General features: G+C 49.0%; 4 protein-coding genes across 23 annotated transcripts in view; 3 read left to right on the top strand and 1 right to left on the bottom strand.

Annotated features, from left to right (window-relative positions):
- Positions 1 to 67,716, top strand: part of Phf20 (PHD finger protein 20) — a 101,283-nt gene extending 33,567 nt beyond the window's left edge. The window contains exons 3-18 of one of the 4 annotated variants that reach the window (XM_021656684.2): positions 12,073 to 12,244; positions 15,102 to 15,186; positions 26,568 to 26,647; positions 29,692 to 30,079; positions 35,003 to 35,116; positions 35,941 to 36,129; positions 37,615 to 37,794; positions 49,280 to 49,558; positions 50,897 to 50,995; positions 52,309 to 52,473; positions 52,991 to 53,169; positions 56,249 to 56,348; positions 57,805 to 58,000; positions 59,761 to 60,160; positions 62,009 to 62,192; positions 65,124 to 67,716. In XM_021656684.2, the coding sequence (XP_021512359.1) occupies positions 12,073 to 12,244; positions 15,102 to 15,186; positions 26,568 to 26,647; positions 29,692 to 30,079; positions 35,003 to 35,116; positions 35,941 to 36,129; positions 37,615 to 37,794; positions 49,280 to 49,558; positions 50,897 to 50,995; positions 52,309 to 52,473; positions 52,991 to 53,169; positions 56,249 to 56,348; positions 57,805 to 58,000; positions 59,761 to 60,160; positions 62,009 to 62,192; positions 65,124 to 65,266 (2,953 nt within the window). In that variant the 3' untranslated portion in view covers positions 65,267 to 67,716. Of the gene's footprint in view, positions 1 to 12,072; positions 12,245 to 15,101; positions 15,187 to 26,567; positions 26,648 to 29,691; positions 30,080 to 35,002; positions 35,117 to 35,940; positions 36,130 to 37,614; positions 37,795 to 49,279; positions 49,559 to 50,896; positions 50,996 to 52,308; positions 52,474 to 52,990; positions 53,170 to 56,248; positions 56,349 to 57,804; positions 58,001 to 59,760; positions 60,161 to 62,008; positions 62,193 to 65,123 lie in introns of those variants that run through there. The other 3 variants (XM_021656685.2, XM_060382961.1, XM_060382960.1) reach the window with 3 other exon arrangements.
- Positions 67,717 to 69,614: 1,898 nt separating this feature from the next.
- On the bottom strand, positions 69,615 to 70,575 carry Scand1 (SCAN domain containing 1). 2 transcript variants are annotated; one of them, XM_021656689.2, is made up of 2 exons: positions 70,271 to 70,575; positions 69,615 to 70,169 (listed from the first exon to the last, which is right to left on the bottom strand). In XM_021656689.2, the coding sequence occupies exon 2, from the start codon at positions 70,113 to 70,115 to the stop codon at positions 69,681 to 69,683; it is 435 nt and encodes a 144-aa protein (XP_021512364.1). In that variant the 5' UTR covers positions 70,116 to 70,169; positions 70,271 to 70,575; the 3' UTR covers positions 69,615 to 69,680. The 2 variants fall into 2 exon arrangements, with proteins under 2 accessions (XP_021512364.1, XP_060238945.1); XM_060382962.1 differs by having other exon boundaries at positions 70,387 to 70,509.
- A 17,952-nt stretch (positions 70,576 to 88,527) lies between these two features.
- Positions 88,528 to 123,814, top strand: Cnbd2 (cyclic nucleotide binding domain containing 2). Its single transcript, XM_060381324.1, has 11 exons — positions 88,528 to 88,654; positions 94,347 to 94,400; positions 95,796 to 95,920; positions 98,706 to 98,862; positions 99,235 to 99,386; positions 101,976 to 102,114; positions 109,888 to 110,002; positions 113,364 to 113,541; positions 115,506 to 115,626; positions 121,125 to 121,288; positions 123,481 to 123,814. Exons 1-11 carry the CDS (start codon positions 88,535 to 88,537, stop codon positions 123,797 to 123,799), a joined length of 1,644 nt encoding a protein of 547 aa, XP_060237307.1. The 5' UTR covers positions 88,528 to 88,534; the 3' UTR covers positions 123,800 to 123,814.
- A 39,222-nt stretch (positions 123,815 to 163,036) lies between these two features.
- Epb41l1 (erythrocyte membrane protein band 4.1 like 1) lies at positions 163,037 to 282,626 on the top strand. Of its 16 annotated transcripts, none has more exons than XM_021650971.2 (26): positions 163,037 to 163,174; positions 180,013 to 180,067; positions 231,230 to 231,420; positions 232,410 to 232,574; positions 233,242 to 233,346; positions 233,825 to 233,867; positions 237,052 to 237,127; positions 241,222 to 241,440; positions 243,523 to 243,610; positions 243,744 to 243,896; positions 245,763 to 245,860; positions 246,052 to 246,227; positions 247,565 to 247,689; positions 248,604 to 248,639; positions 250,870 to 251,052; positions 253,719 to 253,817; positions 257,077 to 258,975; positions 259,467 to 259,577; positions 260,624 to 261,031; positions 262,682 to 262,786; positions 265,496 to 265,576; positions 269,992 to 270,078; positions 270,801 to 270,884; positions 273,130 to 273,210; positions 273,514 to 273,630; positions 279,262 to 282,626. In XM_021650971.2, exons 3-26 carry the CDS (start codon positions 231,244 to 231,246, stop codon positions 279,268 to 279,270), a joined length of 4,725 nt encoding a protein of 1,574 aa, XP_021506646.2. In that variant the 5' UTR covers positions 163,037 to 163,174; positions 180,013 to 180,067; positions 231,230 to 231,243; the 3' UTR covers positions 279,271 to 282,626. The 16 variants fall into 16 exon arrangements, with proteins under 16 accessions (XP_021506646.2, XP_060238934.1, XP_060238937.1 ...); XM_060382951.1 differs by having other exon boundaries at positions 247,541 to 247,689; XM_060382954.1 differs by lacking the exon at positions 248,604 to 248,639.
- Positions 282,627 to 283,549: the final 923 nt, after the last annotated feature.

Below are 283,549 nucleotides of genomic sequence, written 5' to 3'. Positions count from 1 at the left end.
TTCTAGGACAGCCAGGGCTACAGAGAAACCCTGTCTTGAAAAACAAACAAAACAGTTAAGAAAGAAAGAAAGGGTCTTACTATGTGGCTAAGGTTGGTCTTCAATTAAAATTGTAGTCCTTTTAGTTCCTCAAATCCTATAATTGCAGATGTATACTATGTCATGCCTGGCTTCTCTTCAGCTTTATTTTTTTAACTTTTTGTTTTGTTTTGTTTTGTTTTAATTATGTGACTGTGTATGCATGTTAAGTGCAGGTGCCTAAAGGCCAGAAACATCGGATTCCCTGGAGCTGGAGTTGTACATAGATGGTGCTGGCAACCAAACTCTAGCTCTCTGGAAGCGCAGTATGTGCTCCTTACTGCTGAGCCATCTTTCTGTCTTCCCCCACCTTTTTTTTTTTTTTTTTAAGAAGGTGAATTAATATTTCTATTTGTTCATTGCTTGCATTGAAGTATTCTTCAGTGACATCCTTCCCTTGAGGCTATGCCACAGTCCTTAACCACTTCATAGCTGCAACCAACGACCTCCCGTTGCTTCCCCTCTGGCTCAGTTTTGCACAGGCTTGCCCAGTTGTCTAGTTTCTTGTTTTTGTCAGTCCTAGTTAGTTTATTTGGGGCTCAGAACAAAGGGCCTCCCCATGATTACATAATGTAAGCTCATCACAGATGGGTGCAAGCACACAAGGGTGGACTGGGCGCTTGTCCAAGGCCTGGCAGCCTTGTGAATTCACACATCTGGTAGCCATCCTCCCTCTTCAGCCCTGGTACTGGCGTAGGAGAGAAGCTGAGTCTTGAACACAGCTAAACCTATGCTTCTCTGTGACTTGGCGATGGCAAGCTTCTCTTCCTTCCTTTCTCTCCCTCCTTCCTCCCTTTTCCTTTTTGTTTTCTCTCTTTCTTTCTAATTTTTATTTTTTCTTGAGACAGGGTTTCTCTGTGTAGCCTTGGCTGTCCTGGACTTGCTCTGTAGACCATCTGGTAGCCTCAAACTCAGAGAGATTTATCTGCCTCTACCTTCCATTTTAAAGGTGTATGCCTCCAACACCTTGCTTTTCGTCATTTCTTTTACTGTTTCATTTACTTATTTATTTTACAGTAATTTTTCTTTTCTAAAAATTTTGTGTATGGTATGGAAAGATGGCTCAGCAGTTAAGAGCACTCTGTGCTCTTCCAGAGGGCCTGACTTCAGTTCCCAGTGCCCATATGATGGCTCACAACCATCTATACTAGGATCTGATGCCCTCTTCTGGCCTGCAGGTGTACATGCAGCTAGAACATTATATACATTAAAAAAAAAATCTTAAAAAAGTTTTTTTTATATGTTTGTATTTTTCTCCTTGACTTTGCTTATGTTTCTTTATTAATACATGCATTTTTGCATGCCATCTGTGTGCCTTGTGCATGTGTGTATATCACATGCATATGTTTGTGTATTTGTATGTGTTTGTCCTTACATGTGTATGAGAGCAGAGTGAAGGTAGGTTTATTATGAAAAAGTGAGGGAGATCTCTGCAGGGTGGGAGGGGCTCCAAGGAAGGAATATAGTATTTTCTGTGTTTCCTACAAATATAGACATATATACATATACGAATATATACATGCTGTGGAATGAAGACACAGCACACAGCCCTGATAAAGTTCAGGGAGAGGGCCAGTAATTGGTGTTGGCCTTGATGGCCAACTGTTGTTACCATCTGTTCTTCTGACTCCTGTCTTTGCCAGTTGCTCACACTTATTCACTGATTTACTCTGTGCCAAGTCTAAATCTAAAGCTTGCCTGCAGCACTTCACAGTGCTCTGAGGTGGCTACTTTTACCATGCCTGTTTTATATCTGAGGCAACAGGCCGAAGCAGGTGACCAAGCTGTGTAAAGTTAGAGTTGGTAAGTGCTAAGTCTGGGCTGTGTTCTTACTTGTGTGTATTGAGGGTCTCATGTAATCTAGCCTGGATTTAAACTTCTCATGTAGCAAAGGATGCCTCCTGATCTTCCTGCATTCACTTCCTAAGTGCTGGATTGTAGGTCTGAGCCATCATGTTCTATTTGAATTTGGGATTTGAATGTGGGTGGTTTCAGCTGGCCACAGTGGTGCACATTTATAATCCTAGTATTAAAGAGACAGGCAGGAGCGTTGCTGGTAGTTCAAAGCCAGCTGTGCTACAGAGTGAGTAAGACCTTGCCTCAAAAAGTGAGAGTGCTGGAGGTCTAGCCCACTGAGGACTGGACATGGAGAACAACATTAACAGCAATGTGTAGTCTAGCTTCTGAAGCATGTGAGTGGTGCGGTTATTTTTTTATTATTAAAAATACTTTATTTTATTTATTTTTGGTTTTTGGTTTTTCGGGACAGGGTAGCCTTGGCTGTCCTGGACTTGCTTTGTAAACTAGGGTGGCCTCAAACTCACAGAGATCCTCTTGCCTCTGTCTCTCCCAAGTGCTAGGATTACAGGTGTGCACCTGGCTTATATTTTATTTTTATCAGTGTATATGTGTGCTAGGTGCAGTGCTCTAGGAGAATGCTGGCTCTAGAACTGGAGTTGCAGGTGGTTGTGCTGGGAACCAAACTCTGGTTTTCTGCAAGAGCAGGGAGTGTGCTTTATACTGAGCCATCTCTCCAGCCCTGTTTTGTTTTGTTTTTGAGATAGTCTTGCTAGGTAGGCCTGGCACTTCCCTTGTATCCCAGGGTGTTTCAGACTACAGTAATCCTTCTGCCCTCCTGCTGGGTTCTTGATGTACATTATTCTTTAGGTAGGCGCCTACCTCATTGCTGTGTGGGTTGAACCCAGGGCATTGAGTGTGCTAGACTGGGCTCCGTTGATGAGCTATGCCCCCAGCCCCTGGGGTATGGCTTTAATCCTATGCCAAGTCCTGTACCTGGAGCAGAGAGCAAAGTCCCTGCAATTAATTATGTTGTGAAAAGATACTGCATTCTGTACAAAGTTCTTAGAGAAACTCAGAAAAGCAGTTAATTTCTTAGGAGGGTTTTCAGCAGCTTCACAGGGATTACATTTGAAGTCAGGTTGTTCAGTTACTGCCAGATTCTGAGCTCGGTGGTGACTGGGCCAGGGCAGTCTTCAGAGGCTGACATTCCAGTGAGGGGAGCAGAGGACAGAGGACAACGTCAGCGGGATGGTTTTTATTTTAGATTAGCATTTACCAGAGGAAGCCCACAGAGACGAAGTGCCATTGTCTTCCCTGTGCTGATGTCTTTGTCATCTGCAGGGTTTCTCCACTATGAAGTTTTCCCAGTTCCTTCACATCTTATAAAGAACTTCCTTTGGCTTACAATGAAAGAGTGGAAAGTTATGATCCATCCATCCATCCATCCATCCATCCATCCAAGTATTTGCATGTGTGCATGTCAGAAGCCAATTTTTCAGTCATTTCTTTCCTTCCTCTTTCATGTCAGTTCCAGGAACTGAACTTAAGTCATAAAGCAAGTGCTTTTACTCTCTGATCCTTCTTTTCTGCCCTGGTTTACTTCTTTGAGATAGAGGACTATTTACAAAAGTTATTTGCTGCTTTGCTTGCTTGCTTGTGGGTCTCACTCAGTACTAGGCTCATCTTGAACTCTCTGCCTACTCCATTCAGCCTCCCAGTGCTGGGATTGTAGGTATGTGTCGCTGCGCTCAGCTCTTTTTATTTAGTTTTGTCTGTCTGAACTGTGTTTTTTATTGTACACCTTGTGTTGAAATCTAGTATTACCTTGTTTTCTCATTCACATTGTATCCTGGCAGTTTTCAGTTAGCTTCTGTTGCCTTTTGACATGCTCTCTCATTTTTTGTGCGTATCTTGATTTGTGTGTTTAATAGTTCCTTATTTCTCCTGGGCCAGAGGGTTATCACAGACTCATCTTGTAGATTTTCTTTCCCAGTCCCAGAATCACCCATTTCTCTAAGTCAGAAATGAAGATCTGAGGATTTTTGGTTGTGGTTATTGTTTTTTCTGAGATAGGCTCTCACCATATGGCCCCACCTGCCCTGGGACTGGATATGTACACCAGGCTGGCCTTGAACTCACAAGATACCTACATGCCTCTACCTTCCCAGAGCTGAGATGTAGATCTGTGCTGCTGTACTTGGCTTCTGTGTGAGCACTGGGAAGCTGAGCTTAGGCCCTTGCCTGCATGGCAGTCTGATTGAGTCATCTCCTAGCCTGATCAAATGTTTTTGTTAATAAGTTTCACATCATTTTACAGATGGAAGGCACTGGATAAAGAGTTTGTTGTTAATTTGTTTAGGTCAGGGTCTTCTGCAGCTGGTGCTTGCCTTGAACTCACTTTACTCCTGCCTCAGCCTCTTGAGTGTTGGCGTTGCAATTGTGACCATCCACATTCTGTTCAAATAGGCTTTTTATATATATTTTTTATTTACCACTCCCCATCTGCCTTTTGACAGTCTCATGTAGTCTAGGCTAGCCTTCAGTAGGCTTGGTTGCAAAAGATGGCCTCAAACTTCTGATCCTCCTGCCTTCACCTCCCAAGTGTTAGAGTTACAGGCAATCTGCCATTGTGCTTGGCTCTTAAAAAAATTCTTTTTGCATATGCGTGCAGATCAGAGGAAAACTTGCCAGAAGCAATATTTTTCTTCTACTGTCTGGGCATGTGAGAACTAACTCAGGTCATCAAGCTTGGCAGCAAACTTTCTCTCCCTGAGCAATCTTGCTGGTCCATGCTTGGCTGTTTTTGTGTGATTTTAAAAGTCTCTGCTGAGCTAGGTAGGTGTCCACCTGTAGCCACAGTGTTTGGGGAGGCTGAGGAGAAAGGATTATAATTTAAAGGGCAGCTTGGACTATGCATGACAAGATTGTCAGGTGAGGGGTTATTTAGAGAGGACTTTACTGCAGAGTGCACACATATTTAAATAAGGCCTGATGACCTTTCACATACATACCCCTCTGTGTACCACCCAAACAAGCTCATGATGATATTGGACCCCTCAGAAGACTGCTTGTCCCCTCACTGACTTGCATAGCTCCTTCCTCCCCAGAAGGAGGCCTTGTTTGCAGCCCTTCATTTCAAGTGAGTCCGGGCAGCACCAGGCTTATTAACTGTTTTCTGGGTATGTTTGGAATCCTGATTGCAGGAGCTGAGGGTATTTTTTTAAAGACTTATTTATTTGATGTGTGTGAGTGCTTTGCATGTATGTTTGTGTACCACATGTGTGCCTGGTGTCCTCAGGTCCAAAGAGGGCAGTGGATTCCCTAGAATAGGAGTTATGGGTGGTTGTAAGTAAACAAGTGCCCTTAACTGCTCAGCCATCTCTCTAGCCCCTGAATGGGATTTTTAAAGAAGTGAGACAGGATGGGATGGTTTCCAGGATATGAGAGCAAGGGCTGGAGGTGGCAGAAAGACATCAGCAGAAGTATTTTAGAATACTTGAAACTTTGTAAGAGTACAGACAGAGCGAAGCAAGAATGGTGGGAGAGGGGACTGGAAGGGGAGGTTTAAGCAGAAAAGAGATGTGTTTGGACGCCTGGCGGGAGCAGACAACTGATACTCTGTCAGTTTCAGCATTTACTGAGGGTTGCTGGCCAAGGCCTCTGATGGGAAGGGCTCAGGGGTTGCTGCACTCTGCTGAGCATGGCTGCTGAAAGGAAAGATGCATTCAAGATCAAGATGCTTCCTGAGTGAAACTGTCAGGTGTTGATTAGTGGAGGTGGTAAAGGAGTAAGAATGGCTGTCATCAAAACCAGTAGAATTTTCCTAAAGTTTAGTAGCTGCCCCCTCCTTCCTTCCTTCCTTCCTTCCTTCCTTCCTTCCTTCCTTCCTTCCTAAATATATCTTCCATCCTCATTCTCTCTCCAGAAAAGTGTTGCTTTTGTGCATACAAGTCTCTGGCTTCTGCTGTGTGCTCTGAGCCAGGAGCAGAGGCACACTGTGGCTCCTGAGGCACAGCGAGCTGCTGTATGTTTGCAGAAAGGCTATCTATATAAGGAACAGTCTGGAAGCAGCCTGCATGCATCCCCAAAGCCAGGGCAAAATACAGGCAAATTCTGGGCTAGCTGCTAGGTAAACCGCTAGGTAGCTATGAGAAAGGCTGTCTGTGGATGGTCAAAGGACAGACAGACTTCTAGTGATGTGTCACTACAAGGGTACATGCATGTGAGCTCAGATCAAGAGCAGAGGTCTCTTCCATGGGTCTGCACGAGTTAGAGGCTGATTTTGATAACCCTTTTTTTGTTTGTTTTTGTTTTTTGAGACAGGGTTTCTCTGTGTAGCCTTGGCTATCCTAGACTCACTTTGTAGACCAGGCTGGCCTGTAACTCACAGGGATTTGCCTGCTCTGCCTCCCTGAGTGCTGAGATTATAGGTGTGTGCCACCACGCACGGCTGCTTGGCTATACCTCTTGTTGTTCACTGAGTTATTCTCCCCCACCCCCCAGTGTAAAATGGATGTAGTGATGGTAATGGTTCCTAAGCCCTTGTTGGGTTGTGGTAAAGATCATGTGAGGTTCTTTATTGCCTGGTCCTTTGTAAATCCTGTAGTAAGCCATACATGTGTATGCTTTTGTGTTTTAGACAAAGTCTCAATATATATTCTTGGCTGGTCAGGGACTCACTCTATAGACCAGGCTGGCCTCAAATTCTGCCTCTCTAGTGTTGGGACTAAAGTCATTCACTACCACAGTGAGCTGTGTTGTTGTTTTTGTTGTTATATTTAAAAATTAGTTGTGTGTTTGTAGAGGACAACTTGTAAGTGTGAATTTTCTCCTTCTACCATGTGGGTTTCAGGGATTGAACTCAGGTGTCAAGGTTGGTGGTGAGTAATCATCTTAATGGTCTTTGTTTCTTTGGTTTTTGAAAGAGATCCAATTTCACTTGCTCTGTAGTCCAGGCTAGTCTCAAAATCTGGGGAATCTTTTTTTGTCACAGCCTCACTAGTGCTAGGATCATAAGCATGCACCACCACACTCAGTTTACACATGAGTTATTAATAGTTCATAATTCCTGTTTACTCCAGGAACTAGAAACTGGTGACTGTTGGCCAGTTGGAATAGGTCCCAATATTTTTGGTTTTCTGCCGTGGCAGCACTGGGGATGGTGCCCAAGGTGTTACACGTGCTAACCTGTGCCCGCTGGACCACACCCCGGGCTCTGGAATAAGCATTCAGAAGGAAATTCCTCCCCTTTTAGGTCCTTTATTTTACTCACAATCTTGCTGCTTTGTTTGGGTTTCTAGTTGGGAAAGGGGTAGAGAATGGGGGAGTGGGCAGGACCGGGTCCCTTGCCCATCATTGCCAGTTGCTCTAATGTGAGCAGGAGGCTTATGGGTAGTAGGTGTTTTATTTTACTCAGAAGGGCAAGCCTGAGCAACAAACCCTACTTCCTATGGCTTGCCGGCCCATAGAATGAACAAGTCAACATTGTATCCCCGAATTAGACCTGGTTGCTTCTGGCCCTCTGGACAGCCTTTCCCAGTACTTGGCAGGAGCTTTGGGTCCTTTCAGCCCTCCTTTTTCCTTGATGAACCAGGTATGTTGGTTTATTCAGCTGCAGTCAGAAATGTTTCTCAAACTGGAAAACCCCAGGTCTGAGCCTCTACTTTTAGAAAACCACAGGAGTCTGCAAATGCTACTTTGTTAGTTCTTAATTACATTGTAACAAGTTTTCTTAGAGTTTAGTGGTTTGAGGTTTGAAACAAGGTTAAACATTTATTATCCTCCCAAGTTTCTGTGGGTCAGAATTCAGGAGCAGCCTACTTGGGAGGTTCGGGTTCAGGTGTGCAATTTAAAGTGGCTTATTCATAGAGTTGGCTCTTTGGTGTGAGTTCCTGAGGGGATGCTTTGATTCCCCATCAATAGGCCTTTCCATAGGAATTAAGCTTTTTTACAGTGTAGCACCTGGTTATGCTCCCCTTTCCTGTGATGGGGACCCAAGAGCATAAGGGAAAAGCCGCAGCGCTGTGTATACTAAAGTTCATGTAACTTGCTGGGTGGTGGCCTATGCCTGTAGTCTTCGTGCTCAGGGGCCAGAGGCAGGAGGGTAGTCTGATCAGTTCTAGCTGGCCTACACAACAAGACCCCCCCTCATAGCCAATACCACCCTGCCCCCCAAAGTAAATAAGTGGATGATTGTCCTTCCAATATTTAGATTTTAGGGGTTAACTCAGGTTTTCAGACTTGGCAGCAAGTGCTTTTACCAGTTGAGCTATTTCATCAGCCCAAGGTTACTGTTTTAACCATTTAAAGCATTTATTTTATGGTGAAAAATATGTTTAGATTAGGTAGCGTAAGGCACCTTGCTGGGGAGGTGGAAGTTATCTCAGCTGTAAATCGACATATAACAACTATGCAGAACTTTTACTTCTTTTCTGTGTATGGGTGTTTTGCCTGCATATGTGTGCCTGGAGCCTGTAGAGTCCATCAGATCCCCAGGAACTGGTGTTACAGAGAAGATTGTGAGCTGCCAGGTGGGCTGAGAGTTGACCCTGGGTCCTTTGCAAAGCATCACCGGTGCTCTTAACTGCTGAGTATCCAGCACCGACAGTACTTTTGTGTGAGCCAGCTTCGGAAGTCTCACAGCATTCCTCCTGCCACGTTCAAGCGAGGGTAATGAGGACCACCTGTGAAGGCAGGAGTGTGCACCTTTTCACAGGTCCTGTTTCCTCTGCAGTGAAGGTGTTGGCATGTTCAGAGGACGCCTGTGCTCTTTGTAGTTTCTGGTCTTGATGATTCATCTATAGTCTGTGCTGAATATTGGCTCAAGGTCAGAATTAGAACTGGTACAGATGAGTGGCCACCTAGGCTTGAGTGCTGTCCAGGGCTGGCTGTTCCTGTCCACCTGACTTTGAGTTCAGTTACCTTCCTGCCCCTGGAGCCTCAGGAAATAGGGCACTCTCATTGAAAGTCCACTGCACACATGCTGTTATCAGAGGCTATGTCTCAGAACTATGCTTGCTTTGAAGAAAGCTTATTCTCTCTCACACACACACATAATAGTTGTGCATGTGGGAAGGATTGTGGAATCTTACTAAGCTTGATTCCTACGATTGAGGATTACATTATCTTAGAAGTGGGGTTAATGCCGGCGGCTGTTTCACCTTTTCAGTGTTCTTTAAGAGTCTGCTCTGCTGTGCATGTTTGCCAAGTCCTTGCGTCTCACAGAAGGGAGTGTCTTCATGCTTTAAAAGTTAAATGAGGGTAAAGGTTAAAAACAAAGTTTTGACTGTCTTAACCCTGCAGACATTTTGAAGTCATTGGGAGGACTGTTGGAAAGAAATTACACATGCAGGTTAATTGCGGGCTATCTTTTAGTAGTTCTTGAGTATGTGGTGGTGATCTAGCATCTTGACCTTTTTATGTCCTTGTTTTTCTGTTCTTCCTTCTCTCTTTCTCGTTTTCTTTCACCTCCCCTCTCTCATTACCCCTCTCCCTCTCTCTCTTTTCCCTTCTAAATTTTATAGCCCAGGCTGAGGTAAGCAGTGGCAGTTTCCTGCTTCTGCTTCCTGACAGCTGGGGTTGCAAGTATGAGCCACTGTGTCAGGTTGTCAGTTTTTTTCCTGTCACACATTTATGGCACTGAGTTAGGAAGTTTTGATAAAGATGGTCCAGATTTCATAAAGCACACGAGCCCCCTGGAAACCTTTTAGGCCAGCATCCCCTGGGTCAGGGACTGCTTTTTTAAAACATTCATTGTGAATGCATGGAGGTCAGAGGACAGCTTGCTTTTCTCCTTCCCTCATGTGATCCAGCTCAGCTTGTCAGGCTTGGCCATAGGTGCCATTGTCTGCTGGCCACCATCTTGCTGGCTCAGTACTGTTTGGGAAACTCTCATCTAGGGCCTCGCTGCCCATTGGTTAGGTTCAGGCAGAGTTGCTGCTTCCTGAATTTCCCTGTTGTCTTCTTCCTTCTGTACTCTGATTAACCCAACTGTATTCTCTCCCAGAAACAGTCCTCAGCCCTACTCTGTCTGTTTTTTAAATTGTGTCTTTCCTGAGATAAGGTGTCTACCTCAGGCTAACCTCAGACTCACTATTTAACTGAAGATAAGCTTGAACATGATTTGGCCACCTCTGCTCCCTGACTGCCGAGATTATAGATGTGTGCCACAGTGCCCAGTTTCCGAAGCCCTAATGACAACAGAGAACTTCTGCCATCTTTCAGAGTTGAGGTCGAGCACCCCCTCTTTTGAAGAGGCATCTTGGTTTCTTCTCTTCCTCACCCACCCCACTTCCCTGCCTTTTGCTTCTCTGGATCCTACCCTAATTACAGAATCTTCTGCTGTTGGAAGTGTCAGTGTTTCTGGTACTCCTATCTGGAGACACAGGCTTATTGAGAGTTCCAGGCTGACCAGGGCTATTAGGAGTACTGAGCTCCCAGATTTGATTTCCAGCACCCACATGATGGATGATGGCTCAGAACATCTCCAGTGCTGAGATTACAGATGCATGCTACAATACCAGCTTTTTTTTTTTTTTTTTTTTTTTTTGGTGTGCGGAGTCCAGCATCTGACTGTATAGCTCCAGGCTGGCCTACAGTTCTTGGTCTTCGGCCTCATGAGTGCTAGCAGGGGTGTGCCGCTTGGTTTCTCTGGGTATTTTAGCCAGAAAACGATTTAACACAGGGAACCAGGCACTTAGAAAACAGTAAAGGATTGGAGTTGGGAGACTCAAGGATGCTGTCTGTGGAGTACCAAAGTTTGAGGGGCTCTCAGTGGAGCCTTGGCAGCTAGGATGTCATTATTGCCATTGCCACCCACACCACTGCTCCTTAACACTGACATAGCAGCTGCTACTGAAGAGCAGCAGCAGCCACTTCCAGGAACTCCTCAGTGCTCTGAGGTCAAAGGCCAAGCTATTCAATCAGGAGCTGCATTGTAACAGACTCTAGGGATTTACATGTGAATGGTTGGTGTGGTCACTAAACTGTGGGTCTCTGTCATTTTAGTTGCTTATGGGAAGGAAATGAGGGAATGTTGTTTGTTTTCCCAATTCTCAGTGTAGAAAGGATGGACTAGAGACTGAAAGAGCTGAGCTGGTCATGCTCTGCTTCCTTCCAGATATTTTGTACATATTCATCTTCCTTTAAAAAGAGGTAGTAGCGGGGTGTAGTGCCACATGCCTTGCATCCCAATGCTCTAGTAGAGGCAGGTAGTCTAGCCAGGGCTACATCGTTATGTCCTGCCTCAAAAACAAACAACAAAACAAAAACATAAACGAATGAACAAAAACTTCAAATATACAAGTAATAGGGCCTGTGAGATGGCCTAGCAAGTCAGGGCACATGCCATCAAGCTTGCCAGCCTGAGTCCTGTTCCTGGGACCCACACACCAGAAAGAGAATTACTTCCCAAAAGTTGTGCTCTGATTTCATGCTGAATGATGTGGTATACTGTACACACAATTCACAAGATGCAATAAAGAATTAAACATGTCATATAATAGCTCACCCTACGTGGCTTCTGGGGATGGGATTGGGATTGTCAGTCTGTGGCAACAGCTTTTACCCACAGAGCCAGATCAAGACTTTTATTGTTTGTTTTGTTTGTATATTTACTTTTGCGACAGGGTCTCTAGTCCAGGTTGGCCAGGGATTCATGGCGCTTTCTCCTGCTTCAGCCTGTTAGGTTCTTGAATCCAAGTCTATTATCTTCTATAATTTATTTGACCCAGTTACACAGCATCACAAATTGTTAGGGGTTTTGTTTTTGTTTTTCTCTTTTGAGACAGTATTCATGAAGCCCAGTTGGTCGGGCCTCAAATTTGCCCCAGGACTGTTTTCAAAATGGTAGGACTTCGGTGCTGGAGAGATGGCTCAGCAGTTAAGAGCACTGGCTGTTTTTCCAGGGGAGCTGTGCTTGATTTCTTAGCACCCACATGGTAACTTAGAACCATCTGTAACTCCAGTTTCAGGGGATCTCACTCCTCTGGACCTCTGTGGGCCACAACAGACACACAAGTGGTACATAGACACAATGTAGGCAAAACAGTCATTCAAATAATTAAATCTTTAAAAACAAATAAGAAAAATAAAAACAACAAAATGGTAGGTCTTAAATACTTTGGTATTATGTTCTATTGGAAGAGGCCTACGTATTTTGAGCAGTCACTAATACTTCCCTTTTTTCTGACTCAGGTATCCAGCTCACATTGAAGACATTGACTACGAAGAAGGGAAAGTTCTCATCCATTTCAAGCGTTGGAACCATCGTTACGATGAGTGGTTTTGCTGGGACAGTCCTTATCTACGCCCTTTAGAGAAAATACAGCTGAGGAAAGAGGGTTTACATGAAGAAGATGGATCTTCTGTGAGTAGCAGATCAGTGGAGTTCTGTAATGAATGAGGCTTGTCAGTTGTAGGCAGCAGTGTCTAGCCTTTGATCTTCAGTGGGCACGTCAGTACCCACCGATGAACAGTCGTTGTCTTGGCTTGTGGGGGTGATGCTGAGGGCTCTATGGAACAGGGCTCCTTAAGAGGCCAGTTTTCACTTGTTTGAGGCAGTTGATGTAATAGCTCATAAACTAGCTGTTTTGAGATTCCATCCTTATCAATAGGATATTATGTCTCTTTTCTAGAGACCACTGTTTTCCTAGTGTTCAAAATACTACTGAGTACATAGTAGGCTTCCAGGAAGTATTTGTATAATAAGCCAGGTGTGGTGGCTCATCCTGTGGTGGTTCTTGGGAGGCCAAGGTTCATGGATTGCTTTGAGTTTGAAGCCAGCCTGGGCAACAAAGTAAGACCTTGTCTTAAACACCCTTACCACCATCTCTCCCATGCCAGGAATGACGATACATGCATCTAATCCCAAGTCTGAGGATGTAGAGGAAGAGGAGGATCAAGAGATCAAAAGCTGAATAACCAAACCAAACCAAAACAGTGGAGCTGTTCTCAGTGCTTAAGAGGCAGAGGCAGGATATCAGCTTTGTTTACACAGGAGGCCAGCCAGAGCTACATAATGAGACCAATCTTAAAACCAACAATAAACCAAAATATCATCCCACCAAATTGTTGAATAATGAATGAATGGTTGAAATCTAGACCCACTGTGTCTAGAACATTGCATACTAGATAAGGGAGCTTTGACAATCATTTGCTGTGCTGATTTTCATTTATTAAGCAGTCATTTTATATATGGATCCTTAGCTTGTTTTGCTTTTGTTTTTGAAACAGGGTTTTTCTGCTTAACAAGAGCCTTGGCTGTTCTGGACTCTCTTTGTAGACCAGGCTGACCTTGAACTCACAGAGATCGATCTGCCTCTGCTTCTGGGACCAAAGGCATACGCACCACGCTTGCCTTTACACAAAGTCTTATAAGCCCTGGAGAATTTGACTTGATTGGACCATTTTCACTTTTCTGAATTTCATCATTGTGGTTGGAGTTTTAATTGCCTTCAGAATGACACACAAACCTTTACTTTTGTTTAAAACAGACACTGAGCCCTTGCTCTGGGATCTGACTCAGCCTGCGTTCTTGTTTCCATTTAACCTTACTGAGGAACTTGGATTCTGGCAGGCCTCTTTGTTTTGCTTCCTCCCTCCACCCCCTTCTAGTTTAGGGTTGTTCAATATTGTTGCATTTGATCAGTCTGTGCTCGTTCTATAGAATTTATGAATGCAAACTGTGTGCTGAGAAAACAGCATGAAATATGAAGGGTGCATGGGTGCCTCCCTTGGTCAGGGACCCAGCAGTAGTGTGGGTGGCATGAAATGCCATGAAGGCTGCTTCCCTGAAGATGAAGTAGCCTCATTTCTTCCAGCTCCTAAACTAGGTATGTTCTCAGGTGGCCCTGGACACCTAGGTTCCCTTTCATTATGAATACCAGATAAGAGAAGGTTGTCTCGGGACTGACTGTCCCGTGCCTTCCCAGACTTCCCTGGCTTAGGGACCCATATGCCTTAGCCTTTTTATTTGTTTGTTTGTTTTGTTTTGTTCTTTGGTTGTTTGAGACAGGGTCTCACTGTGTAGCCCTGACACTCCTGGAACTCATTATGTAGTCTCAAACTCATAGAGATCCTCCTGCTTCTATTTTTCAAGTGCCTGGATTAAAGGTGTGTGTAGTCATGCCTAGCTACTTTTTTAAGATTTATTTTATTTTATGTGTATGGATGTTTTGCCTGCGTGTGTGTGTGTGTATTTGGTACTTTTGGAGGCCAGAAGATGGTATCAGATCTCCTGGAACTGCAATTATAGATGGTTGTGAGCTACCATATGGGTGCTTGGAACCAAACTCGGATCCTCTGCAAGAGCAGTAAGTGCTCTTAAGCCATTTCTCCAGCCTCAGACTTCTTATTTTTTTGGCTTCCTGTGCTGAACATAAGAATCATCTTGCATCTTAATAGCCCATTCCAATCCACTCTCATTGGTCTGTTTTTATTATAAATATATATGTGTTTATATGTTTGTATATGAGTATGTGTTTGCCTGCATGTATGCATATGTACTGTGTGTGTGCTTTGTGAATAAAAGAGGCCAAAAGAGAGTGTTGGATCCTTTGGAAATAAGAGCTTCCGTGTGGGTGTTGGTACGTGAATTCCATTCCTCTGCAACAGCAGCAAGTTCTCGTAACTGCTAAGCCATCCCTCCAGACCCCAGCTTAATTATTATTATTATTTTTAATTTAAAATGATGTTTATTTTTATGTGCATGATGCACATGTGCAGAAAACTTGCAAGGGTTGGTTTTTTCTACCATGTGGGTCCTGATCGTAGTGCCTGACCCATTTTTTTCTTATTAATTATTATTTTATTTATTCATTTGTGTGTGTACGTATACGTGTGTGTGTGTGTGTGTGTGTGTGTATGCGCACTTAGGCCACAGCATGTCAGAGAAAAACTTGTAGGAGTTGTCCCTTGTTCTAGTATGTGTGCCCCAGGGATTGAGCTCAGGTTGTCAGGCCTAGCAGCGGTTGCCCTCACCCACGGAGCCATCTTGCCGGCCTTTGTTCATTTTTGAGGAAGAATCTTCCTGTGTGGCCAAGGCTGACTCAAACTCTTGATCCTTCTGCCTTAGTGTCCTGAGTGCTAGGATTACTGATTCTCAGCCCCATACCAGCCCCCCCTTACTCCTCATGAGCATCCCCGATGCTTTTATGAATTGTGCTATAATATGCACCCTATGAAATTCAGTTGGTAACTGAATGTTTACTTTTTTTTCTTAATAGGAATTTCAAATAAACGAGCAAGTGCTTGCTTGTTGGTCTGACTGTCGATTCTATCCAGCCAAAGTCACTGCTGTGAACAAGGATGGTAAGGTGTTACAGCTGCAGTTTCCACTCTTGCTATAGGGAAATTGTACAGTATGAGAACTTGATAGTGTATCAGTGTTTATCGCCTAGTAATATTTTTTTCCAGCTAATATGTCTGGCACTAGGGGGAGATTATAAATGGCTAGAAAGCTAGATATGAAGGAGGGGTTTACTGTAGTTTCAATCCCCAGGAGAGGAGGGGGAGATTAATTTTTATTACTAAATTTCAGTCATTATTTCATTGAGTGATTCTGCTGACAAGTCTGTGGGTTCTTTCTGTCCTAGTATTTTGGTGAAATAAATACTATTTTTTAGTTTTCTTTATTTGTTAACAGCTTACAAATTAAGTAAATATTAACAAATATTTGAAAAAATGCTTTGTGGATACAAGGTGATTTAGGGTGACAGTTGAGATGCTGGGAGGCAGAGCCACAGTGTGGTTGCCTAGCAGTTTTGAACTTGTGGGAAAACAGGGCAGGGGATTTGATCCAAAAAGTTGCCTTCTTTCAAGTTCATGGGCATGGTATGGGGGGGGGTTCACAGCATCAGAAGGGGCTGTGGGTCCGTGTGATGTTTTTCCTTAGCATATTCTAGCAGATGTCTGGGGTCTTTGGAAGATGTTGTGGGCAGTCAGGTCTTGTGTGTCAGGTCAAGGGCTGAGGATGTAGTTCAATAATAAAGCACTAGCCTAGCATGCATGGGCCATGGACCACTCCAAAGCACTGCAAAGGAAAGGAATAACAAATCAAAACAAAACAGAAAATAGCAACCAACATCTGTCTTTGTTGTTGTTGTTGTTTTGAAACAGAATCTCACTATGAAACCTTGGCTGGCCTAGAACTCATAGAGATCCCCATTTGCTTCTGTCTCCTGTACTGGGATTAAAGTTATGCATACTGCAGCTGGCCCATGAATTTATTTAGCTGTTTATTCATTACTTTGCCAAGTGTTGGGATGAATAAGTTTTGTCAGAGAATGTTTGCCATTATCTAAAGGAACCTCCAATGTGAGGTTCCATCTTTTGAGCTATCTAAGCGATTACTGATTTTCAGTTCACGTGACATCCTTTTGGATAGTTCCATTTTCCCCTAAATTATGTTATCTATAAGCCTGTGTTCCAAATAACATCTGATTAGTGATTTTCACATATACCTTATTAACAAACGGCTTGTTTGTGGGGGAAGCTCACATGTTGAACCATGGCAGGTCCTCTTAGAAATAGACATAGTTAGGTTAGGGTGCATTCTGCCCCTCCAGATTCTTCTTTTCAAGATGTCTTTCTTCGTTTACCGGTTTTTGTATCTGAGAGCTCTTCAGGTTCATAAACGGCCTGAAAAGCTATAGGGTGGTCAGTGCTGGTCAAGTCCTGTCCTTCCTCCAGTAAGAGTTACTGCAGGTGCTCCTTTGCAGAACATCATCTGTCCTTCAGCTGGGATAAAAATTTGGCGGGGTATCGTGGTTACTCCTTAAATAACAGCAGCAGTTAGCAGGAACCATCTTTGTGTCCCGTGAGGGTTAGAGTGACCGGGATCAGATGCAAAGGGCCAAGGGAGGGGCAGATGTGGAAGAGGATTTTAGGAGTTTTGTGTGGAGGCAAGAGATCTCTTAGCGTGGTGGCTTCATAGAGGTCACTGAAGTCTCAGGAACTAACAGCTTACATCTAGTATTTGCAGAAAACAACCAAAAAACCTAGTGAGGTAGAATGACACCATTGTTTAGTGGGCCCAGAGGACATAGTACAAGAGCAGGACAGTGTAGACAAATGCTAATAAGGGGAGAAGGGCATGGGTATGGGGTGGGTGTGAAATTTTTGGAAGTTATTATTTAAGGAGTAAACATCATTGGCTATATTATTAGCTGTAGCTAATTAACTGTTTTAAACAGCTTTTAAGCTGGGCCAACTGCAGTTGGGCATGGTGGCACATGCCTTTAATTCAACACTTGGGAGCCTAGACTAGAATTCAAGGATACCAAATTTGCAATCTCCTGGGCTATACAATGAGACTCTGTCTCAGGAGAAAGCACAGCGCAACAAGGTGGCACACCCCTGTAATCCCAGCACTCAGGGAGATAGAGGCAGGCAGATCTCTGAGTTTGAGGCCAGCCTACAAATCAAGTCCAGGACAGCTAATACTACACAGAGAAAGAAACCCTGTCTTGAAAAAACCAAACCAAAACAAAACCAAAGCAACAAAACAGTACAACACAACAAATCAAATTAAACAGTAATGACAAAATAACTGGTGTAATTAAAGTATTACAAATTCAAAAAACAAATTCTTTCAGTTGTTTTCTCATGAGCTATATTATAGGAAGGACAGTCTTGAGGCCGTGGGCTCCTGAAATGGTCACTGGCCGTCCTGGTAGATTGCTTCCATCTGCTTCATTTACTTACCTGAAGGATGGGGAGACTGAGTGGGGATTTCTGCTGAGGCCTGTTTATATTGTGGTACCCACCTTGCTGCTTCTTAAGACTGGTTGATTGCAAGAAGGTGAGAGGATATAGAATGGGCTAAATCTTGACATGAGAGGTTAGTGGACACTCTGAGAAAGTTGACCTTTGTGGAAGCTCAGCTCTGCACCTAGCTTATGAGAGAAGATGGTGAGCTCTGTCACTCCACTGGTTCTTAGGTGCTGTATTTGGGGTTAGCTTTTATTCTTAGGGCTTCCCACTTCATGCTGCTTCTTTCTAGGACTTGTGGGCTTGGTTGCTAATGTGCTCAGCTTGCTTGTCTTGTTTTGTTTTGAGACCAGCTCTGCCTCTGTGACCTGTAGTACTTGTCCTGCCTCAGCCTCCCCAGTGCTGGGATTACAGGTATATGCCATCTTGCCCCTGCCCCACCCCTTCCTGTGTTCTTCTCTCTCTTTGGTTTTTTGGCATTGGGGATTAAATAAGCCCAAGGCTTCGTGTGTGCCAGGACACTGCTCTACCACTGAGCTATATTCCAAGCCCTTGACTTCCTTTTCCTTTTTATCCTCAATTTCACCACCTGCCTCAGTTGGTTGTTTTGGTAGCCACATGGGCACTGTGAAGAGGTGGCACTGTGCTGGCAGGGTGCCCTTTGATTTCCTCTGTCCAGTCTGCTAGGAGGAAGTGGAACCCAGTGAACGACAGCTGTGCATTCCTCTTTAGTTTAACTCCCTTCGAGTTTTCCTGATGCTGAGTGTTGGCTGAGCAGCCTTATGAGGACTGTGGGCAGAGTGGGAGAGCAGCAGCCACTGTCATAGGGAGTCTGACATGATTAATCAGCAGTAAACAACTACTCAGGAATTTCTTAGGGAAATTGGTCAACACTGGAAAATAGGGAGAGAGTAGTCCTTGTCATCAATGATAGGTCTGAGGTCTTTGTTGTTGTTTGAGGTAGACTCCTGTAGCCCAGGCTGGCACTGAACTCACTGTGTAGTCGAGGATGCACTTGGCCCGGTGCCACAGCTCCAGAGTGTCAGCATTATAAAATCCTGTTTCCCGCCTGGTTTTTGTTTTGTTTGTTTGTTTGTTTGTTTAATTAAGATTTCATTCCGTACTCCTGGCTACCCTGTTCTCACTGTGCAGCCAAGGCTGACCTTGAGCTCATAGCAATCCTCCTGTATCAGTTTCCCAAGTACTGAGAGTACAGATACAGGGCACCATGCTGAACGCTTTATTGTTTGTGTTTTTTAGCAGTGGAAAAAGAGTCTTATTTAGTATGAAGCAGGCATAATTGGTAGCCATGTTAGACCCCCAACCCCAGTTTATGTAGGAATAAAAGAGAGGATTTTGTGTTCATAAAGTCTGTGTGTGTGTGTGTGTCACATCAACTTTGCTGAGTTGAACTGGGCTTTTGTCTGGAGCTCTTTGAGTCATCTTTCAAACATTTTTCCCCCTGCGGTTAGTTGGGCCAGGTTGCTAAGGCTGTCCTTGACTTTTTGGACTTAAGTAATCCTTCTGCCTCAGACTTCCCAGAAGTTGCATTACCAGTGTGTACTGCCATGCCCACCAGCTCCATTTTTATTTGAAGAATCAGAGCCACATGGCTCCCCGCTCTCCAGGCTTTCTCACTGAGGAACCTGCAAGTGGGCAGCATTTGCACCAAGATAGGTTTCTTCCTGTTGCCCACATTGGCCTGGAACTTGCTGTGTAGCCTTGAACCTGCAGTGGTCTTTGTGTTGCTGCTTCCTAAATACTGGGGTTGAGGGTGACTGCACTGAGCAAGTCTTCTTCCTAATTAAACACATATTTCTAGGTCACGTGCTCCCCTTTCCTCCTTTTCAGTCTATTTTGGGCCAGTGCCTGGAGCTTGTGTTTATTACAGTAAATGCTGTTGAAATGATCTTCTCAGGTCTCTGCAGAAGCAGTTTTTTTTTTTGTTTTTTTTTTTTTGTTTGTTTTCATGCTGTAACTGAGCCTACATTTGGAGTCTGGGAAGGCTGGTACCTTGTGAACAGCTTTGCACAGAGGGAAGTAAAGGGAAGGCTTAATGTCCATGCTTGCAGGATCTGACCTTGTTCTCATTGTATTGTCAGTGGAGGTTAATTTACTCTTCTTTCAGAGTGACTTGCCAGGTGGTGAAAAATAGAGCCACTTTCTTATGTTTCTCTATGACAGGCTCTGTGCTAAATAATTTCCACACTTTGTTGCTTTTAAAACCGAGTCTCACTGTATAGCCTGGGTTGGCCTAGGCCTCATGCCTTTCTTGCTTTGCCTCCCCAAGTGCTGGGTCTGTGCCACTATACTTGCTGGGATCATATCACTAATTTTCACACAGATTAGAGAGGCTGCTACCACCAAATTCCTCTTCATTTCATAGGTGAGAAATTAAGCTCAGGGAGAAAATGGACATAGATGGACACAAAGAACATAGAGCTGAGGTTTGGGGTCTGCATGCTCTAGAGTGCTGGAACTGCATCCCAGCAGGGTTTCCCTGGAAGGTCCCTGTTGTCCATTGTGCCTCCATGTTCACTGATCCTATGCCAAGCAGGATGTCAATTGTGCCAATGTTTCTTTGTTTTTAATGGAGTCATTGTATAGCTCTATCCTGCCTGGAGCTTCCTATGTAAGGTCAGGTTGGCCTTGAACTCACATTTAGAAGGCCTCTGCCTTCTAAATGCTGGGATTAAAGGTATGTGCTTCCATGCCTGGCTTTGCCCAATCTCTTGACTTGACTACATGACATTCATCTGCATAGCTCACCCTAGAGTTTAAAAAATAATAATCTTGGACTGGAGAGGTTAAGAGCACTGTCTGCTCTTCCAGAGGTCCTGAGTTCAATTCCCAGCAACCACATGGTGGCTCACAACCATCTAAAATGAAATCTGGTGCTCTCTTCTGGCCTGTAGGTGTACAGGCAAATACATATTGTATACATAATAAATAAATAAATCTTTTAAAAAAAATCTCCTGATGTCTTAAGTGGGTTTTTATTTTATTGTTGCTATCTATCCTTGGCTACATGCTGTTGTGTGTTGTGAATTGGATATGCCTGGTATATCCAAAGGTGCTTTGGCCTTTTAGTACCTAGCTAGTAGTGTCTTGGGAGCCCTGACTCAGGGACAGGCCTTGGTTGTTGGCCCTGTGAAATGGTTATGAGTCATTTGCTGTTTTTGATCAGGACTCATTTGAGCAGTTAGAAGTCTGAGAGGGAAGCCAGGCTTGGTTGTATAGGCCTATAATACCAGCTACCCTAGAAACTGAGGCAGGAGGTTCATAGTTCATGGCCTGCCTGGGCTACAGAATGAATTCAAGGCTAGCTTGGAAAGAATATAATAGATATACAAGACTAGTGAAAACAAAGCAAATTTTAACACACAGTTCCACAGAAAGGGCCACCAGCATAAAGAAAAGGCAAACATGGCTGGTGTGCTGAATTTGTGTAAGACAGTGGTTTTCAAAGTCCCCGAGTGCTAGAAATTCCAGTCTTCTCTCCTAGGCCAGGACTTGTTCCCTTCCCAATTTCCCATCTTATTTGTTTAGGTCATACAGCCTTATTTATTGAATGATTTGGGGCTTGAGACTACCCCATTTTCTGATCACAACCTCAATCATATAGCACCAAACTGTAACTTTCCAACACTAAATTCTGAGACAGGGAGAGCCTGGCACCTCCTGCTTTTCTGTAACCAGTGAGCTATAAGCATGCCTCCTACTGAAAGTGGACATACAATAACGATTTATCTTCCACAGTGGGCAACCTAGAGAGACTATGTCAAAGAGTAAAGAGAAGGTTGGATATACAGCTCCGTCTGGTTGGGTGGTTTAGGAAATGCTCTACGGCAGAAAGCAAGGCTTGGGGAGTAGTGCCTTGCTGTCATATGCATGCCTGTGTTCAGATGCTTTGGTGGTAGTTGTTTTTAGACCAGCTGGTCTTGAACTCATAATCTTCCAGTCTCCCCACCTCCTGAGTTCACTTGGTGGAAAACCATGAGCTTTTTGGTTTTGTTTCGACTGAACTCACTACGTAGCTAGCTCTGGCTAGCCTGAGATTTAGCCCCAGAGGGCCAGGCCTTCCTTTGTAGTTTTTCTGTCAGATTAGAGGTGATAGGGCAGGCCATGCTTTTTCTTTTTCTTGTTATTGGGGTTGGAATTCAGCCTTCTGAATCCTGGGTATGTGCTGTACCCCTGAGCTATATTCTCAGCCAAGGATGCATTTATTTTTTATTTTTGTCACATATTTACATGTTGCTTGTCAGATGTGATTTGTGGACAGCAGAACACAGAGCCCCCTGGAGCTGGTTACTACAAGGAATTGTGAGCCACTTGATGGGGGTGTTGGGAACCTAACTCAGATTTTGTTTCTTTTTTATTTTTTAAGTAAGATTTATTTATTTATTCATCATATATACAGTGTTCTGTCTGTATGTACGCCTGCATGCTAAAAAAGGGCACCAGATCTCATAGATGGTTGTGAGCCATCATGTGGTTGCTGGGAATTGAACTCAGGACCTTTAGGAAGAGCAACCAGTGCTCTTAACCTCTGGGCCATCTCTCCAGCCCCTAAATCAGACTTTCTAGAGGAGCATTGTTTGTTCTTAATCACTCTTCAGCCACAGGGGAGAATGCTCTTCTGAGTTATAATAGAGTCTTGAAAGTAGACTTGGGCCTTCCTGCAGAGTTGGGGTTAGGCTGTTGCCATGCCTTCTTCCCTCCAGTGTGTTTGATTGGCTGTGTTTAGTGTGAGCAATGGAGGATGTTTCAAGCTGGTGGCTTACAGTCCTCTGGATGTCAAGGGGAGATATTGTTATTTAGTAGTGGGGCCTCCAACCCTTTAGCCAGAGTTTGGCTCATTGCATAGTGGCCAGTTGGTGTTCTGGGTCTGTGGTTTGGATTTGGTCACTGGGGCTTGGGCAATGAGCAGTAGGAAAAGAACTGGTTGGCAGGCAGGTTTGGGTTCTAATCCCAGCTCTTTTCAGTGGTTGTTTGTTTGTTTTTTTGTTTTGTTTTGTTTTGTTTTGTTGAAAGTTTTTTTTTTTTATAATTTATTTTTATTTTATGTGCACTGGTATTTAGCCAGCATGTGTGTCTGTGTGAGGGTGTCAGATCTTGGAGTTACAGACAGTTGTGAGCTGCCATGTGGGTGCTGGGAATTGAACTCAGGTCCTCTGGAAGAGCAGTCAGTGCTCTTAACCACTGAGCCATCTCTGTAGCCCCGGTTGGTTGTTTTTGAGACACATTCTTATACAAGATGTCTGGCTGGACTTGACAGTCTTCTGAATGCTAAGCTTTAGGCATGAGGCATTACTCTTAGCTTTAAGTTCTGTCTTAAATTTAATGTGGAACTTGAGGAAACTCTCATGTAAGGCTTCTACCATCCGGATGAGTTAACTTCAAAATGAACATTGAACAGCTGAAAATGGTGGTCCATTCTTCTACTACTTTTCGAGCTTGAAAATGCCTCTAAAGATGGCTCTCCACCCCCTTTTCCCTGCCCACTCTGTTTTGAGTCTTTCTCTACACTGCATCCCAGTCTGATCTAGCACTCAAGGCAGTCCTCCTCTCCCAGCTCCTCAAGTGTAGGCACATGTCATCCTGTCTGACCACTGGCTTTTTGGGGGGTGGGTGAGTGGGGGTTTGGTTTTTTTCAAGACAGGGTTTCTCTGTGTAGCTCTCACTGTCCTGGAACTCACTCTGTGCTGCTACACCACCACCGCCTAGCTTCCTTGTTTTCTTTTTAAAATGTAACTGGATTCCTTTGTTAACAGCATAGTCCTGGGTGGCTTGCCAATACCTAAGTGTTTAAGACTGAAGGAAAGGGCTGGAGAGATGGCTTAGCACTTAAGAACACTGGTTGCTTTTCTACGAGACCTGGGTTTGATTCCTAGTATCCACATGGTGGCTCACAAGTGTTTGTAGTTTCAGGGTATCCAATGCCCTCTTCTGCTCTCTGTGGACACCAGACACACACGTGGTACATAGATGTACATACAAACACCACACACATAAATTGAATTAAAAATATTACGGGAGAGGTTGGTCTTGATGCTGTCTTCCCTCAGCTTTATCTGTAGGTAGCCAGAGATGCATTGTACCAGGCTGCTTGAGAAGGCTTTGTTTACTTTTGTATTTGATATATGTGTGTCTGTATATGCCCTCCCCTCCCCCTCCATCTTGCTCACCACCTCACCTTTTGAGATAAGGCTTTGTACTGAACCTAAAAATTGTTGATTTGCCTACAGGAGCTGGCTAGCAAGTGCCAAGGACCCTTCGGGCTCCACCTTCTGTGTGCTGGCATTGTAGGCTGCTGGGGTTGGTCTTTTTCACATTATGCTAGGTTCCTTAATTGCACTCTCTTCCTAGCCCTTGAGAAGTCTTCAGAAGCTGGATATTGTGTCGTTGCTTGTCCATAATCCCAACATTGATCAGGCTGAGGTGAGAGAATCATGAGTTTGAGGCCAACCTCAGCTACCTGGTAACTTTAAGGCCTTCTTGGGCTTCAGAGTAAGATCCAAACAACAACAAACAAACAAGAAAACCCAACTCAACCCCACAAAAATAAAACACACACAACAACAGCAACAACAAAGAAACAGAAGGAGGGCTGGAGAGGAGAGATGCCGTGGTGGTTAATGCACTGGCTACTCTCTCTCTCTCTCTCTCTCTCTCTTTGTTTTTTGTTTGTTTGTTTGTTTGTTTGGAGACGGGGTTTCTCTGTGTAACCTTGGCTGTCCTGGACTCACTTTGTAGAGCAGGCTAACCTAAAACTCACAGAGATCTGCATGCCTCTGCCTTTCCATGAGTGCTGGGATTAAAGGTGTGTGCTTACTAAGGACCCCACTCCCACGTGGTGGCTCACAACCATCTGTAACTCCAGTTCCAGGGGACCTGAGGTCCTTTTCTGGCCACTGCACACATACAGGATACACAGACAGATATGCAGGCAAAACACCCATACACATAAAATAGAAATAAAGGTAAATAATTAAAAATAAATTAATCTTAAAGACCCATAGAAACAGAAGCATCTGCTTAGCATTTTGTAGCAGTGTCTGCTGTTGCTCTTTGGTTAGTTATTACCCTCATGCTAGGCAGGGAAAGACGGGAGCCTAAACTTTTGCTGTCACAACCCCTAAAAAAACTCATCACTAAGCCACCTGTGTAGAGACTAGTTATGATTCTTCTCCTTTATCGTAGCCTGAATTAACTGCTGCTCTCCTACTTGGCCAAGCCTGCCTATGTGTTCTGCTAGGTTCCTAGCCAGTTGCCTTCTGTGCTGGTGATACTTGTTTTATAATGGCCAGGACTAAAGGTGCAGGATAGCTGCCAGTTGCCTTCATTGGCGGTTCTCAGGTTTATGTCATCAGAACCACCTGAAGGACTTGCTAAACCCCACTCGCTCCTGGCCTCCAGGGGTTCTCAATCCATGTCTCCCGAGATGGAGGCTGGTGAATTGCACTTCTTAGGAGTTTCTGTCCTGCTGGTATGGCAGCTTTGGGCACTGGGCTGTTGTGTGCTGTGTGAGGATGAAGTTGAGGCATGTTCTCTGATCTGGAAGAGCCCTTCATTGACTCATTGCCTTTCTCCCAATAGCTGTCAGTGTGAATTTCTGCAGGTGGCAAATGAGGATTCAGAAGGCCAGAGTAGGGGGAACTGGCCAGTAGCTGGGAAGCTAGGAAGCCTTTACTGAACTGTTCTGTGGTTGGTCGTGTGAGCTGGCTGCCTGAGGCTCACTGGGTGGTACATTTTAGGTAGAAAAGTCTTCTGTTACAGTTTGGAGATGGGTGTGTGGTCTATGCTTGTAATCCCAGCACTCAGGAGGTTGAGGCGCTAGCTGTGAGAGCAAGCCATCTCTTCTTACACAGTGTGCACCAGCTACATGGAGTTCTGTGATGAGACCCCGTCTCAAAAACAAAACAAAACAGCTGTGAGTAAGAGCAGCAGTATTTTCAACTACATAATCTAAAAATTGTTACAGGTGTCAGTGGGTAAGTAGTGAGTTACTCAGAGCTGTGGGGATTTGATGGATTGAGAGGCAGGCTTGGAAAATAATTGAGGTCCATATCACCATCTTTTCCTTCTACCTCATAGGGGTTTTATTTGTTGGGAAATGGGTGCTGGCACCCGAGCCGTGTGAACCATTGATTTATGATGTGATTGCTAGCAGCTCAGTGGATAAGAGTGACTGTGTTCTTATTCTAAATCCCCAAGAGATGAGGGGAGGCAGAACATGGATTGCTTCTAAGATGTAAAAATTAGAAAACTTTGGTTTTGATGCAGCTGATAAGGATTTTTGTAGTTGGATGTTCTTACCCATTGGGAAGGTAAGATTTGAGGGGTTGGGGTGTAGCCCAGTGGTAGAGCATGGCTTTTGCATGTACAAGGCCAGTCTTAACCATCACGAAATCCACAACAGTCCCCCCGCCCCCATTACATGGGTTTCTAGTTTTAATTTTTTTTACTGGCAGCATTTAGTATTTTGACCAAGATAGATTTTAAGGTTTGCACAACCTCTAAAAAACATGATTACTGCCTGTCAAGACAGAAAATAAAAATTAAAGAATAAATTGTAAATGTTATCAAAGAATTAGTAAGTCTTCATTTTTCTCAATTCTTAATACTTTTTTTTTTACCTTTTTTTTTTGGTTCAAATTCAGTGCACATAATTCTTATTTTAGTGAAACAGCATAAAAAATTTAAAGTGAATTTTGAATTGTATAGATGAAAAGCAAACCAATCTTGACCAATAAATGAAGGAAGCCAAATTTGCCTTGTGTGTGCTAAGAAGTGAACTTAGGGTCATGTGCATACTAAATACATGCTTTACCACTGTGCCTAATCCACCTGCAGTGTGATTCTTAAACTTTTTTTTTTTAAACACACATTGTGTTTGGAGCTCCTTTGTCTGTATTCTTTAAAAGTTGCTGCTTTCATGATACAGCAAGTTAAAATCATGATATCTTCTTGAATTTTAGGTACTTACACTGTGAAATTTTATGATGGAGTAGTTCAAACTGTCAAACATATTCATGTCAAAGCTTTTTCCAAAGATCAGGTGAGAAATGTGGTTTTGTGCTTTGTGTTCTGAACTATGCTAACACTGTACTTTTGTTTTTTCAAATAAAGACATTACATGTGTTTCTGTTGACAAGTCTTTATTTCCTCCATCTGGTAGTTTTACCAGAGAGTAAGAACACAAGTTTTCAGAAGTTGTAAATATTTGTGTACCTTGTTCTTTCCTTTAAAACAGATTCTCCTCTTTCGCAGTGCTGAGTACAGTCCCACTGTTTGTTTCTGTTTTCCTCATCCTTTTTCAAGTGTCTTGACTGCTGTCTCTTTTCTCTGCTTCCTGCACCCTCACCCAACACAGGGAGCTTGTTGAGGACCTGAGGACTTGAGCTCACCTTCTTCTTGTCTAGCTGTGTCTTGACATGACTTAGGGCCGTGCCATGGTAGCTTACAGCTTGCCCCTGCCGTGCACTTGGCAGCCATGTCAGCCAGATGGACCTAGTTTGAAATGGAGTGTTGTGAGGACCCATTCGCCCTGCCTGAGCATAGAGCCAGGAGATCTGCTCCTGGAAGGACAGCCCCAGAGCTTTGAGCCTTCTAGAAATACTTTCTTTTTCTTTTTCTTTTTTTTTAAGATTTATTTCTTTATTTTACATATGAGTACTCTATTTGCATGTACATCTGCATGACAGTAGAGGGCACCAGATCTTATTATAGATGGTTGTGAGCCACCATGTGGTTGCTGGGAATTGAACTCAGGACCTCTGGAAGAGCAGACAGTGCTCCAGCCCCTAGAAATACTTTCTTTATGAGTTCTTCCCCTTTCATCTCTTTCCTTATCATGTTTTAATCACAACAAGGTTTGTATATTAGTGTCTTGGGGGGCTGTTTTAAATTCTGATAGTTACTGACGATACAGCTAAAGTAGGTTAGCCAAAGGTTTTAGTCCTGAGACACCCTCAATGGTCCCTCCCCTTAGGGCAGAAGTTGACAAGACTGGCCATGCTGTGTGTGACCTGTTGGGTTTTTCTTATGAATATCAAGTGCTTCTACTTGACACTGATTTCCCCAGATTCTGTAAACAGAGGGCAGGAGACCTTTCAAGGCACCTCACAGACCTTTTTTGCCTTTGCCGGTTTTCCCCTAGACAGCACTGAGAAAACGCTGAAGCTTTGCTAAGATGTTTGATGCTTGCTTGCATTTTGCCTGCTTCTTGGGCATTTAAGAAGCCACACCTGTCCTTAATGTGTTATTTTGGCTGTAAAAAATTGGCATTTTTGTTAAGTTTTGTGGAATGAACTGATACAGATGAAAGAACTGAAATATGAGCTTGCATGGAATTGGTAGATAGGATAGATCCTGAGGCTTCTCAGCTCCTGATAACAGAAGTTCAACTTAAGAAAAATTGTATTTTGGGACAGTCTCACTGTGGCCTACACTTTTCTCTAACTTATAGTGACTTCCTCCTTCACCTCCTCAATGCTAGGAATACAGCTGTGAGTCATGAATCCCATAGAGTTTAACTGTTTACTCAATAAATTGAACGTGGCCTGGAGGTAGAGCCCTACCAAGGAAAGATTTATGGCTGATTACCTTCTCAGTTCCCAGCTGCCTCTGAGTGTCTCACCTTACCTCTGTCCCAGCAGGCCACCAAGACAGACCCTTAGCTCCAAGATTTTCTGAGTTTATAAAAAGAATGCTTGCTTGTTGTAGAAAATCTGGAAAGTACTCAGAAGCAAAAGGAAAGCAAAACTGGCCCATTCGAACAAAGGGCTTCTGCTTGTTTGTATTTGATACTTTGTGTCTGTCCTGCTGGGTTTTTGGTTTTGTTTTTGTTGTTGTTGTGAACATGTGTGTGTCATTTCCAAAACTGAGTTAAGTGCATGTTATTGTCTATAGATTGTTCTTTTTCTTAACAATTTAACATTCCCCAAAGTTCCTTTGTCCTCTAAAGTTGCAACTTTTTGGTAGCTCTGCAGTGTTCTGTAGTATGGGTGTAATCATCTCTTGGTAGTCTGTTTCCAAGTGTGCCTCAGTGTATTTTTATCCAGCTGTGATGTCTGATTATTCTATTAGCAAATTCCATTTCTAGGAATTCAGTTTGGTTCAGAAGTAGGAACTTTCAAGCCTTTTGATCTGAACTGACATCACCCCCTTCCGGAGGGTGATACTACATACTTTTGCTAATTGTTCTTCTCATTGCCGATTGTTCTCAGTGTGGCTCTTTTTCAGAATCATATTGGGACTAAGGAAAAAAAAAGTCTCACTGTTTATAATTTTTCCTTACGGGACAAATTTTTCTTTGGCTGCTGATCATTTAAACATTCCTTTCCTGCTTCTGGAAAAATCAGTGTGCCTAGAATGTGTGAGCTAGGGATCCCGTGCGAAAATATTATGGAGATAGGTTTATGCTCTTTTCTTGAGATCTTAGAAGAGTGTTTCCTATGTAAATAAATTTAACTGTAGTCTTAAAAATTCTAACTTTCAGAGTTGACTGTATTAAGAGACAGCCACACTAGGACACAAGATTTTCCGATAAATTTTAAAGTCATCTAGTCACAAATTAGAAGCAAGAGTGCTTTTTCAGTGGAGAAAACATCTAACAGCTCAGGACCTCAGGAGGTGGTTCGCCGGAGTGAGCACAGCCGTTAGCAGGAGAGGACACTGACATTGTTGGTCTGGCTTAGGCATTCTGAACAGGGTTCTGTTAAGCCTCTAGTTACCAGTTTGGTTTTCTTCTACATAAAACTGGGCATCAGTGTGCACTGGACCTCTGAAAAGCCCTGGATAAGAAGGTTAGCTCGCTTGTGTCAGAAACACTGCTTTCAGTCCAGGGTTCTGCTAGTTGGTGTCCTTTTAACTGGTCATGTGGCTCCTCCTACAGTAAGGGAGATTGCAGAGTCTCAGGAGGATTGAGACGGGCAATTGTGTGTAAACTCAAAGCTCAGACACTCTCCTGGTGCAGTGCATCGTGTGACCGGCCTCTGTCCTCTTAGTGTCTTCGTTGTCTTCATAAGTGTGCAAGCAAACTCCTGATTTTGTGTTTGCAAGTAATCACAAAGTGTTTCATCGCTATTTTGCTCATTTTAGAATATTGTGGGTAATGCTAGGCCTAAAGAGACAGATCACAAAAGTCTTTCATCATCTCCCGAGAAACGAGAGAAGTTTAAAGAACAGAGAAAAGCCACAGTCTACGTGAAAAAAGACAAAGCAGAAAAGGCCTTAAAGACAGAAAAGCGTCCCAAACAGCCTGACAAAGAAGGAAAGCTGATCTGCTCAGAGAAGGGCAAAGTGTCAGAGAAAAGCCTTCCCAAGAACGAGAAGGAAGATAAGGAGAACATTTCAGAGAACGACAGGGAGTACTCCGGGGACGGCCAGGTGGAGAAGAAGCCTGAAAATGACCTTGTGAAGAGCCCACAAGAGAGCCTGAAGGAGCCAAAAAGAAAACGAGGCAGACCCCCTTCCATAGCTCCTACTGGTGAGTTTCCCAAGCGGGCTCTGCAATGGGTGATGCCAGTGTTCTTCCGTGGCCTTTTTGGTTCTTTATACCTTCTGTACTTCAGTCCTTCGTGTTTGTGACTTGCTTATGACCTGAAAACCAATCATGCCTGTGGATCTGAATTTTGGTGAGGTGTGTCCAGGTGGCCATGTTGGGAGTGTGGCCATGACTGAGCTGGGGTGGAAACCTCATCTTCCATGAAAGAGCCACATACCCTCAGTCTGACGAAATAACATCCTAATGGGCAGACAGAGGAGAAGACGGAGAGCTAAGGGGCAGAGGCTGGAGGTGCTGGCAGGACACGCCGAGCCTGTTTGAGGCCATGGGCTCAGGCCCTAGCACCAAAGACACACACATAAACATGAGCCTCTGAGGGAGGCAGAGCTAGGGAGCAAAGGGCACATTTGGAAATTGGTCTCTTGGCAGACATCATAGCTCACACCTGTGACACTAACACTTGGGAAGCAGAGCAGGATCATTAGTTCAAGAGTAGCCTGGGCTTCATGGTGATGAGACCCTGCCTCAAAAACGACATTGAGCTTTTAAAAGATGTTTATTGATGGGCAAATTCCAGTCTAAATAATAAGACAATTTGGTTCATTAAGCTAGTAAGAGTGTAGATTTAGGGAATAATACCCAATTATTTAAAGAAAATGTAAACTCTGAGGTGGGGGATAGAAATGAGTCCAAGGCTAGTTTGGACTACATAGTGAGTTCAATGTCAGCCTGTGTTAGAATGAAATATTGCCTCAAAAAGCCAAGCCCCTCCCCCCCCAAAAAAAGAAAGAAAGTTTAAGCTTGGAATTCTTTTAAAATAACCAAGGATGAAACAAGTTTTGATATTTTTATTTTGTTTGTTTTGTTTTGTTTTTTTGCTAAGCCAAACACTCATTCTTCAGATGATTTGGTAGCTCTGGATAGAACCTGCCCAAGACTGAATGCTTTTGTGGTCTTTAGACTTTCTTCTTTGCATATTCTCTGCATGAACATTAAAAAACTGTGAACCTCTTCCCATTTTCAAGCAACATCTATAATTTGGTTTGGGTATCTTTTTTTGTTATTGTTGTTGCTTGTAGTTGGTCTGGGAGCTGATCCCATAGTCTTGCCATGATAAGTGTGTGCTTACCACTGAGCTACATCCCTAGCCACAATCTCTTTTATTTTCATTCAAGTTTTTGTTTGTTTGTTTGTTTTTGGTGTTTTGAGATAGGGTTTTTCTGTGTAGCTCTCGCTGTCTTGGACTCCCTTTGTAGACCAGGCTGGCTTCAAACTCACAGAGATCCACCTGCCTCTGTCTTCCAGGGTGCTGATATTACAGGCATGTGCCACTACATCCAGCTTTTTTCATACAAGTTTAAAAAGTCTCAGTAGATAATTTAAAATGTCAAATTTGACATAAAATATATTTTGTCAAAACTAGAATAACAGCCCATTCATTGATTTCTAGTTGAAAACATCTACATTAAGTGACTTCATTCAGACAAATGGATAAAGTAGTTCTCATGAACATCCTTCTCAAATCTGAGATCGGTTTTATAGGAAACCAAATAATAGCCTTACTTATCTTCAGGTGAAATAGGTGCCTCCTCTTTTAAAAACCAAACCAAACCAAACCAAACAAACAAAAAACTGAAAAACCACCACCAACAAAAAAGGCTGAGTAACGTGCTTGTTGCCTGATAACCTGAGATTGGCTGTCCAGAACCCACATAAGGGCCAGACACTGTAGTGCTTGTCTGCAGTCCTAATTGCCCATCCCAGGGTGTGGCATCAGAAACAGGAGGTCCACTGGAGGCTTGTGTGCCAGCTTGTCATAGACAATAAAGGATGGCAAGGGAGACCCTGTGTCAAGGTGTAAGGAAGGACCAACTCCCTGGATTTTCTCCTGACCTCTGGAGACACTTGCTCTGCAATATGCAGGCACCTACATTCACTCATTCACTGACCCATATTACACACACGCGCGCGCGCACACACACACACACACAGAGTAAAAGTGTTCCTTGCCTTCTTGGTTTTTTGAGACAGGATCTCTCTGCGTAGCCCTGGCTGTCCTGGAACCAGGCAGGACAGCTAAGTAGGCCAGGTTGCCCTCGGCCTGCCTCGAGTGCTGGATTAAAGATATGCACCACCACTACCAGCTCTCCTTTTTCCTTTTTCTGTTTTTTTTTTTTTATTGGCCGTGCTGGAGAGCAAACCCAGGGACTTCTGCATGCCAAGCAAGGGCCAGGCCTGCCGCTGAGCCATACCCACAGCCCTCTCCCAGTATATATTTTTATATTGATTACATGTTGAAATATTTTTTGGTGGATTACTTTAAATAAAATATATATTTAAACTTAGTTTCTTTTTAAAATTTTCTTAATATGATTACTTAAAAATTTAGTGACATGTGGCTTATATTTGTTGCTCTCGTTGTATTTCTGCTGGACAGCACTGTCCTTTAAATTTACTTGCTGTCTTGACTGCCTTGTGGGAAAGAATTAAGCACCAGTGCCCAAGGCCTGCGTGACCCCTACTGAGTGACCTCTGCATTGAGAATGGTATTCGCAGCATATTCTTCTGAGGGAAATTGAGAAACCCCCCCCCCTGTGCCTTGTGTCCAGCTGAAGATGAAGAACGAGTTGGGACAATGTAGAGGTTGGAAGTGTTCCTGGTAGTGTACTGTGTTCAGACAGGGAGTGAGCAAGGGGCAGCTTTTCCCCTGTGCTGGAGAAAAGCACAGGGTTTGCTCACAACAGGGAAATGCCCTCCAACCACACTACAGCTCTAGACCCTGAAGCTGGTGTTCTGTTGAAAGTTGGAGAAGAGCAGTTATGCAGGGAGAAAAAAAGAAATGGAAAATGTGAACTAGTAGAAATCAGACTGGTCTTCATCTTAGCTTAGCTGCAGCTTGCAGCCTTTGTGTACTGAGGCATCTGTTCCCTGGTGACAGGCTCTTCCATGCAGCCATCCATAGCTTCACTCCTGCTTTCATTTATTGCTTCTGTAAGGGTGTGATTGCACACCAGGTAGAGCATAGTTAGAGAGAAAGGGTGTTTCCCAAGTTTCCTGTTCACCCTGCTGAGGCTCTGTAAGGACAGTTGCCTGTGCTCCTCCCTGCTCAGCACCTGTATGGAGACAATGGGCTTGAGCTTGTTAATGAGCTTGCCATATGAGGTGTGTGGGGAGCACTGAAGCAGTTGCCTCTGTGTAGGCCCTTTGTTTCTATGTGGTCTCAAAAGGAAAAGAGGCTTATTTGCTGCTGCATACATACACAGTTCAGGCTCCTTAAGAAATCTAGGAACATGGGTTCATTGGCCTGGTGAAGCCCTGAGCTCCCTGCACAGATCTGATTGGGAACAGAATCTGAGCTATATAGAGCAGATTGTTTGTGTTGATGCTTAGCTTGGAATATGTATTCCACCACATGGATAGAATAATGTTGGTATGTTGGGAAGATTGAATATAGCAAGAGCCAAGAATGGCTTTGCCCCCTCTGAGCTCTGCTCTGCTTCTCCTTCTGCCTCTGACATGGCCACACAAAAGCTGCTATCTTATATGGTTTCTTTCCTCTTTTTCCTTCCATTTCTTTCCTATCCTCTTTTTCATGTTCCTATCCCTCTTCTCTCTTCTTTTGTCTCTCCTTAGATCCCTTAGTTCTGCCTTCCTTCCAGGTTCCCTAATCTTGTCTCTTTTTGGATTTCCATCTTTCAGATTTGGGGAGAACTTATTCTTTAGGCTTAAAAATAGACAATGAAGTACTCTCCAGGGTCTTAGTGCCTGCTGATTTAGCATGCCTGGGGCACAGTTGGAAGTAGGCCCCTGACATTTGGTTGGCTTTCATTTAGAGTTTCAAAACAACAAACAAAAACCAAGATGCTTAAAACCAGGTAGACACTGAAAATAGTTATCAAGCCCTAATCTGTGACACACATTTTAAGAATGAGCCTGCATGGTGCATTTTATAAGTACTGGTTAGGTCGGGGTTTGTTTAGTTTTAGTTCTGTTCTTTTTCTGGACTGGTCAGCAAATTTTAAAAAGACTTGATGCTTCAAAGTGAATAAATGGTAATTAATAAAAAATTAATTAATTTTAAAAAGATTTAATGCTCAAAATGCCTGAAGGAGTTAGACACAGTGGTACAAACCTGTAATCCTAGACTTTCGAGGTGTGGGGCGGAGGTGGCTGCATAGAGTTCAAGGCCATCTAGACTATGTGAGACCCTGTTCCTTTCTAGTCCCCTCCCTGAGACTGCAGGAGTCTTACTTGGTAGTGACTGCCCGTAACCCCAGAACTCAGTGTATAGAGGCAAGAAGATCATCAGCTTAAAGTCATTCCCTGCTGTGTATGTAGTTTGAGACCAGCTTGGGCTCACTATATTGTCTAATTTTTTCTCTCCCCTAAACCAAAAACGACGACAGGAGCATGTTCAGCAGTGCATGCTGCAGTCTCGTCTACTTCAGAGACTGAGGCAGCATTACAAATCCTCCACTACCTGGGTAACTTAGCAAGACACTGGCCCTCCTCTGTCCCCTGCCAGCAGACTTTTATGCTGTCTACGCACCTTCATGTTTGAAGAGGTCGGGCTGTGGAGTGTAATCTTTTAAAGAGAAGGCGCAGCAGCACCATGTCCTAGGCATGACCACAAAAAGATACAGGAAGCCAGTCTGCAGAGCACCACCATCTTCCCAGGGAAGCAGTTTCTCACCATTTCATTGTCTTGTCTTCTACCCTAAGTATAAATGTTCATTTTACAGAGTTTAATAATGTAGTTTGTTTTGTTGGTTTTTTTTTTTTTTTGGTCTATTTTTATGTTTTGTGTTAGTCTTAATGTGTCTGATATCTTCTTTCTCTGTATATAAAGATACAGAATTAGGCACTGAGAAGTGATGAATTTTGTGTGCTTTGTGTATATTACAGCTGTGGATTCAAACTCTCAAACTTTGCAACCAATAACATTGGAATTGAGAAGACGGAAAATATCAAAAGGAAGTGACATCCCATTAAAGCGTCCCCGGCTTGACAAAACTTCATGTGAGTTCTCCAATTTATGTATATGTGGCTAGAATTTGGTAAATTATTTGAGTCAGCCTTTGCATCTGTCTGTCACCTGTTTCTTACAAGCACTAATGACTGTCTCTGAGTACATGAACCAATTTGAGTGGAATGTGGCTGAGTCAGTAGTTTCTGCTAGAAACAATGAGGACTGTATTTGTGATGGGCTCGGTGATAGTATATCTACTTCCATAAAGTATACTTGATTTGGATTCCAGAAATATGTAGCCTAGTAAGGGTGGATTGATTGCCTCTAGGGAGAAAAACTGTAGTCAGGCATGATGGCACACAGCCTCTGCTCCAACACTAGGGAGGCAGAGGGAGGCTGATCTCTGAGTTTGAGGACAGCTAGGGCTACATAGAGAGACCATGTCTGAAAAAACAAAGAGAACATTAGAAATACAATTTTTTGGCTAGAAAACATGTTGGCCTTAAAAAAGGATTTTCAGTGGCTTTAAATAAGGTTCTCATAAGCCACGGCTGACTTTGGAAGTCAGCATATAGTCTTTTATGTTGGAAGCTCCCAAGTAGAGCTGTGGTCAAGATTGACACATCTCAGTGTCTGCTTTCTTGACATTTGGTTGTAAGCTGTCTCTAGCCCAGACTAACACATAACAAGGTCATAACAAGGTTAGATTCTGTTCTAGCAGAGGTTTTGTTTTACTACAAGCTAGGAAAGGAGCTCAGTCTGCCATTCCAGAAGTCTCTGGAGGAAAGCCCTGGAAGTGGAAGCTCAGAAGTCTGCATTAGTGGAAGTCTTTCTTTTGTTGGTCTCTGAGTATAGCTCTATTAATGGTTTACAGCCCAAGAACAGTCGAAAAACCGCTCTGCAAATATTGACAAAGACTTCTCTAGGAGACGGTCCTCCAGGCTGTCCACTAACGGGGCCCATGAGAGCCTAGATCCCGATTCAGTTGTACCTGATCTGGCTCACACAGTTGATACGAATCCTCTACAAGACAAGTCACCCAGTGCCAAGGAACCTCCCGAAGGTAAGTCAGTGTCTATTTTGGAATTATTTGATCAGCCTAGTGCCTGTCTGCTAAGAACCAATTTAGATTCTTCATGTTGGCTTCTGTGTTAGATTGTATGGAAGACACACACACACACACACACACACACACACACACACACACACCCATATATCAAATGTTACTATATATATTATAAATATAGTGTGTAGGGCTGGAGAGATGGCCTAGTGGCACATGTTTTTTAAGAAGAGCCAGTTTCAATTCCTAGCACCCAGTTTAGGCGGCCTATAACTGACTGTAACTCCTGTTCTAAGGGGAGCTGACACAGCCTCTGCAGATACTGCATGCATGTGGTGCACAGATGTCTTGCCGGTAAAACACTCATACACACTTGGGCATGGTTGTGCACACGTTTAATTTCAGCACTGTGGAGGCAGGAGGCAATCATATCTTTAAGAGTTCCAGGCCAGCCAAGGCTACAAACAAACAAACAAACAAAGCCCACCAATACTAATACACACTAAATACAACTGAATGTAATAATGTATACGTGTGTATACATGCAGGGGCTCGCAGGGTCCAGAAGAGGTGGCCAGGTTCCCTGGAGCAGAAGTTACAGGTGGTGTGGGCGGCCCAGTGTGAGTGCTGGGAACTGAACTCAGTCCCTGTGCACCAGCAGTAGAGCCCTTAACTACGAAACCATTTCTCCAGTGCCCCCAGGTTGTTCTGAAACCCAGCTCTGCACGGTGCCGTCGTGCTTGATGGCATGTTGTTCTTCCCAGAGGGTCTGGATCATTTGTGGTGGTTTTGCTTATTGTCCCATGCTGTGTTAGACAGGAGGCACATGGTTTCTTTCTTTCTTTAAAAAAACTTACATTTTATTTATTTTTTGCATGTATGTATACACATGTGCCATGCCACTTATGGCCAGAAGATAGCTTGTGGACTCTGTTCTCTGCTGAGTGGCACTGGGGACTGCAGGCTGTCCCCAGTGAAGCATCTTGCCAGCCTTTTTTTTTTTTTTTTTTTTTTTTTGAGACAGGCTCTCACTAAATAGCTCTAACTGTCCTGGAGCTCACTATGTAGTCAGGTGAGTTTTGACCTCAAAGAGATTCACCTGCCTCTGCCTTTCAAGTGCTGGGATTAAAGGCGTGTGCTAGCAATCTTGGTCTTTTTCTTTTGGTTTCTACCCTGCCTCCCTCCTTCCCTCCCTTCATGATTTTTGTTCATTTGTTCTTTTAATGTGTCTAGATGTGTCTGTTCCAGTGCCTACAGAAGGGCATTGGAAGCCCTAGATTTGGAGTTACAGGTAGTTTTGAGCTGCCTAACATGGGAGCTGGGAAGTGCATGGTCTGACTGCTGAGCCATCCCTCCATCCCACTGACGTGTTTTCTGACGTGTTGTCCTCTAAGGTGTCTCTGGCTTTTTAGTCTGTTCTGGAACTCTTGATCTCCTGATTGTATACATATGTGTTTCACAAGCATTCTTTATTTCTTTCTCTAGGTCAGTTGACATCTCCATTGGAAACTGGCCAGGTCTCATCTGCATTAACTTGCCACCCCTTTGGGGATGGGCTGGGGGCTGCGGGCTTGGAGTTGAACTGCAAGTCAATGGGAGAGAACACTGTGAAGACAGAAGCTGCGTCTCCTCTTCCTGAGGCTCAGGAGGTTCCAGCTGTTGAAGGTGTGTCTTTAGAACTGAATCATGCTTTATGCTTGTGCTTTTATTTTGACTGTATGGCTTTTAAGAGATGCTTTTCCAGGTGGGTGAAGTGGCAGAGGCAGATGGATCTCTGAGTTCAAGGCCAGCCTGGTCTACAAAGAGTCCAGGACAGCCAGGTACACCAGTTTCACAGAGAAACTCTGTCTTGGAAAAGGGGGGCAGGGATTGCTTTTCCAAAAATGTTTTTCTGTCTTTTATTAACAATATTTAAAGGCCTCCATACCTGTAGTCTTTCCATTGGAGAGGTAGAGATAGAAGCGTCATCACAAGTTCAAAGCCAGCCTTATTTCTGTAGAGGTTTCTAGGCTAGCCAGAGTATCACAGTGAGGCTCTTGTCAGAAGAAAAAGAAATAAACAAATGGAAAATCCTGATTTTTGCGTGTGTGTGTGTGTGTGTGTGTGTGTGTGTGTGTATGTGTATGTGTATGTGTGATGTATGTTTCAGATAGGGTTTCTTTTCTCTATGTAGTCTTGGCTGTCCTGGAACTTACTATGTAGACCAGGCTAGCCCTGAACTCAGAGATCTGCCTGCCTCTGCTTTTCTAGTACTGAGATTAGAGGTGTGCACCACCACTCTGGCCCCGATTTTTTTATTTAATGTTATACTTAGTTCATTTCTGATTTTGTTACTATATTCCCTTTTGGTAAATTTGGCTGAGAACTTAGAAATTTTATTGATCAGTTCAAAGAAGTAACCTGTTTAGTGTCTCTACTGTTTTGTCTCTAAAAGATTTCTCCTAACTTTCTAGAATTCCCCTCCTGCCCTCAGAGAGGGTTTCTTTGTGTAGATTTGCCTGTCCTAGATTTGTCTTTGTGGCCTGGTGTGCACCCCCACACCCCGCTGACTTTCTATAGTCTTACAGTTTTAACTGTCATTTTTTTTCTCTGTGTGTGTGTTGCCCTTCTATTCATTTAATCAGTAGATATTACATGCACATTCCAGACCTTATTCTAAACTGTCTTATTCGTGAATGCTCTGCATGTAACACGATGCAGACTTTGTGGGTCCTAGATTAGTAGCACTGACCTACATAGTCTTGATGGCTGGTTGTCTGTTTTAAAATGAACAGAAAGATACTTGTCACCGGCATGTTAGAGCTAACAAGTGTTGCACCGTTAACTAGTGTAGCATAACAGCTACAGGAGTTCTAGCTTTCAGAAACAGGTTTTTTTTATACTATTGCTTGTTTGAGACAGGGCCTACCTTGCACTTTCTTAAACTCACAGCAGTTTTTCCATCTCAGTCTGTGTGTGCTGGGATTGCAAGTATAAACCTCCATACATGGTTCTGTTTTCTTGAGCAGTCTTAGATGTATAATCATTTTACTTTGCAATGTTGTGTCTATAGCCCGCAGTATCACCAACCACATTTATCTATTGTTCTGTCCAACAGAATGGATTATCAAAATGTAGACTCTGGAACTCCATGTGTGCCTGCTATGGAGGAACTGAACACAGAACTCACTCTCTGAGCCCTTCCTGTGTGCTAAAGAGTTCTGGCTGTTCAGTTACAGTCATGCGTGACATACTCAATCTTAGTGTTCTTAATTGCCTCTGGGAGAGAGCTGGTGTTTAGGCAGGATGGAAGAAGGGTCTTGGAAGGTGGATAGCAAGTAGGCATTTAGAGGTGGAGGCAAAACTGTGTAGCTCATGAGAACATCAGTTATGTGCTTTCTGACATGGTTGCAGGCTTTCTAAAGTAGGTTAAGGATGAACAAGGAAGTTGCTGTCAGTCTTCGGGCCATTTGCTTTGAGAACTTTGTGGAGGAAAATCTTGACTTTCAAGAAGCAGCTCAGGCAAAATTAGCCCCTCCTAGGGGCTAATTTTGATCCCCAATCCTGCCCTTTTGCGCTGTGTTTGTCCCACCTGTTAACTGCTAGCTGCTAAGGGCGCAAGGGAAAGAGAGCAGAGTTGCTGCATTGAGGAACTGGGTACAGTGAGTGCCGGCCTACTTACTTTCCAGGTACTTGTCAGTGTGTCCATCTGAAAGGGCAGCATGCAAGAGGTGATCAGGACTTGCGGGGCGGGGCTTTGGAATTCTGTAGCTAAAGGGGAGAAATGTGTTGTCCTAGAAGCAGAGGATTGTCCCTGGGGTTTGTTTTGGAACAAGGGCTTTGTGGGAAATACAGACGATACAGAAAGATTACTGGGAAGAAGACTGCTGAAGACTCATGAGCCAGGAATGCAGTCATTATATAACCGAGCAGGAAATGGGCTAGGTTGTCAGCAAAACAGCTGCAGGGAACAGGGGCAGCCCAGTCACGGGTAGTGAGTGTTCTCCAGGCCACTGCCTTGGTGTTCCTAAACGCAGATGGAGTCACATGAGAGAAATCAGGGTGAAAACCTCCTAGGCAGCAGTTGGAGTTGGCACAGACAGCATCAAGTCAGGAGAAGGCCGAAGCCCAGCCCAGGCGCTCGGGCAGCACTGCCATCTTGTGGAGTAGATGTTCTGCGCTTCCTCTTGGTTTGCGGGAATTTACACTCTGGGGGAGACCAGACCCACGGAGGTCGGGGGCAACATCGTGGATCACTTCTCTCCTTCTTCCTTTTCTCTGTTTTGGGAATCAAAATCACATTGTCAGGCAAAAGTCTCATTTGAAATTTTCTCAGGCCTGTGAAAATGTTGTAAGTACTGCCAGGCGCTGTGGCACAAGCCTGTATCCCAGAACTCGGAGAGACAGAGGCTCAAACTTTTTGAGTTTTAGGCCAGTCTGGTCTACAAAGTGAGTCCAGGACAGCCAGGACTACACAGAGAAACCCTGTCTCAAAAAAACAAAAACAAAAAAAGAAAGAAAGTGTAACTGTAGTACAAAGAAGAGGAACATGGTGACTCACATCGTAATGCCTACACTTTGGGAGGCTAAGGCTGGAGTCTGTGGTTACTCTGGGTTACCCAGTGAGTTAAGGTCAGTCTAGGCTGCACAGTTGGTTCAAGGGGCATTGAGTGAAACCCTCTCTCAGCATCAATCAAAGTTAGTTGATAGCATTTCCATAACTGTTCTCTTCTGTGGGAATGTGCTGAAGCAGCACCCTGTAGGACAAGAGGAAGTGGGGCTTTAGAGCTAAACATGGTTTGCCCTTCCCTGGCCTGCCCGTGCTTTCTGTATATTTGGGGCGTGTGTGTGCTCACAGGCTCGAGTGCCCCCATGCGTGTTTTAAGCCTTCCTGTATTAGCCCCCAACGAGCCACAAACTCACCATCCCCCTGCTGGTACTGGGATTACAAACAGGTGTTGCCATACCCAAGTCACCGTAGTCTCTGCTCTTAATTGTTTCTAAAGTTGACAGGGAAAACTCCAATGTCCCTTTATGAATTTTAATTCTTTTTGAGGCAGACTCTCTTATCCTAGAGTGGCCTGGAACTTGCTGTGCAGGTGAAGACATCTCTGACTCCTGACCCCCCTGTCTCCTTTGTCGGCCACCAGGCTCCGGGTTCTCAGTGCCAAGTTAGCCTGAAGGCTTTGTGTAAAACAGCTAGCCATTTATTTATTTTTGTTAGACAGGGTCTTACTCTGCAGTCCCAGTTGCCCTCAAGCTTACAGCAAACCTCCTGCCTCAGTCTCTTTAAGTGCTGGGATTATAGGCTTGAGCCATTAAACCTGGCTCTTTAATTGTCTTCTTATTTTTCGTTGTTGTTTTCAGTTGCAAGCATAAACGGGGTCATTCAACATGTAGTGACAGCTTGCCATTTTCATCTTGCACTGTAGCTAGGGATTAAACAGATTAGTAAATGCAGCCCTGCTTCATTCTTTGCCCTTTTTCCTTATTTTTGGATGGGCTCTTGTGTGGCCCAGCTTGGCCTCCAGGTCCCTGTGCACATGAGGGTGGGCTCCTGATCCCACTAGCTCTAACTCCAAGGTGCTAGCATTACAGTCCTATGCCACTGTGTGTAGGCTCACTTCCTGGCCCCATTCTCATCCCCATCTGTACTGCTGGGGAGGGAACTAGAGCCTCACACATGCTAGGCAAGTTTTCTCCTATCCTATTGATTCTATTTAATGGTTGCTTAGAATTACATGATACAGGCCTGGGATATAGGCCCCATGTAGAGTGCTTGCTTAGCTTGGAGGAAGCCTGGGTTCAAACCTCAGAGCCACATAAACCAGGTATGGTAATACATACCTGTCATTCAGGCACTCAGGAGGATCAAAAAGAAGTGCATGGCCAGTCTGGCCTTTATGAGACTATGTCTCATAAAGAAAAAGTTACGTGATGGTGGTGCACTCCTTAATCCCCAGTGCTTGAGAGACAGAGGCAGGCAGATCTCAGAGTTCAAGGCCAGCCTGATTTACAGAGCAAGTTCCAGGGCTACACAGAAACCCTGTCTCAAAACCAGAAATAAATAAATTAAATTTTAAAAAGGTACATAGTGCAGATTTCCTATAATTTAACTGATAAATTTATGGACATTTGAATTTATCATTTTAATATTTGGCTAGTATTAGGAATTGAAATCTGTTTGGATCCTCTTGGATTGTTTTTCATTGCTTCAGCGTGGAGCAAGTTATTCTTTCACAAATCTGTTAAAAATACTTTATTATGGTATTACCTCACAGAACATGTCAAAAGGTGCAAATGCACAGGGCTGCATGCTTTCTTGGCTGATAGAGATCCCAGCTGTGTTAGGTCTTGGCGCTGAGGCAACACCTGACAGTGAGAAGTGGCTTCTTCCATCTGCTGGAGAACTGGTAGGTAACAGGATCCAGCAGCAGATGCTAGGCGCCAGAGACAAGGTACAGCATGTAGTCATTGTGCCAGCAGTAGATGGCACTGTGATCCCTGCCGGAGAGGGCCAGCTGGAGCCCTCCCACATGCTGAATGATTGGGTCTGGATGGAAGTGAAGACTTGGCTGAGCCAGGAAAGAGTGGCAGGGAGGGGCACGGGATGAGCGGAGGTGTGAGCTGTGAGAGCACGGAGCAGTCACGGGGGCCAGGTGTTGTTAGCTGGGGCAGAAGCTGAAGGGGGCAGGTGTTGGGAAACAAGATGGTGGGGAGGGCCCGCCATCAGACTAGTCTGAGAATCACGAGTGTCGTCTACCTGAGGTTTTGAGACTTTGGCAGTGGGCCTACAAAAAGAGATTAAAGTAGGTCGAGCATTTTCACCGTTTTTTAATATGTGTATTGTGCTTGTATTTGTGTGTGTATCACGTTCATGCCTGGTGTCCTTGAAGGCCAGAAGAGAACTTCAGAGCTCCTTGAAATGGGGTTACAGACTGTTGTGAGCGACTACTTGGATACTGAGAATTGAACTCGGGACCCTGGAAGAAAGCAGCCAGAACTCTTCACTGTTAAGCCATTGTTCAGCCCCTAAAATAGACTTTTACGGTGAACATAGTTGAATGGCTGGGTGTCGGGTATAGTTCAATCATGCATAAAACATGAGATTCAAAACTCTTTAACACTGTAGCAGCAAAATGAAACAATAAAAATACCAACCTAATTTATAAGGCTTTTTAGAAGTATGAGATAGTATCTATCTATTAGAAAAGGAAAAGCCCAGGTGTATATGATTATAGCAGTACTAGCTTCCATCGAGCTGAAAGTGCTAGTAGCCAGGAAGCCCTGTCTCTCTCCCCAGAGACAAAGATGAGCCAGAGCCCGATTCCTCTGCATCAAGGAGGGAGTTCAGATGGCCCTGGTTCTCCGTGACATCACTTACACATATATAGGTATATTTCATTTTATTGAGTTCTTTTCCAACTGAATCCCTTCCAACACCTGGTAGGAAGGTTAGAGGGGATGGGGCATAGGTCTCTTTAGACTTCTTTCTGCTGATTAGGGTTGTTGGGTTCCTTAGGGCAAATCCAGTCTTCATAGTCAGGATATCTCCAACTTCTCATTGAACTGCAACAACAGCCACTTTATTCTTCAGGTTGCTGCTGTCCCTCTCTTGTCTCTGGCATTTATACTGTCTCCAGACTCCCCAGAGTTAAACTACCTGCAGCTGGCAAAGATGGTGCCCCTGCTAGTGCACGAGGCAAATCATAATCACCTGCTCTGAAGTAACCTCTTATCCCCCACCTGGGATTATCCCCCACCTGGGATTAAACCAAAAGCATGGTTCCATAACTGGGTCTTTAAAGAAACCAGAAATTTCACTACACACATACACCTAATCTCTCTCTAGGAAACAAGGCCACTGATCCCACTCTGCATGCTCTATTACACTGTAATAGTATCACTCCAAACACAAAGGCTTCGAACATTTCTATTTTCTCATAGTCTGTGGGTGACTTAGTCAGGGATTATGCAGGACTGGCCTCCCATCTGGAAACTTTTTGAGGAGGACCTCAGTCTTTAGTCCCTGGAAGGTGACGAGGACTAAAAGCCTCTGTTTTGCTGGCACTTCTGCTCATCTGTGCTGTTAACCAGCAGAGAAGAGTCGCCTGCTAGGACGTAAGCCTCACCAACAGGAGCTATGCCCCTTGTGCCACATTGTGCTAGAGACGACTCAGGGATGCCACTCAAATGTGAGGGGTGGAATGGAGAAATTATACAAGGAGGTGACCTCTAGGTTCATTGGAAGCCCAGTTAATAGACACTAGGAGTTGAAGATTGACGTTTCCGTTGCCCATCTTTTGAGGTTTACTCCTGCACAGACTCTGCTCTGTTACACTGCCGTCCTTGAAGAGAGCTCTTGGTTTGGCTGGCTAGGGGCTTTGTCTTCGTGACACCTGGCAGTTTCTTTTCCCTAGGGAGTTTCCTTGCCCACCTGAGCCTGTCTGATCCTGGCACTATCATCTCTCAGAGGCACCTAGGTGCCAGGCTTGCTTGTCTTGGCAGTACTGCTGTCTTGCCTTCTACTCAAACAGAAAGAAGAATCAGGAATTTTGATTTGGGGACAGTTTTTCCTGCTTTACTGACCTTGACTTTTCAGAAGCTTGCTGGAGTGGTAGACTGTCCTGTGTGTCCCGATTTAGCAGAGTCAGACCAACCTTGGAATCTGTTTATAAGTAAGGAGATGAATGATTAGGAGATTGGTAGTCTATAAAGATGAAATTGCGTTGGCTCAGGAAACTTATCAAGTATAAAATGGTTCATTAATGTTGGCCTGAAGGCTGTTGTGAGGGCTTCCCTTACCTACTGGACTGCTCTTTCATTGGCTTAGCAGTTAAGAGCACTCACTGCTCTTGCAGAGGTGCCAGACTCCACTGCCAGCCTTGCATGGTGGTTCATAGCCATCTGTAACTATAACTCCGGTTCCAGAGGATCCAACCCCTTCTGCTGGCCCCTGTGGGTACCAAACATGAACATGCTATACATGAATCATGCAGGCAGCGTGCACACACACACACACACACACACACACACACACACACACACACACATTTTAGAGTGAGGCATGCTAGCACGTGCCTTTAATCCCTGTACTCAGAAGACAGAGACAGGTGGGTTTGAGGTCACCCTGGCATAGCAAGTTTCAGAACAGCTTGGACTACATAGAGAGAAAGAGTCCCAACTCCTTCCAAAAAATTTTCACTGTCCCAATAAAAGATGCTCCTAAAGGGGGTAATGATTCTGCTGCTTCAACACACGAGGAGTTTTGTGCTTTATCTTGGATTTCACATGTTTAAAAGTCCATAGGCAAAACTGAGGGCTTTACAAAGTAAGCTCTCCCAGCCAGGATGTGCAAGAGGTAACTGAGAAACTGTTCACATTTGGTTGATGATTGTAGCAGCTTTCTCCATTCAATTTTAGAGATCCAAGAACCTGCTTTTGGAGGTGTATTTTATGTTGGAAAAACATCTTCCATTTATTGATCTCCTGCTTTGTACACAGGTTATCTTTAACTCTCCAACTCTTTGGAATTAATGGCTTTGTCACTTTTATAGGCAAGAAACTGAAGAACCAGGTTGACTTCGGCAGCTTAGACGTGTAGCTAAAGTGCCGACCTGGCCTGAGTCTCCGGGGAGGATGCAGGGTGGCAGGGCTGGCTCCTTCTGCTTATTATTCAGGTTCATTCCAGAAAAGCTGCTCATTAGTACAAAATAATCCTGTAGAATACTACCAGCCCATATTTACTGTGCACTTACATGCTAAGCACTTTCTAAAACACTCTTGGCATGTAATTCATTCAGTTCTTGTAACTCAGTGACGTCGCTGCCTTTATGATCTCCCCAGTCTGCACTCGAGCAAACCGAGGGAGTAAGTCGGGGATCCAGGGCTTAAAACAGGCCATTCGGCTCTGAAGCCCATAGCCCATCTCTGGGCCACTGCTGCTTGCCTTATGTGGTTTGTCTAGTATGTATAAGTATGCAGTTTTGTTTGTTTGTTTTGTTTTAGACTGGGCCTCCTGCATCCCAGACTGACCTTGAACTCCATATGTAGCTGAGACTAACTTTGACTTTCTAATTATTCTCCTGCCTTATGTCTTTAGTGCTAGAGTTAGAAGTATGTGCCATCTGGGGTTATGCAGTACTAGAGGGCTTTGTGCATGCTAGGTAAGCACTCTGCCAGCCAAGTTACCACATGACCCCTTGTTTTATTGTGATTTGTTGTTGGGGGCAAGGTCTCACTATATCCAGGTAGCCTGGAACTTGGTGTTTTTCCCAGGTTGGCCTCACACTCTCAGCCCTCCTACCTCAGCCACTTCAGTGCTAGGATTACTGACATACTACCAATACCTGGCTGGGTTCACTTTTTGACTAGTGAGAATGGGGATTCTTTGTGAAATTAGCCCACATTGAAATTACTGTTATTGTTGGTGGGGGGGTGTGCCTGTGTGCAGTGCCCACAGAGGCCAGAAGAGGATGTTAGGTTCCCGGGAACTAGAGTTACAGGTGGTTTGGCACTGAAGCCCAGGCCTAATATGGGTGTTGGGAACTGAACCCGGGGGTCCTCTGCAGGGACATTTCATGCCCTTTACCACTGAGCTATCTCTCCAGCTCATAGATTTTAATTAAAAAATGTTACTATTTTGGTAGTCAGCTTTCCCATTACAAGCAAGTGGATCACAGCCTAGGTCTTCAAATAAACTTCAGGAATGTTGGGTCTCAGCTGGGCATGCACGCCTGTAATCCCAGCACTCAGGAAGGCAGAGGCAGGTGGATCACTGTGAGGCCAGCCTGATCTGCAAAGCTAGTCAAAGACAGCCAAGGCTACACAAAGAAACTCTGTCTCGAGAAAACAAAACAAACAAACAAGAATGTTGGGCCTCATCATGCCTGTACTTGACCTCCTGTCATCTGCAGGTAGTTGCTGGCAGTCTGTGATGCACTTTGACCTTAACTTTGTTCATGCAGTAGTAGTTGGAGTTGTCTGTGGCGATTGTTGAAAAATTATGGAAGGAAATTGGAAGTAGCCAATATTTAACCTTTAGAAACCTACAGAAATGGGAGTTACCTTAATTAATATTTAAGAGTACTGACTACTCTTCCAGAGGACCTGGGTTTAATTCCCAGAATTTATATGGTAGCTCACAGCTATCTATAACTTTAGTTCCAGGGTACCTAACACAAACATACATGCCAGCAAAACAGCCATACACATAAAATAAAATTAAATAATGAAAATAACTATGTAATGAGAGGTTTTTGTTGTTCAACCTAATAGATCCAAGAGGAAGAAATTCCAGAGAACCTGGGGTGTGTATGTGTGTTTGTGCATGAGTGCACACCTGTGCTGGAAGAAACCTTTTTGTTTTGAGTCGAGACCGGTTCTCTCTGTAGCCCAGGCTGACCTTGTGCTCACAGATCCACTGTCATTGAGGCTGGAGCTGCTGCTGCTTTAATTTTTTTTTTTTTTAAATACGGAATTTTAGTGCTGGTATGGTGGCTCTTGTCTATAATCGCAGCATTCTGGACCCTGACACAGGATGAGTTCAAGGCCAGTCTGGGTTACATGGTGAGACCAGAGATTTGAATTTTGTATTCTCCACTGATGTCCTTTTCTGGAGTTCTGTATCTGAACAGCATGTATCCCATCTCACTTCAAGGTACCTTCCCTCTTACCTGTTGCTTATTTGGGATCTTTTCTGTCTCTTAGCATGGAAAGAAAATGTGTTGAAGGCCCTCTGATTTGGCATGTGTCTATGCTGTAGTTTTATTGAAGCTCATTGCATAACTCAGAGATATCTAATCCAATGAAGATTTTGAAATGTACCGTTTGACTTAGACTGACTTTAAATATTTGTTTAAATATTTGATGGTATTTGCAACAGTTATTTACCAGCGATTTAGCATGTGATCTGTTTCTTTTTTCTTTGTTTTCTTTTCTGTTCTTTTTTAGTTTTTTGAGACAGGGGTTTCTCTGTTTAATGTTGACAGTCCTGGAGTTTGCTCTGTAGAACAGGCTGGCCTCAGACTCAGAAAGATCCTCCTGCCTTCGCCTGCCAGGTGCTGGGATTAAAGGTGGGCACCACTACTGCCCAGTTGTGTGACCTGTTTCTCATGGAAAGTGTGTCATTGCATTAAGGGAAACTTTACATTCCCCCAGAAAGATCCCTTAAGGATGCTTTGTAGTGTTGAGGGTAAAAGGTAATTGTTCTTACTAGGCTGAAAGAACTGTGAAGGGGGACCTTTAATAAACAGTATCTTTTTTTCCTCTGAAGAAAACACTCATCTGTATATTTTTATGTATGTGAATGTTTTGCCTGCATATTTATTTGTACAGCACATGCATGCAGTGTCCAAGGAATGCAGAAGAGAGTGTTAAATCACCTGAGACTGGCATTACAGATAGTTGTGAGCCACCATGTGGGTGCTGGGATTTGCACCTGATCTTCTGCAAGTGTAGCTCAGGCTGGCCTTGAACTCGAGACCTTTTTGCTTCTGTCTCCTGCGTGCTCGAATAACAGGTGTTCAAGCTATTGAGCGGAGTTCTGAGGCACATGGAGACCTTGTGGCAGCTTACTCCATCATGCTGCCTTATAGTATGCTACCCTCTGCTGGTTTGAATCTGGGAGGCTCGGAGTGCTTTGAGTTTGCTCCCCGAGTGATCCTCACATCCTCTCGTCCACCTGCTTGGTTGCTGTGTGTGTTTGTTTTCTTAAATCAGTACATGCGGCATTTTAAGCTTAGTTAACTCAAAGCTCTGCACAAATATTTAGTTTTCATAAGGAGCTCACTGGCTCTGTTCATACAGACTGGTAAAGAATGGTGGTGAATCTGAATCTGGTCTAGCTTGTGAGCCACAATGCCAGCTTGCCATCTCATTTTCTTTAGCGGTTCCCCCAGTTCTGCCCCAAAGTCTGAAACCCTGAGAACATAAGGCTGTTTCAGATAGATGTGTCACTCTCCTTTTTTAATACTGAACCAAGGTTGTTTCCTGGAAGTTGGGTTTCTTCTCTGGAAACAGTGCTTTGGGAGAGAGGTAGCATTGTGTCTTGATGTCATGGGCAGCACTCTGCCACTCAGCCACTTTCCCCGGTTGCCTCCTGACACATAGTCCATAAAGCCAGCACAAACCCAGAGCTCCTCACATTTGTGTTTTGTTTTGTTTTCCACAGTTCCAAATGCTTTGAAGAAAGCGGCTGACTTCGTGAAATTGAATGTACCAGCTGTGGACCTAGACCACAAGTTTCGATGCAAGGTTGTGGACTGTTTGAAATTTTTCCGAAAGGCTAAACTGCTGCACTATCATATGAAGTATTTCCATGGGATGGAGAAGTCACCAGAGCCAGAGGATAGCCCAGGAGTGAGGCCTGTGCAGACTCGGGGCTCTGCAGTGCCAGACAAGGCCAGCCAGGAGAGCTTGACCAGGAAGCGGACCTCTGCCAGCTCTCCGAGTGAGTGTTGGTTCTGTGGTGTGCTCGGGGAGGGCTGAGACATTTCTTAGATGGAAAGCTGCAGTGGGTTGATTGGTCCAGTTGAAATCAGCACTCAGGAGGCAAAGGCAGCCTTGTCTACACAGAGTGAGCTCCAGGACAGTTTAGCGCTACACAGAGAAACTCTGTCTCGAAAAATCAAGAGAGAGAGAAAGAGAGAGATGGAGAAAGTGAGGAGAGAGAGAGAGAGAGAAAGAAGACAGTTTTAAGGGTTGGGGATGTAACTCATTCCCAGAGTGCTTGCATAAAGCCCTGTGTTCAATCCTCAGGACTGCCAGGAAAACATCCGTTTTCAGGGTGAGGGATTGCGAGACAGCACATAGTTCAAGTCTATCAGTGTAACTCAAATGTCACCCCCTGTCACTACAGTGTGACAGGCAAAGTGTGACAAGGGTGTGGCAAACTCCTTGACCTGAAGGCTGTCCAGTGTTGTGACCCTGTAACGTGGTGCCGCTGCCTGCAGATGTGCTGGGTGCATGCAAAGCTGTCCTGGGAGGCTGTGGGAAGGAACAAGTTGGACATCTGCTGCATGTTTCACAGTAGTGGAAGGGTAGACAGACCCTGGGGACACACTGTCTACTTACGTAGCAGAGATAAACTGAAGGGAGAAGCCTGTGCTACTGGGGAAAAGGGGGGTGGATCGAACATTGTCTGTGTCCGTTTATACTTTTCATGTTTCAGACTTCTAGACGATAGATTCCAGTTTGTTTGTTTGTTTGTTTGTTTGTTTTTCCGACAAAGCTTTTTTTTTTTTTTTTTTTTTTGCTTTTTCTCTTTTATTTATTATCCGACAAAGTTTTATAGTGTAGCCTAGCTGGCCTTGAACTTCATTTATTAATTTAAATTTTTTATATGTCTATTTATTTATTTGAGAGACAGGATCTCAGTGTGTAGCTCTGGTTGGCCTGCAGCTTGCTATGTAGGCCAGGCTATCTTTGCGTCTGTTTTCTGAATGTCAACAAACTTTCCTATAAAGGACCAGATAACACTTCAGCTTTGCCGACTCTAAGTCACTCTTGTCACTGCTCAGCTTGAAGCAGGAGAACAGATGAGACATACAGTGAGTGAGGGCTGCACATTTCACCCAGACTCATTCACAGTCGTGGGCAGCAACTCAGACCCAAAGGCCAGGGGATGGGGAATGAACGGTCTTGCTAGCAGCCCACCCTGCATCCTCCAGACACTCCAGGGCTGTGTGTTAGTTTTTTGCCTAGCCATACTAAGAATATTAAGAAAAGAAGATTCCAGAACTAAGAACAAAATCTTAAATAAAAATTTTGAACTTGTGTTTAATTCTAGCTGCAAAAGAGAAGGAAAAGAATAAAGAGAAGAAATTCAAAGAACTTGTGAGAGTGAAGCCAAAGAAGAAAAAGAAAAAGAAAAAGAAAACCAAACCTGGTAATTTTCCATGGAGGGCTTCCCTACTTAAGAAAGACCAGCAGGCCTTTCCTAGGGCTTGTGGCCGCAGCCTGGCATGGGCCCTAGAAAAGGGTGTGGTCTGAGGGAGAACATTCAACCAACTCTTTTTTTTTTTTTTTTTAAAGACATGGTTTTTCTGTATAGCCTTGGCTGTCCTGGCCTTGAACTCACAGAGATCTACCTGCCTCTGCTTCCCTGAGTTCTGGGATTACAGGTGTGCACCACCAAATCTAGCTATTCAGCCAACTCCTAATGAGATTTTGTTTATTATTATTATTATTATTGCATGTACATTTATGATATGTGTAAGTGACAGCATTCACGTACCACTGTGCATGTGCTGTAGTACCTGTGGAGGTCAGAGGACAACTTTCAGGAACTAATTCTCTCCTCCCACTGTGGGTTCCAGGGATTGAATGCAGGTCATCAAAGTTTCGTGGCAAGTTTATTTTCCCACTGAGGGGTCTTGCTGGCCCCTGAACCAAGCTGCGGAAGGCTTGACTGGCCTTTATAAATGCCTTCCCGCTTGTTGCATCGGCCAGTGTGTCCTGTCGCAGGGAAGTACAGGGATGTGCACAGGGATAGCTTTCTACATAAGTAACCTTTTTACCCCCTTGAGTTTTTTGAGACATTGTCATACTCTTGCTCAGGCTGGCCTAGAACTCACTCTTAGCTCATGCTGCTCTCAGACTCACAATCCTTTAGCTTCAGCATCCCAAACACGGAGATTACAGGCCTGTACATGATCTTCATGGTTTACTTGCATAACTATCAAATACCCAATTCTCAAGAAAAGCTTTAAATCTTTTTTTAAATATGTTGTACACCTACACATCAGAAGAGGGCACCAGATGTCATTATAGATGGTTGTGAGCCACCATGTGGTTGCTGGGAATTGAACTCAGGACCTCTGGAAGAGCAGCCAGTGCTCTTAACCTCTGAACCATTTCTCCAACTCATAAAGGCTTTTATTCTTGAAGTGTGTGCTTCTACCCCAACAACAGTGTTTAAGAAAATCTCCGCTACAACTTTGGGAGCTAATGAGATGCCGTGGTTTTTTTCTCAGTTTCTTTTCTAGCTTACAAAAGCCATTTTATGAGGAAAGGAGGGTGTTTGGTGGGGGCTGAGGAGCAGGTGCTCTCAGAGGTAACTGTCCGTCAGCTCTCTCTCTGGTGTGCCGCACCCAGGCCTTGGAGCTCTTTGAAATCAAAGGCTGTTATTGGATGGGGTTGCTTCTGCGATGCCTGATGGTGCCTGGGAATGCTCATTTATGTCTGATGCTGTTTTTGTAGAATATCCCTGCAGTGAGGACATCAGTGACACCTCCCAGGAACCCTCTCCACCCAAAACATTTGCTGTCAGCAGATGTGGGTCCTCACACAAGCCTGGGGTCCATATGAGCCCACAGCTCCATGGTTCAGATAATGGAAACCACAAAGGGAAATTGAAAGCATGTGGTAAGAGGGTCACTCTCACTGATCACCTTCAAAAGTATGTGGTATACAACCAGTGGATGTGGTGGAGAGTCAGTACCTGTGCTTATAGGTAGTCAGGCCCCAAGGTCTAGCCTTATCTCTGCAGTTGACCCTGCCTCTTTCCCTACTGTGTGCAGAGTTCTAAAGGTGGCTGTGGACAGAGATGGCTATAAGCCAGGTCCTGGCAGGTTGGGGACAGCTAGGGAGCATTTTAGAGTCCTTATGGTGATGGTGTATTTAGTTCATGATGTGGCCAGTCTTCTGACAGTGAGCTCAGTAGTGCTGGGGCCCTTCGTGGTCCCTCAGTGAAATGAGGACATGTACTTCAGCCCTGGTCAGGCAGCAGGCATCATTTGCACTGTTGTAATAATGTGCCCTGAGCACTGCTGTGTCTCCAGGCCTGAGGAAGTACCTGGGGAGTGGGGCTGGGGGAGTGAGGCTTCCATAGATGTTATCTGTGAGCTTAGAGCGCTGACCATTGGCGTCCCTTTCCTTCCAGAGGATGATAATTTGAGCGAGTCCTCTTCCGAGAGTTTTCTTTGGAGTGATGAGGAATGTGGTCAAGATGTTGATGTGACCACCAACCCAGATGAGGAGCTCGAAGGTGACGGCCGCTATGACTTTGAGGTGGTCCGTTGCATCTGTGAGGTGCAGGAGGAAAATGACTTCATGATCCAGGCAAGTAGAGCTTCCAGACACAGGTTACAGGAAGGCAGACTGATGCTTGAAGAGAATGTGAGGCCACATGAGTCATGTGAGCGGCCCCTGTGTGCAGAGCAGGAGACCAAGCTTGCTGTCTGGTTCAACTTTCTGGGAACTCTAGGCTGCTGAAAATAGCCCATTAGCAGAATGAGAAAGAAATGACAAGGCCAAAGCAGAAGGCCTTGCCTGTGGGCACACAGTGAGGAGAGGACACTGGGGACTCAGACTGTGGAGAGGCTCATCTTCCTCAGCCCTGGTAGCCTGAAGAAATGGAAGTTGGTTTTATAGTTTGTGTGCCTCCATTACACGTGGGTGTGTGGGTGCGCATGTGTGCAGGCAGCGCATCTCTGGGTGGGTTGTATCTACTAGGAAGAACAGGCTCGGCCCCTTTTGTTTGATTTATATGCATGGCATCAGATTTTGAAGTTGATTTAATGTTCGTAGTTGAATTTGTCTTTTATGCTTTTAGCTGATGGGTGTTTTGTTTTTTTTTTTTAGGGTAGAGTCTCTGTCTTAGTTACTTTTCTGTTGCTGTGATAAATTATCCTCACAAAGCAACTTAAGGGAGAAATTACCTGGGCCACAGTTCTAGAGGGGATTATAGGATACAGCATGGCCGGTGGCAGGAGGGTGAAGCCAGCTCATCAATTGCATCAACAGTCAGGAAGAAGAGTGGAACTAATTAACACTGAATGCTGTGCTGGGCTTACTTTCTCTACTCTTGAAAGTTTAGCATCCCCTGCCCAGGGAACGGTGCCACCTGCAGTAGGACAGTCTTCCACTCCACCTACCCAAGATAATTCTGAGTAGACAGACCCACAACCCCTTAGTGAGAGACTCTTGAGGTAATTCTAAATTCAAGCTAATGAGACTAACCACAGTCTCGCTTTGCAGCTCCGTTTGTTCTCATATTGCCGTATTGTTTCTGCTCACATTGAAGTCACATGCTGCCACACTGTGATGTCTTTGCTTCCTAAGAGTAGACGACCTTTGTTGTTTCTTCTAGGACTTCGTAGGTTTAGCTGCTTAGGTTTTTTGTTTGTTTTTGTTTCTTTTTTATTTTAAGACAGGGTTTCTCTAGTGTAGCCTTGGCTGTCCTGGAGCTCTCTTTGAAGACCGGGCTGGCCTTGAACTCATAGAGATCCACCTGCCTCTGCCTCCTAGAGGATTACAGGTGTGTGCCTCCAGGCCCAGCAAGATTTAGTGTTTCGTTTGTTTTTTTAAGACCCTTTTATATATATATTTGTTTGTTTGGTTTGGGTTCTTTGTGTATCCATGACTGTCCTGGAACTTTCCCTATATACCACGTTGGCCTCGAACTCACAGAGATCCTCCTGCCTCTGCCTCCTGAGTGCTGGGTTTAAAGGCTTGTGCCATCATGAATGGCCCTTATGCGTGTTTCGTTCTGCAAATTTATTTTGGTGTGGAGTGAGGGCTGTGACTTCCTAGTTTACTGGCATTGTGCTCCCTTTTTGAAATGCCTTTCTCTGTGCATTTGGGTCTCTTTCTGGATTCTCTCCTTTTCAGTGAAGCAGAGACAGAAGAACATAGCAATTCTCTATGATTATGCCCTTAAAATATTTGTAAATACCTGGCAGGGCTTTCCTCGTTCTTCTTTGTATGTGTTTTCTGACTGCTGACTTGAGAGTTCTGCTTAGTTTCAGCGTTACCAACTTCCTCATTTGTTGGAGCCACTATATTTTATCAGCCCAAGTAGAGGTAGAGTCTTCAGGGTAGTGACTCGTGTCCAAGAATTAGCTTCAGTGACTTTGGCCCCTGTATTCCTCAGATGGTTTTTAGGATTTTCTCAGAGTTCTTGCATAGCTGTGATGTTCATCCTTAGCTGCCCTGTGGGTTGTTCTCATTCATTTTATGGGCACAGCACACTCCACTCTTCCACTTTACTTATGTGCATGTATTTCTGAGGTTAAACACAGGAACAGAGCTGTCACTTGGGATTTTGAAGCTTGGTTCTATTTCTTTCATTTTTGGTGAATGCTAGTTCTCATAACACAGTCATTGGTGAAAGGACTTTGTTTTGTATTTTGGGACAGGGTTTCCCTCTGTAACCCTAGCTGGCCTGGAACTTGAGGACATCTTGCCTCAAGGGAAGGCAGTGGAGTGTGGAAGGCTTTGCAGGAATCTTTGCATTGGCTCGTTCTGTCTCACATGTGCCACTGATTACCTGAGCGACATTTGGCAAGTTTTAGAATAAATGCAAAGAGCTAGTACAACTCTAGGAGGCCGAAGGGACTTGGCTTGCCCGTTGATGATAGAAGCTCACTGTGAAGCTGTGTGCTGAGTTTGCAGTGGGAGGCTGAGCATGTGGCCCATGATTCCTAACAGACAGCCCGTGGTGTGGGCAGGAACACACCATCTGCGCACAGGGAAGCCGAAGCCAGGGTTGAGACCTGGAACTATACAAAGTAGCGCAGGTAATGTGGGCCTGAGGCGTAATTGAAACTTACCGTTTGTTGGCCACAGTAAGGTGTCCTTTCTCTAAGAGTATGGACAGGTTTTGTTAACCCTGACAAAGTGTGCAGGAAGTAGAAGCTGTGAGGTAGGAGAGGCAGCAGTCACTGGAAGCAGTACTATCGGTTGATGTAGAGTTTTGTTTTGTGTTTGTTTTTGAGACAGGTTCTAAAGTATCCCAGACTGGCTTTGGTCTCACTGTGTTACTGATGCTGGCCTTGAACTTATCTCCATATCTTTACCTCCCAAGTGCTGGGATCGCAGGCATGCTCTACCACACCTGACAATCTAAATGTTCTTTATGTGTTGTGGCCTGTTCCAGAGCTGATAGCCTCACATGGCACTTCTGTTATGGCTCCAGGGACTAACGGACTAAGGACTTTTTAACTTAATTGTACACTTATGTGTAAGCATCCATGTGTTCAGTGGTGGCCTTGCTGGGTCACCGTGTGGGTACAGCTCCATGGGGGGAGTCAGTGGGGAGTGCGCCCTCCTGAGTCCTCTCCCCCTCACTCCTGGTCAGTGGGCCCTGCTCCTAGGTTCTCCTGCATTCTAAGTTTTGTTGCTTCTTTAATTCTCACAGTGTGAAGAGTGCCAGTGCTGGCAGCACGGGGTCTGCATGGGATTGCTGGAAGAAAACGTGCCTGAAAAATACACGTGTTACATTTGCCAAGACCCTCCAGGTAGAGGCTTCTGAGCTGGGATGCGAGCAGTGTGTAGCCTCTTCCTTAGCGCGCAGCGTGTGCTTGTGATGTGTTTCTTTGCTAATGGCTAGGTGACTCTTCTCACCTTTGTTACAAATGCCTGGTGGCCAGTTCCTAACCCTATCAGCAAGAGAATGTGTATAAGATGTTTACCTACAAAAGGCCTGAGCTGGAGCTAGAACATTTCTTGAAATGTAGTGAAAACTACACTTGTTACTGAGAAGCACAAAGTGGCACAGCAGTCTAGAACTTCATGGGTCTGACTGAAATTCCATCCAGTGTTGAGTGCTCCGTGGATTAGCCTGTCGTTCTCGCTCAGGGCCTTGCAGATCTCTTGTTCCAGTTTCAGCAGTGAGACACTTCCTTCCCTGGGAGCCCTGGCATGGCCATGTGGCTCTGTTCATGCCATTTCAGGGATGTTAGCAGGCATAGTGCCCTCCATTGTGTCGGTGCCCTGGAGGGAAAGAGCCAAGGCATGGCTGTGTGGAGCTTGTAACCACCCTAAGCAGTGCCTTGCTCAGTTCCTTAGCAGGATCGGTTGGTTACATGGCTAATAGGTTGTCCTTGGCTCTTGGCTGTCCCTGGACATGTCCACCATGTCTAGCCTATTTCAGGGTTTTCACAGTGACTGAAGAGTGACAGGGTCCTGTTGCAGGTGCTATCTTCTGAGCTTTGGGAGCAGGAAGTGCTGCAGAGTCCCTGAGCTTACGTTTTCTGTCCTTTCTAAGGAGACTTGTAATGGGCAGGGCCCTGGAGCCATCCAGGCCAGGGCTCCAGAGAAGGGAAAGAGTTCAGGTGGAGAAAGAGATTTGTGTGTGTGTGTGTGTGTGTGTGTATTCCTAAAACTCAGAAAAACCATTATAAGGGTGGGATGAGGAGAGCAGGAAGGATGTGAGTCCTGTGGGCCTTAATTGTTAGAGTTAGGGATTTGGGTTTTCCTTCTGTGAGGAGTCAAAGCTGTGGAAGGTTTGGAGTGGAAGAAGGAAGGATATGACTTAAATGTGAAGAGATAATCCAGCCGGCCATGGTGGTGTGTATCTGTATCCCAGAACCCACCAAACAGAAGCAGGAGGAACAGGAGTTCAAAGCCAGTCTAAGTTACATAGGCAGTTTGAGGACAGTCTGAGCCACATGAGACCCTGTCTCGAAAAAGGGGGAAGAGGGTGCAAAGAAAGTTGGGTGGCTGGGATGGGGAGGGAGGGAAGGAAGATAATAGGAAGGAGGAGAAAATGAATCGCTAGAATCCTTGCTCTAGTTCCTCCGTGGAAGGGACTGTGCCTTATTCCTGGGTTGTCTCCAACACAAGTGCTAAGTATATATGAACAAAACAAACACATTAATCAGTCCTGGAAACTCATGGTGATTGGACCTGTGATGGGGTAGCCTGGGTTTCTGTCAGGCCAAGTTTGATCCTCTTTTAACGTCACCACTTTAGGTCAGAGGCCTGGCTTCAAGTACTGGTATGACAAGGAGTGGTTGAGCCGGGGACATATGCATGGCCTGGCATTCCTAGAAGAGAACTATTCCCATCAGAATGCTAAGAAGATTGTGGCCACCCATCAGCTTCTTGGTGATGTTCAGAGAGTGATTGAGGTTCTTCATGGCTTGCAGCTCAAAATGAGCATCTTGCAGTAAGTGTGGTGCCTGCAGCTTTGGGTGGGAATTTACTTTGGCTCTCGGTTGAGAGAAAAGAAAGTGGAAGACCACAAAGACTGTTAAGTTTGAGACCTGTACCAAAAATTCTGTTGCTGTTGCTGAGCACGTGCTCAGGGGTACAGTATTTGCCTACAGTGAGTAGGTCTCTGGAGGATGGTATCCTCCTCGCTACAGTTGCTCTGCCCTCAAGCCACCACTTACAATCGTCCTTTTCTCTTCATCTGTATTCTTTCTCTTCCTTTTCATGATCAAAAGTTGTAAGAGAAGTTCTGCATAGTTAAGAAATGAAGGTTGGGGCGGTGAGGTGGCTCAGTGGATACAGGCGCTGGCAGCCAACACTGGTGAGCTGGCTTTAAACCCTGGCTTAACGTGTTAGAAGGAAAGGGCTAGCCTTCAAGTTGTTCTTTGACCTCCACACATATGTCTTGGGCAGTGGTAGGTAGGTAGGTAGATAGATAGATAGATAGATAGATAGATAGATAGATAGATAGATAGATAGATACGTGTAGTTTTTAAAAATAATTTTTAATGTAAAACTTTGCTGTAGGAGAGATGGCTCGGGGTACTTACAGCTCTTGCAAAGGACACAGTTTGTATAGCCCACCACTGCCAGTAGCTCCGCTCCAGGCCTTCTCCCAACCCCTCAGTTTTTATATTGAATGCATTCACATGCACACCCTGGGCACAGGCATATAATTAAAAGATAGAGTAAATCTTAAAAATATAGATATAGGTGAGGGCTCAGAAGTTACGTATTATGCTTACGTAGTGTGCTCAAAAGCCTGGGCTCGTTTCTGAACACGTGTACAGACACATGCATGCACACACACACACACACCACACACACATACACAGTAACAAATACACGAAATTTCAGTGTACCTGTTCCCACTGAGAACAGTATACTGTGATGTTTTTGTCCTCTTTCCAGGGGACGGTGACGTTCTTCCCTGTGCTCTGTGCACACACTCAAGTGGTCCTCCTACATCAGATGCGCAGAGGAGGTTGTGCTGTTGATGGGCATCTCCATCCTTTACTGACCCTGACCACTTTTTTCTTTGAAATGGTGAAAATTAAAGACATAAAAAAATTTTTAAGAAATGTTATGATTAATGGCCATACATACTTATTCATCCCCAGCACCATTGCAGTTTGGTAAGTGATGGTTTGCTAATTAGCAGTGCTGTTGCATGTCAGGGTTATTGTGCCAGTTGATTGAGTCAAATAAAGCCACATTTTGGTTTTTACTGCATTTATTTATGTGTGCGTGTGCCACCAACATATGTGTGGGAGTTAGAAGAACAATTTTTGGTAGTTGGATCTCTTCTACCATGTGGCTCTGGGTATCAAACTCAGGTTATCAGGCTTGATGTCAGGCATCTTTACCTGCTGAGCCATCTTCCCAGACCCTGTTAGCCACATTTGAAGAATACTTTCACACATCAATGTTTTCACTGACTCTCGAAAGTCAGAGCTGGTAGTTTCCAAAGGAGGAAGCCAGGAGGAGCCTGAGTGAGGTCAGAAGCCAAGTCCAGTCCCCCACCCGCACCAGTCCCCAAGCTTTGGGAGCCTAGGGAAGTGACCTCCTAAGAGGCCGAGGGCTTAAGCCGGCTGTGCTATGTGGGTCAATATTCCAGGTAGAGGCCACTCTCACCCATGGGAGCATGTTTATAAGTCGAGGAGCTTTGCAGTGGTGCCAGCTACCCTCAGTTTTCACCATTTGCCTTTCCCACAGAAGCAGGGAGCATCCTGATCTGCAACTGTGGTGCCAGCCCTGGAAACAGCATTCAGGAGAGGGGAGAGCACATTCCAGACACATCCACATCACGGATGCCAGGAGCAAGGACGAGTCCCCAAGCTATAGAACTTTGAACGGGGCAGTGGAGAAGCCATTGTCCCTGCCCAGGTCTGTGGAGGAGTCCTATATCACCAGCGAGCACTGCTACCAGAAGCCCCGCGCCTATTACCCTGCTGTGGAGCAGAAGCTGGTAGTGGAGACTAGAGGCTCTGCCCTTGATGACGCCGTCAGCCCCCTCTGTGAAAATGGTGACGATTCTCTCTCCCCTCGCTTAGGCTGGCCCCTCGACCAAGACAGGAGCAGAGGGGACAGCGACCCCAAGCCCAGCTCCCCAAAGGTAAGTGGCCTGCCTGTACTTACTCTTTACTTAGTGGCTGAGTGCTTGTAAGTTCTCCTCCATTCTAACCATTCTGTGAAAGATACTACTTTTTGGGGGAAGGAGGGGTAGTGGGTTTTGTTTTTGGCTTCTCTGTATAGCCCTGGCTGTCCTAGACTCACTTTGTAGACCAGGCTGGCCTCAAACTCATAGAGATCCTTCTGCCTCTGTCTCCTGAGTGCTGGGATTACAGGCGTGTACCACCGCGCACAGATTTGGAAGACCCTTTCAATTACTTACTACAACACTTCTTAATAGAAGTATTTAAAATTTCTCATCAGAAAGTTTTTTATTTTATTTTATTTATTTATGTATGAGTGCTTTGTCTGCATGTACTCATGCAGGCCAGAAGAGGGCATCAGATCTCACTGAAGATGGTTGTTAACTACCATGTAGTTGATGGGAATTGAACAATGGTCCTCTGGAAGAGCAGCCACTGCTCTTAACTACTGAGCCATATCTCCATCAGAAAGTTTCTGATTTTTTTTTTGTTTTGTTTTTGTTTTTGTTTTCTCCCCTGTTAAGATGGGTACAGAGTCATGAGACCCACTGTAGCTAAAGGTCGTCAGTTCCAGGAAATCCAGGGGTGTGAACATGGGATCAGAAGGTATATTAAGCAGAGAAGTTGATTCAAGCTTGTAGAAAAATAGAACTAAGCAAAAATTGTTTTTTCTTTAGCATTTACAACATAATTGCTCCTAGGTGCTGATTATTAGCATGAACATAGTCCAGTGTGTTGTTAGATGTAATGTTTTCAACAAAACTGTATGTTGTTTTTTTCCTAGCCCTGTCATGTGATGAGTTAGTTTCATTGAAGTTCTTGCTCCTTTGAGCACTTTCCCCAGGAGCCAGCCTTGTTACTCAGTTTTTTGTCATGTTTAAGTCACTGTTCTGAGCCCCGTCTCATGCCTGTGTCACTCTCTGTGAGTGCCGCTGTGCCTGTCTTCCCCAAGTGAGGCGTTGCGTGGTCCCACACTGTCGCCCTGGCCGCCCTTACTTTCCTAGACTTGAGCCTGTGGCCTGGCATCAGCAGCGTAAATGCACCAGCGTGTATTGCCAAAAGGGGACATCCCAACTTTCAACCTATATATACCCTTGCCAATGTCTAAGCAAGTCTGGCCAGGGTGGTAAGGACAGCCTGTTTGTGGCAGATCACTTCCAAGCGTAGGTTCAGCCACTTTGGTTGTGGTTGTGGTTGTGGTTGTCAGACCCATAAAAGCTTTCAGGATATTGTTTTGGGCACAGGAAGTCCTAAATGTTACCCAAGTAAATGGATACAAGTTTGAGATCCCAGACTGTATAGTAAAAGGCTAGCAGCCCTGTGCACTAGACAGGTTTTTAAAGGAAACACGGTGTAAAATCTGGAAGTTCTTATCCTCATCAAGGCCGCCTCTTGGTAAGCTGACTGGACACTGGTGCTTTAATCCCATCCTCATGAAGCCTCAGAAAACCACATCCATGCTGCTGATAGGGGAAGTAACTCAGCAAGCGACCGCACGTTCACCAAGAGACAGCCAAGACTCGCTAAGCATGACTAATGCCCCAACCTTTCTTGGCACTCACCCTGCTTTAGGCAGCCCTTTGGGTCTGAGAGGTCTGCTTCAGGCCAGGCTAGCCAGAGGAAGGAGGCCGGATTTTCTGAGCTGGCAGGTGCTGTCCTGAGGCCATGGCATTGGAACTTTAGTCACTGTGGGGAGGCGGTAGGAGGATGGGGAGCAGCAGCTGCTTTGTCAGAGGATTCTACGCTGCTGGCCAGGGAGAAGGCAGTACCTGTCTCCGCTCCGTGACTCACTGTCATTGCACGCGCAGGTGAGGGAGTACATTTCCAAGAAGGTCCTACCAGAAGAAGCCCCTGCTCGGAAGCTGCTGGACAGAGGTGGAGAAGGGCTGGTGAGCTCACAGCACCAGTGGCAGTTTAACCTGCTGACACACGTGGAGTCCCTTCAGGATGAAGTAACGCATCGGATGGACTCCATTGAGAAGGAGCTGGATGGTAGGTTCCTTTCTTGGCATCACTCTTGAACTTCGCTTTGCATCTGCTGCCTTCTGAAGTCCACAGCCTGGCTGTCAAGGGAAAGCTGTCTTCTGGCCTCTTCAGCCACATTCTGTCTAGTTCTCCCCTCAATGAGGACAAGCCTGACTTTGAATATTTATTAGGCACTTGGGACATCAGAGGTAACAGGGGTCTTGCTTCACTTGTCCTTTTCCTTCTGCGGTAGTCACTATGCAGGGCTAGAGTACTCAGTGCTAGACCACACACTTAGCTTGAGAGGGAGGCACCTTCAGTCTCAGCACCACAAAATTAAGAAAGCCGTGTTCACAGAGGAGCTGGAGTTGGCTTGTTGGAAATGATCTGAGCACATTAAGTTCTGAGGGAAACTTGAAGGACTCGCTTTAAACTCTACTTTATTTAGGGTATTTAGGCCTTAACTTCCTTCCTATCAACCCCCACAGCCCTAGGTAGGAGAGAGAAGGTTAGGGGGGAGAGAGGGCCCCGTTACTTCTCCTAGCTGTTTAGGATCAAGGTTTTTTTTTTTTTAGGGCTATACCAACCTCCGTCAACAGCAAACACAGCCAGCAGTCTCGTCCAAGGTTCTGCGTTTCTCTGCATCTGTCTGTCTGCTCCAAATTGCCACCTCTCTGGTCCCCCCAAACTGCTACACAGAACACACCAATACCTCACATCATGCCACACTTTCTATTTCTGGGCTCTCAACTTACATCCTCCGAGTCCTAGACCGTGTCCCACACGAGACAATTAATAGGTGTGGACAAACTATAGCCCAGCTAAAATCCCACACTTGGGATTAAAACAAAAACAGATTTACATACTGAATTTACAAAGAAACCAAAACTTCCATTACAGAAATTTAAGTTTTTTTGCAGGGGGTTTAAGCAGTGGCTCAGTGGTTAAGAGCACTGGCTCTTCTTCAGAGGACCTGGATTCGATTCCAGCACCCACATGGACATGGCAGCTCATAATTAACTGTAATTCTAGTTCCAGTGGATCTAACACCCTCACACAGACATACATGTAGGCAAAACCAAAATAAATCTTAAGAAAAACTTTCAGTGTGTCGGAGTGTGAGCACAACTTTGTGCCACAGCCTGGATGTGGCGGTTAGTCCACATTATACTGGCTTGTGGCAGGATCTCTTGTTCATCACTACCATAAGCACATTTCTCTGTCGGTTCTTTCAAGCTACCGATTTGTGATTGGTAATTAAAAGCTGCCACATTTGGCTTTATGTATTCTGGTTATCCAAACTACAGTCCTTAAGCTGGTGTGACAAGTGTGTTACCCACGGAGCCATCTTCCCGGCTTAGGGGATTAACCTGTGCTTTAAAAAAAAAATATATATATATATATATTTTGTTTTGTTTTGTTTTGTTTTGTTTTGTTTTTGAGCTAGGATCTCATTATGTAGTCCTAGCTGGTCCGGAGTTCACTGTAGACCAAACTGCCCCCGAGGGCTAAGAGTAAAGGTGTACTCCTCCATGCCCAGCCTTTTTAAAATGTGTATTCTGGGGATCAAATTCAGGTCCTCACAAGGCAAGCATTTTACTGGCTGAGCTATCACTTCTAATTTGAGGCTTTGAATTAAAAAAAAAAAAAAAGATTGTTTACTTATTACTGATTATTTGTTTTAATTGTAACAGCCTAGAGAGATGCTCAGAGAGTGAAAGTTTCTTCCTCCATGTCCCCATCCCTGAAATCTACCTGCTGGAAGGAAAGAACAGAGCCCCACAAGATCCTCTCATCTCCATGTAGGCACACAAAATAAATAAAATACAATTAAAATGTTTTATTAGACCCAATTTGTAAATACTATGTTTTAGGATTCTGTGAATTATAGTCCAGCTATGAAGCCTGAAACTGAGACTATATAAAGCTCATACATTAAATTACTCCAAGAAAAATGCCGCCTTATACAAGCTTCAGTCATGAGGCGTGGTCAGAACATTCTTTTTGGTTTTATGAGACCGGGTTTCTCTGTGTAATAGCCCTGGCTGTCCTGGAACTCTCTTTGTAATCCAGACTGGCCTCAGACTCAGGAGACCCCACCTGTCCCAGTCTCCTGAGTGCTGGATTAAAGTTGTACATACCACGCCAGGCTCACACTTAACTTCTCAGGGGGAAAAAATAAGTGTATTTTGTGCTGCTGATAAGTATGTATCAGGAATTAATATGAAACCAATCAGAATTGACAGTGATTTAAAAAAAGGAAAATCCAGATCTTCTCTGTGTCTAAAGACACTTCATTTTTCTGGCAGCCCATGGAGCTCTATTGGCAACATGGGAAAGCTCTGTCTTCAGAGCCTTCTGCCTCTGCTGGGGCACAATAGCATTGTGTGGCTAGTTAACATAATTAAAGTGAATACAATTCAAATGGGTCTCTTAGCTGCTCAGCAGCTCCTCGGCCAATGCATTGAAGGGGACAAACATTAATCATTCTGTCACTAAGTAGGACTTGTTCAGGGCAGCACTGTCCTGAAGCATCTAGATTGTCATTGCTGTAACTGATTAGCTAACAGAAACAACTTGAGGGGAAATTTGCTTAAGTAGTTTATAATTAATAATCCAGTCCGTGGTTGCTTGGTCTTGTCCTGGTGGCCGGGGAGGCAGCTGTCTCTATCATGGCAGCCGGGCTAGGAGAGGAAGGGGTGGAGGCATAATTGTCAACAGCACACCCCTAGCAACCTCCTCCTTCCCAGATAGCACCACAGGCTGGGGGCCAAGCATTCACCGCAAGCCCATGGGGGATAGATCACAGGCAAACCTTAACATTAGAGCTCTGTGCCGTGTGGAGCAATGCTTTGTGGGGTGCTAGTATGGAGGCAGCCTGGGTTGCAGTGGCTCAGGCTGAGGTTGTTATAAGTCAAGTTTGGAGCATTCACTGCAGCTTCTTTCTTCTCCCTGCAGTGCTGGAGAGCTGGCTGGACTACACTGGGGAGCTGGAGCCCCCAGAGCCACTGGCCAGGCTTCCACAGCTCAAGCATTGCATCAAGCAGCTGCTGACTGACCTGGGCAAGGTGCAGCAGATTGCCCTCTGCTGCTCAACATGAAACTGGGCACCCAAGACATTTGGAGCACAATCCCGGCTTGTCTGCCAGGGGAGCTTCGCGTATTTAAGTAAATAAACTTAGCATGCTGAATGCACGGGACTCTGACTGACTTCAGGGATTTGGCAGGAGTGTGATGGACATTGGGACAAAGAGACCATTTTGGCTGCTGGAGGACAGGGCACTCTTGATCTGGAAGCCAACCACGAAGGCAGCGCAGTCTTAGAATCCCCTTCTGTGCACAGTTGAACGAAGCGAGTCTTTGCACATCTTCACTTGGAATCGCGCCACTGATGATAAGCAAAATGAGAGCCAAAAAAATCTAGTTGGAAACAGTTGTAAATTCAATTTGCAGTTTATTTAATTGATTTTTGGGTCAGGTTGAGACATGTGCCAGCCCTTCCGGTTTCTCTGCCTGGTGGCGTGCGGGCAGCAGGCACCGCTTTCATCTTTCATCGTCACTGGAACGTTGGGACTTCACTGTGCTGTGCAGTTTGGAAGGAGCAGGGCCCTGATGCACTGCTTCAAGACTTTGCTTTCTCAGCATGGTTTCACAGCGCCAGGGACAAGGCTGTATGTTTTACTCAGAGTCGGCTGGGCTGTGCCTTCGGCAACCAAGCGGAAAATGCTGAAGGAGGAACTAGAATCTTGATGTACTGAGAATCTACAAGGAATTCCAGAAAGAAGCAGGCAGGGTCTAGAACCCAAAGGACAGCATTTTTTTTTTTTTTTTTTTTTTTTTTTACCCACTTATTAATTTCAATAGCTTCCCTGTTCTATTTAAAGTTAAGGGGGAAAAAGTTTCCCAAAAATTTTGAACTCTTCTACTGTAAAGATTTGTTACAAAGAACGTGGGAATTACCTTACTTTATGTCGTCATCAGCGAACTTGAGGTCTGTGTGCCGCTTTCCTCCTTCCTGGAGGCTAGTGTCGTTGCCATACTTCAACACGTGAATGTCCTGTCTGTGTTTCTTTGTGAGATGAAGGTGATTATGCTGCTTAAGGTCCAGGTACAACCTGTTTGTACCTTTGGAGAGATATTTGTGTTATTTCGCAGATTCTGGTTCCATGTGTCATTGCTATATGTTGTTTGGTTTTTACCTTACTAGGCAAAGTTTGAAAGGTTCCATGCTTTGAGAACTTAATTTTTACCAGTTTTTGCATCACTAAAGGCAAACGTTGAAGTACATTTATCCATCAACACCCGCAGGTTTGTCATCAGTTTTGGAATCTGTAATACTCTAGGCCACAAATCTTTACTATGTAAACATCAAGGAGCCAGTGTCGGTAGCAACAGCAGCATCTCCAGCTGCCTTGGGAAGGTTAAGCTGTAGGCCCAACGGGTCACTGTGGAAGTTTCAGGGAATGAGTGCCCTGTCTAGTGATTTGTTCACCATCTGATATAAAATCAGCCACAGGGCAAGCGTGAGTTCTGGCATAGCTTAGGAACTGTGTGAAACATAATTAAGCCAACACAGTCCCTTACAAAAGGCTGTTTTCCCACTGCTCGCATTGATATTTCTTTCGTGGGAAGAAATGCTCAAGTCTACATGACGTCTGTGTTCTGGATAATTTATCATATAGTAGCTGCATTTTGAGACTTGTATGATGATTGTCTGAAAGGGGAAGAAACAAGATAATTATAGCTACCGCTGTGCAAGGTACGATGATTGTTATAGTAGATACTGATTTGGGACCTATTGAGATGGCTCAGTTGATAGAGGTGCTTGTCACCCAGCCTCCTGACCCGAGTTTAGTCCCCAGGACGGACATAGCAGGTTGTCCTCTGACACACATACACACATACAATAACGGCTTTTAAATTAAGGTTTTTCTTTTATGTAACTACTCTTGCGTATGACATCTGGGGAAGCTCTAACTTTGAAGGCAATCAATTTTGTGTCCTGTTCAACAATGGAAGCAGAAACTGAATTATCCTAATTCTGCCACTTGGTCATTACTGGGTTGATCATTTAGGTTTTGTGAAGGAAGTAACCTGGTTTCATCGTGACTTTTTGTTTTGGGGAAGCAAAGTAGACCCCCTCACCCCCACATTCTGATAACCTCAGTTCTTCCCTAACTTAAAGCCATGTTGAGGGGCTCCACTCCCAGTTCCTGGGTCAAAGTGAATTCAGCCCTAAGTTGGAGCACTGGAATCTGTTATTTGCAAACAATGCTGATACCATTTAGAAAGCTGTGCACTACCTAAGTTCTGTCTGTTAAAAAACTGTCCACCTATAGAAAGTCACCCTAACAAAGGAGTTCTGGTTTGATCAGTCATTCTTGAGCATGTACGCAAGGTGGATCCTGGCTGAGCCAACACTGCACTGTGGATGTGTATCTGTGTTTACGCCATAGACAGGAGGCACTGTATATAAGTGTTGCTCTCAAGCAGTATCTGCAGAACATGAAAACTCTGTGTCTGGAAAAAATAAAACAGGTTCTTGTTGCTACGTGTCAGTCACATATTACTGAAGCATAAAAGGTTTTTTTAGTTTGAAGGCAAGGTCTTACTATATGTGCCTGACTGGCCTAGAACTCTCAGAAATCTCCTGCCTCTGCCTCAAGTGCTAGTGTTAAGATCCTATGCACCACACCCGGTTGTTTTTTTATACAGTCTTGCAATGTAGTCCAGGCTGGCCTTGAACTTGTCATGTAACCCAACGTTGAGCTTCAAACTTTGCCTCAGCGGTTAATAGCACTGGCTGCTCTTCCAGAGGTCCTGAGTTCAATTCCCAGCAACCACATGGTGGCTCACACACAAACTTGCAATCTTCCTGTCTTGGTTTCCTGAGTGCACCACCATAAGAATCGAATGCTTTACATTGCTTTTAAAATATGTACTATAGCCAGGCAGTGGAGGCACATACCTTTAATTCCAGCACTGAGGAGGCAGAGAGGCAGGTGGATCTCTTAAGTTTGAGACCAGACTGGTCTACAAAGTATGTCTATATGTATTATATAGTCATTATCTTTTTGTTTTGTTTTTCCAGACAAGGTTTCTCTGTGTAGACCAGGCTGGCCTCTAACTAGATCCACCTGCCTCTGGCTGCCCCAAGTGCTGGGATTGAAAGGCATGCACCACCACTGCCCAGCTAGAATCATTATCATGTTTTTGTTTTGAGACAGGGTTTCTCCATGTAGCCTTGGCTGTCCTGGGCTAACTTTGTAGAACCTCAAACTCCCAGAGCTTCACCTTTCTCTGCCTCCCCAAGTGCTGAGGTTACAGGTGTGCACCACCACGCCTGACTATAAGAAACTGGAGGCATCAGCTCTTCGTGGTGTACATTCTGTCATGGCCATAACCTTAAGAGTTCATGAACCCTATCTTACACAGATGATCAGCATATGTATATTGAGCCAAAGTTGAAGGCACAGAGACAGACGCCAGGCCTTCTTCTCCCTTTTAGTTACAGGACACTGTATACTCAGGGTTTTGTATCTAGGTAACAATGAATGTGAAAGTAAAAGTCGTGAATATGAGGAGTGGGAGCGTGGAGGGGCCAAAAGAAGTGGAAATACGCCTCAAAAACATCCAGTTCCCTAAAGAGTTACCCAGGGGGCCTGGAAAGGTTAGAGCACTGTCCTTCCAGAGGTCCTGCGTTCAATTCCCAGCAACGATGTGGTGGTCCACAACCATCTATAATGTGATCTGGTGTGCAGGCACACGTGCCGGCAGAACACTGTATACATAATAAATCTTTAAAAAAAAAAAGAAAGTCAAATGTGAAAAAATCTTTTTTTTTTTTTTTAAGCTAGGTAATCGTTAAAAGCCACAGAGCAGAGATTATCTGCAGCAATATTACGGGAAAAACAATGTACTGTCCAGATGTATTGACTCCAATTACTGATTTTTAAGCCACCAAACAGAAAGTGAAGTGAGAGGGTTCATTTAGAAAATTTTCTTGGTAACAGCAGTTTTGTTGCTTGATTTCGTTTTGGTTTTGAGAGGGTCTTTCTACACAGCCCTGGCTGGTCTCAAACGCACAGAGATCTTCCTGCCTCTGCTCAAAGTATGAGCCGCGATATTTAACTAAATGAACATTTAATAGGCCCAGTTATCTTACTGCTTAGTTCGCTTGATGCGGAGGGCAGCATGGGACTCCGACAGCAGCAGCAACCAGCGTCAACGTGGCCTTTTGCAAAACAAAGCTCAGGAGGCCTAGATCTAGAAAAATCAAGGTGAGAAGAGAATTCAAGCCTAAGGGCACAGCCCCTCGCATCCCCACTGGCCCAGGAATAGCAAATAAAGGCCTTGCTCCCAGAATCCTCTGGGTATCAAACGGAAAGAAGCTCGAAAAACAAGTCCGACAAATAAAGGACGAACGAAAGACGCAGCAGACACAGAGGCTGACCAAATTCAACTTTCATTAACTCGGGGCTGGGTATCAGTCCAGGGAGGCCCGCGCTCCGCCGCTCAGCCAGTGATGCGCACGTCCGCGCGGCGCCGCAGCCGCCGAGCCCGGGCCGCCTCGGGCAGGATGGCCTGCAGCTGCTCCTGCACCAACATCTCCACGATCTGCTCCTTGGTGCGGATGTCGGGCCGCAGCCACTGGCGGGACAGCTCCCGCAGCTGCCGGAAGGCTTCCCGGGGCCCCGCCGCGTCCTGGTAGCGGAACTGCCGGAAGCGCTGGCGAAAGGTCTCGGGGCCCGGCCGAGAGGGGCCTGGCCTCGGGGCGGCATCGGCCCGCGGCACCACGTTCAGGGCGGCCGGCGCGCCGGGGAGCTCCGGGGCCGAGCGGCTCGCGTGGTCGGGCTCGGGTTCCTCGGGTTCCGCACAGCCGCCCGCCTCCTCCCGCTCGGGCGGCTCCTCAGTGTTCCGCTCCTCCAAGCTGGGCTCCGGCGCCGCCATGACTACGGCTCGCGGCGTCACCCTTTGTCCCGCAACCGCGGGCCGGCTGCACGTCTGCGCGGAGACAGAGGGAAGAGAGACCCGCTGCAGGGCAGAGCCCGCGCAGCCCCGGAGGGACGCGGGCTCAGGAGAGGGCGCGGGCGGGCCGACCTTACCTCCACCGGCGAAGCTCCCCGGCAGCCGGAAATGGGTGACGCTTCGGCCCCCGGGAGCCCGGAAGCCGCGCCCTCTCTCTGTCGCGGGAAGTGTGGCCGGGGGAGGGTCTTGTTACCTCTAGATTTAAGCCCTCCGGAGAGTCCGACCGGCAGCTTCCTTAAGAAACCCTTCCTCCTGGAGCTGCTACAGAGTGGGGAGGCAGACAACGAGGTGGTCTGGGAGACGGGATCCGAGTCGGAATCTGATTCCAGCTTGGCGAGTGAAGAGGCGCAGAAGGAGGAGGCTGAGGAGGAGGAGGCTAAGGAGGAGGAGGCTGAGGAGGAGATACCGGCGGTGGCGGCGCGCCCCCTACCGCAGGTGACTTGCTCCTGCTAGGGCAGATGCTGACAGTCCTGGGTAAATGAGGGTGGTGGCTGGCCCGGGGCCGGTCGGATGACTGGGCGGGGACGGCGGGACAGACTACTTTAAGAAAGACCCTTCAAGCCTGTAATCCTAGGTCTAGAGGCCACCCCTGGGCTACAAAGTGAGCCGGAAATCTGAACACACACACACACACACAGAACCTCTCCCCGGCTTACGTGCAATAGAACTCACTTTATGTTGTGGATGATAAAATATTTGGGCAAGATACTTAAGACGTTTCTGGCACAAAACAAATGCTCAAGGGTTCTTTGTCATTCTTTTTGCTTGTCCTCGAAAACCAAGAGGAAATGGTTCTGTGGGCACTACCTTTTTAAAGATTAATAAGTGGACTGTAATTAACGATGGCTATTAGCTACGTATGTTTACTGAACCTTTGAAATGTAAAAACCCCAAAATTGAGATGTATTACGATGTAGAGTACACATGCGTCTGTGTAGGAAAAGAAAGAGGGTTTATGTTTATTACATGTCAGTATGTTATTTTGTATATATGGGGTCAAATAAACTATGTTATTAAATTTTACCTGTGTCTTTTTATTTTTAAATCACAGCCGCTATGAAAATTTGAATTACACGTACAGGTTATAATATATTTTCACTGAACTGCTGCTGTCTACAGTGTTGGAATCAGGCCGTGTGGTAGCATTTTCTTTGCAGGGCTTCTTTGACCTAGGGCCCCCAGCAGTAAACAGTACCTACCTCACAGTTGGTCTGGGAAAGACGAGGCTTTAAAAAGTGTTTTCAGAACTAGGGAGATGGCTCATTTGGCAAGTGTGCATGCTGTGCAAGCATGAGGGCCTGAATCTCCCCTGCAGCCACGTAAAAAACCATGCTTGGCTGAGCTTACCTATATCCTTAGTGTTTGGGGCCCATAGGCAGGTAGATCATAAGAGCTGTTGGGTTAACCTAGCCGATGTGCAATAAGGAGAGCAATAGGGTAACACCTTCCTCTGGCCTCCTCACACACCTGTACATTCACATGAATGCATCACACACACACATTTTCATTACATACATTGCCTGCAGCTTCTGAGCTACAGTTTTTGCTTTGTTTGTTTAGAGACAGCGTTTCTCTGTGTAGCCTTGGCTGTTGGACTCACTGTAGACCAGGATGGCCTTGATCTCACAGTGATCCTCCTGCCTCTGCCTCCAGTGTGCTAGAATTAAAGACATGCCCCCCCCCCAGCCAGTTTTCTTATGTAGAAAATAAAAAGTCTGGATGTAAGAACTTGAGTGAAAAAGAAAAAAGGAAAGAACATAGTCCTAGGTATGGTGGGAGAGTCTAGGGGGAACCAGACCCTGAGCTGTGTGAGGAGAGAGAGGAGGGAAGGGAGAGGGGAGGTAGGTGCTGGAGTAGGCAAGCCCAAAGGCACAAAAGGGTCAGGTAACCAGAATGGCTGCTGGGAGAAAGGCAGCCCAGCCACCAAGCTGTAGAGTTCAGTGTAGGGGTTGGGGTATGCAAGCCAGGAGGACCCTGTAACGGGACTGAGGGATGCTGGGAGAACTTGGTGGCCAGTTTCACTTTGATGTGTTAGATAGCCACCTCAATCATTTGTCCCTGGATTTGAGACTTAACAGAACTAACCTCATTGAAATTTCTGTGAAAATTCAGAGAGATGATGTCACCAAAGTGTAATCTCTGACAGCCTCTGGCAGTTGGTGTAGTCTGTTTTGAAAGCTTGCTCACAAATAAGTTTTGTATCTCCACTTTCTGGAAACGAAACTGAGCCTCAGAAAGGGACAGAGGTCCTGTCTTAGTTAGGGTTTCTATAGCTGAGACAAAACGCCATGGCCAAAAATCGAGTTAGGGAGGAAAGGATTTATTACACTTCCGCACTGCTATTCGCCACCAAAGGAAGTCAGGACAGGCAGGACTCCGGAGGCAGGAGCTGATGCAGAGGCCACAGATGCTTACTGGCTGGCTCCTCCAGCTTTCTTACAGAACCCAGGAACAACAGCCCGGGCATGGCACCACCCACAATGGGCGGGGCCCTCCCCCACTGATCACTAATTGAGAAAATGCCTCAGTGGCTCTCATGGAGGCATTTCTTCAACTGAGGTTCTTTCCTCTCTGAAGACTCTGGTGTCAAACTGACAAAACCAGTCATTTTGGGCCCCACATGGTAGGTTGTCAGTGATCTTTGCTGGCCCTTTGAGTTCTCTGCAGGGATGGTATAACAACCATGTAACAAACAACCATCAGAAGGAATCCCTAAGGATAAAATAGTCTTGCCCCTCCTTGGAGGTATAAAAGGTGGATGACCTCAGTGTTTTTTAGTTGCTGCCCTGTAAGCTTGGAAGACTTCATGTGCCAATCTGGACTTGAAACCTTTTCTTGCTGGGGACTGGAAATCTGTATCTCTGCCAGTCACCAGTTGATCAGATAGCTCATCTCTGCTCCCTATTCTGAGAAATAGAATGGTATTTGTATTTACTGTTGCTTAAGTTGTTTTTCTCTTTTCAAAAGTGGAAAAATAGGGGTTTCATGTTAGCTAGACCTGGCACTTCAAATTCTCTTCTGCCTGGTTTGCTGACTTTACTACTTGGTATAAACAAGTCTCATCCCTGTGGTAACGGGCAGGGTTCAGTACCAAAGCAGCCCAGCAAACTGTCTCAGGGAAGAAGGGTCACGAGTGGGTTTGCTGGGGAAGAAAAAACAAATTTTCTGGGGCTAGAGAGATGGCTGGTTAAGGGGGTTGGCATGGGTGGCACACCTTTAGTCCCAGCACTGGAGAGGCAGAGACAGGCAGATCTCTTGAGTCCAGCCTGGTCACAGAGCAAGTTCCAGGGCAGCCAGAGGTACACAGAGAAACCCTGTCTCAAGCAAGCAAACAAAACAGAGCGCATGCTGTGGCTGGTTTGGTGGCATAGTCCTTTAATCCCAGGACTTGTCAGGCAGGTTGATCTCTTTGAGTCTGAGACTAGCCTGGCCTACTTACCAAGTTCTAGGCCAGCCAGAGCTATATGGTGAAACCTACTTCCCACCTCACCCAGAAAAGAGAATGCATACTGTTTTCAGTTTTCAGCTCCCATGTCGGGTAGCTCGCAGCCACCTGTAACTTCAGTTCTGGGGGATCTAATGTCTCTGGCTGCTGCCAGCACCTGTCCTCAGCACTTGTGCACAAATGAACCCACTCTCTCTCTCTCACAAACACAAACACACACACTTAAAATTAAAAAAAAAAAAAAGACACAAAGTTAGAGGTGGATCTGGAAGAAGTTACTGGCAGGAATCAGGTAGATATGATCAAAAATGCTGTATAATTGTATGAAATTATTAAAGACTAGGAGGGAGGGGGCATGAGGGGCGGGACTGGGAGGAGAGGAGGGAGGGGTCTAGGATCAGGCTGCAAAGAGCTTAAATTAATAAATAAATGAAAAAAAAAAACACCAAAGACTAAAATATAGTGAAAAACGAACTTTTCTAGAAGGTATTGCCTATACAAAGTCATATGGTGAACAAAACCAAAACTTACAAATTGCAGGTTAGGTAGGGAAGTGGGTAGGATCTGGAGAAAGGCTGAAAAGTGAAGTTGGAAAGTTGGCAAAAACAAAACGTTCCTTGTTTAGAATTTAGACCTTTTTCCTCTTGGGAAGGGATGTCTGGGAATCATGGGATTTGAATCTCTACTCCATTGTTTTAATGCACAGTGGACTCATGGGCTATTAGAGATGGAAGGAGGGACCTTAGAGATCCCATGGATCATGGAATGTAAGAAAGGTGGGGGAATGAGAAACTGAATTGAAAAACATTAAATTCATTTCTAAAGCCTTTATGATTTAGTCAGCATAGAGTCTGGGAAATTATCTCTTCCTAAAAAATGTGCATATAGTTCATATAATTTCAGGTAATTTCTATGTATTCTAGGATCCATCCGGAGGCTCAGATTAAATATTATATATATTATATAAATGCATGTGTAATCCTATTTTTCTGAATCTTGCAGGCTGAGAAGACATGTCCCCCAAAGATGAAAAGTTGGAAGACTCTCAAAAACTTAGTAAGTGGTTCCATGAGAAGAGAAATTTTTAGAATGCTATTCCAACGTTGTTAGCATATTAGCCTTTTTGTTATAATTAGATTTAGATTGTTCTTAGAAAGGAATCGTAAATCATTAATATTTTTTTAGCTTCCAACACAAGCCCCAAATCTCAGTAAACCTTCCATAAATATTGATGAAATGAAAAACAAGCATGGATCCCATTCCATTCCTGTGAAGGAAGAGTTGAGCATAATTCTCTGGCTTTTCCAGAGCTTTCCAAGTGTTTGGATTAGTGTCCTAGTTAGCACCATCAACTCAATACAGCCTATAGTTATCTGAAAAAAAAATCTCAATTGAGTGTCTTGTCAGGTTGGTCTGTGGGCATGTCTGTTCTGAAGGTTTTAATTTATGCAGAAGGGCCTAGCCCACTTGGGGTGGTTCCATTTCCTGGACAGGTGGTTCTGCACCATATAAGAAAGTTAGCCGAGGGGCTGGAGAGATGACTCAGCAGTTAAGAGCAGGTACTGTTCTTCCAGAGAACCCAAGCTCAAGTCCCAGGGCCTAAGTAATATATAATGTGACTTATGGCCACATGGAATTCCAGCTCCATGGGGATCCAATCCCTTTGACCTCAGTGGGCACCTGCACTCATCCCCCTCCCACAGATACACACACACATGCACATAACTAAAAATAATAAATATAACCTAAAAAAAGAAAAGTCAGCTCAGCATGGACCAGAGACTGAACCAGCAGACAGCATTCGTCCGTGGTTCCTGCCTTGAGTTCCTACTCTGACTTCCCTCACTAACGGACTGTGTCACCCATAAGTGTAAGCCAGATCAACCCTTTCCTTCCCACATTGCTTTTGGTAAGAGCATTTTCACACAGCGGCAGAATGAAACCTGAACAGATAGCATGGTAGAGGCCGTGGAAAGGAAGCCTGGAACTCTTTTTTTTTTTTCCTTTAACTTGTCTTTACTCGCTGGACATGGTAACACACCTACAGTCCTATCCCTCCAGAGGCTGAGGGAGAGGTATTGAGTGGAGAGTTTGAGACCAACCTGAGCTACATAGTGAGACCCTGTCTCAAAAAGAGGCAGCAATGAAGTACTTATTTGGAAATAAACATGTATTCGTAGAAAGCTGCAAAAGCAGGAGAGAAATTGTAGTCTTTTTAAAATTTGTGCAGCATTTTTTAAATGCATTGAATTTTTTTTCATGTGCATTGATGTGAGGGAGTCAGATCCCCTGGAACTGGAGTTGCAGACGGTTGTGAGCTACCATGTGGGTGCTGGGAATTGAACCCAGGTCCTCTGGAAGAGCAGCCAGTGCTCTTAAGCACTGAGCCATCTCTTCAGCACTGAGAATATTTTTGTTTTGGTTTAGTTTTTGGTTTTTTGAAACGGGGTTTCTCTGAGTAGCCTTGGCTGTCCTGGACTTGCTTTGTAGACCAGGCTGGCTTCGAACTCAGAGATCCACCTGCGTCTGCCTCCCTGAGTGCTGGGGTTACAGGTGTGCGCCACTATGCCCAGCGGTTCTTTTCTTTTTCTTCCTTTTTATTTTTTTATTTTTGGGGGGGGCAGGTTTCTGTGCACTGCCTGGACTGCTTTGTAGACCAGGCTGGCCTCAGACTCTGCCTGCTCGAGGGCTGGGATTACAGGCGTGAGCCACCACACCCTGCTTGTTCTCTTATTTTTGAGGGCTTTGTTTTATTTATTTTAATTCAGTTTTTTTTAATGTAGTAAGATAATACATAACATAAATGTTACCATTCTAGTTATTTGCCAAGCCAGTCTCAAGCTTACCCGGCTAGTCTTGAACTCAATATCATTTTTCCTCAGCCTCCTGGCTTATATAGGCCTGTTGCCATTTCTGGCACTGTTTTTTGTTTAGTTTTGTTTTGTGACAGGGTTTCTCTGTGTAGCCATAGCAGTCCTGGAACTCACGCTGTAGACCAGGCTGGCCTCGAACTCAATCGCTCACCTGCCTCTGCTTCTCAAGCGCTGAGATTGAAAGTGTGTGCCACCAGTGCCAGCTGTTTATTTTGGGGCCTAGGGTCTTCGTTTGTAGCCCAGGCCGGTCTCAAGATGGAGGGTCTCCTGATCTGCCTCTTCACTGGCCATTTTGATTATTGGTTATTTTTAGAAAGAGTCCCATGTTTCCCGTGCTTGGCCTCAAGACTTCTTTTGTAGTCAAGAAAGACCTTGCACTCCTGCCCCTACTGCCCTCAGCCCCGGGGAGGGCCGGGGTTACCCGGAAACTGTTTTTAGTATCCAGTTCTGTGGCTTTCAATTTACTCACTTTACAGAGCACCGGCTGTGGTCCATCCAGCTCGCAAGCTCCCTTCTTTTTCTAACCTAAAGCAAACTTTGCCCATTAAACGCTAAATCCCCGTCTCAGGGTTTTATTGCTGTGAAGAGACACCCATGACCACAAGTCTTATAAAGAAAAACGTTTAATCGGGGCTGGCTCACAGTTTCAGAGGTTTAGTCCATTATCATCACGGTAGGCAGCGGGCAAACGTGGTGCCGGGGGCAAAGCTGGGAGTTCTCCATCTGCACAGGCAGCAGGAAGTGAGCTGGTTTCAGCTTCCACCCCTCAAATGCGGCCATACCTACTCCAACAACACCCTACCTCCTGCTAGGGTCACTCCCTGTGATCTTTCTTTTAGGATTTCTCTGTGTCGCCTTGGTTGTCCTGGACTCGATTTATAGACCAGGACAAACTCACAGCCATCCTCCTGCCTCTGCTTCCCAGAGCGCTGGGATCGCAGGTGTGCGCCACCGAACCCGGCTTACTCCCTACGGCCTAAGCATTTAAACACAGAAGGGGAGCCACTTCTAGTCAAATTGTCACAGTCCCCATTCGTCTATGAACTTAGACATATGTATGTATATGCTTACACATATTCCATTCTCTTGAATTTTGCAGCTTAAGGTTTCGACATTCAGAAAGAAGGCGAATTGGGAAGAAATGAGAAACATAGTAAGTGGTTCCGTTTCCATGACTGGTTCACGTGTAGTGGTTCTGCATTTGGTGTGGGCGCGGATTCCGAGTGGGGTCCTGGCCCTGGGCTTCTGGACGGAGGACCGGGCTTCCGTTTCTCTCAGGGACAGCTCGAGTGCCTTAGTGTGAGGCCCGGGTGCGCTCAGCCTGGGTGTGGAAAAGGTTTTCCACAGAGTGTTACAGTTGGGCTCTTTCGGCATGAGCTCGCCTGTGACCATGGAAGCTTGGGCGGTCCAAAGCCTGCGGGGATACCAGTATTACAGCTCTTGGTCAAGCTGCTGTGTGCCAAGGCCCATGCCTGGTCAGGTTGCAGGCAAGACCTAGTGAGGCCTAGTGAGGCCCTGGTCTGGTGGGCCAGAGGGCAGGCCGGTGTGACATGACCGGGGGAAGGCTAAAGGACAAATCTCAGATGGTCTTGAAGTGAGAAAGCACGAACCTGCAAACCTTTTATCCCCTGAAATCAAGGGCAATGGAAACCCTGGCGTCAAAGGGTCAGGGGTACCGGCCTATCACGAGAAGGAAAATACAGGCCTTAATTATTCTATGGGGGCAGGGGGAGGTCGTGGGATCATCGAGTACAATTGAAGGCTGGGTAGGACGTTTCTAGGAATTCCTACAACAGTTTTCTTACCAGGGAAGAGTCTAGCCTATAATCTGTCCTGAGGGCTATGTGACCTCCTTACTTACACGATCTGGAATTACCCAGTTGGGGGTGGGGGTGGGGAATAGAACCCCCACTGAGAAAAGGGAGTCTATCTTGGTAGACTGAGCCCAAATAATCCGGAGATGACCTTCAACCTTATCCAGCAGAGCCCCACAGGTCCTGAACATATTGGTTACTTCTTCCCTTTGGCTACTGTGGATAAAATTGCTGTGATTTTGGTATTTGAATTTCCATTTTCAGTCGATTTAAGTACGTGCCCAGAAATAAAATTTCTGGGTCAGATAGTAATTCTGTATTTAACTTTGTGAGAATCAGTCATACCCTTCTTTTGACATTCTCTCACCGGCAATGTTCAAGATTTTCAAGAGTGCCAGTTTTTCTAGGTTTGCGTTAACTTGTGTTATTATTAAGATGGTTGGTTTGTTTGTTTTTTAAGTCCTGGCTAGCCTGGAGCTCACTCTGTGGAACAGGATGGCCTTGAACTCTTACCTTCTGAGTGCTAGGTTCTCAGAGAGTGTGCTGGCAGGCCCCACGCTATTCTGTTTCTTTGAGAACAGGGTCTCTTATAGCTAAGTCTAGCTTTGAGCTCACTATGTAGCCAAGGCTGTCCTTGAACTCACTGTCCGGCCTCCATCTCCAGAGCACCCAGCTCACCCACTTGCTGTTTAGTTGGTGTTGGGAGTGGGCATGGGATTCGTGCATGTTCTTGACCCCTGAGCCATCTGTAAGGCTGCCTGCTTATTGTTGTTGCCGTTATTTGAAACAAGATCTTACTATGTAACTCTGGCTGGCCTGGAACTCACAGGAATCCGCCTGCCTCTCAAGTGCACAGCAAGGTTTTGTTTTGTTTTTTTCAGACAGGGTTTCTATGTGTAGCCTTGGCTGTCTTGGACTTACTTTGTAGACCAGGATGGCCTTGAACTCACAGAGATCCTCCTGCTTCTGCCGCCCCAAGTGCTGGGATTAAAAGCATGTGACACCACTACCCACTGTATCTTTTTATTTAATATGAGCCAAAATTTATATTTCTTTTCTTTTTTCTTTTTCTTTTTTTTTTTTTTTTTTTTTTTTTTTTGCATTAGAGGAACTCTTCAGTGGCATCCTTGAACTGAGATTCTTTGCCATCGTCCTTAACCACTACACAGCTGCAACCAGCCCCCTTGGGAGGGGTTGTCCTCTTTGTCAGTTTGGCAGAGGCCTGCCTATTCCCCTAGTTTCTTGCCGGCATAGACTTTAATTAGTCTGCTATGGTGCTCAGCACAAAAGGCCTCCACCACCTTGACACACACGGACTCACCACAGCAGGACTGCATGCACACTAAGAACAGCTTGGTGTATGTCTAAGGCTTTGGCATTTCCATGTATGAGGCCACTGGGGAGGGGGCAGCTTTTCTCTTGTAAGGTAATATGAGCACCATTCCAGCTCCAGCTTCCTGGCCTTCCTCTGCCATAGCTGTGGGCTCCTGGCAAGCCCAGTTCTTGGCACACTGGAATCTCTGCCTGTCTCACAGCAGGAGGAGGAAAGCTATGGGTTTTTTTTTTTTTTTTTTTTTTTTTGTGTGTGTGTGTGTGTGTGTATTTGAGACAGGGTTTCTCTGTGTAGCCCTGGCTGTCCTTGAACTCACTCTATAAACCAGGCTGGCCTCAAACTCAGAGATCTGTCTGCCTCTGCCTCCCGAGAGAGCGCTGGGACTAAAGATGTGCACCACCACCCAGCTTGAAAAGCTCCGTTTTATTTTTTGATGTCTGGATGGGCTGAACTGGTCCAGAGTGTTTAGTTTAGGCTGGGCTGTGTTCATAATTCTTTCAGTCATTAATAAATCTTTTAGAGAGGAGTTGTTTTATTTATTTTTAAATTTTTATTATTTTAGGTGTTATGGGTGTTTTGCCTGCATGTATGTCTGTGTACAAGAGTTCCTGGTGCTTGTGGAGGCCAGAGTAGAGCTTCAGACCCCTGACACTGGAGTTACAGTTGTGAGCTGCCATGTGGATGCTGAGAACTGACCAACGTTCCTCTAACAAGAACAGGAAAAAAACAGCAAATGTTCCAAACCACAAAGCCATCTCTTCAGCCCCATTACTAAATCTTGTAGTTGGTAAACTAGTGTAAATTCAGTGTCCTAGGTACTTCAAAACTCTTTGCTGGGCAGGACAGATAGCTCAGGAGTTAAGAGCATGAACTATTCTTACAGAGGACCCTGCTCAGTTCCCAGAACCTATATCAAGGGTCTAAGAACTACCTGCAACTACAGCTCAGTAGAATCCAGTGCCCTCTTCTGGACCCCATAGCACCTAAACTCAAGTGTTCTTACCCACCTCTATCACATACCTTTAAAGATAAATCTTTAGCTGAGTGGTGCTGGTGCACACCTTTGATCCCAGCACTTGGGAAGCAGAGGCAAGTGAATCTTTGTGAGTAGAGGCCAGTCTGGTTACAGAGTGAGTTTTAGGCCAGTCAAGGCTACACAGAGACACCCCGTCTTGGAAAAAAAAATCTTTAAAAAATGTTTTTATCTTTCTTTCCTTTCAGTTACTTCTATTTTAGGCAAGTCTCATGCATTTTAGTATTTTTTAATTAATTGATTTATGTATACAGACAATTTGCCTGCCTGTATGTCTGTACACCATGTAAATACTCGGAGGCCAGAAGAGGTCATTTGATCACCTTGAACTGGAGTTGCAAGTGGTTCTGAAGTACTGTGTAGAACAGTGGGCTTTTCCACCATGCCCCAGTTTCTGGAATAATAACTCTGGGACTTTATTATTTGTGGACAAATGCCTACGCCATAGCTTTGGCTCCTTTCCTGACTTGCTCATAACTTATTTTACCCATTTATTCTATTCTGGGTGAGCCACGTGGCTGGTTACCTCTCCTCGGTTTCATGCGTCCATCTTCCTCAGAGTCCAGAGCAAATTTCCCACTGACTCTGTCCCAGAGTTCATCGCTCTCTTCTGCAACTCCCACCTCCTATTTCCTGCCTCAACTAATAGGCCATCAGCTTTTTTTTTTTTTTTTAAGATTAATATATTATGTTTGCATTGTTCTGCCTGCATGTACATGGTTATGCCAGCAGAGGGCACAAGCTCTCGCTATAGATGATCATGAGCCACCACGTGGTTGCTGCGGATTGAACTCAGGATGTTTCGGAAGAGCAGTCAGTGCTCTTAACCTCTGAGCCATCTCTCTAGCCCGGCCATCAGCTTTCTATTGACAGGTGATGCTTCCGTCCAGTACACAAGAAAATCTCTCTACAACCGTGGGGGCGGGATATAGAACCTGGATGATGTAGAACAGCCAGTGCTCTTGACTACTGAGCCATCTGTCTACCCCTCTTAGTGTGGGAGCGGGTGTGTGTGTGTGTGTGTGTGTGTGTGTGTGTGTGTAGGTGTGTGCATGTGTGTGGGTGTGTGTGAAGGACCAAGCTAAATGCTGGGTGTCCATCTTGTCCTTGTTGTTTTAAAGATTTATTTTTATCTTGTGGGTATGGGTGTTTTGTCTGAATGTATTTCTGTGCAGAGGCCAGAAAAGGGCATAAGATCTGCTGGCTCTGGCTCTGTAGATGGCTTCTACCATGTGGGTGCTGTACAGGAAGAGAAGCCAGGTTCTCTGAAAGAGTACTTGGTGGTCCTAATCAGTGAGCTGTCTCTTCACTCACCTACGTGAGTGGTGAGTGGTTTCTTGAGACAGGGTCTCCCGTTGTCCTGGAGCTCACTACAGAGGCTAAACTAGGTTGATGGACCAGCAGAACTTGAGGATATTACCTGTCTCTGCCTGGGCCTGCTGAAGCTGCTGTCCTGCGCCACCCCTGGCCGTCTCTGTGGGCGTGGCAAGTCTCCTTGGTTGTGGGAAGCACTTGGCTGACTGACTCCCTGAATGAGCACTTGGCTTTATTCCAAATGCCACAAAAAAAGAAGAAAGAAAAGCAAAGAATCCACACCTTACATCTCGCCTCTCCTCCACTCCCATGCTTGCCGGCTACAGCATTTCTTGGCGCCCCTTCATGTTTTCCTTCTGCAGGTCGGGAATGGAAACCCAGAACCTTATCCACTTGAAGCAGGCTGTCTCGGAGCGTGTGGCCTCCCAGGGCTCCTGTCAGTCTTTCTGTTCACATCCAGCTCCTGCTTTTGCTCTCTGCAGTCCTGTCTTTTGTTGTCAGCAAGGCTGGTTTAATCCCATCTCCTCCGTGCACCTCATCTGTGTACTACTGTGTCTTAGCGCTGGTCTTTGATCTCTTGTTTTAAGATGTGCCGAGCCTTTGAGGGTTTGTGGTTGTTATTCATCATTAGCATCTGTTTCATATTTATTATTTCTTTTCTCTTTATTTTGTATCTCTCACCTGACATTTCTCTTTCATGTTTCTTGCCTCCTTCTGCTTTTTTCACTCATTCTTTTTTTTTTAACCATAACTGCTCTTTTTATATTTTTGTGTATGTGTGCAAGCCTGTATGAAGATATAGTTACCATGCATGTGTAGATCTGTCCACAGAGGCCAGAAGAGGGTTGTGGGATTCCCTGGAACTAGAGTTACGGGTTGTGAGTCACCGTGTGGGTCCTGGGAACCGAACCCAGGTTTTCTGCACGAGCAGCCAGCGCCTCTGTGTGTGCAGGGGTCTCTGCAGTCCTACTGTGACTGCCGCAGATGTGACAGTTCCAGACAAAGAAGGCTGTAGGAGCAGTACAGAGCGGTTTCGTATTCTTCACCTGGTTTTCCCAGTAGTATTCTCCTTCATAATACGGTCCGTCAGAACCAGGAAGCATGTTTAGTCCACAGACCGTATTCTTGTGATTCTTAGTTCTCTGTGCACTAGTGTGTATACATGTGCCTGGTGTGTGTGCATGTACCGTGTGCGTCGGGGCCACGCCTCTAGCTCTCCAGGCTTTTGTTATGGCTGTCTTCACTTCATTCCGCATCCTTTATTTTCTCTAGTGGTTGGGGGTTTGCTGCAGATACACCTGGAAAGAAAGAATAGCGTAAGCTTGTGAGAGCGGCAATCCCAGTCTTTCACTAAGAATCTCGATGCCAAAACAACTGAGGTAATGGTTGTCAGCACAGAGTATAGTTCCCTAGCAGCTTGTGGAACTGTATTGCTGCCTTTTTCTTCTCTGCTTTTAGGACTTTACCAAAGTCCTTTCAGCATTTGATCTAGGCATTTGATCTAGGCAGTTGGTTGGATTCCCTGATTTGACATGACTTCTGGGACAAAGCCATGGGCCTATTCCCTAATGTCCCTTAAGTCTCAGAGAATCCCTGGTCTGAAGTGAAGTGTTGAATGTCCTTACCTACAGTTGGAATCCTTTTTGTTTGTTTGTTTTTTAAAGATTTATTTATTATGTATGCAATGTTCTGTCTGCACATACACCTGCATGCCAGAAGAGGGCACCAGATCTCATTATAGATGGTTGTGAGCCACCATGTGGTAGCAGGGAATTGAAGTCAGGACCTCTGGAAGAGCAGCCAGTGCTCTTAACCTCTGAGCCATCTCTCCAGCCCCTCCTTTTACTTTCTTTAAGATGGTCAATGACTCTGGAAGTAATTTAGGCACTTTGAGCCCAGTGTCATTATATATAGGGTTGGGTTTAATGTCCCTCACGGGGGTTGCAAGGATAATGCTTATAAAAGGTCAATGAATATAAGGTAGATTCCGATATTCTACCGTCGCCTTTTCTTCCCTCCAGAATTTTTGCCTGTGACATAAGAAGATTCTCAGAATAAGGTTCTCTTGGAACCAGGCCTCCAGCGGCTGTTGGCAGAGCACTAGGAGTAAGGAGTAGCTATTGCCTTACCATTGAGGAAGGCTGTTTGTTTCTGCTTTAATTCATAGAGGAAGGTTTGTTGTCCTCCCTGTGAAAGGCAAAGGGCCCAGTTATGCCAATTTCCAAGTTAGGATTCTTGAGAAGGAGGATATGTCATACCCGGCATTTCCTGCAGGCGGAAGAGGTTTGGCAAGGGGATGGGGACGGGGCGGGGCGGGGCGGGGCATAGCAGTTAAGTGCACTGTGTGTTCTCCCAGAGGTCCTGAGTTCAATTCCCAGCACCCACTCGGTGGCTCACAACCATCTATAATGAGATCTGGTGCCCTCTTGTGGCCTGCAGGTGTACATGCAGATAGAGCACACAAATGAATCTTAAAAATAAAATAAAATAATTAAGGAAAGAAGAGGTGAGAGGGTCATGGGTTGTGGAAGGGAATTCCTGAGCAGGTGGCTTAAAGGGGCAGGCATTGAGGAAGGACACTGCAGTTGTGGGAGAGGCCTCAGTGGATGGCCACCTCTTGGAAACACAACTGGACAGAAAAGGAAGCTCCAGGCAGCCTCACACCCCAGTTATGATCCCCGCTCTAAAGCCTTCTTCCCCTGGGTGAGCTCTGAGATCACGTTCTTACCCATTTTGTTCTGGAACAGAGAGGAAAAAAAGGGGGCAGGAAGGCAGGGCAGCAAAGGACAGTAAGAGTCACGGTGAGCCGTAGACCCTGGAGCCGTGCTGCTTGGGTTGATGAACTCCACCTACCAGTCAGGTGACCCTAGGCAGGGTGCTGGGTCTGCTGTCTTGCTTTCCTCCTCTGTAAAGAACCATGATGTTAGCCTCTACGTGAATTCTCTGCTGAGGGGAGGTGAGAAAAGGATAATTCCTGATGATAGAAACTGAAACTCAGTAATCATTAACATTGCTAATGAAGTGCTTTAAACATTATTTCTTTTATTTTTGAGGTTATAATTATGTCGTTTCTTCCTTATTTTTCTCCCTTCAAGTCCTCCCACCTAGCCCTCCTTGGCCTCTTTCAAATTCATGGCCAGTTTTTTCCTGATTGCTTTCAATTCCCAGGGCCCACATGGCAGCTCACACCTGCCTATAGCTGTTGTTTGCTCTCTCTTGTCCATGCAGACAAGACCTCTATGAACATAAAATACCTAAACAAAATAAATCTTCAAATGAATTTAAAAAGTAAAAAGCATTAAAAATTGCCATTGTGTGTGTGTGCGCACACGTACATGCGTGTTCCTGTGGAGGGAGAAAGGCATGTGTCACGGAGTGTAGTAGTCAGAGGACGACTTTATGGAGTTTCCCTCCTTACACCTTACGGGGCCTCCCAGAGCTGGACTCAGAACCAGGCTCTCTGGCAAAGCACCTCTATGTTAACCCAACTCTCTGGCCCAGAGACTGCTTATTTTTATGAGCATTAAAAATAACTCTGGTCTATGAAGTGAGTCCAGGAAAGCCAAGGCTACACAGCGAAACCCTGTCTCAAACAAACAAAAACAAAGAAACCACAAAAAAAAAAAAAAAGACATTAGCAATGGTGGTGGTGGGTGCACACCTTTAAGCCCAGCACTCAGGAGGCAGAGGCAGGGATCTCAAGTTTGAGATTAGCCTGGTCTACAGAGCAAGTTCCAGGATAGCCAAGGCTAGACAGAGAAACCCTATCTAGAAAAAAACAAAACAAAACAATAAAGAGCCAGGCATGATGGTGCACACCTTTAATCCCTGCGCTCATGAGGCAGAGGCAGAGGCAGATAGCTGTGAATTGGAGGCCCAGCCTAGCCTACATATAAATAAATAAATAAATAAGACATTATTCTGTATAACCACAGTACTGTTATAATAGTAAGAGATGTTAAAATACGCTCAGGGAGCACAGTGCTTGCCTGGAACACGTGAGACCCTGGGTGAGGTCCTCAGAACCACACAAACTGGGGTTGGTGGCACACACCTGTAATCCAAGCACTCAGGAGATAGAGGTAGGAGGACTAGAAGTTCAGGGTCTAACCTGGGCTCCATGGAACCCTGCTGAGAAAATTAAATACATAAAGGAAGAAAATGCTAAATTGACTAGGATCATGTACAATATATTCTTATTTTCTTCATTTGTCTCTTAAATGTCTTTTCATAGTTGTTACTACTGTTTATTTTTGTCTTTGAGATAGGCTGGCCTAGAACTCCTAGTGGAGTGGAGGATGACCTTGAACTCTTCATCCTCCTGTGTCTGCCTTCCAAGTGTTGGGATTACAGATACATGCCATCAGGTCCTGTTTTATATGACACTAGGTTCCGGGGATAAACCCAGGGCTGGGTATATGCTGGGCAAGCCCAACTAGGCTCTATCCGCAGCCCTTGAGTGCCTCATTGCTTTAAAAATTCTGTATGTATGTGGCAGAGGGCGTGTAGGTGTGGAAAGATGGCTCAGCGGGTAAGAACGCTGACTGCTCTCCTAGAAGACTCTTGGCACCCCTAGGACAGCTCACAACCATCTGTAATTCCAGTCCCTGCACTCTCTTCTGGCCTCTGAGGGCCCCAGGCACGCGCGTGCACGCGTGCACACAACCAAATAAAACACCCGAAAACATAAAATAAATAATTTTATGTGTGTGTGTGTGTGTGTGTGTGTGTGTGTGTGTGTAGGCTGGGTGTGATATTGCTAGCCTTAATCCTAGCATTTGAGAGGTAGAGGCAGGTGGACCTCCCTATGTTTGAGGAAAGCAAGTTCTAGGACATTTGGGTCTACCCAATGAGACCAATTCTTTTTTTTTTTTTTAATAATTTATTTTATGTGCATTAATGTGAAGGTGTCAGATCCTTCGGAACTGGGGTTACAGATAGTTGTTGGCTGCCATGTGGATGCTGGGAACTGAACCCGGGACCTTTGGAAGAGCAGACAGTGCTCTTAACCACTGAGCCATCTCTCCAGCCCCAAGACCAATTCTTTTTTTTTTTTAAATGTGTATTGGGGTGGTTGTGCTTGTGTGTACATGTATGCAGAGGTCAGAGGTCAACCCCTAAGGTCTTGTTCCTGAAGCACTGGCCTGGGTGGGCCACGCTGGCTGGTCACTCAGGCCCCGGACCTGCCCAGCCACCCCTCCTCTGCACTGGCGTCACCAGCAGGTATCACCACACCCAGCTTTTTTATACAGGTGCTGGGGGCCGAGCCTCAGGCTTGGGTGGGAAGCTCGTTACCGCCTGTCTCCCCACTCCTTCTGTCCTTTGCCATCATGGCTCAATTAACGTCTCTTGAATCTTTTCTTCTAACTTTTGGAATCTAGAACGTGCCCCGTTCCTTGTTTTCCTCAGGAGATTGGCTTTTTGAAGACGTGATAGGACGTTTAGACTGTTCTATGTTCTGGGATGTTCCCCTCGGTCCTGCATGTTTGCTTGGCTGGTTAGAAAGTGTGTGTCCTGACTCCCAAATTCAGTTTGGCATGGGTGGCCTGTTTGTCCTCAGTCCAGTTCCACAGCCCCAGAACACGACAGGTGGCTCATCTGGAGTTAGATACCAGCTTTCTGGTATTGGTGTGACACACCTGCAGGTCCCAGGTGTCAAATTCACGTCCTCTGGGTTTGCCATCAAGTGCCTTTCCTCACTGGGCCAGCCGTCTTGATGGCACCAAATCACTACAATCTAATGGCTTAAAATAATACAGGCGTGTTAGCCTTCTAATACAACTTCTAGGTTTTCCTGGGCTAAAATCATGGTGTTGGAATTGGGGATACAGCTCAGTGATAGAGTCCTTACCTAGCGTAGGCGAGGCTGTGAATTTAATCAGTAAATAAACAGGCAAATAAGCACCACATTCATAACTCAATAACAAAGTAAGAATCCGTGTTAGCAGCCCTGCTTTCCTTTGCCAGGCGCTGGAGAATCCCATCTTGTCCGCCTCTGCTTCTAGAGCCATTTCTTCTCTTGTGACTTTTTCCTCCAAGTTCGAATCTAGCAGTGTTGGATCTTTTTTACTCTATCCCCTCAGATCTGTCTGATTCACCTCTGCCCCAACACACACCCACGCACACCCCCCCCCCCCCAGAGTTACTTGTGTTCTGTATTTTTTTCCATAAAAGTAAGAACAAATAGTTTACTGGAAAAGGTTTTGGCACTTGGCTCCTGGTGGGAGAATGCCCTGAGTGTCGCCTACATCCAACCCAGGCCAGTTTAAAGCTACCAACAAAATATCAACTGGTTTCCAAACTTCAATGGTAGAGTTCATGTCTAGCATGCTCAAGGCCCTAGACTCAATCTCTAGCACCCCAAAATCCAGCACCCCAACCTTCTGCGCACCAACCCTCCTCCCAAAGCAAAACTTCAGTATGTTTCATCTCGATCCGTCCTACCCTGTTTAGGGCTGCCCAGCTTGAGAGCAGATGACTTCCATTGACCTGGCTCCCTCTGTGTCCACAGGGGCTGTACCGTCTCACCATGAACATCATCCTGATGATTCGAGTGTGTAAGATGTTCCGCCAAGGCCTCCGGGGATTCCGAGAGTATCAGATCATCGAGCCGGTTCACAGGAAGCGTCCTACCTTCTCGTTTTGGGATGTGAGTAGCCCAGCTTTGACAGGCCTGCTGGGATCTAATGGGTGCAGCGCGTCTCCCAGCCCTCGCTCAAAGCCGACCGTGGGCGAAGACAAGGGAAAGCGGATGTGCGGCATCCAACCCTCGCCTCTGTTCTTCCCAGCCTTTCCCTGGGTAGGAGGTGACACCATCAGGCAAAAGGCTGTCCAAGACGAAACCCTGAACTGGACAACCTTTCCTGGTCTTTCCTGGCAGTGCTGGCTAAGGCTGGCCTGTGGTGCGGGACGGTGGCAGGCCTCAGGTGGTTTGCCCTTAGGGCAGAACAGAGAGTAGGGGAGGATAGCGGAGCTCTTGCCCACACTCGCCTTCCGGAGTTTGCTGCTCCTCCTCCTCAGGGAAGCCGAGGTCAGTCATGCTCTGCTCACACATGTCCATGTGGGGGAAACACCAGGGGTGAGGGCGGCATTCTACACCTTCCAACTGTAATCCCAAGAGCCTGAAGGAATCAGGCGGCCACAACAGAACCAGTTTTTTTTTTTCTGTTTTAAGCTTGTGTATACTGTTTTCTTTCCTATCTTCACTAAAAAGAAGAGGACATTTCCAGGGCCCTGTTTGCTCTGATGATTCCGTTTTCAAGATGAAGAAGATTCCAGCTTAAAATATCTTATCTCAACAGTAAATCACAAGCTCTTTTTGTCTTGGAGAGAGCAGTTGGTTGGCCAGTCTTGTGTTTGTATTGCTGTGGGATACCAGGCAACTTGCAGAAGAATTTATCTGAGGCTTAGGTTAGACTGCATGGCCATCCTGGCAGGGAGCATTGCAGCAAGCAGACAGGCATAGTGCTGGAGCAGTAGCTGATCCTTAAGTAGAATGCAGAGACCTAGCCCTGGAAATCACAGGAGTCTCTCTAAGACCCCAGTGACACACCTCCTGCAACAAGGCCACACCTTCCAGCCCTTCCCAAACAGTTCCACCAACTGGGGACCAAGTATTCACATATACAGGCCTCTGAGGGCATCCTCATTCCAACTACTGCCTTCGTGGTTCTGTTCCTTTTTTCCATTTCCCCAAAGATATCTTTACTGGTGTTCACGGTATCTCCACCCAACCCCAGGCTCAGTATTTTCCCACCTCGGTGTGTAGACCAGCCCTGCTCATTGTCATCTTGGTATATGAGTGATTAGACCCAACCCTCTGCCTTCTGCATCTAACACCTTATTCCGGGAGATTTCCCAGCCAGGCTCGGTGGCACACGCCTGTAATCAGCCACTCAGTGAGGCAGAGGCAGGTGGATCTCTGTGAGTTTGAGGCCGTCCTGGTCTACAAAGCAAGTCCAGGACAGCCAAGGCCGCACAGAGAAAGCCTGTCTCAAACCTCCTCCCCCCTCAATAAAAAAAGAGAATTCCTAGAATGGTTTCTGAAGGATGGAGGCTGAAGAGAGGGACAGTGGGGGATAAGACAGTAGACTTCTCTGCCCTTTTTTAAAATTGTATTTTTTTATGAATTACAGTTTATTCACTTTGTAATCACAGCTGTAGCCCCCTCCATCATCCCCTCTCAATCCCACCCTTCCTCCCTCATCTTCTCCCATGACCCTCCCCAAGTTCACTGATAGGAGAGGTCCTCCTCCCCTTCCACCTGACCCTAGCTTATCAGGTCTCATCAGAACTGACTGCATTGTCTTCCTCTGTGGCCTTTTAAGGCTGCTCCCCTCAGGAGGAGGTGATCAAAGAGCCAGCCACTGAGTTCATGTCAGAGACAGTCCCTGTTCCCCTTACTAGGGAACCCACTTGGAGACTGAGCTGCTATGGGCTACATCTGTGCAGGGGTTCTAGGTTATCTCTGTGCATGGTCTTTGTTTGGAGTATCAGTCTCAGAAAAGATCCCTGGGCCCAGATTTTTTGGTTCTGTTGCTCTCCTTGTGGAGCTCCTGTCCCTCTAGGTCTTTCTATCTCCTGTGTCTTTCATAAGATTCGCTGCACTCTGCCCAAAGTTTGGCTATGAGTCTCAGCATCCGCTTTGATACCCTGCTGGGTAGTCTTTCAGAGGCCCTCTGTGCTAGGCTCCTGTCCTGTTCCGTTTTCTCCCTCTTCCGATGTCAGTCCTGTGTTTGCCTTTCTGAGTGAGGATTGATCATCTTATCCAGGGTCCTCCTTCTTGCTTAGCTTCTTTAGGTGTACAGATTTTAGTATGTTTATCTTATATGTCTAATATATACCATGTGTATGTATTATATGAGTATATGAGTATATAACGTGTGTGTCTTTCTGATTCTGGGATACCTCACTCAGGATGATCTTTTTTAGTTTCCACCATTTGCCTACAAATTTCATTATTTCCTTGTTTTTAATTGCTGGGTAGTATTCCATTGTGTAAAAGTACCACAACTTCTGTATCCATTCCACAGCTGAGGGACATCTGGATTGTTTCCAGATTCTGGTTATTACAATAAAGCTGCTACAAACATGGTTGAGCAAATGCCCTTGTTGTATTCTTGAGCATATTTTGGGTAAATGCCTAGGAGTGGTATAGCTGGATCTTGAGGAAGCGCTATTCTTAATTGTCTGAGAAAGTGCCAGATTGATTTCCAAAGTGGTTGCTTTTTTTTTTTTTTTTTTAAGACAGCAGTCTAATTAGTAAGTTAAGCTTTAGCAAGAGGTGGAAGCAGTGTGCTGGCTGCAGAGGCAGGACACACCTTTCCTAGAGACATTCTAATGAACTTATTCTCTGGCAGTGCCGGTCAAAGCCGACGGGTCTTCAGCTGGGCCCTGAGATTAGAACACAACCATAACCGTGGGACTTGGCTTTGCTTTCCAGAAGGATGTCCTGCTTCTCAGGGTGGCGGCAGGAAAGAGTGGGGCTGACCCATGGGTTCGAGTGAGGGGTGACATCAGGAGTCTGTGAAGTCAAACTGTACCACCATGCCCAGTTAGCGTGGCCTCCAGCAGAGAAGAGGCTTTGCCACAGTGACTATACAGGGCCACGTGGCTGTCGACCGGAGACCCGGGCTGGAACTCAGGGCTGGTGGAGAGAGCCAGAGACTAGTCTTCTGTGGAGGGTATGAGTCTGTATTTCTGAGCACCTCTCTTCCCTTGTGAGCTCCTCTTGAATTGAAAAATGAGGCGATGGGGTGAAGGCAATGTTGTGACAACTTCTCCTGGGGAGATGAAGACAAGTATCTACTCCAGAGTAGCAACAGCAGAACAGTTCTACTCAGTGGTGGGTGGGTGAACCACTGAGTTTATTGGGCATTTTTTTTAAGTTTGTTGATTCACTGCATATATGTCTGTGAGAGTGTCAGATTTTGGAGTTACAGTTGTGAGCTGTCACGTGGATGCTGGGAACCGAACCCGGGTCTATCTAGCAGAGCAGTCGGTGCTCCAAACCATTGAGCCATCTCTTCAGCCCTATTGGGCTTTCTTATAGAAGCACGGCTGAGGAGTTCTATAGAAGCATGGGCATATACACCTCTCAACAATCACGTCACTGAAAGCCCTACCCCAGCACGGATGACAGCTCCGTCACAGCTGGATAGGTGGAATTCTGCCCTGGTCACCCTTCACAGTCTCTCTGCTCCCATACCCTGGACATCACCTGGAGGTGGAGCAGAGCACTTCCAGCTGGCAGCAGGCGGGGAGCTGAACTCTCAGGTGATGTCTAAACTCCTCCTCGCCATCTCTCTCTCCGCGAGGGACCCCCACAGGCCCCATCTTGAGGGTCTCTGGTGAGTAGTCACAGCTGCTCTCGTGGAGGTGGAAATGGCTGCCATGCTTGGAGGACAGCATTTCACAACAGGCAAGGGATCAAACGTGCTCCGGGGAAACATCTGAGGCCTTCTCTGGAGAATGGGCTCCTTGATTGGTTTTCTTCTACATTGCCTCTTCCTACTCGTTCTCTTCCCTTTGTGTCCTACCTTAATCTTGCAGGAGACGGGGTTGGGTTAGTTCACTTCTGAGGTCTCTTGTCTTCTTCCTGGTACGCTCTAGCTTGGCCACTTTTTATGTGGCTGCTGCGGGGATAGGGAGGGGAGGGCCTCCCTAGCACTTGCTGACAGGGAAGCCTGCTGAGGAGATAAGGGGTCTGAGGTGAGGAAAGGGAGGAATGCACCAGACAGTGGTCAGGGGAGTCTTACAGCTCTGACTGACTGGTGATCAGGTGCTTTTTTATTTACAAAGGTTTCACAGAACAGATAGACGAATGATTATCCAAGAAGTACAGATTGTGTTTGATTTTTCATTACATGTCCAGGGTTACAAGTTCAGTCACAATTAGAAAATATAAAAACAACTGATTTTTTTTATTTATTATCAGCCCTATAACTCCAGTTTAAATAATCTAAAGAATGTCTCCTCCAAAGCAAACACATTTATTATATGACAGCCTGCTTTTAGGCTGAGAGTATTTGCAGTTTTAAAGCATTTCAGAAAATATCTTAACTGGTCTTTTTATGAATAGCAAGTATTAGTACCTAGCTCATTTTACTATATTGTTTTATCATCTATGCTATAAAGTAGAAGAAGTTTATTTTAGTGAATCTGTCTTATTTACTGAATGTTATTTCTGCAGGATATACCCTGTATGACCCCCTGTCTTTAAGCTACATATTCAGAGAGCTCTGAGTGTATTTTAAAAGGAGGCCTTGAATCTGTAACCTATTCTGCTGGCCAGAGTTTGTCAATTGTCTCTGTTCTCCTTGCCCCAATTATATTGTTTGAGTTTGCTCAGGGGTAGATATTCCAAGAAGCTTCCTGGAATAATGGCCTCATTTAGGAATTTCCAGCTTATTAATGCTTATCTATGTTTAATGATCTCCAGGCATAAGGAAGACTTCCAAATAGGGCCGGATAAAGTTATATTTAGGGCTGGAGAGATGGCTCAGAGGTTAAGAGCACTGGCTGTTCTTGCAAAGGTCCTGAGTTCAATTCCCAGCAACCACATAGTGGCTCACAACCATCTATAGTGCGATCTGGTGCCCTTTTCTGGTGTGTATGGCAGAACACTGTATAAACAATAAATAAATACATAAATAAAAAAAAATAAAGTTATGTTTAGAACTTTCCTAAAAAACAAGACTCACCATATAATTTTCTCAGAAAAAGACATAAAATGAACCATAATGCAGAAAGTCCTCAAAAATGCAACATGCAGAGACCAAAACACAAAAGCGAGAGGCAGAGTAACAGTGATTGCAACACTCAGCTCAGCTTTGCTGGAACGTTACCAAACAGCTGTGCTGGCTGCATGACTCTGGAGTTTTCAGTGGATGTGGCTGTGCCAGCTGGCCCTTAGGCAAACTCATCCAGTGTGGGGCTTGATAAAACCAATTTTGCCATATTGACTAAATGGAGTGCCAGGACGAAGATGTCCCATGTTTGACTCACTTCAGAAAGTTAACAAAGCTTGACTTCACCTGACCCGCCCCACTCCACTTCTGTGCCATCCAGTATTTTCACTTTTCCCCCTCTTCCTTTTCTCCCTTATTCCTCTCTCTCCCTACTGCCATTTCTTTCTCTCTACCATGTACCTCCACCTTCATAATACGTCGATTCCGATGTAAGACAGAGGCGGGGTGAGCAGATCACCAAGATGCCATCTGGATGGAGGTTCCCCATGGCTTCCTGTCTGCAATAGTGGCTCAGGTAGATAGAAGGGCTTCTGATGCAGGCCTCCAGGGGCAGTTTTACTGACTCTCTTTTCTCTGCCTCCTTTTTTGCAGAAGAAGAAGCAAGTTCGCATCACATTTAATACCCTGGAATTCACTGCAGAGGAGGTGTGTGGAGCACTGACTTTTCCGTGTGTGGGGGTTGGGGTGGGTCTGCCCTTCTGTCTGCTTCAGCCTGGAAGAAGTACTAGACATAGCTGGTTTTAGGTCAGGTTCTGCCAGCACTAGTGACACTTTGAAGTAGCCACTCTGTTCTGATTGCAGTGATCCTGTGCCCTGGCCCTAGCATACCAATTGTTACCGCTGTTTAACTGAGAAGAGCTGATCTGGGAGAGTTTCTGGGCTTGGAATTCTGGGAAAACAGCAGAAAGCAAAACAGAGGACATGAGAGGCCCAGCCAGAGAACACAGCCAGGTGGTGGGGAAGCCCGTGGCCTGTTTGTGAATTCTGGTTTGGCCCTGAGCTCTCTGAGGGATGCAGGCATTCCTGTCTCCTTGTGTTGGATGTTCTTTAAGTGGTAGTCCCACTCTGACAAGGGAAGGGCTTTGGGCTATGTGATGAGGTCTCTCAACTCAAGCATAATTAATTACCTTCCTCTTATCTAACCTCCAAGTGCTGGATATTAAATAAAAATTTAATATCCAGTGTTAAAGTTAAAGGAACCTATTTATAGGAATCAGTCACATTCTCACTGGTTCAGACCTGACGTGACCCTGTCTCTAGTGGCCGTTCGGGCTCTTCTCTGAGGAAAGAAGGAGAACAGAACTTCATAACTGTACTAGAGCTCCCTGTGCCTGTTCCATGCTCCACCCCCGCTCCTTTGGAGGTGTGGGTCCTCTTACTTGGCTCTCCAAGACACAGTCTGATTTCTCATGTGCCCTCATTGGTGAAGCATTGTGAAGGAAGTCTTCTGAATTCCGTGTTTCTTCCAGTTTTTTTCACATCAGCGGATGCCCAACGCTAGGCATGGAAGGGCTCCAAAAATTTACCCTGATTCCCCTCCATCCCCTGGAGAAGCCAGGGACCTGTCTAAGCACCACAGAATTCCAGAACCGAGGGCCCTTCTGTGCATATCAGTTGAGATATTCGGAAGGAATACCCTCACTGGTTGGCTGGGCCTGTGGAGAGTTGCAGTCCATTGAGTTGGGCCTCAGTGATCTCTAAACAGAAGAGCACGTTAGCTTTGACAAGGACAGCTCTCCCCAGTGAGGGAAGGACAGCCCCATACCCTGCCTTGGCAGGTGGCAGAGCTATCCGTTTCCTGAGTTTCTTCATCTACCAGTGGGAATGATTCTTGGGCGGGCGAAACTGTGGTGAAGCTGTGGTGAGACAGGTGTGCAAGATGCTCGCTCTGACGGTTGGCACACAACCTTCCGTCCATGGTAGCCTGTGTGTAGAACAGGCTACACACAGGCAAGACTGTGGAGAGCTGCCAGCGAGAATCCTCTGGCCGTGTCTCCCCAGGGTCACTTCCCTCCGAGGGTCATTCATATCACGCGGAAGAAGCCATCCTGGAGGACAGAACAGGAGATCCAAGCCCTCTGCAACGTTCTTCAGGTTCTAGATTGCTACCGCAACTACGCACAGTCCCTGCAGCTGCTCCTGGCCAAGGTCATGCGCTTTGAAAGGTCAGTGAGAGGCCCAGTGCCCGACTCCCAGCCCAGGGTGGGACTAGGCAGGAAGAACCTCCAAGGGGAAAGATGTGGCGGATCACCGGAGTGCTCCCTGGTAGGGGCAGCACCACAGCTTAGTCACTTACTGAGAGTCCTTGCACTACAGTCATGAAATCTGAAAGGATCTGAGAGGCTTCCGAACCCACCTAGCCCAACTCACATACTTTTCAGGTGCAGAAGCCAGGGTCGGCGAGGGAAAACATTCATCCTAGCCACTGTGTCTCAGTCCATTTTCTGTGGCTACTAGTGCTGTAGTTGGGGTATTTAGGTTTTATCTTATATATTTAAAACATTAGTCTTTACCGCTCTGTTAAAGAGCTCTTAACATACACTATCACGGAACTATCTTGTACTGGAGATGTCATGGAGGTCATATGGAAATACAGCTTGAAAAGCCACCTCAGTGGCATCCTAGCAGATTGAGGTTAGACCCAATTTGAGAATCCAGGGTGTAAAATCGCTGTAGATTTGTGCTTTGGTGACCTTCCTCGGGGCCACATGCACCGCTATCTATAGATCTAGACTCCTTTTGACTGACACATGGTCCTTTTTGACAAGGGCAGGATGTTCCCTGGGCAAGATGGCGTGGCCATGAGTTTCCTAGAGAAGATAGTATCAGATGGTTTGATGAGTGAAATGCTAGCCTCCAAGCCTGACTCCCGAAGTTCAATCCCCTGAACCTATGTGCTGAAGGAGAGGCAATCCCACAAGCTGTCCTCTTCCTCTGGCCTCCACACAAACACACAGCAATGAGGTGGTCATAAAATTAACTTAAAGAGTAGTGGATTTGACAATGGACATGGAGACCAGGGCATTTCAGGTAGAGAACTATTTGCTTTGTTCAAGTCCAGGTGATGAGCAGTTTTTTCTGTAAAGATTCCATAACGGAAGAACAAGAATGAGAGAGACAGGGAGACAGAGGAAAGGAAGGAAGGAAGGAAAAATGAAAGAAAGAAGAAAGAGAAAGAAAAGAAAGGCAAGCTGACAGAGTGGTGTCAGGGAGGAAAAAGAAAACTATGGAGCAAGCAGATAATGCCACATCTGTCCTAGTGTGACTCTCAGCAAGTCAGTTAACCTTCTGAGCCTTGGAGTTTTCATTAGTGAAATAATGATAATGTTGATCGTATCAAGACAGAGCGATCTGGGGGAAGATTAAGCAAAGAGATGGTCACTAAAGGCCCCTACTAATTGCCATCCATTCCTGGCACTAGGAATTAGCATTTTAGACTGAAGTTTTCAGCTATAGAGAAAACGCAGCCCCAGGGAAGGCCTTGAAGCTTTGCTGATTTAACAGGACAGTGGCCGCAGGACCCCATCTGGGAACTGAATATAGGCCTTACATACATGCACTCAGTCTCTGAAGAACACTCCCAGGCTTCCCCCCCCCCCATATTTTGTTTTGTTTTGTTTTGTTTTGAGGCAGGGTTTTACTAAGTTTTCCTGGATGGCCTCAAACTCATTCTGTAGCCCAGGCTAGTCCTGAACTAGAGGTCTTGCCTTAGCTTTTCAGCTGATCTGCAGGCCTGTACCCATAGGCCCAGCCTCCCTTCCCATAGTGCTACAATGGTTGCCATAGCTCCTAATGGCTACCTCCAGTCTGACTGCAGTGGGACGGATTATCCTGTGGGTCAGCCTTAGCATTTTTCTTCTTCTTTTTTTTTTCTTCCTTCCTTCCTTCAATTCCTTTCATTGGATTAACTTTGCCTAAAATCATCAGTGAGGTCTGGGTTTAAGAACTGTTAATGAGGGATGGACAGATAGCTCAGTGGTTAAGAGCATTGTCTGCACTTCCAAACGTTCTAAGTTCAATTCCCAGCAACCACATGGTGGTTCATAACCATCTATAATGAGATCTGGTGCCCTCTTCTGCTGTGGAGGCACACATGCAGGCCGAGTACTGTATGAATAATAAATAAATCTAAAAAAACAAACAAAAAAAAAACTGTTAATGAAGTTGGTAGCGCACACCTGTAATCCCAGCACTTGGAAAAAAGCAAGAGGCAGGTGTAGCTCTGTGAGTTCGAGACCATCCTGGTCTACGAAGTGAGTCTAGGCTCTCTGTGTCAGCTTCTCTCTCTCTCTCTGTGTCCTAGGCACCCCTTTCTCTACCCCCCCCCCCTTCCCTCATGGCTCACTCACTGTCTCTACCTCTTCAGGGCCTCCCTTTTTCTCCAATAAAAATCCTTCACACCAGAAAACAAACAAGCCAAACGAAGTGAGTCTAGGACAGCCAAGGCGACCCAGAGAAACTGTCTCGAAAACAAACAAAAAAAAAAAACAACAAAGAACTATTAATGAATCCTATTAGCGCTAGGATTGAATGTCTGAGCCCTAAGCGGAGTACAGATCTACTAGAGAGGATGCCTAGGTGTGTCCCGTGTAGTTCACAGACAGAAATGGAGCTTCAGCCTGCTCAGACTCACACAGCCACGTGCAGGACCGGGACTCGGTAATGTGACTCTAAAGCCGGTGCTTATCCTTGGTCAGTTTCTCTACATTGTCTTGGCCTGCTGCCCGCCGAGCACTCACGGGTGCTCAAACACCAGCGAGCCAGACCGAAGCAGCGGCTGCTTCCAGGGAGCCTCCGCCTAACTGAGGCAGGATGCTGGCCGGGTGTGAGTTGAGAACGGGATGGGCCGTTCTGAAGTCTCCAAGGCTGTGCCTTCCTGTCCCAGAGCAGGCAGGCAGCTGAGTCCGGAGCCCTTCTTAATTAGAGGTCGCCCTCCGTGACCTCTCCCAGGTTTGGCCGGAGGCGCGTGATCGTGAAGAAGGGGCAGAGGGGCAACAGCTTTTACTTCATCTATCTGGGCACGGTCGCCGTGACTGAGGATGAAGATGGGAGCAGTGCCTTCCTGGACCCTCATCCGACGCTGCTGCACAAGGGTGGCTGTTTCGGGGTAAGTGGGGACGCTCACTCCTTGGGCTTGGGGTGGGGGTGGGGAGGGGGTGGCAGGACTCCTGCTCCAACCTCTTACCCAGGCCCTGCCTGCCTTGTCACTGGCCCCTGTGGGCCCCGGGGCCCTTAGCGGTCAAGTGAGTTGGACCACAATGACCTCTCCACCCGACACTTAGGGAGTGCATTCACCGTTTCACCCCCATAGACGCAGGGATGCCCTAGACTCCACCAGTGTCCTCGATAAAGCGTGTGCGGGGAGAAATGGGATTAGGGAGGGGTGGGGGGCGGATTTCTAGAGGGCCAGAGGCGGGGAAGATGGGTGCAGGACTGCGTGTGGCCTCACCTTTGCCCTTGTCCCGAATTTCCCCACCAGGAAATGGGCCTTTTGAGTACAACAGTAAGGAGGGCCACCGTGGTCTGCATGGAGGAAACAGAGTTCCTGGTTGTAGACCGGGAGGATTTCCTTGCAAATAAACTGGATGATGAAATTCAGAAGGAAAATCATTATCGGTACAACTTTTTTAGGTAACTCCACCTCGTTCAATATCCTTTCCTCTTCCCCTGCTTGGCTTTTACCCTTGACTGGAAACGTACTAGCGTTTGCTGTTGGCCTTGGGAGCTCTGACATACATACCCATCCCTAGCCAACTTCTCTATCTAGCGGAATAGGAAACATTGCCTTCATATCAGCTCCAATATCCCTTTCTTGTGGAATAGTAAAATTAAATGAGAGCAGCTGACATAGAATGAGCACTTGTTGGGCCAGGCAGGGTGCTAAGCGCTTCGCATTCATGTCACGTCTAGACTCCTACTCAGTCCTGTGAGGCTGGATTTGATTTTTGTTTCCTTAGTGTGTAAATGAGTGTACCAAGCCTCAGGATGATGACATACCATGTCTAATTAAATTATAACAAGGCCCTGGTGATACACACCTTTAATCCTAGCACTTGGGAGGCAAAGGCAGGCAGATCTCTGAGAGTTTAAGGCCAGCCTGGTCTACAGAGTGAGCTCCAGGACAGCCAAGGTTACACAGAGAAACCCTGCCTTGAAAAAAACAAACCAAACTCAACCAAGGTCTCAATGTTCTATTTCATTTATGTACCCCATTGGTCATCACCCCAAAATAGATAGGGTGGCCTATCTACTATTCTCTTGCGCCTTGGGTTCCTTAAAATTCCTAACCATGGGACTGGAGAGATGGCTCAATGATTGGGAGCACTGTCTGCTCTTCCAAAGGACCTGGGTTCAATTCCCAGCACCCACATGGCAGCTCACAACTGTCTATACCACCAATTCCAAGGGATCTGATACCTTCACACTGATGCACATAAAATAAAGTTAAATAAATTATTTAAAAACTCCTAACCATACTGACTTTCCATTGTGTAGTAATTCTTTTTTGTTGTTTTTGTTTTCGAGACAAGGTTTCTTGACTGTCCTGGACTCACTTTGTAGCCCAGGCTGGCCTTGAACTTGCAGAGATCCACCTGCCCCTGCCTCCCTGAGTGCTGGGATCACAGGTGTGCGCCACCAAGCCTGGCTTGTAGTAATTCCTTTGGTAGTTTGCATGCCATATCTGACAGTCACGTGCTGACAAGAACCAGATCTGACCTTTCCACCACTGTCATCCTCCTGTTACCATTGTGCCAAGTACACGTGATGCTCATCCAATAAATGCTGACTAAATGAAGCTGTGCGGGATGGAGGCATCTAACCCCTGTGGCTGGGCCTGGGAGGTAGCGTCACCACCAAGGGGATAAAGCCTAGAAAAGGCAGGGACCCTGAGCGGAGTGGAAACTGTGGGAAAATGGGTCTGACATCCAACCCTAGCTCTTAGGCTTACTAAAAGAAAAATTACACTGACTGATTAAATCTCGTAGCAGTAGCGCTTATCTGAACAAAGCAAATAAAAATAAAAACAACAGGAGACTCATGTAGGTCCCAGAGTGAAAGCAAATTCTGAGGATCCCAGCCAGCAACATGATCAAATGCAATATGGAACATGGAGGAGAATTTGATGGCTACAGCCTAGAGAGTGGTGTGTTATGGTTTAGCTGGTTTGCACAGTTTAGCAAGCTGATTCTGGAGGACCTTTACCAGCCACAGCCCGTTGCTGGGACTGTATCAGTTTTTTTTTCTGAGCCGGGGACATACCCCTTTCCCCCACCAAATCCACAGCCTCATGTTCTAAGATAACTCAGTGTAGCGCCTCAGCTCTCGGCTTTGGTCTCTTGCTTCATAATATGGGCATGATTAGAGCCCTCTCCCCAGGCTGTCAGGATAGAGGGCAGGGCCCGATGTATGGTACACAGTAGGTGCTCTTCTGGGGATGCTCCTCCTCATCCTTCTTTCTAGACACCCCTCTGACGTCAGAGCATGGACCCTGTTCCCATGTCTTGCTCATGGGAAATGAACTCAGCGTGTCTGATGCCTGAGTGAGCTTGAGGTAACCATCTCAGTCAGCCTGAATCCGTAGAGTTTTGAGCCCATAACGTGTTAGAGCTGAGGAAAAGCCATCATTGTTAGCAGGCCATGGAGTCACCACCCAGAGGTAGTTCGTGACTCATGGTACATGAGGTCAGGGGAAGAGATGCTCTTTGGAGGGGGCCTTTATACAACTCCGAAACAACTCCAGACGTCTTCCCTCTCCTCAGGCTCAGATCTAAGTGTTGTCCACAGGCCAGAGGCCGCTAGAGGTTTGTATAAGCTTGGAGACCTAAGGTAGGGCAGGAGTCCTTGGTTGGGAAGCAGGTAGCCAGCAAGCTGAAGTAAGAAACTGCCTGAGGGAGTAAGGAACTGTTTCTTGGGATGGGACAAGCCTGCAGAGCCAGAGTTGTAAGATGTACCAGACACAGAGTTTGGAAGGCCCTTGGATAGAGGAGTGGAGTGAGAAGAGCTAGGTACTGTCTGTCTCAGTGCAGAATTGTATGAGTGGCCACAGGGAGAGGCCCCCCGGGTAAAGATGAACGCCACAGACTGGGTGAGGTGACAGAGTGTGACACGGTAAAATTTCTCACCCAGGCATTTTCTTAAGAGTCAAAGAACAAGGCCCCTTTCTGGAAAGTTCAAATATTGGGTGACAAGTTCTAATAGGCTTGCTTCCCTCTTCCCCAGGAAGTTGGATCTGTTCCAGTCTTGGTCTGATGACAAACTCTGGAAGCTGGTGGCCTTGGGGAGGCTAGAGAGGTTCTCCTATGGACAGTTGGTGTCAAAAGACTTTGTGGATTCGTCGTTTATCACATTTATCTGTCAGGTGAGAGAGTCTGATTGGGGAGCAAAACTGGGAAGAAGAGACCTACCCCTGGCCAGGCCTATCCCACAATCTGCATCTCTTAGCCTCTCCTGACATGCCACGCACTGGCCTCACGCCTGCCGCAAAGCACGGCTCACCTCAGTGGGCTGCTGTGAGTTTCGGAATGTGCAGTGTGCTCCTGTTATTTGGAGGTAGGGATGGGCGTGCATTTCGAAGGTCGGGCACTATGTAGGACCTAACTCTACGGGCTACATCGCTACATTCAGATTTATAAGTTAAGCACAGGAAGAGATTCATGGAGCTGTTCCTTACCTTTCACGTGGTGATGGAAGACAAAATTTAAAGAAAACCGTCCAGAGGGGTGTGGTGGCCCATGCCTTTGATCCCAGCTCTAGGGAGGCAGAGGCAGGAGGATCACTGTGAGTTCCAGGCCAGCCTGATCTACAAAGTCCAGGACAGCCAAGGCTACACCAAGAAACCCTGTCTCAATAAACAAAAACAACAACAATAACAAAAGGACTATGGGACTGGAGATATGGCTCAGTGGTTAAGAGAACTTACTGCTCTTCCGAAGGTCCTGAGGTCCTGAGTTCAATTCCCAGCACCCACATGGCAGCTCATGGTAACTGTCTGATGCCACCATCTGGTATGCAGATGTACATGCAGACAAAGTACCCATATATATAACATAAATAAGTAAATAAATATTTTTTAAAAGAAAATACTTAAAAAAAAAAAGAAAGAAAGCACTCTCTGACCCTTCTTTGGCATATTTGCATAAAAAAATCAGTTTTTGTGTCTTGGAGCCACTGTTAAGTACATGAAGTTACTGGCCAGTGAGCACTGTGGCACTCTGACAGTTGAGTTGGTGACCGCCTCACAGGCAGGTAGCACATGCATGAATACACCGATCATGGTTCCTGTCCCAGGCAAGGCAGAGTAGGACTGTGGGAAATAGACTGGAGGTACTCAGAAGGCCACACAATTCCAAACTCACAACTTGTGTATTTCTGAAGCTTTCTATTTCATATTCTTAGGCTAGGGCTGGAGAGATGGCTCAGCCGTTAAGGGTCAGGCTCACAACCAAAAAATACTCTTAGAACTGTGGGGAACTGTAACTTGCTTATGTTTCACAGTTTGGGTCTCACTTTGACCTCACAGTAACCTCCCAAAAGCTGGGAGGGCCCTCATTCTCATTTTACAGAAGAGTAAACTGAGGCACAGGACTACGGAATGGCTGTCCAAGATCACAAGGGCTGGGGCGGGAAGCATGGTTCAATTTGGGTCTAGCTGACTCCAAAGCTGTTCTGGAGACCCGGGATTGGAGTTGCCCTGCCAGCTCCTCAGGCTGTGAGTCCCCAAAGCTATCTGGTGCATTCTGGCCGAGGTTCTGCTGGTCCGGGGTGTGAACGAACACACAGGTTGGGAGGGCGCGCTTTCTCTGCAGCTTCCACTGGATCTGGAGCGCTGTCCAGGTTGTCAGTGCCAAGTGCCAATCGGTAAGGGATTTCCAGGGACTCGAGAGGGTTGCTGCGAAGCTGGTGTCTTTAAAGGAACCTCCCGAAGGAGGTGAGGGGAAGACCGGCCTCAAACATTGAACCCGTAGATCCAAGGAGTGCATAAGCTTGCCGGGACTGGCTTGAACGGACCTGCCATCCTATGAATTGCTAACCCAGTACTTCTTTTGTCATTTACCTGCTAACCTGGCGTCTACAGACAGTTAGAACACTCACGTAGGAGACATGGGATAACAGCTGGAGCTCTTTCGGATTCATTCAGCTCCTGCAAGCAAGTCCAGAAGCCTTCAGTCAGAAGCAGAGCCGAGCTGGTCTAAGCCGCTTTGTGGAACCGCCAGTAGCACGTCGGCTCTTCCTGTCCGAGCCTCGAACAGTCCCACAGCTTGAAACAAATGCGTCTGTCCTCAGCCAGGAGGAAACCGAAGGGAATGGTCTCTCTGCAGGGTGGGGGCCCAAGCACCTGGCTCAGAGGGACGCTCACTGTAGCCTGTCCTGCAGGGGCTTTGGAGCAGGAAAGGACGTGGGTGAAAGTTCATCTCAATGGGGAATAGAAAATCAGATGGGGGCTGGGGAGATGGCTCAGTGGTTAAGAGCACTGACTGCTCCTCCAGAGGGCCCCAGGGTTCAATTCCCAGCACCTACATGGCAGCTCACAAAGGTTTGTAACTCTAGTTCTAGGGAATCCGACACAAACATACATGCACTCAAACACCAAAAAATAAATTGTTTTTATAAAAGAAAATCTGGACAGGGAAAGGTGAAAAGAAAAGCCTTTTCTAATGACCTATGACCTGAATATAATGAAACTTCAAAGAGGTTACTGCAAGTTAGAAGTGTAAAGGGACCTGCCATTGCCACTTACACACACACACACACCACACACACACACACACACACACACACACACACACAAGAACCGCTATTCAGCCGGGGGGCAGTGGCGCAGGCCTGTGATCCCAGCGCTCTGGGAGGCCGAGGCAGGCAGATCACCACGAGTTTGAGGCTGGCCTGGTCTACAAAATCCAGGACAGCCAAGGCTACACAGAGAAACCTGTTATTCACCATCCGCCCCTCCAAGCTGCAGCAATGAGGTTAACTACAGACAGATTTGGGAAAGGAACTCCAGAAAACATTTCCATTCCATTGTGACGTCACAGACATCAAATGGAAGTGAACAGTAGCTCCTCCCACCCATGGAGTGATTAAGAAGAGGGTGGGACAGGACACTTAATCAGTATTGATTGGATAAGGACTATGTCAAGTGCCTGCTGTAAGCCAGGCAGTCAATGGTTCGGGAGACGCAGTGGGAAAAGGAGGCCTAAGCTTGACAGGCTGGAATGTCTGAGCGAGGAAGAGGAAACAAAGGAACTAGGTGTTTCGGACACCCAGAGGAGGAGGCTCAACCAGGAAATCCTGTGCTCGGCAAGATCTTTCTGCCTAAATCTAAAATGACTGCTCCCTCCAGAAACCTGGGGCTATGGTGTTATAAGAAGGAAGAATTAAACATAAAAATGACCTCGGGGCCTGAGAAATGGCTGAGGGAGTAAAGGCTTGCCACCGCGCCTGATGATCTGACTTCAATCCCTGGGGTCATCACGATGGAAGGGGAGACCCAGCTCCTGAAAGAGGTTCTCTGACCTCCACATCGGAGCTGTGGCAGGTGCCCCTCTCCAGAGAACCTACGCCATGGACCAGCAGGTGAGAAAGCTGCAGGAGGTCTCAGTTAATTGACCATGGTTCGTGTGAGGGTGGTCAAACAATCGGTGGCCTGTGCGAGGTCTAGTAAACCAGGGAAACTGTCAGCTTCATTTGTCAAATCCTGGTTGGTCTGTAGAGATGGGTTGGTGAGGAGTGCAGACAGCTCCAACAAGCGTGGCTGAGAATGGGCAGGGCATGTGGAATTTCTTGTAAGTGTGGATATTTTATTCTGTACAGGCGGTTTCAACACCCCCTATTTTTGCCGTGCTGGGGATTGAACTCAGGCCCTTGCACAGAATAGGCTAGAGATCTGTCGCTGACAAACATTCCTTTTTAAAAGCTAGTTTGTGTTAATTGTACATTTTCATACGTCAGCCATTGTTTTATTTTGGAGTCAGGGTTTCCATATGTCACCCAAGGTGGCCTTGAACTCTACCTCTCCAGTGCTGAGAATATATGTGCCCCAGACCTGGCCTGACACACTCTTTATGACATTTATGTACATGAACATGTCAATGTTTCCTCCGTTGTTAAGCTTATCAGTGCCACTAGAGGGAGCCTTGTTCTTCCTGGCCAGGCCTGGGGGGAAAAGGGATCAAGTCTGGCTAAGGTGGAGCAAAAAGAGATTTATCTCAGTAGGTAACAGATTTGTGCCTGAAGTACATATGCCTGATACTCAGGCCAAGGAGGAGGCCACTCCCACAGCCAGTGTGAGGAATCAAGTGGACACCTGGCACTTCCCAGACTCTGCCTCCTTAAGGGCATCTATCAGTGGGACCCAAGGAGCCCCAGGCCCTTTGCTGCCAGGAGTGGAATTGAAGTGATTGGCTTCCAGCCTCTGCTCAGAAGGGACGGGATTAAACTTCCTGCCCGCTGCCTCAGGCTCTGGAGCACCGGGAATACAGGACCACCCACCCGCCCCACCATGGTCCAGGAGAATGGCTTTTGTTCTCTTTTTACCCCCATTTTTCTTCTGTAACACAGGACCACTGACCTCAAAAAAGGCTTCAGTAAGAGTCATTTTAATAATCAAAATAGGTTTGTTTTTTTTTTTAAAGAAGGTGAGAGATGGAACGTGGGCTAGAAGGATGGTTCAGCAGTTAAGAGCATGTACTGTTCTTGCAAAGGATCTGTTGGGGCTCCCAGCACCCGCATAGGATGGCTCCCAGCCACCTAAAACTCCTCCAAGGGGTCTGATAGACCCTTCGAGCCCCAGTCGGCAACTGCATTCTCTCCCTCTCTCTCACCTAAACATTCGAAGGGGTACAATTAAAAATATTGAGATAAGTCTTTAAAAAATATATATATATTTTTTTCTTTTTTGGTTTTCTGAGAAAGGGCCTCTCTGTGTATCCCTGTCTGTCTGGAACTCACTCTGTAGTCCAGGCTGGCCTTGAGCTCACAGAGATCCACCTGCCTCTGCCTCCCGAGAGCTGGGATCAAAGGCACCACCACAGCTTTTCTTTTTTTAAGGGAATTGTATTTTCTTTTAATTTTAATATTTTTTTGTGTATATGAGCACTCTGTCTGCGTGTACACCTGCCCGCCAGAAGAGGGCATCAGATCACATTACAGATGGTTGTGAGCCACCGTGTGGCTGCTGGGAAGTGAAATCCGGAGCTCTGGGAGAGCAGCCTGTGCTCCTAACCCTATCTCCACTCCCACGCCACCACGGTACATTATAAAAGGGAAATTCCTGTCTCTCCCTAAAGTTTGGTTCACTGCAAAACCTGCATGGGAATAAGTGCGTGCCCCGGGTGACGCTGCAGGAGAGCTGGAACCTCTGAGGAAGTCATGCAAAGTAGCAGTGTGGCCGCAGGTAGGGTGCCCTGGGCCAGCAGGAAGTTAGGTTTGTTCCTCGTAGTGTGCTGCTGAGGTCTAGACTTTCCTGTCGAGGCTTGTGTAAGAATTAAGAGCACTGGCTGTTCTTCCAAAGGTCTCGAGTTCAATTCCCAGCAACCACATGATGGCTCACAACCATCTATAATGAGATCTGGTGCCCTCTTCTGGCGTGCAGGCATATGTGCAGGCACAATGCTGTATAGATGATAAATCATTACATCTTAAAAAAAAAAAAGAATTCTCATCTGTGGCTCCGAGAATTCAGAACAGGCAACAGCACTTCAGATCCTGTGTGTCCTCTCACTGTAGCTGAGGCGCCCCTCCTCTTCCGAAGGGACCACTCTGTTTTCTCACTTTTATTTGCTGTGTAGCTGGCTCTGTGCCTGTTCAGACTTCCTTAGTATCCTGGCTCCTGTGCTTCCTGCCGCTGGAGACCAAAGCCGGCAGCCAGCAGCTGATTTCTCCTGAGCGAGGTTGGGGAATAGGATTCCCACTGGTATCTCAACCGCAGTTAATGGCCATAATGGATCCATTCTGAGCCACGTGGGGGGCACATGGTTGGACCACTTTCTGCAAGAATCAGATGCAATAAAAGGCCCGTGAGAGACTTTTCCAAGAGGAATCATTGTTTCTCTGGCATCTGCATTTTGTGGACGAGAAGAATTTGTTGGGTGACCGTTGAATAAAGCCCCAAGGACAGTGCCTGGCATACAGCAAGGGCCTATTATATGTCGATCCCCTTGCCAACAGTAGCCCGTCTTTTAGCTCAACCCTTCTGTGTCTCTTAGCATTCCTACTGAGAAGGGTAAGGCTTCTGAGGCTGGAAAGACAGCGCAGCGGTTAAGAGCACTGGCTGCTCTTGCAGAGGTCGTGAGTTCAGTTCCCAGCACCGGTATCAGGCAGCTCATAACTGTAACTCCAGTTCCAAGGGATCCAGTGACATTGGTTATATATACACGATATGGTCTAGTTTACCTGCATGCCTGTGCAGAGGTAGATAAGCACACACACACACACACAAATAAATGTAAAAGTGCTTCTTGAAGTGCAGCTTTTGCAGTAGAATTTCCAATCTGAACTATTTCTCTTGATGAATTCTATCCCTGTTAGCCATCACCAAATTAACATAATGAAATCTTCCAGCTTCCAGAAGACAGCTTTGTACCGTTTCTCAGGCAAAAGTTCCCCCAACACACTGCTATTACAGTATAACCACCGGCTACTTTTGAGATTTATTTTTGTGTTTGAGTGTTTTGTCTGCATGTGTGCCGTGCCTTTGGAGGCCATAAGAGGGCGTTGGAGCCCCTGGAACTGGAGTTATAGATGGACGTAAGCTGCCACGAAGGTGCTGGAAATTGAACGCAGGTCCTCCTGAAATGCAGTCTGTCTTCTTAATCTTTGAGGTATCTTTCCAGTCCCACCACAGAGTACCTTCACCAGCCTCTGCACCTCATGTAAATGGAAAAATATGAGTACATATGGCTGATATATTTTACTCGACTGCATGTTGAAGAGACAGAGACAGAGGGAGCCTTTGGGCACCCTCTTCAGGGAGTCTAATGAATCTGAGAGCTCCAAGCTCAGTGGGAGACCCTATCATAAAAATAATAAGGTAGAGAATGATTGAGCAAGATGTTGAAGCCATTCTTTGGTCTACACATACACACACACACACACACACACACGTACACACACTAACAAGTACACACATACAAATAATAGCAATAGCATAGAATAATGTGATGTATACCTGGGGTTTCTTTTTGCTTGCTTGCCTTTTGAGACAAGATTTTTCCATGTAGCTCTGGCTACCTTAGAATATGCTATGTAGACTAGGCTGCCCTCGAACTTACAGAGACCGCCTGCCTCTGCCTGCTAAGTGCTGGGATTAAAGGCATGTGCCGCAGTCCCCTCCTCTTCTCTTTCCCTTGCTTCTCTCTTTTATTTTTATCATTTATTTTTTTCGAGGCAGGATTTCTCTGTGTGGCCTTGGCTGCCCTGGTCTTGAACTCACAGAGATCTGCCTATCTCTGCCCCGCAAGTGCTGGGATCAAAGGCCGCCATGGCCCGGTTTTCTCCTCTACTCTTGCCTTTGCTATAATACATATTTTCACCTCCTGAAGTTGGCTAAGAGGTGAGCTTCATCCATCAGACTCACTTTTCTTATGAACCTAGGTGATTTTTTTAAAGTGGTTTGTTTTGTTTTGTTTTGTAAGCACACCATGTGTGTGCCTTGTCTCTCCAGAAGCCAGAAGAGGGCATCGGATTCCTTAGAACTGGAGTTACAGCTGGTTGTGAGCTGCAGTGTAGGTACTGAGCCTATCTGGAAGAGCAGCCAGAGCTCTTAACCACTGAGCCATCTCTCCAGCCCCTTGGGTGATCATTTCCAAGATCAGAAATTAACTGCAAAATAACTCTAAAAGTCAGGGAGTGTCAGTATCGACAGGATGTGTGACCTGCGTTCATAGCAACACCAGCTTCTCATCACATCCTTTTGTCTGTGTCAGTGCTGAGCTTAGTTTTTATGCTTCTTCCAAGTGTCTGGATTTTTACTCAGAGATAACATCCTTTTCAAGGAAAACGAATTGAACGACGTGCATTGAACACGTAGAACAAAATGGGGCCAGGTCAGGTGGCTACAAAGCTTGCCTTCGAAGCGTGGACTGGCTGGAGTGTCCAGGTCTAACCCTTTGCTTTTGTCCCTTGATGTGTCCAGGGCAACTGTGAAATCCTGCGGCTCTTGGACCTTCAGACCTCGTGTACCTACTACAAGTGGATTTGGGAGCAGCTGGAGCTGTTGGACCACAAACCTCTGAGAGTTCACCTCAATGGTGAGTCGCGTGGCTATATCTGGCAGCTGACGGCACAGCTGTCAGGGGAAAGAGACATCCCCTGGGCTCCGTCCCGGTTCCAGGCCCCAGTCCATAGAGTTGTGGACATCTTCTGTGCCTCGATCCTCCTTTTCTACCAACGCTGAGAACTTGCTCTTTGGTCCTGCCTGCTGGCCAGACTGCTCTCAGCTGCTCGTGCCTCACACACACCTACTCCTGTCTTTCCCCAGTTCCCTTCTGCTTCTCACATCTTAGATGAAGCATCTTTATTCAAAGAATTCTCCCAGACTTCTGATGCTGAAGCAGCATTTCCACCTCAGCTCTCATTATATCCCATCGGCACCTGCTGAATCTGTCTTCGGCTATGTCTGTCCCGCTGAAGTCACAGAGTGAATGTGAAATGGCTATTAAATAGATGTCTCCCCAGAATTTAAGCTCCAAGATCCTAGACATCTTGTGTATATTCAGAGCAACTGACAAAAAAACATGCATATCTTTGCTACCGTGGATGGTTTTAGGTATGTCCTGAGATATGATTGTGTATTCTCTGGCGCCTATCTACTTTCATATATGTGCCATGAGTAGCTGCTATTATTCACTGAATTCTGCATAAACTCGGTAGTTTGGCTGTTTATACACAAGTGTAAGTCATATAAAGGAGAGATTAGTCATGGGTCTCTCGAGTACCAGAAGTTATGATATGAATCCCTGCATATGCTTAGAAAGGGGACCTATTAGAATGACCTAAGACTGTAGTTCAGCTAGTCCAGCAATGGCTGCCCATGAACATAAGGTCCAAGAATCCAGTAGCTGCTTAGTCCCCAAGGCTGGATGTCTCAGTTGCTCTTCAATGTATTCTGGAATCCCAAAGAAGTAGGCTCCAGTGCCTGTGAAGGAAGGGACTTGCTGTCAAGGTGAGAGCAAGCAAGCACAGAGCAAAAGCTTCCCTTTTCCATGTCCTTTTATAGGCTTCCAGGAGAAGGCGTGGCCCAGGTTAGAGGTGGGTTTTTCCAGCTCAAAAGATCTGGATTAAAGTATTCCTACTTCAAAGATTTGGATTAGAAGTGGATCTTCTGATGGGTGATGGTAGCACACCCCTCCAATCCCAGCAGCAGACAGATCTCTGTGAGTTCGAGGCCAGCCTGGAACAGAGTTAGTTCCAGGACTGCCAGGGCTATACAGAGAAACTCTGTCTTGAAAAACAAAACAAAACCAGCCAACCAGCCAACCAAACAACCAACCGAACAGAAAAGAGCCTAGGCTCAGCCTGCGGGGCCCTGTGTAACACTCGACAAATGGCTGTCTCCTGGTGCATCAGTGTCCTTGGGTCCTGTAAAATGTAGACTGTGTTCACTACAGCAGAGAAATTTGGCTATTAAACAATGAATATACAAAACTCACAGACCCCTTCCTAGATGCGTGCATACATGGTAGACACTTGTCACCCTTATTGCAAGAGGACAGGCAGGCTAGAAGGGAGGTCAGTTCACAGATCAGCTACCCCCAGTGCCAATCTAGATATGGGCTGTGTTGCACAAATTTGGATATGCTCTGTTTCTATTATGGTCCAGTTCAAAATACTTTTAAATTTCTCTTTTGATGTCTCCTTTGACCCGCTGAATATTAATCAGGGTGTTGTTATTTAGTTTCCAAAGATTTGGGGACCGTCCAGCTATCTTTCTGTTTATTTCTATGATGAAATATTCAGTACAGTCTGAATCCTCTCAAATGTGTTGAAACTTGTCCTATGGCCCAGAAAGCAATCTATCTTGGTAAATGCTCCATTTGCATTTGAAAAGAATATGCTATCGTTTGGTGCGGCGTGCCGTGAATGTTAGTCAGCTGGGCTGGCCCTGTTAGATCAGGTGGTCTCCATCCTCCCTGATTCACCTATCTGCTCTCTCGGCTGTCAGTGCAGAGCCGGGAAAAATCTCCAACTACCATTTTCTTCTTCTCCCCCTCCTCCTCCAACTCCCCTCTGTATCTTATGGAAACAGGAAATTGACCTCTTCAAGACAGGGAGGTGAACTTTATTTTCTGAGGAGCTAGACACTGAACCCCAGACTGCACAGGTCAGGCAGGCGCTCTACCGTGAGCTATGTTCTCAGCCTAAAATGAACTTCTTTGTCTCTGGTAGCATTCTTTACTTAAAATCTGCTTTTCTCTGATACTATTTAATTTAGTTTTCTTTGATTACTACTACTTTGATATTTCTCTATCCGTGTGTGTGTGTGTGTGTGTGTGTGTGTGTGTGTGTGTGTCTGCACCATGGGACATCCAAGATCACTACAAAGTGAGTTCAGGATAGTCAGGGCTACAGAGAGAAACCCTGTTTCCATAACCCCTGGATGTGTTTAACTTAAAAAAAGAGAGAGAGATTTATTTACTTGCCTTCATGCGTGTATATGTACTATGTGTGTGAGGTCCCCTGGAACTGGAGTTACAGATAGTTGTGAGCCACCTTGTGGGTGCTGGGACTCAAACCCAGATCACCTTGAAGAGCAACAAGTGCCCTTCACTGCTGAGCCACCTCTCCAGCCCCATTTGTACTTTTCTTTCTGGCCAATGGAGTCTTTCAGGAATGGTGCTCATGAACTCTAGTTTGTGTTCATCATGGAAAGCCTTTCTTCCTCCTTATTGTTATTGACTTTCAGAACCCGAAATAGAGACCCCTGCCTGTACCTCCCTAGTGTAGGAAGATTAAAGGTGGGAGCCATTAAGTCTGGCCCACCCTGTTTTCTGAGGCAGTGTCTCTCTCTAGGGTACAGGGCTTGCTGAGTAGGCTGGGCTGTGGCCCGCAAGCCCTGAGGATCTGTCTGTCTTTCTCTTTCCATTGCCGGGATATTAAGTGCAAGGAACCATGACCAACTACTTACACGGGCACTGGGGATCAAACTCAGAGCTTTGTGCATGCTAGGCAAGCACTCTGCCAGCTGAGCTACATCTCCAGCCCCAAATGTGATCTGCTACTAGAGAGAAGAGCTTTGAATTAAATGGGACAGAATTCAAATTAAGCATTAATGTTTTAGAAGGTAACCTAAATTCTCTGCTTTATCTCATCTCCCCTAGATGATGATGTAGATGTCATGATCTAATACAGATCTAATACAGGACAGTTTGTGGATGCTGCCTTCCTCCTCCTCATTGGCTCTGTAGCCTTGGCTAGCCTAGAAGGCCGGCCTCCAACTCATAGAGCTCACCACCTCTGCCTCCCAAGTGCTAGGATTAGAGCACACCCACACCTCTTTTTTTTCTCTCCTCCATGCACCAGACAGCTCAGGCAGGTCTCTCTCATGTTCTCCCACCATCTTCACACTGCTCAAGGCCCATTGTTGTTTTTTTCTGTGCTTTCTCTTAATAGAAATGTCTCCTAAGGAGAGATTTAAGGAATTCCAGATCAAATCATATCCACTACAAGACTTCAGCTATTTGAAACTTATCCGTCTCCAGAAAGCCAGAGAGCAACAGGGGAAAACCTTCCACGAGACTATCAGCACCTCAGAAACCAGTCTCCCAAAGCTGCTGGGCCCAAAGGTCAAGTAAGCCGAGCTCATTGCCGATAGGAGGGTCTGGTGTGGGTGTAAAGGACGCTGCGGAAGGGGTAGAGGGGTCAGCCCTAGACGGATGGGTGTTGGGGAAGTCAGGGGTGTCCTGAGTTGGTACCCAGGACCTGCATTCATCGTGGCTACTTGAGGGCATCAGCCATTTTTTTCCTCATGGCACAGTAACACGTCTAAAGATGAAAAGGTGGGAAGGATCTCCTGGCTATGTCGTTCTGTGTTCGTGTTGCTGGGCCCTTCTAACTCAGCTTCAGGAGACTGCCTGCCTAGGGGAGCAAACTCTAGTTACACAGATTATCCAGCTCAGATTGAAGTCAGCCCAACTCAGGCTCAAATCCTGGTTTGCACTTGCTTTGGCTCTGTGTTCCTGGTCAAGGAATCTGGCTTCTCTAAGCCTAAGAGTCTCAGGGTCATTGTAGACCAGTGGTTACATGAAATATTAATAAATCATACTTAATGCTGACAGAATGTTTAATGCCTAGCATTAAGTTATATAATTAATCTCCACCATATCCCTAAAGGCGCTGCGGTCGTCGCTCTCATGTTTTCAATGGAGAAAATCAAGGTTCACCAAAGGGTGAAGTTGCTTGTTCAAGGTCACATAGGTAGGAAAAGCGAAGATTCAAGCCTGAGAAGCTGGTCAGACATCTGCCTTTTATCTCATACTGAGTCTCACAAATGACATGTGACAGAGTCATGAGACCTGTGCTTCGGCCTTGAGGACCCAAGGAGCAGAGAAAGTCCACAGCTGGGTCTGCAGGAGCATAGCCCACCTCCCCGGCCCACCTCCCTGTCCCATTTGAAAGTCAAGTATCATATCAAAGTGTGATGGTACATACCTTTGATCCCAGCACTTGAGAGGCAGAGGCGGGTGGATCTCTGTGAGTTTGAGGCCAGTGTGGTCTATATAGTGAGTTCTAAGACAGCCAGGGCTACACAGAGAAACCTTGTCTCAAAACGCACATGCACACAAAACCCAAACAACAACAAAAAAATGGGGCTAGAGAAGATGGCTCAGTGGTTAAGAGCACTGGCTGTTCTTCCAAAGGACCTGGGTTCATATCCCAGCACTGACATGGCAGTTCACAACTGTCTGTGACTCCAGCTCCAGGGAGTCTGATACCCTCACACAGACATACATGGATTCAAAACACCAATGCACAGAAAATAAAAAGACATGACTCATTTAAGAGAAAAAAAAAAAGTGAACGAGACAGGGACTGCTGGGTACCCACCCACCTTGCACTCCTCTCGGAGAGGCAGGAATGAGGCCATCTTGTGTATAAGCCGAGCGGCAGCTATACCCAGCTGACAATGGTTTCCCATCCTCTAATCTAAACTATCTAGCCCCTCTCTTCCTGGTGCTACAGACAGAAAACAAGGACAGTACCACAGTACCGTCTGTGGGAAATTGACCCAGCTTGAACTGAGCCCAGGGTCAGCGGGTTGACCAGGGAAACCCATCTTTATAAACAGAGAGGCCACCTCCGCCCACCCTCCCTGTTAAAGATCCCCAACCTCCACTGCGTCCAGGGTGCACAGGGCCTCATCTTTGGGCAGTTGTTGGGTTGTTGGGAATCCCTTTCCCATTGGCATTTTGGATTAAATAGACCCGAGTTCCAGCTATGCAGCCTGGACTTTATGCCTGGATGTCTTATCCACCAGGCTGGCTCGGCTGCACAGGGTCACCTGCTCTTTAGGAAGTAGTCACTAAAAGGTCCCTCATTCCTTTCTCTCCCTGTCCAGTCTCTCCTATACATCTTTAATCCCGGAGGGCAGCAGTCAGCTCGCTCATTAAGGTTTGATTTTGAGTTTTCTCACCTCCTTGGGAGGTGTGACTTCTCCAGGAGAGCACTCACCCACAGTCAGGCGAGCGCTGAGTACTTGGGGCCCAATGAGCTGGCTGTTTTACGGACCAGTTCTAACAAGCTGTCGCATTTCAGATCTAAGTATGGTCGTTCAGTCAAATGTTCCATGGTCAACACCAAATTTGGTGAGCTCCCCAAGGATGCCGTGGTGGGGGTCTACATGAAGGTCCACTCCGTGCAGGAGGAAGATATTGTGGTGAGTGTAACGGGAGCTCTCTTCAGTCTGGCGCACAGCACGGGAGGGCTGGAAACGGTATCTAGGAAAGGCTTAGCAACACATCTTTCTATATTTGGTGATATAAGAAATAGTGTTGGGCTGTGGATGGCTCAGGGGGTGAAAGCGCCTGTAGCTCAAGCCTGACAGCCTGACTCAGGTCCCTGGAACCCACAGTAGGAAAGAACTGACCCCTGAAAGCTGCACGAACACCCTGAATTTGAGCCAGAGCCCATGTGAGAAAGCTGGGTGTAGTGGCTCTGGGGGTACAGAGATAGGTGCATCCTTGTTGAGCAAACTCCAGGCCAAAGAGACCTTGTCTCCAAAAACAAGGTATTCATCCGGCTCCCGAGAAGTGTCACCTAAGACTGAGCCGGAGCTCACACCCATGCACACACAGGCGCTTACACCTCTACTCAGGAAGAGTAGTGTACCGGTACTTTGTATACTCCTGCCTTCCTAGATGTCTTCATCTGGGAGATACAAATAAAAATGTTTATGAAAGAGTCTGGTGAGGTGCACATGTCTATGATCCTAGCACTGAAACAAGCTGATTGTGAATTTGAGGCAATCCCAGGCTGCACAGGGAGACCCTGTCTTCTAAGCAAATTTGTAGGTGAGGCTCAGGGGTACAGCGCTCATCTGTGGGGCCCTGGGTTCTATCCTCAGCATTGCAGTGAGGGATGGGGGTTGGGGAAGAGACAGACAGAGTAGGGGAGGGAGCGAGGGAGGAAGTTGGAAGTTGGCTCATTCCTTGAAAGCTCTTAGCACTCTTGCAGAGGGCCTGGGTTCACGTCCGGCATTGCCATGGCAGCTTCCAGCCACCTTTAACCCCAGACCCAGGGGGTCCCTCCTCTACCTCTGTGGGCATCTATACTTACACACACTTAGGCACACACACATAGACAGTAAACAAACAAACAATAATAAGTCTATTTTTATAAGATGAGAAAGGGGAGAAAGAAAGGAAAATTTATTCATGGAAGTGCTGGACCTCCTCTAGAACAATGGAGAGGTGGAAGGCGAGGGTGTAGGCTGTTTCTACTCTTGTTCAGTGGGCTTGCGCTACAGGCCTGCAATCCCAGGCCACCTTCTCATATTTTATGTAGGTCTAAACATTAGACCATTGAAAAGCCTCACCCAGGGTGATGGCACACACCCTCAATCCCGGCTCTCAGCGGCAGAGGCAGCAGGATCTTTGAATTCCAGGACAGCTAGGGCTGCACAGAAAAACCGTGTCTCAAACAAACGAACAAACTAACTGGAGTCATGGAGGAGTGAGTTTGGCCCTGAGTTGACCCCATGAGACTGGTCCTGAGAAATTGAGCAGGACCTGTTTAAAACAAACGAACAAGCAGGCTGGAGAGATGACTCAGCAGTTAAGGGCCTTGTTACTCTTGAAGAGGGCCTGGCTTTGATTCCCACATGATGACTCATAACCAGGTTCAGGGGAATCCAGTGGGGGCCCTTGGGCACAGTCACGAATGTGGAGGCAAAACGCTCATACTCATTAAATAAAGATAAGTAAATGAGTAAGCAGATAAATAAATAAGCACAAAAAAGATGTCTGAGGTGTAGCTCTGGCAGAGCTCTTATGTGCCTGAGATCCTGGGTGAATCCCCCAGTGCTAAGGAAGGAAACTTGACAGGCTGAGAAGAACCCAAATATGGCTGTCTACAAAAACAATGCCAAAGGATCAAAAACACTACTAAAACTGCCCGGTGATTCTAGGATTCAAAGTGGCTGTCGTAAGTCACCTGCTTGGGGGCAGGTGAGATGGCTCACGGGATAAAGGTAGTGGTGGTTTAGGTTTTTGTTGTTGCTTTTAGAAGCGAGACTTGTAGGCGTGATGATGGATTGGTGTTGAAGACATCATTATGGTTTCAGGTTTAGCTCAAATATACCTAGAGGCTTAGATGGAGAGATGGGTCAACAGTTAGAGCATGCAGAGGACCTGAGTTTGGTTCCCAGCACCACTGGGTGATCCGAGACCATCTGTAACTCCAACCCAGCGGGATCTAATGCCCCCTTCTGGGTTCCATGGGCACCTGCATACGTGTGGCATTCACTCACACAGACACACAAATAAAAAAATAGTAAGTCCTTAGAGGTTGGAGAGATGGCTCAGCAGTCAGGAGGACTGCTGCTCTTGCAGATCATCTGAGTTTGATTCCGAGAACTTTTATGAGTGGCTCACAGCTTCAAGGGATCTAACACCCTCTCCTGGACTCTTCAGGCTACTACACCCACGAAGGCACACACCACCACACATGTACACAAAGTTAAAAAGAAAATAAAGATACATCTTCAAGTCAGATGCAGCCAGGCATTGTTACTATGCCTGTAGTCAGCGGGACCTGGAGATTGAGGCAGGCTGGTCATGAGTTTGAAGCCAGCTTAGACTGTGTAGGGAGACCCTGTCCCAGGAACAAACAGCAACAACTGAACAATAGAAAAAAAAATCCCTAAAAAGCAGCAAAACAAACACTCAGGGAAGCGAAACTGATTAGTTTCCGTTTGTACTGATGCATCAGGATTGGTTCATACACCACAACAAGGCTGTTGGGCCTACTGTCCTGCATAAGACCTTAATTTAACGTTGGGTTTTGTGGAAACTTTTCCACATCTTCTCATATTTTCTGTAAATCTAAAAGATGTTCCAAAAATTAGACCATTGAAAACCTAACCCAAACTGAACAGTGGCGGCGCACGCCTTCAATCCCAGCAGGTGGATCTCTGAGTTCAAGGCCAGCCTGGTCTGCATAGTGAGTTCAAGGATACCTAGGACTACACAGAGAAATCCTGTCTCAAAAACCACGAAAAGAAAGGAAGAAAAACCTAACCCAGTCACGGAGGAGTGAATATGGCCCTGAACCCCATAGAACAGCGTGGACCTGATAGAGGTAGAGCCCTCTTGGAAGGTTTCACCAAGGGTCTGGAAACCTGCTCTATCACCAGGTCCCTTCTGCTGTGCCTCAGTTAGGATGCCTTCAAAGTCAACCTAGCACCCCTTTCCCCATGTCACCACAGTTGTAAATGCACTTTCCGACTGAGCTGAGTGTCAGGGTGCCTGGGTCCCCAGGATCCTCTTGGGAAGTTCTTCCTTTTGTTTAGTAAAAATGGTAACTTGTCCCATCCATCCAGAGTGGAACAGAATTCCATTCCCTTGCCACGGATGGCCTGAGATATTTAAGGAACGCCATTCGGTTCTCATTCAGCATGTCTGTAGCCAGGCCCAGGGCCAAGGCTCCTTCAGTTATCTATCTCCCTTCTCAGGCAGAGGATCTTCCTCTCCAATCCTTCCAACACCCCAACACCAGGTAGGAGAAAGAAGGTGGTTAGTGGGGAGAAGGGGCATAGTTTTCTATCTGGTTAGGGCTGTCAGGTTCCTTGGGGGAAGTCCAGGCTTCATCACAGGATGTCTCTGACTTCTTCTCTTCAAACTGCATCAGCAGCAACTGGGAGCAGCAGGGGTGGACAGCAGCAGCCCTCGTCTCTCTCAGGGACCCCCAACACTCTGGGATCTGGCCTCTTTTCCCTCTCAGAGTCCTCAGAATTAAACTATCTGCAGGTGGCAAAGAGCCCCTCTCAGAGCCTGCACGAGGCAAATAGTCTGCTGCTGTGGACCATCTGAATCAGCCCACATCCCACACCTGGGATCAAAACAAAAAACATGTTTACATCCACAAACCCCACCCCAGTGCTAGAGTGCCCAGGAAACAGCAGAGGGCGGACTGGAATGCGGGCCCAGATTGTGAATCACGGTGTATAGGAGAACTAGCTTCCCCGGGGAGCAAGCCAGGGAGTCTTTTCATGTTCCTCTCTATCTGTGGGGCACTGAGCACATCACTTTACCTCTCCGGATCTGTGGCTTCATCATGAAGTGTAGAAATTCCCCAAGGCCGGTTGCCGCCTCTAACATGTGACTCCATGTACATACATGGTCATTCAGCAGATTCCTGCATGTGTGCCCTGTTCTAAGAACAGCATGAGGTGCCAGGGTGGGCAAGGAGACCAACCCAGCTCCTGCCCCCTGCACCACATGACCCAGTAAGGGGCAAATGATGAACAGACAAGCTACAAATATGGAAATAATTGAACATTGTGGTTGCACATGGACGGGAAAGCAGACGGGTAGGGGGAGGCTTCTTACATGGGGTGGTTGAGGAGAGACCAGAGTTGTCTGAGATGGTGATAGTTCTACTGAGACTGTTCCAGACAGAAGGGCAGGAAGTAGGCAGGGACTAGAAAGGAGGGCAGGGTGGCTTGAAACAGCACACCCAAGGTGAGGGGTATGGTGTGTGTAGTAAGGCCAGGTTGTGGAGGGCTGGGCAGGGGTGAGATAGCCCAGGCCTTGGCAACAGAAACGAGGGGCCTTGGGAGCAGTTTAAGGGGTCTAATTAAAATAAATAAATAAATGACCTTGACGTGACTTATTGTGACTCAGGTGTGGACAGGCGGTGCTAGAACACAGTCAGGACAATGCTGTCCCTGCCAGAGGTTCCTGGGACACTTTGGTCCCTTCCGGCTCGGGCTCAGTCACTTTGTGTCTTATTACGCTGGACAAGTCCCTTAGCCTCAGTTTCTTCATGTTGTGTTGGCAAAAAAAGCATGGACTCTTCAGACAAAGCAGGGTTAACTCTTAGGTTTGTTGTTGGGGCTGTGTGACAGTAGCCACAGGAACTTCCCCTGTGAACTGAGGACACCCACGGGAGCCACGTCAGGGCTTATTTATGAAGCTTAAACAAATACCCACCCTTGGAAGGAAGGAGGAAGACTGGGGTTTAGGGGCTGCTCAGTAAGCATCAGCTGGTGCCACCACCAACGTTGTCAAGGCTGTGATTATATGATGCAGGACTGTGGGCAAGCAGATTCCTTTTTCTGAGCGAAGATTCCCAAGAGCAGAGGATACCACATGAGCTGCAGCGAAGAGAAAAAATGCTCTTAAGGTCCATGGGCATAGAGGAAGCCCTATGGGAAAGGAGACTGGGGATGGCCGGAAAAGGAAAGGCCTAGAAGATTAGTCTTTCTTTTTTGAGTCTTAGAAGAGAAAAATGGGCTTACTCAGCAGAGAGAAATGTTCAGGGGCTAGGCACCGAGGCATTAGGCCCGTTCTAGTGCTCAGCAGGCTGAGGCAGAAGGACCTCAGACCCAGACAAGCCTGGGCACTAGAGCAAGACTCCATCTCAGAATGAAAGGGCAGATTTGAGATTGGACATCGGGCAAGTTCAAACACTGTGGTGGGAGGGACCCTGAGAGCGGAGGAGGAGAAGTGGACAGGTCCCACTCTTCCCAGGGCTGGTTATTGTGCCGGTGGGTAGTGGGTGGAGGCCTGGGTAGTGGGTGGAGCCCTGTGCTGCCCCTCCTTACCCACAAAGACCCCCGGAGAGACTCCCCTCCCATCATGATTCCCATCTAGAAAGTCTGGATCGTGGGTCTGGCTGGTCTCTGAGGCTTTGCTTTCTATAACTTCTCCCTAGGGCCTTCACCAGGCCTTTCTCCCAGAAATCCAGCGTGATCTTCGGCCCTTCGTCCTTTTGAGCTTGGGAACAGAGTTGATACGGGTGAGAAAAGAAAAATTTTATGAGTTGGTTGATGAGGAGACGAAAGAAAAGATAATAAAGATGGACGTGGATTTTCCCAGGTTAGTGCTGAAAATGGACACAGATTTTTCAGATCGAGCGAACAAGGTTTTCCCATCAGCAAGATGTCGAGAAGGGGAAGGGGGAGGGAAAGAGAGGATGTGTGTGGTGTGAGTGTGTGTGAGTGTGTGAGCACTTGCACCCCCAAATGTGTTAGAAATGATGCTGATATGGATGAAGTGGGTTATCTGCTCAAGCCGCACAGTTTCTGAGGCTACTTTGAGCGCTACGTTTCAAGAGCTAGCTTCAAAACCGTCCCTCCCCTTTGCGTGAGCTATCTGCTCGTGAATTTGTCTTTATGAGACCAAAATATGGGGAAATGACATACATTTTGTGGGTAGCCCTCATATCCACAATAGAACAAGGGCAGGCGCCCACACCTGTCACTCTGAAGGGACAGCACAGCAAATGGTGCTGCAATCGCGTGAATAAAACGTTACTTCCTGTTGGAGCTGGAGAGGAGGCTCAGTGGTTGAGAGCACTTACAGAGGACCCAGGTTTCTTTTCTAGCACCTGCTTATTTGTTCAGTGACTAGCTAACTCCAGTTCCAAAGGATCCGAGGCCCTCTTCAGGCCTCTGCGGTCACCAGGCGTGTACACGTCACACACACACCTACATAATATAAATACATTTCTTTTTTTTTTTTAAGAGAAATTGACTAGCTAGGTACTTCTATTGGTGTAGGATCCAGGCAGTGTTAGGTCTCTAAGAAACCCGGGACAACAGGGACTGTTTATGACAAAATCTCAATGGCTGGCTCTTTGACCTCCCCCGAGCCCCCACCCTCACTCCGAGGGAGGAGCAGCCTTGCTAGGCCACCGAGGAGGACATTGCTGCCAGTCCTGAAGAGACCTGATAAGCTAGGGTCAGGTGGAAGGGGAGGAGGACCTCACCTATCAGTGGTCTTGGAAAGAGGTAGGGAGGAGATGAGGGAGGGAGGGTGGGATTGGGAGGGAAAGAGGGAGAGGGCTACAGCTGGGATACAAAGTGAATAAACTGTAACTAATATAAAAAAAATAAAAAATTTAATTAAAAAAAAAAAAACCCTGGACAATTAGCTGAGGTGTCTGTTAACATCACATCCATGCTGGCTAGTTCTCCCAGCAGCGCTCAGCACCTGTGGCTCCTCCCAGCGCTTTCCACCCCACTCCCTACCCTGAACCTCCCTCTCCCAGGGCTGGGCTCACACTTCCCCACCCCTAGCCTCTCAACTAAAACTAAAAACGAAGGAAGCTGATTGCCCTCATCCCATTGTAGTCTCTGTTGACACTTCCCCAAAGCTAATGACTGATAGCTATATTATGGGTTGTTTTTTTTTTTTTTTTTCTGATAGGGTCTTGCTATGTAGCTCAGGCTGTCCTAGAACTTGCTGTGTAGATCAGGCTGGCCTCAAATCCATCCTCTTCCTGTGTCTCGCGTGCTGAGATTACTGCTGGGCGCCATGAGCAGCTCTCCAGTAGCCTTACTTACTTTTACTATTCTCAATTTATTTTTATTGTGTGTGTGTCTGTGTGTTCATGACACGTATGTGTGGGTACACATGTGCCATGGAGCTTGTGTGGAGGTCAGAGGGCAGCTTTGTGAAGTCAGTTCTCTCCTGCCTTTACATGACAGGAGAATCAAATACTTTTACCCACTGAGCCATCTTCCTGGCCTAGTTTTTGTTTTGCCTTTTTGAGACCAGTTCTTATTGTGTAGCCCAGGCTACTCTCAAATTCACTATGTAGCCCAGGGTAGCCTCGAATTCACAGTGATCTCCTCCTGTGCCTGCTTTAGAAGTACTGGGATTACAGGCACACAGGACTGTCCCTGTTTTAGCCGTGTTATTTTAAGATGTGGAACAAAAGTTAACTTCAATTCACTTTATTGCATTCAATATATCAAAAGTATTATTAAAAAAAAATTATCCATCTGAAAAGTAATAGTCCGTATTTCTCTGTGGCTGTGAGTCTAATTCATACTGGCCACATTTTAGGTTCATGATAGCCCACTTGTGGCTCCTGGCTACGCGGGAAGGCAGCACAGGTTTTAAGCACTGAGTGGGCAGATGAAGGAGGTGGAGGGCCGTGGGGAGGAGCCGGGGTGCAGATGGTGTGTTTAGGGTTTGGAAGGGGCAGTGGAAGCATCCTTTAGTGGAGATGGAGGCCGTGGCCGGGAGGGGCCCCGACAGCAGCGTCTGTGCTTGCCCTTCAGCGATGAGGAGCTGTGCCAGCGGTTCCTGAGCGAGAACAGTTGGAATGTCTTCCGGAAGGATCTGCTGGAGTTGCTGGTGGAGCCCCTCAACAAGCAACCTCTCATCCCGGACCAGGCCAGGAAGAAAGAGATCTACAGCCCTAAGTCCTTGAGCTTAGATTTATGTAACCTCAAAAAGAGGGGGAAATCGCGCTACCCTGTGTTCCTGGCGCCCCAGAAATACCTTCCCCCCTTGAGGATCGTCCAAACTATCTCAGCACCCCGACACAGACTGCAAGAGCTCCTGCCACAGTATAAAAACGCGGGGGTCCTTGTTTAGAAGCAATAAAGTACATTGAAAGCAGCTGCTGTTCGCTTTGTCACCCCCGGGGAGCTGCAGGCTCGGGGAGGAGGAGAGGCCCGAGGACTTGGCCAGGAAACAGGCAGGCACGGTCTCCCTTGACACTTGTGGGCAGGAATGGATGTCCAGGAGGCCCGGGTCGTGTCTGTTACTGGGGAACCAGTGTGACCATTCCCTGCCTGCATGGAGCCCTTTTACCCCATCAGGAGATGCCATGCCAGGAACCGATGCTGGCCGACTGTTGCCAGTCCGCACACTGTGTTAGAAAAATCCAGAAACCTGATGTTTTAGGTTATTTTATTTTTTAGCATGAGCAGCTGGCGTCCTGTGAGAGCAGAGGCCCCTGGAGACAAGCCGGCAGCAGAGGCGGAGTTCAGGAACACCCCTTGGCTCCTCTGGTGCTCCTTATTTTGGGGCACCTGTCCCCATCCAGCCTCAACAGCGCCAACTGAGCAACAGGCCACCTCTCCACACGCGCACCTCCGAGGCCCGGAAGCTGCCACGAGCATCCGGGAGCCCTCTCGCACCCCGTAGCTATGGCCACTCACACTCACCTACAACCAGCAGCGAAAGGCCTGGGTTCTGGGCTTTGAGTCAGGCGCCCTGGGGCCCCCTTGAGTACCACGGAGCCAGTCTGGTGCCTGCATGTCTCCCCAGCAGTGCACCGAGGAAGTTGCCAAGATCCGTGGGTTGCATAGACACGGAATTGACTACAGTTTTAAAAGATACGTTCAACAGTAGAAGTTTTGACGTTAAAAACCCTTTTCCTGTGCACTAAACAGGAAGAATAGGATTTTTATTTTCCTCCGAAAAAGTAGGTGTTACAGAGAAATAGTGGACTTAAGGGTTTTGACTTCCTTGGTGTCGAGAGAGTCAAGATCTCAGGGACATGGAAGCAGGGTGAGGTGGCATGTACCTGTAATCCTTGCACTGGGGAGGAGGGGCAGGAGGGGCAGGAGGGGCCTGGTTAATTTTATTGTCAACCTGACATACCCAGGCAGAGGGAACCTCAGCTGAAGAATTGCCGTGATTGAACTGGCCTGTGGTCACGTCTGTGGGACATTTTCTTGATTGTTAACTGATGTATGGGCCCCAGCCCATGCCGGGTATTGCCATCCCTGGGCCTGTGGGCCTGGGCTGCATGAGAAGGGTAGTTGATCATAAGCCTGGAACCAGCATCTCTCCATGATCTCTGCTTCAGTGCCTGCTTCTGGGTGTGCCTGGATGATGTGCTATAACCTGTAAGCCAAATAATCCCTTTATTTCCTCGAGTTGCTTTCAGTCATGGTGCTTACCACAGCAATAGAAACCAAAACAGGACAGGAAGTTCACGGACCTCCACAGCTACACAGGGACTTGGAGGACAGCCTGGACTACATGTGAGCCCATGTCAATAGGAAAGACCGAATGAGGAGGCCGAGCCAGCAGCAGCCCTGCAAAGCCGGCTGTGTCCCACAGAGACCAGGTACCACTGTCTGGGGGCCTAGGAGAGTGGGGTGCCTCGCCAGGGGTCTATTTGTGTGGAGGGCGGCAGCTCCAAAATGCTGTAGACGCCGTCATTGACGGGAGGTGAGCCTCTGGGGGCAGTTGCTCTGAGGCAGCTTAAGAGGGGCATGAGACCATCGGTGTTCTCTGGGCGAGGGCTCTGTAGGGGTACATGCTTCAGGCTGTGTATGTCCTGTGCTCCCTGTCGCATGAGTCAGCTCCACCTCAGGGAAGTGACGGTAGGAAATACAGAAACAGTCAGGCATGACTGGTGAATACAAACTCGGTGGTAGTTCCCACCTGACCATAGTTTGCCGATTTCTGCTCTACTGGGGACCTTGAAGGTTCTTGAACAGATGTAACTTGGCCAGAGAAAAGAAGGGCTGAGCACTCACAGGGACACCATCTTGCTGAGTATCGACTGCGGGATCCAGTGACCCGCTGGGTCCTGCCAGCTCTAGCCCTTTGGGCTGTTGAGGTGATGTGTGTATATCTAAGAAGGTAAAGTTTTTGTTCATCAGGAAATTTGGGTCCCACTTCTTGGGAAGTGAGAGAAAAAGCTTCCAGAATGTTCTTCCGAGTGTTCTCTGTGACAATGCTGGGAAAATAAATAAATAAGGACTCAAAGCTGTATGTGGTAGCACATGCTTCAATCCCCAAACTCCAGAGGCCTCACTGGACAGTATAGAGACCCCGCCTCAAAAACCAAAGTGAGGAGAAGAGAGGCAAGGGGAAAGGTGGGAAGGAGGAGGGTAAAGAGGAGAGAGAGGAAATGTTATGGAAGAGAGGGAGAAGCTGGAAGAGAACCCTGGGATAAGGGCCCTGAGCGGGGAGAGACCGCAGGGTGGCCTTTGGGAACTCACAGGGAGCACAACACAGTTCTCTGAGGCCCCAGTGCGGCGACAGGGGTTGAGAGTGAGGAAATCTGTGGAGGCGTCCTCTTCACAGACAACAGGGAGCACTGCTCCTGTGAACTCGGGGACCAGGCATGCGCGGCTGGGGGCTGGGCGGTATGAGCCTTCTGCGCTGGCTGGCCTGGAGGTTGTTAGCACCATTTAGCCATGATCCGTGTCACTGGAGACGGCTCCCCCCACCAGTGGATCAGGCATCAGAGCTGGGCCGCACAATCAGCTGGGCCATCAGTAAAGGATTCGGGGTACAAGGGGCCAAGTTGGCATTTCTTCCCACCCCACCCTCTTCCCTAGTAACCTGACTGATGGCAACACTGAGGGGCAGGCTGGCAGGAGAGAGCAGAAGTGTCATTCACTTGTTGGTAGACACAGGGAGAGGGTGACGTTTAAAAGTTGGTGAGCAGGAGCCAGGGACAGTCAGCGGGGACAACCCTAAGCAGAGGGCTGCAGGGGTCAGCAATCACGGAGGAGGACAAATCAGGACTACTTTGGGAGAGTTCGTTCATTAGGCAGATATGAGGCAAGTGTTAGCAAGAGACGATGGTTTAACGCTGCAGAGACCTTAACTGCAGACCGGCGGATGGGTCTGGAGTTCTGGGAAGCCCACGGTCCTATTCTTGAGAAAGGAAAGGTTCTGGGTCTGGTAGAATATGACTGTTCTCAAGAGGCCCGGGCAGGAGGTTCAGCACAAGTTTGAGGCCAGCCTGGGCTACAAAGAAAATCCAGGCCAACAAGGATCACACGAGGAGACCATGCCTCAAAAATAAACAAAAGGCAAACACCCAGAGAAGAGCCTGGGCTTAGCACAAGTGTGTGTGCTACTGTGCAGAGGTGTTCAAAACATCCCAGGTTGACTTGTAACAAAAAGCAACTTATTTAGTTCATGGTTTTCTTTTCTATGTATTTCTTAGTTATTTACTTATTTTGAGACAGGGTTTCTCTGTGTGTAGCAGTCCTGGCTGTTCTGGAGTCACTTCGTAGACCAGACTGGCGTGGAACTCACAGAGATCCTCTTGCCTCTGCCTCTTGAGTGCTGGGATTAAAGGCATGTGCCACCACCACCCCCTAGTTCTTGGTTTTCAAAGCTGGAAATCAAAGTAGCATGCTGTCAGCTCTGGTGAGGTCCCCCTGGCTGCTCAGGTGACAGATGACAATCCCAGCAGTGGGAACCCCAGAGGAGGTCACATGGTGAGACAAGAAGGTGGAGACAGGACAGACCAGGCTCACGCTTTTTTCAGAGGTTAATCTTGGAAGAACTACCAGGGCTCCCAAAAGTTACCTTAGTGCCAGGTGTGATGGCATACACCTTTGCTGGATCTCTGTGAGTTCCAAGCCAGTCTGGTCCAAATAACAAGTTCTAGGTCAGCCAGGGCTATATTGTGGCCCAAATGATCCAGAAGCCTCCCACATGGCCTTATTTCTTGATTTTTTTTTTTGTTTGTTTGTTTTTTTTTTTTTTTGTTTGAGGCGGCTTGGGCTGGAAACTCTCTGTGAGCCAAGGTTATGGCCTTTGATTTGGCTTTTTGCCTTCTCCCCTGAGTGCTGGGACAACAGGTCTGTGTTAGCATGTTTAGTTGCAGGCCGTGCTAGGGGCTAACGTGGGGCTGTGGGATAGGCAGGAACCCTACCACCGAGCTACAGCCCCAATCCACAGGCCCCGCCTGACTCTTAGCGTTGCCACACACGCACCCAAGGGGACATACTCAGACTACACCACAGCGAAAGGCTGACACTCCCCCTGAAAGCATTTCCTAGCTATTAACCTGTAGGTCCTAAGCCCTTGGTTAGAGAGAGCGCCTGAGGCCCGAGAAGGCAAAAAGCCCTGTCTCACCCTGCCTGCTAGGTGGCTGATCCAGGCAGTCTGTGTGCCTTCCCCACACCCCGCCCACTCGTGGTTAGTCAGCTTGTGAGTGTGCGCACTGTTGTACCACCGCTACTCATCTATCCCCAGCCAGCCACCTGTTTTCCAGGGAGACATCCTGTGTACCCAGCCTTGAGGCTGTACCAGAGAGAACATTCTCGCCCCCTGCCACGATTCCCCATATGTAAGAAGGCACGCCCAGCCAAAAATAGAGCCCCTTGCAGCGAAAGCTTCCACTGTTTGGGGCAAATGGAAAACCCCACATGAGAAACAAACATAGGGAGCACCGCCAGAGTTTATTATAGGAAGAGTTCTAAGCGCCCATCTTGGGGTTGGAAGCAAACACATTTGGTAAATCTCTAGTTCTTGTGCAGGGTGGGTGGGGGAAAATTCAACCTTCCAGTTCTGGGAACCCTAAGGGGTGAGATGGAGGGTGGCATTCCTGGGGACCAGGCCACTTTGCCCTGGTGCCTCACTGCTGTTCGGGATGTCAAGGCTGAGGTCATTAGGAACGACTTCAGTGCAGGCCTGTCACTGGGACTGTGGGTTGACCACAGTTTCTAGTGGCTGAAGAGTGGGACCAAAGCTGGAAGAGAGGTATTCAAGGTGGCCGCAAGGGCTGTGGCCTTTGGGAACTGACATTGAGGAGGCGGGGGACCTAGAGGCAGTGAGGGGTGGCAGTCAGAATTATGTGACTAATTTCTAGGGTTCATTCATCTCCTCTGTCAAGTTTGACTCCTCTCTCTTGTGCTACTTTGCTTTTTGTTGCTGTGCTAAGACTCTCTGATCAACATCAGCTTGGAAAGGGTTCATCTTAGCTTACTGGCCCATTGTCAAGGGAAGCCGGGGCCACAGCTAGAGGCAGGAACTAAAGCAGAGGCCATGGGGGAACACTGCTTACTGGCTTGCTCAGCTTTGCTTTTATATATCACAGGCCCACCTGCCCAGAAATGACTTTGCTCACAGTGGGCTGGGCCCTTCTACATCAATTAGCAATTAAGAACATACCCCCCAGCCAGGCAGTGATGGCACACAACTTTATCCCAGCACTTGGGAAGCAGAGGCAGGTGGATCTCTGAGTTCAAGGCCATCCAGTTTACAGAGTGAGTTTCAGGATAGCCAGGACTATACCGAGAAACCCTGTCTAGAAAAACCAAACCAAAATCATACCCCATAGATATGGCCACAGGCCAATCTGACGGAGGCAGCTCTTCAGTTGAGCCCCCCTTCCCAGGGGACTCTAGGCTTGTGTCAAATTGACAGCTGAAGCTAACTGTGACATTTTCCTGCCCACACTTACATTCTTAACCTATTTCTCTCTACTAAGAATCAAGATGAAAACAGCCTGAGAATCAAGCAGCCTGAGGGTGGGTCACACACTCAAATTGTCTTGATTTAACCACTGTCTTGTATTATGTTAGCCAATCTCCTTTTCTTGGGAAATACTATATTCTTTGACCTATTTTTAAATTATTTAGAAAAACATACCATACTTTGAAGAAATATAAATAGTAACAATTGGGGGACTGAAAAGATGGTTCAGTGGTTAAGGCGACTGCGTGAGGATCAGCATTTAGAGGCAGAGACCTGGCCACAGCAGGAGGGCATGGCTGCCTGCCTCCAATTGCAGCCTGGGAAGGCAGAGACTGGGGGTCCCCATATGGGAAAAGCTCTGGGTTTGATTGAGACTGCCTGCCTCAGTAAGAGGGGAAAATGGAACATGATTCCAATATCAGCCTTGGGGCCTCTATATGCACAGCACTTCCTGTTCATGTCATGCCGGCATCTATGCATGCGTACACACGCACACAGCACACATCTTGCACACGTACATATACACATAATACACACAGGAAAATGGAAAGGAAAAATAACAATTGGCAAATCTGGGTAAAAGGTGTTCAGGAGTCCTTTGAACCATGCTTGTAGTCCAAAAGCTATTTTAAATTGTAAATGAAAAACCACATAAAATTCACCATCTTAACTATATATGTGTACATGTCTATTTTACATATATTTAAAACAAGATCTTACTATGTAGCTCAGGTTGGCCTCCAGTTCAGGAGTCTCCTGCCTCAGCCTCCCATTTGCTGGGATGATAGGCCTGGGCCCCCACACCCGGGGTCCTCTTAATGGTTTTAAGTATACTTGGGCATTAAGTACATTCAATCCCCTCAAACAAAACAAAACAACAAAACCCAAACAAAATCCAAACAGCAAAAATACTGTTATGGTGAATATACACCCTTATATGATTGTCTAGACTCATGAGCTGGAATGCGCAGCAGCAAGCTCCATCCCTAACATAAGGCATGAACTCTGGTGTAGAGGACTTATCCCCTGTGAAAATGTCCCATGTGATGAGGGGTGCTGATGGTGGGTGCGGTGTTTTGAATGAAAATGGCCGATTGGTCACAGTGCACCATGCCTGTCTGTAATCTCAGCACTCTGGGAGGCAGAGGCAGGTGGATTGGTAGGCTTTGGGGTTTCAGAGGCCCAAGCCAGGCCCATTGGCACTCTCTCCTGCTGCTGCCTGTGGATCTGGAGGTAGAACTCTTCAGCTCCTTCTCTAGCACCATGGCGGGAAGCATGGCGACGTGCCTCCCGCCATGACAATAACGGATTAAACCTCTGCGTAGTCAACTCACCCCAGTTAAATGTTCTCATTTACAAGAGTTGCCACGGTCATGGTGTTTCTTCACAGCAACAGAACCCTAAGACAGAAGTTGGTACCAGGAGTGGGGAACTGCTGCGCCAGGCCTGACCATGCTTTTGTTTGGAAGAATATGAACTTTGGGATTTTGGGGTTAGGAAAGGAGTTCAATGCTTCAAGCAGGGCTTAATGTGCCATCCTACTAGGAACATGGAAGACAGCGGTGCTGAGGGTGATTTCAACTGTGGGTGCCTGGCTCAAGAGGTTTCAGAGGAGAAAGATTTAAGCATGTGGCCTAGAGACCATTCTTATGATATTTTGGTAAGGAATGGAAAGGAGCAAGCTGAGTAAATGTACAGTTTATAGAGAAGAGGGGCACCAGGAAGTGTAAACAGATGAAGACAAAGCTTGATGCTAATTGGAATAATGGGATTGGTGATGTCAGAGCAAGACCCCACCCAGTTAAGCTTCCAATTTATGAAAAGGAATGAAAGAGAGGTGAAAAGGAATTAAAGGAAAGTTTAGGGCCAGCCTTGGTGGTGCTCACCTTCACTCTCAGTACTCCTATGGCATTGACATGCAGATCTCTGGGTTCGAGGCGAGACTAGTCCATAGAGCGAGCTCCAGGACAGCCAAATTTAAACAGTCAAAAGAAGCATCAAAAAAAAAAGAAAGCTAGCTACTCTAAATATAGTTGAACAAGGAGACCAGCCACGTTAAGCTGGTCCAAATTCTGCTTGGCAGCTTCAGCCATGTGGTTCTGGCCTTAGGGTCAAGGAAAGGGTTGTGGAATCTCCCTCCACAACTAAGGAAAGCCACTGAGGCCAAGCTGTGTGGCAGGGGTGTCCCTGCCTGGAGACCTAGAGAGGCCATTGTGTGACGCTATGAAGGTAAAGACTGGATTGCCTGGGAGACCCAAAGATGTTGGAGATGCCAGAGCCATGAGAGACCTGCTGAGGAAAGCTGCTGGCAGGGAGTGGGAAGCAGCCCAAGAGACAAGTGTGCTGCAGTCAACAGAGCTGAAAGGAGTGGAGATCTGAATAGCACTTCGACAGCAGACATGGAGATGCAGAGTTTGGAATTTGCCCAGCTGGGTTTTGGTGTTGCTGTGGTCCAATGTTTCCTTACTATGCTTCCTGTCCTCCATTTTGGAACAGTAATATATATTCTGTATCATTATATGTTAGAAGCATGTGATCTGCTTTTTTATTTTGATTTTTATGGGGCATTGCAGTTAAGAGATTGCAGTGAGTCTCAGGAGAGGCTTTGGACTTAAACAGTGTTGAGGCTGCTCGATCATGAGGACTTTTGAAGTTGGACTGAGTGCCCTTTGCACTGTGATATGGCTACAAGCCTATGGGGGCCAGGGAATGGAGTGTGGTGGTTTGAATGAAAAGGACCCCATAGGATCACTCCCCCATAGGGAGTGACACTATTGGGAGGTGTGGCCTTGTTGGAGGAAGTGTGTCACTGGTAGGGGAAGGCTTTGGGGTTTCAGAAGCTCAAGCCAGGCTCAGTGGCTCACTCTCTCTTCCTGCTGCCTTCAGGTAGAACTCTGAGTTCCTCCTTCAGCGCCATGTCTGCCTGTGCACAACCATGCTTCCCACCATGATGATAATGGACTAAACATCCGAAACTGCAGGCCAGTCCCAGTTAACTGTTTTCCTTTACAAGAGTGATGTGGCCATTGTGTCTCTTCACAGCAGTAAAACCCTCAGACATGGGGAAGCTGAGGCAAGGGCATGGAACATACGGTACATCTCTATACCTTCCACTCAGTCTTGCTGTGAACTAAAAACGTTTTTTTTTTTTTTTTTTTTTTAAAGAAAAAACAAAACAAGATATTTGGTAACTAAGTAGATAAATAGGTCCTGTAATTATGAAATAGAAATGTCCATAAACAAAAATGGTTCTTGGCAAGAATTTTTCTGAGGTCTAGAGAGATGGCTCAGAGTTTAAGAGCACTTGACGCTTCTCCAGAGAACCAGGTTTGATCCCTGCACCCTCGTTGGGGGGCTCACCCATTTGGAACTCCAGCTCCAGGGGTTCTGATGCTGTCTTCTGGCCTCCCCAGGCGTCTGCACACACGTGCTGCACATAAATCCATCTGTCACAGCTTTGCTTTCTCCTGTGTGACATTTCTCAGTCTCCTTTTACATGCCCATGTTCCCAATACTTTTATAGATTACAGGGCAGTGTTTTGTAGAATGTCCTTTGATTTAGGTTTCGATGGAGCTCTTCTGTGATTAGCGTCTGCATTTGAGGGGTAGGAAAAATGTGGCACTGTGTGCTGTCCCTGTCCCTCCCGCTGTGGCCACCATGCCATGCTCCTGCTGCCTATTGAATTCAGGCCTCACCCATGCTAGACAAGCACTGTGCATGGGTCAGCTACATTCGGAGTTCTTTTCAGTTTTCATACTGAGACAAGGTTAACTAGGCTGGCCTCAAACTTGCAAAATTATTATCTTAGCCTCTTGGGCAACTGGATTGGAGGCCTGTGCTGTCATTCCTGCTATCTTGTTCTTTTATTGGTCCCTAGGTAACAAAGGCTTTCAGTCTTCTCTCTGCCAGTGATATTAATTTAACAGATTAAGTGATTGTCCCTGATGTAAAGTCACTCTTTTTTATAAAAAAAAAAAAAAAAAAAAAGTATTTTTATTGTTAAAAAAAAAAAAAAAAAGCCATGTGACATAATTTGGGCCTGCAATTTTGAATTGTTATGGTGTGGTGGTGTGAAGCACATTCATGTTGTGCAAAAGAACCCCAAAATTTTATCTTGAAGATGTAGAGGTTCATCCTCATCACATGTACAGACATGCATGCAGGCAAAACGCTTAAAAATAATTGAAACGGAAGTTTTGGTTTCTTTGTACACTCAGTTATGTTATGTAAATATGTTTTTGTTTTAATTTCAAGTGTGGGATTTTAGTTTGGGCTTTAGTTTGTCTGTAGCTAATTGTCTTGTGGGAGTTGTGGCCTTTGCCAGCTGTTAACATCAGCCTGCTTCCGGTGGCATGGAGAGGGGTGTGGTCTAGGACTCTGAGGGATATAAATATGGGAGCCTGGAGAGAGAAAGTGTGACTTTCAGTGTTGGCGTGTGACCTGTAGCAGTTTGGAGTGACAAGAGATGGATGGATGGAGATAAGTGTTTCAACACAGCAGCTGGGAGGAGACGGCCTGCTGTGTTTGCAGCTGACAGAGATTGGCATAGCCCCAGGGGAACCTATGGACACTAAACAACCGGAAGAAATAAAAGGGTCTGCGCCCCCTCTCCCCACTAACCTTTCCTCTCCTACCTAGTGTTGGGGGATTGGGAGAGGCTTTAAGGAACCCCAAACAAAGTAGACTACAGGCTACAGGCACTGGAGAGATGGCTCCAGAAGTTAAGAGTACTGACTGCTCTTCCAGAGGACCGGAGTTCAATTCCCAGCACCCACGTGGCAGCTCACAACTGCCTGTAACGCTTGTTCCAGGGGATCTGACACCCTCACACAAACATGTGGGCAAAACACCAATGTACATGAAGTTAAAAAAAGAAAGAAGAAACAGCACTACAAATAATAGACTCAAAAAGACAAAAATATTAGATTGCACTTTCTCAGGTGAGGGTCATCTGGCCACAACATCCATCACCAGAGCTGGCTCGGCTGATTGGCTCCATGTGTTTCCCCCTAAAATGACATACTTGGATGAGGAACTGGCCTTTAGTCCAGGGTGTACGAGCAGCTTCAGTGCCCTGCTAGGATCCCGCAAACAAGCTCTCAGTCACAGATTCGGTCAGTGGAAGCCACTTCCAACAGGCTTCCATGTCGTTTTGGTGTGTTCCCATCATCCTGTAAGAGATGTGGGGATGGTCTTGTACTTGGATGGTGTAGGCCTGGAATTACCCTTTTTTCCAGGACCACAGACTCTTTAGAAAAGAATGATCCTTAGGAAGCTTGGTCCTAGCTTCGGCAATTGAAGAAAGATGGCTTTGGAAGGCTTGGCATTACCTGGAAAGGCAAACCAAATTTATCCTTCAGACCCCAGGTGGATACCTGGTACTTGGCTGCCCCAGGCTAGAGATTCAAAAAGTATGTACCATGATGAAGTTTAGGTTAGCCATCCAGCACCTGTGTCACAGGGGCACCAGCAGGTTAGAGCTACGCGCACAGAAAGCTGGGAGTCAACTGCAAGGGCCTGTTTGTCCCCAGGTTCCCAGAGAACCCCGAGAAGCACCTCCCCCACATATCAAAGTGCCCACACTCAGATACTCCTTGAACCTGGTCTGGGGTGAGTGGTGCTGCAGCTGACCCTGCCCAAGCTTCTGGTCTGGCTAGTGACATGGAAACTTCCTGTGTGCAGTATCCTGCCTCTTCAGTGGGTGCCTATACCAGCACGCTGCACAAAGCAACAATCCAAAAAGCTGCGTTCCCAGCAGCTGTGAGCAGACACCACCTGAGTCCCTGCTCCCCTGCCAGGAAACCTGCTGTACCGTATGGCCGCAGTGCAACTTAAAGGTGGCTTTGAGTACAACTGGCACACGTGGGTTCCAAATGCAAGAGGTGGAGGTAAGGACTGCTAGGGCACACTGTGGGTGTCAAGTTTTTACATTCGAGTCTGCAGAAGCTGAAATTTCACATTGACTTGTCCAGGGAAGGAAAGCAACACCTGACAGGTCATGGAAGATGAGAGATCTCAGCTACCTCAGCCCATCAGCAGTGAACATTGTTTCCATTGGCTATGCTCTTTATTACACAAGCAGTAGAGACTCCACGTTAAGCTTTTAAAAGAACCTTTTATTTTTTAATATGTGCATTACAGGAAGCAAAACACAAGAATCCAAGAGCTAAATCACCCGGTCACAAGCAGCTCAGCTCAGTGTGGTCCTAGATCCTGCAAGCGTACATACACTTAGGTAATTAAGATTATACAGGAAGTACCATGCTTTCCCCCCCCCATCGTGACTGTTCACCAGCTAAAAACCCCACGCTACATGAGCATTTTGATAACCAAGAATGCAGCATGCCATCTCAATCTGTCAGACAAAATTGTAATCCTGGCTTCCTTGGCTACAAAAAAGTCACAGGCGACAAAAATGGCAGCAGGCCTTTAGATAGATGCACTCGCGAGGTTACAATTCAATTCTGCATTCCCTCAGTGCTCAGCTTACAAGAAAACAAAGCAACAGACCGCACTCAGTTCAGCATTCCTAGTTCATCATCAGATCTACATATTAACATGTGAGGAAGAGGCGTTCCCCCATCAATACATGTATTCCTATGGAGCAGCTCTCAGGATGCCAGTCTCAACACAGCACTGCAGCTCTCGCCCTGTGAGCCTCCCTCTGCCCTCCAGTCAGCCTAGCAACAGGAATTAACTCACACTCTCCAGACATGGCTTAACAATTCTGTGTTCAAGAGGAACTTTTTCTGTCAATTCTACCGTACTTTTAACCATGTGCTCTCCTTTAGGATACTTACAATAAACACAAGCATTTTACCAGAAATGCACATATGGACCCCTAGGTTCAGCTGCAAACCAGTCCTCTGGATGTGGTAAGAGGATTAACAAAGGCCACGCCCAGAAGACAGCCTGCCCAAAAGGCTAGCAGGGTGTTTAGAGTGTTTTGCTACTTCTGACATCCTTTGGGCCCTGGGACCTACCCCGTAATACCTGGCAACATTAGCTGAAATGCACACCTAAGCAATGGCTAGCCGACCTGGCCAACAGGAACTGCGCCTTTTTCTGAGCACTGTTCTCTCCCCCGCCCCCCCCCCCCACCACAGCATCTGCTCAAAGACCAAGTTCCCCAGTGTGACCATTCCTATGAAATAACAAAACTCCTTAAAGGTGAAGTTAGCCTCTATTTTCATGTTGTGCATTCTGTACATGTATGAACTAGTGCAGGTGAGCACGTGTGCCACTGCATCCATGTCAATCAGTTTTCTCCTATCATGTGGATCCTGGAGCTCAAACCCAGGTCACCAGCTTGGTGGCACACACCTTTACTGAGCCACCCTACCAGTCCATTCTGCACATTTTCTCACTGCTTTGAGACAGAGCCTATGTAGCCCTGGCTGGCCTGGCACTCAGATCCACCTTCCTCAGCCTAGAACTAAAGCCATACATTACGAAAGTCTATCATGTACTTAAAAGTGTTAAGGACTACATGCTTCCAACAAGTACTCTATTTCCCCAGTACGGAGCAGTGAATAAACTGCACACAGGACAAAGGCTTAGTCAGAAACGCTTCTGAACAGCAACGTTCTGCTCTAGATTCTCTTCCATTTCTCTCATGTCTTTGTGGGAATATTAACAATTTCAGTTCCTGTGTTTGTTTTTTCGAGACAGGGTTTCTCTGTGTAGCCTTGTCTGACCTAAGTTTTGTTTTGTTTTTTCCTACAAACTTTAACACAATTTAAAAACATGTCTTTTCACTAACTTTGTTCCACATCAGCAGCCTCTTCGTCTAGGAAGACCAGGTGCTGCATACTTGGACTTGTCTGTTTTTTTGTATACACTATACACTGCAGAATAAGACGCACAGATATAAGGAGCAATGGCTAATCTTGCATTACCAAATTGACATTAGTATTAGGCCCTTCATACATTTCTTTCTTCCTCCCTCCCAAACGAGCGCAAGACTGTATTGCTCAGAGGCGGTTTATCGTTCTATTTTCAAGAGACAGCACTTCACTATGAGTGTAACAGAGAACAACCTACAACATGGATTATTTACTATGTCTACCTTTAACATACTTTGTGCACTTCTAAACACCTAGGAGGACTAGATGTTTCAGATGAGGACATACTATGTCCCCTATATACATAGTAGTAGTGTTAAACACACACACACACACACACACACACACACACACACGCACGCACGCACGCATACGTAACATTGGTTAGATCTCAAAGTGTCTTCTGGTGAGAGCATTCTGGTGTCCAGTCTCCTTTTCTTCAACCCTTCTCCTGCATCACGTGACACAGGCGCCTGCAACTTGGATGATACACTCTTACAACTCTTCAGAAGACAAAGTTGCTATGAATTTTAACACAAGAGTATACAGAATGTGTGAGTTTACTCACTCCTGTCATATATTGGCAACCTTTTTAATAACTAGAGACTGTATATCAGAGGACTCTGTCCAGTATGTACAATATATACAGATCAGCAAAGTTAAATGAGATGCATAGCGTACAGGGTGGTGGGTAAGCTGAACCTGTCTAGCACACTAATGGACTCTTGCAGTTTCTTCCCGCCCTCCTCCTCAAGCCACTGAACAAGTACAGCTGGCAACTGTGCTCAGAGGTGGGCTAACAATTCTATTTCCAAACACAGTATTTCTCTAAGTTAAAAAAACTATTTACACAAAATACTATTATTCTACTACTTCTACCTTTAAATATATCAAGCACTTCCAAATATCTAGGTATTTCATGTTAAGAACTTATAACATGGCACTTGTAATTAAAACTGTATGCAAAGCAATGGTTATTATCGGAGATATCTTCTAAATATAACCATTTGGGCTTTGACCCACTTTCTTCCCTTCTCTCTACCATCAAACCAGTAGACAAATATAGGTATATGTGATGCTTAGAAATAGCTGAACAAATTCCTATCCCCAAGTCATTTACAGAATAATCTTTTCTATGAATTTTAACACTGGACACTATGTGCTAATTTTACTAGTCTGTCATACACTGGCAATCTCTTTTAACATCTAGGGTCTAGATGGTGAAAATTTTAGACATATTTGTCCATTATATAGAGTATACACACAGCAAAACAAAATGAAATATATAGAAATGGCATCTGACAAGGTCCCGTATAAACACGCTGCTACATGACCTTTGCCGATACCTCCCAGCACCTCCTCCAAATCACCGCTCAGAGGGCTCATAGTTCCACTCCCAAAAGATAGCGCTTCACAAATTTTAGCAAAAAGATATTTACAAAGTGATCTTCACTACCTCTACATTTAACATACGTTGGGCACTTCTAAACATCTAGGTAGACCAGATGTTTCAGGTAAGGACTGTTGTCCACCAGGTACACAGCAGTCCAGTAAACGGCACACATGGAACAAGAGTTAAGTAAAAAAAGTTAACACAAAAAAGTACAAAACGTTTTGTTCTACTAACTCTACTTTGTCATACACTGGCAACCTCTTTAACATCTAGGGTGACTAGATGCTGTAAATTGGGTCTCCTTTGCCCTTTATATATACTATGTACAGAGCAAAGTCAAACAAAATGGGAAATGCTACATTTTCCACACAGAGAGCACAGTGGCTTAGAGCTCTGCATTTCCTTTTTCTGGGAACCAGGGCACAAACACAATGTGGTCAACTAAGGAGAGGTTTAGCTAATTCCTCCCCAAACAATATTTCAAAAGAATCCTAACAAAAAACCGTATTTACATAATGTTTTACTACTACTTATAAAATATGTCAGGCACTTCAGAGCATCTAGAAAGACATTTCCAAAAAAAAAAAAAAATACTTGGCATTTCAAACACAAACACAGGGTGTGGTAAGAAAGGAAGAATAAAATGCATATACAATACAATAGTTAGAATTAAAAAAAAAAAAAAAGTCTTCACGAGACCAATCTGGCTCCGGACCTCTTCCTCCTCCTGCTGGGTCCTCTAACCTACTGAACAAGGCCGAGTGTCGCTCCTGTGGTTTTGGTAGAGGCGACCTAAACAATTCCATTTCAAAGTCATTCAAAGTCACTTCTGGAAGACACGTCTACAATTTTATTTATTTTTCTCAAGATGACTGGATGACTGGATGCACACGTGATTTCCTCACTCTACTTTACCCTGTGCCGGCAATCTGTACAGCAGGATGTCCAGATTTAGCCAAAGGTCTCTGTGAAAGGGTCGGGGGAAGGTTGAGAGCAGCTTTTTTATATTATATACACGGGCCTTCTCCGGCGGCGGGTAATCTTCCCGAGCGTCTCCCACAGGCCGCCTGCGGCTGTCGCATCCCGGCTTCTCTCGGGGGGAGGAGGACCCCGCGGCCCTACGATCGAGGCTTCCTCCCGCCGCTCTGCGGGTCTCCGCTCACCTTCCTCCGGGCCGCCGAGGCCTCCGTTCGCCCGGGTCTGAGGGCTCGTTTGCGGGGCGGTGCCCTCCCGGCGACGGCCGGGCGTTCCTGATGCTCCTGCGCAAACCGCCGAGCCAGGCTGCCGAGGGCCCGAAGGGCCGGCCCTGCTCTTCGGGTGGCCGCCGTTCTTCCCGCCATGCCACCCCGAGACGTCCGCGCAGGCCCGGCTGGGGCTTCCACCTGAGGCTTCCCGATGGAGTCAGGAGGCCGCCGCCATCGTGGCGCTTCCTGTAGCGGGGAAACGGTCGCCGCAGGATGGCGGCTCGGCCGGCTCAGTGGCTGCTCCGAGGCCTTGGACTCCCGGCGTCCCCAGGACGGAGACTGAGGCTACTCCCGGGCCCCCCGGCTCACCCGGCATAGGCCGGAGGCCTTGGGGGGCCCGGGGAGAGGAGGCCGCAGTCCGCACCTCGCCGCGTTCTCTGCCGGAACTGACTTGGCAGTTCTCCTCGCCCAGACAGGCGCAGCACCGGAAGTCCCTGCAAATAACACCGGAGATCTACGGTTCCTCAACTGCAAGGTTCCGGCCAGGGCGGGGTGTCTTTTGCAACCCTACTGGAATATGACGGTGAAGCGAGCAAAATGGGAGACTTTTTGTTCTAATTCTTTTGTAGAGACCAGAGGGTGGGGTGGAGGGTGGGAGGGAGAGCAGAGGCCAAAAGTGAAAAAGAAAAAGCCCACACTAGCAGACACAGCAATTTGGGATGCATTATATAATAATTATAGCCAAACTCCAAATCGCCTGAGGCACTTCTCTAGAAATAGCTGTTCTCACTAGAAATGGTGTTATAAACTAATTACCTAGTAAGGGAGTGAACAGCCTGCCTCTCATCTATTAAAATACAATCCCATAGTATTGTTCCAAGAGGCTTGGAAAGTGTCACGACCTCCCCAACATCAGCCCTCCCACACTGTTTCTGTTCAGTGTGTGTGTGTGTGTGTGTGTGTGTGTGTGTGTGTGTGTGTGTGTGAAAGAGAGAGAGAGACAGACAGACAGAGACACCGAGTTTTGGTTTAGATCCCCAGGAACTGGAATTACAGACAGTTGTGAGCTGTCATGTCCATGATGTTCCTGGGTCCTCTAGAAGAGTGGCCAGCGCTCTTAACTGCTGAGCCATTTCTCAAGCTCAATGGGCAAAGTCTTGAAGGAGGCAAGGAACAACCAGTCAAGGCTGGCCTTGAGCTCACTGAGATCCACATGTAGGCCTCTCCAAGCTGGGCTTGTGCTACCACACCCAGCAGTAGCTGGTTTGTTTGTTTGCTTCCCCCCCCCACACTTCCAGGTAGGGTTTCTTTCTGTATCCTTATCTGTCCCTGACTTGCTTTTTATACCAGGTAGGCCTCGAACTCAGAGTGCTGCCTGCCTCTGCCTCCCTGAGTGCTGGGATCACAGATGTGGGCCACCACACGAGGCTCCAGCAGTAGTTCTTACACAGATGAATTCACTGGGCACACACTCTGGGTCAGGCACTTTAATAACTGAAGACTTTATTTCTGTTGTCTCATTTAATTTGCACAGCAGATCTGTAGAGTAGGTTGCTTTATTCTTTTCTTGCAGATAGGAGCTATGTAATCTGCCTAGTTCTCAGGAGAAGCCAGGAGTCTAATCAAGTCACCTGACTCCTCAGCTCCCTGAAGCATTACAGAAGATTTCAAGGTCTGAGCAGAAACTCACAGCTCAGACTGGAAGCAGACAAGCTAATGAAAGCCTTTGAAGGGCTCTCTGTCTTGGACCAGGGTAGAGAGTCTGGGATGCAGAATTCTGCTCAACTGGGAAGCAGGTTACTGGGCTAAATGTAAACGATGCAGTACAATTCTGAGCATCCTTGAGGCAGGCTGCATGGGTCCAGAGACTAGACAAGACTCCGAGTTCAAGGGTGAGCCTAGTCTGGCCACCCTGTCCTTCTGGCTGTTTTCACACTTAAGGCTGAACAAAAATAATGAGCATCGCTCACACTTCTCCTTGGGAGCCATCACATGTCAGCCCCGTGACATGTAGCAGTGTTTATCAGGGCAAAAGCTCTAAGCTCATTAGCAGGAAAGAGTGCTGAGCTTCAAGCCACCCACACACTTGCCAGAGAAACAAACAGAGCAGCAGCCCCCCTTCCCTGGGCCTAGGCAGGCAGTACCTACCTCATCAACAGCCATGTGCCTCTGCACCAGGCAGATGTGATTGGCAGCAGGGCCCTGGAAGCCAGTTGTGTGGAGGTGTGTGCCAACACCCTGATCAAAATCCTCACTGGATCATGGCTTGAATTCAGGGTCTATTCTGTTCTAGTCTAGGATTTCTCAAGCTTCATCTCAAACCAGCTTAACAATGTCTTCCATGCCTGTGTGTACAATGTCTCTTTAGGCTGCTGTAAGAAAATATCAACTGTGTGGCTTATAAACAGTGAGATTTGGCAAGGCATGGTGGCATATAATTTAATGCCAGCATTCAGGAGGCAGAGACAGGCAGAGCTCTGTGGGTGCTGGACCAGCTTTGTCTACACAGAGAGTTCTAGGACGTTGTCTCAAAACAAAACAAAAACACCCACACAACAATAGAAGCACAGTTCTCACAGTTCTAGAGGCTGGATGTCTGGTAACAAGGGAGCAGCAGATTTGGTGTCTTGTGAGGACTTGATTCCCGGATCACACACGGGAGTCTTCCAGCCTGTCTCACATGATAGGAGAGGTCAGGGACCTCTGTTGGGTCCCCCCAATAAGGACGTTGATCCCACTCACGAAGGTTCTCTTCAGGACCCAATTTCCTCTCAACTGCTCTTCCCTAAGCTCTTCAGAAGGGCGTGGTAGCATTTGGACATGCTGATTTGTAAGGATCCTGGTACCAGCCTGTACTTAGAATCCCTCTGTCCTTGTGGAGTCACCCGATCTCCCTTAGAGGTCCTGAGTTCAATTCCCAGCAACCACATGGTGGTCCACAACCATCTATACTGGGATCTGATACCCTCTTCTGGCATCAGGTGTGCCTGCAAATAGAGCACTACTCTCATAATAAATAAATAAATCTTAAAAAAGAAAAAAAAAAGAATGGTAAGAGAGGGCTGGGTGTGGTGGTGTATGCCTTTAATCATAGCACTTGGGAGGGCAGAGGCAGTTGGATCTTGGTGGGTTCAAGGCTAGCCTGGTCTACAAAGTGAGTCCCAGACAGCCAGGGCTCTTAAATGGCCCCAAAGAGGAGAACCAGGTGTCTTTGGACAGCCACTGTTTAGCCTACCACAACCTGGCTGAATGAAATTGAGGAGTCTCCTGTCAGTAAACCTCCTCTGTATTTATTTTACTCTTATTTATTTACTTACTTACTCATTTATTTAATTTTGGTTTTTTAAGACAGGGTTTCTCTGTGTAACAGCCCTGGATGCCCTGGACTTGCTCTGTAGATCAGGCTGACCTTGAATTCACAGAGATCCGACTGTCTCTGCTTCCCGAGGTTGGGACTGATATAAAATAGAGAACTGCCACAGCTGGCTGTATGTTTTGAATAACAATCATGGTCTGACATTTAAAACCTATTCTTTCTGGCTCTAACAGAGTCATCTTGGTGTGTCCCCTGGGACACAAGTCACACTTGGCCAACAGTTGATGCCAGAGGTTGGGGTATGGCTCAGAGGCAAGTGCTGATCTCAGACCAGGCCCTGGGCTCATCAGCAGTGAGAATGATCGTGGGTTTGGGAAAAGAAGACAGCTCTGAGGGGTCAGAGGGTCTAAATTTTAAATGTGGCTCCAATACAAACAAGCTTGTGACCTTGGCTAAGCCACTATATCCCTTTAAGGGCCTTTCTTCATCTGTCTGAGAGGGACACAAGCCCTTCCTCAGAGGAATGCTCTCAGAATCCCTGTAGCCTGTATGGCAGATGCTCAACAGGCCTTCAGTCAGCATTTTTTCTTTCCCCTCCATTTATAGACTATGCTTCACTTCCCATGTTTTCCACAGACAGAAATGTTTGATCAACATAAAATTTCACACTGTGAGATGAAATCTTCCTTCTGTATAGTGGAAACCAGACTCTGTGTTAACTGACTTAGTCAGCACTGCCTAACTAGAGGGCTAGAGACAGTGGGTGAGTGAGGACACGACACAGACACATTTATTTATTTGTTTGTTTGTTTATAGATAAGGCCTCAGAACGTACCCTTAGCTAGCCTGAAGTGGCTCTGTAGACACAGGCTGGCCTCAAACTCAGAGATCCACGCACCCCTCACACCTGGAACAGATAGTCCTTTAGACAGAACAAGTGTGCTTGTCTGACCCTTAACTCAGTTTCATGACCTCATGACCTTTGTAGGCATCTTAGTTTATGACGGTGTGTTCCTGAATCACTGGTTCACACTGCTAGAACTTGATCACAGAGGTTCGAACCTGAAGCCATATTCCTGGGTTCCTTCCTGACAGTGTACTTAACCAGCTTTCAGTGGCCCCTGACCTTGGAACCTTGCAAGATAGATTCATAATTTGCCCCTTGTAGGCACTATTTTTAAACTCTACCTTATTTCGGTTCTTTTTCTCTTCTCCACCTCAATCCCTTCCAACACCCCAACACCAGGTAGGAGAGAAAGAAGGTTAGTGGGGAGCAGGGACAGAGTTCTCTATAGCTACTTCCTTCTGGTTGGGGTCGTTGGGTTCTTTGGGACAAGTCCAATCTTCATTTCAGGGTATCTCCAGTTTCTCCTCTTCAAACTGCAGCAACAGCAACCAGGAGCAGCAGGAGGGCAGAGCAGCATTCTTTCCTGGAGTACCCTAACACTCTGGGCTCTGGCATTTATTCCCTCTCAGTGTCTTCAGGGTCAAACTATCTGCAGCTGGCAAAGAGCCCCTCTCAAAGCCCACAAAGTAGCCAATAGTTTGCTGCTGTGGACAGTCTGAATCAGTCCCACATCCCATACCTGGGATCAAAACAAAAAGATGTTTACATAACATAACTGCGTTTTTGAAAGAACCAAAACTCCCCGATTTAACCTGAATAAATTGTTTTGTTTTTTTCCCTTTCTGGAGTCAGGGATCAAACCCAGGGCCTTGTGTGTGCTGGGCACAGTGCTCTACCACTGAGCTACAGCCCTAGCCCCTCAGTTCTCAATTCTAACATTCTTATAAGACGCTCTTGAGGCAAAGGCATGCACAGGACTCAACGGAGGGCTGGGTTTTCTGAAGCAGAGCAAAGAGAGCTGCTGATGGAGATGATGGTACTGTGTGCTATGGCCTTCAGAGGGCTCATAATAAAAAGGTAGAGTTTTTTTTTTTTTAACTTTATGTTGCCTGTGACAGTCTCTAGTCTAAGGCGATTCTCCATCCTTCCAGCAGCTGGGACTATACCACTACATCCAGCAGAATTTGGTTAAGGACTCACATGTCAACATATGAAGGATTAGATTATCCTTGCATCCCATTTTGGCTCAGGAACCTCAGGGCAGCTGACCTTGTGCAAGCCATGAGACCCCTCTGTGCTTGATTTCCTCGTCTGTAAAGAGAGTCATCACAGGAGCAGTGTTGAGGCTCAGATCAAATACGGTAGCCCGCTTTCATCTCAGGCTTGACACTCGGCCTTGTCATCACTGAGCCCAGCGCGCCCTAATCACATCACTTCGTGAGCAGTTCCTGTGGACATGCCCTCACTGTCTGGAGAAATCTGATTGCTCCTTGCAGGGTCATGGTATGCGTCTGGGGGTCGGGAGTGTCTGCGTTCCTGTCCTTCTTGTCGAACACGGCCATTCCAATCGTTCCCACGAGGGTAGAGATGAAAAAGTAGCAACCCAGCAGTGGTAGACTGCTCTGCTCAGCCTTCCGCCGCCGCTGCTGCGACCGCGGCCGCTGCTGCTCCTCAGTGTTCCATCTTTAGGCTCTGGTGGTTCGGGGGCCAGGGAAGAGAATCCTGAACCAACTAGCCCAAGCAAGAGTAGAGAAGCCTGGTACAGCTGCAGGCTGGGATCTGGCCCCAGCTGCCATGGCAACACTAGAAGGCTGCTGGGAAGGCACTGTCTTCAGGCCCGGCAGGACTGGGGCCCCGCCCTTTTCCAGCCGAGGCTCCGCCCAGAACCCAAAGGACCTGAAACCTCGCTCTTGACTGGATACAACCGGACTGACCGCCTCCAGCTGACCGGCCAAAGGTGCGGTCGTTGCCTGATGATTCGAGTGTGTCTGGCTGTCCGACTGAACACTGATTTCATGGGTGCCTGACAGACCAAGACGGTTTGCTCTGTCCGTCTTACCACAGTTGACTGACTGCCCTTACCTGGCTGATGGCATCTCTCCTGACAGGAGGCTTTTGTCTGAGGTGACCTAACTGCGGCTGACCAAGCAGAGCCTACCCATGCTTGACAAGCTGCATCTGACTGGCGTCAGCCACCTGTGTCTGCCTGGTGGCAGTTTACCGATTGAGGCCATCTATGCCCGCGGCCTGAGCCACGCCCACCTCAGCTTTATGGGATCCGGTGGGCTGGCCTAGACCACACCTGGATCCGAATGCCTTCTCTGGCTCCAGAACTAGATCAGGCTATCCCCTTGAGCCTCTCCACAACACTGGGATGGGTCAGCTGACCAGCCCCTCAGCCCAGTTGGCATGGTTGTTAATTCTGCCTACCCCTGAATGTACGTATACCTGATGGACAGGGCATTCTGTGTGACTGGGTCTGCCTGATGTACCTCCCTGGCCACCTGTGTCTGACCCAGCTTGATTCACTGACACCTGCCTGAAGGCCAAGATGGCTGACCACTTGGCTGATGTCCCATCTGTCCCTCAGGCCATAGCCATTTGGTAAGCAACAGTCCAGTCCAACTCTCTGGTCAGCTACATCGGGTTGAGTGAGCCCATGAAATTCTTCTCCATGACTCATGATACCTTTCACCATAGATGTCCATAATGACTTCTGAGTGTTGTTTGTGCAGGGTCTGGAACCTGAGCATTTTCAACTATAAGACTTGGCCTTAGGGGACCCAGAGCAGGTGCCCCAACAGGGAAGGGGGCTTAGGAAAAGCCTGAGGTAGAGCAGTATCGGGAGTAGGAGTAGAGGCCAGGTGAGAGGCAGCGGGAGGAAACAGCAGGGCTGGGGAAGGGACTACAGAGCCTCCGATCTCCTACCTTAGGAATCTAATTCTGTATAAAAGTCAGAATCCAGCAGAGTTGGCTTGGTGTGTGAGTGCTGCCAGTAAGCATGTGACCTTGTGCCTTTTGTTCCTTCAGATTTGTGGGAAATCTCTGTTTTTCTGCTTTGGTGAAGGGGCATCTGCAGATCTCCCAAACTTAAATCTTCCCCGTCATGTTTGCTCAAGACTGCCAGGCTGGTCCCAAGGAAAGGCTTCGTCTCTGGAAGAAAGCTCTCTGCTGTAAAAGGGGAGGAAGTACTGGCTAGAGAGGTTTAAGTAAGTGTATTGATTGCATGGGTATGCTATGAATTATATCCATCGCTGTTAATGTTAATAAAACGAGAGCATTGGACAACCGATCTCAGCGGAACTCTAGGCTGGTAAGATGTTGTCTCTCCATTAATAACGGGGCTTGGCTGCCTCATTGACTTCATTATAAGTCAAAGGAGTGATGGGAGGAAATGAACAGCGTCTCTCTAAGGGCTCTCAGAGCATGAATTTGGGTCTCAGCCATCGTGGGCAGTGGGCTTTCCCAGGGGGCTAGGAAAAAAGGCAGCAACAAATTGGATGGAACACTTCGTACCTCATTTGTTTTTACATTCATTCTGAAAGTATTTATTAAGTATCACATACTGTCTATTTGGAGTATAGGCTATGGGCTCCAGGAAGCCTTTCCTGTGTGTCTCAACTCTGGTCCCATCAAGGCTACGTGCAGAATACCAGCCATTTGCTTTCTGACCTAAGTGAACAGTTAGAGTGAGAGAGATCTTAGGGAGTGAAGCTATCCAAAGTGGGCTTTGTAGTACCAGGGTCATCTAGGAACTAGTTGAGATGCAGTTTCATGCACCCTGCAACAGATGACAGAAATCCTCAGGTCTGGCTGCGGTCCTCCCGGGGACGCCACCATATGGGAAACACTGGTAGAATGATAGAGTTTGTCAACTCTGCTTTCAGAGTTCCCAGAATGCCTCTCTTGGGAAGTTCTACCCTACCACACGGGAGCTATGTGACTTTGACCTATCTAGTCGTGGAGTCTTTTTATGGCTTGATTCTCCTTATTTGTGCAATTTGCATAATTATGATTGCTTTAAACTATTGAATTAAGTAATATAAAGAACTTAGCATGTAATTTCTATTCTGGGATTGTATCCTGGAGACATCTTCCTGCATATGCTGAATAACGAATGCCCAATAACATATTGTCTATAATAGAAAAGAAACACCCTACATATCCAACAGTAGAGGTGGCACACACTCAGGAGGCAGAGGCAGGCGATCTCTGTGAGTTCAGCACAGCCAAGGCTTCACACCCCTTTAATCCCAGCTCTCAGGTGGGCGGATCTCTGAGTTTGGGGCCAACTTGTCTGCAGAGTGAGTTCCAGGACAGCCAGGGCTACACAGAGAAACCTTGACTTGAAAAATCAAAAACCAACAACAAAAGAATACTTAGCACTGTGCCTGGCAGGGCCAGGGGTAGCGGTGCTGGCTTTCACACAGTTCAGGACAGATGAGTGCATGCAGAACAGCCCAGAGTTCCTGGGGATGCAACTGCCCTCCCAGCCTCCCTACCTCTTCCTTCACCTGATGTGATCTATGGGTTTTAACATCAGAGACAGAAAGGGCTTTAAGATTCTCTAGTGTAGTCTTTTTATTTTTTTCTTTTTGAGACAGGTTTTCTCTGTGTAATAGCCCTAGCTGTCGTGGACTTACTTGGTAGACCAGGCTGGCCTCAAACTCACAGAGATGTGCCTGCCTCTGCCTCCCTGGTGCCGGGATAAAAGGCATGCGCTACCACGCCCTAAGGTTTCCATGGGTGCTGAGCGTTTCCCAGTCTTGAACACTCTCTGTTTTTAAAGATGAAGAAGCCAAGCCTCAGAGAGAAGGCATAGAAGGCTTTCTAGAGGAGCAGAGGTCAGTCTGGAGCTCTTTCAGGGCATCTTACTGTCTCTAAAACTCTGCCTTCACCCCAATGGTTGCTTTGCCCGGGACCCCTCAACTTGGCTCAGACTAGTTGTGGTTTAATTCCCAACCAAACTTTGCAGACTGACTTCCTCTCCTTCCCTAGGCCAATTCTCTACTGTAACCAGAGGGGTGTGGTCTCTGACCGGAAGTGTCCCTGGCTCTCCAAGACTGTGTCTCACCTGTGCATCCTGCCTGAGATACCTTCCTTCTTCTCATGCATTTATGGAGACTAAGCTTAAGTCCCACTCTCCTCAAGAAGTATTCCCTGATTTCTGCAGCTCACAAAACTCCTTCCCATCTCTGAACTAACACAACACGTTCTTGTAAAACGCTTGCATTTGACAAGGACGGTAGGATGGTGCCTTGAGCAATGGCAAGCGCCAGGCAGAGCCGGCTCCTTATCTCCGGCTCTCCCTCTCTGCAGCTCTAAAATCATGCTGATGTCCACAGCCATCCTTGCTGTCCCTGGGATATCTCTGAGTGGCCTGCAGCGGGGAGCTGGTCTGCAGAAACGGCTGGGCCTGTTCCTTCCCTGATGTTTACCTGGCCCAGAGGCCTGGCCTGGTGAAACCCAGCCCTGTTGCTGAGCACCTTGGGAGGCCTCCTTCCAGAGTCTCTCTGTGCTCAGACAGTGGCCCTTTGTGGAGGAGAAGAGTGGACTGAAAGAGGAAACCTTTCCCTCCCCCTGCCTCCAGCAGCCCTCGGCAGCAGCCCTGGACCATCCTGTGCCTGGGTGGCCTCTGCTTCAAGTTGGAGGCTGGCAGGGTGAGGCAGGGCCTCCATGTAGCCAGGTAGGCAAGGAGGATGAGGAGGGGTCCCACAAGGATGGCCTCTTCAACCAAAGCCTATGCTAACTCTCCACAGGCAGTACACTCACTAAAGCCTTTCCTAAGACGACTTCCCCCTACAGGCCAGAGGGACACTTTCATCATCCCTCCCAGAGCCGCAGAGGCTCCCGGGCCTCTGGCTAGGATAGAATGTTATGCTTTGTCTCTTTTATCCAAACCTGAGGGATTCCTATACTCAGTAAAGAGATGGCGAATCTCAACACCACGGAAGGCCAAACCAGGCATGGTGGGAGTCAGAGAAGAAGGGAGACAAGAGTACCAGAAGAACAGGACGGCAGTGTAATAGTGAATGAATATCCCTCAGCCAGGTGTGCTGGCACACCTGCAATCTGATCCTGTCGCTTGGCAGGTGAAGGCAGAAGTATTGTGAGTTTGGGGCTGGCCTGCATCCCATGATGGTAAGCATATTAACCCCCCCTCCCCCAGAGAGCCAGGGAGATGGCCTAGAGAGTAAGATCACCTGCTGAGCAATCCTAGCCTCCGGAGTCCGGATCTTCAGAACCCATGTGAAAAGTCAGATGTGCCAGCACACGTCTCCGACCCTGCTGTTCCTACAGTGAGATAAGACACAGACAGCAGAATCCCTCAGAGCTGTCCTGGAGTAGCTACTGAAGGAGCAGAAACAAGAGAGACCCTGCTTCAAAGCAAAGCGAAAGGGCAAAACTGCCCCCCCAAGGGTGTTCTCTGCCTTTGAGTAGTCACATACCCACATACCATACACATCGCATAGACACACACATACAGCAACAAGAGCCCACGAACAAACAATGAAATCAAGCAAGAAGATGCAGTAGGGGGCATGGATTCCAGTCCCTGCTGAGACACTCTCTGGATGACATTAGCCAGTGGCTTCCCTTTTCTCTGCCTCAGTTTCTCAGTGCAGAGTTACAGAGGTAGGATAGATGACCATCCAGCTTTTTTCGCCCTCCTGATTTCCCCCCTGAGTCTTTGATCACTGAGGACGGGAGGAGCGGGTGGGCTGGCAGCAGATGACTGGCAGGCTCACTGTGGATGCTCCGGGGATCCGCCACAGTCGCTAGGCAGCCTCTGCTCGTTGCTGGGGTCCCCTCCCCCCTCAGCGCTCCCCTTGCTACCTTTCCAACCCACTCTGAGGGCTTCTTGTAATGAGGTCTAGGTGCTGTTGGATTTAGATTTGTCTTATTCTATTTTTTGTTTTCACAGAGAGGGATTCTGAAGGACTATGGGTGTCACTGACAGGTCCCTGGTGGAGTGGGGAAAGGAATGTGGGATGGAAGAGGAGGAGCTTAGAGAAGAAAGAAAGGAATGGGGAACAGGGAGAGGGAGGGGTGAGGATGAAAGTCCTAAAGAGCCAAGTGTTTTGGTCATAGAATTTAGGAGGCAGAGGCAGGATGATTAGGAATCTAAGGCCAGCCTTGGCTACCGACAGGTTTCAGGCTAGCCTGAGCTAAACAAAATTCTGTATCAGAAGCGAGAGGGTCTGGGGGCTGAGGAGATGCCCCAGTTGGTAAAAGCAGGAGTCTTGCAAGTCTGAGGATCTGAGTCTGACCCCAGGACACGAGTGAAAAAGCCAGGTGCAGTACGTGTTGATTTTCCCAGCACGGGGAGGCTGACAAGAGCTTCCTGGGGGCACAGCGGCTTAGATTCCTTGGTGTGCTCTCAGCTCATGAGCACGACAGACCCTGTCTCAAAAAAGGGGGTGGGGAGTCCCTGGGGAACAGTACCTGAAGGCCTCTGGCCTCCAAACACACGTACACTTGCGTGCACTCACACACACACACACGACACACACGACACACACGACACACACGCACACACGGTTAAAGAGAAGGAGAAGGCCTGGATGGAAGACAGAAATGTGGGAGCACACACATGGCTGTTCCAGGTCTATCAACACTTGAGTTTGGCTGGAGGTTAGTGTGTAGAAAAGACTGCAAGCAGACTGTGTGTAGGAGGTCTGGAAAGCATGTCTGACAATTTCAAATCTTTTTTTAAATCCCCAGACAGGGTTTTTCTTTGTGTGGCCTTGGCTGTCCTGGACTCAATCTGTAGACCAGGCTGGCCTTGAACTCACAGAGATCCGCCTGCCTCTGCCTCTCCTGCTGCAGGGATTACAGTCTTGTGCCGCCACACCAGGCTTCAGATCTTATTATTTCATTTTCTTCCGTTCAAACCCAATGATCAAACTTGGTAGAGCCCAGAGGAGCATTTTTATCCATCCCATCATTCAACTAGGCGTGGTGCCCGCCCAGCTCTACACCCAAGAGCAGAACAGAGTCTGCGCCTACGAGGCAGTCCAGGCAGTCGGTAACGCCAAGTGCTTGGAGGAAGCCCCTGCTGGGACCATGGCTCAGAGAAGGTAAAGGAGAAGGTTCCCCAAGACAGGTCTCTACAGGATTATAGGGGAGCTGGGCCTGGTGACTCACACCTTTAACCCCAGCAGTTGGGAGGACAGGCAGGTGGATCTCTGTGATGTTCAGGCCAGCCAGGGCTACATAGGGAGACCCTGCCTCAAACAACAACCACCCCAAGAATTATAGGAGATGAGAGGAAACTAGAACAGGTTCTCTGTTATTTTAGCCAGAAAAGCTCAGGTGGACATTGTGATGGGGTCGGTCTCAGTCACCTGAGCAAGTCCCAGCGGCCTGGAGGAGGACTTGCTAGAATTCACGGGGTTCTGGGTGTGAGTGAGAACAGGGTTCCCAAAGAGAAGCGGGATCCTTATTTAGAAAGAAAGAAAGAAAGAAAGAAAGAAAGAAAGAAAGAAAGAAAGAAAGAAAGAAATTTACCTTTTTTTTTGTATTTTAGGCAGAACTTTTAAAGGATCTCCCTATTCTTATTTTACACATGTGGGCATTTTGCTTGTGTGTGTATGTGTATCATGTGTGTGCGGTACCACAGAGGAGAGGAGGGTCCCTGGAGCTGGAGTTACAGATGGTTGTAAGCCGTTGTGTGGATGCTGGGAACTGAACCCAGGTCCTCTGCAAGAACAGTAAGTGTGCTTACCTGCTGAGCCACCTCTCCAACCCTACCCTTTCTTTTTATTGGTGACAGGGGTCCAGCTCAGGGCTCAGACACTGACCGCATACTATACAGAGTCCATACCCAGCCTTAAAAAGGGAAATTATCTTTTCCTCTTCTATATTTTAAGTTGGTGCTAAGGATCAGACCAGGGCTTCATATACAGTAGTCAAGTACTCTGCCTCTGAACCCCGAACCAGGCTGGAGGAAAAGATACAGCGATAGATGCTCCGGTCGGCCCCGAGGGAACAAGGAAGTTAAAGATACTTTAAGAGTAATGGGAGCCGAGGGCCGGGCTAGAACATTTGCATGAAGCCCTGGATTTGATGCCTAGTGCCACACACATGCAAACACACACACACACACACACACACACACACACACACACACACACACACACAGTGAGAGAAGTTAACAGATATGGAGGTGTGCCACAGAAAGCCTCAAGCCCCGAGCGATGGATTTGGGATTTTCTCTTGAATTCGAAAGGCTCCTGACCAGAACTGTGCTGTGCCAAGAGATAGAATGGACAGGAGATTTTCTGTTTGCTTGCTCATTTGTTTTTGGTAGTGCTGGGGACCGAACCCAGGGCCCCACAGGCCCTAGCATGTGTCCTTGCAGTGAGCTCTAGCTCCCCTACACCCGAGTTTCAAATCTAGGAGCAGAAGTGCTGTGTCAGTGAACTCTATCCCCTCGCATGGAGACTGCCTCGGGTCTATGACTAGTGAGTTGGAAGGGCTTACTGACCGCTCACATTTCTACTCACGTAAACTTCTTGTTCACAGGCTTTGCCCACTTGCTTGGTGTCAATTCTTAGGAACTCTGCACATTTTAGAGTCTTGTGCTCTGTAGGGCAAAAGCACTGGTGCAATTTCCTCCCCGTCAGTGGTTCGTCCTTTCGCTTCACATGATCTTTTGACGCATAGAATTCTGTGTTTACTCTAGCTGACTGTGCAGGTCAAGCAAATGAAAGGCAATGTGGTTGTGCTTGCGTGTGCGCATGCACACAGGCTCACCTGCCACAGTACACGTGTGGCGATGACTGCAGGAGTCAGTTCTGCTTCTGCCGTAGGGGGCCCGGGGATGGGACGGGGCTCTGAAGGCCAAGCACTGTTACCTGTGAAGCCATCTTGATGGTCCAACTACATAGTTCTTTAGGTCTCATGCACTGACTAATATAATGTGTCGATTTGGCTGCATCGTGGGGGGCCCAAATATTTGGTCTAACACACATGTACATGTGAGGCTGTTTCTGGATAAAGATGACAGGGTCTGGTGGTTGAATAAAGCCCTCCCCTGAACAGAATAGAAAGTGGCATACGGGACAATTCTTTCTCTCTTCTGCTTCCCTTTGGCTTGAACTGAAATTTGCACAACTGAATCTTTTGGTTCTGATGTTTTGGACCCATGCTGGGTCTAAGCCATTAGCTCTCCCTGTGTGCAGCTTTCTGGCTGCAGATGTTTGGACACTGCAGCTTAAGTAATTGTCTGTGTCAACTTTTTCTCCTCCCTCCCTTTGTGGTTCATTGATATAAGCTCTCACTCCATAGCTCATCCTGGTCTGGACCTTGCTATGTAGCACATTGTTGGCATCAAGTTTCTAATCTTCCTATCAAGTGCTGGAAGTGTGGACACGTTTCTTAACCACACCTCATAGGAAATAATTACTTTTTTTAATTGAAAAAAATAATTATTTGCTCATCTTTATGTCCTAAAGGTAACTTTTGTTACTTAAAAACGTCTTGTTTTATTTTTAATTACGTGTGTATATCTCTGTTAACAAATGCATGCTTGTGTGTGCAGTTGCCTGCAAAGTCCGGAAAAGGGTGTTGGTACCCCCTTTGGCCTCATGAGGGTGTTGGGAGCTGAACTTGGGTCTGCCACAAGCACAGTATATACTCAGCTATCGGGCAGTCCTCTAGCCCCAATTTTCCTGTTACTTCTAAAAAGTTTAAAGTTTTACTCTCCAAATTTAGGTCTTTAATACCAGTGAAAGTTATGTTCATGCTGTAAGGCAGAGATCCAGTTTCATTTTTTTTTTTCCAAATGAATAACCAATTGTTCAAGATTATTTTTAAAATAATCCATCTGTACTAGTTTTTCAGGGCTGACATAACAAATTAGTACCAACTTGGTGGCTTAGAACAACTGAAATTTATTTTCCCACAGTCCAGGAGGTCAGAGGTCAAGGTATCGGGGTGTCCATTCTTTGAGTGACTCTGAGGAATAAACACCCCATGGCTCTCTCCTGGTTTCTGGTGGTGGCCACCATCTTGGCATTCCTTGGCCTGACTGTGGACATATCTGTTGAATGTGGCCTCATCTTCACATTGTCTTCTGAGTGTCTTCATCATGTGCCCTCTTTTCTGCTTAGAGGACTAGTTTTTGCATGTAGTCTTTTGAGGTCCGCCCTAAAATCCAGGATGTTTTATTTGTTTTTATTGTGGGTTTTGAGACAGTGAGAAACAGTCTCATTAAGCAGGCAAACTGGCCTCTAATGGCTGTCCCCCTGCCTCTGCCTACTGTGTGCTGTGATATGCCCACACTGCCACACTCAGATTAGGGCATGCGATTCATGAAATCCTTGACTAACTGCACCTATGAAGCCCCTCTTTCAGTTTGGTTTTTGGAGGGCTCCCTTTGTAGCCCAGGCTGGCCTCGAACTCACAGAGATCCACCTACCTTTGCCTCCCAAGTGCTGGCCTCACTATTTTTGCTCTATCCTCCCAAGTACTGAGATTGAAATCGTGAATCACTATGCCCAACTTGGACCCTTATTTCCAAATAAGTTAATAGTTTTTCTTTCAAGGAGGACACAGATTTGCAGGTGGCAGTGCTCAGCACATCGTCACACCTTTTACTGCTTTTTTACAAATACCATTTCTGCCCTTCATCAAACTTTGTGGGGGAGGATATTTCTTTAATTTGTGTGTGTGTGTATGTGTGTGTATGTGTGTGTGTGTTTGTGTGTACGTACACACTTGTGTACGAGCACATACACGGAGCTCAGAGGACAGTTTTCAAGAGAGCTGTCTCTCCTTTCACCTTGCAGGGGCAGGGTCTCTCTGGTAGTTTCTGCCAGTCTATCCTCTGGGCTAGCTGTGGCCTCCCAGCTAGCTTCCAAGTCTTCTGAGTGTAATGGAAATTTTGGGTTTTTTTTTTTTTTTTTTTTTTTTGTAAATTCAGTTATGTAAGTGTGCTTTTGTTTTACTCCCAAGTGTGGGATTTTCGTTGGGTTATAGTTTGTCCACACTTGTTAATTGTCTCTTGTGGGGTGTGGCTTTTGTCAGCTGGTAAGGGCATGCCGAGTGCAGCAGGGAGAGGGGCGTGGTCTAGGGCTCTGAGGAGATAAATTGAGAAGCAGCAGCATGTGATGTTGGCATGTGGCAGTTTGGAGAGACCAGAGAGATGGATGGTGTGACGGTCTGGAGCAGAGAGAAGTGATTTGGGGCGCAGTGACTTGGATGAGACAGCTGGCTGCGTTTACTGTTGATGGGGATTGGTATAGAGCCCTAAAAGAACCCCCTTGACTCTAAAGTGCAGGGAGAAGTAAAGGAGTCCTCTCTCCCCCTCTCTTTCTTAGGTAGGGTTGGGGGATTGAGGCCTATACACCCCAAATAAAGTAGACTTTAAAAAAGTAAGGGCTTCATCCGGGCTAGCTGCTGAGTCTTCTGGGCTAGCTGGACCTCAACCTTCCAAATGATCCTTGGGAGTGCCGAGACTACCCATGAGCCACCATGTGTGTCTTTTCGTGTGTTCTCAAGACAGAACTCAGGTGTCAGTCTTGTGCAGGCAGGAGTTTGCTGCAGAGCCGTCTTGCCCCTGCCCTGTTCTATGTTTTGGATAAAGTCTGTCTTACCGTGGAGCCCGGGTGGGCCTCGACCTCCCATTCTGCCTGCATTGGCCTCCTTGATGTTGGGATTGCGGCCGGAGTGCTCGTTCTGTGACGCGAAGTGCTGCTGAAAGGGCTATACATTTTTCATGTGCTTAATCTTCTTCAATACGTGCAGCAATACTTCAAGGCAGATACTTCTGAAACCACCCACTCCGCCAGCGCATGCACCTGTCAGCACTAGCCAGCTTCTGATATGATAACAAACATCCCCAAACCTTCAGTGGCTTCCAACACAGTCTTCTTCTTTGAATCCACAGCAACAGCAGCAGGGGGAGGCAGCTGCGGGTCATCTTTAGCTGTCTGCTGTGTGTCTTTTCGCTTCTGGATGCAAACATCAGCACAGTTCCTACATAAGATGCTGTTCCACTGGCGGAAAGGATTAAGATAAGATTTCAGACTCAACCACGCGCTGCCCTTCAGCTCTCCAGTTCATTTTCCACTGGCCAAAGCAATTCTGTGGTCAGCCTTGACGTGGGCTGGGGAAGTGCACGCCTGCCGGACAGTGCTCAGGTCACATGGCGATCTTCTCACTGGCAGAGAGGAGGGGCTGGTGATAAAGAGCAGCACTTGGACCGCAGGGGGAAGGAAGCAGGTCAAACAGCTGGGGAGTCGCAGAGCGTGGATGCGAACTCAGTCTCCAAACGCCACACTGTGCACGGGGTCTCCTCTGGCCCCTGGGTGGAATTTGCATACACGGAAGATGCAAAGGTGCACTGGTACAGCCTCTTCCCTTTCGTTTGGGCTGAACTTACTCTTCAAGGCACCAGTCTGTTCTCAGTTCTTTCGAGAGAATTATTACCATGCGCTACACAGCTCTTTGTAAATATACAGTCAGCCCCTCATATTGGGGGGGGGGGAGGGTCCTGCACCTGCAGAGTCAACCAACCAATAACTAGAAATCTTAGAAAAAGGGAGCTAGAAAGATGGCTTAAAGGTGAAGAACACTTGTCGCTCTTGCAGAGGACCTAGGTTCAATCCCCAGCGCCCTCACGGTGTCTCACAAACATTTGTAACTCCAGTTTCAGGGCATCTGACGCCCTCTTCTGAATGCCATGGCCACCAAGCACACACATGCTATACATGTAGGCAAAACACTCTTACACATTAGAAAGATATAAAACAAAGTTAAGTTACTTTAAAAAAAAATTTGGAAAAAGAGAATTGCATCTTATGGATTGTGCTGATTTTTTTTTCTTGTTATTCCCCAAGCAGCATGGTGTAACAATTGTCTACACAGCCTTTACAGTGTGTTGAGTGTTTTAATAACCTTGAAGTCATATGTGTATGGGTTATGCCCATACTACCTCACTTTACATAAAGGACTCGCACATTCACCACTTTGGTGCCCACAGGAAGGTTGCCTAGACTCAAACCACAATGGACCCTAAAGCAGTGTTTCTCAACCTGTGGGTTGTGATTCTTTTAGGGGTCAAGTGACCTTTTCACAGGGGTCACGGGTCACCTAAGACCATCAGAAAGCACAGAGGTTTACACTGCATTTTCTAACAGTAGCAAAATTACAGGTAGCAACAAAGTAATGCTATGGTTGGGGCTCACCACGGCACAGGACTGTATTAAGGGCCACAGCATTAGGACGTTTGATTGCTGCTGCCCTAGAGGACATCAGTGTTCGTTTGATCTTTCTCTGACCTCCTCAGAAGGACAGGGGCACAGCCTTCTTTGTCATGGGTGCCCTCTGCCCAGAATGGCTTTTGGTGGGATGAAGGGAGAGCGAGGCACACGCTGCAACCGGCTCATTCTCCGGAGGATGACAACACTTGTCCTATTTCCCACCTCTCTAAACGGAGCTTAGCACCTTGTGCTTAGGTGACTCTGACAGGTCAGGGCCACATGACTTGGCCTGTGAGCCTTCAGCACTGTCACCGCTGGGCCCTGGGCATGTGATGCTGGGGAAGGAAATAGCTTTCACCTTCCAGAAGTCCTTCCCTTCCCCCAGGAAGAAGGCAGAAAGTCCTTCCCTTAGGTGGGCTGAGTAGTTTCCTTCAAGGAGGAAGGGGGGGAGAAGCAAGGGGGGGGGGGTCCCTGGAAGTGCAGAATCAAGAGCTGAGAAAAGGGACGAGCACACACACGCCCCCTCCCCCCCCCCAGGAAAGCTTGCTTAACTCATCCAAATGGCTGAACTGAACATCTGAGCATCCGCGTCCCCTGCTGAGAACTGGACATCTTAGTGGTCTTGCTCTTCTCTCTAGTTAGTGGTGAAACACAGCATAAAATGCCTTGCAACCACAAGACCCTGAGCTGAAGTCTCCCTGACAGACCAAGCAGCTGCAGGAAGAGTTGGAATTTCTACGAGCCACGCCACGAAGTCCTCCTCTATAAAATGGAGATAATAATTAGAGCTAGCTCCCAGGATGAGAAAATTATGTAGGTGCCTAGCATGTACCAAGAGCTGAATAATGTTGGTTGTTTCCAAACAAGATAATCCTGCTGACTATGTAAGGAAAAACCCAGAAAAGGGTTCATTGGTGAAAAGAGGTGGGCAGGTCTGGAGTGCAGTTTAGTGGGAGATTGTGTGTGTAAGACCCGAGGGTTCAGTCCCCAGAAACGAAAGAAAAACAGAGGGACAGAGTCAAACTTCTCAGAACTGGTTGATTCATTTAGCCAAGTAAGGGGTGTGGCTCAAAGGAATGAGGAAACTGTCCCAGAGGTGACCCGGCACATAGCACAATTTTCCCTTAAAGATCTGGGGGTGGAGGGTAATGTTCCCTGACCCTTCCAAAAGCTCAGAGGCCCTTGTTCCTCATCTCAATGCTACTTTTGTCATCTCCTTGTCTCTTCTCTGGCCTCCCCACCGAGCCCAGTCACCAAATCCTATTGCTGCTTCTTTTATAATGATAACAACCCTGTGGAGACAAGTGATACTTTGAAAGTTATACAGACTTTCTTATACACTATGCCAGTAAGCTTTCACTCCCATTCAAACAAGTTAGGAGGGGCCTGGAGATCACTCTGCATGCCACTCGTGGAAATACTGGAATCTATGGGGGAGAAGGTGGTCCCCACAGGCAAGCAATAAACCCATGGCAGAGGCAAGATTAGAACCTAGGGGTCCTAGCTCAAGTCCAGGTCTCCTTTCAAGTCTCACCCGCCCTTGGGCTTCTATTTTCGGATTTCTTGGGCCACTGCAGTCTTCCCACCTGGTGGGAATGTGTCCTGGCAAGGCCATAGTGCCCCCATCAGAGTGTATGGGACTGACAGGTGATCAGCTGGCCTCCATCAGGGCAGCACAGATCACTACAGCCCTGATCCTGACTTTTCCTCCTGTTAGAACCGGGCTTGTTTCTAACAACCTGGAGGGGTCCTCTCCTGGTTCTTGGCTCTGCCTCTCAGTGAAGATGTGGTGGTCATGATCTCTCTGTGATTAGGTATTGGCCGGAAGTTGTTCATAGTGGCCTATTCCAATTTGGGGTAGGTCTAAACATTAGAGAGGGCTTTTGTTTATTTGTTTTTCTTTATTTATACAGCATCGTGCCTGCATGTGTGCCTGCGCACCAGAAGAGGGCGCCAGAGTTCACTATGGATGGTTGTGAGCCACGATGGGGTCGCTGGGAATTGAACTCAGGACCTTTGGAAGAACAGCCAGCCAGTGCTCTTAACCTCTGAGCCATCTCTCCAGCCTCTCTAGAAAGTTCTTTATGTTGAGCTGGACTCAGCCTCCTGGATGAATGTCTACCCATGAGAGCTAAATGTGATTCCTTCAAAATCATCCAACCATAAAATTTGTAATCAGTGTTTCCCATGAGCCAGGTCTTGGGACTAGGGGCTGAGGGGAACCCACAGAGCTGCTCCCCATGGAACAGCAGAGGAGCCCTAGGGGTTCCTGTACACAGATGGTTTCCTCTTGCTCAGTAGACACAAACGCAGTACAGGAACCGATCACATCCCCTTTTTGGGTGGCAGCTTGCAGATGTCTGGAGATGGGCACCACACCCTTCCCCAGGTCACTTGCGCACACATCGTATCACGAGGTGCCCAGCTCCTCAGCATTCTGGTCTCCTCCTCTAGACGGGCCCCTGTGCGCCTCTCCCAGATGCGGGGCCCAGAGCTGAGTCCTGTGCTCCAGCCAGGATCCCTCTAGGGCAACAGGCGAAGCTGCTTTTACCTCTGGTGTTGGCTGATAAAGTGTATTCACACACACACACACACACACACACACACTGCATTATCGGGCCCAGGGTCAAGTTAAAGTCTTGACGTGATTTTCATGGAAACTGCTGTTAATCTAGATTCTTCTATAGCACATCTTGTGCATGTTGATTCCATGGAGACACTCTCTCTCCCTACCCCCTCCACATACACACACACACACACACACAATGTGGCTGTGGCTAGCAGCTACAGACAGCATCCAGAGTTCTCTCAGGCGGCTCCGGTTTAGACCTCAGGACAGGACTTTTTACACTTATTCTGGGCAGCAGCTCATTCTGTTCCAGCTCAGTCTTCAAGCCTGCTGAGCTGGGGGAAACCTATTCTGGTTTCCGCAGTGCTCTGCTTCTCTCTCTCTGTCTCTCTCTGTCTCTCTCTGTCTCTCTCCTGACAGCAGCAGATCTGATAACACTGATAGCACTGATAACAACCTCTCTCCCCAGAGCACAGGGCATTAGGACCACACCCATCAAATAGTTCTTTCCTAAGTTAGGTCTCTGAATCAGGGTCTGTGCTTGGCACCAGGAAATTACAGGGGGACAATAAATAAATCCATAAACGGAGTCCTGCTGTGGTGGGTGCTAACTCTGGGAGGTCAATTACCTTCACCTCACATTCAGGGCTGGCCCTATGGTTAAATGGGGGGGTTCACAATCAACTTCCAGGATCCTGGCCGGGGTGCAGTGACTGTGTATGAACTTCTAACCCCCGCTGTAACGGCAGAGATTAAATGAGTTAATGCAAGTGCTGCTCTCAGGACAGCGTCTGGAAGCAAGCTGTTGGTCCCCACGATTAACTTAACCTGCATCCTGGACTTTCCTCCGTGCTAAGGAGGAACGCTGGGTGGGCGCTGCGGAGTCCTGTGTTAGGGCCTTGGTTTCCTTTCTTAGTTTATCAGTGCCCTTGCGGGTCCACCCCAGGCCTCCTCTTCTGGGTTTATCTAGTCAGCTGTTCGGATTCTGATCTGCTCCTTGCATCCTACACTGGAGCGTTGAGGGTGGGGAGGAGCCAGCATGGCCTTGGCTTTGACTCGGTGCTATACCTGGGCCCCTTAGGTGGATCACAGCTACCACTCACCATATGGTTAGGGCCAAGTGAGGCAAGAAGGCCCTAACATTTAGGAGGAGTCTCCTGCCCTGTTGTCACCCATGTCCAGACTTGCAGTAAAATCCCCCGCAAGTTCTTACATTCACTTCTTCCTCATTTCTTCCCATCAGAGTCTAACAAAGGAGGCTCAATGTTCCTGGCCTTTCCGAGGTCGGCCTCTTGCCGTGGGAACATAAGCTCGGGTTCTCCATCTCTATACTGGGGCACTGAGGGACGCCCTACCTTCTCAGGATGCTCTTCTAGGTCCGATGTTTTTGGTTAGTTTGCCCCTTTCCTATGCTTGGCTTTAAGTGTGTGTTCAAAGCAGGACCTTCGGCAGGAGCCAGAAAAAGTCCAGGGCAGACACGATCCTAATTCAAAGAAACGCTTTACTTTGGGCATGCTTGGGTCTGTGGGTCCCGGGGTCCCCGGACCAGGGGCTAGGCCCCTGCTAAGCTCCCAGAGAGGGCAAAGGGGCTTCCACCTGAGGCGGGCTGGAAAGAGCTGCAGGGCTCTTCGAACAATAGGAGGGAAACTGGAGGTTGGTGGGCGTCGGCCAGGTCCCCGCTGGAGGCAGAGGAGGCCAGTGGTGCCGCCGGCCCACCGGGCTAGCCCAGGCTAACAGCTGGTCACAGCCGAGAAGCAACGGCCTCGGGGCCCGCGGCGATCCTCTGGGTACGGCCGAGCCCACGGGCCTGGGGACGTGGAGGAAGAGGAGGCTGCGCGTGGAGTCTCCCCCTCGCGGTCCCTCCTCGCGGGCCTCCGGGCTCCGCCGAGGCTCAGGTGGACGCCTGGCCCACGTGGGGAGGAGAGCGGCGCGGGCTGGCAGGGCGCACGCCCCTCCGAGCCGCCCTCCCGGCTGCTGGGCTCCGGGGCCAGCGGCTAGCGCTCCCGCCGCTTTGCACGCCCTCTGGACGCTGCCTGGCCCGGCTCGCCACGGCCTCCTCCTCCTCCTCCTCCTCCTCCTCCTCCTAGGGAGCCGCCGGGGCGGGGCAGAGGGGGAGAGGGGGTGTGTGGAGCGGGAGGGGAGGGAGGGGAGGGGAGGGGAGGGAGGGGAGGGGAGGAGAGGGGGCCGAGCGCCGTGGGAGGGAGCGGAGGAGCGAGCGAGGCGCGGGGCACTTCTGCGCAGCTCCTGAGCGCCTCGGAGCCGCCTGGACCGAAAGACAGACAGACAGACAGACAGACACACGGCTCCCGGAAGCCGTGCCCCCGCCGCCAGGCTCGCAGGGCGCCGAGACCGTCCGGAGCCTCGCGTGCCGGAGGACGCGCGTGGCCGGAGCCGCGAGCCTCGATCCCCGTCCCTGCGGGTACGTGTGCGCGCGGGCTCCACGTCTCCCGGTGTGCGCTGGATGTGAACGCGCCCGGGTCTGTGGGTCTTTTCGAGTGGATGCTCGGCGTCGTGCGCGCGTGTGCATCCGAGGAAGGGGCCGGTCGGTGCGCTGATCTGGGTGAGGGTCGGCGCGCGTGTCTGCGTGTGCCTGTCCGCGGAGGTGCCTGGAAGAGGGTGTGTCCCAGTGTGGAGCCGTGTGTGCCTCTGGAGGAGGGTGTGTGCCTGCGCGGATGGCTTCGCTCGCGGCTGAAGCGATGGCGGGTGTGTGCGCGTGTGCGTGTGTGTGTTTCGCTGTGTGCACGCCAGCCGGTGTGACTCCCCGCGTGTGCGCGTGTGAGCCCCCGCGTAGCCCCTGTGTGCGTGTGCTCGGCTTTGTCTCCGCACTGCCAGGAGGAGGGGGTGGGGGCGGCGGCCGAGGCGCTGGCGTCGCCCGGAGCCCGGCCCCGGCCGGGGAAGTGGGCGGCGGCGGCGGCGGGGGCGCCCTCGCCCAGCCGAGGCTCCCTGCCGGCAGGTGGGCAGCCACACCCGGGGTTCGCCCTGCTGACAGCCGAGCCTGCCTCCCCGCGGAGCTGGGCGGAGGAGGGCGTGGCCTGCCTGAATCCCGGGAGTGTGAGTGTGAGGGGTGGGTGTGTGCGGGCGTGGGTGTGGGGTGCTGGGAGAACCCGGCGGCTTCCGAGTGGAGTGGGGACCGTCACCGGGGCCAGATGCAGCCCAGCTTGGCCCGCGGCGCTCCCACCTTCACCCTCAGCCCCAGCCTAGGTACCCTAAAAGGACGAGTAAGACCAAGCACTGTCTTAAAGGGCCAGCGCCCCGCTCCAAGGAATCCCCTTCCCGGGAGGCCTCTGTACTTTGAGAGATGTGTGTCTGTACCGTGTATTGGGCACCGCATGCATGTCTAGTCCTTGTGCCATGTGTGCGTTCTCCCTGTCTATTTCTTGTGCATGTAGCTGCATGTGCACATTTTACTGAGGAACAGGAAATAAGATATCTCTGGATGTACATGGACTTCTGTTTTGATAAGTTCTGGTGTGTTTGTTTTCCTGTGTGTGTAGCTGTTGTGTATGGGGGAGCCTGCTTGTGGAGCAGCAAGAGGAGGGCCATTTTGCTGCTAACTGGAAGAGCAGAGAGCCCCCCCCCCATTTGAAAAACGAGGTGAAAAGGAAGTCCAGTTCGGGGATTTAGTCGCTGGCCTTGCGGGCTTTTAGGTGGGTGGACTGGATCTAGAGAGGCTGAGGCTCCCACAGAGGGAAGGGAAGAGGACAGGCAAGCAAGCTCCAACCTTCTGGCTCTTCTCCCTAACTTCACTGCTCTTGGCTGCTTGGCTTGTGTACAGGGATAAGTGTGCAGGATTTGGAGTAGAAAGGGAGGGAGCTGGGTGTGTAAAGGGGGGACAAGTGGATAGTGATAGAATGGGGGTGAAGCTGGGGTTCTTATCTTTCCCTGAATACACACTTCAGGAGAGGTGCTGGGTTCCAGGGGTCTTTTTTTTTTTTTTTTTTTCCAACAACCAAACTCATCTGTGTTTAATATTTATTAAGCTTCTTTTCTCCTAAGGACTTTGACCTTCCTGTACCTCAGACTCTCTGGTTAGATGGTGAGGGAGCTCAGTGTTGGTTCTTTGAGGCTGGACTTTGTTTTTTGTTTTGTTTTGTTTTTGTAAATATTTATTTGGTTTTATTTTATATGCATTAGTGTAAATGAGTCAGAGCACTTGGAATCAGCATTAATAGACGGTTATGAGCTGCCATGTGGGTGCTGGGAATTGAACTTGGGTCCTTTGGAAGAGCAGACAGTGCTCTTAACCACTGAGACATCTCTCCAGCCCTGTTTTTTGTTTTTTTGGGACAGGGTTTCTCTGTGTAGCCCTAGCTGTCCTGGAACTCCTCTAGTAGACCAGGCTCTGGGCACTGGGATTAAAGGTGTGCACCACTGTGCCCTGCGAACTCACTGTTCTTAAACTTTTTTTTTCCTTACATTTTATATGTATTTGTGTGTGGCAGAATGGGGGGGGACAAAGGTCAGAGGATAACTTTCAAGAGTCCATTCTCTCCTGTGTGGTGGGCATCGGGAATTGAACTCAGGTCATCAGGCCTGGTAGGAAATGCCTTCACCCGCTGAGACATCTTGCTAGCCAGGAATTCACCCTTCTTGCCCCCAGAGATGCTGGCTATCCTCCCTACTCACCATCTGCCACTTCCCAGAGCCCAGAGCACCAGCCCTGGTGTGGTCAGCTTGCCATCTGCAGCAAGGTTACCAGTTTATTAGCAATGCAAATTTGTCGCCTCCTGGTAGACCTACACCGTACAAAAATAAGCAATCTATGTTTTAACAAATGCAAATTATTCTGACCTGTTCCGCAGCCCTCGAGAGGAGGCAGGAACTTCTAGGTTGAAACAAGGGAAATCCCTTCCTTCTTTCAGTCTGCCCTACATGTACCTGAAGTAGACCCAAAAGCCTCCATTACTAGGTAGGGGTTCTGGCTCCAGGCCCCAGGTCTCCTTGTGATCTTAGACAAATAACTCCTTTGCTGACCAAAGGAAAGATCTCACCCTGTAGCTTCCTCCCATGGCTCATTTTCTCCAACCTTACCTTGACTTACAAGAAGGCGGATACAGTCTAGTCCTTGTCCACGTGACTCTGGGACCTGCTGCCTCAGACTTCAGTGTAACAGTGTGGGAGGAGACAGGACTTTGCCACCTCCCTAGGTTAGGGGACTATTTGCCTTTAAACATTCTTGGCGCTCCTGTCTCTCATAGGACTTTGTGTAGTTATACCTGAACTTGTTTGATTGTCTCTCTCAACTACACTGTAAATGCCACCTGGTCAGGGACTTGCTTGTTCATCTTCCTAGTGTCCCACATGGTGTCCGGCTTTTGATTTGTGTTCCATAAGCCTGTCGCACGAATTAATGTCTAAAATAGGGGATGAGGCTAAATGACACCCTTTCTTAAGTCCCTCCCTAAGCTTTCTCGCCGTACTTCTATCCAAGCAGGACGTGGATTGTTTTCAGGCAGGTTCTGTCTTCTTTCCCACTCCTGGCTGTAGACGTGAGCTCTCACTGTGTGGCCCCAGTTGGGATGGCTCTGCCTGGAAGGCAGGGGAACGCTCTTGGGAGACACAGCCTTGCTTCTGTTCTGTGTCCTCCTGAAACAGGATCCCATGAGAGTGTGCAGAGGATGAGAGTGAATGAGGAACCTAAAGACTCGGGGTGTGGCTGGACACACCACTTTTCCTCCTTTGCATATTTCTTCTTCCATCCAATGACGGTGTTGGGGTGTGTAGTAGGCCCTCTTGATCCAGTGGGGATTTAGTCCAAGACTCCCTAGGAGATGTCTAAAAGTGAATAGTACTGAATTGCATACATACCATATCTTTTTTCCCCCTCCATAACCAATCACACCTCCCCACCCTGTGCAGTGTCCTCGTATATATATATTATATATATATATAATTTTTTTTCACATTGAGCTGAGAACTTTCATCTTTTCACTTACAGGAAGTGCTTTTGTGGCTACTCTGGTATATCTCCATCACTATTGTTAGCCACCAGGGCCATTATTGTGTAAAGTAAGGGTTGAGAGCATGCATCGGGATTCCAGTGCAACAGCTGGTCTGAAAACTGAGGTGACTAACTCGTAGGTAGTAGATACAGGATAGACACATTGGGCAAGGAATGATTGTGTCTCTCTTTTTTTGGGGGGTACAGGGGGTTGAGACAGGGTTTCTCTGTGTAGCCATGTCTGTTCTAGACCTTGCTCTGTAGACCAGGCTGGCCTCGAACTCACAGAGATCCGCCTGCCTCTGCCTCCCAAGTGCTCAGATTAAAGGCGTGTGCCACCACTGTCCTGCATGACTCATATCTTATGAAGATCAGAGCAAGGGAAAATGGCTTTGCCACGCTACTCAGAACAGTCCACACCTTAAAATGTATGGATTGTGATTTTTTTTGGGGGGGGATTATACATTTAATATTTCCAACCCATAGCTGATAATTGAATCAGATAAGGACAGACCCTTAACGGGTGCTGGTGCTGTGCCCGAGCCATTGAGGCAAAGAGCCATTGAGGCTTTGCCGGTGACTTCGGTCATCTCTTCCTTCTTGTCTTTCCACCTGTAGAACGGGCCGATAGGAGTCTCTGTTCACAGGGCTGCTTTGAGAGTTAAACGAGACAACACATATGGGGCGTTCAGCGCAACGTGGGCACAGATTACACATTTGGTAAATGTTAGCTGTTATTACTCTTCCGGCTACTGCACAGTTTGGTTCGGCTTGCTTGAATGCCTTTGTGCTGGGCCCTGGGCCTGCACAAAGAGAGAGGAGCACAGCAAGGTTCACGGCCTGGGTGTGGCAGCACATACAAGGATGCCCTCGCACGAAGACGCTGAGGCATGGTGGGGAGGTGTGACTGGTCATGGAGGCTTTAGAGAGGAAAAGGGGGTGTTTGGGTTAGATATAGTCTTGTTGGACCGGTATGTGCCAAGGCAATGTGGCTTATTATCCCAAAGAGTTTCATGTGATTGAAGCAAAAGCTGGTGAGTGGCCTCAGAGCTGGGGGAGGCAGAAGGGCTCTGTTCCTGTGGAAGAGCTTCACCTAGTCTTGCTGGTTGGTGGCTGGGACTAGGGAGAAGTAAGCAAAGCAGGAAGGGTTGGATTTGCATTTCAAAACAGCTCCCCAGGTGGTGGGAACTGCTGGCTTAGATAGAGGGGGAGGCTTAAGGACCTGGATAGAGACAGGTCTGGATAAACATCATCAGCTGTGTGCGTGTGCCCGCGCATGTGTGTCTGAATGCGTGTGTGCCTGTAGGAGCCCGGAAGTCAAGTGGCTCAGGGAGTGGACTGATCTCTCTCGGCCTTTGAGATGTCTTAACTCCACAGCTGCTTGGAGAGTGGGAGTCCATAAAATAGAGCTCTAGATCCTGGGTCTGCGTCTGTGTGTCCTGAGGCCACAGCTTGGGGGGGGGGGCAAATTCTCGCTGTTCAGGAAGCCTGATGTTCCCTGTCAGCCAGGCGGTACCTTCTTTTCCAGAACTCTGCTCCCCACTGGCTTCAGGAGGAAGCCAGCAGTTGTGGCCTTGACTTGCTGGCCTGGTCTCCTCCTGTAGTCACCACGTGACTTTCTCCCTGTCATCATGTGACGGCTTCCCTGTCATCATGTGATTTTCTCCCTGCCATCATGTGACTTTCTCCCTGTCTTTGGTGGCTTTCTTTTAAGGAGCCTGAATCCTCTCTGTTCTCATTTAAATTTGACTGATTACGTCTGCAAAGACCCTATTTCCAAATACGGTCTTATTCTGAGGTTCTGCTTAGGCGAGGTGGGAAGGGTGGGTGTCACTACTCAACCCACTCTAGACAGAAGACAGGAAAGAGCATAGCCTCAGAGTCCTCAGGCTCAGATCGAACTTAGGCTCTGAACAGAGTGGCCATGAGCCGTAGCGGGGTGGGGTGGGGGGTGGGGTCAGTTTCCTCAGCTATGAGCTGGGGACAACAGTCCCTGTGACTGTCACAGTGATGAGACTGGCCAGGATGGAGCTGTGGACAGTACTCGGTTACTACTTCCTCTGGGGGCTCTCCCCATCTCTACACTGAGTAGCCGGAAGTTACTTAACCCTGCTACATTTTCAGACGTGAAGAATCATCTTCTAGAGTCTAGAATGGGTCTAGAATCTAGACCAATCCTGCCAGATCCCAAATCCCGGGAGATAATGAGAGAGCTCTTTGTGAATCGCTTAAGGGTTTGTTGCTGTAATTTTTTAATTATAACCTTCATCATCATAATAACCCCTGGCCATTGCCACATCCGCAGCACCTCAGCAGAGCCCAGCCCACTCTTCTCCCAGGGAGGGCTTGCCTCTTCTCCCTCACATAGAGGCTTTGCACAAAGTATTACCAAGCTCAGAGCTGGGGAATCCGTGGACACAAAGCCTGTTGCTGCTCATTAGCTTGGGAAGGGGAACTTAAGCTAAGATAGACGTGACACCCCAGAGCTGTCAGTGACAACTGACATACCTTATCTGGGCCAATTGTGGCGGCACACCCCTTTAATCCCAGCACTCAGGGAGGCAAGGGTAGGTGGATCTCCATGAGTTTGAGGCCAGCCTGGTCTACAGAGTGAGTTCCAGGACAGCCACAAGAAACCTTGTGTCAAAAGACAAACAACAAGAACAACAAAAATGTCATCTGTGGCTCCTGAACCATGTGTTTTCCCCAGTTGCCACTTCCCTCCCCGAATCATGAGTTTAGGGCCTGTAGATGCCTAAAGAGGGTACTGTACAAGTCCTAGAGAGAGGTGAGTATTCAGCTTGGAGGGTCAGCAGCCAGAAAGAGGCCCCAGGGCTGAAGAGATGGCTCAGTGTGAGAGTGCTTGCTGGACTTTTGGAGTGCCCAGGCTCAGTTCCCAGCAGCCACACCGAGACTCATAACTGTAACTCCAGTTCCAGTTCCAGGGGACCCACTGCCCTCTTCTGGCTTCACTGGCCACCAGGCACACACACGGTATGCACAGATGCCTGCAGGCATACGCTCATACACACTTAAAAAGAAAAGAAAGAGGTCTGTGGGGGCTGGGTGAGAAAGCAGTTCCTGTGTGGCTGACCAGGCAGGTTGTTCAGTTCCCAGCCTGGCAGTGGCCACTCTGTGTGCTCCAGCGGGAGAGGAGGAAGCTGCCCTGGGCAGCAGTGTAGGGAGGCAGCTCCCGGAGGTAACTGAAGGCTTCAGCACCAGGCCTGTGCTTCCCTGCAGGCTGAGTTCTTGTAGTCCTGGCCTTAGGGAGGATCTGGGAATGGGTGAGAGGAAGAGGGTTATCCTAGCTTGGCAGCTTCCAATAAAACATCTTTTCCCAAGCTGGGGAGCTCTGCCTCATACTTCCCACTTCCTCCTCCTCCGCTGGGGTTTCTCGAACTCTCTCCATTTTGCCTTTCTATGCCGTCCCTCTCCACCCTCTCTTGAGATTATAGGTCTAAAGATAAAGTCTGCAGAGCCACTTCAGGCGACTGATTTGGGGTTACCTGGAATTAGAAAGCCTAGGGTTGTCATAGGCTCATTGCGGAGACTTAGAAATCTCTGCTGTCACTTATCGGCTTCTTCTTCGCATCAGGTGCTATGCTAAGCGCTTCCTGAGACTTCTGTCTTTTAATCCTTGCCACTCACTACCCAGGGACACAGACTCCAATCCCTGTCACATCAGAGGAGGCTAAATAATATGCCCAGCCTACCCAGTGCTCAGCCAGCAAGAAGCCCAGCCGGGGTTTAAATCTTGATCTAGCCAAAGCCCACAGGTACTTTCGATTCTTTCTTGGGGCCTGTGAGGACATTTAGGAGGTTTGTTCGAATCCTAAGAACAAACTCTTCACTCTGAGCACTGGGACTCCAAGCCTGTGCTTTGCCACAGTGTCAGGGGCTACAGGCCTTAGGCTGGCCACATGTAGCGTTCCTGGCTGTCCTGGAACTTGTTCTGTAGACCAGGCTGGCGTTGAACTCAGAACTTAGACATGCGCCTGCCTCTCCCTCTTGAGTCCAGGACTAAAGGTGTGCGTCATCACCAGCCGATCTGTTTATTTTTGAGACAGGGCCTCACTATGTGGCCTTGGCTGTCCTGGAACTTGCTACTAGGCTGGCGTCACAGTCAGAGAGACCCTCCTGCCTCTGCCTTTTGAGTGCTGAGATGAAGAACATGGACCACCATACCTGGCCTCCTTTACCTTTTTCTTTTTTTTCCTAGTTATCTTCCCACTGACCACTTTAATTCCTCAGAAATGATATTGAGTCTTCCAGTTAAAGAACTTATTGTCTGCAGGTCAGTTGTCTGTAGAAGGGGCTTGGGGATCCCCTGGCTGGCTTAATGATGGCTGGAACTCTGGAGGAAGTGGGCTGAGAAGCAGAGGCCAGAGCCGGGAGCCCCAGGGTCCTCTGGGGTAGAAGAGGGACAGCCGAGTGCTGGGACAGAGCATTCTTGTTCCAAGTACAACTCAGAAGTCCAGACTCCCAAACAGGCCGGGCTGTTGACCTCAGAGTATCACCTTAGACACTGGGCAGCTATGGTCTCATGGGGAGACCACCCCACCCTTGCCCATTGACTATCAGCTGAGTAGCCTGGCCCAGCTCAGACACCCTACCTGAGACCTTGACCAAGGAGCTTTGCTGGTTTATCCCTTCCAGGATTCACATCAGAGAACTTACTTGGCAGCAGGCACATAAGGAGTGTGCACTGTCCCCAGGAGAGGATCCATGTGCACTCTCTAAGTCTCTGTGTCACCCAGGAAAGTTTAGGATCGCCTCTTCAGTACTGTTTCTGTTGTTGTTGTGTTTTGAGTCAGGGTTTCTCTGTGCAGCTCTGCCTGTCCTAGAACTCACTCTGTACACCAAGCTGACCTCGAACTCAGAGGTCCACCTGCCTCTGCTTCCCGAGTCCTGGGCTCAAAGGCGTGTGCCACCACCACCTGGCTTATTTGTTTGTTTTTAAGACAGGATCTCACTCTTAGCCCAGGCTGTCCTGGAACTCAGCATTTCTCCTGGCTCAGCCTCCCAGGTGTTAGGACAACAGGTGTGAGCCACCATGCTTTAACTTCAGGACTCTTGTGGAGTCAGAACTAAGGTCCAGAGAAGGGTCAACAGGTAGCTAACGGCGGGACCATGTAGAGAGAGTGTTTCTACCTAGTGTCTTGGGTGCACTGCTGACTAGTTTTGCTATGAAGGCCCCTTCGTCTGTCTGGGCTCAGTTTTCCCTTGTAAGGTGGGGGTGCAGCTTTGATCTGAGGTGCTGGAAGTTGAGTCTCCTGCTGCCCCATCTGTCTTCTCTGCTCATCTCCTTTTGTGCCTCTGTGTCACCTGCCTCAGCCTATGCTCAGTGTCCCTATCTCCTGGGAATGGACAGAGCCTGGATTCAGGTTCCTCCTGTCCCCTCCCACGTGTCAAAGCACATGCCTGGGCCCGCAGGTCCCCGCTCACTCTCTCCCACTCACCACAAGTGCAGCAGGTGCCCGTGAGTCTGGGGAAGTTCAAGGTGGTTTCTCTTCAGGGCTCTCTGCATAGCTGGACGCGTGCCAAGCGGAGGGCAAGGAAAACTCCTTTCCGGAGGCTCACGGGGTGTGCCCAGCACTCAGCTGTATCATACTTTGCCCTTGCTCCTCTGTTACTCCCTGCCAAGAATGACAGGCTTGCCTGTCAAAATCCTGTATGTCTTTTTCAAGGCTCTGCTCACACGCCAGCCTCCAGCCCACAAGGCCTCACGGGCTCTCCTCCACCCCAAGGTGAGATCCCCCCTGCCTCCTCTACACTCCCGTGGTGCCTTATCTGTTCCTTTCTGGGGCAAGTGCTGCTGGGTCTCAGCTTTATCTGAGAGACATCTGGTCTCTTTCACTACTGAGGAGTCTCATGTCTCATTCTTTGCTCCCCAGCCCCCTGCACGGGGCTGTGCATGGAGCAGGTGTATAATCCAGGCCTAGAAGTTTTATTGGCTGAGCCTCCAGCCTTGAGCCGGGCCAGTTTCTTTGGAACCCCTGTGGCCCACATCAGTCACTGGCAGGCCACAGCTTCTCACACAGCTCCCCCTTTATTTGTAGGTTGGAGAGAGGCCAAGCAGGGCAATAGCTAAGAACTTAACTTCCACTCCCGATGCTGCCATTTGCTGGCTGTGTGACTTTGGGCAAATCTTGAGTCTCGATTTTCTCAGGTTGAAACGAAGGGCTCTGGCTGGGTGTGGGAGTGCGCGCCTATAATGCCAGCACTTGTCAGCCAGCACTTGTCAGACGAGGCAGGGGTTTGTGATCTTGACGCCAACAGGGATTGTATAGAAATTCCATCTTGGTGTCCCCCTCCCCAAACAAACAAACGAAACAAAGCCAACAAACCAATCCAAAGAGGTAGGAACGGGGGCTTGGAGATAGAACGGCAGCTCTATGTAAGGTGTCTGGAAAGCACTGTGGAGAATAAATGACCAACACACGGGCGTAACCCGTTACTTTTAAATTAGTGATTATCATCTTTATTGCTTCAGCAAATAAAGGCTTTTTCTCATGGCCAGAGTGAAAGATTGAAGTCTTTACACAAGTTCTGAGGTCTCTCAGGGTCTTTGGTCATGTAAGGGCGGGAAAGCTCTAGCACAAGGAGCCAGCCTCTAACAGAGACCCAATGCTGCTGAGTGAGGAAAACAGTGGGCTGCAGGGAACAGAGGAGCCTCTAAGCTGGAAGGGCAGGAAGTGGGAAAGAGGGGCTTCCTGTACAGCGTGGGCTTCTGAGGTCAGGGTGGGGCACATGTTTATATGCAAGAAAGCGCGGAGTGAAAACACACAGCCCCAGTCTCCATGTGGAGGGGCTCAGGAGGAGGGCGGGTGGCAAGCTTCATTTTGCCAAGAATAATAGTACTGCAGGACTGATGGCGCTTGATGCCACTACTGAGAGCAAGGGCTGGGGGCTGGGGGCTGGGAGGGGGGTTTTTGTTGGGCAACGGGGAGCCAGTGAAGGTTGCTCAGCAGAAGCAGCCATAGATGTTTAGGTTTTCTCTATGCCGGCTGGTGCTAGGCACTGAGGTGGTCTTCAGCTCCAGGCCTTTGTGGAGCTGCCTGTGTACCTGGCCAAGGTCAAGATTTGAACCCTGTTCTGTCCAAATTTAAAGTGAAAAGTGACCCCAGAAACAGCAGGATCTCTAAAGATGAGAGAACCAGCAGCAGAAAAGATCCGCCCTCCTAACCCCGCCATTAGACAGATGGGAAACAGAGGCCCACCGCCCGAGAGCCTCATGAGAGCCGGCCCCTGAGTCTGTGGAGGGATGTGGATGTAGGTCTGTGTTAGGGGTTGGGAGGAGGGTGAGGTGGGTGCCAGGAATCCAAGGAGAATTGGAAATGCTGATCCTGTGTCAGGCTGGGAGCCATCTGTCTCCAGGGGTACGGAATCCAGGTGAGTGGGATGTGTGGGCTGGAGCCTTCATCATTCCAGCCTTCTCTCCGGAAAGGGAGAAAGGGCTGGATGGGTGGGAGCAGGAGGCATGTGGAGATGTGGGGGATGTCAGGGGGTGGGCCTTAGGTGAGGAGGCTGTTGCCAAGCAGCCAGAGATGGGGAACACAGCTGAGCCAGCTAGCACCGTGGGCCTGGGCCTGTCCAGCAGGTGCTGTGGTGGGACTTCACCTCTGGTAATTATAAGAAGTCAGGGCTCCCAAGGTCATGATGGGAAGACTAGATCAGGGATGGCCTTCAGGGTTGGGGACTTCAGAACCATTTCTCTAGTGTGTCCCCAGCGGCCGCCGGTAGGATTTGTGATACCCAAGGGGTGACGGAATATTCAGCCCAAGACATCCCTTCCTTCCCCTTCTTCTGCCAGTCTGCCCACCCAGCCAGGCCTGTTTTAGTCCAGGTTACCTCCACTCTTCATTTGCTTATTAGAAAGATTTATTGATTGACCAATCTTATTAGAAAGATTTATTGATTGCATCAGGCCTTGCCTCTGACGTCATGGAGGAATACACACCAGCAGGCACAGCCCCCTCCCTCTTCTCAGCCCCCTGACTTCTTTCCAAGTTCCCTTAGCGTCAGGTAAGACTTTTTGCTGGATTTACTTTCTGCTGAACTGAAAACCAATCGGAGTTAATTGTTAAACCTAATGGCAGCTGAGTTTCACCCCGCTGGGCTGGCTGGAGGGGGCTGTGCTGGCCTTGTTCTCCTGGAGAGGGGTGGAGCCACCCAGGCTTTTCTGGCCTGTGCCTGCTACCTCTTCCCCACTGTGAGGCCTGTCTCTGGGGACTACTCCTTCCCAAGGGGGCAGCCTGCCAGTTGGACCTTTCCCCCTGCCTCCAGCGGAGGTAAGCCTGGGAGGTAAGTATGAGCCCTGGCCCTGGTCCAAGGGCTTGCACCTGAGCACTCTTGGGAAGGAGGGTGCCTAGCCCAGGGGACCCACCCAGAATGCAGGAAGTCAGTGTACTGAGCTGGTTTTGTCACCTGCTGTGCATTGGCGAGGGGAGACAGGGAGGTCACAGTGGCCTAAACCCTCTGTGCTATAGCCTGTCACTGAGTGCTGCCTTGTGGTGCCTTTCTCCTGCTCATCTCCCCCTGTAGCCTCCTCACCTCCCCCTCTAGCCTTTCTTGTTCTAGGCCCTTCCTCCCCTCTGCACTGGAGGAGCAGGCCTCCAGGAGAAGAGGACAGAGACTTATTTCTTCTCTAGAAGTGGAGCCTGGGGCAGGGCTAGGCTCAAACTGCTAGGTCGTCAGGCCCTGTCAACACCGGTGACTGCTCTCTGAGCTACATTGTCATTCTCTGACCTCTGGTCCCTCGATCACCAACATTGTGGATATAACAGACACCAGAGGTGGGCCTTAACCTCAGGCTCAGCTGGGGCTGTGAAGTGAGGGACACCATTCCATTCCCATGCAGCTGTGCGTCTGAGGCTTAGTTAGCACTGGGCCAGAGCCCTGGAGGTCACCACCTTACACCCCGAGGACCTGCTCTAGGGTGCTAGCTCCAACAGAAGCTATTAGTGACATGTGGCTAGCGAGGCCAAGGAACTGAATTTTAAACTCTGTTAACTATTTAATTTTATTTATCAATTAAGCATTTTTAAAGCAGTATCTATTCAGTTGTAGACAAACTTCTCCGAACATTTGGGAAATCAGGTTTGTGAATGTAGTCTCTCAATTTTAAAAGCTAAATATTTGAAAACACACACTGGATTTATAAGATTTAGCATAAGAAAAGGAAGATCTAAGTAGTACATATTGATTACATTTTGAAATTTACACGTTGGGTTAAAGGGCTTATAATTAATGAATTTCACCTATTTATCCTTTCTTAAAATGTGGCTAATTAATTTTTTATATCTCGTGTATAGATTGCATTATACTTTTAATTAATGTGTCTCTAGTCTTTCTTTGTTTTTTCTTTGTATAGCTTTGGCTGTCCTGGACTCACTTAGTAGACCAGGCTGGCCCCGAACTCACGGTGACCCGCCTGCCTCTCTCTCCCTGAGTGCCAGGATTACAACAGCTGTGCACTGCAATTCTCAGCTGTGTCTCTAGTCTTAGTTTGGGTTTCCATTGCTGTGATGAAACAGTAGGACCAAAAAGGCAACTTGGAGAGGAAAGGGTTTATTTGACTTACATTTCCATATCACTTGCTGTTTGTCATGGGAGAAAGTGAGGACAGGAACTCAAACAGGCAGAAACCTGGAGGCAGGAGCTGATGTAGAGTCCATGGAGGGGTGCTGCTTACTGGCTTGCTCCCCATGGCTTGTCCAGCCTGCTTTCTTACAGAACCCAGAACCACCAGCCCAGGGATAGCCCCACCCACAGTGAGCCGGGCCCTTCCCCATCAATCACTAATTATGGAAATACCCTACAGACTTGCCTGTAACTCCATCTAATGGAGGCATTTTCTTAGTTGAGCTTCCTTTCTTTCAGATAGCTCTAGCTTGTGTCAAGTTGACATAAAGCTAGCCAGCACATCTCTCTCTTCTCTTGCCTCAGGCTCCTCAGTAGCTTCGTGATGGCAAGCCAGGCACCTGTCACTGTGCCTGCCTTACATCATCTCTCTACTGGACAATGTTGATATAGCCAGTGTGGAGTTGGACACATTCCAATAACAATATAAATCTCTGTAAAGGCCAGTTACTTGAGGAGACTTGGGGAGACAGAGCAGGCTGATATTCCTTGCCTCACCTCCAACCCTGAATGCCTTTTGGTGAGATACTACCATGGATAATCCCGTAGCCTCCAGGGTAACATTGCTTCTCATTCTGGCCGTGACACTTGCTCTGTGTGACTTTTGGGTACTTTACTCTGCTGAGGCTTATTCTGTCATCTGTCAATGAGGCTGATGGCCTTTGAGAAGTGATCCCAGGAAGCATCCAGCATAGTTGGCATATGCTTGATTCTGATTGACAGTGGCTCCTGCTGCCACTGAGCGTGAGGATATTGCTGCCAGTGCTACATCCGCTACTTGGGTTTGGTTGTGCCACTTGCTTGGCTGAGGAATGGACCAGAGGGAAGCATGGGAGCTGGGATGGGGAGCTGGGGTTGCTTTGTGTGATACCTCAATCAGTGGCTTGCCTTTGGGAGGACCCTTTTGGATCCCCCTTTATGGCATGATCAGTAAAGATAAGTTCCCGTTTTGCAGATGAGGAAGTAGAGGCCTACCCAAGGAAATTTCCTAGCTACACAGACAGCACAAGTGCAGGACTTCCCAGCCCTGTTTTAGTGATGTCAGAGCCAGCGTTAGGAGGGCATCTTTCCTTGAGGCTGTTATAGGAGACAGGAGCAGGTAAGGAGTGGCCTTATTAGTCTCCTGTAACAGAAAAGGGTTATTCTAGTCTGCTTTCTATTGCTATGATAAAAACCATGACCACAAGCAACTTGGGGAGCAAAGGATTTGTTTGGCTTATACACCAGGTCACAGTTCATACCTGAGTGAAGAAGTTAGGGCAGAAACTCAAGGCAGGAACTGAAGCGGAAATCATGGAGGAATGCTGCTTACTGGCTTGCTCAGCCAGCTTTCTTATACAACCCAGGACCACGTGTCCAGGGGTGGCCACTCCCACAGTGGATCAGGCCCCTCCCCATCAATTATTAATCAAGAAAAGCCCCCCACAGACTCGCCTACAGGGCCCCTAGGATGGAGACAATTTCTTAATTGACATTCCTTTCTCCCAGGATTCTAGCTTGTATCAGGCTGACAAAAAGCCAACCAGCACCGTGTCTTTTTGTTTGTTTGTTTGTTTTTGTGTGTCTCTGTGTGTGTGCATATTCGTGTGCATGTTTGTGTGTTTGCATATATTGGGAGGTCAGAGGATGGTCTATGGTGGTATCCCACAGGTGCTATCCTCTCCTTGCCTCCCAGCCCCCAGCCCCCCGGCCAGGGGCTCTTTATATACCCTCGGTTGTCCTGTACCCTGCTTTGTAGAACAGGCTGGTCTTGAACTTGCAGTGCTCTTCCCGCCTCTGCCTCTGGAATGTGGTGGTGTGAGGCTGGCACCCTCCCTCCTGGCCCTGAGAGAGTCCCGACACTGTTTAGTGTAGCTGTGTCATGGTGGAGCTGGAGACACAGAGGAGGAAGGGAACAGGGAGGGGAGAGTGGATATGTGGGAAGGTCAGGCCGGGATCACAGCAAGATGGTGGACAGTTGGTGCCTCTGTTTATTTAGATCCAGCCCTCTGCTCACCCCTGGCAGGACTGTGGCCTCCTCTCCCGTCTAGTCCCCAGAGAGGGCGTCTAAGAAAGAAGCTTTTGTTCCACCAGCAACTTCTGTTTTTCTTAAGGTAGCTGCACATGAAGGAGCTCTGGGGCGCATGCGCAGGTGGGTGCCCTGGGGTGTGTGGCATGCAGCACACACAGCCACAGCTGCCTGACATCATTCCTCTCCATTCCAAGCCCTGAAACCGGAGCTTCTCTGCAGCCATCTACCTTCTGGATAGCACAGAGGACCACAGTCTTTCTCACCAAGGAGGTCTGGTCAAATCCCTGTGAAAATTTTTCCTGTGAATAATTTAGGCAGGTCATTTGGAATTTCTTTAGCCTCACTTTCCCTATCCAAAAAAGCAGCATAAAATAACGTACAGACAACCTAGTATTTTAGAACCTGGGTCCAAGCTCTGTGCGGTAGGGCACGCCTTCAGTCTTAATGTTGTGGAGGAAGAGACAGGTGACTATCTATGAGTTCAAGGCCAGCCTGGCCTACACAGTGAGTGTCCGGCTAGCCAGGGCTGCCTAGAGCCTCTATCTCAGAAGGAGGAGGAGCAGAAGAGGAAGAGCAGGAGAAAGAAGAGGAAGAAGAGGAAAGGATGATGATGATGATGAAGAGAAGAGGAAGAGGAGGAGAAGATGACAATGATGACAACCTGCAGCCTAGTGGCTCTTGGCAGTCTTAGCTCTGCCACTCCCTACTTAGCCTCAGTGTGCCACTTCACTCTCTGGAGCTCAGGATTCTCATGTGTGTACAATCTCGTTCTCCCTGTGGGCCCTCTCTAGAGGCTCCCCATAGGATCGTCTCCTCCAATCCCCTGTTGGTTCGGGAAGCTGCCGCTGCAGATCATACATTCCTAGATCAGGAAGGGAAGTGACTTGCCAGGCCACAGAACTCCAGAGCCCACATTCAGATACCACTGTGTGATTTCCTCCTGTCCACCTGATCACCATGGTCCTTATGGCACAGAAACATGGAGACTGGTGCTTCGGAGTTCATGAGCCTGAGGACTCAAGTCTTTCCTTCTACACCGCCAGGCCAGGTCTGCAATGGAGGGCAAAGAAGACACAAATGGGCTTAAAACCTGGTAAGGGTGGTATACCAGAACAGAGTACTAGTGTTAGAAAGACCTTAAGAGATGCCTAAAGTCCATCTACATTTCTGTCACAGATGGGGAGACTGAGGCAGAACAGTCAGGGGGAGACAGTGATGGCTGTGCTTTTCCCAGGGTGCTGGAAACTACTGGAATGATGTGAAGGAAGGTCCTGTGAAGAGGGGTCTTGCTGCCCCTCTGCCTCTCCCCAGTACACTGTGAAGTCTATGGATCCCTCCTTTAAGTGTCTTCTGAGCCCACTCACTTTGCCCCTCTGAGGCTGTTCCAGCACAGGCTCCTCCCTCCTCGTTAATTCTCCTGTGGCTGTTCTTGAGTTCTTTCCAGTCCCTTCTCCAGCCGGTGGCTTCCCATCGCTCTGAGAAGGGAGGCTCATTCTCTGCCTTAGTCTCCACGCCCTGCAGATTCCCTACCTGCCCTCTGGCTTTCTGTTTGCTCTCTGGCCTTTCTGTGTAACAGGTTCAGTGACTTCCCAGATTCCCTGGGCCATCCCGTGCCAGCCCCACATGCTGAAGAGGCTAACATAACCCTCTCTTCTCATTCCAGGTGCCTAGCTGAGGACGTCCTCCCTGGGGAGCCGCTGCGCCGAGGCAGAGGAGGGGTGAGTTCCCCCCCCCCGCCGCTGTTCCCTGCTTCAGCCGAGGGTGGACCCAGAGGTTCTTGATTGCTCTGTCACTGCTGGGACAGCATGAGGGTTTGTCTGGCTGGCAAAGGGGGCAGTGCTGAGGCTGTCCCTGTGGAGGAAGGTGTTCCTTCACTAAGCACTCTGATGATACGAGCTGGCACATTTGCCCACTAGGGATGGAGACCTCAGACTGGAAGCCAGATCTAGCTAGTCTGCAGGATGCGAGCCCTTGCTTTCTTTCACTCAGCTGCTCTTGGATGTAGATTGTAGATTAGGCAAGTCAGAGTGTGGCTCCCCTCTGCCTCACCACCGAATGCAACAGAGCCTCCGTGGTCCAGGCAGGTGCTGGGGTCAGGATGAATGACATTTGTTAAACTTCCTGGTAGGAATTTTTTTTTTTTTTTTTTTTTTACTTTTCTTTTTCTTTTTTTTTTTTTTTTAAGACAAGTTTTTAAGGGAACTATTCATTGAAAATAAACCTCAAAGAATTTCAACATACAAAATAGCTAAGCGGGTTGTAGCCCCTGTCGAAGTTCAGGTAAGGCTAGAGATTATTAGTTGGCTAATTCCTTAGGCCAGGGAATACCGCAGACCTTTCTTTGGCTCAGCTAGGCACAGTAACACATGTCACTGTAATCCTAGCATGAAGGAGGCTGAGGGAATGTTGCAGTCCAACACAGACTACACAGGAAGGCTTCTACTGACCAAAACAAAACACCACGGGCTCACAGCAGGGTGAGCAAGGTCTCAGGGCGGGCAAACTCCAGTGACCTACATTGATTTAGAAATTGCAAAGTCACATGTGTATGTCAGTGTTGGGGTTGTTAGGCAGGCCTACCCAGGGTTAACGTTATTCTAGAATCTTCTGGTTTAGTTTTGCATAGATGTGAGGGGTGTGTGTGTGTGAGAGAATGCGGGCAGGGGCTGTGGGGGAGGGGTGTGGGGGAGGGGCTGGCGGTGGTGGTGAGCCAAGCTGGGGCAGGTAGAATGAATGGCTAACAGAGCTGGAGTGTGTTATCCCTGAGTGGTGGGGGCAGGGGTGGCTTTAGCTCCATGTAAGAGGAGCGATTTGGCTCCTTCCTGCCAGCGCTCGGGCCCCACGGAGATCTCTGGGCAGGAAGCGCTGGGAACAAGGAATTCTCTGTCCGTGGCCAGGGAGCAGCCAGGATTAGGAGTTCCCGGGAGGGGCCTGCCCAGCAGTTCCCTGACATTTGGGCAAGCTCCTGTGTGCGTGGACAGGGAGGTGGAGGCGCAGTAAGGGGAGGCAGAGACCTGGGTCAGGCATTTATTCCTCACCTTCCTCAAGCCCTCCCAGGACAGGCTCGGAGGCAAGCGACTCTGTGGGACTCAGGGCGGATAGAGAAGAGACTGTAGGTATTGGCCACCATCTGGATACCGAGGGAACCAGAGTCGGTTTTCACAGGCAGCCTGCTGCAGTAGAGGCCGCTGGCCCCCAAGTGAAGTCCCACGTTACTAGATGTAGTATCTCACTAAATTACACCAGCCGCTCAGCAGAGGAGGCAAGAGGAGATGCCGTGTTATTGCCCCATTTGCCAAAGGAGAGCTGCTCGTTCAGGATCGCAGGGCCGAGAAACAGCAAAGCTGTTGTTTTAAGTTCTTATCCTCTGGATTTCAAGAGGCCTCTGCTGAAATGACTGTCGTCCCTGTGTCCTCCAGGTGGGGATGAAGGTGTGCAGCTGTCACTGTGACACCGTGTGCAAAGTGAGAGGGACTGGGCAGGGCACAATGGGAGTTCAGAGGAGAGAGATGAGCACGGTAGGGAGGAGGGGACCTTCTGTCCGTCCATTTGAATGGAGCTGGGGTCTGAATGTTCTATTCCAGTAGGGCTCTCCATAAGCAGGAAATGCCTGAACAGTGACAGGGAAGGGAGAAGCAGGGGTCATTCGGTTTCCCCAGGACTGGAGAGCTGTGGGCAAAAGTGGTGGCCAGCTGGGTTTTCAGCCTCCGCTGAAGGTGTCGTGTCCTTCCATTTTGTTTTATTCAGTGGAGATAGCCAGTTGCTTTTCTCCCTCCAGGTATGAGGAGGCCGGCCCCATCTGAGTGGCAGACCCTCAGGACATGCTCAGTAGTAGGCATTGCTCCCATTGGCGAGGGATGGAGGGAGAAAACCACCTCTGGTCGGTCGTCCAGGGTTCAGAGCTCTGAGAGCCAGGCTGGCTTCTGCCAGCCTTGCTGGAGAGAGGGCTGTCTAGCCCCACTCTGGACTGTAGCTGAAGCTGTATCACTGACCCTGGGAGAGGACAGATAGATGGATAATGCCTCTAGAGGCCTGGGCTTAGTCCCTGGAGTGTCTCTGGGATGGAGGAAAACTGAGGGATGATTCTGCTCTTAGTGACAGTCACACTTACCAAGAGGGACTTATAGCACGCTGGGTCATTATTGCCCCGTTTTACAGACAGAGACCATGAAGCTCAAAAGAAGGCAATGGCATGTCTTTGTCACACAGAAGGTGGCTGTGTCATTGTCTTCTGAAGGAGCGACAGACACTGGTATGGAAGCCTGCCCTTCCCTCCCCTGCCTTTTCCAGTTCTTCATCAGCCTCCTCATTCCAGCTGCCCAGACTGCTCCCCCGTCTCTCCCATGCACTGATAGGTTGCCCCTTGACTTACTGGCTGCCTGGAAAAGCCCTGGGCTCAGGAATGTTTCCCAGATAAGGCTCAGATAGCCAGCATTCCTTTTGTGACTCCATGTCTCTGGAGTCCTGGGTCTCTCTGATACATCTCTGGCTCACATCAAGACTAGAATGGAAGTATCTTAGATTTTCTACAAAAGGGTTTTAGTCGTGTCCCCCCCCCCCCACTACACGCACACACACACACACACTTTGGTTTTCCTCCGTAGTCCTGGAGTACAGGACAGGAAAGAAGTGTTTTGTTTTGCTTTGCTTGTTCTGTTTTGTTTTAGGACAGGGTCTCCTGGCTAGCCCAGGCTGGACTTGAGTGCACCATAAAGCTCAGGATGACCTTGAACTTCCAACCCTCCTCTGTTTACCCTTTGAGTGCTGGGATTTCAGTCACACACCGCCATACCTGAATTATGCGGTGCTGGGGATATACATGTCAAGGAAGTGGTGCTGAGCCATATCCCTAACCCGGATTGTGCCCTTGTGTGGATGGATTGACTGAGGCCCAGAGAAGGTGAATGACTTCTTCAGGGACACACATTCCACGGGGTAGAGCCAGACCCCAGTGCACGGGAATCCAGCTCTTTCTTCCCATTGCCTGGTGCTGACAGCTCTGGCTTAGTCCCTGGAGTGTCTCTGGGATGGAGGAAAACTGAGGGATGATTCTGCTCTTAGTGACAGTCACACTTACCAAGAGGGACTTATAGCACGCTGGGTCATTATTGCCCCGTTTTACAGACAGAGACCATGAAGCTCAAAAGAAGGCAATGACATGTCTTTGTCACACAGAAGGTGGCTGTGTCATTGTCTTCTGAAGGAGCGACAGACACTGGTATTCTCTCAGTGTCTGTCTTCTGGGGTATTCTCTCAGCGTCTCCCCACTGCTTAGCTGAACAAGAGTGACTGTCCATTTGATGGGGGTTGGGGAAGTTCCTTCTGTGAGATGCAAGGAGCATGGGTTCCAGCCTGCTATCCAAGGAGCAGATGGGGAAACTGAGGCCAGGATCAGTGCAGTTGCTGCCGTTGTGTAGCGAGAGAGGCACAGCTGGGAACAGGCTGGGCCGGGGCTGATGGGAGTGGGCTTTTTTCCCCAGGGAAGCCCAAGACTCGGTCTCTGTGAGTGGAAGTGGGTATCCCTGAGATGGTATATGTTGGTTGTTTACTGTGTGCTCCATTTTGGTCCTGGAGAAATTCTGCTGAGGTGCTTTGGGGTTTTCCAGAACTTTTACAAACCTGGTATGAACCACCTGATATGAACCAAAACCAGAGGTTTGGGCTTCTGAGCGCGCTAGGGACCCTTGCTGAGCAATACTGGGGTTACTGGGGATGTCTGAGGGACTCTAAATCCACTCAAAGCCTTTAAGTTATGTGCTTTAAAGTGATACGCTTTTTGGCAGGCGAGTGACCTCTCTCTTGAAAAGGAATAACTGGGGGTGTTAGAGAGACGGCTCAGCACTAAAGGGTGTTGCTGCTCTTGAGTAGGACCCATCACCTACACGGTGGCTCACAACCATCCATAACTCCGGTTCCAGGGGGTTCGATGCCTTCTGGCTTTTGAGGGCACCAGGCACGCATGCAGTGTACATGCAGGCATGCCAGCGAAATACTCACACACACCAAATAAACATCGATCTTTTTAAAATAAAGAATAGCCTGGATTAGGGCATACCCCACACGTTAGGGCTCAGCAGATTTGTTGAATACATGCATTAATGAGCATCGTGTCTTAGAAAGCACATCTGTTTGTTCCTCACAGCAGCCTTGAGAAAAGGTAGGGCAAGAAGAATGGTCCCCATTTAACAGGTAAAGAAATGGAGGCCAGGGAAGATGAAATGGCTCATCTGGAGCAATTGAATTTGAGTTTTATAGAGTTGGCATAGATATTTTTTTTCCACCTACCATTTAACCTTTGCCTCACTAAGGCTTGGCTGAGTCCTTTTTGTATAATTTGCACAGCCACTGGGGATGTGCCATTTAACATGAACAACCATCTCTCTCTCTTTTTTTTTTTCCAGTAGTCTAGAGACTCTGACAAACAGCAGAGATAATGGGATCAGTGCTGGGAGGTGTACACAGGGACTGTGGGTACCGGAGCCTGGAGAGAGTGAGGTAACTCCTGACAGCTAACTGGGCCTTGAAGGGTAAAAACATAGCCACGTGGCTGGGCTGGTGGGCAGTGGACTGGCCGCACATTGTTAATGCAAGGACGTGCTTCTGCCTCAGCGGTGGGTTACAGCTGAACTTGTGCTTCGTCTAGACTCAGGCCTGCATGGAGAACATGACTCCGCTCCTGTGCGTTTCCGTGAGATGCTTTTTTTCCCCCTTCTGTGCCTTGATCTGACCATCTGTGAAACAGCCAGTGATGGTCCTTCCTTCACGGAGAACACGGGCAACTGTGCTTGATACTGTGCCTGGTGCAGAGGAGGTGATTCATACCACTGTGTAGCTGAAACCGTGATGAGGATTGATAATTAGATACTGGGGTCAGCTGGGGCCAGCGAGGCCAGTGATGGTTGTGCTACTACTGTTGGTAATTTCTATGTGCTTGGCACTTTGCAGACCATGTGGGCACATCCATCACTGTATATGCCCTTCGGAATACTTCCGGAGGCTGCAGCATCTCCGCTGTATGGTCGGCTGGTGACCCCTCATGGTTTTAGCTCGGGTCTCCCTGCTTTGAAGACTGTCGGGGTGCTGAGGGACCTGCCTGTGAGAGCGCCGTAGCAACTCACAGTGGGCTGGTTTTTACTTTGTGAATGTTGGAGAGCATGTTAGCATAGGGTCAGAGGCGCACACAGGCATGTGAGGTCAGTGAGGTTGGGGCAACTGTCTCGCAGGCTTTGGGCCTGAGGAATTTGGGAGCTCTGAGCCCACAGGGTCTCTGTTTATTCCATAACTAGACAGCTCTCAACACCTAGATTCAAATTCTCTTTTTTTTCTTATCTATTTCCTGCTTTCCCGCTCCCAACCCCATAGTGGTTGTGCCTAGAAAAGGGCAGTCTCTGGTTGCAGGTTGCCCCTTGGCTGAGCTTTGATTAAGTCGCACATTCCTTGAGTTCTTGCCACACACCAATGTCCTGGGTGCCGGAGTGCCGGAAATGAGAGCCGTGAGTAAACACATGCTGGATTTATGTCCCCAGGATTCGAGTGTTGGCATCATAGCTCTGGGTGCTGGTTTTAGGGCAGGGCTTTTGGGGGTGAAGGCTCCTCCCTGGTGAATGGCATGCCTGCCTGCTCTTATGAAAGATCCTGGGGAGCCTGCTTGCCCTTCTGTCATGTGGGGACATGCTGGGAGGTGCCGGCTGTGTACCAGAAAGTGAGTCCTTAGCAGACACGACATGTGCTGCCACCTTGATCTTAGGCATTCTAGCCTTCGGAAGTGTGCGAGCGAAGCCAGCTGCTGATGGTATTTTTGTATAGCAGCAACCCTCAGAGACTGGCAGTACCTGGCTGGTAAGATGAATCGAGCTTTCTGCCGGGCTCTGGCAGTTCCCGGGGGAGAGTGAGGAAGGGGTCCCTTGCTATGAAGAGTGATTTTGAGTATGGAAAGATGCCTCTCCTCTGAAAGCTGGTGTGTCCTGGGAAGTCAGTCTTACGCTGTGGCGCCGCCTCTGCCGAGGTCTTGTTTTGTGATCTTGGTCTGATCCATACTTGTTTCTGGTCTTCTTCCCATTTTCCATATGAGGATTTGGGTTGAGATAGGAGATAGTCCCTAGAGTCTGTGAGACACATTTCCTCATAGGAGCCCAGCCCAGCCTAAAAGGCTTTCTTGCCTAGCAGGGGCTTCTTGGTCCCCCAGGGCCTGTGGGTGGTTTTTGTCATTTTACCACCTTCCCCACCTTCTGTCTTATTTCTCAGCCCAGCCTCTGGTTTCTTGGTCAAGCGAGACAGTAGGCTGACTGTCCAAGCAGGAGGGGAGGGGCCTGGAGGGCGGTCCTGATGCAGAGCATTCCAGTGATAGAAAGTTCAGCCCCAGCACCTCCCCTGACCCTAGGCAGTGCAGGGACCTGTGGCCTGGGCTGACAGGTCAGGAGGAGCCTCTTTGAGACCTTCCAGTCCCGGATTCCTGCTGTGTGCTGCCCAGCCTGCTCCCAGATCTGGGCTCAGCAGGGCACCGGGACTGGTTTGGCAGGTTTCACCACACCTGTGAGCAACTGGAGGCTGGCGCTGGGGCAGGCCAGGCCAGAGGAAGCTGTGCTGCCCTGCCCTTGACCCCCAACTCCCTTCCCCCACCCTCAAATCCAACCTTCCCTCAGCTACCTTCTCCACCTGGGCTGGGCACTTCCTCGGCCTGACACCAGGTAAGTCTAGTCCTTTAATGGACATCAGTCTCTTTAGCTTTGGCCTCAGTGATCTCCAAGCATGCTGCGCTCTTCTAACCAGAGCTTTGCCACGTCCCTCTGCTCTTCGATAAGCCGTGCAATATGGAAGGACCCAGGTTCCCAATGGGAAAGCAAAGGCCTCGACTCTCGATTGCTTCCTGCAGATGGTAGGATCCTGCTAATGTCCCAGTATTTAGTGTCTTTGGGAAGCAGCTTCTTCCTGTACTGTGGCCCTCTCAAAACAGGAGAGAAGTTGTGTGTGCAGGGGTGGGAGGGCTTTCCCTAGACCCCTCCCCTGCCCTCTTCCCCAGCTCATAATTGCCAGGAGCCAGGAACATCTCTATGGGTGCCTGCTCCTGATCTACAGCCAACCCAGCCGCCGGTTCAAGGGTAGGGAGGGACAGCCCATCGCTGCTGCAGCCCCACTGTGTGGCTGAAGTAAGCTGAGTCCCCTCGACTTACTATAGGTTGGAAGAAGGAATAGGAATTAGAAGATACTTCTGGCCTGGGGTGAGGAGGCAGGTAGAGAGAGAGGAGGAGATGGAAGCTCTCCCCTGTGCTGGCACCATCAGTTACTCTGCGTGCGTTGCACACTGACTCCTGTCCATGTGGTGACCAAAGGGAAGCTTTGTAAAACACAAACCTGGCCACTTCGTGGTCTCTTTTGTTCTTAGAATAAAGTCTAAACTTCCCAGGGAGGCGCCAGGGAAAGAGAGCTTTCCCTACCCTCCCACCAGTGTTTCTCCCCATTGGTAGCTTTATCGTACCACAGGAGCCTTCTCTCTGTTTATTTAGCAAATTCCTACCTCGGGACCTTTATGTAGGTTGTTCCCTTAGAATTCTTTCTCTGGCTCCTCATAGCCTTGGGTCCTAAAATTTTAAATCTCAGTTTACTTAATTTCCCCATCCCACCCACCCCACCCTGCTTTCTCTCTTTGCCTCCGTCCCATTTTTGAGATAGGATCTTGCTATGTAGCTCAAGTTAGCCTCAAATGCATGCCCCTCCTGCTCAGACTTGGGGTTACAGACATAAGCCTCCAGGCCCAGTTTTATCTCCACATCTCCCTCCCTTGCTCATCACAATTTGAGGTTACTTTTTTTTTCTTTTTTAATATTTCATGTCCATTCTTAACTCTACACTGCACAACACAAGGTAGGCAGTAAGTATCTGATGGAGGGAATGAGAGAGTTCTAGTTGGTGCCTGGCCTACAGCATCATTTAGTAGGTGCTTGTGAAATGGTGGCTGTTCGAGGGAATTAACGTGAGAACAAGTTTAATACCCACTTGTGCATGGGGTCAGGGTGCGGGGTCAACTGTAGTTGGAAAGCTGAGCCAGCGTTGGCTCCTTGTGGTCCCTGATGCCCAGCTGTGGCTTAGGTTATCCGAGGGACAGTGCCCAGAAATCACTGCTGATGGGGCTAGAGAGAGGGCTCAGCCGTTACAAGCACTGGCTGTTCTTCCAGAGGACCCAGGTTCAGTTTCCAGCATCCATGTGGCAGCCCACAACCATCCGTAACTCCAACTCCAGGAATCTGATGCCTTCTTGTGACTCCTGTGGGCACCAGGACATGCGTGTTGGCAAAATACTCATGCCTATAAAATAAAAGATGAATCTTAAAAGAAAGAAATCATTGTTGGCCATTAAGCTAACTGCACAGCTCTCTCACTCGCTTTAAAATATCAATTTATGCATTTTAGGTTTATGAGTAGTCTATTTGCGCAGATGCCTGCCTGACAGAAGAGGGCATCAGACAGAAGAGGGCATCAGATCCCATTATAGATTGCTTTGCGCCACCATGTGGACACTGGGAATTGAACTTGGGACCTTTGGAAGAGCAGACCTCTGAGCTGTCTGTCTCTCCAGGCCCCTGGACAACTCTCTTGAAAGCCTAGGCGCAGCCACTGTATTTAGGGGGGGTCATGCTGTGCTATGGTGTGGGCTGGATAAAGGCAAATCTAGAGAGGAACAGGCTAGACCCTCACTGATGTAGCTTTGCCAGCCCAGGAGGAGAATTCAGTGGAGCACATGCTGTCCTCTCTGGTTCCATTAGCCCCTGAAGTGTTCTTAGGGGCAGGGGATAAGGTGGCTGAGAGCTTGATGCTTTGGTTAGGGTTATAGGGTTATATTCCCCACCCCCTCGATGGCCTGTGTGGCATATGCTGGGTTTATTCACAGCTCCAGTTTTGTGTCTTTGTTTGTAAACAGGTTGGCGCTGGTGTGGGTAGATGTTGGAGAGGAAATGCAGGTGAGGCCAAGCAGAGAAGTGGCCTTTACTGTGCTCAGTCGGGGCAAGCTGGGATCTTTCATCCAGCACTGGCCCATTCAGAAAAGGCCTTCCGGGTTGGGGAATGGTGGGGGTGGGGAGTGGCTGGAGAGTATTTTTGTTAGAGTTACCATTGCTGTGAGGAGACACCATGACTTGGGGAGGGATGAGTTTATTTCACTCACAGTTCCATGTAACAGTTCATCATCAAAAGCAGTGAGGGCAGGAACCCAAACAGGGCAGGAACCTGCAGGCAGGGGCTGATGCTGAGGCCGTGGAGGGGTGCTGCTTACTGGCTTGCTCCCCATGGCTTGCTCAGCCTGCTCTCTTATAGAACCCAGGACCACCAGCCCAGGGATGGCACCACCCACAAGGGCTAGGTCCTTCCCCATCCATCACCAAGAAAAATGCCTCACAGCTGGATCTCCTGGAGGCATTTTCTCAGTTGAGGAGTCCTTCCTTCAGATAACTCCAGCTAGTGTCAAGCTGACATAAAACTAGCCAGGACAGAGAGGTAATCATGGGTACAAAGAAGAAAGTGAGTGAAGGGCTTAAACAGGATGAGGTTTTAGAACAGCTGAGCTTGTGAGACATGCAGGGGGGGTGAAAGAAGGAAAGGGCAATAGTAGAGGGGCAGTATCCTCTCTCTGTGTCCATTCTGGACCAGGAGCTGAGACTGGGAGGGAGCTCCTTCCCGTTAGGCTGGGAACGAGGGGAACAGCTCTCAGCAGGTGATGGTGGGGTGGATCGGCTGAACGTGGCTGAAGGCAGGAGCTACAGTGGCTCAGTGGGAGGTGGTTGGTAATGGGTAACCTCATGTGGAAAAGAAGAGACAGTTTAAGGAGTGTGTGAGGTAGAATGGATGAGCAAGGGGCCCAGCTATGTGGAGGAAGGGAGGAAGCCCGGGGATGGGGAACTGCCGGGCTCCCCGTGGCCAGCTGGAGCGGTTGTGGCGAGAGTCCGGACAGGCCATGGGTCCTGATGTCTGGTCTGACTTTCCCGGTTGATGAGCTGTTTCTTGATAAACCCTGTTGTTCTCTTTTTGTAGCCAATGATTTCTTTTTTAATTTAATTTTCTTTTTGTTATTTTATGGGTATGGTTGTTTTGCCTGTGTGTATGTCTGTGTACTATGTGCATGCCTGGTGCCAGGGAGGCCCAAAGAGGGTGTTGGATCCACTGAAACCAGAATTGCAGGGCGTTGTGAGCTGCCATGTGGATGAGCATGTAGGGCTCTTAACCTCTGAGCCATTGCTCTCCTGTTTGTTTTGTTGTTGTTGTTTTGTTTTGAGACCTGGTCTACGGTAGCCTGGGTTGGCCTTGACATTTCTGGGAAGCCAAAGTGACCTTGAACTCCTCATCCTGCAACCTCCACCCCCCAGTTTTCCAGGCGTGGGCCACCCTGCTTGGCTTTGTTCTGGCTCTTGATGTGGAAAACCCTTCCAAAATCCCTGAGTGATTGATTCCTCCTCTGGAGTCAAGAGAGCCCTCCATGGAGACATTACACATGGCCTAGAGATCTGGCAAGGGGAGGAATGGCTATTTGGCTTGCAGGTGGCAGTGCTGGGTCTCTATTTGGAAAGGTGTTCGTGTTTTTTTTTTTTTTTTCCAGAGTCCATCAGTTTTCTTCAAAGTGTGTAGAGGCAATTCCATTTAGCAGAATGCTTTGTGTGTTCCAGAGCTCTGGATGGAGCTGGGCAACTTTTCAAAGGTGGTGTGAGGCAGGAATCTGCCCGCTTCCTTTTGTGCTATCTGTCTGTCTGTCTGTCTGTCTATCTATCTATCTATCTATCTATCAATCAATGTTTGAGACAGGGTTTCTCTCTGTAGCCCTGGCTGTGTTGGAACTCACTCTGTAGACCATGCTGGTCTTGAACTAGAGATCTGCCTGCCTCTGCCTTTGGAGTACTGGGATTGGAGTTAAAAGCATGCACCACCCACCAGGTTTCCTTTTGCTTTTTGAGTAGTGTGGGCTAGCAACCCTAGGTTGCAAATGTTTCCAGCTAATTTCCCTTCAAAAACAACCAGATGGGGGTTGGGGCACAAGGAAAAGGGGAGGGAACTTGCTCAGATCCAGGCAGGACTCAGCACTGCCTTGGGGAAGAAGGCTCAAGAGATGCACTGAGGGACAGCCACAGAGGCAGACCCACTTTAAGGCACTACCGCAAAGGCACAGCTTAGTTGTCAGTGAAGGACTGATGAAGACTCACCCCTGTCCTGAGACTCATAGGCCCATCCGCCCCTTCCTCCCCTCTGGAGATGGGCCCGGAGGCTCAACTGGAGTTCAGGAGTTAGAACAGAAAGGGCCGATCTTGTCCCGCTGCTAAGGCCAGGAGAGGAGATCCCCTCTGGGTGGAATCCAGTCCTCATCCCTCCTCCTGCTGCTCCAGTGTTAAGGAGAGCCTTTTGTGTGCGTTGCCAGGGAACCAAAGTTTCTTCCTCTCTCAGAGCCCTGATTGGCTGCCGGCGGAGCTTGAGCATTGATGAATGGAAGGGTATTCCTTCTGCCCCACCTTGCCCAGAGTGAGAGAGGCTGGGGTCCCCACGAAGTGCTGTGTGGGTCTGGGCTCTCTTTGTTCCTGCGCGCGTTCGTTTTCTTTCTTCTCCAGGAAGCATTTCTCATCTGGTTCCAGGAAAACCAACCCAAAAGTTGATGGGTCTGTCTTCTAACCCTGATGCTTCTATTCGCTTCCTCTTGGTCTCCAGAAGGTCCCATTTACCCCCTGGGTCTCAGTTTCCCTTCTTATAAAGATGAAAACATTGTGATAAGAAGCCTTTGGTCCTTCTAGCTCCCTCTTCCCCAGCCAAACAGCTCAGAGTCTCTCTTCTCTGACTTTCCATGAGGCAGACACTCCCTCAACCGGCCTCTTTCAAGGCTCTTGTCCGACTGTTATATTGGTTCCCCTGTGAGATGCAGGTCGGAATGTAAAGCTAGGAGTGGTGGCATGTACCTGTCATCCCAGCACGGGAGAGGCAGAGGCAAGCGGATGGTGTTAAGGTCTAGCTTGGGCTTCATAGTGAGACCCTGTCTAAAAATTCCAGGGGTTGGGGTTGTAACTCAGTGGTAGGATTCCAGCTCTGAGCTTGATCTTGAGCATTGCAAAATGAATGAATGAGTGAATGAATGAATGAGTGAATGAGACTACAGCTCCACACACAGGAGAAATAAGAGCACCCATCAGGGTTGTCATTGAGGCTGACAAGATGGCAGCTCCAAATGCCTTTTTCTGGTGTCTCTTCTGGCAAAGGCAAGGAGAGGAGGAAGTCTAGACTGGGAAGCAGGCCTCAGCTGTGAACCTGTGATGCCCCATGGCTGGGCTCAGATGCTGCTCATTCCTGGAAGTGTCAAAGAGCAGACAGAGGAAGACATTGCCTCGTGTTGACGGCGTCTGAGGTGGGGGAGGCCGGTGCTGGAGCTGATTTTTGTATCACACTTTTAGATCCCTGGGGACTTTCTTAAGCGTTCCACAGCTGCACTGAAAGAGGAGTAAAGTGACGACACTGAGCTTCCTGTTGGCAAATGGGCAGCCTATTGGTCACTGGCCGTGTCTTGGCCCAGCTTAGCTCACTCCCACAGGCCGGGCTGGAGGGTGACCTGCACATTCAGGCTGTGGTATTCAGTACACAAAGTCAGCTGTCCTAAAATGGGCTTAATGGGGGGCATCTGGGAGTGACTCAGCCCTGTTTCTTCTTGACTCACCAGATTGAGGGTCAAAGGTGGCTGCAGAGGTCATTGGCCTTCAGAGCGTGGTTTGGGGTTGGACTCTGTAGCCCAGCCTCCCACCACCTCTGGGCCTGCAGCAGCTGGGACTTAGCTACCGGCCATCTCACAGGTAGTGGGCAGCAGCATCGGGAGGCTGAAATCGGGCAGGGTGGAGGACCTTGCTCTTGGGCTGAGGTTTGGTAGTGGGAAGGGTGGGGGAAGGGGGCGGGAGGAGAGGGGGAAGAGAAAAGAAGGGAGTCTGGAACGGGTGGGCGGAAGCTGAGTACGTGCAGTGGGGAGGTCCCTCTGGGTGCGTTATGTAGCTTCCATCGAGGGCAGAGCCTCATGTCTCAGTGAGGCTGAGGGGCGGGCCAGGGAGTGAGTGTGGGTTTGTGTGGTGTTGGCTGCTCCCTAGGGGAACAGAGATGACATGATTATTTTGGAGATGTTAGCAAGTTTCGTGTGCAGCCAGGTCTGTTTGCCTGGGGTGGGCATGGGCAGCTGGGTGTGGCCGTCTACCCAGTTGCCGCTTGTTTGCTTGTCTGTCTGGAGACACGATTTCTCTGTGTAGGGCTTGCTGGCTTGGAAGTCATACTTTAGGCCAGGCTGGACTCCTATTCACAGAGATCCGACTGCCTCTGCCTCCCAAGTGCTGGGATTAAAGGTGTGTGCCACCACCACCTGGCAGCTTGGCTTGTGTGGTTGTAAACGCCACTCCTGGACTCCATGCTGGTCATGGGGGGGGCACTTTCTCAGTCTCCTGAGCGAGGAATGGAGAGGACGTTGGTGCCTTCCTGGCATCTGGTGGGAGCAGTGGCCCGCTCACACTTCCTCTGCAGCACCCCCTCACTTGGGCTCCAGAACACGGCATCCATCTTTTTGGCCTCCTCTGGCTCTCCCTGCACCCCTCTGCACCCCTCCGGCCTTCTCCTTGATTTCTGCTCCTCTTCTTTCCTCATCTGCCCAGTGTTGGGGCTCCTAGGGCCCCTGCTGCTGTATTTGCTGTTTTTCTAATATCTAGTGAAAGTAATAACACAGAATTGAGATTTCAGAGACCAGGAGGAGGAGGAAAATTACTCCTGAGTGTTGTTGGGAGTTTGGTGTATTTCTTCCCAACTCTTTCTTTTCTGGCTCCTCACGGAGCTGTAATCCCATCTGTGCTGTTCTGTCGTTGGCACTCCAGGACTCTGAGATCTTTCTGTGTCATTACTGAGTGTGCCATTGGCATACAGTGGATATCTCCCTTTCCGTGAGGGTGAGTCATCTCGCAGGGTCCCACAGAGGTTTTCTGGATGCAGCAACCTATGGTGACCCTAAGAAAGGAAGGAGCTGGTGTGTGACTTCTAGTCCTTTGTTCCTGGTGCAGCCCTTCCCACACCCCATTTGGTTATGGGGAGAGTGAGTCTCAGCTGCAAAGTAATGAGAGGGTCACGACCAGGAAGTAAAGGTTTACACAAGCCTCTGTCTTCTGCCCAGAGCCGTCACCTTCTCTTGGGCTCTGTCCCCAGTGGTAGCTCTTTAGGCTAGGAAGTTTGATCAGGCCTGTTGGTTTCCTAGTGCTGCTGCAGCTATGGTCTTCATGTCAGGGTGGCCTCAGATTTTATTTAGGATGTCCTTGAACTTCTGACCCTCCTGTCTCTCAGGATGTTGGATCACAGGCATATAGCACTCGCAGTTTATGTTGTGCTGGGGAATCGAACTCGGGGCTTCACAGATGCTAAGCAAGCACTCTCCCAGCACTCGACACCCTCCCTGCCCTTCCAAGTTACCACACACTTAAATCCTTGCAGTTCTGGGGTTTTGTAAATCTGCATAGTTAGTCCTGTGAGGCAGGGGCTAAGGTTCTGGCAGGGCTGCCGGGGGACGGCACCTTGTCCTGTCATCTTCTGCAGGCTGCCCCCATTCCTTGACTGCCTCCTTCCGACTCAGCAATGGCTTCCCTCCAGCTCCTGCTTCTGCCATCACATCTTTGCCTCTCCTGTCTTCCTCTTCCACCACAAGGTCCCTGTGTTTACACTGGCCCCACGGAAAATCCCTGATCACCCTCCGTCTCAGACTCTCACTGAATCATATGTGGAAAGTCTCTTTTGGGTGTGAGGTAATGCCCACAGATTCTGGGTGTGAGGGCATGGATGCCTTTGGGTGAGCCTTTCTTCTCCCTGCCACAGCTGCTGATACCAGGGTCTCCTCTGATCCCCCAGATCCTGCCTGGATTTTTGTACCATCAGCCTCCAAGATGGAGGGAGAACTCCTGACTGGAAAGGAACATGAGATGATTCCATGAGGAACTGGGGAGACGGCTCGGTTGGTGAAGTGCTTATTGTACGAGAATGAAGCCTGACCTCAGATCCCCAGTGCCCCCTAAAAACTGAAGTGCCAGTGTTCATCTTTAGTCCCATCACCAGGGAGGCAGACAGGCAGACAGGGAGGCCACCCTCTCTGAATCGACAAGGTCTGGGTTCAGTGGCCAACCCTGTCTCAAAAAGTAATGTGGAGAGATCTCAAGAGAAGCACTCAGTGCCGACCGGACCTCTGGCTTCCGCACCTATAGGCACACATGTGCGCACACCCACACCAACACGCTCCGATATTCTCACACAGAGAGAGTGCCTCTCCATGCTAAGGTGCCTGACAGGACACATGCTCCTGTGACAGTGTGGCAGAGGTGTTCGATATCACCCGTGTCTTTTAGGGGAGGGCCTCTGGCCAGGCACAGGGAGACGACTGTGGCCTCCTCCACCAGCACTTCATTGCTGTGTGTGTGTCTGTGTGATCCCATCTGCGACAGCACGTCGGTGCTCTTGGGATGGCCAAGGAGTGACACTTTTAAAAAGGCCTTTTCTGCTCTTGTTCTAAGGAAAATAATTACACAAGTGACTAATTTTATCCCTAATCCCATAATTACTTTATTATGTAGCTGGTGAGAGGGCTCTGAGCTGTGCCTGTGGCGCCACTCTGGCTGCTGGCCCAGTTGGCCTGGACCTACAGCAACGGAGCCCCGCCCTGCTTGTGGGACCAGCCTATCAGAGGGAAGGATGCAGGAATTCTGCTTGGGTAGGGCCAGCTATATTGTCATATACATGTGGGCAGGTCTCTCGGTCCCTAAAGTCTTTACTTTTTTTCAACCTCACCCCCAGACAGGGTTTCTCTGTGTAGCCCCAGCTGTCCTGGAACTCACGCTGTAGACCAGGCTGGCTTCTAACTCAGAGATCCACTGGTGTCTGCCTCTCAAGTGCTGGGATTAAAGGTACTGCCTGGCTTTTAACCCTTTCTTTAAGGCTACTTCCCAGAATTATTAGGCCTGCCGGGGGGTTATTAAGCTCTTGACCGTGATCTCATAAAACAGTAAGGATGATTTGAGAAACTGGACGTCCCTGCAGATAAGGAAGTCGAGTGGCTCGGGTTTCAGGTTGTGCAACGTGCGTCTCCCTTTGTCTTTGGGTTTTTAAAACAGGGTCTCACTGTGTAGCCCTGGCTGGTCAGGAACTTGCTGTGTAGACAAGGCTAGCCTGGAAATCACAGAGATCCATATGCCCTTTGGGACTTAAGGCATGAGTCACTACCCCCGGGTGTGTCTCAGTATTATTGTGGTCTCACTTTTCTTGGTTCTCTCTCATTCTGTCTTTGGCTTTTAGTCTTTTCTTCTTGTTCATATTTCTCTATGTAGCTCTAAGTTTTTCTTTAAATTGTAGCAAAATATACATATCCTAAAATTTGCCATCTTTCTTTGTGCGTGTGTGCGAGTGCATGCGAGTGCATGCGTGTACATGTGCTCATGGACTGTATCTTATATGTGCGAGTATTTGGGGCACATGTCCATGTGCACTGATGTGGGGGCCAAAGCAGGACATTGGGTGTGTCCGCTGTCACTCTCTGCCTTTTTCACTGACCCTGAAGCTTGCTCGTTCAGCTAGGCTGACTGGTGAGTGGGTTGTTGGGGCTGTCCTGTCTTTGCCCTTGAAGTGGGAGTCGCAGGCATCCATGCCTGGCTTTAAAAAATGGGTGCTGGAAACTCAAGTTCAGGTCCTCACGCTTGCAAAGCGAGAGTTTTTACCCATTAAGCCAGCTCCTTAGACCCTCATTCTTAACTGTACAGTTGAAGAGTGTTAAGGATGTTCTCATCGTGTCCCCGACACTACCATCCGTCCATGTCTATCGCCTTTAAAAATAAAACATTATTATTATTATTTATTGTTATTGTGTGTGTGTGTCTGTGTGTGAGAGTGCACCCACGGCATGCTGGGAAGCCATAGGACGACTTTTGAGGGTTGGTTCTCTTCTTCTACATTGGGATCTGGGGATCACATTCAGGCCACCAGGTAGGAGTCTCTTCTTACTTGCTGAGTCTTCTTGTGGGCTCTTCAGAACCTCTTTTATTTAAGATTTATTTATTTATCTATTATGTATACAATGTCTGCATATACACCTGCACACCAGTAGAGGGCACCAGATTTCATTACAGATGGTTGCGAGCCGCCATGTGGTTGCTGGAAGTTGAACTCAGGACCTCTGGAAGAACTGCCAGTGCTCTTTACCTCTGAGCCATCTCCCCAGCCCTCTTCAGAACTTCTTTATCTTGAGAAACTGAAGCTCTATTCATTAAACAATAGCTCACCATTCCCCGCGTCTCCCAGAATGTGGCAGCCGCCACTCCATTTTCTGCCTGTATGAATTTGATAGAAACCTCCCATACATGGAATCACACAGCGCTTGTCTTTTCATGAATAGCTTGTTTCACTTAGCAAACTGTTCTTAAGGGTCACTCGTGTTCCTTTCTGAGGCAGAATAATGCTTCATTGTGTGTGTCACATTTTGTTATCAATAGACTTTTTTTCTTACCTCTTGGCTATTGTGAATAACTCAGCTTCAGCAGCACAGGTCTGTGGAACTGTCTTGTTGATGCTGTTTTCACCTCTTTTGGACTTATACTCAGAGGTGCATATTTGGTGTGGGCACATGCATGTTCGTGTGTGTGTGTGTGTGTGTGTGTGTGTGTGTAGGTCAGAGAATAACCTTGGGCATTTTCTTTCTCTCTCTCTCTCTCTCTCTCTCTCTCTCTCGGGTCTCTCATTGCTCTGGGACTTTACTGAATAGGCTAGCCTAGCTGACAAGTGAGCTTCCAAGGATCCACCTGTCGCCCTCCATCTCATACTAACTGGGATTAGAGCATGTGCCACCCCACCCAGCTTTTCATGTAGGTTCGAGGGATCCAAAATCAGATCCTCATACTTTTTTTTTTTTTTTTTCAAGACAAGGTTTCTCTGTATAGCCTTGGCTGTCCTAGACTCATTTTGTAGACCAGGCTGCCCTCAAACTCACTGAGCTCCACCTGCCTCCACCTTCTTGAGTGCTGGGATTACAGGCGTGTGCCCGGCTAGATTCTCATACTTTTAAGGCAAATGGTTCACTGACTGAGCTATCTCCCGCTCCATTAGAGCTTTGTATATATATGGGGTCTCATTCTATCTCTGTATCAAGTGTATAATAGATAAAATAAGCCCCAATTTATAGCTGACAAAGGCTCAGAGAAGTTGGTTACTTGCTCAGAGCCGAGCAGCTAGGAGGCCTTGAGGCAGAGTGGAGAGCTGGCTGCTGCCCAAGGCCTGCTTTTAACCGTGTGGCCTGCTGCCTCCCTGCGGCCTCAGCTCCACCTGTCTGGGCAATTTTCTGCCTTGGTAGTGCTGTTTCCCCGTCCTGCTCACATTTCCACCATTTTCCTGCCTCGCCTATATTCACGCTCCCTGGAAACCCTGCACTACTTGTGTGAAAGCTCTTTGACTGCCAGGAAGGTTTTGTGCGGTGGAGACAGAGCAAGGCCTATAATTTGCTTTCTAATCATAGGCCTCCGGATTCATAGTGGCTGCTGGGATCTCCTTCTGCATCATGTGGCAACCAGCTTGTGGCTCCTCAGAGAGCCAGCCCCAAGCCCTCTTCTCAGGCAGGTTCACTCTACTCCCAAAAAGAGTCGGGGAGAGGCCACCCTGCCTCTTCGGGGTTCCCCTAGCTCCCAGATTTCCTGGCAGCAGCATCAAATTTTCTCCAGAAAATTCTATAGAAATATTTCATGACACTTGCCCTTCTCTGACTTTCAGTGTTTGGATGATTTTGTAGATTTCGTTCATATGAGCTAGCCTTAAAATTTCCATGTTCGCTGCCATCTTCCTGTCATTTTATTTTTCTTTTTATTGTGGAGAATTTGAAATCTGTAGGGTAACAGAGAGAACAGCATGAGTTTCGGGAAGCCACCACGCACCGCCCTTCTAGCCAACGGCATGGAAGATGGGCTTGCCTGCATTCGTAGCTCACTCAGTAGATGCTCCTTAAATACACACGTAGGCTAAGCCTTACCCTCTGAGTCTCGTTTTCCCAGCACTCACTATGAGGCGAGGACCAGCTGCTCTTCAAAGAGATCCAGCAGCCAGAGCATGCACGCCGGTGTCAGACATGGTGGTTCAGGTTCGCTTGCTGCCATTTGTTAGCTGGGTATCTTCAGCTGAGTTATTAATCGATTTTATTGGCCGTCAGGTGTAGAACTAGAAGTGATTCCTTCTTGGATGTGGTTGTGAACGTTACGTAAAGATCAAGTAGCCGTCCAGGTTTGGTTTAGTTTGGGACTAGGCTTCCTGTGCCACGGACTGGAACTTCCTGTGTAGTCAAGGATGTCCCTGAGCTTCTGATCCTCCTGCCTCTACCTTCTAAACTGTGGGATTATAAGTATGCATACCACGCCCAGTTTATGTGGTGCTAGGATTGAACCCAGGGCTTCAGCGTGGTAGGCAAGCTCTCTGCCAACTGAGCTATTCCATCCCTCGCTAATACAGCTTTTAAAGGTTTTGTTGTTGTTATTGATGTTTGTTTGTGTTTGGTGTGTGTGTGTGTGTGTTTCTAGGGATCAAACCCAAGATCTTGCACTACTGGACAAGCACTCTAACACTGGTCTATTGTCACTAATGTTTCCTTATTATTGTTTTGACTATTAAATATTCTGGTGGGAAGAATCCATGTTTTTTAAGAGTACAAAAATAAAATGGAATCTATTAGAATTGAAGCCCCAGGATTTGGCTCCTTTTTCTGTCCCAGTCAGCAGATAGTCTGAGGCTCAGGAAAAGGTCACCACAGCCAGAGCCAGTGCCCCAAATGTGGAGGCTGGGAGCAGGCCCAGAGTGGGGTCCATGCAGGCCGGCTCTACCTACTTGCTTCCCTCCTGCCTGCCCCATGTGGGCACAGTGACCCCCCAAGGAGAGGAGCAAGCCAGTAGTCCCCTCCCCGGGTGAGACAGGCCCAGCTGGAAGAGCCCAGAGGTGGAGAGAGTGGCAACACTGCAGGGTATCTTGTTGCTAGGAGACCTGAGGAGGCAGCAGGACCCATTGCCAGAGGTGGGAGGGAATGATGATGGGTTGATGTGGGGATGCAGGGCACGTGGCCCCAGATGGGCTTCTGTAGGGTTCTGGGAGGAGATGGTGGTGCAGCCACTGGGATCCTTGCCAGGAGGAGAGGAGGGGGTTGGAGCAGAGACTCTGGAGAACTGGACTCGTTCTGTGGACCATGGTTTAGCACAAGCCGTTCATTTCTCCTACTTCTTGTATGTCAAAAGCAGACCAGCGTTGGCACCCTGATCCATTGTGTGACTGTAGCAAGTTACATGGCTGCTAAGCTCGCTGGGCCCCATTCCGCTTCTTCATCTGCAGGATGGGCTCCATTCCACGATGCGATTTCAAATGTGCCCTACAGGGAGGAAGAGTGAGCGCAGATGTGGCTTCGCTGCCACACCAGCGTTTCTTGTAATTGCTTTTTTCCTTTGCTGTAGAATGAAGGAACTGGCCTCCCTCTGACTGTGCTAGATTCACGGGCAGGGAGCGCCGGAGGGGACTTCCACTGTGGGGCCTGTGTCAGCAGATGATAGAGACCTGCTGGGGGTGAGGGGTGGGGCTCCCAATTAGTAAGACTCCAGGGAGTGGCTGAGAAGGGCAGCAAAGTTCAAAAGCAGAGGGGGATGGAACGGGGAGCTCTGTCAAGATGCCGGGAAGGACTCTGAATAGTTCCGGCCAGAAGCTGTGAGTGTGAGTAGCCAGAGATGAGGGGGAGGTTTCACTGATTGCTGTTTCTCTAATATAAATAATATGCATCCACAGGTCCACCGCAAAATAAGCAAAACAAAGCTCAGACAAGCAAAAAGAAATGATCCCATTGGGTTGAAAAAAAAAACCTGGTAATATTAAAAAATTCTATCATTTAAAGCATTGAGTGCCAGGTGGTGCTGGCACTTGCCCTTGATCTCAGCACTCAGGAGGCAGAGGCAGGTAAATCTCTGTGAGCTCAAGGCTGGCCAGGTCTACAGAGAGAGTTCCAGTACAGCCTGGGCTACATAGAGAGACCCTGTCTCAGGAAACAAACCAAACCAAACAAACAAACAAACAAAGGCGAGAGGACCTGAACTTGCTCCTAGAGCCATGCTTAAAAAAAAAAAAATGCTGGTTGTGGTGACACACCCTTGTAATCCCAGCTCTGGAGATCCAGAGATCGGGGCTTGCCAGCCAAACAAGCCAATCTATTTAAGGAGGCCCAGGCCCCTGAGGGACTTGGTCTCCACGTGCACATGTGGACAGCCATGCATACATGTATACATATTTTTTTTCCAAAAAAGATTTGTGTGTGTGCGTATGCGTGCATGTATGTACACCTATGGAGGCCAGAACAGGGCTTCAGATCCTCTAGAATGGAGTTACCAGTGGTTGTGAGCTGCCTGATACGGGTGCTAGGGACCAAACACAGGTCCTCTGGAAGAACAGCACCCACTCTAACCACTGAGCTGCCTCTCCAGCCTAAGATGATTTCTAAGTTGAACATAAGGGTTCAGGTTTGCAATCGCTGTTTTCGGGCAGCCAGGGCAGGAAAGCTGCAAGCTGGAAGCTGCCCTGGGCTACAGAGTATGATCCCGCCTTAAAAAATTATGTTTTTTCTATACATACACATGTTCTGTGGCATTTGGATTTTTGACTGTGTTTTAAATATGATTACGTAGCAACATGTAGATCTTCATTATTTTGTGTGTGTATGTGATATGTGCATGTTCTGTGTGCATGTGTGGGTTGATATATACGCATGTATGTGTGCATAGGGAGGCTGGAGGTTGGTATTGTTTGTCTTTTTCAATTTCTTTATTGTTTGAGACACCGTGTCTCCACTGAATCCGGAGTGCTTCAGTTGGCCATACTAGCTGGCCGGCAAATTCTGGGACTCTGCTGTCTCTGCTTCCCAGTGCCTTGACAGTGTCCAAATCGGTATAGTTTCCTAATGCTCAGACCATAGTGGCATGGTGGGTGGAAAGGGGTGAGGCGACAACAGCCACCTTTAAGGGACCCCTGGCTGGCCTGGCAGGGCTGAATAGGTTTCGTTGCCAGGGTTAACCTGCGAAGTTGGTCTGTGCTGGCTCCCACTGGTCAAGGCAGATTGTGCTGGTCTGTTGGTCCATGTCTGGCTTGGTCCAATCTACTCCTCACGCTGGGCAGCCTTCTTCCTGCTGTGACCGTGGGCTTAGCGCTGGCACGGTCAGTAATCCAGAATCTAGAAGTCGGCGTGGCTCCCTGGCCAGGTTTTCAGACTAGAGCGTTCGCATAGCGGGTAGTGATCCATGGGAGCTGTGGTGGCAGTTGTAGCTCTGACAGTAGAGCTGCCCTATGTCCTGTCGCTCGTCCTCTGAAAATAATTCTTGCCTTTTCCAAGTGATTGTACTACCAGATGTCTGAAGGTAGAGCCGTGGCTCGGTTACTGGAGGCAGGGTGGGGCGGCCACTGAGAGCCTCCTTATTGGCTGGCCTCTGAGCCAAGGATTTGGAGTGGGGTGGGGATGAGAGGCAAGCCGAGCTCTGCTCCTTCTGCTCTGCAGAGCTAGGGGCACTCTGTCTCCTCCGGAAGCAGCAGAGGGGATGAGGTGTGTTTCAGGACAGTGTACTTACCCTTCATTGAGAGAGCCGGGGGAACGCTGGAGATGCGGTGGCTGGGTTAGGTCAGGTTCTGGGAGTGAAACCAGCAGTGACCCAGTCCACAACAGTATTCTGCCAAAGCCCGTTTCAAGTCTCTCCCGGTGGAGTCTTTGCTGCAGGGTGGTAAAGATTTGCACATGGGCTATAGAATGTGATCCCTTCTATATATTTTGTTTATATGTATAAACAAAATCAGAAAGATATGTATCTTTCCAATGTGTACATGCATAGAAAGGTTTTTTTTTTTAATTAGATAGGAACACACACACACAGAGAGAGAGAGAGAGAGAGAGAGAGAGAGAGAGAGAGAGAGAGGACTTACCACTGTTGATTAGAGACTACCGAGGCCAATGTTTCTAATTATTCATGGACCCGGGTCCACGATCTATGCATGGGCTTCAAGAAGTCTCTTAGACAGAGAAACCCTGTCTCAAAAACAAACAAAACAAGAAGAAGTCTTGTTACCTCAGCTTACAGTAAGGATACCAGTATCACGCCTGCCTGCCGGCATGCCGTGTGCACTGTGCATTTCCCAGGAGATGTGTGCTCCTTCACGCTGCTGCTCTGGTGTAGGGGGGCAGACCAAATGCTTGCTCTTTTATTTATGCATTTGTTTTTTTGTTTTCTTTGTTTCTCTGTGTAGCCCTGGCTGTCCTAGAACTCATTCTGTAAGCCACGCTGCCCTTGAGCTCACAGAGATCCTCCTGCCTCTGCCTCCCAAGCCCTGGGCTAAAAAGTGTGCGCCACCACGCCCAGCTGCCGCCGCCTCCTCTTCTTTTTCTTTCTTCCTCTGCTCTTTTTTTTTTTTTTTTTTTGAGACAGGGTCTTAGTCTGTAGCCCAGGCTGGCCTAAACTCACTATCCTCCTGTCTCTGCCTTCCAAGTACTGTTCATTGAACACTTGCTTTAGTTGTACCTCTGTCTCTCTCTCCTGAGACAGGGTCTCACTCTGTAGCTCTGGCTGTCCTGAAGCTCACTCTATAGACCAGGCTGTCCTTGAACTCACAGAGCTCCTCCTGTCTCTGCTTCCCATGTGCCACTGGCTTAATTGGACATTTTTAAAGATGTGATATGTTATCTCTGTTAATCCTTACAATAACCTCATAGAGTTGTCACAAGGAAACTGAGGCACCAAAGAGATTAGTCACTCCTACTGTATGGCTGAGGTGGGACATGAAGCCAGGTCCTCTGACTCCAGAGGCCAACGTGGCTTTGGCGCTGTGCTGCAGACCTCAAATTCTACATTCATCCTAACAGCAGGAGAGCTGCCAAGGGACAGTCCTGAGCCGGCTTCTGATTCAGTAGGTCTGTGTGGAGTCTGAGGACCCCACGCCTGTGAGTCCCAGGTGGTCCCACTGCTGCAGGGACAACAGCTGGCCAACCGCTGCCCCTCTGCTAACGGACAGGAAGAAACAAGGGGAGGGAAAGGACACGATCCTTTTATTCCCTGTGTTTGTGTGCGTGTGTGCATGTGTGTGTGTGCGTTCACGGGCACATTCATGTCATCACATACATGTGGAGGTCAGAGGGCAACCTCATGTTTTGCTTCTCACCTTCTACTTCATTTGAGGAAAAAGTCTCTTTTCGCTGCAGGGTTTCCAGGCTAACTGCCCCTCGAGCTCTGGGGATTCCCTTGTCTTTCCGCCCCCCGGCAGGTGCACTCTGGCATAACAGAAGTGCACACTACTTCAGTTACAGGAATCCATGCCACTGTGCCTAGCTTCCGCTGGGGTCTGGGGCTCGGAACTCAGGGTGTCAGGCTTGTAGGGCCAGCTCTTTCAGCCCATCGGCTCTCACCCTTCTCACCTGAGACGCGCATTTTGATCTCAGCTGGACTAGTGTAATGCTGCGCCCTGGCTCCCAACCTCTGCTACCCTGTCCCCATTCCTCTCCCAGGCACACACTAGCTCTCTTATCCTTCATCTTCTCCACGTCCCGTCACCAGGCAGTAGAAGTTGCTGCAACGATCAACTGGTTTAAATCTTCAGAGTCCACTCTGATAACCACTGAGTGAATTTTACATTTTGTTTCATTTTCTTTCATTTAAATATAGGTCACATGTGGCTAGTTGCTAGACAGGGCAGGAAACCACTTGGAATGTCATTCAAGGCTGTGACTGGCACCATCTGCCTTTCCAGTCCCAGGCTCAATGCTCAGCATCCCAGGTGCCAAACCACACGTGCCCAGTTACTTACACTTCCCCTGTCCTTCCCCATCACGCCTGTTTTTATTCTAGCTTTTAGACCAGATTGTTCCTCAGCCTTGCCTTCAGTGCTTAGTCCAAGTGCCACCTCTTCCTCAAAGCCTCTGACACCCGCTTTTCTCCAATTTGTTTCCCCTCCAAATTCCCCCGGCACCATCCTTTCCTTTGCACCTTTCCTGATTTCTGCATTCTACTGCAATTGGCTGGTGTCCCTATTTTATTTTCTACTGAACTGTGAGCTTTGAGATCATGTGACCATTTCCTATAGCAAGCTCTTTCTTCCTACCACGAGTCCCTTCCAAGTATACAGAGGAGCTAGATAAATGCCACAGGCTTGCACTGGTGCACTGGGAAAGCAAAGATGAGAATGTGTCTTTTCCATCCCCAAGCTGCTCAAGCTCCTACCAGTCTGATCCCTGCCCAGAGAACCATGGAAGCCAGTGGTTATTTTGGGCAGGGAGATAAAAGTCACAGAGGACCCTGTTGGCCAGGCGAGTCCAAACAGGAGCCGTTGAAGCAGAAGGCTGTATTTACACACAGGCATCTTCTCTACCCAGCCTGGCTTGGTACAAGTAGACAGGAACACCCAGACTTCCGCTGCCTGGCTACCTTCTAAAGCTGGGATTAAGCGGTGTTGCAGCGGCTGGTCTGGCCGTCTGGTCTCTGCAGATGGATGGATGAGGAGAAGGTTGCAAAGACTGCAAAGCAGTGCCAGCCAGTGCAAATGGAGTATTGGCTGGGTAGTGCCAGGGTGGAGACGGGGAGGAAATCACATGTTTGTAAGCAGAGCAATGGGCAGCAGGTGGATTTGTATTTGGCCTGGCTTGATGGTTCATGAGGTTTTCAGATTCAGCTCTCATTTGAATGGCTGGAAAGAAACAAAGAGACATCCTGCTATTTTGAGACCCTGAGAGTAGTTCACACCACCAAAATCTCCAGCTCATAGAAAAACATTTTTTTCAAAAAATTTTCTTTCATAGCCAGGTGCAGTGGCACAAGTCTGTAATCCCAGCAGAGGGAGGCAGAGACAGGAGTATCTCTGTGAGTTTGAGGCTAGCCTGGTCTACAAAGTGTGTCCAGGACAGCCAAGGCTACACAGAGAAACCCTGTCTTGAAAAAAAAATGTTTTTTTCTTTCTTAGGTCAGGCATGGTGGTTCATGCCTTTAATCCCAGTACGTGAGAGACAGAGGCAGGAGGATCTCTGAGAGTTCTCCAGCCTGGTCTATACAGTGAGTTTCAGGACAGACAGAGCTACAATCTGAGATCCTGTCTCAAAAAACAAAACAAAACAAAAACCCACCTTTCTCCAGCTGAGGAGATAGTTTGAAGATAGAAGTTAAAGGTGCAGGACCTGTGTGTTTTGGTTTTTTTCTTCTAAATAAGTCAGGCACTGTGGCCCCTCCTTCTACTCTCAGTGCTAAGGAGCAAGAGACAGGCAGATCCCTGCAGCTGTGACATCCTGCTGCAAAAACAAACGAGGTAGACAGCATCTTCAGAAGGGCAGCCCAGGCTGTCCTTTAGCTGTCACACACTCCTGCACATACCTGCAGGCACACATGTGAGCGTACACACGCACACAGCACACTATAAAATGTTTAGATATTTGTGTACATATGTATATAGAAAAACCACAACAAATGTACATAAGAGCATCACAAATTGACACGTGCTTTGGTAATTGTCCCTTGACAAGACCTGAAACACCTCAGTATGTCTGTGTTCCGGCACATGAGTGCAGGGTCACCAGGGGACGAAGCCAAGCTCTGGAGCTGAATCTTGGTTTCCCTACCTATTATCAAAGGAAACGCTGGACTGGTGACTCCAGTTTCATCCCCTGTAAAATCAAAGCAGATATGTAATTCCTACTTTACAGGGTAGTGAGAGATTTAAGATGGAAAATGTAGGCAAATTGCTAGGCACCAGGCCAGCTTGTAGCTGGGGATTCTAACGCTCTGCAAAGATGCTGCTGATTGATAGTGATGCTACAGCCTCTTTTTCCACACCGGGGACCATGGGCGCACAGACAGCTCTTCTGCTATCGCCTCCCTTCTCCCAGATCTGTGTGATGCTCCCTGAGATCTCCTCTGACTGCAGGGAACCTGTGATGCCACAACAGTGAAACCTCAGCTGACAGTTCCAGCTCCTGATGGCTGGCTGGGTGGCAGTCTGTACCCAGTGAGAATGTGGATGCATTTTTTATATTCAGGCCCCAGAGCATGGCTCCTAGACTCCTAAAGGAAGGGCACATTTCCCAGGCAGTGGCTGGAAACATGGGGACCCCAGAAGGTGAAATCAGGCAGCAGCATTCATCCTCAGGGGTGTCCTGACATCCCGGTGGACTCCTGGCTCCCCTGACCTCTGGGGTAGAGGTGACAATATTGTGCATACCCTCGTGGTTTGAAAGATGCAAGGCGGCTTCTCTCCTAAAGCTGTAATATATTAGAGCCTTCTGCAAGTCGCACAACCCATAGCCACTGGGCAGAGTACCGGGAGGAAGGGGAAAGGCCGATGTTGGTGTCTAGCCTTAGGGGGTTGTATCAGAGAGGAGGGAAGGAGGAAGGACTTCCTGGACGATGGCTAGAAGAATGACCATAGGAAAGCGAAAGTTCATCCCGACAGAGGAAAAAGCATGTGTGAAAGCAAGCCCATGTGTCGGAGCTACCGTTCCTTGGGGACCCAAAACCACCAGTCTGACAGCAAATCACGTGGGTTCTGAGACCAAGGCTGAGGCACAAGGAGGTCAGGCTGGCAAAGGTCTCCAGAGTCAGACTGAAGTAAGTTCTTTCATCAGAGAACGGGGTGCTGCCGACGACCCTTCTCTGGGGAGGTGAGCAGAGCCTGCCCCTCGCTGTTCTCCTGGAGAGCAGCAACCAGTCAGCTGTCCACACCATGGGGATGTCCAGCTCTGGCCGGGGCTTGGCTGTGGGCGAGCTTCCTGCCTGTGAGGAGAGGCAGTGTTATGTCACAGCCCCTCACTGACAATGGATCCTGGATTCAGGAGTGGAGATAGGAGGAGACAGGGGTGTGATAAGCAGAGGTGTGCAAGGCTGGGCAGAGCAGGGACGGAGGAAGCAGAGAGGGGGTGCAGGAGACACGGGCAGGGTGGTTCTTCTTGGAGAGAATGCAACCTGGAGGATTTGTGGACTTGGGAGAAAGCAAGGGTACTGCAGGGGTAACTGAGGGGGTCTTACCTGAGCTGCCAGGCCTCCTTGGTGGATAATGTCATGTGATCCTGCAGCAGTGCTAAGAGGGAGTGCCCATAGTACCCCCAGGCCCAGGCAGGTCACGGCACGAGCAAAGCCACGGAGCTCCTGCACTGAAGAGTGCTCCTGCCTTGGACCAGCCCTTCACAGGGGTAACTTGGCCCTTCCACCATGCTGTCTTAGCCATCGACTTAGCTATAGCACTATAGTGCCCTATAGTCATGGCCTACCATGCAGCTTTGGGGCATCCGCACGGTCTACACCAGACTATGGGAGCGTACGCTTCGCAATCTAGGCCAAGGTTCAGGGGGAGGTGAGACCCTTGGGGACTGCCGTTTGTGGAGGCTTCCTAGTGAAGTGGAGGGGAAAGGCAGTGGGAAGCAGCTCGCAGGGGAGGGTCCCTGCCTCGTGCACATGCTGTGGCTCATCCAATGCTGCCATCTCCTTTCCGCTTGGACCCAGCTGCCCTGTGGTGCCTTCGGGAGAGTGCCAGCAGCGAGGGAGAGCAGCCTTGCCAGGCAGAGCTTCCCAAGCCTGTGGGACAAGCTGCTTTGGAAAGTTTGGCCCCACTAGCTTCCTCCCTCTGTCCTGGCTCTCAGCTGCCTGGGGCTTAGCCCAGCCCACCCAGGTCCTGCTGCCCTCTGGGGCCAGACCCGGATGTCTTGCAGATCTCTTGCCCTGAAATGCCCTCGTTGTGTGACCTCTGTTTTAATCTAGTGTGTCTTGGCTGCCCCCTCCTCCAAGATACCTTTTCTCCAGGGTCTCCCTTAGGACTTCAGGGTACCTAAGTCCATACTGACCAAAAGAAACACAGGGCAAGCCACATGTGCAAATCATACATGAAATTAAGAAGACAAAAAAGCATGCTTTTAGTCCCAGCACTTGAGAAGCTGAGGTGGGAGGATCCCTTGGGTTCAGGAGTTCAAGTCCAGACCACTGGGCAGCATAGCAAAACTTTGTGTCCGAACCCCTGATGTATTCCATGTGTACTTACATGTGTATACACCTACATGTATCTGTGCACATACTACATACACACAAAACTGGGGCTGCGTTTGTAGCTTAGGGGTAGAGTGTCACACACACACACACACACACACACACACACCAAATGAAATCATTCAAGTGAGATCTCATTGAATCTGATACATCTATAAATTTTAATTAATTATTTTGTCAAGACAGTAGCCCAGGCTACTCTCGAACTCCTGATTCTCCTGCCTTTGTTTCTCAACGGCTGGGACTCCACACCAAGACAACTGGTCTTATATGAAGACAAGGGATCATTGAGATATATAATAGTCCTCTTTAATTTTAGTAGCCAGATTCCAAAATTCCCCGTCTATCTTACATTTACGGCATGTTTTCATCTGTACATTTCAGGAACTTGATAGCCGCCTGTGGCTGGCGGGTCCCTGTCAATTAGCACAGACCTGTCAATTAGCAATGGGGAGCCTGTGAGGGCTGAGGCCCAGGGTTTGGCGTCAGATGGCTCTGGCGGTCACAGTCTGGCCCTGCAATACATTGGTTAGCGGGGAGATCTTTTTCAAGTCCTCCAGCCTCAGTCACTTCAGCAGTAAAAGGGATTAGTAATTCCAGGGCCAGAGCATTGTTTCAGGGCTTAAGCTCATGAATGTGTGTCTAGCGCCAGGCTCAGGGGATGTATTCAGCAAGGGGCAGCCAGGTTACTCTCTGGGGCCCTCCATTGTCCTGGCCAGTGTCGTCCTCACCCACTGGGCCCATTGTGAATTCAGGGTCACACGCCCCAGTTCTTCCTTCTCTGGCATCCAAAGGTTGCCTCAGTATTGGCATCACTGCTTTACTGAAGTAAAGATGTGGGTCTCAGCACCAAGACTATCCCAATCCCTGCATTCCTGCCCCTCCCCTCATTCCTCCATTCCATTCCTCCACCAGGTGCCCTGGGGGATGGACTCCTTAGACCCCTGACTACCTGAGGGTAACTTTGTCAAGTTCTGCTTTGCTTGGGGCTTCAGTTCCTCCTCTGAAGGTCAGAGGGTGTTGGAAGAGTCCTGTCTGTAATTTGGTGGAGTCTCTGACTCCCCATCGCTGCACCCTCCCTCCCCCCCCACCACCCAGGGTCTTGGAGGCCAGGGGCTGACACTGTGCTCTGTCTTCCCCAGTGCCCTGGCTTTCTCCAGTCTTAGACTTTTACACTTAAAGTCCCCTAGCTGTTAAAAGTGAAGAGGAAAGACTTCCTCCTCCTCCTCCTTAGGAAGAGGATCCTGCCCTCTCTCTCCTGTGAGCCCTCTGCTGAGGTCTCCTCACAGCACCCCAGTGACAGACAGGCACTTAGGCTCAGAGAGGTCACACAAGTCTTGCAAGTAAAATGGAAGGGGAGACGAAACCAGGGCGGGAAGCAGACTAATTCACGTTTAAAAACTTGGTGTGGGTGGGCTCTCTTTTCTCATCAGGGTCCCTGACCTTTTTCTATGGCGTCGAATCCCAGGCCTCAATTTCCCTGTTTGGGGAATGGAAGCAGAAAAGTAACAGGGTGATGATTCAATGATGCCTGCAGAACCATGCATTCTTTAGAGTCCCCATGATGCCTCTTGTTCTTAATTTCTCCGGAGAAATTATGTGAGCAAAGTGGAAGGGATGTGGTCCAGAGAGCCTGCATTACTGTGTAGAGTGACCTTGGCCAAATCCCTCATCTCCCTGGGTCTTGGCTGCTTACTTGTAAACTGGGGGGAGGGATGATATTAACTCAAATGATGCTGTGAAATCCAGCACTTTGCAAACTGGAGAGTGCTAATAATAGAACTAGAAGATAATCACAGAAAAGAATGATAAAAAAAAAAACCCGTAGAAATAGAATGAAACATTCTAGAAGCAGCCCAGCTTTCGGTGTGTTGCCTCTGGCCGGAAGTGAATTGGGCCCTGTGGGTACGAATCTAAAATGGAGTCTGGGAACATCCTGCTTTGGTCCTGAAGTGACCTGGGTTTTCCTGGGAAAGTGAGAGGCTCCATGTGGCCAAGGAGGCTGGGAATCAGGCTCTGCCCCAGGGGAGGAATGGGGGTTGACGTTGTTGTCTGGGGAAGGGAGAGGAGGTGTCTGGGAAAGAGTTAAACTGTCAGGAATGGGGAGGGCCTTGGCTAGGCAGCCTTAGGAGCTTGTGGTTGAGAAAGTAGAAGAGGAAGAGTTAGCTGGGAAGCCAAATGCCTGGAGGTAGGCAGTGGAGGGGGCCCTCTCCTCCACCGTGCCCACAGAGCAGCATGCTCCTCTGATGTCACTCCCGAGCTTGGCAGGTTGTTCCAGTCATTAAGTTGAATAAACATGGAACTCAAATAGTACATACTCTTGAGAGTCAGTGATTTGCTCAGAGGCCGCGCTCCTAAGGGCCTGTGCCGGGCTCCCTGGATAAGGGATGCCAGGAGATAAGGCCTGGGAGGAGGCCTTTCCCACTTGGCTTGAGCTGATCTGTTTCCCACCTCTTGTGTAGAGACGGGTGTGCTAGTGTCATCCTGCTCTTGCCCACTCGTGAGTCTAGTGGACAGCAGGCGGCAGCAAGGCCCTGGGAGCGGACTATCCAGGCACCGGTGAAGGGACTTGTTTACACCAAAGAGAAGGCGGAGCTTGTTGGTGGAGCAAAGGGTAGAGCTGTTACTATGGCTTCCCTAGGGCTGGGAGGGGGCACAGCCTGTTGGGAGTTAGTGTTACCTGAAGCGGGGCGCTCGGGTGTGTGTGTGTGTGTGTGTGTGACAAGCTGAGCAGAGATGGCACCTCCCACCTCCCAGCCCCCAGAGGATAAAACTGACACAATTTCAGGGGGGCGCCTGATGACAGAGGGCTCAGATCACATCTGGGAGGCCTCGCGGTTTCCACTACTATGGCCCAGGCCATTGCCTTGCACATAGTAGGTATACAAGATGAATGAAAGAATGAAAGAAGGGCTGAGCGTGGGAGGGGGCTGATGGTGATGTTTGGAGGGAGGGTCCCATGGATGCGGTGTGTGAGTTGCTGCCATCTCTCCCAGGCTTTCCCCACACACAGGGACCCAGAGACAGGTTAAGTCCAAATCTAATCCTTTCTTTCATGGTTTAGAAACTGAAGCCCGGAGCACAGCAGCGGCTTGCCAAGAGTGCTTGCCCAACCAGTAGCCGAACACGACTGGAACCCAGGCCCTCTGTTTTCCAAAGTGCTCTTTCGCTGCCAGAGGCTTGGATAAGAGGGAGGTGAACTGGTGGAACTGGCTTTTTGAGTTGTAACCGCGCCGCTGAATGGGAGGAGCACGGTTTAGCTTGGCTTTGAGCCCTGACCTCTGTGGCCCCTTCCTAGAACCAGAACCGGGCCGCACACACCACCGCGTGTCCTTATAGATAGTAAAAATCGCTACACAGGTCCAACCCCTACAGGATTCCTTCGCTGTTATATTACTGTCATGGTCACCAAGGCACATAGGTACTGGGGAGCATACCCCCTCCCCCCCGGGGACACTCAGTCCGAGATTATTTCCAGAAGGCAGTTGCCATGTGGATTCCCCCGTGGGAGAGGAACGCTACGTCCCAAGCGGGCTCTGCCCCGCGCTGAGCTGCAGGGGAGTGAAAGGGATCTGCAGGGGAGTGAAGGGGATCCGACTCTGTGGGATGGGAGGCCCACAGAGGCTGAGTCACCTCTTCTGAGTCAGGGATCCTCCTCCTTCCCCCTCCCCCTCCCTCTCTCCCTGAGCCCCCCCTAGGGCTCGGCCCAGAGAGCCCGCGAGCAGGCGAGCGAGCGAGCGAGGAGGCCGGCTGGCCAGGGCCTGGGAGGAGAAGGCCACCTCGTCCCTCGGTGGACCGCGGGTGGCGGGGAGGAAAGGGCGGGGGAGGCAGCCGAGGAGGCGGAGGCAGGGGCTGGGCGCCGCCAGCGAGGAGGCAGGCCCGGGGCCGCCCCTGGGCTGGGCGCGGAGGCCGCGGCGGGGGCGGGCCGCACGGCGGGCGCCAGGCCCGGGGCTGTGGGCACGGTGCCCAGCCCCCGGCGCACGCCGACCGCCGCGGCCGCCACCGCCGCCGCCGCTGCTGCTGCAGTCGGCATCCATCAGCGGGCGGGGGTGTCGCCGAACAGGCTGCTCCGCAGAGCCTGCCCGCGCCGCCCCGCCCCGCGGCCTGCGGGCCGGGAGGAGCCGAGGGGACCGGCCCTCGCCCAGCCGGCCCGAGATGGGGACCCCCAGACCCAGGTAGGCACGTGGGGACCGGTGATCAGATGGCATGGGGACCCGGGAGTGCTGCATCCAGACCCAGACTCCAGCCCTGGGGGAGGACAGGGGTTGAGATGAGGAGCTGAGTCTGAACTGCTGAAGGCGGTTGGTCCCTTTGGCCAGTGTGGGGGGGATCTTTGCTGGTCCCCTCACCCCCGCAGCTTTCTCCGTGCCAGGAGTCAGAGGTGTCGGCTGGCACCTTCATGTAGAATGAGCCACTACTGGGTGATGGGCTCACAGAGATGGCCCACTCTATTCTGAAAGACCCCAGTTGCTTCCTTTGGTGGCCCAGGGCTCTCTGGTTTTCTTCTCTAGGCTAAGGATGCTGCAGAACAATATCTTGGCTAGAGGTTGGCTGCTTGGACAGCTCCTAGCACCATCCTCATCTCACTTGCACTGGCTCCCCATCTCTCCTCCATTCCCTCCCTGAGCTGGGTCTAGGACCTCTGAGAATTCGGACTGGCATTGTCCTGGCCTGTACTTGTATCTCCTAATCAGAGGTAGACGGCTTGTGTGTCTTAGTTGTGCTGGAACCTTCACACTTGCAGAGGTCAGTTCCCCAAGAGGCTGGGGTCTTGGGGACCGGTAGAGGGGTGTAGGTGACTCCAGCCACTATGGTATTTATTGGGTGCTGAAGCCACTGACTGGCCAGAGCATCCAAGGGTTTGGAAAGGCTAAACAAGCATCCGGAAAATATTCTGGAGCTGCTGCCTCCCTCCCTCCTGCCAGTCATGGTTCTTGCTTCTTGCTTCCCCCAGAGCTGTGCGATGCATTGGTAGGGGGAGAGCAGTAACCACGTGTTCCTATCATCACTCTGGATTGGCATGTCACCTCCCCTGCACCCCAAGGTGGGTGTGGATGGAGGACCTCTCTGGGCTGTGCAGGGTCCAGCCGAGTCTCCGAGAGCCTCAGAAGCCTTCCAGAATCACAGCAGTTGGATGGTGGCCCCAGAGTCTCCTGTCCCAGGCTAGGGTGTGTGGAGTAGAAGTGCTGGGTGCCTGCCACCCGGCCATGACTCCAGGTGGAGCTTGTGGCAGGGGCAGCCTGTACCAGCTTCTTCTCAGTCAGGGTGGCCCAGAGAGGCGCTGCGAGTCATGGGGCCAGCTTTCGATGGCCAGCCTGAGGTCCCGAGGGCCAGAGACTGATGCACAGAATTTATGGCTTGCAGAACACAGTCTCTAGGATTTGGAGAACCCCTGCAAGCAGTCCTGGAGGAGAAGCCCCGGGGAGTGCTTTGCTCCCGTTAAGAAGCATCCCCCAGGCCTTGTGGCAGTGCTATGGGCCCAGCTCTGTGAGCTTCTTGAAAGGTTCTTTTGGTATGCCCCCCTCCCCCCACCATGAGAATGAGGCTGGGCCCTGTGGGTAAAGGTCTAGAGAGGAGGACTGACTTGTCCAAGGTCGCACGGCTCCTGAGAGCTAGCGCCAGTGTGTTCAGAACTTGACACTTTTTGATTAAGGATTCTTCCTTACCCAAATGCTGCTTCCTGGCTGCTGTGGCTGTTGTTCCATATATAGCACTCTGCCAGGGGGTGTGCATTGCAGGCTGGAGGCCGGGGCTGCCTTTTCGGAGGGCCCTCACATTGCCACCCAGCTCTTCCCTCAGGAGGTGAACCATGAAGACCAGGTCACAAAGGGCCCTGGATCCTCTTGGAGTATCCAGAATGAGAAGGACTCTGGGGGTCCAGAGATATTCTGAGCCTGAGCTGCCAGGGGGCAATAGAAAAGGTCTCTTGACTAGACTAGCTATGGTGGGAAGGGCCTGTGAGCCGCGGCCTCACACTTCTGTCTAGACTTCTCTGCAATCTTTATTAAAGGGAGATGATCATTTCAGCCTGGAGCAATACTACTGACTGTACCATCAGAGAGATGGTATTTATTGAGCACTTAATGTGTGCCATGGCCGTGATAAGTGCTCTGCATCCTCTCCCAGCAACACTGTTAGATAATATTATTACATGCTTTGACAGATGAATGGAGGCTCGGAGAGATTTCCTGCCAGAGGTCACACAGCCAGCAAGTGTGGGACTGTAGGAGTCCAGAGCCTCTCCCTCTACCATGACCTTATACCTTGGTCAGTGTCTGAGAACACCTGGTTGGTGTCCAGTAGAACTCGGTAATTAGCTGATAGACCAGGGCTGGTCCGGATAGAGAGGTCTGTGTGCTGACTCTGGCAGTCCAGCAAGGAAGGGAAGTTTGTAGAATCAAAGAGGTCTGAGTGGGAGGGGTTAGCGCTGGCCTGCTGGCTGGCTGGCCCTGCCGTTGCCCCCTGCTACATTTGGTAGGGCTCCAGTAACCAGAAGCCGCACACAGGGAAGGCAGAAGCACGAGCTGGGACAATATCCCTGTCGGCAGGGACCTGTGCCTGGCTGGGGGTGGCAGCAAGCTGGCCCTGCTTTTTTCGTAGAAAGGAGACTTGTGGGTAAGAATAGCATCAGCTAACATTTATTGAGCTCTTACTACATGCCAGGAACTATTTTCATGTCTTACGTGTACAACTCCTACATTCTTCACAAAACCCTGTGAGGTAGCAATTTTTCTTTTCCCCGTCTTATAGGCCACGTTGTAGGCTTAGTGGAGGAAGCTAAGAGGTGTGGGGAGGCAGGGGAGGTCAGAACCGAGTTCCAGAACTTATATAGATCATGTTTAGTTTTGCTCACTTGGAAGCGGTCGTCAAACCAAATTCCGAAGGCTGAGGCAAGAGAATTGCCACGAGTTTGAGGCTGGCTGGGGATGCAGAATGAGCTCCTAGCCAGCCAGCATTAAGTCACAAAGTGAGATTCTGCCACCAAAAAATGAACAAAAGGAAGGGACCAGCGAGGTGCTTGCTGCACAAGCCTGATGACCTGGGTTCAATCCACAGTAGCGGGGAGACATGGCTCCTGAAAGCTGTCCTTTGACTGCCATGCATGTGCCATGGCACACACACACACAAATGTCCACATACACATGCACACACACACACAATAATAATGATAATAAATAAAAATTTAAAAGTTTGGAGAGATGGCTCAGTGATTAACAGTGTTTTCTGCTCTTGCAAAGGACCAGCGTTCATTCTCAGCACCCACATTGGGTATTGCTGTCTATAACGTCATCGGTAGGGGACCTGACTTCCTCTTCTGGCCTCTGAGGGCATGTGTGCATCACACACACACACACACACCCCTCTAAAAATCTGAGCAAGCCCTGGATGACAGAGCCATCTTGGCCCCAGTGTAAGAGTACACTATAGTGTCTGCCTATTTTGATGCTTCAACAAGAGCTGGGCCCTTACTAATGCCAGGTAAGAGTTTGAACGTTGGTGTGGGAGGGAAATGGATGCCTTTGAATAAGAGCAGGTGATGCCGTGTGTAGGAGACAGAGTCCAGGGAAGGCCCAAGGAGCTGAGAGGTGACTCAGAAAGCCAGCTTGTGCTCCCAGCAAGCTTTCAGATCCACTCTGCTTGGTACCAGCTCTATGGCCTAGGGAATGTCGCTTTGCCGGCTTGGGGTCTCCATTTGTAAAATGTGGCTGTGGGGACCTCATGGTGGTTATTACATAAAGCTGGCGCGTCATGGCAACTCTATAAGGATTTCTCCTCTCTCCCTTCTGTCTCTTAAATGTCAGGCTGAGGTATTTGGGCTGGATGTGAGCCTGGAGGTTCTGGGGACCTTTGAAAGGATTTGGCCTGCGGAGGAGTGTGGCAGGACTGTGTTTGGTGAAGGTCTCTGGCAGGTGTGTGGCCCACAGAGAAGGGCCAGACTTTGACCTTGCAGAGAAGCTTCCTTTTGGAGATTTGGGCTGGCATGGCATGTGGCTTGCCAGGTTGAAGGAGGAACGGTGTGGGGGTGGGGAGAGCCATGGGGAATTCAGTTTGAGGCTTGGTGAGATGGAGAAGGGCTGGTCTCCTGTCAATCATTCCATGGGTTGGGCAGCGTCTTATTTGAGCATCTGTTTTTTTTTTTTTTTTTTTGTTTTGTTTTTTTGTTTTTTTCTTTTTCTTTTCTTTTGAATGAATTCCTCTGGATAAATCTCCATCAGAGCTCATCTATAATAGCAGCAAATTGGGACTAAATGTCCAACAATAGGAAGATGATTGAGAACGTTTTGGAACATCCACTGGATAAAATAATTGGCAGTGGTGAGCAGCCGCTGAACTGCTCCTCTCAGAGCTCAGAGCTGGGAGCTGCTGAGCCCTTGCACCCTTCATGTATGTTGTGCTGATGACCTCCCAGTGCCAGAGCTGCCATCCTTCCTTCCTTCCTGCGCATGAAAGGCTGAAGGCCTGCCCCTGTCAGCCCGGAGGGTGGGATTCCTGTCTTTTTTCTTGCTGTGTCATTGGCATGTTGTTGCTCTGCCATCAGAAATCCTTGACTGGTGGAAAAGTGAAGAGGGGAAATGATTTGTTCAAGGTCATGTGATTTTTAAACTTTATTTTTAGTTAATTAAAAAAAAAAAAGACTTGCTTTTGTTTTATGTGTCTGGGTGTTTTGCCTGCATGTATATCTGTGCACCTCATGCATGCCTAGTGCTCACAGAGACCAGAGGAGGACATCAGGGGCCAGGGGACTGGAGTTACAGGTGGCTGTGAGCCGCCTCGTGGGGGCTGGGCATTAAATCCTGCTCCTCTGGAAGAGCAGCCAGTGCTCTTAACCACTGGGTCATCTTTGGGGCTGTCATTTGTTTGTTTATTTCTAACTGTGTGTGCACGTGTCTGTGTGCATACATGCTTGCACATATGTACATGCATACATGAGGTCAGATGATAACCTTTGAGAATTGGTTCTTCCCACCATGTTCTGGGAATTGGGTCAGGTGGTCAGGCCTGGAGGAAGCGCCCTTGCTCGCTGAGCTCTCTCAGCAGTCCAGTTATGCAGGTTGTAAGGTCCAGCAGTCACCACATTCTTCTCAGTCTCTGTGCTCCTCGACTGATGTGGAGTTACGTCCCTGTAAACCCATTGTTACTAGAAAATAGATCCTATGTCGAGAATGCACTAATACACTGAGCTTCCAGTCGAGCAGCACAGCATAGCGAGGGCGCAGGCCGTTCCCCTTCAACAAAGGGTGACGTGGAGCGGACTCACTGTTGCTCTGCCCAGCATCCCCGGAGGTACCCTATGGCACATTCTAGCTCCTGGGAGGTCAAAATTCAAAGTACGGTTTTACTAAATGCACATTGTTTTCATAAGGCCAAAAAGAAAATGAGGACAATCGGTACTACTCTAGTGCTGAGGGTAGTTCTGACTGGAGTGCTGAGGGGAGGACTGACTGGAGTACTGACGGGAGTACTGAGGGGAATACTGACTGGAGTACTGAGGGCAGTACTGAGGGGAGGAGAGTCGAAGACATTATATGAGAACTTGGGCCTCTGACCGAGCAGAGCTGAAGTCTTATTTCTATTGGGGTTGGGGAATCAGTGAATCTCTTTTAAGACTGTTTTGTCGCCTTTAATGTGGAAAGTCCACCTGCCTGCTCCTGAGATTGTTAGAGCACAGTCGTTAAGGCGTATAAAGTCTTAGACGTTAGCTAGTTCATAGCGAACACCGTGGTGAGGAGGTCATCGCGTATTGCTGATATTATCGATGTTGAAAGGGAAAACCCCACAAAACTCACCAACTTCCAGATGACAGTGCTGTAAAACTGGTTGGATTATTAGAGACTCAGATTGAAGTCCAATGGAAATGGAACCTGACAAGTACAATGAGAAGTAAATAAGATTGATCCAAACAAATCTCCCTCCCCCAACCCCGCCACACAGGGTTTCTCTGTGTAGTCCTGGCTGGCTTGGAACTCACTCTGTATACGAGGCTGGCCTCAAATTCAGATACGCCTGCCTCTGTCTCCTGCGTGCTGGGATCAAAAGGCATGTGCCACATCGCCCAAACAAATCTTTCTTTAATGTTATATTGTTTTTCTCACTCTGTCTGTCTCGTGTGTGTGTGTGTGTGTGTGTGTGTGTGTGTGTGTGTGAATGTATATATGTGTGATTTGTTTGAGGGCAGAAACACAAATGTCACAGGAGTAGAGGTCAAAGGCCAGTTTACAGGACATGGTTCTCAACTCCCACCTTGCTTTGAGGCAGGATCTCTCTTCCTTCTTCTGCTTTCCTTGTGGACTTCCAGGAGATTCTTTATCTCTTCCCTTCACCTCATAGCAGTATTGGGATTACAGATTCGAGCTGCCATGCCTGCCTTTTTACATGAGTTCTGTGGCAAGCGCTTTTCCAGCACCTGAGAGGGTTTGCTGCGTTAACAAATTCAGTCTAATTTTACCTTTATCTTCACATGCGCTCCGTGGACTGAACTTAGCTGTCAGGCTTGCAGATGCTTTCAGTAACTGAGCTCACCTCCTGGTTGCTTGGTTCAGTTACAGAGTGGTCCAGAGAGGTGGCTCAGCTCTGTAAGCATGACTGTCCTAAGCCTGGTGACTTTGATTTCCAGGAGGCACACGGTGGGAGTTCAGTGAAAACCAGTTCTGAAAATTACCCCCTGATTTTCACGTGTGTGCCATGACAGGACACACACACCCACACACTCTCACACATATATACAAATAAATAAGTAAATATATTTTTTGAAAAGCTATTTTAAAAAATCGGAGTAATTCCAAAGCATGTTCTCATCTTCTCCACCAAAATCCTACGCTTCAGGGGAAGCTAGTCCCAGTGCAAATCCTGCCAGCATATTTTCTAGGTCAGGATAGGGTGATGAACAAGATTCCTGTTTTATAATTTACATTTTAATTTGACTATTTATTGTTATTTTTTCCATGTGCATGAGTAAAATGTGTCTCACAGGTTTTCATATCTGAGGACATAGCTTAGTGGCGGGTGCTTGCCTAACCTGGGTTCAGTCCTCAGACCCACAAGGGAAATAATCCCAATAGGCACGAAATGCTTTTGTGATAATGGATGAATCCTAGCTGATCTGTCCAGCCTCCTGTTAATGGGCTTTGGAAGTTGTTCTTAGTTTTACCCTCTTCGCAACAATACTTCCAAGAGAACTCTGCTGGCGTTGAAGCAATCTCTAAGAATCAAGTGGAGAGAAAAAAGGAGAAGCTGGGAGGCCATGAGTTTCCCTTGAAGGTCTGTTGCTTTTCTCTCTGCTGTCATTCTCAAAGAGGGGAGGTGTCCAGGAGACCCCGTCTTTCTCTTCTCTAGTGTGCCCCTCCCCTGCAACGCCCTCAGCTTCTCTCCAGGGCTGGGAGCTTTCCTGTTGGATCTTGCGGCAGCTTTTGTGCTCTCGGTCCTTGGACAGGTTTTTATCTTCTCTGGGCTGTTTGTCCGTCTGTGTGGTGGGGATATCTTTCTGATCATAACCACCGCCGACACCAGCAGGGCAAGCTGGGGCCATGTGGGCTCTAGATTGCTTTGTTCTCACTGAACGCCTTTGGCATATGGGTGTTAGTCCCATGTGAGTCCCTGCTCACACTGCCTTCCAGAGAGCCTAAACAGTGTGTCCAAGGTCACCTGGCCTGTGGAGTTGTGGGCTCGGCTCTGGCTTCGTCTTCAGAGCTGCCGTTGTCTGTGGCCCCCTCAACCAACCACCTCTGAGGTCCAAGAAAAATAATAATCCTGAAAGAATAGTCTGGTGGGGCATGGAGACAGTCTCAGCTCTCGGGACAGCGGAGGCAGGGAGATCTGAAGGTCAAGGACAGTCCCAGCTTCATCCTGAGACCTTGACTCAGACAGACAAGTCAACAAAATGAAAACAAGAGTCTTTTAAATTGTGAAGTGCTCTGCATGAGTGTGTGGGAATTGATACTACTGTGATTATTTCCACGTCCGGGGCAGCAGCAGTTTTGGCTACGTGGTTTACAGCAAGTTAGAGGTCATGGGTTGTACAGGATTGAGAGAAAGAGAACTGGGCTTTGGGCCAGTGGACCTGGGTCCAGTCCTGGCTGTATTCACACTGACTAGCTGTGTGACCTTGGTCTGACCCAGCCGGGGGAGTGAGCCCTGCACCCCGAATGGCCTTGCACAGTTCGCACGGATGAGGTATGGGCCTGAGAGGCTTTCCGACTGACAAAGGAGGTCTTGCTGCCTCCTGCAGTAGTTAGTGTGGGCCAAGCAGGAGGCATCTCTCCTCTCTGATGTCCTTACTCTGCAAATCGAGGCTGTCATGTTGCCCACAAGGAGCCCTCGGTCTTGGCTCCTTGATAGCCTGAAAGCCAGTGCTGGTAGGTGGTGGCCTGGTTGTGTTGCTTGATTTTATTTAATGCCGTTCTTATGGGTACCACAGGCCTTTGACAAACTGCCATCTCCCAGCACCACGTCGAGACCCGAGCACCCACCCTAAGGATACCTGGAGGCTCGGATCCTTTTAGACCATGTGGGCCTGGCTCAGACAGACAGAGAGCAGAGCCTGCACCCTCCCCTCGTTTCCTTCACATCCATTCAGTGTGACTGTTCTCAGCCTTGGGGAAATCCCTGTGGGATGGGGCACCGCTGCCAGAAGAAAGAGAAAGCCTCCCTAGGTGTGCCCTTCTGATGCTTTCTTTTTTGACTCCTCACGCAGTACACATTCATAGTGGGGAAAATAGAAGCATACAGGCAAAAGCTAAAAGTCCCGCATTTTCTTCTCCAAGGCAATGAGCATTCACATGTTGGCCTTTGAACAAAGGTGAAGATGTCAAACCTCTCTGGAGCACTAACTGTGGGGCTTGAGTTACCAAGTGCTTTATTGGAGCCTAGCACCATTTTACAAATGGAGAAACTGAGGCACTGTGGAGGGGCTTTGGAGACTCGCTGAAGGAGTCTTGCTATATCACCTAAACTGTGGAGACCGTGCTTCCTCTTCCCAGCTCTCAACCCCCAGCCCCGCAGGCCACCAGTTCTGCCCCTGTCCCACCCCCGCCCACCCCGAGCAGGAGCCAGACTACGGCTTGAAGCAGAACGCCACCAAATGCTTCTGCTAAGGACCGGCCGGTGCACAGGAGAGGAAAGTTAAGGGAACCCACAGGCTTTGGGGCCTCCACACCAGTAAGGACAGATACAGGTTTCCCTCCCCAGCCCAGCTGAGACAAAGGAGGGGACAGGGCTGGAGCAGGACAGGGAGCTTAGGAGCTTTCAGTACTCGCCACAGTGACCGAACCCGGCGAAGGCAGCTTACCCACTGTATCTCTCCTTCTGCCTTCCTGCCAAACCCGCCAGAATTTGCAGGCCTGGGAGCCTGAGGGGCAGCTCAGTGGGCTAGCCTCCCACTTCACGCATACATAGTGTGGATATGGAAGTACAAATGGGGACACCAGTCCAGGAGGATTGTGGCCAGCCTGTGTGAGAGATGTGTCCCCTTGACCTCCCCAAAAGAAAGAAGCCTTGGTAACTAGTTGTTGAAACCATCTACCTGGAATCATTTCTTGGTATTTTAGTTGTCTCTTGACTCTCTGACCCCCTTTCTTGAAGCCTTCCTCCTTTCCCAACTCTCTTCCTACCTCCCTTGCTTTCTTCCTCTCCCTCTTTCTCCCCTCTTCCTACTGCTGCTTCTACTCCTGAATCAGAGTTCCCTGCGACACTTGGGCAAAAGTCTTGGGTATCATCAGTGTCCAGGATTTAGAAGAGACAGCCTCACCATCTGGGGGCAGGGGGCTGACCTGACACATAGGGTCCTTGCAGCTCTGTAATCTTTTATTGTCATGGTGTTGCTCCAATGTGGGAGGCACATAAGGAAACAGAGAGGAAGTGACTTGCTGGGAGGGTCCTCAGATAGGGAGCAGCAACACTGAAATAAAAAGCAGTGGTCCGGGTTCTAAACAGGGCTCTTCCCAGGGGATTTGCTTCTCAGTCTTGAGAAGTCTGCCTTTGGCCAGCTTCGCTCCCCCCGGGGCGGGGGTGGGGGATATCAGCGTCCATTGAGCTCCCCCAGCTCGAGGACGCTGAAATGCTGTACCTGTTCGGTGGGAAGGCCTTTGACATCATAGCGATCTGGCCCAGAGTTATTATGTCCTTGTGAAAATCAGTTTCTTGGCAGCTGTGGGCTCTCATCAGTGCGGTAAAGAGAATAGTGGCAGGAGGCTGGATAAAAAGTCCTGTGATTCAGGTCTGATAAATCAGAGGAGAGGCTGCCTGGCTAGGAGCCATGAAGGCTCCTGAGGTGAATGCGGCCCAGGGATTCTGGCACTGAAACTAGCGATGTAATCTTGGGTGAGTTACTTAACTTTTCTGCCTCCTTTTTCCCACTTGGAGAACGGAGGTCGTAAGAGTACCTGTTACAGGATATTGCAAGGACTAACTGTGCAGAGGCCAGAAATCAGTGCCTGGCACACAGCAAGCTCTGAAGGTTTACTTTGCACAATATTAATTTTTCTTGGAGTTTTGTTTTGAGGCAGTCTCACTCCACACAGCCTTGGCTGGGGGTGTTTAGTGGCTTCACATCCTCCTGGGTCCTGAGATTACAGGCACAAGTCACCACACGGGGCTCTGTTTGGTTTTGAGGTTGCCCAGGCTGGTCTTGAACCATATACCTCGTTCAAACTGTATAGTTATTTATCAAAAATTGCACGAAGGCCTGGCAATAATGATGAGTGAGACAGAGATCTTTATGGAGTCCGTATTCTAGAGGAGAAATAGAAATAAGAAAATCAATCAATAAATGTAATGTGATGTCTCAAGGGGAAAAAAAAAACCTGCCAGAAAAGCAGACAACAAAAGTATTTAAAATGACACAAACGTAAACAAGTTAGCATGCTGTGACAGTTGAAAGTCAGGGAGAGAGAGAGAGACCCATTTTGGATAGGGTAGTGTAGAAGTTGAAAGGTGTCATGCCAGGAGAGGGGACTGTCACTCGGCCATGAGCAGTCCCAGAGATGTCTGGGACAAAAGCCCAGAGGTAGGGACAAGCCTGCATAGCTGAAGCTCAGACAGAGACTGGAAGGACAGGCTGACAGAAGAGGAGGCGGAGTTGTGTGGCAGGGGTGGGAGTGGGTGCTGAAAAGATGGGCAGGGCCACAGGTGGGCGCCTACAGTTTGGTGAGGAGGGCGTGTCTAATCCTGAGGAGAAGCCAGTAGAGCTGTTTCAGGTTTTGTTTGTTGAATAGGGGCTCACTCTGTTGCCCAAGCTGGCCTTGAACTAACATCCTCCTGCCTCAGCCTGTGGAGGGCTTGGAGTAGAGGCTTGTGCTATAACACTGGAGGTTTTAATGAGGGCATTCAACACACTGCAAAGATTCCTATGACTGCTCTTGGAGAATAAAATCCCAAGGATAACTTGAGGGAGACCATGGATTAAGCAGGTTTGGACCTGGGCAGTAGCTAGGGGGATTGAGAAAACGAACAAATGTGATGACTGGCCTTGAAGAGGCTGACTCACGCTAACCCCACTTAGAAGGTTAACCAGATGCCAGCTGATTCATCTTAAAGAGGTGGTACAGCTGCCAGGCCAAGAGGACATTGCCTTGGCTGAGGGGACATCTCCCTGCAGGCTGTCCAAATGGAAAGCTTGGGGTGTGTGAAGGCTGCTTAGGGGCTCTGCAATGTTGCAGAGCCCCAGCTGCTAGCATCCTGCTGAGCCAGCCCTAGCCCAGGCCACAGAGGCCTCTCCAGACAGTAATGGTATGGGCACTGTTAGCATTCACATTCTGGCTGACCTTTCTCTTTTCTAATCCTGTGCCTCTGCCCCTCATGTGTTGGGTGTCACCAGTCTGGCCCTGCTGGCTGGCCTTTGTCTTCTGGGGCCTTCTCTTTCCGCCTCTCTCCTAGGTGGACATGCCTGCACTCGGGTTCTGGGTGTTCACTGCTGTGCCATGAGGGGTCTGTGAATGATGGGAAGTCGTTAGCCTGGGCCTGGCCACACTGGTGCTCCGTGATAGAAGGCCTGTCCTTCTGCCCTAGTCTCTGATGCTCCTGAATCTTGCAGGACTGCCTGCCTGACCCTGGTTGCAATTCTTCTCTCTGGTCAGCCAGCCCCTCCTGCCAGGCAGCCTGGAGGCTTCGTTCATGTTGCATGTTTCTTGAGGTGTCAGAGCGTCAGGGACTGGCCCTTGGCTCATCTGATGACTCAGCTCAAGTGCCCTCCTCACTTCCTCCTCTCTACGTGCTTCAACTCCACTCCCACCCCCTACCCTAGAAGCCTGCTTTGGGAGCCAAGACAACATTCTGGATCAGCAGGTTCCCAGACTCTTGTGCAAGGCTAAAACATACCCTGGAGGATCTAAATTCCTTCCAGGCGTCCCCTGGGACAGCATGGTCCTCTCACTGCAGTGGGCTCCATGGGAACCAGCATATGCTTCCCCTAAAGCTCCCTCACGGTGCCCAGTTGGCCTGGCCACACAGCAGCTCTCCCAGTTTGTGCCATCCTGAGCAAGAGCCATGTGCACAAGACACGGCCCTGCTGTGTCAGAAGCCACGGCTCAGTTCTTGGCTCCCTTTCTGTGGCCTAGTGAGTGGCAATGCTGTCATCCTTAGGCTTGTGAAAGAAAGATTCTTACTGTAAATTGTTTTCAGTGTTTATTTCTATTTAATAAAATGTAAAAATAAGCTTAAACAGGATTTATTGATCTTCTTCTCATCCTGTTATCCAAAGCCACGGACATCTGAAAAAAATTTTTTTTAATCTCTTTGTTTTATGCATGTGGATTTATTTATTTATTTAATCATTTGAGGCCATATCTTGCTATGTGCTCACTATGTAATGCAGGCTAGCCTCAAACTCATAGTAATCCTGCCACAGCCTCCTGAGTGCCAGGATTCCAGCCATGGGCTTTCACACCCAGCTAACCTCAAGTTTTAAGGCAATCACTTAAAGATCTGGGTCCTCACAGAGCAGCAGGTGTGGTGGTGCATACCTTTAGGTTCCAGCACCTGGGAGGCAGAGGCAGGTTGGTCTCTGTGGCTTCAAGGCCAGCCTGTCTACACAGCAAGTTTTGGGATAACCAGATGTAGGAGATGGGGGAGTGGTGGGCAGAGAAGGAGAAGGAAAGAAAAAGAGGGAAATCCGGGCATGGTGAAGCAGGAGGAGGAGGGTCAGCTCCGTCATCGAGAGCACAGGGGCATGGTGACAAGTCCTTGAAGTCCCAGCTGCCTGGGAGGATGGGGGAGGAAGATGGCCCAAGGCCAGGTATTTGACACCAGCCTGGCCCTGAACAAGCGACAGTTAAATAGAAGGAAAATGTTAGCCTGCTCTGCCATGCGGAGAGAACACAGCTGAACCTGCTGCGATGTCCCTCATAGATGCCCTTTGACCTAGGATATTATACCTTGACCATCCTGCTCTAGGCTGAAAACAAATGCATGCTTTATTGTCCCCATTTTATTGACAATATAGTATAGACAACCAGGGCTTCGCATAGAGACACAGTGGAAGACCAGAACTAGAAGTAAGAACCCGTTATTCTGAGGGGACACCAGAGGACAGTGGCCTGTGCTCTTGAGCATGTTCGTTTTTAGACTTAGGAACTACCAGGAAACTCAGGGAGGGAGGAGTAAACCAGCCCAATGTGGCGTTGGAGGTTGCTGTAGTATTTAGGAAGAAATAACAACTGTGAAAAGAATTGTATTGAAGTTTAATATCCCTAGAAAATGGTGTACCAAGTTTTCAAATAGAAAAAAAAAAAAAAAAACAAACCTCTGTATCTTAATAACTCTGTCTGTACAATATACAGTCTAGGTAATTTTAATCTGCAGTTTTGAAACACATCCACCAAAGGAAATATATGCTGCTCACAGATGAAGAAATGAAGACGACATGATGATGGGAACAAGAATAAATGGTTGATCTATCTGGAGAACAGAGTTCAGGAGCAGGGTATTTTCATGGAAGGCACATGGGGCTTTTCTTTGTTTTTGGTGACCTAAGAGATGCTGGCCTGTCCTTGTCTTTTCTTCCATGGGTCCATTCTTATCAGCACGACAACTAGTACTCTTCAGTTCTAGCTTCCAGGAGATGCGATCCTTGACCCTGGGAGGGAGAACACACGAACACAGCGCAGTGGTGAAAGCGAGGGGAGAAGCCAGCGGCAGACCAGCACGGAGGAAGCTTGACAGAGATGCGCAGGGAAAAGAATGTTCCACAGGGTTGTAAAAGCTTGCATTTGTTTTTTTGGGGAGGTGGCTGACAAAGGCTTCCTGGAAGAGGGAGAGAGGTTAAGCCACGCATTCAGGAAAGGATGTGGACGAAACAGCACGCTGGAGGAAGCAGGGTCACGAACCGCCACGTGTGTCTCGGAGCGCCGCACTCCCCTTGTTTACCTTGTGCGGGAGTGTTATGTAAGGAGGTGGTTGAAGATTCATGAGCAGCGCTGAGACGAATGTGACGAGAAGGACCAAATCAAGGAGTTTGAAATTTTAATGCAGGAAATGATGAGCTGTCAAGTTTGAGCTGGAAGGTGGGGATGGGACTGACAGAAACGATTCTAGGCAAGCTAAATAAAGTGTTTGTGTTCCTGGGCTGAGGCTTTGAATACTGGCTGGTCCTTCTTCTTCTTCCTCTTCTTCTTCCTCTTCTTCTTCCTCTTCTTCTTCTTCTTCTTCTTCTTCTTCTTCTTCTTCTTCTTCTTCTTCTTCTTCTTCTTCTTCTTCTGGGTCGAGGGGTCCTCAGCATTTACTTACCTAGACATTTCTTTATTTTTACTGTTTTTATTAGCATGTCTCGTTTACATAATGACAGGCTTTCTCATTTCACATTGTCGTAAGGATCTGTGTGTTTGCTAGGATGGGGTCATGGGTATAGATCGCCGACACCATGCCCTTTCGCTCAAATGCTTCCCATGATTTTCTGTTTACTCTCCGAGAAGCTAAGCCAGTATCCATGTATGCAGACCCCTGGCCGTGGCCTCCCTCTCCCTCCTGGGTGTCCAGCCTGGGCCTGGGCTGTTTCTCCTTTGAGGAGGTTATGTTGGGCTCTTGCTGGAGGTAGTTTGAGCGCCTGATGTTCAGATCTAGAGATCTAGAGGGCAGGCAGAAAACTAAGGGGCACTGTTTGAGGAGGTGACTGTCGCTCAGGCCTCACCTGTGACAAGAGTAGGGTAGTGGCTTCTCAGAAAGCGCCCGGCTCTTTCAGTCTATGGCTACCAGAAGCTCTGCAGGAAAAATTTGGGATACTCACTGAAGATTGTTTTCTTGGCTATTTCCAGGAATGGTCAGGTAGGGGGAAGTTCCAAGAGTCTAGGCTGAAGCCACAGGGAGGACCCTAGAAGGGGAAGAGTGATATACCCAAGGGGCTGCCTGGACACAGGGGCATTTGGATTCTGCTTGTCGCAAAATGTATCTACATAAGTTTTTTAATTTTTAAGATGATTTTAGATATCTATTTTGTTATTTATGTGTATTTGCCCTGTGGGTGTGCTGGGGACAGTGGAAGCCCTAAGAGGGAGTCAGATAGTGTGCCCCAACCCATAGCTGGAATTCCAGGCAGGTGCTGGGAATTGAACTTAGGTCCTTTGGAAGGACGGCAGGTACCACTGAGCTCTCTCTCTCTCTTTGGCTTTTCTAAATGAAAAATTATTTTGAAGAGTTCTCGCCTATTGACCCTGCCTGACATGAGGCCTGGACATCCTCCCCGCATAGGCTGAGGGAAGGTCCCGGGCTCGGCAGACAAGACTCGGTTTGACCCTGTGTGGGCTGGGAACTCCAACAGAGCATCTGTTGCGTGCAGAGCTCACACAAGGGGTGGTGTGTCTTTAGGTAACTGGCTTGAAGTTGTCTCCTGTTCCCTAAGGTCAGGGTAAGGGCTGGAAGAGAGCCTGCTGAGCGGAGTGAAGCTGGGTGACCATTTCTCCTTCCTCCATGTCTGGCTGCTCAACAGCAGCGCTGGAAACACGCACACCTCCTGTTTGTGCTGCCTGCTTCCGCTCATGGGCACTGCCACGTGGGCCCTGTGGGTGGAGGACCCCTGGGACCCCTTCATGGCCCTGGGCCCGCCTGTAGCCTGCCTAGTGCTGTTTGTTTTGGGCTAGCCCAGTGCCCGTGGGAATGCAGAGAGGTACCACAGACCAAACAGGAAGGGCCGTGTGTTTGCCTGGCATATGGGGGGCCCTGGGCTCCACAAATTTGAATAAGTCAACAAATTGTTTTGTTTTGTTCGGTGTGGCTTGGTTTTGGATTTTTGAGATAGGTCTCCTTTTGTAGCCTAGGCTGGCCTCAGACTTGTGGTAATCCTCCTGCCTTCTCTGGTAACATAGACACCGTGTGTGGCACAGATGGAGAAGTGGGAGTCCTGGAGCATGTGCGTGGATCAGAGTGTCCAGGATGCCTGTCTGCCTGAGGCCTGTCCTGCTGGATGGCTAAGGAGAGGTTCCCACCACGTGTGGCTCTTTCTTATGTCCTAGGATACAATGAACGTAGAGGAAGATCCTAGACCAAAGAATGATGGTTCCTATCCACTTCTCATGCTCTGGTTGTGGTTGGGAATGGATGCTTTTGCCTTTAAAAACAGAACAAACTTACAAGTGAATACACTTACTGCAAACACCCAGGTGTTGAATGTGATGGAATATCCTGTAATCCCATCACTGGGGAGGCTGGGGTGGAGGGATCAGGAGCTCAAGGACTCGCCTGTTGAGGTGGCTGAGCGGATAAAAGTGCTTGTAGCACAAGCCTGAAGACTTGAGTTGGATCCCCAGAGCCCAGCGTGGAAGACAGAACCAAGTTCTGAAAAGCTGTCCTCTGCCTTCCACACACGTGTGCACACACTCAACAACAATAATAAAAATTGTTAACTAGTTCAGTGCCGGTGTGGACTGCACAGCCCGGGCTGTGTGGTGAGATCTTATCTCAAAGCAAAAAGATCCAAGTAATTTCAAAGTGTCTAGATTATAAATGGAGCTTTCCTTCTCAACCCTCCCATCCCTGTCGGTCCTTTCATTTTCCTAACTTCTGTGAACAGTGGCAAATGTCCTCTATGATCCCCTACAAAATGAATAAGACATGAAGCCTCACTGTGAAGGTCACTGTCTTTAGGATCTGGCTAATTCCAGCAGAATAGCTGAACAGCAGGTCTGCAGTTTTCTCTGGCATTTCATTTAACGTTCAGAGGGGAAACTGTTAAGAACGTCCTGTCCTAGAGAGGTCCCCCTAAGTCCCCCAGTTTGTGGGTGAGTCCCAGAGAGGGGAGGTGATTCACTCGTGGCAGATAGCCTGAGCCCTGCTACCCTGAGCGTTTATGTCATGGGCATCAGGCAGTGTTTCCTCCTAGTGTCTACCTGTTTTGATCCGTGGGACCCCATCTTGACAACATCCTGTGAACCCGGGGCGGGTGTGTGTGTGTGTGTGTGTGTGTGTGTGTGTGTGTGTGTTACTGCAGCCTGGGAAGTGAAGGGAGTTGCCTAAACTCTTGCTCACAGGTCTGAAATCCAGGGCTTTCTTAGCTTGCGTTCAGTGTGTCCTGCATTAACTGAGGTGTCCCAGGTGCAGTGGAGAGTCAGCCTGGCCCAGGCCTTGCTGTGCAGAGCTAAGTGCCCCAGAGAGACCCTCCTCCTCCACAGAAAGGGTCTAGCTCCCTGGCCTGGACTTCTATGCCACTGGACACAGAGGGCAGGAGGCCTGAGATTTCCTCACATTCTCACTTTCCCTCTGACCCTAACCCCTTCCTTCTCTCTGGTTCTTTGTCCGTTTGTCTCCATCTGTTCCTCACCGCGTGCGTGCGGTTCCTGCCCTCCTGTCACATTATCATCTTTCTTCCTCTGTCACATGCTCGCCTCCATTCCAATGCAGGCGTGCTGGTCACCATGACAACAGAGACTGGCCCTGATTCTGAGGTAAAGAAGGCTCAGGAGGAGACTCCACAGCAGCCTGAGGCTGCCGCAGCTGTGACCACCCCAGTGACCCCTGCAGGCCACAGCCACCCAGAGACCAATTCCAATGAGAAGCTTCTGCCCCAGCAGGACACGAGGCCTGCCGAACAGGTGTGTACTAGGGCCTGGGACATCCCTCTTCCCACCCCACTAGCCCTCTGGGTCCTGTTCTTAGTTAAGGCCCTAGAATTTCCTCAGCTGGAAAGGAAGAAGGGTTCAGGTGCCTTCATGACGTGTCGAATGCTGAACTCAGGGCTGGGGCGTGCTGGCCATTTTATATCTAATTCCCCCATCCTGAGAGGAGCGGTGACAGCTCCCCTGTTTCATGCTGAGAGGATCTGCATCTCAGCGCTGTGAACCCCATTTCCCAGAGTCACAAACAAAAGCCAAAGGTGGAGGTGAGGCCCAGAACTGATTCCAGATACGGTCCTTCCAACGGCAGTCTCCTGTGTTCTCACTCAGGTTTGGCAAACCCAGTGCCAAACCCTGACAAAACTCATGCCCTGACCGAAGGACTCACTGAGCCCTCCCTAACTCATAGCAGGCACAGCCCGGCAAGGACGTGGCTGTACTCATGGAGGGAGCCAGCCCTTCCCTCCATGACGATCACCTTGTGCTAGGCCCAGTGACGGGTAAGACGGGAGAGAGCAGACAGATGTCCGATGACTCACGCACTATTCTAGGGAGAGGGGCAGGCAGCACGGTGGTGAGTTCAGTTCCCCGGGCTGCTCCTGGCCACGGAGGCCGCCCATGGCAGCAGAAGCCTGCAGGAAGACAGACCCCTCAGCTTACATGAAGACATCAAATCTCTACCCCCACACCATGACGGTCTTCTCTTCTCTTCTCTTCTCTTCTCTTCTCTTCTCTTCTCTTCTCTTCTCTTCTCTTCTCTTCTCTTCTCTTCTCGCTTTTCAAGACAGGGTTTCTCTGTGTAGCCTTGGCTGTCCTGGACTCACTTTGTAGACCAGGCTGGCCTCGAACTCACAATGATCCACCTGCCTCTGCATCCTAAGTGCTGGGATTAAAGGTGTGTACCACCACGCCTGGCTGCTCCTTGCTGTTTCAAGTTCAATGATGTCTTTCCCTGGTTGGCCCCACAGAGCCTAGACATGGAGGATAAGGACTACAGTGAGGCCGATGGCCTGTCGGAGAGGACCACCCCCAGTAAGGCTCAGAAGTCACCCCAGAAGATCGCCAAGAAGTTCAAGAGCGCCATCTGCCGAGTCACTCTGCTTGATGCCTCTGAGTACGAGTGTGAGGTGGAGGTAGGGAGCACGTCATACGCCCCACCCCGAGCTGGCTGGCCTCAGCGCCAGGCTAGCTCCTGTGGGTCCCGAGTCCAAGCCAAACCAGGGCAGGACCAACTGTGATGTCCGGAGGGATGGCTTGGCCTGGCACTCCCTTGTCCAGTTGGTGACATCGGGGTCCAGAAAGGGTCATTACTTTGGCAAACCAAATTAAGACAGCACAGACTGGCACTGGGAGGTGTCAGGGGGGCTGTACCTTGGTAAGAATGTCACCTGATACGCAGGTCTGACCGCAAAAGGATAGTCCCACTGTGGTTCCAAATTCCACGCTATCCTGCGACGCCCCCACCCCTGGCTTGGCCTTGCATCTTTTGAGGGGGATCATCTCTTTTTCACCTCCCAAGCCTTAGGACTTTGGTTTTCAGCTTCTTCTCTTGGTTCCTGTTAAGCAGAAATCTCCAGCCTTGTCCCAAGCAGGTCCATAGTCTAGGAAGACCCTGGCAGCACTTGTGAGAGAGATTTAGGTTGAGGTGGACATATAGACTTGGAGAGTGGAGCCAGCGGCTGAGGTCCTGCCCAGCCCTGAGGCTTGTGGGGGCTCTTTGTTTGTCCATTGGAACCTGGATCAGCTCCCAGCCCCACCAGCGGGTCCCCAGCCTCACAGTACTTCTTCTGTCTCCCTCAGAAGCACGGCCGGGGCCAGGTGCTGTTTGACCTGGTCTGTGAGCACCTCAACCTCCTGGAGAAGGACTACTTCGGCCTGACTTTCTGCGATGCTGACAGCCAGAAGGTACCCCGCTGGGGGCCGGCCATGGCGGGTGGGCAGGGGGTTTCTATATACCCATCACATCTGGCTTTCCCCAGACCTTCAGTGGGTACCCTCTGCTCCTCCAGCAGCAGCCCTAACCCCTCCCAGGTCTCTGGCCTGGCTCCCTGCCTCTAGCCTTTTCTAAGGTACTCCCAGTGGATAGCTAGAGAGCCGTGGCATAGCCGTGTGGGGTCCCCTGGAACCAATGCCTCCTCCCACCCTGGTTGGGGGGCTGCCTGACCTTCCTAGCTAGACTGTGCCATCTCAGGGCAATGCCAGCCCTGATACCATGTCCAAACCCTGCTGGGAATCCAGGCCTCATTCCCTAGGGCCAAGTAAGTGGATCCAGGCAAGAATGTCCCCTCTGAGAGGCTGTGCTGGCCTCTTCCATAGAGCTGTGTCTCCCATCCCACTCTTTCCACTCCTCCTCCTAAGGGACAAATCTTCGATTTTCTTCCAGAATTGGCTGGACCCCTCCAAGGAAATCAAGAAGCAGATCCGGAGTGAGTGTTTGCTTGTGGTCCGGGTGTGTGGATGGGCGGGCAGGGCCGGGCTCCAGCGCCCCCACCTACTTTGGACTGCTCCCGGTACTCCTCTGCCATGGCAGGTCTTAGAGAAGGTGGAGTAAGAATGATGTTGACATTATTTTAGAGGTCACAAGCCTGAGGCCCAGGGAGTAGAAATGACAGCTCAGAGCCACACAGCAAGTTAGTGAAGTAACTGCAAATGCATTCAGGAAATCAGCTCTGCAGACTTACCTGGGAAAAGGGGGCCAACAGATGAGCTGGAAACAGCTAGCCTCCTGATCAGGGATGATATAGTACCAACAACCTTTAGCTCAGGTCCAGAGAGCGGCAGCTACTTAACACAAGGTCACAGAGCCAAGTGCTGGCTGAGCCCTGGCTTTCGTCTTGTTCTTGTTTCAATGCCTGGGGAGGAGGCAGATGAGCAGGTCGGCCACCTGTCTTTTCTGGCCCAGAGAGAAGAAGCATGCTGGGAGGGATGAGGAAGCTCTCAGATAGTGGAAGGAGGAGGTGGGTAGCCTCAGCAAAGGGGCCAGCAGTCGGTGGAGACCTGGGTCCCGGAGGCATCTCTGCTGGTCCCCTTGCTGGGAAGCTGTAGTTAAGTATGTTGCCATGACAGCAGGCAGCTGGCCCAGGGAAGCCAGCTGCCTCTGCAGGAGGGGGCTCGAGGAGATTTGCCTGTAGGTTCCTGACAGTTGGAGACAAAGCGGCAGGCACACTGGCAAAGCACCCTTCTGTGGGTCAGCAGGGTTTTAGGTCTGAATTTTAGGCTGTCTTCTTGTAGTGCCAGCCCTGCCGGGAGGCTGGCCTTCCATGCTTTGAAAGAACTGGAACAGATACAGTCAGCCAAGTGTGTAGCGTTGAATAAAGATCAGTAGCCTGGAAAAGAGAGGCAGCCAGGCCCAATGACCAGGCCCTAGGGTCACTTCCAGAGCAAGCCTGGACACCCTGCTCCCCTCTTGACACATGGACTGTGACAAGCTCAAGCCATGGCCTTCAGACCTTGTAGCCTTGATCCTTAGGAAGTGCCTTCTCTAGGGGACCGGAGAGTTGGCTCAAGAGGTACAGTGCTTGTACCTAAGCACGAGGATCCAAGTTCAGATTCCCAGCACAGAGGTAAAGCCAGTAGGGCAGAACACCCTTGCAAGAGGTGAATTCTAGGGGCCTGCTGTCCAGCCAGTCTGGTCTCCCTGGTGTGCTCCATGTTCAATGGGAAACGAGTCTCAGAAAATTAGGTGAAGGTGGGTGAGCCAGCACTCATGTGATGTGGGAGAGAAGAAGGCATGTTGGGGTGCCAGGGGGAGTGGGGATGGATATGAGCACGATGCATTGTACACATGTGTGAGACTGTCAAGAACAGGTAGCGCTGCAGAGGTGGCTCAGTAGTTAAAAGCACTTGCTGCTCTTGCGGAGGACCTGGGTTGGTTTCCAGTGCCCATCAGCTGCGACTCCCCTTCCAGGGGCAATCTGATTCCCTCTTCTGGCCTCTTTAGTCACCCGAATGCACATGGTGCGCTAAATACACAGGTGAAACTCTTAACATGTGTAAAATAAAAATAAGGTTAACGAAGAAATCTTTTTTTTTTTTTTTTTTCTAAGACAGGGTTTCTCTGTTTTGCCCTGGATGTCCTGATCTCACTTTGTAGAGCAGGCTGGCCTCAAATGCAGAGATCTACCTGCCTCTGCCTCCCAGAGTGCTGGGATTATAGGTGTGCACCACTGCACCCAGTTAAATAGATAAAACTTCAATAATAATAATAATAATAATAATAATAAGATAGAGAGCATGAGAGGAAGACACCCACATCAACCCCTGGCCTGCACACACACACTCATACACCTCTCCTCTATTAGAGCTTTGCCTCTGTCCCAGTCTCTGAAATGCCCACCTGTTCATCCCAGCCCTGTCCTTTGGGACCCCAAGGGAATAGTTTTGCCTCCTTTCTGTTGGTCACATCCGCTCACCCTTGGTGGTGGCTTCATGAGCCCTCATATCCTGGGCTTCTGTGATGGTTTCCTCTTCCTTCAAGCCGTGCTGCGGGCCACCTGAGACACCTTGGGCAGAGCCTCTGAGTCTCTACTTCTTGGCGAGGGCACTAGCTACCCGTGCCTCGTGAGGTAGGAGTAACAGGAAAGTGACATATTTAGGCATCGCCAGACACGGTGGCTGTTTTCTAGACACAGTGCTTGAATACGACTGCTAGCTCAATTCCCCATTCTTGTGTCTCATAACTGCTCCATGCCTCCATTTCCTCACTGTAAAGTGGGGTCGTGATAACACAGCTTTGGGGTTCTGTGAAGATATAATGACATATATATATATATATATATATATATATATATATATATATATATATGACGAAGCAGCGCCTGCTCCGGCTTTGAGCAATGTTTGTTGTCACTGCTGTCCTTCCTGAGACAGGGCCTGTCCCTGGAGGCCTTTTCTAAGGAGTCTTTGTGATTCAGAACCTGGGCTCCAGGTCGAGGGACCGGAGTTTAGGAACCTGCTCTCTGTTAGCATTTAGCTGATCGCTCCTTAAAATCTTCGTCCGTGGGAAGGAAACTCAGGTAGGGAAGGTAGCTCGCTGGCACAGTACTTGACCAGCATGCTCAAGGCCCTGGGTTTGATCCTGAGTGCTGCAAAAACAGAAACAAAAACAACAAACAAATAAACAAAAACTCTAACAAAACACAGCAACAAAATTAACCAACCAACCAATCAACAAAAACCTCACTCTCAGGATGATTATGAAACCTAAATTCCTATGCTTGTGGGAAGAGCTGGTCACCTCTGTTACCTGGGCCTCCAAGTTCTCATCTGCTAATTGTGTTTTAGTGAAGCAATTTGGTGCATTCGTGTGGCACACAGAGTTACTTCCTTTTTATCTTCTTTCCCATTGGAGTTTGTCCTTTCACCGTGGGTTCCAGGGATTGAACTCAGGTCAGCAAGCTTGTACGGCAGGCACTTTTCCCCGTTGAGCCACCTCGCTGTCCTACTCACAAGACTGTTAGCCTGAGCCTCAGTTGCCTTATCTGTCAAATGGGAATGATGTTCCAGGAGAGGGAAAAGTATGGGAGATTGCTCCTGCTCACTGGCTCACGCATCTGGGACAGTCCCTAGGTTGACAAGGCCTCTCTGACCTCTCCTGCCTTTTCCTCTTAGGCAGCCCCTGGAATTTTGCCTTCACAGTCAAGTTCTACCCTCCTGACCCAGCCCAGCTGACAGAAGACATCACAAGGTGAGGACTGTGAAGACAGGGAGAGAGGTGCTAGTCCCGTGGAACTGTCAATGGGGAGGGGCATGCTGGTCCTGGGAGGCAAAGGCTGTGTATTTCGGGAGTAGCAAATGCAGATGCCTTTCCCAGCCAGACCATCTCAAGAAAGTAGAGAATCTGAGGAAAACAGGACCCCGAGGCAGAGGTCAGTGGGAGGTGACCTTAACCTCAGAGGTGTGGAGGGGTCCCCTCCCACTGGGTCCTTTTCTTTCTTTTTTCCTTCATTGGGGTACTAAGGATTGGACCTAGGGCCTTGTGTATGCTAGACAAACTCTCTACACCTCCAGCCTGTTTATTCAAATAGTTAATACTTACTTTTTATTTTAATAAAATAACAAATTGTTTATTTAATATCATTTGATTAATATTTATGTCTGTGTGAGGGTATGCCGTGTGTACAGGTACCTGTAGAGGCCAGCAGGGGACGTCAGATCTCCTGGATCTAGCGTTTCAGGCCGTTGTGAACCACCCTGCATGGGTTGTGGGAACAGAGCATGGTCCTCTGGAAGAGCAATGTGTGTTCTTAACCTCCAAGGCATCGCCCCAGAGCCACTTTTTAAGAAAATTTGAGACAGTCTCATAAGCTTCCTGGGCTAGCCTTGAACTTCTGATCCTCTTGCCTCTACCTCCTTAGTCTGAAGCTACAGGCCTATACCACACGGCCTGGGTGTCAGGTCCATTTTTAATGCCTGATACCCATTGTAGACAATATATCAAGTTCAAGATGCTGCCTCTGGCCTTGGGAGAGGCGACAGAAGTTTCTGAAATAGAGCAGGTCCCAGGCCTTGGCTTCATTAGCCCCACTCTGAGCCCTGAGATCAGCCTGGGGCCAAGGTGACAGCAGCCATATTCTAATCCAGAGCTTTAGGCCAGCATATCCACCACAGTGTGTCCTCTTCTGTGCCAGACCCTGGGCATCAGGCTTCCAGGGACTCCAGGAGGAAGGTTAGCCCTGTCCAGCACAGATGGTTCCAGAAGGTAGGGCTGTAGGAACAGCTGATTTAGTCAGAAATAGCGAGGCCCAAAATAAACTGGTCAAAATGACAAATTGATTGAAATGAAGGATGGGCCAGAGCGTTGGCAATGATTTTTGAATCTTTAGACTCTTGAACAAAATGTCACAGGCCCATGCTGGACCCCAGTGATGTGTGAAAAGCTGCAGATTCTGACCCTGCGTGCACACTGAGGTTGCACGTGACCGTTAACATGGCTCTGGTTATGACTTTAAAATGATGTCACAGAACACTAAAAATTCTACTAAGTCAAAGTCAGTTTTAAGGAAGAAACTTGGGAAGTCAAGGAGAAAGTTGGCAAAACACAGCAGAAAAGGGCAAGGAGACAGCCCTGGCGGAAGATGAAGCTGCCCATGCCTCACCTCAGTGACCAGTCCCTGCATAAGTGGCAGCAAAACGGCTCAAATGGCAACATCCAGCTGAGGCTGTAAGCAGCAAAAAGTCACAGCCTGGGGGCTGGGAATGCTTCTTTAGACCAGTTTGGTTTTTAAACATTTTACTTAGGGCTAGAGACAAAAGAAAATTTGGGGAAAGGGCCAACAAGATGGCTCAGTGGGTAAAGGTACTTGCCACTAAGCCTGACAACCTGAGCCCAATCCCCAGGACCCAGGTGTTGGAAGGCGAAAATCTGCCTGCAAAACTGTCCTCTGACCTCTGCACACTGTGACACTTTCCTCCTTACTCTCTCTCTTTCTGGGCTGTGGGGTATGGTACAGACGTTAAAGTCCATGTGGAGATTTGTGAGTGTCGACATGGAGACCTCTCTTAAGTTATGTCACTGGAATCAGACATAGCATTTGCATATTAAAACAGCCTTCAGTTAAAGCCATGTGCATTTCTGTGTTTATGGGGGAGAAATGCCCAGAACATCATGTGATTAACTGGCGGCCCCAGAGAGGGACCTGGGAATGGCTGTCAAGTAGAAACTCAGAAACACTGCTAAAGTTTTTTCTTTTCCATCTGAGAGTATTTTTTTTTTTTAAACAAAATCTCAATTGTTCAATTTTACCAATAAAGACTCGGGAGCCAGATGCTGCAGTGAAATCCTGCTAGCTCAGAGAAGAAGAGAAAGCACCCAGCTGGCCTTCCTCCTCAGTTGACATCCCAAAAAAAAGGAGGAAGCTCTCTCTCTCTCTACACCATCTCAAAAAAACCCTCAAAGTAATGTCCCTCCCTTCTATTTCCTGTGTGTCTCTCTATCCATCCCCCACGTAAGGAGGAGTAAGGCCTTCCTCTTACTCTCTCTGTTTTTTCCCCACGTTCACTCGCTGTCAGCTGGTTGGTTGCTCCACTTCATGACCTAGGATTGATTTGATTTAATGTTGTTTACAATATTCAAATAAAAAGCTCTTGTACTAAAGGTATGTGCTAGGGCTAGGCCAAACCACAACTAGAAACAGGTTTTTCCGGTACATCAGACAATCTCGAGGTTCACCGTGTGAACAAATATCCTGCAACAGAGCATATGTTGACTTGCAAGGCAGGGGAGGCAGCACATTCGGTAGAGTGCTTGCTTGGCGTAGAGGGAGCTCGGGGTTCTAGCAAAGCCGGGTGTGGTGATACGGGCTTATCATCCCATCACCTGGGTGGTGGCTGAGTCTGAGGCCAGGGTGAGTTCTACAGTGATACCCTGTCAAAAAGAAAACACAGAGGGCTGGAGAGATGGCTCAGAGGTTGAAAGCACTGGCTGCTCTTCCAGAGGTCCTGAGTTCAATTCCCATCAACCACATGGTGGCTCACAACCATCTATATGCAATCTGGTGCCCTCTTCTGGCCTGCAGGTGTACATGCAGACAGAACATTGAATACATAATAAATAAATACATCTTAAAAAAAAAAAGAAAACACAAAATATTAGATTTCATAATGAAAGCTTCATAAGAGCCAGGCATAGTGGTATATGCCTATAATTGCAGCATTCATAAGGCTGAGGCAGGAGGATTCATCTTCAAAAATAGCCTGGGTTATATAAAGACCAGCCTAAGTTACGTAGTGAGACCTTGTCTCAAAACCAACTAACTGAGCTAGAGAGATGATTCAGTGGGTAAAGTTCTTGTAAGAAAGTGTGTGGAATTGAGTTAGGATCCCCAGAGCATATGTAAAAGGACAGATTGGTAATACATGTCTGTAATCCCAGGGCTCCTGTGGTAAGATGGCAGGTGGACACAGGAGGGGCCTCAGAAGGTCCAGGGCCAGCTCTCTTGCTGTGCACAGCAGTGGACAACAAAAGGAGAGCGTGCCTTCAGCAGGGTGATAGGCAGGAGCAACTGGGGCTGGAGAGATGGCTCAGTGGTTAAGAGCCCTTGTGGCTCTTGCGGAAGACCCAGGTTCAATTGCCAGTACCCACATGGTGGCTCACAGCCATCCATAACTCCAGAGTCAAGGGACCTGATGTCCTCTTCAGACATCCACAGGCACCCAGCACACACGTTGTACACATACCTGCATTCAGGCAAACACTCATCCACAAACAATAAAGTAAACGACATCTAGAAATTGTCCTCTGAGCTGGGAAGTGTGGTGGCACACGCCTTTAATCCCAACACCCAGGAGGCAGAGGCAGGCTGTGAGTTCAAGGCCAACCTGGTCTACAGAGTGAGTTCCAGGACAGCCAGGGCTATGACACAGAGAGACCCTGTTTTGAAACACCAAAATATTAAAAAAAATAAAAAATACTTCCACACGCACATGGTGCTATGTGTTCGCTTGCACACGCATCTTACACACGATCATGAATGTATACAGAAAACAAACCAATCAACAAAACACAACTCATTTTTCTCCCAACGGCCAAACCAGTAGTAGGCCTATTGAACTTGGAAATGCATTGTAAATCTCATAAATTCTCTTTAAAAAAAAAAAAAACTCTTCACACTCGGAAACGAACAAAAATGCTGGAAGTCACATGTCGTGTCTCAAAACCTGCTCAGCCATGAAATGCCAGTGCCTAGGGTGCCGTCCTCTGCTGATTTTGTTTGGTTCCAGTAGCCCAGCTGTCAAGGTCTGGAGGTGTAGACCCATGACCACGTCTTTCCCCGTCTCCAGGTACTACCTGTGCCTGCAGCTGAGGGCAGACATCATCACAGGCCGCCTGCCTTGCTCCTTCGTCACGCATGCGCTGCTGGGCTCCTACGCCGTGCAGGCCGAGCTGGGCGACTATGATGCAGAGGAGCACGTGGGCAACTATGTCAGTGAACTCCGCTTCGCCCCAAACCAGACCCGGGAGCTGGAGGAGAGGATCATGGAGCTGCACAAGACGTACAGGTGAGCGAGCCTGGCCCCGACGGCCGCGGCGCTCACAGGTTGAAGGGCTAGGCCGTGGATGCTGCGGGTGCCCCAGGACAGGACAACCGGGGCCGTCTGTGTAAGGGGGGCGCTTGGATCTCAACTTCTTGAGTTCCTGGGTGGGTAGCATTCCCCGTCCTGAGCCTCTGGGGATCCCAGAGATAATCATGCCGGCACAGCTCTGGGTAAGGGTCCCGATGCGGAGCTTTTGGTGAATATTCAAAAGCTTAAATTCAGATGTCTACAGGGCTGTGGCCCTCTCATCCAGGGGATGCCGGTCCAGCAGCTCGCTTCCCTGCGCTTTGGTGTTCATCTCTTCAGCATGGCACCGGTCACCACGCCCCGTGACGCCCTTAAGGAGGTGGCACAGCAGATACCAAAGACCCGCTGTGTGTGGGCTGAGTGTCGCTGTCCGTCACTTGGGGCATTTGTGCTATTCATCGCATGCTTTATTCAGTTGTTGATTGCATATTTGTCGAGTTGTTGATTGCGCACTTTGTTCTGGAGTTAGAAGAAAATTGGCCAGATGTGTGATTTGCCGGCTCGCGGCTGAACCTCGGCAAGCCCCGCTTTCACCTATAAATACACAGCTTGAGATGAGGAGCGGCGAGCAGCCGTTGGTATTTAGGACCGCAGAATTTCTCGTGTGGGAGCTCAGGCTTCCTTGGGTTGCAGACGTTGAGTGCCTGTAACACCCCCAAGCTACCTCGCCAACCGCAGCCGCCATTTCTCAGTGCCTGCTCTGTAGAGAATACTACCTACCCTGGATCAAAACGAGCCCTAGGCTCCTTTGCAGCTCAAGTGCTTTGGGCTCCAAACTCAAGTTGTTAAGGGGATGTTCTAAAGGAGGCAGTGCCACACCTACAGGAAAGACTGGTGATATCTCATCCCTATGCATGGGTGCGTGTGTGTGTGTGTGTGTGTGTGTGTGTGTGTGTGTGTGTGTGTGTGGGCTGTGTCTTGAGAGGGCAATCATGACCAGATGTGATGAGTTCATCTTTGGGGATGAGCCTGCTAGTGTGATGGATGCTGGGTCAAAGATGGCAAATAAATGTTGTCAGAGATTTGCACACCAACATCACTGGGTTTGTACTGACTACATGGAATGGCGCAGAGAAGGACACAGGTCGTCATGGCCACCTGGACATGGGGGGAGGGTGCCCTGCCTGACATCTGCTTTTCATGCCTGTCCTAGATGGCAAGGTGCCCTGGGGATTTGTGAGAGTCGTAGTAATTCATAGAAGGACAGATCAATATGAGCCTGATTGGTGCCAGTGGCAATCACCATAACTCTTTGAACTTAAAGCACTTTGACATCCGGCATCCGTCAATCCCACGCAGATGCTCCTAGGTGGGCAGAGGAAATGGAGGCCAGAGGATGTAAGAGACAGATTTGCTTTTGAAACCCAGCTCTGGAGATACATTGCCTAGCGTTGAATCCAAACACTGGTGTTGGTTAATAACGGGGTGCCCTTCAGCAAGCTGGTGAACCTCCGCCAGCCCTGGCTGCCTTTCGGAGCAGCTGTATAGAGGCCAAGCGGCCCACAGTATGTAGCACCATGATGATCTTTGCAGCCTGAGCTCCCTGGCAGCCGCAGCAAAGATGACACTTGAGTCTAAGAAAGGTGTCTGAGTACATCTTTCTTAAGGGACGTTAAGTGGTATCTGACACTAGATTGTCTTCTGAGGGTGGTGACGAGGAGCCCTTGGGCAATTCTAGTGAATGCTGTCTTCTTCCATGGTCACTCTCCCAGTCAGGAGAGGCAGGGTGCATAAACTTCATGCCTAATTTGGCAGAAACGGAGACAAACATCCTGACTCCCGGTCTAGCCCTTGTCTGCTTCCTGGATGAAACAGACTGGACCTGAGTGTTGCAGAGGACGGGGCTGGAGAACTGACATAGAGGGATGCCCAGTCCTGTCATGAGGGCAGAGGGAAGGGTCTCGGGCCAGGCTCAGACACCATCCTTCTGGAAGGCCCAGTTCTGATGGTGACACCTGCAGCCAGTTGGATGCAGCCCAGGCCTTTGCCACGCCCTCAACTATCATTTTCTATCCTCAGGGGCATGACCCCAGGCGAGGCAGAGATCCACTTCCTGGAGAATGCCAAGAAGCTGTCTATGTATGGAGTTGATCTGCACCATGCTAAGGTACCACAAAGCCCTTCACCTTAGGTAGTTCCTGGGGATCCATAGCCCCTCCGGCCCCCCGGGACTCCTCCGTGTGGAGCGGAGTGGTGGCGGGGGCTCCAGAACCCCCACTCCGTGCTGTCTCCTTGCGCAGGACTCCGAGGCCATAGACATCATGCTGGGCGTCTGTGCCAACGGCCTGCTCATATACCGAGACCGCCTGAGGATCAACCGTTTTGCCTGGCCCAAGATTCTCAAGATCTCCTATAAGAGGAGTAACTTCTACATCAAGATCCGGCCTGGGGAGGTGAGCCTGGCCCAAAGCCTGTCTCTTTACTCAGTCCACACTCCGGGGTTGACTGGCCCGAACAGAGTAGACCCCAGCAGCTGGCCTGGGGGTTCCCAACCCAGGAAACATGAACAAGGTTCTGGGGCTCATAGAAGCTGGGTCTCCCCCTCCCTGCCTCTCTTTATAGACTTTGAACCCTGGACTTGTACCTTTGTATTGTGTGTGTGTGTGTGTGTGTGTGTGTGTGTGTGTGTGTGTGTGTGTATGGACACACATGCTGTGGTTCACATGTGGAGGCCAGAGGTCAGGTCCTGTGGACATTTTGCTGTAGTCACTTTTCTCATCCCACCATGTTGGTCTTGGGGATTGACCTCAGGTAATCAGGAAAGATTGGCAAGTGCCTTTTCTGCTGAGCCATCTTGCCAGCCCTGGACATATGCCTTCACGGAACATGTGAGCGTGGATACTCAACGCATATACTTCACAAGCAAACATAGAATGACAGTGACATGGACTCAGAAGAGTCAACGCCTGTCAGTTTGCGTGCACAGATTTGCCTGTGTGCGGTAGCCCACTGTGTCTGCACACCGAGATACACTCAGGCGTGATGGCATGTGTCCCCAGAGGCGTGCACCCACACCTCTTACCCTCTAACTGCACGGTCCCCTCGAAAGCCCTTTTGATCCTACTGCTAGACTGTCTGTGACCTGCCTGGCGCTCCTCACCACTGTGCCAGCTAGTGATCTGCCCCCCACATCTCTGTGTGGCCCCTTTTATCCATCCCCCTGCCTCTGCCCCTGAGTCAGATCCCGCCAACCACCGCCATCTCTGGCACCCACACCAGCCTGCCAGAACTGTAACAAGATACCTGATGCCGTCTGCGTAGAGAGAAGGAAGGTTTGCTCACAGCTCGGGAAGGGTACTTGTGTCTGACTAGCCCGTGGCTTTGGGCTCATGGAGAAGCAGCACATGTGTCAGGAGGCCACGAAAGGGTAGAGCGGCCGTGCCATGGTCAAGGCACAAAGCATACAAAGACACCAGCATGTGATGGCACACTGCAGGGTCCTAAAAACCCAGTCAGCCCACTTAATGGCTTCTCCCGCCTTCCAGGTGCACCTCACCGGGGACTAAGTACTTAGCACCTTCACCTGTGGGGCTATGGAAGGTCCTGCTGTAATGTGACCCCAGCCTTTCCGCCTTAGTACAAAGCCCATGTGTCTGGAGAGCAGCCCTTCCTCTGGCAGCTCACCCCAAGGGTGCCCAGCAGGTCTTTACTTCTCCATGGCTCTCAGCCATGTCCTCACTGAGCTTAGTGTGTGTGTGTGTGTGTGTGTGTGTGTGTGTGTGTTCATGAGCATTGTGGTTGTACATGAGTGTGGGTGTGGATGTGACTATGTGTATGGGTGTACATGACTGTGTGTGGTTGTACATGAGGTGCGAGGTTGGTGCTGGGAATCTTGCCTCATCCTCGGTTGTTCTCCCACCTTGTCCAGTGAGGCAGGGCCTCTGCACTGAAGCCGGGGCTCAGCCTTGCTGGCTAATCAGGCTGCTCTGGGACACTCCGTCTTCCCCTTCCGGGGCCTGCCACACTCACCTGCCTTTTAGGTAGGGTCTGGGGACTTGAACTCAGGCCCTCAGGCTGCGGGGCAAGCATTTCCCCACAGAGCCTTCTCCCTGGCCCAATTTAATCGTTTTGAGACCTCCTGCTCCCTCTGGTGTCTCCAGTGTCCAGCACTGGACCTGTCTGAGGGAAGGGCCCAGTCCACCCTGCTTACACGCAGGGACAGGCGGGAGTGACGCCTGCCTGAGGAGAGGGCAGGCAGGTGGGCTGCTGGCCAGTGTGACACAGGCCCCACCTCTAACCCACCCTTCCTGGCCTCCCAGTACGAGCAGTTTGAGAGCACCATCGGCTTCAAGCTCCCGAACCACCGCTCGGCCAAGCGGCTGTGGAAGGTGTGCATCGAGCACCACACATTCTTCCGGTGAGGAACGAGGGGCGAGAGGCGAGAGGTTCGGGGGGCAGGAAGAGGAGTCGCACGGAGGAAGCCCCACCTCTCCCTCCAGTCCCCTCTGTGAAGGATTGTAGGTGGTGGGATGGACAGCCTCCTTGGGTCTGACCCTGGGCCTGGCCATGCAGGTCCGATCCCTCCTCATCTCCATTACTCTGTTGTAGGCTGGTGTCCCCAGAGCCCCCACCCAAGGGCTTTCTGGTGATGGGCTCTAAGTTCCGGTACAGCGGGAGGACCCAGGCACAGACCCGCCAAGCCAGCGCCCTCATCGACCGGCCCGCGCCCTTCTTTGAACGTTCCTCCAGCAAGCGCTACACCATGTCCCGAAGCCTGGATGGAGGTATGGGCCACACTGGAGCTGGGGTAGGGAGTAGCCCTTAGGGGAACAACAGTGTGAACGGGGCAGGGCCTACAGAACACACCAGGGTAGTTCTGGTGGACACTCCCAAGCTCGTTTGCACCAGACATGGTGATCCTCCCAGCGATGTGACTCATACTCCCAGGACTTCCCTGGCTTATGACCTTGTGGGGTCCCAGGTCCTCCCGATCTGGTTTTCTGGGCCTTTGCCCAAGAAGCTCTGCAGTGCACAGGTTGGCATTTTGCCAGGAGAGTGAGATCCTGTGGTTTACAGGAAGGCAGGAGGATCTGGCCCTGTCCCTTTCCTATAGGCCCCATTCCTAAGACAGAGCTAAATGGGACCTAGATTAAAGGGGAGGTGGTGACAGAGGGTGGCCCAGAGCTGGGGACCTTGTCAGGGAACAGAAGCCTGGACTCTAGTCCTGAAGGCCACACTTCTTGTTTTGACATCCCGGAAGGACACCTGTGGGACCTTCTCCTCTGGAAGCCTCTGTCAAATGGAGGCAGGAATTCCGAGGCTGGCCTCCAACACAGAGCAATGCAAACCAAGCCATGCAGGAGTTGTCACTTTTCAGAGGGAAATAGCCCTGCCACTTCATCATGACGGGAAAACCAGCATCTCTTTAATGGGGGCCAACCCCAAGCATAACACATGTGCTCTGGTTGTCTTCATGAACTTGTTTTCCCAGCCTTTTTCCTATTAAGATTGGGTCTGCAACAGTTTGGGTTGTACCCAGGGCTTGGTGCAGTCTCTAAGCCCTTCTATTCAGAAAAAGTATTTCAGAGTTGTGGCAAGAAAGATGGACGTTTGAGTTCTCGTTAATTTATAGAGCTTACCATTTGTAAGCTCCTGCTGTCACGAGTGAAAGCTCATCTCTCAATATTGCTAGATAATGATCTGTTGGGAAAAGGACCACAACCCAAGCAGTAATGTTTGCTTGGCCGGCACTGATGGAAGGCTCAGTCCAGGCCAGACACTGTCCTAAGTACTTCTATGTTAGTTTATTTGGTCCTCACCTCATTTTTCTGGCATAGATACTACTTACAGATGAGGAAACTGAGGCCCAGAGGGATGGCATAACTTCTCCACTGTCACACAGCCGGGAAGGGTTAGGCTGGGGAGGCAGCCCCTGTGGACTCTAGCCCAGGGCTGGGAAGCAGCTCTGGGGCTCTGCAGCCGTGGGCCAGGGTAAGCAGTGGGTCGCCGTTGCTGGCTAGGTAGTGGCTGGGCTGGCTTCCCGACTGTGCTGGGTCCTTGCCTCACACAGTCACTTTGCCACCTCTGCCCACCTTAGCGGAGTTCTCCCGCCCTGCCTCAGTCAGTGAGAACCACGATGCAGGGCCTGACGGGGACAAGCGGGAAGACGATGCTGAGTCAGGGGGACGTCGATCGGAGGCCGAAGAGGGAGAGGTCAGGACGCCCACCAAGATCAAGGAGCTAAAGGTAGGGGCCACCTACGTTGCCATGGACTCTTTTCCCCGGGGGCCCAGGAAGGTGGCCTGAGGCTTAGCCCTGAATGCCACATGTCCTAATTGTATGCAGGCACCCTGGCTATGGGCACACCATAGACGCACCTTGGCCTTGGGCTGTACTTCACACCTGGGCATGCAGAATAGGGTTGGGGGTGAAGGTGTGCATGCTGCCCCTTTTGCCCAGGTTCCCTGGGTCCTGGGTGCTTACCTCCTGCGAGACTCAGACACTCTCTTACTTAGCTCCCTGTCTCCCCTGTAACTCGAGTCTGGCTCTCCTCTCCTCCCCTGAGCGTGACCAGGTCAATAAAGGCCTCAGTGTGGAGGATAGATGTGTCCTTTCCCGAAGCCCCAGCTCACTCTGTACACACCCCCAGTCTATCCAAGTATGTGCCCCTACAGGTACGCCCAGCCCAGCCTCACACATATTCAATTTCAGACCGCCACACCTCAGCCTTAGACTCATGCACAGACATGATGATAGCGTGTTCACATGCACTGGCCTGCCACACACAAGCAGGCCTTTCCTGCCATGTAGTTCTGTCATGGGAACACGGGCCCCCTAAGCCCACTCTCACTGCTGCAAGCAGCAGGAAACCCCAGATACCCCCCCCCTCCCACCTGTGAGTATAGCTCTGCCCACTTGGCCTCTAGTCCCCTGGCCCGTCCTTTGCCTTCCTGGGATAGCTAACAGCTTCCTGCCCCCTCCTTCCTCCAACTACCTCTTTACCTTATGGGCAGCCTAGTAGCTTTCCTGGCTTGTACCACATGGCAGGGTGGGCGAGAGTGCACGGGGCTACCTTGCTGGATCAGGCTGGTTGCGGTGCCTCTAATCTGTTTGTCCTACTGACCCTGCTGGTTCCTTTCCCTCCTGCCATATCCCGCCAGCCGGAGCAGGAAACCACGCCAAGACACAAACAGGAGGTACTGCATGGACCCATCCCTCCCGAGACAGCCATTCGGTTCCCCAGTTCATCTGTCACCATCTCATTCTATCCTGGGCTCATGTCCCTGGCACCACATCACCTTCAGCTTCATTTCTGCTCATCTTCCATTATCTTCCTTTCTGGTCACTGCCCTTCCCATTAAGCTCATGTCTTCAGCTCCCAGATCCGATTCTGGAACCATCCATGTGCCCTACCCACTACCCAATGCCACTCTTGGCTGGGCCTGGTAATCTGTGTTTGCCTCCCCTCCCCCTCCCCTACTTGCAACCACCTGTGCTTCCAGTTCTGCGCTTCCATTTAGCTCCTCTGTCCTCTCCCCACCTCCCCTTCCTTCATCTCCTCCCCCTCACACTGTTGGGCCACACCTCCATCTCTCCTGGCAACCAGCTGTGAGGGTGGGGCCTGGGTGGGAAGGAGGGGCCCTCAGCATATCCTCATCTCCTCAGTCTTCAGTCTCACCTCTCCCCGTTGGCGGCTGATGCCTCCCTGGAAACCTCCTCACCTTCTCTCCTCTCATTTCCTCTTCTCTGCTTCCATCAGCTTCTGCCTCCCACCCTCGCTTCTTCCCTCTCACAGTGTCCAGCTCTCTCTGGACTCTTCAGGACAAGACAGGTGGTTTGTTCTTGGGCTGCTGAAAGCAGGCCGTAGTCAGGGCCCAGCCGTGGCATCCTATGATGTGCGCTTCAGCCCAGCTTGGCCACTGACCTGGGGTCTTAGAAAGGTTCCTGCAGCCCTGATCTCCCTCTACATGACAGGGCATGCAGAGTCCCTGTGACCCCAACTATCCCTGCCGTGTTCTTATTCAGGCCTTGATACTCACACTTGGTTTCTCCAAGGCCTTTAAGCTCCAGGGATCCCAGGATCCAACTACTCTCTAGCTTTCGGGAGCACAACTCACCCACAGGACCAGCAGGCCCACTGGGGATCATCTTGGGTTCAGACTCACTCACCATTGAGGCCTGTTCTCAGCGTCTGTGAGAAGTCCACTGAGCCTGTCCTCTCAGATAGATAATGTCTGCGGTCAACTTAGCCTGGGAGGGAGGCCTGAGGTGCAAGCAGGCGCCTGGGGAGAAAGCAGAAGCCTCCGTGGGAAGGTTTGAGAGCAATTCCTAGATGGCATAGGTGAGTCCAGGGGAGGATTCTAGCCTCATCCAAGGGCAAGCTGATCTTTCAGGTGGCTCCCTCAAAGAGCCCAGTAGGTAGTTTCCGGGCCAGCAGCCTACTCTTTCTGCCCTAGAAGCAGGTAAATGACTAGCACAGCCAGCTCTCTGTGCTCACGCTCCTGGGCCCAGGCAGAAGGCTCCATCTGTAACACTGGCATGGGCTCACATGGCATAGATTAATGAGGGACCTGCCTGGGACTCCAGCTCTACCTGGCTTATTCTTGTGCTAGGCCTTGAAGCTCACCTCTCTTACTCCAGTCTCAAATTTCTTGCCCATATGAACTTCACTTCCACCTTCCACCCCAGCGTCCTGGTTTCTCTGACGCTGTCTGACTTTCTGTCCCCTTAGAGAATCAGTACTCAGGAGGCATCTGGAAGGTTCTGGGTGATGGAGAAGGCAGTGGCCCATGGCAGAGAAGGATGCATGGTCTTTCCCTGCTCCTGAGTACGGGAACAGGGCCCATTTTTCTGAATGATCCAGTTTAGGCATATCTTTGTCCCAGGCCTCCATGGGGCCTGAGCAGTTGGATGGGGGCTCAGAAGAGCCTAGTCTGAACACGCTGTTAAGTACAGTGGTCTGAGTCTTGACCAGAGTAGGATCCAGGATTCAAGGGGGCTCTGGGAAGCCAGCCAGTGCACCAGTGTGGCTCAGTGAACAGACTTCTCACCCTGGTCCGCCTGACATGCTGGGTCTAGACCCTGAACAGGAAAGTCATCTGTGTGCCTGACTCCATCTGGGCTGAGCCCAGCAGGGACCCACCCAGGTCTGAGGGTTAGAGTGGAGTTGCATGTTCTGGGGTGAGGGAGGCAAGAGAGAAGAGGAGGTGATATCATTAGAATGTATTCTTTGTCACCCAGGTGCCCCATGCCCTGGTCAGCTCACCTCTTGGAGTTCATTGTCCTCGCTTCCTTGGCTCCTTGGGCTGTTTTGAGGGAGACAGCATTGCGATGGGTGGTGGAGGATGGTGACGCCATCCTTCCGGTGTCTTCTCCGCCTGCGTGGAGCAGTTTCCCTCACACTCTGCCCTCTCCTCCCATGCCTAGTTCTTGGACAAGCCAGAGGACGTCCTGTTGAAGCACCAGGCCAGCATCAACGAGCTCAAGAGGACCCTGAAGGAGCCCAACAGCAAACTGATCCACCGGGATCGAGACTGGGAGCGGGAGCGCAGGCTGCCCTCGTCACCCGCCTCCCCCTCCCCTAAGGGCACCCCCGAGAAAGCCAGTGAGGTAGGTGTCATGCTGAAGCCCCTGACAGAACCTTGGGTAGAGTACAGGGAGGGACGTGGGGTTACATATATATTTATCCTCCGCATAAAAATGTGTCCCTTGTTGCCTGTAGGTGGGTGGGATAGAGAGGCAGGTTGGGCTAAGAGAGTCAAATACACTAACTACTCTGTCCTAGGGGCCATCTTAAAACATGAAAAACTTAAAAAAACTCCTGGCAGCTTAGTGTAACCGCCTTCAGTCAGGCAAAGAAAAGCGGGGAAAGGGTGCTTGTTAGAAACTCAGGTTCCCACTGCATCAGCTGTTGGCCAGGAGAGCCCTGGAACCAGCCTTTCAAACAAGCCCCCTAGGCAAGTCTCTTGCATACTCAACTTTAAGAATCCTAGAAGCCCTACCCAGGAGCCAGACCCTTTGGGCCCTACGTGAAAGTACAGGGAGAACATGGTCCCTCCTGGAAGGAGTCTCAGAGTTCACCAAAGTGGGAAGTCCACTGTGTGAAGCTGACTGCTCCCGAGGCTTTCCCGATAGGACCCCACGTGTCCTGCCTTCCAGGGTGGAAATGGTGGGGGTATTTTCTCAACTGAAAAAGATGAAGATAGGATTTGGGGAAATCCCGTATTTACACTCCCAAGCTATTATATTTAGCACTTGCTGAATCTTGGCAAGATTTACCCCAGTTTCCATTTAAGCATTTTCTCTTTTGAGCTGCTGCTCACCGGTCACCAGACTGTGGTCCAGACTTAGGCTCCTGGTTCCATCCCCGGTCAGCTGGAGGACGCTTGGAGCTTGTTACTCCAGCTCGCTGAGGCCCTGTTACATGGAGATGTTGACAGGGATTTTATAAAGGCCAGATGAGATAATGCCTGGAGAGGGACCACGGGGCCACCATGCTGTCTGATTAGGAAAACTTGGTGTTCCTTATGGAGTCCCAGGACTCTGCCTTGTAGAACTCCAAATCAGAGCTAGGAAGGGCCCTGGGAACCCTCTCTGTTCAAAGGCTGCCTTTTACTGAGACCCAGAAAGACAAAGAATGACTCAGCATGATAGCTGCGTTTGTGTGTCCCACAGCATTGTGCTTGTCATTGATTCACAGCCGACTTGAGGCAAGAGCCAGTCATGTGCAGGCCAGGTTTTGGCCTGGGTGCAATTGAAGTGTGATGCAAAAGCTGCCCAGAGAGCTAGATGTCAGAAAGGATGGATAGATGAATGCTGGAGAGCTGGGACCAGAATTGGGGGTGTGCCCCACCTGCTGGTGGCAACTGGAACTTCCGGCAGAGGGACCTTGTTAAAGATGGAGGCTGTTCCAGCCTTCCGGCTGCCACCTCCGTAGCCCTGAAACCTGCAGTCACCGCTCCTGGGAACAACAGGAGCCCACCACAGAGTTATGGGCCATTTAGAACTGATTCTTAGGCCCCTTGGCATTTATGGGTTCTTGAAGATTTGCAAAACAGGGAGGAACCATAGACAAGAAGTTGACTCTGTTCTCAGGTGAGTGAAGTTACCTCTGTGAACCTCACTGCAAAGCCCTCTTAAAGGGGGCAGAATGCCATCCCATTGGGAGGTCATTGTAAACGCCAGCTAGAGCTGTGACGGTGGAAACTCGTCCTCAGGAAGTGTTGACAGTTCTGGGGCCACTGCTGAAGGTGACCGGAATCCCTGGGCTGATGCGGCTCTGAGGAGGAGCCTGCCAGGGCACACCACCCAGAGCTCCTGGAACCACCTCAAAGCTTGTCGGGTCCCACCCAGGCCAAGGGCAAAGCAGCAGGAACTTGAACCATCCCCACTGGGCAAAGCCAGGTTTTAGTTTGAAAGACAATTGTGCGTGGGGGCGGGGGAATGTACACAAGTCAGACGTTGATACTGGGTGTCTTCCTCACTCAGCCTCTACCTTTTTATTATATTTTTACTTATTTGTATCTGTATATGGTGTGTGTGTGTGTGTGTGTGTGTGTGTGTGTGTGCGCGCGCGCGCGCGCGCGCGCACACAGCTTTTAAGAGCCTCTCCTTCCTCCATGTGAGCCCTGGGGATTGAACTCGGGTTTTCAGGCTTGGCGAGCAGGCCCTTCCACCCACTGAGCCATCTCGCCAGCCCCTCTACCGCACTTTTTGAAACAAGCCTCTCACTGACCTTGGAGCTCACTGACACAGCTGGTCAGGCCGGCCAGTGAGCTACACCTCCCCAGAGGTGGATCGCGTATGTATGCTGCAGCGAAGGGCTTTTTCCCACGGGCGCTGAACCCAAACCCTCATGCCTGACAAGAATCTTACTAATTATGGCACCTCCTCAGCTTCTCTAGGACAGCTTTTAAAAGATAATGACTGTGACCCCAGCTACGGGTTCAAACCACAGTCTAAGCCCACGACACCTCGGGAAGGCCGGAAGTCAGAGTCTAAATGGTGGGATGCCGAACTGCCTCAGAATGTTAGTGGGCTGGAGGGACAGGCTGGAAGCCACAGGACTGCCTGGTAGCTGACCACAGCTGTCCCTCTCTGTCTCCCCTCAGAGTGGCCCCTCCCTGGCTGAATTAGGCGCTAACATGATAATGTGGGGCTTACAAATCTGGACTGTTTACAGACGATGTGTCTCTCCTGCTCTCTCTCTCTCCTTTTGTGTTTCTCTCTCCTTTCTCCCTCTCTCCCTTTCCTCTGGCCCTGGGCCTCCCCTGCAGGCCCAGAGGAGCCAGGACACTTCTCAGCAGGACTTGGTACCTGGAACAGCAGCAGGCTTGGAAGTGTTCACTCAGAAAAGCCTGGCAGCATCTCCTGAGGTTACTGTCTTTACTCCCCCACACCCCTCCTCCTGGGCCTCCAGCCCTCCCTGACCACCCTGTTAGAGCTTAAGACAGCCCTTTCCCTATGGTGAGGGGAACAGGCCAGACTGCCATAGAGCGGAGAACAGAGGTGGCCCATGTTGCCCCCATGTTATAAATGGCAAGTGTCCCCATCCCAGGGATCCATGAAGGGCCAGCCTCTTCCTCATCTGTTAGGACAAGATGGCAGCTGTGCCCGGAAGACAGAAGAACTCATTGCCTCTAGCTCTAATGGAGGCAAAGACATGACCCTTTCTGGAGGCAGGCTCTGACCTTAACCTTGGGGTTAGGTGTCTTAGTCCCTGCCCTGAGATCTTGTCTCTGTTTAGAAGCCTGACCAGAGTCTATGGATTAGGACACGGCATTACCTCCCGCCCTTCTTCCAGCCATCTAAACTTATCTGCAACATTGGTCTCCGTCTCCAGGAAGGCAAAAAGTAGATGCCTTCCTTCCAAAAGCATCCTCAAGTTTGTGGTGAGGCAAGCCTTCTAAGTGAGGGGGCATTGTTTCTGGGTCCAAAAGAGCATCAGGTCCAGGGTTCTTGGGGTTTCCCATGGCCATGTGTGGCTGCTGGGGATGGATCCCCATGTTCCCTTTCTCAGCTGAGATTTCACAGTCTGTTGGAGTTGGAAGTCAACTAACTGGCAGGGATCATCCTCCATCTACCCTCTGTGGCCCTCCTATCAGTGTTCTCTCCTGAGGGCATTGAGACAGGAGTCAGCAGCATCCCAGCGTTAGGGGCATGGAGATGTCCTGGCGTCTGGAGATGCCCTTAGAAACCAGGATGGCACCCGTGTGGGGAGTGAGCCACATGTGCACGGCCTGGCACACCGGCCTTACTGCTCTGCAATCAACAGGATTATTCATTCCTTCTTCCTAGCCTCTTCCCTTTTCACTTCCTTCGTCTTAATTCTCCTTCCACAAGGTCTTTCTATGTTGCCCTGGCTGGACTCAAATCTGTGTTCCTCCTGCCTTGGCTGCCCAGGGGCTGGGCGTGAAGTTTTCAAATTGGCAGAAGTCTGTCCTAATCTCGCCACCTGGTGGCCATGCCCTGCTCTGCAGCCTCCCTGAGGCCACCCTTCAGGAGGTTAAACAGCTCTTCTCTGCACCTCTTTCAAGAGCTTCTCCCAGGATGTGGGTTCTAGAGAGCCCCCTTCCTGGACCCTCTCTGACCCCAAAAGCAATCGAGGGTTTCAGGTGGGGCCTGAAGAGCCAGGAGCCAGCAGAGCTGCCCGCTGGAGTTTCTTCTCGTCTGACATGAAGCAGAGCTGTATTCCTTCTTCCACTTCCGTGGCTGGAGCAGAGGCAGCTCCACCAGATGGCAGGAGGCACTCTCAGCAGGGCCCTGGAGAACCAGGGACTCAGGGGAGGGAATGGCATGAGCGCTGACCTATCTGTTGACACCCTAATGTTGCCTCATCCTGTGACTCGGGCCAGATGTGCCTTACCAGTGCACCGGTGCCAGCCAGATTGTTCTTTTCTTCTTTTTGTAAATCACGCCCCTCCCCCCCATCCTTACCTGTGACTTCTTAGCAGCAGAACCCTTGTTTCTTCCATCACCACTGCTGTGTGATCTTCTGCAGATCCTGTTATTAGGAGCCTTGGTTTCCCCCCTCTGAAACAAGGTTGCCAAGTGGAGTAAATTTAATTATGTAGACGAGGGGCTGGCACCGCTTGGCATCTAATAACTAAACATGACCATGTGTTTCCCTTCTCTGCCTCTAGAATTTTTCTGGTCTGTGCCAGCTTCCACCCCATACACTATTGCTCATCTATCCTGTTTGCTAGTTGTAACTGGAGTGGGAATATTCCAGAAGGGGCCTCTTTGGCCAGCCTTGACCATCATCACTAGGGTGGTACTGTTAGATGCTGGAATGGAAGCAGCTGATAGAACTTGCCTCCCAAGGAGGTGATCAGGGCTGGCAGAACACGCTTCTCTGAATTCTCAGGTCTAGGCACCTGAAACAGCATCTCGGAGAGCCGTGCCACACTGTACCTGGACCTCCCCTTCCTTAATCTCTTTTCTTCAGGCAAGGCTCTCTTAATGAGGTCAGATGCCCTGACCTGGGGGAAAGGGTTTGCAGTGCTCTCTTGATCCTTCCAGCTCCTTCAGAGCTTATGGGCTGGGCGGACTCATCAAGTCACAGCCTGAAAAGGAGCCATATTTCTGAAAGGCCTTTCGGGCACATCTCACACATATCATAGAGGCAGTCTTGGGAGGGTGGAAAGGTTTTTAAACCTCAAAGAACTCAGAGTCAGGTCTTGGGTTCTAGGCTCCGTGACTAGGTGGTCCAGTTGTTTTCCTCCCCTAGGCCTAGACTTGGAAGTTGATTTGCACATGTGCATCTTAAAGACACTGAGTGAAGATGGAGACTTCAAAGAAGGGAGGAATCTTCGGGTTGTGGGGCCCTTCAGACTGCAACTTCCCCAGGGCTGCTCAGAGTTTGCAGTATGTGTTTTTTAGAAGGACTTCCAGTGAGATTTTGTGGGGAGAAAGTATACTCTTGGGCCCAAGAGTAAAATTGCAATGCTTGAGGCTTTGGTAATGACTGTGACCTCTAAGCTGGGGGGAATGGCTGGAGGCTAATCCTGTAAAGTCTGACGGTGTCACGCTCTGTTCCTTTGGCTCTCCAGTGCTTCAGTCTGGGCTCCTTTCCTTCTGTGGAATGATCTGTCTGGTCAGTTCTCTTCTACTTCCCATAGTTTTTTGTTGGAATTCTCCAGGAATTGGTCTTAAAATCATTTCTTTTGGGCTGAAACCCTGGACTGTTCAAGCTGTTTACGCCATTGCTGCAACCGGTGCCTTTTCTCGACCTCAGTTTTTCCCTGGAGGGAGATGATTCTGATGTCTTTGGAGTTCTTTTGCCTCAGTATATCCAGAGATTCCTTGAGCTATAAGTGCCTTCCCCATTGACAGTGGGAAGCATCCAGTTACAGGAGGAAAAGGCCTAGCCCATGTGTGGATCTCCCATTTCCCGTTGCTCCCGGGGAGGGCTGGAGACCCCATCTCACTCTATCAGGTTGGAATCAGTGCTTAACGATAATGATGGTGGGCTTTGTCACCCCTTTCTGACCCTGGCCAGTCCCGGGACACACAGTCCCAGTGTCAAACCCTTTGGTGGTATGGGCGATGGGTCCCTTCTTACAGAGGCAAGAGGCCATCCCTTCAAGTGCCTGCTATTTCATATTAAATCTTCTTGCTCCAATTGAAACACAGGGCTCAGAGCATTGGGTATTTGTAGAAAGAGTGTACACTAGGCCAGGAGAACTTGGCCTCCTGCCAGTGGCCACCACACAACAGGAAGAAAGGGAGGCGAACCTCGCAGAGATCCTTGCTGATGGCAGACTCTCCAAGGTAGACATTCTGGTGGACAAGTTCAAAGTTGAAGTGGCCACAGAAGAAACAGTGGGAGCCAGAAGAACAAGCACTCAACAGCAAGGGGAAATGGTGGCAAGTCCAGAAGCCTTTGAGACAACAAGAGAGGAAGGCCCGTGCATCGAAGGAGGTCCCAGAGAGGCTACTCAAGCTACAGCCTACACACCAACAGACAAGCTTCTGGAGGGCGCCAAGCTCACCATCAGGAACCACCGCCTCTCAGATGGTCAGCTAGAGAGCCAGGCAGAGCTGAGCAAGGGGCTGGAGGCGCTCCAAACTCGGGGAAGACCTGTGGCTGCAGGGGTTGGGCCAGTGCTGGGAGAGGTCCTCTCTCCTGCATCGGACAAGGGAGGACTCCAGTCCTTCCTGTTGGACCCAGCCCAGTCAGAAGCCAGAGCTGACTCAAGCGATGAGACTGACACCTCCTTCGCAGAGAGGAGCTTCTATCTAAACTATGAAGAGAGAGACTCGGAAGACCAAGTCCTCCCCTCACCCTCGGAGGACAGTGGAGAGCACCTGGGTGCCCCTCCTGGAGACGGGAGCTGGCTGGAGCCGGCAGGGGGCCACGCAGAGCCCTGGGAACTGAAGTCCTCACACCTGAGGGGTTCTGTCCCAGGCTCCAGCCAGAATAAAAATGAAAGCCATGTGGCTTCCTCAGAGGAAGAAGCCTGGTCCTCCAGGGACCGTGGAAGACCTGATGAGCTGCAGGGAGCTGCTGTGGGGCGGGCTTTGGCCGAGGGCTGGGAAGAAGCCCAACCAAGGCTGGAAGGAGAGCTGACCTCCCTGATGGACAGGGTGGCTGGAGATGAGGAGACCCCCACGGGTGTAGATTGGCTGGGAAAGACTGAGAAAAGTCCCCCAGCGAGTTGGAAGAAGCAGCCATCCGCTGGAGGAGGAGGGGTGCGCCTAGATGCCCAGGCCTGCGCCCTGCTGAGGACCATCCCTCCTCACATTAGGAAGCCAGCCAGGCCAGACCAAAGCAGCTTCCCGCCCAGAGAGAAAGAAGCAGTTTCTGCTGAAGAACCTGACAGAGAGGGCAGGAAGGCTGTCACGCCCCTGCCAGCCTCCTCTGGTCACACCAGGAGTCTGGCCTCCGGGGAGGATACTTCTCTAAGTTCAGTCCCTCCTGGGTCAGGGGAGCCTTCGGAGGTCAGGGATCCTTTTGGTGATCAATTCCCTGTGGTTCTCAGATACATCCATCTTCCTGAGGAGAGCCCGATGCCGAAGGACACACGGGGTGAACGCAGAGCACCTCCCGTTGCCAGCAGGAAGCCCAGAGTTGTCCCTGAAGGAACCGAGGGCCCTGCGCTCCTGGGGTCGGTGTTTCCTTCAGGAAAGCAAAAGGAGACTTCTCTCCAGGAAAGGGACCAAGGGGGTCCCCAGGAAGATATTAGCAAGACCTCTGTGGCTAACAAAATTCGGATATTTGAGACCCATGGAGCTGAGACTTGCCGAGCCAGTCAGGGTGAAATGAGGGCCCTTCCACAGGAGCTGCCTTCAGAGGTGTCCCCGGGACAGGTAGAACAACAGCAAGACAAGCGTCTAGACCTGGGCTTTGTCCAACTCCAGCCCCCGGGGGACCTGGCCAGCCCCAAAGTTGCCCATTCTTCTCTCATGCCTCTGGCTACCCAGCAGTACGGGGAGGGCACCTCTGCTCCCTCCCACCAGGAAGGATGCGCAGAACCAGAGCTCCTGTCCCCTGATTCAGGCTGTGAAACCACGCTGGAAGAAGCTACTGGGGTAACTGGCCACGTGAGCCCCCGCCCCCACCAAGTCCCCATGTGTGGAGGCTGACCGCATGCTCCGTAGCTTCTTAGAAGCATGCTCCGGCGGCCCCTCGTCATTCCTGCAACGATGCTGCTTGTTCATCCCTGGAAGGTCTTCTCCTACACGGCCCTGAGATAACCCAGGCTGAGAGATGGGGCCATCTGCTTAGCCTTTATTAGCCTGTTAGCTCCCCCAGCCTTTGCTGCGACCTTTTGTCCGGAGGGCCCCACGGTGGCCACACAGAAGGGGCTACCACTAGCAGCAAATCACATTCTTGCTTTGCCTTGCTCCTCCCACCTGCTAGACTCCTCCCCATCTTGCTTGGCTTATCCAGAGATCTTCATCCTTTCCCGGTCCCTGGTACCCTACCTGCTGGAAGCCGACAGCCCAGAGGTTTCCTACTTTCTGCTTCCCTCTCCAGTTCCTTTCTGCCTCCATAAGACTAACTGTCTTCTCTAATCCAGAACAAATCCGGAGATGCGGCCAGGGAAGAGAAGAGCTTCTTCAGCCACTTAGCACCAAACACCCCTGGGAAGGGGGGGCGTCTGAGATTCGCCAGCCCTCTGGGCCCTCAGGTCTCTGCAGTCCCTCTGTGCCCGATGACTTGGTCATCTTCATCCACTTGGGATGCATCCTTCCCTAGATTCCCACCTGCTCTAGCAGCAACCCCTACCCCGTGGCTGCTCACACTCTGGCTTGTCTGGAATGTGATCCTCACACCTCTCAACCTTCCAGAACCTGGCCACGTGGAGGCTGGTTAACAAGACAATCTCTGAAGCATACTGAAATGAGTTCTTTCAAAATGCTGTGTGGGTGTTATATTGGTCTTTTAAACAACAACAAACAAACAAACAAAAATCACAAACTAAGCGCCCTGACAGGCCAGTTGAGAGGTATGTATTTAGGACAGAGTTTGCTGGTGCTCTGTGGGCGTTCCCTTGGCCTGCTGTTGTCAATTACACTGATGGGGCCAGAACTTCCTCTCCGTGGTTGCCATAGAGTTCAAGGTGGCACTGGTGTGGCTCCCCAGGAAGCTGGGGTCCAGAGGGCCTCGGTCAGTATTTCTCCTCTCCCTGGTTGATGCTGCCCTCCCCCTGGGGGCTCAGTGCAATTGACAGACTGCTGGCTTCCTGTGTTCCTCAAGCTCCGCGGGCTCTCTGCCTCCTCTCCCGGGTTCCCCTGACTCCCTGGCGTCCTTCCTCAGTTTGCCTCTCAATGCCGCCTGCACGGATGGGCCTGTGGTCCAGGCCTCCATCCCTGCCTTTCGCACAATGCCGCTTCTGGTAGGCTTTTGGATCATAGCCTTGGAGAGGGGGCCTCCTTTCCAGAACTCGCTGGAAGGATGCTAGCTATGTAGTTGCCTTGCTGTCCATTTGAGACCCTCCAAAGGAGAAGTTCTTGTTTTCATTTTGGTTTGTGTCAGAGTCCAGGGAAACCTTTCTGTGGCGTGGGTTTTTTTGTTTTTGTTTTTGTTTTGTTTTGTTTTGTTTTTCATTTCCTGACGTGTTCTTCCATTTAAGAACATCCTCAAAACCTTGAGATTTCTTCTGACATTTACCATCATGACCTCTCTCTCTCCCCCTACCCCAATCCCCATTCCCCTGCTTTTGTCTGGCCATAGAGAGCAGGGCTGAGGGAGGGCTCGGAGGAAAAAGTCAAACCACCACGTCCGCGTGCCCCAGAGAGTGACACGGGAGATGAGGACCAGGACCAGGAGAGGGATGCAGTGTTCTTGAAGGACAACCACCTGGCCATTGAACGCAAATGCTCCAGCATAACAGTCAGCTCCACGTCCAGCCTGGAGGCTGAGGTGGACTTCACGGTCATTGGTGACTACCACGGGGGCGCCTTTGAAGACTTCTCCCGAAGCCTCCCTGAGCTCGACCGTGACAAAAGTGACTCTGAGACAGAGGGCCTGGTGTTCTCCCGGGATCTCAAGGGGCCCTCCAGCCAAGAGGATGAGTCTGGGGGCATCGAGGATAGCCCGGATCGAGGGGCCTGCTCCACCCCAGAAATGCCCCAGTTTGAGGTACAGTGGAGCTTCATGGAGATCCAGTCTGACTGGCACTGCATGTTCAGAGGGCCCGGGGCCACGTGTAAGAAGAGTGGCCATCAGCTGCAGCCCGAAGCTCTGTCTGGTGTTGCATGACTGCCCCTCCCAGATCAGCATGGTCCTGCAACCGCATGTTTGCTGTGTTGGTCCACCCCTAACGCGTGCTCCATGGTGTCCTAACCTCTGACCCCATCGCTTGCTGAGATCAAGCGATGGATGCCAGTCCTACTGACTCCTCGGCTCCCTGCCTGTGTTGCATGGCACCTGTAGAGAGCATGCGTCTCTGGACTCTTGAGTCTTCCACAGCTGGCCTGAAACCTCAGGGGTTTCTCCTGATGCAGGCCGAGATGATTTGGCCTGTAGAAGAGGCAGTTATTTAAACCTCTCAGGCCTTGGCATGTCAGTGGACACTCCAGAAGGGAAGACACAGCCTTTGGGGTGGATGCAGCCCCAGCCCTGGGCTTCTCTGCCTTGTGGCTCGCTCGGTAGAGCTGCAGAGAGGATTCTCAGCGACTCATTCTTGCCCTTCACCTCTGGCTGACCCCTCCCCTCCCCCAGGCAGTTATTACCAGCTTATTCTTCCTGGGTTCTTACTCCACACTGTACCCTCTGGGTGGAAGGCTGGCCCTCCCTTTCCGCGCCTTCCCGTGATCCCGGACAGAACTCATACATCCTTTCTACATGCTTTTCTGGTCACCTGGGTGACAGTACTGTCCCCTCCACATCCTGCCCTGCCCTGCTGTGCTTTTGGCTCTAACATTCCCCAACACAGTCAGGACAGTGGCAGGTAGCTTTGCCCTCCTCCCACCAGGTGTCGGCTCTTCTAAGGCTGAGGCACACCCGGCACCAAGGGATGAGTAATTGAATGAGTGGCTAGATGGCAGGATTCTGGGAGAATCCCTCCTTTCTCGCTCTTCCTTCCAACTCCTGACAAGCTAGAATCCGTTCATCAAACCTGCAGTGTGTATAGCCTAGAACTAGGCCTGAGAGGACTCAAATGAGACCAATGATTTAGCCTGGGACTCCTAGAATACAGTTGGGAAGCTGATGACCCTGGGCCATATCCAACCAACTGAAATGTTTTCTCTGGCTTTAATTTAAAAATCACGACATTGTATTTTCCTATATCATTAAAAAACAAAACAAACAAGAAAACCCAATAAAAACAACCAAGCAGCCAAGCCACAATAAAAGGCAAATCCGAGTGGAATCCCACATGCTTTTTATTTCTCTTGGCCAGCAAGGCCCCTCCCCTGTTCACATCTGATGCTCAGCCCCTGGGTGTTTCCGTGTGTTCTTACTCTGAGCAGCAGTTTACGTGAAGTGGCTAAAACATATAGGTAATAATGTGTGTAAGGAAAACACTGAGCATTGAGTTTAACCGTCCCTTTAGTACAGCCTCAAAAGACACGCAGCCCCTGCGGCCTGGGGTCAGACCCCACTCGTGCTGGTGGAGGCCTTGGCTCTCCCGTTTCTCGGTGACACGACTTATGTCTTCACACTTCTCCGGGAAGTTGGCCAACCATGGGGGTGGAGGAAAGCTTACTCCTCCTGCGTCCCAGTTGCCTGTGAACAGGAGCTGTGTCCGGGTTTGAGTTCTCACGTGTTCCTTTCATGTCCCTGTAGTCTGTGAAAGCAGAAACCATGACCGTCAGCAGCCTGGCAATCAGAAAGAAGATCGAGCCAGAGGCCATGCTGCAGAGCAGAGTCTCCGCTGCAGACAGTACCCAGGTAACCTGTACCTTCATTGTGGCCTGGCACAGGGGCAGGGGGGCACGGGAGGGTAGGGCTCTCACTGGAATGACCAAGCCCTTTGGTCAACCTTTTCTTCCCTGATCCTCCCTGAGGTCTGAGGGGGGATGGGGAAAGAGCATGCTTCTTACAGCCTAAATTTCTCCCTCTGTCAGTGGGGGTGACCCTGCCTCCTCCATCCTCCTGGGAGTGTTCAGTGCTCATGGGCTAGCAGATCAGGGCCATGGCTTTCAGGCTGCTTGACAGGTGTGGAGAGGTTCTTCCAGGGCAGCTTAGGAGAGAGGAGAAGTCTCAATCACTGTTTGGTCAGAAGAGCTCACCTGGGTAATTTTTTATGCATGGAGATTCCACACTAGATTGGCAAGATGAGCAAACCAAGCTGTAATGACTAAGGAGTGTCTGTTAGCGAGGTGGAGCTCGCTTGCACTCTGGAGGAAGCTGGTCTGCCTGGACACACAGCTTAGCAGACATACCCCACAGGTGCCCTCTGTGGGGCGTCAGCCTTGAAAATGTGTAAGTCTGCCTTTATGGACCTGAGCGACTGCCCCCTGGTTCTTCCTGCCCAGAGGGCAACAGCACTCAGTCACTTCTCCTCATGAGCAAAGGGACTTTGTAGCTTCTCCTCAGCTACAAAGGGCAGATTGATTTGGTCAGCGGTAGAGCCTTTACCCTAGATTCCAGCCCCAGCACGAACAACCCGGAATATGACAGAAAATCACACAGACAAATGTAATTTCCAGAAATGTTTTTCTCCTGCTTTTCCGGCCGGGCAGCGGCTACACAGCTGCTGATACCACTCCAGAGTCCTGAGCTGGGTCATCTCGGACAAGCCACTGCCTTCTCTGGCTTGCCTTGCTTTAGGAACTTTTGTTTTTAATGCAAAGCATAAAGAAACCAAAATGATCCTGAATCCCATAACCTGGCAACTCTTGTCATCAAAACATCAAAATGTCCAGTTATGAAATCCAAAAGACTTATGGCGTTATTCTTATGCCATCTCCTGGAAAAAGAAATAGGCCAACACAGATGTTCACATCTGTTTACACTTAAAGCTATTAGATAAGTGACTGTTGACTTTTACAGTGTACCCTTTTGCTCTCAAGCAGTTTAGAACTTACTCATTTGCACTCTGTGTCTCCGTCTTGTCCCTTCTCTCTCAGTCTCTGTGTCTCTGTCTATCTCTGTTTCACCCTCTCCCCACCCCTCTGTCTCTCTCTCCCTCCCTTCATAGGATAGGGCTCTTGTCAGGTATTCCAGCCGGGCCTCAAATTTAACGCAAAGCTGAGGATGACCTTGAACTTCCTCCTGCTTCTGCCTTCCATGTGCTGGGATAGCAGGTTGCAGCAGCAAACCCAGTTGCTGTTGTCTAATGGGGGCGGGGACCTGAGTTTCATGCGTGCTAAGCAAGCACTCTCCCATGCAGCACGCCCAGCTCTGTGGCCACAGTTCTTAGTCCACATAGGAAGCCTGTCTGCATTTGTGTTTCCGTCTCCCATCACTGGACCTGTGATGGTTTCCGTCTTTCCCACTAGTCAGTGCCGCGGGAAAGTTTCCTTGTTCATATTTCTTGGTGAACTTTTTTTAAAGTGCCGATTTCATTGTAGTTATGGTTCCCATTGCTGTGATAAAAGAACATGATCGAAAGTAACTTCAGGAGGAAAGGGTTTATGTCAGCTTACAACTCTGATCCATCACTGAGGGAAGTCAGGTCCAGAGCTCCAGCCGGGAACCTGGAGACAGGAACTGAAGCAGAGGTCATGGAGGAACCTTGCTTGCCCGTTGTTCTTCATGGCTTATTCAGCCTGCCTTCTTTTTCTTTTCTTTTCTTTGCTTTGCTTTTCTTTCCTTTTTTCTTTCTTTTCCTTTTGTTCTTCTTTTTTTCAAACACAGGGTTTCTCTGTGTAGCCATTGCTGTCGTGGGACTAACTCTAGGACTAACTCTGTGGTTTTGAACTTACAGAGATCTGCCTGCTTCTGCCTACTCAGTGCCACCCAGCTTCAGCCCACTTTCTTATGCCATCCAGGACCGTCTGCCCAGGGATGGCACCATCTCCAGTGACTGGGCCTCCCACAGCAGTCATTAATCAAGAGAGTGCCTGACAGACTTGCCTACAGGCCAGTCTTGTGGAGGCATTTTTTGTTTTGTTTTTGCTTTGTTTTGTTTTCCAATTTAGAGTCCCTCTTTCCAAATTTCAGCTTGTGTCAAATTGACATAAAACTAGCCAACACAGAGCTGGACAATGGTAATGCACGCCTTTAATCCCAGCACTCGGAAAGCAGAGGCAGGCTGATCTCTCTGAGTTCGAGGCCAGCCTGGTTTACAGAGTGAGTTCGAGGACAACCAGGGCTACACAGAGAAACCCTGTCTGGAAAAAAAAAAAAACCCAACCAAATAAACAAACAAACAAAAACCCAACAAACATGACATCAGAGACCAACTTTCTGTGGACTGCGAAGTCAGAGCTTAGGTAGAATTCGTCAGCTTGCATGGTTGCTCTTTCTTTGTCCAGTAGAGTGGTTGAAACGAAGTCTGTAGGAGCCTCAGGGCCCCTCTGCAGTGCTCTGCGAGCACCCTCAGTGTGTGCCCAATCACCCGCTCACGCAGCCTGTCACTTTGTAATGGGAATGACAGATGCTGCGGGTCTGTGTAGTCCGGTCACCTCTAATGCCCCCTCCTCTGCCTCACAGGTTGATGGGGGTGCCCCCGTGGGGAAAGACTTCATGACTGCTCCCCCCTGCATCACCACAGAGACCATCTCGACCACCATGGTAAGTGGAAGCCAGGAAGCCTCCCTCTCTGACCCGCCCCTCACTCCCCCTCAATTCCCAACAGCCAGAACTTGGCAGCTGCTTCAGAAGTCCTCAGCCGCCCTCATGGCAGGGAGACAGGTGACCAGATTCCTGGTGTCCGGTACCTTGGCTGCTCTCTTAAATGTTGTCAGGCTTTGGTTCTCCAAATTGAGTACTGTAGGGAGTGGAGCCCCTGGGGCCCCTGAGTGGAGTCTCTGTTATCTGGGCCATCCCAGGAGTGCAGGAAGAGAGGGAGGGTAGAACCGTCTGATTCTTGGCATGCAGGAATCTTGCATTTCCAAGTGACCCTTACCTGCCCTAATGCCTCCATCCCACCCCTATCCTGCAGTCAACAAATCCAAACCTGCAGTGTTGCAGACAGCTTTCTCTCCACGGCCAGTAGATGGCAGCAATGAACCTGAGTTGGACACTCAGGGCTTTATTTATTGTTGTTTTTGTCTTTGTTTTTTAGACACCCTCTAAGGGACCTTGTGGATTTTGCTATTTATTTGCTGTCTGACCAGTAAAGAAAAGTCCTTGGCGTCGAGTGTCCTTGTCTATAAAATAGGAGTCAGCCTCATTCTGTGTGGCTCACAGCTTTTTTTAATTTTGTTTTGTTTTGTTTTGTTTTGTTTTTTTTGAGATAGGGTTTCTCTGTATAGCTTTGGCTGACCTGGACTCCCTTTGTAGACCAGGCCGGACTCTAGCTCACAGGGATCCGCCTGCCTCTGCCTCTGCCTGATATTAAAGGCGTGCGCCACCATGCCCGGCTGGCTCACAGCTTCTTGCAAGACTCCAGAGCAGTGGTTCTCAATCTTCCTGATACTGTGACCCTTTAATACAGCTCCTCATGCTGTGTGACCCCCCCATAAAATTATTTCATGGTTACTTTATCACTATAATTTTCTACTGTTGTGAATCGTAAAGCAACGGCTATGCAGGGTTTGCTGTGCTAGCTCTGTGGGGCTGGAACCCGCAGGCTGAGAGCTGCTGCTCAGGAGCTTTAACAGTGAAAGAGAGCAAACAGCATTCAGCACGTAGGTTGTCGTGTCAGGCAGCGTCCTGAGAAACTCGGCCTTCGGGTTAGCTATAGTTATCCACTGTTCTTTCTTTTACATCCTTCACAAACAAGACAACCTAGGTTCAGGAGGGTAAAGGGACAAACCCAAGGTCACATGACCAATTCACATGGTTAGCCTCAGGTGTTCTGACACCAGGAGTTCCACTTTCATGTCAGTCTCTCTGCTCCTCCCCTGTCCTGACCTGTGTGAACATCAGCTCTGTGGATCTGGGGCTACAGAATGTAGCAATGCCTGATCTGGATAGTTTTTGAGGTATTGAGAGTTGTTTTTGAATGACTTCCCTTGTCCAAACCCCTGACCTAAATCTGAGAAGATAATTTCATGAAGTCAGGTGCCTCAGCAGGTGGGTTTTAAGTAAACAGACCCCAGGGTAGTAACCTAGCCCGGTTCCTGATGGCATGGGGCACGTTTCCCTGATCACTCAGTTCTTTCTCTCGCTCCAAATTATTACTCTGAGGCATTGAGATCCATGTAAGGCTAAACTTAAATTTGTCTTTATGGTGAGTAGAGTGCAATTTCATTCATTTCCTCATCCATCCATCCATCCATTCATTTGTTCCGAAAACATTGACGAGCCTCTGCCTAGCACAGGGAGACAGCAATGCAGAAGCTACCCTGCCCACTAGGATCCATTTGTTCAATTGTCATCACCAGTGCCTGTCATGTATGAAGCTCTTGGGCACACAGTGATGAGCAAGGCCCACCTCCTCCCTTCCTGGCTGGACGACCTTGGGCAAGTCATCGGAACCTCTCCAAGCCCTCATTTCCACATCTGTAAAGTGGAGTGGGATCCTCGAGGGGTCCTGTGGGAAGGAATAAGAACCCTGTGCAGAGCCCCTGAAACAATGCCTGACCCTAGCGTCTCCAGAAGTCAGCTGCTGCTGTCTCTTTCCTGCCCTCATGAAGCAGTGCAGCAAAGTTACCCTAGGGACCACTGGAAGGAAGCCATGAGTGAGTGACACCTCTGCTAAGGGGATGGCGGGAAGGCGTCACCTGGGCAGGGACAGTGGGCCTGTAAGGGAAGGATAGAGTGAGGCGTGGCCTTCCGGAAAGGCTTGCAGGCGGTGAGAGCAGGTGTGAGGACAGGGATGTGAAGAAACACATGTGGCTGGCAGATGTGCACAGGAGGGGAAGGGGCTGCAAAGACATGTTTCCCGTGCCATGTCAGGTGGTTTAAACTTCGTTCCGGAGACAACAGGGGAATGGTGCTTTTAGAGCAGAAGCGCGTCATTGGCTGCGTGTGTCTGTTAAATTACCAGCATGTGTGGAGTTTGGCCTTTCCTTGCTCTCTCCCTCGCTCCTTCCTGCCTCTTTTCTTCCTTTAATAAATGTTTATTGAACACCCACGATGTCTGAAGTGCTATGCCAGGCACTGTGAATCGGGCACTGGAGGAAACAGTGTCTCTACTCTAGGGCCCACGTGAGGACAGAAAGGGAAGGTGGGAACCTGTCTACAGGGCTGGGGTCTAGCTGAAGAACTGCCGGGGTTCAAGAAGGCAGGTGAGGCAGAGAGCGGGGGGCAGGAGGACTAGGAAGTCTAGGAGCACGAAAGTACAGTATTTGGTCAGTGGGTGCATGTTCAGGAGACAGAGCAGAGGGGCCGAGGGCGGTGTTTACTAGCCAGGGGCTCTTACGGTGTCACCTCAGGTACCTGTGAAAAAAGGCACATTCCCCACCCTGTTCAAAAAGCCTAATTCAGAATCCCCGGGATCCTGGCAGTCTGTGTTCACAAGCCTTCCATCACCCTCCAGGTGGTGCCCGGCAGTGTAGCGTGAGCGGAGGGTTAAGCTTGTATGTTGGGATCCAGCAGCCAGCCCCACTGCTGAACTGACCGGAATGAGGTGGACGTATGGGGTGTTTCCAGGGAAAGGCTCAGAAGACAATTGGTTTTGAAGATTTGGGGTTCAAGAAAGATCTGGGACAACACAGGTAGAGGCAGGGAGGCTGCCCTGGGTACCTGAGGGTGGACAGAGGGGAGCCCCGAGGAACGATCGTGGGCTTGCCTTGCTCAGGGAGAGGAACTGTGCTTCCTTGAGTTGGGAGGTAGACATGGCTACGGATGCAGGGAAAGGGAAGAGGCTAGACTTTGAACAACCTGTACCCCACTTAGTGGCTCCTGTCTTCACTGCAAAGATGGAGGTAAGCTTTGGACACTGGCCTCAGTGACAAGAGGGAAGACAGAGAATAAGAGACTTTATGTGAGCACAGTCTGAGTGACAGAAGGATTCAAAGAGACGTTGGCCGTTCCCTAAGCCAGAGAGAGAAAACACAGCTACAAATGGCCTTTGCAGTCTGGAATCCAAGATGCTGCAAGGAATGTGCCTCTTGATGGTGTGCTGAGTGACCTGGCCAGTGACAGGTGAGGCAGAGGCAAGGGCGGAGCAGAAGGGTCTGCTTCAGCAGGAAGTCAGTGGTCCGGGTCCTTGCCATGCACAGACCAAGACCTCGGTCCATTTGTCTGAGACCCGAATAACAAAGGCAAGCTGCAGACTGCAGGAATGAAACAATAGAAACTTAGTGTCCTTTGGCCAGATACCTTACACCAAGGACAATTCCAGGGAGATCTAGCAGTTAGAATCCAGGAGAAGACCAGGGGAGCTGGCTCAAGAGGGACAATTCCAAGGGCAGAGTGCTGGCACAGGCCACGAGCACCTAGCAGCACTGCAGCTGTCCAGCTCAGGAGTCAACAGTCTTGCCTGGAGACTTGAGCAAGCCACATATTCTAGGTTCCCCTCCCGTGTATCCTCTATAGAACAGGACTGCTACCGAGGCTTGGCTCAGTGGTTTGGAAGGGTGAATGAAATCTTGAGGATGCACATACCTAATGTATATCCTAGGGGTACCAGGCAGTACTCACGTGACCCATCCACTCACGTTCTTTCACTTACCGGCAGCTTTTGGTTTACAAAACCCCTTTACCTGTGTTCTTCTCACAAGAGCTCCACGGGAATAGGCAAAGATCCTTTCTTTCGCAGACAAGTAGGGAGGAAGTGGCCCTGCCTCAAGGTGCACAGAAGGTCCAGAACAAGAGCCTGGGCATCCTAACTCCCTTCAGTGCTTCTAGAGAGCAAGGCTGTATCTTGTGCACTATGACTTCCCAAATAGCAGGGATTTAGTAATCTCTGTTGAGTGAGTGTGTGAGCAAGTGTGCAAGCATGGGGACTGAGTAAGTGGGGGGTGAATGCCTCAGCTCTCTGCCTCTGTGTTACTTCTCAACCCTCTGGGGACGCTAACCACACGGTCACACGCCCTGCCTAGCCTGGAGGCCTCTTGACCTGAGACCTGGCCATCTGAGCACTATTGTCTCCCCAGGAGAACAGTCTCAAGTCCGGGAAGGGGGCAGCTGCCATGATCCCAGGCCCACAGACGGTGGCCACGGAAATCCGTTCTCTTTCACCGGTAAGTAGGCAGGGCCAGCTCAGGCTAGGGGACTTAGAGCTGAGGACGAGGGCACACAGCCCCCAGGAAGTGCAGCAAGGGGCTCAGGACCATTTGCAGATGCCCAAGGTGCCCGTCAGTGCCTCCCCATGTAACCAAAGAGTTGGCATCAGGGCTGGGGGTAAACGGGACACACACATGCGCACGCAGACACGGACACACACATAGCTACATCACTGTATAGAGGAGGAAGACCAGGGAGCGAGGAGTCCACAGGCTTTGATTCCAGGCTGGGTTGTGTTGGTGGCTGTCCCAGCAGGAACCCCGAGTCTGTCACTGAGAGATCAGTTCCGGTGCTTTGATTCTGTTTGCGGTTCTCTGGTCTAGTCCAGCGAGAGCATGTTCCTGTCTGTGACAGGATGAGAGCCCAGTGGGTGGGGTGGGCGTGGGGCTCTGTCTCCTCCCTGGACGAATCTGTCCATTCTTCTGGGAGGCTTAGAGTCTAGGGTGGTGTTAGGACTGTGGGCCTTAGGGATTTCAAGACCTAAGAGTTATAGATCCCTGGACTTGGAAAGGTTTTGACATTCTTGTCTAAGAATGAATGGTTCCGAGCATCTTGGCTTCCATGCTTCACCTTCATGGGGGCCCTGCTTATTTCTGGGAAAGTTTCCCTAGCCCTGCCTGCCCCTTCAGAGCCCAGCGCCCTGACCTGACCCTGGGGTGGGGGTGGTTGTATTCTGCAGATCATCGGGAAAGATGTCCTCACCAGCACGTACGGCGCCACTGCGGAAACCCTCTCCACCTCCACCACCACCCATGTCACCAAAGTGAGTAGAAGCAGGTTCCCGGGCCCCAGCGGGCTGCAGGTGGGAAGGTCATCTCCAGGGCTGAGCCTTGGCTCCCCGTTTTCTAAGGCACAGAGGGGACCTTGGCCAGTTCTCAAGTGCGTTGTCCCGTGCTCCTGCTGTCCGAGGAGTAGGCCTTGCACACAGCATTGGCAGATGGTCCTCCGAAGTCATGATGAACACTGATGTTTGCGTTTTACTGGCCTTGAGAGCCAGGCGAATCCAGAAGAGTGACAAGCAGCAAGCTCCCCAAACTTAGGAAGTGTCATTTGGGGAAAAAAAAATTGTTATTTGCTAAGCCTGGTAACGTAGGCCTTGAATCCCAGCTGCTTAGGAAGTTCTTGTAGGACTGAACGTTCAGGCCAGCTAAGCTAAGGCAACTTAGTGGGACCCTGTTTCAAGATTAAAAGTAAAGAGGGCTGGAGATACCTCTCAGTGGTATATAGTCCTGGCCTGGCAAGGCCCCTAGGCTTAATCCCTATCAATCCCTAAACACTGTCCTTCCTGTCCACTGCCCAAATCGAGAGAGAGAGAAAAGCAGTGTTCTCCCTGCAGATCACCTGAGGGTGAAGGAGCCAGGAGGGATGCTAGCAAGGGTCGGAGGCAGACACTGTGTGTTTACTTTGCTAAGCAAATGCTAGTGAGCCTGAACCTTACTGGACTCCCCCCCACCCCACCCCCCAATGGCTGGAGGTGATGTAAGTGAGACGTGTTTGTAGGAAACAAGAAAGTAGTGTGAAGTTCGGGGGCTTGGAAATTAGGTTGCACCTGGGGCAAGGCAATAGAGAATACGGGGGCAGATGAGGTAGGCACCAGCCACTGGGGATGATTTGACCGTGGAGGATCTTAGTCTAAGGGAAACAGGAGCTCTGGAGGAAATTTCTGACATAGGTAGTGAATCAGTGGAAACAGGCTAGCTGGAGCTGGGACTGGGCTGAGTCTGTCTGTTGTACACAAGGTGCTGTGTTCGATCCCCAGCAATGCAAAGAAAGAAAGGAGGTGCAGGGGAGTAGAGGGAGGAGAGTTCTAGAGTGCTTGATAAGAACTGAGGCCTGGGCTGAGGGCTTGGGCCAGGTGGGAGCTAGAGACAGAAGAGCACAGGCCACAGGAGGGAGGCATTCCTGGAGGAGGGGTTAATCAGCTGTGACAGCCAAGGAATTGAAAAAGGCTGCAATCTGGGAGGCTGCAACAAGTTCCCAGCTGAGTGGCCAGGGAAATCAGGAGGGACCCAGCCACGGCTGGAAGGTTGAGGAGCCAAGCAAAGCACAGGTGTCGAGCTGAGGGTCCAGCTGAGCCACCTAAGGGAGAGTGCCATCGGTAGCACTGTCCCTTTGTCTACACTCTGCAGGGCCCTGCCTGCAACTTTGTAGCTTTGGCACCTTGACACGTTTCCCAAGTAGCAACCTCTCAAAAGACATGAGAGAGCAGCGCCGAGTTTCCTGCTGGCTTTATGGGAACGCCTTACATGGCTCACCCCGCAGTGAATATAGCTCAGAAAACGCTTCTCTGCTCTTTACCGCTTGAGGCTTTCTGTTCACCCTTGCTCACCTCCAGCTATGATTTCCTTCGGTCACATCCTTCTTGAATATGCCAAACAGTTAGGCCCTGCCCCATCCTCTACTTCCAAGCCTCATTCCCTGAGAGAACGGTAGAGGTGATAAATTCTCTTTGTTGGATTGTTCTGAGTCATATGAGGTAGAACCTTGTCACCATTCACATTTCATTCATGTGTTCATCCAACTACAGATCTACATCCAGGTCAGACTGGGAAAGATACTGGGTGAGGAGGGGATACCAAGGTGGTCAAAATACAAGCCTCGTTCTCCAGAGCTCGAAGCCTGGAGAGGTGTGCAGGACCCGCGCACGTAGCTCAGCTCCATGCAGAGGCCCAAGACCATGAGAGACACAGAGTCAGCATTTGGGGAGGGCCAGACAGGAGGCCTTGCAACTCTGCCAGCCAAGGAGTAGCGTCTGAGCTGGGTGTGGGACACATAAATGGGACAGTTTGGTAGCTGGGAGGGGGGTGGGGTAACAATCCTGCAGGAGCTGCAGTCCGAAGTCCCCAAACCAGAAAAGGGCCATGCTGAGGAGCCCAGGAAAGGCATGATCTGCTGTCACCCAGCCTCCTCAGTTGACTGAGGCTGAGGTGTGTAGGCCTCCTGTCTCAGCAGACCTAAGAGGGGCCTCACCTTTCTTTCCCCTGCCCTCTGCTTCTCTCTCTCTGCAGACTGTGAAGGGAGGGTTTTCTGAGACAAGGATTGAGAAGCGAATCATCATTACTGGGGATGAAGATGTCGATCAAGACCAGGTATGGGGCTAGGAAACAGTATTCCCAGGGCACAGCCTGGTATCCAGTCCCTCTTATAATGGGTGGCCTGTGGACGACTACCCTTCTGGGCAGAGAAGGCGTCCATTCCTTGCTGACCCCATTCAGGTAAGAAGCCCCCAAGAAGGGACATTGGACGGGGACTGTGAGATTCACACTCTAGCCGCTTTCTCTAACTCTTTAACCTGGCCCCTCCTGGGTCTCAGTTTCCCCAGCTGTGCAATAGGGACAGGTTCTCTCATAGTCACTATTCCTGGTGCCTCACTACGCTGTTCTGCCCACCAGGCCCTGGCTTTGGCCATCAAGGAAGCCAAACTGCAGCACCCAGACATGCTGGTAACCAAAGCTGTTGTCTACAGAGAAACAGACCCATCCCCAGAGGAGAGGGACAAAAAGCCACAGGTAAGGCCCCGGGGCTCAGCAGTGTGGGGGGAGGAGGAGGAGGAGGAAGCAGTATCGATCCTTGGAGGGTCATTTCCACTGACAGCCTGGGTAGCATGATCGGTAGCACAGCTGTGACCCTCACCTACTTGGCTTGTGTCTCCAAGGAGAGAGACAGAGGCCCCACTCCAGACCAAGGGAAGGAGGAAGAGAAGATGCCGTCTCAGTTTCTTTAGCATTTAAGACCCCAAGTCCAGAAAAGCAAGTCCACAAGGGGCAAGGAAAGGGTGCCGAGGATTGGCAGGGAGGGGAGCTGATGTAAATGGAGGCACAGACCAGTCTGGGTACCACATTTCCATCCCGAGTCACTCTCTCCATCACGCTGATGCGATATTGCTAAGGGGATGTGATGTCCGTAGTCTTTGACCATCTGCTTTGCTTGCTTACAAACCCGGGACTTCTCAGGCCCTCCAGGGCCAGATTCCCAGAAACGCTACCATCTTTCTTTGTCATTGAAGGCCTTCAAGGTCTCCAGTAGTGCAGTGTGGGGACATGTCAGGCTTCTTGCAGCCTACACTGTGGAGGGGGTTCTTCTGCCTCTCTGGAAGCTCGCTGAATTTTATCAGACATAGAAGACAAAAATCTCAGCTATGTGATTCCATTCACTGGAAGTGAATAGCAGGCAAAATTTCTATCCCATTGGGAAGAAAAGCAGAATAGCATTACCCCTAGGATGTGACAGTGAAGAGAGACAAGGAAACTTTCGAGGGAATGTTTCCAACTGGGTGGGCTACATGAAGATACGCATAGATCAACTTTTTTTCAGTGCTGGGGATTTAGCCTGACCTACTGCAGCTGCTTAACATGAGTGAGACCAGGCTCTCTCCTCAGCACCACTCCCGAAAGGCAAGCTCTTGCTGCCCTTACGTCTGTGCACTGTATACAGCTCATACATTACACTACAGCAGGAACAAACCACCTCAAAGGCCCCACAGATAGTAGTTGTTTGCCTCTTTGCCTTTTCTTGAATTGTTTTTTAGAGGGGTACAAGAATGCTTCTCTTTCTTTGAGTGCCACCTTCTTAGAGGGAAAGTACTGACATGTTTTTCTGACATGTGAAAGAATGCTGACCTGTGATCTGGATTGGTCTCATCCAAAAGAACTTGTGTAATGGTGGCAGTGTTTGTTCTGTGCAGTCCAATATGGCAGTCACTGGCAAATATGGCTGTTAGGCACTTGAAATGGCTCAGTCACGATGAGATGTGCTTTAGGGTAAATACATGTAGGATTTCAAAGATTTAGTGTGAAAATGTCAGCTATCTCGGGAATTTTAATATTTATCAAATGAAAAGGGATATACTGACTTAAGTAATGTGATTAATAAACGGGGGTTGTTTGTTTGTTTGTTTCATTTCATTGAGAAAAGGTTTCTCTGTGTAGCCCTCACTGTCCTGGGATTTACTTTGTAGACCAGGCTAGCCTCAAACTCAGAGATCCGCCTGCCTCTGCCTCCCAAGCAGTGAGATTAAGGACCATGCCTGGCTTCCGTTTTGTTTTCGTTGGAGGCAGGTTCTCATATAGCCTAGGTTTCTTTCCCTTGAACTTACTTTGTAGCCAAGGATGACCTTGAACTCCTAATCCTCCTGCCTATACCTCTCTAGCAATGGGATTTCAGGCACCACCTCTCCCAATACGATGTTGTGCTGGAAATCAAGCTCAGAACTTGCTGCACTAGGCAAGCGTTCTGCTAACTGCTGCATTCCTAGGCCCCTTTGTTATTTAGGGCAGTGGGGATCAATCCCAGGACTTGGCATACAGCAGCAAGTGTTCTGCCACACGCCCAGGCCCCCACATATGTCATTAACATGAACTTCATGTGTGTCTTGGTCACTTCTACTGCTGTGAAGAGATACCATGACCAAGGCAACTGTTATGAAAGAAAACATTTAAATGGGGGCTTGTTTACAGTCTCAGAGCTTAGTCCATTATCATCATGGTGAGGAGCATGGCACTAGGCATGGTGGGCATGGTGGGCATGGTGATGGAGGAAGAGTTGAGAGCTACATCTTGATGCCCAGGCAGCAGGCTGAAAGAGAGAGAGAGACAGAGACACAGAGAGACAGATAGAGTCAGAGACAGCAACACAGAATGATGGAGAGAGACTGGGCCCAGTGTGGGCTTTCGAAACCTAAAAGCCCACCCACCCAACTTCCTCTAACAAGGCCACATCTCCTAATCCTCGAATAGCCCTTTCAAACAATTTCACTCCCTCGTGATTAAGAATTCAAATATATGAGCCTGTGGGGGCCATTCGTATTCAAACCACCACACACACACATTTGCTCTTTATTAAGTTAAAATTTGGGATTTAAGTGTTGGGGAAGCAGCTCAGTTTGTAAAGCGTTGTGAGGACCTGAGTTTGAGCCCCAGAACTCACTTGTAGAAAGCTGGGTTCTGTGGTGCACACTTGCAATGCCAGTGCCGGGAGCTGGAGCCAGAGACCTGCCTGTCAGCCAGCTTGATCTGCTTGGTGGGCTCCAGGCTGGTGAGAGACCCTGCCTCACACAAACAAATGAAAACTAACGAACACAGGTAAACCGCAGCACTCAAAGCTGACCTCCAGCTCACGCGTGTGCATGCATTCCCAGGTACCTCCTACACGGGATTTAAATTTGGAAAACTAAAACTTTCTATTTGTCTGGAAAAGTTGAGAAAAACAGAAATATCTGAGACTTTTAGTAGCGATATTGAGAGCAAGTACTTTCTAGGAAAGTAAATTTCACGCAGTGCTCACAGTCTGTTTCCATTGTATATGCTGAAGGAGAGTAAGCTGGCCACAGTAAAACCTTAACTCAGACTTCCATGCAAACTGTCGTCACCTGGTTTTTCCTCTTTTCTCTGAATCTCAGCGTGGTGGCGGGTAAGTCACTGGTCATGCTAGCACAGAGTTGGTGACATCCCCTGGGGAAGCTGCCTTGGATGGTCTGCTCTGGAACGGCTGGGTGAACCTGGAACCCCTACTTCATGAGGATTACTATTTAGTTATACATCGGTCCTTGTGAAGGCCCCAGTAGCCAGATGTAGGGGCCATGACATCCTGGTGGGATTCCAGAGGCTTGGCCCTATGGCCCTGCCACTGACCAGTGGGTCAGTTTCTTCTCTGGGGCAGGGCAGGGGTCTCAGTTCCAGTATTTGCTGAGTGAAGAGCTGGAGCAAGCACCTTTCCAGTGTATTCCTTTGTGTGCTTTTCTGGGTGTCTGTGTTTGTTCCCTCCGTCACCTCCATCCTCTCACTCTTCACTGTGTTTCCCCCAGAGGCTGTTTGCCACTGGAGCCCCAGGCTCTCTGACTTTCCCTTTCCTCTTCTCCCGGCCTCCATGTCTGCCCCGCCCTGCCGCGTGCTTGTGGTCTTTGACATCAGCCCGCTGCTCCTGCTGCTTCATTCCCTCCTCTTCAGTTCTTCACTGAATGCTGTTCTCCCCAGGAACACTGGTATACCCCTGTTTTCTCTTCCAGCTCATTCTGTAGAGATCCACTTTATGTTCTGGGGAGCCACAAGTCTTTCTTGCCTTCTCTTTCCACACGCTTTGCTAGACAGGGTCATGCCCAGTGATTCTGGGGAGAAGTCTTTTCTGAATTAAAAAAAAAAAACAAACCCAAAAACAAATAAAGCCTTTGCTTCCTTTTTTTCATAATTTTTTAATATAATTTATAATTTTTAATTTATAATTTTTTAATATAATTTATTTTAATATAATTTATTTAACTTTATTTTATGTGCATTAATGTGAAGGTGTCAGATCCCTTAGAATTGGTTGTACAGACAGTTGTGCGCTGCCATGTGGGTGCTGGGAATTGAACCCAGGTTCATTTTGAAGAGCAGACAGTGCTCTTAACCACTGAGCCATCTCTCCAGCCCCAAGCCTTTGCTTTTTTTTTTTTTTTTTAAAGATTTATTTATTATTTATACATTATTCTGCCTGCATGTACACCTATATGCCAGAAGAGGGCACCAGATCTCATTATAGATGGCTGTGAGCCACCATGTGGTTGCTGGGAATTGAACTCAGGACCTTTGGTAGAACAGCCAGTGTTCTTAACCTCTGAGCCATCTCTCCAGCCCCAAGCCTTTACTTCTTAAGGTGCTTGAAAAACACTGACTTAATGGAGAGCTGCATCTTGGTACCCCACCCCTCCCCCCAAGAACTCCAGAGTCCTACAGACCCGATTTCAAATTTCAGGCCTTCCTTTATCCCTTCCTACCTTTTTTGGTGGCAAGTCTTGTTATATAGCCCAGGCTGCCCTTGATCTCAATATATTCCCTGCTGGCCTTCCTAAGTGCCGGGATTCCAGGCCAGGACCATCACACCTGGCTTCAGGTTCTCCCTTCCCTCAGCTCTGAGACCTTACCAAGCGATTCCTGCGTCCTGTGTTTTCTTACCAGTATTGGCTCCCCCATTGCTGTTATTCATGGGGTACTTACGCCGTGGCGAGTGACATTACTATCTGCTCATTCATTCGACAGATGCTTAGAGACCTTAACAGGCTTGCTCATAGCTGCAGTGCTGGGAACAGGATAAACTGACTAGAGGCAGCCTGATGTGGTCGACTCCAGAGCCACATGTGTTCCTTCCATGCTGACTTCCCATAGTCTTTGTCTCATGGAGATTATACAGATACGGTAATTACCATAGTGGCTGGCACACAGTGAGCCTTCCAAATCAGGTAGGCCAGTCACTACTGTGGGTCACGGTAAGCCATCAACTGCTGTCCTAATCTAAGAAGAATGAATTGAGCAGAGTACTGTTTGGGCCCTTCCTGGCCTCTCCCCCTCTGAGAGGATCTGTCTCCAAACACTGCCATCGAGAGGACAGCACTCACTTGGCTGTGTTTTTGAGCAGTTGCCACTGAGATAGCAAAGATAGGTAACGGATAGCTCTTGCTATCGGGGAAATCAGGGCAAGGGCTTCAGTGAAGCAAGCGTAGCAACAAGGCGCGTGTCCGGCCCTCCAGGTGTGAGGCCCCCTCTGTGGTATGCTTCTACCTGCGTAAGGCAGGTCCCGGCTAACAGAGAGATTGATGGAGGCTTAGAGAGGCTGAGACATTTGCCCACAGCCACAGAGCAGACAGGCCAGGAAGCACAGAGTCCACACTTCCATAGGTAAACCTAGAGTTTAGTTGGACTGCAGGCTCTGGTGGGTTTTTGTTTTGTTCTTCTTTAAGCACCGCTGTCTGTAGTTTAATCTCCAGGCCACAGCAGGCCCATGGGGAATAACTGGGAAAAGCAAAGGAGAAGCCAGACAACCTGCAGCCTGGGTGAAACAGCTGCAGAACTGAGAGGAGCGAGGGAGGAAAAGGAAAATGATGGGGACCATAGCGCCTTCACGTTAGAGGACCACTTAAAAGATTTTCAGTAAAAGGTGCTGCCTCCTCAGGAGCAAACAAGCAAACACACGGACTCTAGAGTCAGGTGCACGTGGGTCATTCCTTAGCTACCACAAGCGAGCTGTGTGGCCTTGGATGAGTTTTTCTCTGGGCTGCAATGCAGGGCAAAAGGTAGCTAGAACAGCTTGCCACGTGTCTAAAGTCCCTAATTTCCCTTCTCTTCCTTCCTTTGTACCTGCCACCCCCTTCCCCTGCCTCTGGCACCCAGGAATCCTGACCTCCGTGAAGAGATGCTGGCGTGTCTGGTCCAACCCAAGCCAGAGAACCATTAAGAAGGGGCCTTCATTCTGGATTCTCCGACAGCACCAACATCCCAGCTGCGACGTACTGTCACTGAGGAGAGACTGGGAAGGGAAAGCATATATATATATAGATATATATAGATATAGATATATATACAGGAACCACCGCGTCCTCGCACTGCTGCTGGGGCTGGCGGAGCAGTCAGCTGATGGCGACAACTAACATCTGCAACAACCTTCATTTCCTTTGCAGACAAATTGAATTGGTGGGAATTTTCCCCCCCCCGGGAAAATATATAACAATCGTAATCTCTCGCTCCCTCACCTCCACCTCCTGCAAACTACAAAAGCAGACCGCGATGATTGTAGACACCCTCTTGAAGCCCAGCTGGGCACACTCCAGGATGGACGAGCACCCTCTTTGTTCTCCAGCCTCTCTTGCTCCCTCTACTGCAAAGGAAAGAGAAAAAACATAAAAGATCTTGTAGCCAAGCAAGAGAAGTCACAGCAGCAAGACATGCACAGGCAACTGGTTTCCAAGAAAGAGAGAATGGAAGCCTCCCCCATGGGAAGGAGAAGGAGGGACACTCCATGTTGTTTTCTGGGTCTTGATACTGGGCTTAGAAATTCACTCTGTTCTTCTGCCTCCCAGCCACGCCCTCGGCGTGTACTCATCTTGTCTCCATTTTCTGTCTCAGCTCCCTCTTGCCTCTCTCCCCGACCCTCCTCTTCTGTGTCCTGGTCCTGCTGAGGGCCACTGCAGATGACCCTCATCGGAAACAAAAGAGACTACAGGAGCAAAAGGAAGCTGTGGGAAGGGAAGTAGACATTGTATGTTTCCGGCTTCTCATGACGGAGGTGCAGCTCGTAGGAGATTGTATGACTGTGATTTTAAGTTATGTATATTACATGTAACAGGAAACAAATATTAAAATAAACTGTGCTGGTAAGTATGCAGCTGACATTTCCAAGCTACAATTACCTGACTGTGATTTGGTGTATCCCAAGGTTCCTAGATCTTGCCAAACTGGCCCAGCCGAGGACACTAGACTCTGGGTGGGGCCGGCTCCCAGTATTGCTGACAGATTCAGTGTAGTGAAACTGTGTGTGGTGTTTGTAACTGGGTGATCGGTGGGGAGAGTGGGGGACCCTCCATAGAGAGGTGAGGGTTCGGCCAGAAGGAAGCAACACAGATGTAGTCCCGAATATGCCAGGCCAAGATGCCTTCTCCCCCAGCAGTAGCTGTCAGGGCCTGGTCTGTGCTCAGGACTCCTGCTGCTGAGGTCCCATAGGTCAGTCCTCCTACCTCCAGGGGGCTTGCCTTGGTTTTCAGTCCTCTCTTTCTGTTTTGCTACTTACTACCAGGGTCCTTGTTTTGGTTTGTGTTCCACCACGTCTTGCCCTGCTCTTCACCGCCTCATCACAATCAGTTCTTTCTCTTGAGGGAGGTGGTGCCCTGGTTGGGGTAGAAAGCAGCGACTCTCACTTGGTTTTCTGAAATGCCCAGCCAGTCTTCCCCCTGTGCCTCTTTCATCCTGTGAGTCATTCTCTTCTTCCCGAGCTAAAGTAGCCATGACAAAGAGGCCATGGACAGAGGGAGGGCCGTGATAGGCCCACACCGCACTTCTGCAGGCCTCACCTGTCCTAGAATGATAGCAGGTATAAGGAAGTGCCCCCTACTGGCTCTATCTGCACTAGACCCTGGCTTGCAAGACCTCGGTCGGTAGTATCCAGGCTCAGAAATGGCCTTGAGATAACAGGAGCCCTTGGAGAAGACCCTGCCACAAGCTTGCTGTTGCAGTCTGGCACATGCAGGCTTCTGGCTTGCTTGCTATGTCCCTCCCTTTCTGAGTGAAAATATACCACAGCAATCTCATTCCTTGTCCTAGTCCTGCCAAGGCAGTTCCTACATTCATTCACCAGATGTTTATGATGGCCGGTTTGTGCCTGGCTCTGTTTCAGCATGGAAGGGGAAACATGCAAGGAGAGGGGGGACGTGGGAAACTAGTGGACGAGCCTAGCTCTAGCAGAGCTGGCTCATTTCAGAACACTTCTCCATATCCTCCACCTTATTAGACACTAAGGAGAAATGTCTTGTCGGAGGGCCCAGACTAGATGTGCTCTCTTGGTTTGCTTATTAGTTACAATATACACCCTACCTACTTACAGGTGCTGGTCTGATACAGGTCAAGAGGCTAGAGTAGCTCTTGTCTCTGTGGCAGCTGAGAAGACAGCCAAGCTGTTAGATAGCAGAGTCAGCCATATACGCCCGGTGCAGGCTTGTGGGCCCACACCACTCCAGTGGCAGCGCCTTGTCTCTGCTCCAGGATCTTTGGCCATTCTTGATGGAGAAGCCACAGAACCTCCTTCCTGCCCTTTATAGCACGCAAGTCCTCTCTGCTTCTGAGCCCAGAGCAGGAATAGCTCTATCCCCTCGGAATCAGTCTCAGGCCTCATCTGTCTTTGCAGGAACTCTTCCGGCCTGCACACACTGGGCATACATACCTCAGAGGGAGGATCTTTGTTTGGAGAGTTGTGCCTGCCCTGCACATGGGCTACAGGGCAAGGGTGACGTGACCCAGCTTAGCTTGTGGGACGTTAGGGTTTGGGGAGACACCTGCTCCATGGATGTTCTGACCTTTTTTTTTTCTTCCCAGAGAGGCAGTCAGCACCCTGCCCGGGGAGGAGGGGACTAAAATCTAGGGCACTCTTTGCTCCCCATCCTCCTCTCCATAGAGAATAAGGACGTTGTCTTGTCTGACTTCAACCTACTTTTTCTTTTTGCTTTTGTGTGTGTGTGTCATCTTCTCTGTGGTACCTCTCCATCCAGGGGCCAGGTAACAGTGTGAGAAAAGCCTCAATGAGCAGTCAAGGTTCTGGGTGGCCATCTCCTTGCAGCTCCTAACTCACCACGTGACAGTGGGCTACCCCATCCCATTTAACTAAGCGAGCAGGGCAAACTCGTTACACAATGAGGCTTTATCTCTGCGTCTCATGCACCCCTCCCCCCCTTTCCCCTCTACTTTTGCTTTCTGTGAATCTTTCCACGTGAGGGTATAGGAAGTGCCAGGACCTGTTTCAGTTTCTGAATCCTGCAAGCACATACCAAGACTGGCCTGAAATTGCATGAGCGACATCACTCTAAATATATCTATATTTTTTTCAAAAGCACCTTACCAACCAACTGCAATGCTGTCCTGTTCCTTTTTACTCACTCCCCTCTCTCCTCTCCTGTCCCCACGCTCCCCCACCTCAGTGCTCCGTGCTGTATGCGTGTGCTCTCTGTTCTTGTATACTCAATAAAAGTGAAATAAATGTGTTTGATGCTGAACCACGGACTCCCTCAGCCTCCCTTATCTCCCACTGTCTCTCCTCTCTGACCTTAGCTGCTGGTACAAGCTCATATAGAACTGGAGTGGAGACACCTAACGTAGAACACTTTGTTGTTGTTGTTGTTGGTTTTGTTTTTGAGATAGGATCTCACCATATAGCCCCAGCCAGGAACGCAAAAGAGACCCACCAGCCTCTACCTCCTTAGTGCTGAGATTAAAGGCATGCACCAAGCCAAGCTCTAATGTAGAACAATTTAAATCAACAAATGTCTGGAGTTCCCACGGTGGCCCAGGACTTGCCTTAGGCTCCCTGGTCAAAGGCTGTCAGTCCAGTGGAGAAAACAGTGAGACAGGAAAAACTGGTTAGAGAGATCAGCAATTGGAAGGAGACACACTGAGGAAGGGGGTTCACTGAAGGAGATCACTTTAACAAGGTGGCTGAAGTTGAGGGTGTCACTCAGTGGTAGAGTTCCTGCCTAGCATGTGTGAACCCCAACGCCACAAAGGGAAAAACTGGTTGGACAGTGAAAGACCTCCCTAAAGAGGTAACTTTTTTTTTAAAGATTTATTTATTGTGTATATAGTGTTCTGCTTGCATGTGTGCCTGCAGACCAGCAGAGGGCACCAGATCTTATTATGGATGGTTATGAGCCATCATATGGTTGGTGGGAATTGGACTCAGGCACTCTGGAAGAGCAAGCAGTGTTTTTAACCTCTGAGCCATATCTCTCTCCCTAAAGAGGTGATTTTTTTGATCTGAATAAAGAGATCAAGTAAGATGAAAAACTTCAATGAGAACTTTCTAGGCAGAGGGGACAGTAAGTATCTGGGTCTCAAGTATCTGAAGGAGGGAGGTACAGTATAGTCCATCTTTCTGAAAGAAGACCACCCCCCACCATGGGAGCCAAGTGATTGTTGTGCA

Source organism: Meriones unguiculatus, chromosome 4 (assembly GCF_030254825.1).
Source record: "Meriones unguiculatus strain TT.TT164.6M chromosome 4, Bangor_MerUng_6.1, whole genome shotgun sequence".
NCBI classification, from domain to species: Eukaryota; Metazoa; Chordata; class Mammalia; order Rodentia; family Muridae; genus Meriones; species Meriones unguiculatus.
The sequence above is the reverse complement of the archived record's forward strand: the minus strand, read 5'-3'. Positions and strand labels throughout refer to the sequence as shown.

What these genes read in the sequence shown, in the direction of transcription:
- Scand1 (XM_021656689.2), bottom strand. Translation starts at nt 70,115, where the DNA reads ATGGCGGCGCCGGAGCCCAGCTTGGAGGAGCGGAACACTGAGGAGCCG.
- Cnbd2 (XM_060381324.1), top strand. Translation starts at nt 88,535, where the DNA reads ATGAACATCATCCTGATGATTCGAGTGTGTAAGATGTTCCGCCAAGGC. An exon ending in TTATCACATTTATCTGTCAG is followed by an intron (nt 102,115 to 109,887) that starts GTGAGAGAGTCT and finishes TGATGTGTCCAG; the next exon opens with GGCAACTGTGAAATCCTGCG. An exon ending in ATGGACGTGGATTTTCCCAG is followed by an intron (nt 121,289 to 123,480) that starts GTTAGTGCTGAA and finishes CTTGCCCTTCAG; the next exon opens with CGATGAGGAGCTGTGCCAGC.
- Epb41l1 (XM_060382951.1), top strand. Translation starts at nt 231,244, where the DNA reads ATGACAACAGAGACTGGCCCTGATTCTGAGGTAAAGAAGGCTCAGGAG. An exon ending in AATCAAGAAGCAGATCCGGA is followed by an intron (nt 233,868 to 237,051) that starts GTGAGTGTTTGC and finishes TTTTCCTCTTAG; the next exon opens with GCAGCCCCTGGAATTTTGCC. An exon ending in CGCCAAGACACAAACAGGAG is followed by an intron (nt 248,640 to 250,869) that starts GTACTGCATGGA and finishes TCCCATGCCTAG; the next exon opens with TTCTTGGACAAGCCAGAGGA.